Consider the following 288,358-nt stretch of genomic DNA (forward strand, 5'->3'; position numbering starts at 1 on the left):
AACCAGTCCTGCCCTCAATTCTGAATCAGACTGGACTGATTTGGTTCCCAGGAGACTTCCAAATTGTCCCAGCATTTTAGGAAGAGACAGAAAACATCAAAGTATCACAGTGAAGACAAGGCAGTTGCCTGCTGCAAGCTCTGGGACTACCCTCAAAAGAAGACAGGTCTTGCCCACACCAACCCCCTCAATACTCCAGTCAGATGTGAGCCAGACACAGACAAGCCTCTGGAACTTGGAGAAAACCAAGACCCACACATCTGTCAAGCTTGGCTGCAGCCATCAGAAATGGGTGTGTACTTTGCAGTGAGAGAAACTACAATAACACATCAGGAAATATGTTATATTGTCATCACTGTGATATCACAAGAATTTCAGCCATGGCTTACCTCTTTATAAAGGTGAATGGGCACACCCTTCAGTCCAGTCTTAGCTGCTTGCAGAGCCGTGAGCTATGAGGATCCATTATCTGCTAATTGCATTGCTCCTCTTGTTCTTGATGCCTATTTCAGGTAAGGTGGGTTGGGAAATATGGGGTTGAGTTAGGAATATGCAACTCAGCCAGTCCTTTTCCATTCCTCTGGAAGCTTTAGACCAAGTAGATTTGTCAAATGAGAACTAAACAATACCATTTTTTTTCTGACGATAACAATCAAGAACCTTAAGACAGGCTTCTGAGTCTTTCCTGTTCCACTCTTAAAAGAAAATAGCATCACTAAAGATATCTCCTTACCCACTTCTTCATGGGAAGACTATTAATGAGACATGAAAATAAGTGACATAAATTTTTAATTCTAATAGGAAAGATTGATTTGGTCTGAGAGCAGAAGCACAGTCTTCCATTTTATGAAGTTCAGTGGTTAGAAGTCTAGCCAGGAACTTGTTGGATACTCTTTGGGACCACAGTGTGTTCGGTCCCCATGTGTTCCTATAGCAAGACTCAGAGGTCAGGCAACTTCCACAAGACAGTTTCCCCAATGTCTCTGTGGGCTGTTAGCCATGAGCCTGCTGGCTCATTGTTGGTTGCTTAACCCGTCTTACCTATATTCTTGATTTTATAGAAAAGGAGAAAAAAATTTAAAAACTAAAATAAATGTAAACAGATGAATTATTTGAGGGATTCTAAGTTTTATACTTGTACCAAAGCCTTTCTAAAACCTTCCTATATATTCTCTTCTATCCATATAGGTCATGGAGGGTTCATAAGTGCTTTACAAAAAGTACATTGCAAGATAAGGAAAGGCCGGTGTGCTTTGAGAAGCTGCCTTGCAAAGGAGGAACAGATAGGCAACTGTTCAAGGAATCGAAAATGCTGTAGGAAAAAATAAAAGAACCAGAAACATTGTGAATATGTTGTAAAGTGGGGAGAGTCCCCCTGATGTTTGTAAAGTAAAATCAAATTAAATATTTTTTAAAAATTTAGAAACTTAATCTTTTTGAACATTCTACTTATTGTGGTACTTACTACCAAACAGACAACTAAGAAATTCTGAGGACTCACCTTTACTAAAATAAAGCAGAATCTCTCCAGGAGTCTTCAAGGTACCTGAACTCATTTTCCAAGGGTTCGTAGATCTATGAAACATTTTTTATTTTGTATATTTTTTACCCCTGTGAAGTTGAAGTCCTTTCTCTGGAAATATGCTTCCTTTGTTTTCTTGTTACCTGGGTCTTTGAGGTTTCCAGTCTTTCTATCCAGAGCTGTATCTCTCCAAAATCTTAAAGCATCCCAAATCTTTCTGTAAACTTTATTGCTAAGAGAAATGGGAAGCTTGCTCCTCCTTCAGTATTTCCTTTGCTTTCCTAATGCTCTGTTGACCTCATACTTGGCATATATTCACTCTTTCCCTTTCATCTCCCAATTTTAATTTGATCCCCAGGGCAGTCTCAAAGTCCACCTCCTTCTCAAAAACACAGCTGGTTTCCCAAGTAGAACAGTCTTTTCTCTGACATGCCATAGGGTTCTGACTTAAGACCCCACCTCCATATCTTGCTTGCTTTTTGGATTGTGTATATTTGCATACTGCTATTCTTCACATTTGGCTGCAGGATGCTTATGAGGAAGGACTTTGTCTTTGTCTTTTCTGTTTAACAAGCACTTGCTGAATTGAAGGGCTTGTGAGTGATTTGGATGCTCTTCAGTTTTATTTGGTGTTCTCTCAATGTTGATAGGGAATGAGTCTTGAAAGTGGAATGGGTGGTCTCTCCTCCCTGGCACAAAGCCCCAATGAAAGAGCAATAGAGGAAAGACAACCAGGTTGTCAGGAAGACCAGAGGACCTGAAATAGTGCATGCAGCTCACTTTCTATCAAAACAGGGTTCACTGAATTGTCCTCAGTGTACACAATAGAGAACCAGACAAAAGATATAAAATGGCTGATTTTCAGACACTGGACAACAAACAGTACAGTACAAGACTATGATTATAGAGAGAAAGGAAAAAGATGTAAAATGGCTGATTTTCAGACACTGGAGAACAAACAGTATAGTACAGAACTATGATTATAAAGAGAAAGGAAACAAGTGCAGAAATCTCACTAGATCCACAGCCCAGAGGGTTAGGTTCCAGGCCAAGACACAGGGAGGAGAACTCAACCCAGACTAACCATGATGAAGCCTAGAAGAAATTGAGATCAAACTTTAAGCAGGGCAGAATTCCCCAGGGGAAACAGAGCTGCAGGGGTGAGGTGACTTCATCCCTGGACTGAACACGGACTCATGTACACTGAGGGTAAAACTTCCCAGGCCGGAGGAAAACAAAAACACCAAAAAGACAATGGATGAATATTCCAGGAGCACACACAGGACTGAAAAAATATACATTCCCACCAGCAAAGAGGAGTGACCTCAGAGTCTTCATATAAAAATGATATTAGCAGTGGTGCTATTTAACTCTAGCCAAAACTGTCTGCAGCTGTCAGGACTCAAGTGGTAGAGTGCCTGCCTAGCAAGCATGACTCTCTGAGTTCAAACCCCAGTACTGCCAAAACAAAGGGGGGAGGAGGCAAATGGCCAAATCTATCACTTGACAATGTACTGGATCCTGTCGACACTTATCAGATATTTAAAGAAACAGGAAAATATGGCCCACAACCAGGAGAAAAGTCACTTAGTCAAACAGGCCCCGTGATGACAATGATGATAGAATTAACAAAAAAGGGCATAAATATTATAAATATGTTAAAGGCTAAAAAGAAAAACTGTTCATGATGAGGTATTAAATGCTTTTGTAAAAGAAAGGAGAAAAACTCAAAGATGACACTTATAAGAAAGTGGGGGAAGAAATTAAACTTGAAGTAAATAGAAGTGAAGAAAAAATTTATTAAAAATAGAGAAATTTCTTTAAAATAAAAAAAGCTGGCTCTTTGAGGGGATTAATAAAACATTTGAAATCTCACTGGGTTGTTAAGAGGAAAAAACAATTAAGACACCTCACATATGCACATGCTTCATGCAAGCAGGAAAAAGAAAACAGCTCTGCATCTCCTGGTGAGGAGGACAAGGAATGGTCACCAGGTGGTGCCTAATTCCCTGCCTCCCGCAAGATCAGGCATGGTTTCCCTCTGTCTCAGAACATCGAAGAGGACATGGCAGTAGAAGCAGAGGAGGCTGGCCTTTGACACAGCGTTCTTCTAGCTTTGACTTCTTCCTTTGTAGGAGGAAAAGAGGTGACGTTATGAGAACAGCACGGGGATAGTATGGGGGAGGTTTCTGTAATACTGAGTCATACCTACCTGGCAGATTTGTGAATGAGAATCAAATGACACAATGTATCCACAAACTGGCCATACAAAGCCCAGCTCAATGCAAAATGAAAACAGGGAGACCACTGCAAACAGCAGGAAATAAAAGTGATGTTGAAGGCAATAGGATATAAAGCTTTCTTCTCAAAAATAGTTTATAAAATGTAATAATATTGTATATAATCAGAACTTATTAATGAGATAACTTGATAAAACAATTTTTTAGTCACCTTTTTTTCATTTATTTGGCCATCAAAATTTACACTTTGAGTGACAACCATTTTTTTATTTTGAGAAGAATCAGCTGGTGCAACTGTGCAAACAGAGCAGACTGTTTTACAAACTGTCTTTACAATCTTGAAACATAAAATGTTCACATGTCTAGAGATGGTGACTTTCATGAAAAACTATAAAAAGATTGAATTCTTCAATAATTTTAAGTATATGTTTATACACTGAGATTTTGATGTTACTGCTGATCTGTCCTGGAAGTTGTGGAAGCCAACAAGACAGCAAAAGTGACTTCATGATTTGTGGTTAGCTTGTAACTCCTGTTGGTGCATTCAACTACTGTTTTCAACAATAAGGAAAAATTAATTTTCAAATTCTTTCTTATTACTAATTGACTTATCAGAAATTTCATATGAAAATAACACCTTCTATTGAATGTAAATCTTTTTATAAGTTTAATAAATCTATAAATTCTGAAGCAGTGATAACTCCTTGAACTTTTAACTCTCTGAAAATTTCTAGTAACTTTCTGGGGTGCTTTGTTGCCACCCATGTGGGAATGTCTGTTTTGCAATCATCTCCTGACCTTTGGTGCCTGAACACCTGGGATTTTGGTCCTGTGGCTAAGGCCAGAGTTAATATTTACGTACATATTCAGGGGAGCTGGGGGGATGGACAAATGCAGAGGTTCTGGGGCTGGTCTCTGTGGACACCCTCCCTCCTTCCAGGGATTGAGGCCACTGCTGCTGTGGTGGCTTCTGCTGTCACCACAACAAAGCCAGCCCTGAGGTACCCCGGGTGCTCTGGGGATGCTCTGGGCAGCCAGGCCAACCTTGGCCCTGTGTCCTTCGGCTTGAGTCTGTCTCCCCACATGTCCACTTTCTCTACATGTGTGTTCCATTGTCCCATTGTACTTCCCATACAAAATACCAGCAATGAGAAAATACTACTAAGATGGTCAAAATAGTGACATCAGAGCATGACATCCAGCATTACTCCCTCCTGAGAAAGAGTCCATGTGTGACTGTGTGACTCCACTGTTCTCCACCCCTAACGCTGGCCTTGGCCAGAAGAAATGAAAACCTCTAAAGACTACCTTTTCAAATTAACACTGAGGACGCCATGCTGAGAAACCTCAATGACTTCCCCCATCATAGATAGGAAAGACTTTACTCTTTGAAAGTCTGTCAATAGGAAAAGGATGTCTCACACTCTTGCCTGGGACACTAAACCACTCTACCATAGACACCTGGCCTCCACTCCCTCCAGGATCCAGGGAGAGGTTTGGGGATGCAGCTTCCATGTTTCCTATAAAGAGCAGTATCTGAGTCTCCCTCCCCAGGCTTGATGGTTGCCACTTGACACACAGCCTTGCTCTGTTTAGAGATTATGAAAACCAGTTTTTTTGGGAATTCACCTCAACGCTTCTCCAAATCCTACAATGACCCCATCTCTGAATGTTAGTGGGATGGTCTATAGGTGCTTGTGTGTGGTCTTCCAGGTCAAAGCAATATAGTAACCCTGCTTTGAGGGACAACATTGTTCTGTGGGAGGAGGGGGTCTCAATCAAATGAGCTTTGTCACCAGGATGACCACAGCTACAAAGGAGTCACCTTAGATGAGACCAAGACAGAAGCCGCAGCTTCAGTCACAGGAGTTCCTTATAGGAACACGTGGTCACAGTCCATAACAATTGTGGGGTCACCAAATCTTTTGGGTATTCTTCTCCAAGTACACAGGATAAACACTTTACAGTGTTTTTCCATGTTTCAGATCAACCTTGCCTCCTTTTCTGGCAAGGCCTCCACCAATGCATTGAGACTTAAGCAAGACAGAAAGTACATGACAAAAGTGCTGTATGTAGTTCTCTGGGTTTGAAACAGGAGCAGAAAGGAAGTTAACACTCTTGTGCATGTAAATTTTTAAATAACAGTGTATTACTCTGATAATAACTAGAAACATATGGAAGGCCCTAAAACAATGGAGCCAACAGACCAAAGACTAAGGCCTCTAAAACTGTGATAAAAATAATCTTTTCCTCCTTCTAAGTTAATTCTCTCAGGTATTTCATCACAGTGACAGAAAGCTGTCTAATACATGCTTACCTCTTACTGTTCAAACTGAGATATACATAGCAAATATTAAAGAAAAATAAATATTACTTTAGACTGTGTGTACATAAGGTTTTTTTCTCATTCAGTTATTCCATATGCTTCCTTGGCCTGGTGTTATGGGATGCTGCTAGCTGAGATATGGGACATTGAAGCAGATTAGCAGGAAGCAATGCTTTATTGCCAGCACAGACTCAGCAGACTCCTGTCCAAGTCCTTATTGGAGGCAGGAATAAATAAGGGCAAGAAAGCATGTAATGCATGAAAATGGGGCCGGGATCACAAACAAGGAGACCATAGATAGTAAGGGGAAGAAGCCAGATATTGCTCTAGACATGACCTTCTTTTGGAGGGGTTTCATAATTAAATCATGAACTCTTTTTTTTTTGTATCCTGTATGCACAAATCTCCCTGTTTCTTTATGTCACCTCTTCACTCACTGGGTAAAGGCAGTTCTGTTCCAAAATGGCACTTGGATTTCCTAAAGTCTCAAAATTGAAAAAAACAAATTGAGATGACCTTATTAGAATAAAAATATTTATCTATATATATCCAGACTGAGGCATGATAAATTTCTGTGGTTTTAAACAAATTTTTAAAAAAATTTAAACAAAGTTAAATTTTTGACAACTAGTTATTTCAGCAACAATAAACTATTTTTTGTATACTGGAGTTTGAACTTCGGGCTTCATGCTTGCTATGTAGGCACTCTATCACTTGAGCCACTCTGCTGCCCATACACTATTTTCAAATCATGATCTGAACATAAAATTAGGAGCACAAAAGATATAAACCCACATTTGCTTAATGCAGACAAAATAAGAAAGAAAATCAACTTTTTAATTAACTTTGTTTTTCATACTAATGTCCATGGTTCATACACCAACTTTTCCTCCTTTAAGGGGTACCCTGAACTCAGTATTAAATAAAGGACCTCTTTATTTTATTTGTAGTTTAGAATATATTATGACCAAGTCTGGAGTTGTGTAGCAAGAAGGGCATGCTATGTTGATTCTGACACTTCACATCTCCTGAAGAACTCTACCAGAAAGCATTTCCTCCATAAGCTTGGCAAGGAATAAATCATACTATTGATCAGATACTTGTGGATCAATGCCTAATTCTTTATTAATCCATCACATATCTCCAAAGGCCTAACCTAAGAATCACAGCAAATTGCAGTTCAGAACATTGAGCTGTCTTCAGTGCCTTTAACACTATGACACCTAGGTTCTAGACATGACTGGTCATAGCCCATGAAGAATCTGTGGTCATTATTTACATTCTTAGAACTCTTATTTGCATAGGAAATATCAGAGACTCTAAAAAGTTGTCAATCCATTCGGTTAGTTTTTCTCAAACTTCTTTCTCTGAAGATAAGTGAGATACCAACCTAATTTCTAATCTATTTCATGAATTTATATTTATGATAGCATGTAATTAATGTGAATTTAACAAGCCTCTCACATGAATCTTAATATTACATGAAAGTCCAAGTGCATGGGGTCATTTACCTATTGAAGGTAACCTATATTTCTTTCCTTCTCTCAACACCAAAACTTAGCCTATTTCCTACAATCCCAATCTTAAGTATATTTATGTAAATTCTTGGTCTGATCAGTCAGAGTCATGCCCATGTTATACTGAACTGAATAACATTTTGGCCTCATTCTATTTCCTATCTCTTGGAAGCACAAGAGGAAATCAGAAGTATAAGAGTGTCATGATTAACAGAAATAAGCAAAAAAAAAAACAACACCTAGGCTAAGTGCCTCCTCAAATGGAGGAACAATTGATTTTATTTCAAGGATAGAAATTTAGGCTCTCCTTTTATAATTAAGCAGTGGAGTTTTGGAGCACCTGGAGAGACTCTTAATATAACTAGTATACTTCATACTCAATTTTATAACCTTCACCTTAAGTGCCCCATTTGGTCTCTTCATACTGGAAATCAACCAGCACACCGGTTAGCACCAAACCCTTCAGCTTGCAGATGACTTTATTGTCATTTGCTTGGTTGCTATCTAGCCCTTCCTTTTTCGTAACTTGGCATTCATTGTAATCTATTGTAATCTTAATAGATTAAGAAAAAGAATAAAGAGGAAGGAAGGAAGGAAGGAAGGAAAGGGATGAGAAGGGAAGAAGGAAGGGCAGAAATAAGAATTATTGTGAAATTTGTTTTATAACTTTTTGTGTTTACTTGATAGCACCTGAATTATTAAATGTTTATAAAGCAATTGCTACATTTTGAGACATTTCTTCACCCCACCTAAGTCAAATACTCAATTTCCTAGATTTTGGAAGCAACACATATAAGTAAACCCCTGTGTTTCCTTTCTTTTTCTTTTCTTTTTTTTTTTTTTTTTGGCAGTACTAGGGATTGAACTCCAGATCTAGTACTCCACCACTACAGCCACTTTGCCAGCCTTCTTTTGTGTTGGGTATTTTCAAGATAGGGTCTCATTAACTGTTTGCCTGGGCTGGCTTCAAACCTTGATTCTCCTGATCTCTTCCTCCTGAGCATCTAAGATTATAAGCATGAACTACAGCACCTGGCTACAACTAGACCCTTTTTGTTGTGTTTTTGTTTTCATTTTTCAGAATCAGTACTTACTAACTGTATTTGTCAACTACTGACTCTGGAGACTCTAGCTTCTTTTCTTGTCCTGAACCCATCTAGTAGCACATATCACTGCCACTAGTCAGAATATTTAGCAATGCTTTTTTCTTCAAGAACAAGTATCACTAGAAACCCAACAATGCTAGTCCCTTTGTCGGAAAATTAATTACATTTTCTTGTCAAATCATCATGATCATATGCCCTATCCTTGAAAAGAAGTATTTCTCCCAGGACTTACAAGGTGGGATAAATACCCATGTTACACTCATGTTTGAATCTTCCTAGAATGGTTCGCTCTCTGAAGTTTTAGGCATTCTGAAAGGCCTTCATTCTAAGCAGCTTTATAGTGAGGCATTTCACTTAAGAAGTCTTGGCCTTCTTTCTTCAGTTTACTGTAATCCACATTCACTGAGTAGACCTTGTATTGATCTTTGGGACACAGTTTGTGCCAGAGTTCTGGATTATTCTTCCTGTACTAACTGACATCCTGACTGAATAATGCCAGGTACATTGTAGTGCTACCCCAGTACCTCTGGCTCCAGTACATACAAAGAGGAAAATAAAACTTGGATGTTTTTAGGCCCAGCAAGTATTCAGCAAGCATGTCTGCAGCAGAGTCTACCATCCAAAAACAGAAAAAACTGTCAGATTAAGCAGACTTTGCTTAATCTGTCTAAAGTCACAGACTGAGGCTTTGAACTCAGGGTTTCACACTTGCAAAACAGGCACTGTGCAACTAGAGCCACACCTCCAGCCCATTTGGCTCCGGTTATTTTGGAGTTGGGGGTCTTGTGAGTTATTTGCCCAGGCTGGCTATGACCACAGTCTCAGCCTCCCAAGTATCAGGGACTAAAGGTGTAAGACACTGGTTCTCTCTCTTTTTTATTAGCATGCTAATTGTACAAAATAGTGGATTTCTTGAGTTTCTTTCTACACAGTTCTTTGTTCAGGTTTCTCCATGGGACCATTGTTCCCTTTGTCCTGCCTTGATAACAAAGGACTTTGTTTCCAATCAGAAGACATGCTAGCTGGGAAGAGATGGGCAGGTTTCTCCTACCCATATGAAAATGTTGCAGAGAGGATCCAAGATGGAGAGAAGAAGCAGACAGCATGAGCTCCATAAATCAAAAATCTTGCTGAGACACTGGAGCCACACTTGGCAGAAATAAAAACACCAAGAATAAGCAAAACTCCAACACCCTGAACCCTCAGCCTGCACAAAGATTCTCCACACCATGTTACACTGAGAAACCAGGAGGACTTCTGTGCCACCAGAGGCCAGCTCCAAACCTGCTCTGGAGACACAGACCACAGGTAAGTACATAAATGGCATGCAGTACTCCCACAGTCACCTCTGGGATAAACCAGAAAAGCCTCCTGGACAGACATATGTACAGGAAAGCAATGTGACTAAACTCCCCGTATAACTATCCTTATCTCAAGTAGCAAAAACTACTAAGACTGAAACTTCATTGTTCCTTAACCTGAATTTTTTTTTTCTTTTTTTTCTTTCTCTCTAAGTGCTTGACTTGTTCACTATTGGTTAGTACACCATCTCTCCCTGTTGATTTCTTTGGTTCTCTATTTTTTTCTTTCTTTTCTTTCTTTCTTGGTTTCATTACTTTTACTATTGTAAGTTAGCTAATACTAAATTACACACACAATACAGAGGCAGAAACAGTACCAAGTGGAATTACAGGAAAAAGAAAACGGGGTGGAAACCATTCTGCCACCAAAAATAAGTTAGTACAGCATTCAGAAGGAAATGAAGAAAATGGATACCCAGTTCTAGATCCCCAACAAAACAAAGATAGACTATCCCAAGAAAACCAAGGAAGCCCACAAGAACATCCTGAAGGAAGAAATCCTGCAAGAAATCACTGAGAGTTTCATGGAGATGTTACTAGACAAGGTCAATCAAAATGTACAGGAGGTACTCAAGAAATTCCAAGGCAATAAAAATAAAGAATATGAGAAGACACAAAAACAAATAAGTGAATTCATAGGAGTCCTTACCAAAGTGAAACAGAGAACACCACAAATAGAGAGATAAATGAATTAAGGAGAAAAATTGACAATATCAAACAGGAAGTGACCCATGATATGGAAAACCTCAAGAAAAAATGAAATAGAAATACAAAAAACAATGGAAGTTCACTCCATCAGAATACAACAAGCAGAAGACAGAATCTCAGAACTTGAAGATGAAATTGTAATTAAAGGAAAAACTGAAGACCTATTACTCAAACAACTCAAAACCTGTGAAAGGAATATGCAAGGATTCACTGATTCCATCAAAAGACCAAACCTGATAATCATGGGTATTGAAGAAGGAGAAGAGGTGCAAGCAAAAGGAATTCACAATATATTCAACAAAATATTAATAGAAAAGTTCCCAAATCTAGAGAAAACTATGCCCATTCAGGTACAGGAAGCCTCCAGGAAACCAAACAGACTTGACCAAAATAGAACTACCCCACAACATATCATTAAAACAACAAGCAGAGAGAATAGAGAAAGAATATTGAAGGCTGTAAGAGAGAATAAACAAATAACGTACAAAGGTAAACCCACCAAAATCACAGCAGACTTCTCAACGGAAACCTTAAAAGCAAGAAGAGCATGGAGTGAGATCTTCTGGGCACTGAATGAAAATAACTTCAACCCTAGCATACTCTACCCAGCAAAACTATCATTCAAAATAGATGGATCAATAAAATCTTCCATGATAAGCAGACACTAAAACAATATATGACGACCAAACCACCACTACAAAAGATTCTTCAAAGACTCCTGCACACAGAAAGTGAAAACCAACAAAACCATGAAAGGACAGGCAGTACCAAATCAAAGGAGAAGAAAAAACAAGAAGTAGAGAGTAACATTGATTTAGCTGCTGCACACAATCAAACCCTTAAACAATAAAAACAACTAAATGACAGGAATCACTACATACCTATCAATACTAACATTGAATGTTAACAGACTTAATTCACCCATCAAAAGACATTGTTTGGCTAACTGGATTTAAAAGGAAGATCCAACAATCTGTTGCTTACAGGAGACCCATCTCATCGACAGAAACAAGAACTGGCTTAGGGTGAAAGGCTGGAAAAAGACTGACCAAGCCAATGGCCCCCCAAAACAGGCAGGGATAGCAATACTTATCTCTTCAAACCTACATTGATCAAATGAGATAAAGAAGGGTATTCCATACTAATAAAAGGGGAAATGCACCAAAAAGAAATAACGATTATCAAACTATATGCACCCAACATTAATGTACCCAATTTCATCAAACATACTCTGAAGGACCTAAAAACATACATAAATTCCAACACATTGGTAGTGGGAGACTTTAATACCCCCCTATCACCAGTAGATAGGTCATCCAAACAAGAAATCAATAAAGAAATCATAGATCTAAATAACACCACAGATCAAATTGACCTAGCTGATGTCTACAGAATATTTCATCCAACTTCTGCACTGCTTACCTGCAGTGCAGAAGTGTGCACACTAATGGAGAGCTTTCTTAGGGAAAAGGTAGCAATACATCCTACGCTGCCTAGAATAGTCTGTCTCTTGCACCATTGTAGCTATCAAGACTATACCTTTGCATTCTAGAATATGTTCTCATTGGATGCTACATCATTTCGTGACTTTGCTTAGTGAGTAACAGCATTTAGCCCATTGGGTCCACTATGATGCAACCTACCACATCCTGTCCCTCTTCATTAGGAAAGGGTAACTTAGACAATCTTTAATACACGATCCCTACTCATTCTGTAAATCTCATACTCTGTAGTCCTCAGACATATGAGACCATGTACACACATTCATGCATGCACACCTTATAGTTTATTTTACTGTAGTTGCATTCTTTAATTCTGCAAATATGATTCTTTTTCCAGTAAGAAAATTTTTCTTGTGAATAGACAACATTCAAACTTATAAACGATCACTGGATGTGTTGCCTACTTTGCCTTGCTTAAAGAAAGTACCTATTTCACATGAAAGTTGTGTGAACTAAAATAATTCCTTTAAGACTACAGTATGTAATAGTGTTTAAGAAAATTCTCTCTACTGAAGTGATAGGGGAGATTCAATACTGTTTTATTAAATTGTGCAAACCTATTAAGTTATAGTAATATTTAATAAGAGAACTTCAATGGTGGATTGTGCATGTCTACAGTTCTATTTCTTTCTAAGACTGTTTATCTGAAACCAAAAAATTTCAAAGTCTCTACTAGCCCTTAAATCCATGAGTTTAAAAAGGCACAATCTGTCTTCAGTTAGCAATAAATTTCAGCATTTTCCTGAGACATTCCAGACTTTGACAAAAGAAACTACCATCTTATGTGATTTCAGGAACCAAGAACTTGCCTAAAAAACTCTTCTCTCAGTTTTGAATGATCCTTGACAAAGCAAGACGTTCTTCACAAAGAGGTACTGGGCAGATATTAATGCCCTTTAAGTCCCTTTTCCTGAGATGTAGCGTAGGAAGTTGGCAATATAATCATCACCAATGAACAAAGAAGGAACAGTTTTCAGCTTATTGCATAAAATCACTCAAGCAGTAAGTGGCAATCAACAGAGGAAGAACTGAGACTTTAAAAGGTCAAGTTATTTGCACAAGGTCAGTCAACTAATGAGTGGCAAAGCAATTATTTAAATCCAGGTTTATCTGATTCCATAGCTTTTTAAACTATTAGATAAAATTCCTTTTGTCTCTATTCTCCTAAAGACCACATCCTATTTCAGAGTTTGGATGGTTCCTTTGATGTCTACATCCCAAGCATAAGCTACTTTTAACTCCTCAACAGCAGTATAGATTATTAAAGTAAGGTGCCCATTGGTAGTTAAATAGGGAGGTCCAAGTTCCTGAGGCTCCTTTCCTCCCTCCCTCCAAGTCCTTCCCTCATGTCTTAGTCCCTTTGACTTCCTATAACAAACTGAACATATCATAAGATATGTTCCTATAAGAAATTTATTTCTTATAGTCCTGGAGATTGATACATCCAAGATCAAGGAATGGGCATATATGACTAGAAAGTCAACTTTCTAGTTTATAGATGTTCATAGATATTGCCTTCTCACTGTACCTTTTAGAGGCAGAAGGAACAAATGAACACCTTTGGCCTCTTTCACAGGAGGGACCCGACTGCATTACCTAATCACTTTTCATTGAGCCCACTTTAATGTCATCGCCTTGGTATTAGCATTTCAGCATAGGAATTTTGAGAGGACACAAACTTTCAGACTACAAAACTCCCTTAACTCCTTTCATGCTTCCTCCATTGACCCATGCACTTATTCACCTATGTATCGATTCCTTCATAGAAGTAACTTATTTTTTAGAACAAAGATTTTAGTACCTTCTTTACCTTGGGTACTAGTGTGAGACAGAAAAACAGTACTCATTAATTTAGAAACCCAGGATACTGAAGGAGAGAGACTTAATTCAAAAGAAAAAAGCAAAATGGAAGACAGGAGGAGAAGAGATAAAGAGGAATGTCAATATTTTACTTGTATGCCTTCTGTTACTTAACTCTTTTGCCCAAAGAATGTATTGATACACTTGCACTAGGAAATTCTGTCTCCTTCTCTCACCTGTTGTGGTATATGCAAGACATAGTAAGAGCTTGCCTAAGGGGATTGGACTATGAGCACATGATAAAAGCAAGAGCACACAAGGGAGGGGTGAGGATAGGTAAGATAACTAAAAAACTAGCTAGCATTAGTTGTCCTTAACGCAGAGAAACTAAAGCAGATACCTTAAAAGCAACTGAGGCCAACAGGAAAAGGGGAACAGGAACTAGAGAAAAGGTTAGATCAAAAAGAATTAACCTAGAAGGTAACACCCATGCACAGGAAATCAATGTGAGTTAATGCCCTGTATAGCTATCCTTATCTCAACCAGCAAAAATCCTTGTTCCTTCCTATTATTGCTTATACTGTCTCTACAACAAAATTAGAAATAAGGGCAAAATAGTTTCTTCTGGGTACTGAGAGGGGGTGAGAGGGAGGGGGCAGAGTGGGTGGTAAGGGAGGGGGTGGGGGCAGGGGGGAGAAATGAACCAAGCCTTGTATGCACATATGAATAATAAAAGAAAAATGAAAAAAAAAAGAGCTTGCCTAGCAACAGTGAAACAAAAGCAGTATTGAAATTGAATAAGGAGAGGAGGTAGTAGTCATTTTTTAAAATTCCACCTTCTTTTTAGTTTCTTAAAAGGAGGACTTTTTTCTTGTATTACTAAAGAAAAGATGATGCAAGAAGGGTGAATGACCAAGTGGGAGATTCCCCAAATCATTGTTTTGTTAGGATTTCTTCAAAAACAAAAACCCATTAGAAAATACTGACTTTCTATAAAGCTGTTCTTGTTTTGACAGGAGGAAAGTTGAATCTGTAATCCTGTGACTATAGATAATCATTCTCAAAGTATACCCAGACCCTTATTTGAATGTCTGTGTTAGGACTAGCTTTTCCTCTCTAGCTGAAATGTGTACATTGTCCCAGATTATCTGCTATGCACTGAAGAAGGAGCCACCCACAGACACTACCAGCCCCTCCCACAACCCAAAGAACTCCTTTCCCATCCTGAAACTGCTGTTCAATCTCCTTCTCCTTGTACATCTTAGCCAGACTGCACCAGGTAAGCTGAAAATCCACCTGGTAGGATGGATGGTGAATTACATTGAAGCCTAGAGTAGGTTAAACTGGTTCAGAATCCAGTCGTGCACTGAACTATGTAACCTCAGAACAATGCCATGGCTGAAAAAGCACAGAATGTAAAACATGCTCCATTTCACAAATAAGGAAAGAGAAGCTTGGAGATATTTTATATTTTAAAGGCTTCTCCAAGGTTATCTTCAGCTAGTTGTTGTGATTGATAACACACATAATTAATAATTGTGATACATTACATATACAGAGTTTGCATCTTATAAACTATTTGCCTGTGAATAAAAACATTCACAATACTAGAAATAATGCCAAATGATATGGACCACTTTCATATCACCAAATATCACCACACAGACTTCACACATACTATCCGAGATATATCTCTACAGCAACAGTTATAGGGTAGGTAGTTTTGCACCGCCTTAAGGATGAGACTTAGAAGTCACATAAAAATGTGTTCTAAGCCAGAAGATTTCATAGAGTGAAGCCCAGACTTAAGCATCATTTGAGTTAGTTCCAAATGTAATGCTTTTTATTAAATACCCAACAATCTCTGAAAATAAATGTACTTATTATGTTACATATAAACAATGAACAGTGTGACAATGACCCATGCAATATTTTGGTCATGTTTATTTGTTTATTTATTTATTTATTGTTTAACTGAAATTCAGTTTTACCTAGTAATATTGTGTTATAATGAAAATACCATCCAAATCTTGACATCTTAAAAGAGCAAATTGCATAAAAGAGCAAATTCATGGTATAGCACCACCAAGACCACAGACGTGCTCTGCTCACTGTAGTTGAACAGACCCAGCTGATGGAGCAGTCATTAACATGGGTGTTGATGGTCACTGCCAAAAAAGAGCCCCAAGGAGACTCATATTGGCAATTGTGGCCTCCGGAACTGAGATGATATATCAATACTGCTAAAAATTCATTAGCCAAGAAAGTCTCACAGCAATACCTAACTAAACAGAATGTGAGGAAACAATCCTACTCTGTCTCAGGAAAACAGAGCCAGAGCTATTTTTTCAACAGTCAGGAGGTGACAGAGAGGTAGGTAGGTAGATAGATGGATGGACAGACAGATGATAGCTAGAAAGATATACATAGGCAGATATCTACAGATATGAATATGCATATAAATATACATATGACCTTATACCTACATCTGTATATTTATCCTTGCCTTTCTTTGTTAAAACCTGCTTCCCCATAACTACAGTTGTGGTAGGACAGGTATTAGAAGCCAAGTTCCCTAATTCCTAGTTGTTTATGTTTTCTACCACAATGCAGTACCTTTTAAAGCCAGAGGCTCTAATGGAATCCCTTCTTATTCAGCATCTCCAGGTGTGGTCTGACATTTTCTCCCAGGCTCTTTGGACTTTCATCATTATTCTAGCTCTCTTCACTCCCATGCTGATCTCTGAGCTGCTATTGTCATGTATCACCTCTTGATCACATATAATTTTCTTCCCAATCTTCACTCCCATGCTGATCTCTGAGCTGCTATGGTCATGTATCACCTCTTGATCACATATAATTTTCTTCCCAATCGAATTCACTACAGCATAGGAAGTGTGGAGCTTATTCTGTGCCATGGCTTTGACATTTACAGTACCACAGTTTATGAAATGATGCACAGTTCACAGAGCACAGAAGACACAGTATTCCAGTCAGTACATTATTCATTCCATCAATGCTTATTGCTTAACATTTGCTGCACACTTATAAAGTTTTGCTCTGTGAAGAAGGAAGCTTTAACAAATAGCACGTGAAGGGAAGCAAAACTCAGTCACATCTTGTATCATAGTTAACTTAGTTGCTTTCACTCACCCAAAGTTTTTTCATCTGATAAAAGGAGATTAAGTTACAGCCACCTACAAGGTTTCTTTATAAAGGACCAGGTAATAGAAATTTAAGGCTCTGATATTCATGTAGTTTTTGTCATCATAGTTCATCTCTGCCTTTACATGAAAGCAGACACAGACATTATACGAGTGAGCATGGCTGTCTTCCTGTGGAACTTTACTTAAGGACACTGAAATTTGAATTTTTTCTAATATTAAATACTTTTTTCTGAAAAGTTTCAACAATTTACCATTGTAAAAACTGTACTAAGCTTCCAGGTCATATCCAAACTTGCAGAGTCAGCTTTGGATCTATGGACTATTATTCCCACCGCTATGAAATACAACAAATTCTAGTACCTATGGTTAATTGAGATTTTCCTTCTTTGTTTCTTCACACACACAACCTTTCCTTACAGGGCATAAAGAAAAGGAGGAAATTCCTTAAGTGTGCAGAAATGGGCTGTTCCCTTAATGACGAGGGTATGAACCAATGGCCCTAGCTATAAAGCTACAGAAGCAGAACTCAAAGATTACCAAAACCAACCCATTGATTTTTACACAGTCAAGGCTAAGAGATCAATTTTCACCACTCCAAAGATGCCTTTCTAGCTGGGTATTGTAACACATGCTTATACTTCTCAGCTATTCTTTAGGAGGAGGCATAAGAATCACAAGATTGAGGCCAGCCTAAGCACAGTTAGTGAGACCCTAACTCATAACAAAATACAAAAAATGACTCTGAAGGAGAGGTAATGGCACAAATGTTAGGGCTTGACTAGTGGCTCAAGGCTCTGGTCTCAATCCCTAGTACCAAAAAATAAATAAATGAATAAATAAGCTAAAAGTGATATTTCTTATTTTCTTAGAACCCAAGGAATCCTTTTCAGCCTAGCTAAGCTTTAAAATAATTATGTTTTTTTTCTGGTAATATTGAGGCTTGAACTCAGGGTTTCATGCTTGCTAGGCAGGCACTCTACCACTTGAGCCATTCCACCTGTCCCAACAGTTAAGCAATAAATTGTTATGAAAAATAGAGCAAGTAGAAGACAACTTTTCAGAGATAATGCTACCTTAACTAGAGGATCAATGGTTCCAATTACAATATTGATGTTCCAACATTTACTCTTGATTTGATGTCTTGAGAATGTCTCTTCATCACTGTGGTTTTCCTACCCAAACACAACAACCTCAGTCTAATCATGAGAAAAGAAACAGAAAGATGCAAACTGAGGGATATTCTACAAAGTACTTCAACAATACTACTTGAAACTCTCAAGTAATCAAATCAAAGAAAGTCTGAGGAATGTCTTTATTCTTTTTTTGTCAGTACTGGGGTTTGAACTCAGTGCCTCATGCTGGTTAGGCAGGCACCCTACCATTTGAGCCACTCCTCCAGCCCCTGAAAAATTTCTTACAGTTTGGAGCCTGAGAAAACATGATGACTAAATGTAGTATTGTATCTTGGATGTCATCTTTTATGGGAAAAGCACCCTAGAGATAAAAAAAAACTAATGAAATCCAAATAAAAATAAAGTCTGTATTATATAATAATATTATTAATAATAATAATGTATAATTATAATGCAAGATTTTTATAATAAGGTGCAAAACATATGGGAACTTTGTACTATATAACTTTTCTGTAAATAAAAAACTGTTTAAACTAAATTTTAATTTTATTTAAATATTGCAAAAAGTAGATGTTTAGTGGATCTGACCAGGAACAAGAAAGAAAACCAACACTAGTGTCTACAAAAATGAAAGCAGATCTAATGAAGCCAGCTCTGCGTATGTGCAGAGCCTCAGGAAGATTGGGGAATTTAAGCACTGTGTACCTACAAGCGTGGAGGCAGGTGGGGCTGAAGACAGGAAGAAGATACTGGCACAAATAAGCAGTTTGATTCTGAAATTCCCTTGTGCTGCTGCGTGGCCCTTCTCCCATCTCAGGGAAGGTGGACAGTTGGTTTACTTTTAGGAAAGGTTAAGCCAGAAAGACTGTGGATTTGTAACACTGGGCAGAGCAAACATGTCAATGAGGTTCTGAGAAGAAAACAGGTGAAATCACCATTGTCCCCCCTAACCTCAACCATCGGGAAACTGGTGTGTGGTCCTTTACTCCCTAGCAGAAATGAGTGTGAGAAACTTGAAGCTTCTGCAACTTTCCTCACACAATCCTATTAAGTCTTATAGCTGCGGCATTTTGTCCTGGAAAACAGATCCACAATAATATGGGAGATTGGTTATTATAACTAGACATCACCAGTTCTTATGTTACCAATATGGAACTTACAAAGAAAGAGCAGGACCTGGAATTGGGATGGGGTCATTTGTGTAAGTTTTTATTATTATAAATGAATGGAACTCCCAAATGTTAGCATGCCTTGCTAGTGGAAGCATGCCCCACTGTTGTCTATGTTAGCTTTCCCTTGTGTGTGCATCAAGAAGTACATTAGCAAGAGGATCAACTGTGTGAACACTTCTACACTGCCTATTCCTCATAATCTGGGAACCACATGGAAGCAACTCATCACTGGAAATCATCACTGTCGCAGTGATTATGGACCATCAGATGCCAAATGTAATCCTTGAGAATCTAGACTCAAGTTGAACATTGTTACTGGAGTACACATCAGGGTTGGAGTTCTTTTAGAATGGAAAAACCTCATAGACCTATAGCAATTCTGAATTACTTTTGGTGTTGCTATAATGGAAATAGAAGGGCCATTTACCAGAATGTCTGCACATAAGCCACACCAGGCCACATCTCAACCTGCTGGCTGATTTTCAGCTCCCTCCTCACTTGGCGTCTCTCGCTTCTTGTGCTCTCCCCATCTCCAGCTATGGCTCTGCAGTGTCTTTTCTATGCCTGGCCTATTCCCATCTTTGCATGTGGTGCTCCAGAGGGCTTTGTTCCCACCTAATGCTCCCCAACACTGCTCCAGTGTCCCTGTGTAACTCTCAAGTGAGGTTTGATCTGCCAGTAGGAAGAGTCCCACAAATCACTGTCTCCAGCCTAGAACTCCCTTTAAAATGCTGGACTATAGCCTAAATTTCCTGGAACAGTCTATCATCCCCCATGTCAAAACTGGAAATCTGCCTCCTAATTCCTCACTTCCTATGACCAAACCCTCATGCTTCATCTTACGAGTATCTTTCAAATAGCCATGACTATATGCCGTGGTGCTGTCTTAGTTCACACCCTGGAACCCCAAACACTTGCATCTCAGTTGTTACATGTTGTGTTAACTTGTCTCTCCACCTTACAATCCTCCTTCACACATCCACTAAAACTCTCAATAGTTTACAGAATGAAATAAACCTTATTTAGTTTATAGTCTAACTTCCCCAAAATGTTGGCCATTCTTTCTGGAGTTTCATCTCTTATCACGTTCTGGCTTCATGGTCACCCCAACATGACGGTAAGGTTATTCCGAACATGGTACTCTGGCATATTTTCACCTTACATTAGCACATTTTACACCATTTCCTGGATAATTCTTACACATTTTTAAGACTGTTTGGGTAGGGCCTTCTTGGGAAAATATCTTTGATCTACCCAGCTTGGATAAAATTTCAGTGTGTGTATTTTCCCAGCAAAGTCACCTTGAGTCATGTCCCAGATACCTGCACAGTTCCTGATATACAATAACAGCTCAAAGGACACTAAAAAAAGAATAAATCAACAAATGAAGGAAAACGACAGAATGAGGGCTTAGCTCTCCAGTATAATTCATAACACAAATGGGAAATTCCTCAGGTTACAGGGATCTCACACAGCAGAAGCTCCTGTCAGGGCATAGCCCTGGCTTGCAAATAATACAATTTTTTTTCCTCTTCAGACACACGCTCGTATATGAGTCACAGTAGTGGTGCATTTTGTAATGTCCACAACCTGTAGAAAGAATAAAAACTATTTGTTTTAGAAAGAAATGCTCAAACTCCCTATGCAGGGAAACACTTGTCCAGAAATCCCACAGAATTTTTGCTTGTGATCATGCCCTGCTTTCACACCACCTCCTCTACCTTTTCCCTCCTTTCTGTTATAGGAGAATAACAGTCTTTAAGAACTTGCTATGGAGGGAAGTTTTGGTGCTGTACTTTTAAGGATGGGATAAGGATCCTCCAGTGTTCTTCCAGGGACAACATATCAGGGGGCCTGTACATGTACCTTCAGAGCCCTGCTAACATGGAATAGCCAGTGATGTTTGAATGAAATACACTAAGGCTTTGTGTTTTTTCCCTCTCTCAAACAGTTTCCCACTGGTAATAAGATGATGATGTAGCCCTTTGTCTAAGAGGAGGATCCAGATGCACTTAATCAAACACAAACATACTCCCTTGATATGCCCCTAGCCAGGTGAGGTGTCAACAACCCTCCAAAATCACACAAAATTCCCAAGTTTACAATCCTCTGCCTTTGGGATCTGTTAGATGCATTTAAAAATGATATTATGGGTCTAAATTTGTACTCTCAAGTAAAGGACCCAGGGTAATGAGAGGCACCAGATGTGGTAAGAAGTTTCTAAAGCATGAAAAAGCAAGCCCCACCTTACACAGCCCTTTTCCTTCCTTGTATTAGGTGGAGAGGGAAAGCCCAAGTTCGCCATGAGCTGGAAGAGCAGCTCCAGCCTGTCCACTATGGATCATCAGGAGAGCTTACCAACCTCAGAGCTCAGGCTGCAGAAGTCACCAGAGCCTGGATCTATCTGCCTCAGAGTGCCTATCAGATCCATGCCCACTATGTGTGGAAATCAAGATCTCACCCAGCTTACTTCATTCCACCCATGGACCTCAGCCCTGTTTCTACTTATTCATCCTGCCCCATTTTACCCTCATGCTGCAGGGGCAATGCTTTGGTGGTGCTCTTAGTAGAGGCATTTCACAAACTTTCCTGTCATGGGATCTTGTATCTTCATCTTTACTCCAGTGTTTCGTTATAAAGACTCCTGGAAGCTTTCGTCCTATCAATTCCCAAGAAGTCTACCAAAATGGACTTGTATACTTGATTGAAATGTAGCTCCCTGAAGAAAATAATTTGGGGCCACTCTTTGGAAAGATGCAGCAAAGTCATTCCTTATGCCCAGTGGATCACTGCAATGGGTTCATGTTAACCAACAGAGGGCAGAGGAACTGTGGCTAGGGGAACAGACTGTTCTACCCAGCACTGAGTTCCTGATCTCATTATCCATCAGCCTTATGAGCTGGCACCCTGAAAGAACAAGGAACCCTAAGCAGTGAGACATATAAAGAAAATGTTTGACTCTATGAGTTTACATAATGATACAATATTGGTGGAAAAGAACAGAGGAGGGAGCAGAAGGACCAAGGTAGGTGAAAGATCCCTTACTTTCTGCAGCATGGCAAGGTTCACCTCTCAGCCACCTACCCAACAATGTAGTCAGAGCTCTGTGGAGACCTGCAGGCCAGCTCCAGGATGCAAGGGATGCATACCATGGAGAGGTCAAGCATTAAGTCTTGCTCCCTCATGCCGTCCCTGGTACCTTTTGCCCATGATATGATTCCATGTTTCCTCAGGAATGCCATGGCTGTGGGTATGAATGATTCCTTCTAAAAAGCCTAGGCTTCCTCTTTCCCTGTTTTTGGAGTCAGTCATCAGAATATTTCTAGGACAAGGTACACCAGTCAACTTTAGAGACTGCTGATAGCTCAAGCACTCATCAGTAGGTGGAAACTTTAGGCACAGAGAGAGGGTTTGTAAGGGAGTCAGAAGATTGATTTTAAAAGGTCTGTTTCCTCCCCACTCTTCCTCATGGGATTCAGAGTTGCTTCACACTTCCTCCAGTAGAGAGAGCTGGAAGATGCAAATAGCCTTTATGGAACTCTCCATTAGTATCTTTCCATCCTTTGCTGGGTTTTTTGGCGGACCGGAGCTAATTTGTGAGAGAGGAACAGGTTAGAGAAAGGAACAAGATGCAGATTTGAAAGGAAGATGATGAAAAGGGCTTACCTGGCTTGACTTGAGAAATGATGATGACAAGTAAAATGAAAAGGTAAAATAATCTCATGGTGCCAATTCAGTAGAAGCTCCTTCTAGTTCCTGGAAAAGAGAAAACAAATGGCACAATAATGTTGAATAGAATATAGCTTCTTGTTTTATAGGTGACTAAAGGTGGAAGAGAATTCCTGATTTTGCTCAGAGTATTAATTAAAATATAAAATGAACAATGGATACCTGTGAAATAAATAATGTCAATGCATGATTATGTTCCGTGCACAGCTTGAAGGATTTCTTTTGTTAGAACCTGATGGATCAAGGCACTGGGAAAAGCAGTAATGATGCTAGTAAAAATAAAATGACTAAGGTTTCAGAGTATTTGTTCTATGAAAAATCAGTTCATATTACTCTTTTGGTTTATTTACTCTTGTATGAGAAGTATAATTTGCTACTTTAAAGCAAAAATCTTTTATTTTTCCAGGTATCACACTAGCATCCACACCCCTTAGTAGAAGGAAAACCGTTGCTTACCTTTTCTGACCCTCCTTACAGGATCTCTTCTCCTTAAGGCTGCAGTTGTTCAAGTCTCCAGAAATACCTGAAATTAACTCCACACTCAGCGTGTGTTGGTTCTCCTTTCTTTTCTACTTGATAAGGACTGGTCTTGCCCACACCAGCCAATGAAAGTTGTGAAGTGTTGCTGGGATGACCTTGCTGATTCAGGGGACTGTCCAGACAACCATAGAGTCCCATGACTGACACACCTCATGTTTTTTACTCTTGTATCAATAACCATAGCACAGTCCTGGGTTAGGTGAAAGCTGGGGGCTTTCCTCAATGAGTAGTTGTCAGTAAAAAATGTCTTGGGAACTGGCTGACTCAAAGACTTTTGTGTCTTTCCCTCAAGATAATGATAAATTACTCATCATCTTTCATTTACATAATGTGACTCTCTTACAGCAAGAAGTACATTAATATTCTCCCTAATGAATTTAGAGGAAAATGAGTGTAGAGCTACGAAATATGTGGTAAAGTTCATTATACATGCTGGAGTCAAAACTACAAATAGAAATCTGAACTTGGACCCTAGGTTCTTTACTACTAGAAATTTTACTAGCTTTTTTACAGAAAGAAAAACAAGTAAAAATTACTATCTTAGAATCAAGTGAAAATTATTATACAACTAAAAACAGTGATAAGTTGGCTAATATAACTTTCCATAATCTAGTGATAGCTTAGAAATTTAGGTTTAAAAAGGGAGATTTTTATGATGTTAATAAACTGATTTTTAAAACCACAGTGTAAGAACAATGTGTAAAAACAAACAAGAATAGTTGTATAAAGAGAAATAATACAACTACCTCTATGTGTAATAAAAATTTACCATGATTTTAGAGACTCAAAATATGAACATAGATGCAGGAAAAGGGGGGAAATCCTTGAATATGGAAAGAGAAACCAAGAACAGGCTCATGTACACATTGACATTTAGTTGATGTTGAAGATACGCTTTGCATTATTGGGGAAGGAGGACATGGACTGTTTCTCCAAAAAATCAGGTAGGGCTTATTGGAGAAAATATGATCTTATACTCTAAGTGGGACATGGAAAAGGATTATGACTTTTCATTCTGTGTAAGTTTTGCTCATGTGTTCAGCTGTTTATTCATGAATGAACATATTCAGTACACAGGACGTGTCAATGACACTGTTGGTTCAACAGTAATAACCTTTGCTCATTTGTCAATACTCTGCACAGAAAGAAACTTCATCCTCTCTGTGTTCCCAGTATGTAAATATGTATTAAATTGACATATCTGCTGTATCAGAGCAACAAGCAAAATCACAGGTACTCATTATGATTCTGTCAAAGTCACTGCTTAAGCCACACAGCTGCCCTGAGTCCACTCAGCCCATTTACCTTAGTTTTTTTCTGCAAGATCTCTTTGTGCCCCTCTCCCACTTCTTCCACTGGGAAAACTGCTGTTCATTGTGTGCATGCAGTAAACTCAAGCATCCATTTGGAGATTTCGGTGATTTCAGGGTCTGCAGTGTGGATGTAGCTGACCCTTGCCTCAAGGATCCCACTGTGTGGCCTGTGGTGGTTTCTCCTCAGGTCTCGCATATAAGTGCATCAGGGATGGGACAGTCCCCCCAAGCTCTTTGTAATTTTTAGTTTTCGAGTATTTATAAAGGGTAATTTTATATTACTTATTTAACTGAAAAATTGAAACATCTGACAGTTATTACTGAAATTAATGTCAGAAGGGTTAAATATAAGTTTTTAATGTAATGTGTGATATACACCAAAACACAAAATATGTAATATATATATAATTAATGGAGATGTTTGAAATCCTCCCTGGGATGATGAATTTGTAACACTGTTTCTGTTGCTTATATTAATATTTGATTAAATACGTTGAAAGCACTTTGTTAAGTGCTCATAAATTTAAACTTGTTATATCTTTCTGGTTAACTGAAATGCTTTTCATAATGTACAAACCCTCTTTTTTACAGAAAATTTTTAACTTTTAACTTTACTACCTGGTAAAAACTAAAACTGTACTAACTTTCTCCTGGCTATGGTGCCCCTAAAATCTAAATCTAATCCTTTACTTTTAACTTTTCCAAATTCTTATACTTTGTTTCTCTTTTAAACAGTACAAAATGGGAGTGGGTTCTTTTTCTCCCATATTTTAAATTTTACTTTTTAATTAACGTACATTGATAGTATGAGGGGTTTCAGTGTGGTAATTCCATAGATGTGCACAGTGCTTATTGAACAAGTTCACCCTTTCCTTTATACGGAGTGAGTTCTTTTACGCAATCTGACAATTGCTATCTTGTTATTGCTAAGTTTTGTCCATTTTGAATTGTTTTATATAGAGACATGTTTCCAATATGTTATGTCTTTCTATTTGTCCTCCTTATTTCTATGCTTTTTTAAGAAATACCTTTTGTCCTCTGTAAATTGAGATCTTATTTTTCTCTTTGTTTCCTTATCCTATGCTTCCCCTCTGCTGATTTGAAAGTTGCATTGTTTCATGGGTTATGATCGAATTTCTCTCATGAAAACCTAGCAAGTTAATGTAAACAGTTAACACATTAGTCTCTAGAGTAAACAACAGGTATCTTAAAACACTAACTTAAAAACACTAGTTCTCAACCAAAATATTACTACTGCTTAATATTTTTGCATTCTTTTTAAGCATCAGAAACTAAATATCATCATCATAATATGAATAATATTAATACAGTTTTACACAAATACAGTTTATCTAGACTTATCTATGGGTTTGCTCTGCCTTGTTCTTAGTTTGTTTTTACCATTTTCTTTGTTCAGTAAAATGTTTACATCTTATTCTGGGAAAATCTTCTTTTATCCAAAGCAATGATTCACAAATCTGGTCTGAGGCTCATGGAGAATCCTCAGTATCTTTTGAATGGGTTGATAAAGTCAAAATTACTTTAATAATAGCACTAAAATGTAACTTTTATGCTTTCATTATCTCATAAATGTATATTTGAGTCTTCCAGAGGGAAGAGACTTTATGGTGTTGTATCAGGTTGAATGTAAAACCAGATATAAGAATCCAGCTGTCTATAAATAATCTAGAAAAATGAAGGGGCTTACAAAAATGAAAAATAGATCTTTTTTCTCAAAAATTATTACTCTTTTGAAAATATAATTACTTTTCCTAAAAATATTTAAATAAAACTGTAAAACATTTTATTATTTTAAAAAAGAACATAAGTAAATATTTGAAACATTTTTGTTTTAATTTCAATTGTGAAAAGTGTCAATAGAAACTACCCTCATAAATTAAAACTATCTAGGGTCCTCAATAGTTTTTAAAGGAATTAATTCCCTGAGACTAAAAAGTTGAAGAACCACAATTTCAACGCATATACTTAAATATTTAGTTTCATGTTCTGCTTGAGGTAAAGACTCAGTTGTTAAGGGCAAAATAGTTTCTGCTGGGTATCGAGGGGGTGGGGGGGAGAGGGAGGGGGCGGAGTGGGTGGTAAGGGAGGGGGTGGGGGCAGGGGGGAGAAATGACCCAAGCCTTGTATGCACATATGAATAATAAAAGAAAAAAAAAGTCTCAGTTGTTCACTGCCAACCAAGAATACTGTGCCTGAAGAAATTGCGCTTCAACGATGAAGAAAAGGTTTAGTTGGTAGAGTGCCTGCCTAGCAAGCCTGATGCCCTGAGTTCAACCCCAGTACCGCCCCCCCAAAAAAAGAAAAAGAACCAAAAGAAGAAGAAATATTTTCCCAACAAAAATTGAGAGGATTTATCACCACCAGACCTCCCTTACAAGAGCTGCTAAAAAGATTTTTCAAGTTAAAATAAAAACGATCACCTAAAGGCCCATGGGAGACAAACTCAGTGGAAAAAGTGAACATAGAGAGAAATACACAGCACTGCAATACTGAAATAGTAGTGAGCACATCAGTTTTCATTCCAATGTAAAAGTTAAAAGGCAAAAATTTTAAAGATAACTATAACTACTAAAATTTGATATATAGACAAAAATATATAAATTGTGATGTTGAAACATCAGGTGTCATATGATAGATGAAGTACACATTTTAAGTTAAATAGTCATCAGCTTAGAAGACAGTATAAGTTTTGTGTCATTCTCATAATGAGCAGAAAATACACAAAAGAAAAAGAAAAATTCCATCAAAGTACCTGCACTGAAACAATGAACTGCAAAGGTGAGCTGGGAAAATACCGACAAAAGAAGTCCAAGTCAGAAAACAATGAACTAAATGGCAATTGTAAGTGCTTCCCCCTCGCCAATCACTGTACAAGAAAGGGGTGAAGTTCTCAATGAAAGCTCAGAGAAGCTGAATAGCTAAAAACACAGCATTCAACTACCTGATGTCTACAAGAGCCTCAATTTAGATGTAGAACACACGTTGGCTAAAAGCGAAGGGTTGGGAAAGGCATTCCATGCCAATGGTAGCAAAATAGCTATCCTCATATCAGACAAAGTATACTTTCAGTCAAAATTGGTCAGAAGCAAAGAAGGTCATTATAATGTAATAAAAAGAAAGTTAATTCATCAAGAAGATATCATTATAAACATTTGCATATCTAACATCTCAGTACAGAAGCAAACACTGACAACTGAAAGGAGAAATACGTGGCCATAGGGTAATAGGAGAGTCCAGTGCCCCACTTCCAACAGATTAGACAAAATAAGAAACATTGGACTTAGAAAACACAGGATTCAACTGGATCTAACAGACATATCCAGAACATTCTGGAAATGGTGACATAGTACACATTCTTTTGAACATACATAGGACCTTTTATGGGACAGGTGATATTTGGGGGCACAAAACAAGTCTTAAAAGGTTAAGAAGACTGAAATCACAGCCAGTGTCACTGAAGTAGAGATCAATAACAGAAGGAAAAATGAAATAAAGAGAAACTAGACAACATCTTTGAGACAAACAAACATGAACATAAAATATATGCAGTTATGGGATACAGCAAAATCAACTCAGGATTTTATAGCAATCAATGCCTGCATTATCCATGAGGATTATTATTAATTATAACAGCTACAATGTCTTTTTGACTATTTTATTCTTTTCTGAGGTTTTTCTATTTTTCATTTGTTCCTGTTTGTTCATAATATCTCACTAAAGCATTTTTATGATAATTGCTTTAACATTCATATCAATAATTTCAACATCTGAGACCTCTCAGAGCTGACATCTGTTTGACTTTTCCTTTGCACACCACATTGAAGTGAGGTATTGGTTCAAAGTATCATTTTCATGGTACAAACCTGAAAACTGCAATGTGCAAACTGACCATCAAGGCAGCTGTATCAGTGGTCTTTGGGAAACATGAAGGTCTATGCCACTATACTTTCTAGTGGTTGTTCATACTTTGCTCCTGTAACCATGGTCTGTACCATCTGCTAGATGGATCAGAGTTTATCACAAAAGGTGTGAGAGTGTCTTAGATATGGGTTTCTCTGGAGCAGAAATTCTCTGGAGTCAAATTTAACCAAGTAAATGAATAATGGAGGCGGTAGCACATATCTGATGAAAGACTATTCCTTTCTTAAGATCTCTTAAACTTGGAGCAATAATTCCCAATTCACTAACCAAGAAATTTCTTTAATCAAAGGAAGGAGTACAAGTTCCTCCTTGTTAGGCACTTAAGAACTCTTGCATTTTGGAATACTAATCGAAGCCAGCTGTTCACTTCAGAGCGTGTATCTTAAAGAGAATTCAAGGTCGCGTTCTATAGAAACAAAAGAAAAATAAAGGTTAAACCTGGTCAAAGATTGTGATTCTAGTATTGATAGTGCAGGGCAGCTGCTTGAGGTTTCTAGATTTGAATTTGAAGCTTCTTTAGATGCTGGGATGAGAATGGCAGGTGTAATCTAATAGATTCTCCTGGTTTGCAGTTGACTGTCTCCTATTCTGTCACTGGGGCTCTGATAAACTCTGAGTGAGTCACACAGCATCAGGATGAAGGTTGTGCACACATGATCTGTTGTGATTTATCTGAAGCCTTTGTCAGATTGCTCAATTCAAGTTTGCAGGGCTTGAAGGTTTATGTTTTTAGTGAAACTAGAAGATTTGAGGGTTCAATCCAGTTTACAGTTAGATAATGAAACCGCAAAAAACATGAACAATAGAATTTAAAAATGGATACACTCTAATTTTCTATAGAAAATCACTCTTTAATAATAAGCCCCAGTTTTATGAAAAATAATCCCAGTAAGACATTTTTTTGTAAAAATAAAGCTTGTGTCACTAAATGTGAGCAGATTACTCCCATAATGTAACAAGAATAGTGTCTGTGCTTAGTTTAAAATGCCACATTTTTGTCAAAACTTTGGCAATACCCAAGAGTTTTGGGTAAGTTAATCTTATTTAAAAATCAACATTGTTTTAAAAAACTATATGATATTATAAATATCATATTAGACATTTAACAAGATTTCAAGACTAAGAAACCAAGCCTAGGAATTTCCCAATTCTGTCCTGTTATCTGGAGAATAGATTCTTACTGAACTTACACAAACATCCACATTGCCATGACAATAAGAATATTCAATAAGAGTTTCCAAATTCTGGAACAGTTAGGAAGTGATAAAAAGAAAAATGCTTTATTTTTACTTGTAAAGCATATTTTATAAATTGCTGTAAGTGGTATAGAGTTTCAAGTAAAGAAAAATAAGATTCCTTAAATCTGAAAACAAGACTTAAAGAATGACCAGTTTTTCAAATGAAAAGTTGTAAAAATAATAGTTCCTATCAGTTCATTCCCATGTAATTAAGTTTTCTTGATACTGGGTTAACAGCTTTAAGAATCTATCAGGTTTCCATTAGAGTTCTGAAAATTCTTACCAGTCTCATAGATGGTCTTAAAATCATCAGAAATGTGTATTTGTCAGACTTTTTCATGAGTCTATGGTCTTTTTGTATCACAGCTGGTTGCAAAACTTTACCCTGATGCTTATCAGGGTAAAAAGATGTCTGTGAGGACAGAAGACTTCCCCCAGTTATGGTAAAGGATCTGATGAGTACACCTGCGTGATTTAAAATTTCAAATAAGCCTAATTAGTTTAATATTTTTCTTTTTATACGGAGACAAATCTTTTGATATACTCCAGGCAGATTGTTTAATAGATAAGTAAAATATTTTAAAAAATAATTTCTTAGACCTACCTGAAAATCCAAGAAAACTTTGAACATTTAAAAATTGTAGTTTTGTATCAGCTTATTATTGAGGTCACTTTTTAAGGCCTCATAGATGAATCCATGCAATTTTAGTAGTTGATCCATGCATAAAGTTTCTTTTCACAGACGTTCTACAACTTCTATTTCCATTTGGCTTTTGTCCTACACTTTTTTAAAATTCTGGAATAATCATCTGATTTTAAGACAAAGTCACTTATTAAACTTTTTCCCCTTAATCTAAATATATGCCTATGTACTTTTCCTTTTAAAAAATATGTAAAACTTTTTATACAATTTCCTTTTATCTTCTCATTTCTAGGGATTTGCATCATATTAGCTAATTAGAATTTTAACTTTCAGTAACCCTAATTTCTAGTAAAACTAGGAATTACCTGATTTCATAATCCTTAAATAGCACATGTTTTCTCATAGCACTTTTTAGTATAGCATAACACACGGTCACCAGCACACCCAAATATCTTCAGTTCCTATTTAATATGCTAAAAAATAGATGTTTAACTTATACTTAGCAATTACAGTTTTGGTAGTTTAGCTTATTGAGAAATGAGCAATCATTTAATTTACTTTACTAGAATTCCAAGGTTTCAAATTATCCAAAGAATTTTGGAAACTGCTTTCAACCAAGCATATTAAAAAAATTGAGTGTCTACATTGCATTTAATGCTGACATCTCTGATGGTATATCCACTTTTTGCTAATCAACTGTAGTTTCATTTATGAAATATTACTAAAGTCATATGAATTTGAAAACATTTGCCTAAATTTCTACTTTTTTTCTGAGAGAATATTTAATTTAAATAAGTGCTTTTTTTTCAGTACTGGCTATTGAACACAAACAGTAGGCAAGCTCTCTGCCACAGAGCTACACCCCAAGGGCTTTGTTTACTGTATTTTCGAGACAGGTCTCACTATGTAGACCAGGCTAACCTTGAACTTCTGATCTTCCTATCTTAGCTTTGCAAGTTTCTGGGATTACTGATGTGTACCACTATGATGTGTACCACTATGACTGGCCTATTAGTAATTATTTTTACAATAATTAAATACAGCTCTTTAATAAATTAATAATATCCTGCACAGGTATAGTAATTACATATACATAAAGTGCCTAAATAAACATACATAACCACAATACAGATACAAGCAAAAATATATAGCTTTTGTTCTAAAATTTTAGCCATGTGCATCTTGTCAGAAGCATGCATCCATCATAGTCCTTTCTCCTTCCTGTGCTGAAATTTTGGCATCATGGATGGAGCTTGAAGGTCACCTTGGTCCAGTGCTGAAGACACTGGAGCAACATGGTGGATCAGCTTCACCCTTACCTTTCTGTGGGTAGTCCAAGCCCAAAAATTGGCGTATAGATTTAATTTACTGAAGGGATACATAAGCTTTTACCTTTTCAAGCCACTGCTGTTTTGTGCATTCTTTTGTCACTCAGCTTAGTGTAACATTAACTAATTCAGGGTTTTGTGCCTGAAAGTGGAAGGTTGCATGCCACAGAACATAAGCATACAGAGTGACCTTACTGGAAATAGTGAGTCAGATATCAAAGTCTGGCAGCTGCTGAAGCATGGTAAGTCATAACAAAAGATTAGTCAGCTTCTCAACTATTGTGACTGCTTTTAGATCAAATGGTGAGAAAATTTCAGAATGCTGGTTGGTATTTTCTAGCTCCTTCTTGCTAAATTCACTAGGCCTTTTTGAGCTATGCCAACTGACTTTATTACTTTCTGATTATTACTGTGTTTCTTTTTGCATAACTGAGCATGTGCACTTAATACACACATGTGAGTGTGTTTCTAATATGCATTTACACTTTGATGTTCATGGTAGATTGAGTTCTAGAAGTACCAATAGGTACTAAAATCCTAGTACACCCAAGTTCCTCCTATAAAATGTCATAATATTTGCATACAATCTTTCACCACCTTCCTGGATACTTTAAATCAACTCTAGATTATTTTTAATACCTAATGCGATGTAAATCTATGTAAATAGTTATTATCCTGTATTGTCTAGGGATAAAATTGTGCTTGGTACAGATGTACAACTTTTCCTGAATAGTTCTGATTTATGATTGGTAAAATCTGTGAATGTAGTAGATATCAGTAGCTTAGGCAATTCAGCTCCAGTCTTCCTGGGCTCATTTCAGTTCAACTGATCTGGAATCCATATGTCTTCTTATTCTAGAGGACAGGTTGGAGTAGTCACGACCTGGACATGAACTTTTCATGGTGGTTGCTGGAGCCAGAAGACAGGGATGATTAGAGATCAATTTGAGCTTCTGTTCAGATGTCTTATGCATCACATCAAGTCAGAAACCACTGGCCCAAGCTGGTCACAGGTCATGTGTCAAGTCAACGGAGCCTGAAAGCTTACTCCATGTACAGGGGTACCTAAGAGGGCCAGAGGGGGAGAAATAAACCTACCACACTTTAAATAGTCTTGTGTGTTTTTACTATTCATTTGTTTCACTTTTGCTTATTTTTTTCATTTCATTTTTGTTTATTTTTCTAATTTGTCAGTCTAACCTGAAAAATCAGTCCTTATAAGTTCATAGATAGATAGAATAGAGAGAGTCAAGGAGGAGAGAGGGTAGGGGTGAGCTAACCAATGTAAAATATAAGCCTACTTGGAATTGTCACCATGAGTCCCCCAAGTACAATGATTCATCATCCATTTTTTACATTTGTACATTTACATCAACTGTATAACAAATTTATTCAGCCATCCTCCCATGAATGAGAAAGGTGTTTCCAGTATTTTCTACAATATATAATGCCACAATTAACAATTGCATATATACTTTTTTATAAGTATGTTTTTCATAGTATTTCATAGTAAGCTTCCTGGGATGGGATGACTGAGCCAAAGGCTAAGTGTGTCTGTACTTTCACCAGTATTGCTGACTTCCCCTCCACACAGCTCATGGTAGTTTGGGCTTCCACAGCAATGAGTAATAGTGGCTTTTCCCCCTTGACTCACTAACTTATTACCTATTAATTACATAGAGGAAAATTTTCCTTTAGACATAACCAGCATTCTAACTTAGCCTCTTAACAATGTGCCAAGCTGCCATCTTATGTCCCTCAGTGTGCTATGAGTGGGAAAGACATGCATTGTTATGTCGTATTCTTTTTTATATTTTTATAGGTTTGTGTTAATTGTACATAGTACAATTCCATATATGCATGCAATGTTCTCTGACCATATTTACCCCTGTATGTATTCTTGTCAAAAATGTTTAACTTGAGCTCCATTATGATGAAATATCCAGAAAAATTCTGAGTGTCAGATATTCTATAAGAAAGCAGGCCTGAATCTTTTAAAATATAAGTGGAAGAACGGCTGTAGGATAAATCAAACAGACATTAGCAAAAAGGGAAGTTTGGGGCTCTGAATGGCTCTTAAAAGGCTACAAAAGATATATTGGAACAATTGGTGAAATTTGGTATTGTGGTTATGTAGAGGATGTGCCAGTTCTTAAGAGACACATGTGTTGGGGAGAAGTGTTATCGTGACAATGTGTATTATCATTATGCAAAATTTGCAAAATTCTATGTTGCATCTGGGTAAAAACATATGAGTGTTCATTGTACTATTTATTCAAATATTTTGTTAGCTTAAAATTTTTCGAATACAAAAATTTGAGGAAATAAAAACAATGAAATTTTTCTTAACTTGTCTTGAGACATTAAAACACATTTAAAGGCTACGATTATTCAGTTATGGAACTTGCCAAAAACGACACAATTAAATAGAAAACAGAGCAATGTACGTTTATATTAGAATTGCAAATGACCTATGAAGCACTTTCTGTTCTCTTTCTTCTCAACACACACTGGCAGAAATGCTAGAAGAGATATTTCTAGTGAATGAAGTGGAACCAAACTCAAATCATTTCAGAAAAGCAGACATGGACAAGTCCTGACACAGAAGCCGAGATTAGGAAGAAAACCTAGACTCCTGTAGGATTCTTGTGAAGAAGGCTACAAATAAGTGGGGATCAATGTTATGAGAGACCCATGCCTGAACACTGAGGAAGTCAGAGTGAAAGGAGAGAATCCTCAGGTGACTGTGTCCTACCCTCCAGATCCAACCGATGCCGCCATACTGCTGTCTGTGGCCCAAAGCAGCAGAAGGACTCAGAGAAGTCAAATTGGGGAAGTAAGAAGAGAGCAGTTCTTGACAAAGCAGCATCCCAGGAGACTGGCAATAGCAAGAGGAAGGAGCCCCTGGTAAGTCTGAGTTGCAGACTGCTGACTGCCTGCAGGACAGCACATCTCACCCACTCCAGTCCCATTGTAACCACGAGCACCAGGAGCTAACCACTGAATTAGTTCTTGTCCTTTTCCAGGGAGGCATTTTGCACAAATTTTTCCATGAGATGTGCATAAGTTTTGGCTTTCAAAAGATCCTGGGTTCCATCATTAAATACTCCTTCCTACAGGGTCCCTGACAGCTTAACTATTTCTTCTATTAACTTAGTTGTCTCTAATACTCCTAATGAAATGATCTCACTAAGATATGTTCTGTTCCAAAAATATTCGCTGTGTACTCTGGCATAGTTGGTTTGACCTGAAGTTCTGTGACTTGGGTAGGTCTGTTGTGTAGTACTTGGTATCTCCATCTGCCTCCTTATCGCCTCTAAATCCCAGGCAGCAACAGTATCTTACCTGCATTTGTATTCTGCCACACTGTGCTCAGTTCATGAGACAAAGATCAGTGTGTATTTTGCCTGCATTGTATGAAAAGACAATGGATGGCGTTTCTTCAGAGTATTGAAGAAAGCTCAATCAGACCAGGCTTGTTGGTTTCAGCAGAGAGCATGGCTTGCAGAGGTATTAATGCAGGGTTACAACTCTTAAGACAGAGGTGTTAGTGCTGGATTATAACTCCTAGAAATTCAGAGATCACACCATGGTTCATGTCTTCACAAGAATATGCTTTGGTTGGTTGATAGGAAACTTCAGAATTTTAAAGCTTTGGCCATTTCATAGTTGAGCAAACTCAAGTTCCCAGATAAGGAGAAACTTCTAAACCCACACTGAGAGGCAGCACCACAAGTAGAAATTCATACCTTGTTGGCTATGGCTAAAATTGAAACAAAATTGGTCTCAGATATTTCCCATAGAGAACCATCTCTCATTTTCAAGGTTGTTAGAATAACATGGGAACAGAACCATAGAATCTGATATTCAGAAAAAGACTTCACTCAAAAGAGATATGCCAAGATGCCCTTACTACACAGTGTGTGTGTGTCTGAGATTCCAAGTTTCGGCACCTAGATTTGCCTCCTAACACTAAATTCTAGCCTTGTGTTTCAGGATAGATCCTTTCAACATCTTTCCATTTCACTTTCCTGTCAGGAAATGGGAGATTAAGAATAGGAAGAACCCCATCTGAGGCCATAAAAGCACTAAGGAACATTATTCAAGTGTTATGCAAATGTTTTAGAATATTCTTGACTACAGCAGACTGTAGAGCTTAAAGATGTAGGCTCAAAAAAACCAACTCTGAGTTTACCATACAGTTCAGAACAGGCGGAATTAATCTGTAGTTACAGAGATCAGAACAGTGGTTACATTTCAGGGGAGAGGTTGACTGAGAAGGGGAAAAGGGGATTTTTGTTATTTGTGTGGTGTTGAGGGTTGAACTTCAGGCCTCACATGCTAAGCACATGCTCTGCCACTAAGCTGTACTCCCACCCAAAGATAAGAGAAGCCTTTGAAAATACTAAAACTCTATTTCTTAAGGTTTTTTTGCTTCCATGAATATGCATCTTTAAGAAGCTCTTCAGCTGTGCAGTTAAGATTTATGCACTTCACAGTCTGTTTCTCAGTAAAAAAGAATATTTTTGTTTGCAAAAAAAAAAAAAATACCTGCTCTGTAGTTCTGCCTAGAGTCAAATTCCAGGTAAAACAGTACTACCTGTTTGACCTTGGATCATTTAGTTCACTCTCTATGCATGGTTTTTTCCTAGATGTAAGGTGGAAAAAGCAACACTTACTGCATTAGACTGCCTTAAGGACTTTTGACCTATGAAAGACCTGGCAGAGGATCTTTCCTCTAGCAAGCAACTGACAAATTTCAGGAATTTTTAAATGATGATTATAATTTTTGTTGTCTTTAGACAACCCCAGTGAGGCTTATATCCCTCAAAAACAACCAATCTCATGGCTGGCTGTGACTAATCTTTTAGGAAATACTGCTTGTAAATTGTGACTGCTTAATGAAGTCACTCTCACTCAGAATCACCTGCTTGTTACCCACCTCAATATTTCCTTTGTGTATTTTAGTAAGGTCAAACTGAGAAAGTTTTATTTTTTACTTAGAATAAAAATGTATACTTTAAAGAAAATTTAAAGTGTATATTAAAGAAACTTCACAATCGAGAGCAGAAAGCTGAGCATGGTGGCATACATTTGTAATCCTAGCACTGGGGAGCTTGAGGCAGAAGGATCAGGAGTTCAAGGTAAGTCTGTCTCGCAAAAGAAAAGAAAAGAAATAACAGCAGAAGATCTACATGAACTTTTGGATTTGCCAAACTCTGTCTGACAACTTTATGACACTTTATCAAGCTCTATCAGAATTAGTGTAAATGGTTATTCTACCTCAGTTTACACAAGCAGCTGCCGGAGCTGAGAGAGAGGAAGTTTATCCACAGATACAAGACCATAAGGCAGCTCCGCAAAGACAGGTGGCCTCATGCCTTAGTCATCTCCACAATCTGACAGCACCACTTTATCAGAACTTGGAAATGTACATGTTTGTTTGTTTACTTAAAATGCATCACGCAATACATTGATATGAATCTATTAGAAAATATAGATATTTAAAAATAATTAGATATTCCAATGAGATAGCCTCAGATAGTTATCACTTTTCATAAAAAGAAAATGACAAGGTTGGTGAAGATGTGGAGAAATTAAGACCCTTGTTTGTGCATTGCTGGGGGGAATATGGTATGAAAAACAGCATAAGGATTCTTCGGGAAAGCTAGATGTAACACTACCATATGATCCAATAATTCCACTTTCTAGGTATCTACTTACAATGAGTGAACAAAAAGACTGGAGGGGTATTCATTTGTACATTCGTATTCATAGCAACTTGTTTACCACAGCAATTGACCTGTGATTTGTGAGAACATGTATGAAATGTGAGGACGCTATGCTAAGTAAACCACCTCAGACACAAAAGCATAAATGTTATATGATGCATTTATAGGAAGTACATAAAACAGACAGGCTTATAGAGGCTGGGGAGAGTGGTAAATGGGAGGTGATTTAATGACATTTTCAGTTTTATAAGAAGAAAGCTGCTGGAGATGGATATTGGTGATGATTGCCCAACAAGGTAAATAACTTGTTGCCGTTGAAGTGTACACTTAAGTCAGGTATTGTGAACGAAATGTTATCATTAGCTGGTAAATGGATGGAATTGGAGAACATCATTCTGAGTGAGGTTAGTCTGGCCCAAAAGACCAAAAATCGTACGTTCTCCCTCATATGCGGACATTAGATCAAGGGCAAACACAACAATGGGATTGGACTTTGAGCACATGATAAAAGCGAGAGCACACAAGGGAGGGGTGAGGATAGGTAAGACACCTAAAAAACTAGCTAGCATTTGTTGCCCTCAATGCAGAGAAACTAAAGCAGATACCTTAAAGCAACTGAGGCCAATAGGAAAAGGGGACCAGGAACTAGAGAAAAAGGTGAGATCAAAAAGAATTAACCTAGAAGGTAACACACACACACAGGAAATCAATGTGAGTCAATGCCCTGTATAGCTATCCTTATCTCAACCAGCAAAACCCCTTGTTCCTTCCTATTATTGCTTATACTCTCTCTACAACAAAATTAGAAATAAGGGCAAAATAGTTTCTGCTGGGTATTGAGGGGGGAGAGGGAGGGGGCGGAGTGGGTGGTAAGGGAGGGGGTGGGGGCAGGGGGGAGAAATGACCCAAGCCTTGTATGCACATATGAATAATAAAAGAAAAATAAAGTGTACACTTAAAATGGTTGAAACTGTAACTTAATGTTAACTGTATTTTACAAGAACAACAGAACGTACTCTTGTCCTGCTTTAAAAACACACCTATTTAGGAGGCCACTTCCCTGAATAAACAAGATCTTTGGTTTCTGCTCTTTGCATGCCTTTGTAGATATCAAGTAGGTAGCAAATGCATCTTTTTCTCAGATTGGCACCCTGAAATATAATGAGAAGAGTAGAGTTGCACCATGCAGTTGGAATTTGAGGAGCTGGATCATGACTTGTTTTGCTCAAGGAAAGCACCGTGGTCACACTCCCATCCTCCATCCTGCCAGCAATGGCTCGTAACTTCCTGGAAATCCAGGACCCTGATGCCTGCACAAAAGCAGATAATCCACTTGCCCGCAGTTCTGAGGCTTCCAGTGTCTCATTCTCTCAGTGCTGCTCATTTATTCATCAACACAATATTTACACTATGTCCTTAAGAACAGTTGTGAACTTTTGGAAGTAGTTTATTCCTTTTCATTGCAATTTTTTAATAGAAGATGTTACCTCTATTTTGCCTTTTCCCTCAATATTTTCCCACTCTTTGCAATTACTTTCTCTTTGGATTTCATCTTCTTCTACAAAGGTAGGGTTGTCAGATAAAATGCAAAATGCTCAGTTAAATTTGCTTTTCAGATAAGCAATGAATCTTTATTATCATGAGTATATGCCAAGTGTTATAAACATGGACCTAGCGTATATGATCTGCAGGATTTCCTTTTTCTCTAGCAATTTAGGATCACATAAACCTGAGTCCTGATTAAATCACCAAAAAGCCCAGGAGGTGGCGACATTGTGCTCTGTCTGCCTCTTAGAGCTGCATCCTCTTTCCTGTGCTGCTTGGACTGGAAAACAGGGAATGGAGGAGACAGAAAACTCTCTGCACCTCCTAAGCAGATTTAACTAGAAAAAAAAATGCTTATGAAAACACCTGAATTCTTCGATTTTATGGTAACCTAATCAGTATTTTCTCTCTGTTTGGAAAGGCAGAGTTTATACTGAAGCTATAACAATGAGCTGCCAGCCTTCCTTGACAATTTGGGAGTATTGGATCCTTGTACCTCTCACTTCTGAGGACCATCTTGATACTCTCTTTTATCCCCATCCCCTTAACTCCTCCCAGCTGGGGAAGGGGAACTAAGTTGCATTTGAAAATTTACTAGTAGACCTAATTTAAGTGTTTTTCTTTGGTACTAAGTGACTCTAAGTCCAATAGAAGAATTCTTTTTCCTTTCTTCTCCATGCCTCGTACAGGGTGGCTCTAATGCACCCTTCTGCCCAGAATAGAGAGGACAACCTGAGCCAGAAGCAGCTAACTCCTCCATGAACTCTTCATAAAGCAAGGAGATCCAGAGCCTCAGACAATTTCCACTCCTGGTCCTGTTTCTCACGGAAGGTGGTTCCTGAGATGGGTTGACTATTCTATTTAGAGAACAAGTATCAAGGTGCCAAGTAATTGTAGAGAAAATAGAAAACAGACAAGAGCAAAGGTGGTGGGATCTCTGAGGCTAAATGTGCACTGGGTATGGGCTTCTTCATTCCTAGTTTCTGGTGTGGTCAGGGAAGTTGCTAAAAATGTTGGCTTGGTCTAGTGCCACTACTTACATCCCTGCTGACTACTCCATGATACACAGGGATACTTGTTTCCTGGGACAGAACTGGAACAGTCCTGTCCAGGTCCCCATACTACACCAGATCCGACCTTTGCTCTTCCCTCCTCCAGGGCAATTGACTGATGCTCATGTAGACTCATTCTTTGCCTTACACTTTAGTCTATTAAATATTCAGGTGGGCTTAGCATAGCTAAAGGTGATGCTCAACCATAAACTAGAGAGCAGATCTTCTGCCGTCTGTCTTCTTGAAGACTTCCTTACCATTACCCTGGAGCTCACAGCAAGAGCTGTTGGGCCTCTGTCCCAGTGAAACAATAAGCTGGGATTTCTAAATAGATATCTGCCTCCAGTGGCTTGATGCTGTGAAGGGAGCCCCTGTGTCATCTTTGATGTGTGGAATGATTTCTCATAAAGCTTCCTGCATAGCTTTAGCAAGTCAAAGTGAACCAAGATGTTCCAGGATCTAGAGAAAATAGCAATAGGGCTTTTATGAAACTGGCAGCCTGGAGGTAGGACTACAGTAAATAATTTTAAGCAACTGGTTCCAAGGCTAAAAATGCAGACCAGTACTACAGGAGGAAATTAATTGTGCAACAAACATAATTCATAGCTTCTAGTTAATAAATGAGTATATTTTAAGATGAGGACCAAAACTAAGTGTGTAAGAAAGAGCACATGGTAAGTAGGCTGATTTAGACATTCCACAATGTGTACATATGTAAAAATGTCATGTTGTATGTCATAAATATATATACAATTCTATTTACCAATTACAATAAATAAGCTGAAATAAATAATAAATAAAAGTAGGAATAACGGGGCTATCAAATGAAGACCAAATGGAATTGAGCAGTATCTCAGATCACAAAAAACCAAAAATGTGGATCTTTATTTCAGGAGATTTAATAATTCCCAGGGATGCCCTAAATTGAACACAGCTTCAGTTTCAGAATAACCCAATAGTTAAACTCCACACAAGACAGAGCTGGCTACTGAAAGCGATTTTGTTACTTAATGTCTTATTCCTCTCACAAACCACCCCCAATACTTCATGCCCCTTTCCCCTGATATTTTTTCCAAATTTTGCACTATGTACTAAATGTTATTTGTTTCTATTGTTTATTGACTATCTTCCAACAGAATACAAGCTTCATGAAGATAGAAATTTTTGTAATTGTTTTGTTCACTGCACAGTAAATGTTTTTTGAACAAGATGAATGAGTAGAAGCTGACATAATTATTAAATTTTTCTCTGGATGGTGAAGCAATGTGCAGAGCCCAATCAGAACCACAGGTTACTGTGCTGATTTGCTATGAAAACGATTGTCACAGATGTGACAACAGACCTATACAAAATTTACATTTGGTTTCCCAGTTTCTACTCTTTCTGTACCCACCACAAAGAGTTCCAGGTTTTACACTAGTGTTATTTCCTTCCCTTCCTTACCTCCCTGAAGTTAGTTCTATAATTACCAGACCAATTCTCTGTGCTTGAATCAAGAAAGGAAAAAAAATAGAAGCATAAAGCAGGGCTGGAAATTTTCCAAAGAATTTGGAGAGATGAGAGTGAACTAGTGAGGAAAGGTTTTAACTTCATGGTGAGGAAAGGTTTTAACTTCCTGGTGAAGAAATCCAAATAAAAGTCCAATTTATTTTTAAATCACTAACAGTTTCCTAAACTCTTATGGCGATAGCAAACCCTTTTCTTAATGGACATATATCCCATTCTGAGAGGATATGATGTGAACCAACATCACAGGTAACAAAAAACTCTCAAAACCCTGTTATCGTCCCTATAGGCAGACTATAGGAGTCAGTGCCAATGAAATACAACTGGAGAAGCTAATATTTGCATCTTTCTTCAGGTGTCTTTACAAATATTGACTTGCAAGTGATAATAACTCATGTTTATCTGAAAACCTGCTCTGAATTTTCTTTATTCATTAACTGGGGCTCAATGACCAATTCATTGATTAGTCATGTTCCTTAGGCATTACAATACCTGCCAAGGTCTTGTCTTTTCCACGTGATTCAACTTTGACAAAATGTTGGTTTATCTTATTTTTCCTCCTTGTCCCCCAACTTCCTGAGAACCTTGCAGTATTTCTTGTTTCCATCATCTCCCCACCCTAACCACGCATTATAAATCACAGTAAGCAACAGGCACATCTAGGCTCCCTCTCTCACCAGAAGCAGAACACTAATGCTCATAATGGTGAGATGATTTACTCAGAATATCCCAGCTAATGTCAAGATCTGGACAAGAAGAGTCAACATGGCAAAGATAAAATAATTACAACTGCCTCAGAATTCTGGTTATGCAGGATAAGCCTTCTGATTTGCAGTTTCAAATTTTGCATTTCTACAAGCTTTTGCCCATGTCTCCATGTGAGCAGATTTGTATGAGTAGTCTTTGTACACTGGAGCCTTCCACCAGCACTGTGCTGTTCCTTAGCCCTGAGACCCTCCTTAGGTTGCTTTACCCACTGCAGTGGCTTGTCCCAAGCCTACCCCTCTTCCCTGCTCTCTGCACCTCACACTAGTAAACTCTTTTATATCCAACTCCTTCCATAGAGGTAGAATATCTTCAAACAACTGAAAGAAGAGTCTTAGGCTTAGCACTTCCATTTATTGACTGTGTGATCTTTAGTAAGTTATTTAACCCAGCTGAGTTTTAGTTTCAACATCTGTGAAATGGGACTACTGATCCAAATTGGAGTCACGGTTTAAATGTTAGGTGAATGAAAATGCTTTGTAAATGTTAAAACATAATATGAATTGATTCTTACAGTTTTCTTCCTCCAAGCACCTACCGCATCACCGGAAACAAACCCTGTTAGTAATACAACAATCTATTATCCAGACTCGAATATTTTGCTTCCTCTCAGACTAGAGGAGTCACACTTCAGATCCCTTGTCAAGGTTCCCTGTGTTAACTTCTTCTTATTTTGCAGCAAACAGTGAAAGCTCGGCAGGGTCCTCTGAAGGGCTCACAGTTGGGTGATCCTCGCTTCAAGCAGATTCCACCTCGAAGGTAGCAAGGTCTTTCAAAATTGAGTGCCCTGGTGATGCCTGAATAATGAAAAGATATTTGTATGAAGGTTTTATAGACTCAAGATCACTGCTGTGGTAACAGTTCTCTGGTCAGGGCCTAGAATCTTAGTCTCTATACCAGTTTATACTGACCAAGTGGTCTAATAAATTTGGTCCCCAAATCATCCAGTCCATTTGGAGGAGAGGGGAGGGAGTTAAAGGTAACTTCCTAACAAAACTTGGAATGTCATGAAGACACACAAGCCAGTTGTTTGTTTGTTTGTTTTGTAATCCAGGGCCCCTCACTAAACTTTTCAATAGTTTATTGATTATTGACTATTATTCAATAGTTTAGTTGATTCGGGGGGGTTGTAGTGTTGACCTCTGATCTCTAAGTAATCTTCTCATGTTTTGCATTCCAGTAATTGTTAACTTTGGGAAAGAAAAGAGCAAAATAATAAGACAGGTCATGATGGTAGGTATTTACCAGGAAGTCCCTGGAAGATGGCAAAGAGAGCAGTGAGGACAATGTGGAGTCTCATTGTTACAGAGTTGGAATCTTGAGACCTGAGGATGAGAACCAAGGGGACAAAATTAGAGGCTGGTTCTCTACCAGAGGAGCTCACTGTGGTCCAAGGACTGGTGTAGAGGTCAGCTTCAGCTGCCGGAGGCTCCACTTTTCCCTTAGCAGCACTTGCCCACGGTGGCCCGCGGTGGCACAGTTCGCTCCTGCCATCCTGATCCCTGGTCCAGTCGCTGCTGCAAGTCCTTCTCTCCACACCTAGGTGGGAGACACTCTTCTCACCACATTATCTGAAGAGGACAATGAGATGGGGCAGAGGTCTGAGCATCTAAAGGCCCAGAGTCTAGCTGTCACCCAAGGAAACCAAGGATGGTCCCTCGCAGGTGAGGGAACCAGTTGAAAAAGATTTCAAGGCAAATAGATTGGATGTTTCGGGTCTCCTTAAAAGGAAGATCCAAAATCATTTGGATTTAGATCCAAATGAAGTTAGATATAACCTTTCTAGATAACCTATGGTAAAGGAAAAGGGGTTCATGTTGGTTGAGAAACAGTGAAAGAACACATCCAGTTATTTCTAGAATATAAATTTTATCATTTGCTTGCACTTAAATATATTGTGTTTCTGACTTAAAAATGCATATTACATATGTCCAAGAAATAGAAAAATATTAAAAGATGAAAGTTAAAAACCCTCATAGCTTTTCTCTTCAATCATAACCACTATTTACAGTGCAGAGTATTTCAGTTATTTTCTTTTGCTAATTAAATCATGTAAAGCAAACACTTGTTTTAAATTTAAAATACAAAATCATACTTCATAACCTGCTCCATTGTATAAATGTTATTTTGGAAATTCTTTAATATTTGTTCAAACATATTTGCCTCATATATGTGTGTGTGAGACTATACATATGCCTTCAGAAATTTATGAGACTGTTGCTTTGTATATATTCCTGAAAATGGAATGTCAATAAACATATTTTGACTTTTAATACATATTGCAAACTGTCCATTTTAGAAACGGTCATACCATATCCTCTTCTCAATATATATGAAAGTATATTTTGCCTTACAAAATTCTCATGAATACTGATTATCAATCATACAAGTGAATAATAATATTCTTACTTATCTTAACATGACTTTTAAAAATTATTTCTGAGGTTAAGCATTTTTAATGTTCATTGGCTATTTTTGTCTCTTGTAACTCATTTTTCTCTTGGTTTACTTGGTAGCTGAGATTCATGGTTGTTCACAGTGCTTGCGTTTGACATTTTTCTGTTTGATTTCCCTTAAAGATGCTTGCTTTGTGTGTCTATGTAGATACATTTGCATTCCTGGTCAGTTTGTCCTTAGTTCTTTCAGCCTTGTGATGGAGGCAGTTCTGAAAGGCCATGACACACTTGACAGACTTGACTACCCTGCAACGACATGAACGGTGCTCTTGCCCCATCCAGAGACAGGAACTTCCTGAGCCCACAGAGCTGTCAGCACTCCGCATATGGCATGTCAGGTAAAAGGCACACATATGGGCTCCTGGCACTGTTCTCTTAGAAAATCAAGTTGGTGTACTTTGAAAAACAGAGCAATACAGGATTTTGGAGGGGCCCTAACGTGTGGGGTACGGCATGAAATTCAGGAGAGAAGCGACGGGACAGTTCACATACTCATTGCCAAACCTTTCAGGTATCAAGTGCTGCGGTGTTCCTGTGTTAGAATAGATCCCATTATCCTGTACTCAGGCATATCTCTTCCTGTGCCAGTAACATTTAATTTTAACTCAAGTAGTGTCTAGCAGGCTTGCTTAGAATTCAGGGTCACACTCCATGATTCACTGTTAAAAAAATAGCTTCTAAATTACTTTAACAAGTTGAAAGCAATGCTGTTGTTTTGTTAACTGACAATAAATTGAAATCACAAGTGTCATTTAATAAAAAGGCAACACTTGAACAATTGGGCCCTCTTAAGAACAAGATTTTATATACATCTATGAAAATGTCACAATGAAACAACTATTACATATTAATAAAATGTTAAAAAAAAAAGAACAAGATTTTACCTTAAATGTGCTTGTTTTAATATGTTTTTTGAGTAGGCTTCAATAAATTACTTCATATAGACCCAGGACTTTTTCATACCGTTGTTGCTAGTTATTTCTAGCTATTGTAGTTTATGGTTTCTCTTTTTATTTGAGTTGCATTCTTTCATTATATTACATAGTTGGTCATTTTTGCCTAGAGAAAGCTATTAATTTTTGTAATAATTTTCTCACTATCCCACTGTTGGAACTCTTGCTGGTTTTTTTGGTGGTTACTTCTTAACAGTTCTCATTCAAAAATCATAAATCTTTAAAAAATTGTCACTTTTGCCTGTTCACCTAATATCAATGAGTAACAATCACTAGAATCTTCAGAGATCGCTAAGCCCAACCTACTCAATAACAGATGAAGAAACAACGGCCCAATGAGAAAAGTCAAAGTAACATACCAAGTGAGCCTGTGGTAGATGTCTCTTAATTTTGCAGGAATCTGTCCAGTGACCACAATGTAAAAATGGCTTTACTTCTCCTGTATCTTCTTCTTTCTTGTTTTGCCTATTCTTCTCATGCCAAGTATCAACTTCTTTGGTATCCAAAAGTAGAACAAGATAATTAGTTTTTTAAAAATAGATGTTTCAGTAGGTTTTCGATAATGTGTTATCTTCCGTAAAAGCCTTTGATTTCTCTTCCAGTACTTGATTAAGAATTTCAACTCATGCATTAAGCACAGGCTGTAGTTTCAGAAAAGTTGTTCTCAGAAATCTGAAAAGAGTCTGGGTTTGGTGAAGAAATTGAAGGAATTTTCATGTCAGCACAAAACCTCAGTGCCTCTGTGACCTTTTGCCCTAAGCACACATCCCTTTTGGGATCCAAAATCTGGGTGATTCTGTTCAGGTCAAGATTTTCATTTAGTAAGCCAGGGAAAAATCCACTTTTAATCTAGGAATCTTGAGGCCGACTGCCATTTGTAAACTCTGAGAGAAGGCCCTGCATGTTGTAGGGAACATAAGAAAAATTAAGTTAAACATAATTATGTTTGACACTTTAAGGAAAGAAAAATAGAAGAAAGAGGGGGAAAAGGAGAAGAGAGCCCTCATGGGAGTCTACTACAGAATTCTTTAGGATCCTCTGGCAGGTGTTGTCTGGATGGCAGGCTCTTTCTGCACAGACAACCTTGCAGTTCTACCACTGCTGTTCTCAGCTCTCCAATAAGAAAATGAAATGCTGTTGTCTCTCTTTCCATCCCAATTCACCAGCCTACAGAAGTCTGACCTATCAGCACTAGCCCTGGCAAGGTGAGTCCTACTGAATCAACCTTCTCCCAAGAAAAATATAATTACTTCGATCACCATCATGAACCAGCTGGAATCTATTATGTGTTGACCCTATTTTCCCATAAGACTCTGAGTTTTTGAAAATAAGAGATTGACTTTGTTTACTCTTCCTCTGCTCAGCACTGAGCTTCTCAGTACGAACCAGACACAAAGTACTATCCACCTAAAAGTTTGAAACACCTTTCACAAAGCCTTGAAGCCTGGAGTTCATCCCCTTCTCTGTACTGAGTTCATAGATCTGGACATCAGTTACACTCTCCTGAACCCTCCCTGCTCTGCTCTGAAGGGCCTCAGCACTTTCAGTGGCACCTCAGACCAAGGAGGACGCTAATTGTTCACCAGCTTCTTCCTCTACTGCAGGAAGGTGTACTTAACTTAAAGTCACTGAAAATGAAATATAACATGGTGGGTAGAGATAGGGTTCCCAGTCTTCTGAAACACACCTGTGAATACAGAAATGAGCAGCCATGTGCCTGGTAGTAAGGAGCCAGCATAGAGTCCTTACAGCGAGCATAGAGTTTTGCTAAGTGATACACTTTAACGTTTCATCTGATCCTCAAAACCACTTTCAGAGGCAGATTTTAAGAATGACTGTTCTGGAAACGGAGCAGCAGGGTCTCACGGTGCTCAAGTGGAATGCAACTCAAGTTCAAATTAAATCTATGCTCTCAACTCCCCCAGAGCAGCACTTCCTGAGGCTTAGACTCTTTCCTAGAAATGTACCCAGGCACCTTGGGAACATTTTGTAGGAACAATAAGCATAAATGCACTAAGAGTTGGGGTCCCAGTGCTGACTCTGCCTATGGCTGAGCTGTGGGAAAAAGGAGCGAAATATGAGTGAGAAAGAAATGCCTTCCTGAGTTCAATTGGAGCTTCTGCCGAAGGTTGTAATAACTAAAATTAGCTGATCAGGAGCATAAAGCCCAGTCCCAAATCTTCCCCATTCTACAAACTCCCAAGCATTCACATCCCTCTCCTTCTCCAGTGGGCTAAGCTGCAGAGTGACTTGCTCAGCCTCTTCTTCATCTTGAGTGGTTGTTGCTGGAGGTGCCAATGACCCAGAGAACAATTAAGTGAGACATTTCCAGATCAGTAGCATTTGAAGGTGCTCTCTCATGAAGCAGGGTTGGCTAACAAGCAGAAGTTTTGGTGAGAAGAACCTACTAAAGTTCTGAAATTCTTAGTGCAGTCAGGTTCCTCAGATCATGAGGAAACTTCTTTTCTCCCCGAAGAGCTAAACAGGCACACGGGGCACCAGAGATGCAGAGTGTCAACAAGCAAAGTGCTTCCTCAGGGTAAGACCTTAGAGAATACCCAGGCCAGCTCTTTGTGTTACAGTGGAAATACACTAACCATGACAGCTAGATGACATGGAGAACATGAGAGGAATGGGGAAAGAAACTCCTTTGAAATCATGGAACTTCATTAGGGATAAGATTGTAAACAAATGGAAAATGTATAGTACTTGCTATACAAACCACAAAATAAGGAACAGTTCATTCTTAAAATGTGTCTGGAGGAATAGACACTGAAACAAGGTGTTAAAATATAAGGGTAAGTACTGTGGTTGTAATGAGCTGTGAAGTAGGAGGCCAGTGTAGAGGGAAGTGATTAGAGAAGATCCGAAGTATGCGTTGGCACCTTTAGTGCCTAGGAGGGTATGTACATACAGGGTCTTCATAAAAATGCATCTGGAATAAAAGGATAAAAATTATTTAGATTAGAGGCCTCAAAAGTCATTTAAGATATTATTTTAAAATGCTGCACTCCCATGTTTATAGCAACACTATTCACAATTGCCAAAATATGGGCTCAGAAAAAGGGATAAAGAAAATGTGGTATATATACACAATAAAAATAAGCAGACAATAAAAAGAATGAAATCATGTCTTTGCAGCAAAATGGATGAAACAAGGGGACATTTTGTTAAGTGAGTGAACCAATACAGAAAGTCAAATAGCACATGTTCTTTCTCATATATGAAAGTCAGAAAAAGTTGATCTGAATGTGGAATAGTGATTACTAGAGGTTGGGAAGGGTCAGAGAGTGGAGCCATAGAGAAAGGGCCCATAATGGATGCCAAAACATAGAGAGCAGAAGTAAGTTCTTATGTTCTACTGCACATGGGATCATTTTAGTTCACAATAACCTGTTTCATATTTTATGATCAACTAGAAAAAAAGAGCTCAAAGTTTGAAATATAAAGAAATGATAAGGGGAAGGAAGTGCTTATTACTCTGATTTTGCAATACACACAGTACATGTGTGTTAAACTTTTACATTATACTCCATAAACATGTGCAATTACTATTACATTAACCAAAAATGAGAATAAAATATAGAAAAGTGTTCATAAAAGGAAATATTTCTTAATTTCACAGTAATCTTTTATTTTCTAATTTTTGATTCTTAATCAGAAATCTAAGTCCTTACTCAAAGAAAGAGCATCATTATCAAATCAAGAATTTGGATTAATGAAATGAACACTAGTCTCAGAGTCTGAAAATGGGTTGTGGCTCCAGCGACAGTGTATGTCTGTGGACCCTTGGGCAAGCTATTTATGGTTCCTGCACCTTAATTTCCTCATCTGTAGCATAACATGGCTGATAAATGACCTCTAAAATCTCTTCAACTCTGAGATTTTATTATGTTTGATCCTAGCCCTTTCTCCTGGTGACAGAACCCATAGAGGAATGAATTCTTGGCAGAAAGATGTCTCAGATAATAATTGAAAGCCAACTACATATTCCCCAAGGCAATTTTCTCCTTTGTTCCTCCTGTTTAATAAAAGATGTGAATTAATCTAGATGTAGAAACATCTGCTTTACCTTAAGGGTAGAGACTAACATCCTTCAGACTTATTAATATTAGCTCATATATTTAAGTGTTACAGTGTTATCTGTATATTGAATTGTTGTGTCTTCTTGATGAGTTGATTCCTTTATCATTATGTCCTGAAGCCTTTGTCTTCCTTTACAGTGTTTGGCTTAAAGTTTATTGTGTCCTATATAAGCACAGCTAACCCTGCTTGCTTTTGGTGTCCATTTGTGTGCAACATCTTTTTCCATACCTTCCTTCCACACTTCTGTGTGTTCTGAATCTGAAATGAGTCTCTTGTGGGCAGCTTTGAGTTTGGGCTTTTGATTTTCATTAATGCACTGAGCCACCCAATGTATTTTCATGGAAGAATTTAGTCCATTTGCATGTAAGGCATATCAATGGTAATATGATAAAAGTGTAAGTAGGAAATGTTGAGCTGACTTAATTGTAGAAATAAAGTGAAAAAAACATGGAATGATGACAGATCCGATACCCAATGTAAATATTAGCAACTATAATACCCAAAGAAGCACAGCTAACAGATGGGATGAATGGGAGAAAGAGGTAAGAGATGTCATTGATGCTTTTCCCTTGGCTTTTATGTTTAGAACTCAAAGGAAATCATGCAAGCATGAAAAATTCATTAACACGTTCTTAAGTATAAAAACAAAAACTGAGTGTTACAGGAGAGAAGTAGAGAAGTGAAAATCACTAATTTTCATCATTGTTCACTACAGGAAGTCAATAAAGAAAAAGAGAGTTAAATTACTTTCTTAAAATTATAAAGGCAATTTTCAATATCAACAATTTTAAAATATTTTATGCATACTTAGTAACAGTATATAAGAGTCAAATAAATCTTTCAAGTTTGGAGGAGCATATAAAATAAGATTTTAATAAATATAGAGGAATATCACATTCATAGAGAAACTCATTACCATTTTAAGTCAAATTTCACCAAATTAATTATTTGAATATCTGTTTTCTATCTGGTACAAACTCTATAAAGAAGACCAATGGGGGCTGGCAGAGTGACCACAAAAAAAAAAAAAGATCAATGGGATTGTTATTCATTTCTACAATAAAGTAGAAAAATGGATGCTCAGGGTAAATCCAAAATTTTTACATGTCCATCTCTGACATTGGGTACATTATTCCTAGTCTCACTATATGCTTCCTCTCTGACTTCCACACTGGCATCTGGACTTCTTATCTGGAAGACTCTTCCTCAGTGATCCTCATGGCCTGCTTCTTCCCCAGCATGAAGAATATCTTTATAATCTTGACACAGAGAATATTGTTCTGAGAATGTCAAAATTATTCATAGGCAAAGAGTGACAACTTGGATAACATAAAACTTGGAAAACTTCATAAAGTACACACATACAAATTAAGATGAAAAATGAAACCAAGGAAAGGAAATTTGCCATTCGTATGTCAGAAGGAACTCAATATCATCATTTTTCTTATCAGAAGAAAATTACATATCCATAGGAGAAAGAGGCAGATAACAAAAGACAGAAACGGCACAGACGATGTGTATCAGGCTCTTGTGCAAATTGCAAGACTGCCTGTTTCCCTCTTCTCCCTAACTTGCCTATGAAGACAAGAAAACTACTCAGTGTGGAAGAGCCAAATTATTGTTACGCTTTTTGGAAACAAATAAATATATGAATGAATAAAAAAATCATCTCAACAATTTTTCACAGTTGACATTCAGGAAATAAAAAATACCCCACACAGCCTTTCTCTGAAAGTCTTCTGGCCATAAATCTTAGGCTTCTGCTACCCAGCAGGTCATCTCAGTTCTCTGACCTTGCTTCCTTATCTGTGTGACAAGGGCACTTCTCTTACTAGTGATTTTTCATTATTAAGAAAAATAAAGACCATGTCTTTTAATATCCCAGAATGTTTCACATGTAATTTGGTGTAGATACCTGGAAGGAATGCAGAAGTTCAAGCTGAGAAATTCCTTGCCAGGTTGGTCTTCAGAGGAATATAAATGGCCTTTATAATTATTTTCAGAAGTTTATCTTCTCAAATCATATTTTTATTAACAGACTTAAGCAAATTTTCAACTGCTCTGTCTGAGACAAGAGGAGTCTTGAGGTTGGTTATGAAGAAAGAAGTAGGAAAACACACAAAACCAACGTAAGACCCCAAGAAGATAAAGATTGTGAAACTGTTTATGGTTGCCCCTATGCAACCATGGGGCAATGATAATCAGTCACAATGAATTATTTAATTGTGTAAGAAAAAGTTTAGTTAATATACAATGGTATCTATTTAAAAAGAAACTGAAATTTGTAAACCATCTAGGAAATCTTTCTAACCAAACATGTGTCAATAAATTTTTGAAATTTAATTCTTAGAAATAAACCTTCATCTATTCAAAAAGGTTTGACATCTTTTCTTTATTTTTTCCTTTTTGGCAGTATTAGGGTTTGAACTCAGGCCTTCTGATTGCTAGGCAGACACTCTACCACTTGAGCCACCCAAGTAGCCCCCAAGCTTTGACATCTTAAAAGATTTATTTCTTAAAGTTTTTGGAGAGTCAGGATACTAACACAGCAAGTAAATCAAGAACAGAGACAGTACAGTACATCTCTCAGGGGTCTCACCAGCTAACAAAGTCTAGCCAGTTGTCCCACCCAAATTCAGAGTAAGGGCAGAAACTTAGCCATCTAGAGTGCCTGAAATAGAAGCAAATTTTAGTTCCCCAAGATATTACCATCTATGATGGTTAGTCCACCATCATAGAGTAGACTGGACATGCCAAAGAGTACTGGTAAAGCCAAAAAAAAGATGGCTATCTTCACAAATGAGGGAACCTAACAAAAGAACAATCAAGATAACTCAGGAGGCTCAGGAAATCATGCTAACTCCGAAAGCAGCTAACGAATCTCCAGCAATGAACACTGGCGAAAGATCTAGGAGACAACAGAAAAGGAATTCAAAATTCAGTTAAACTGAGGTTATATTTGTGAAAATCTAGAAGTTTGAGAATAATGATAAAAATAGATATCTCAGGAGTGAAGAATATAATGACTGAACTGAAAAATGCAATAAAAACTAATAGCTAACTTTATCAAGTTGGCTGAAGTAAGAATGACTCAACTCAAATACAAAACAGTTGAAATTTCTAGCCAGAGAATAAAAAAGAAAAAGAAAGCATGTAAAAGCAATGAAGAAAGCCTATAAGTATTATGAAATACCACCAAGTCTCTTAACCCATGTATAGCAGAAATTCAAAAGAAGAGAAAGAGAAGAAGAGCCAGAAAGTAGAAACAATGGGTGAAACCCTCCCTAACCTGAGGAAAGGAGCCATCACTTAAGTATAGAAATTACTGAGGTCTGCAGTCAGATTTAACTCAAAGAGGATTTCCCCAAAAGACAAGAAAATATTTATGGAAATGAAACATAAAAGTTGACAAGTATATCACATCAAAGAGAGTCCCAGACAGACTTACATCCTATTAGGGTAAGATAGCTAAATAGAAGTGCCTGACAAGATCCTCTCCCATAATACAGAACTAAATAAAATGTACTTTTGCTGGATGCCTCTGCAAAACTTTATTTTATAGGTAACATTGGGCTCTCAGAAGTTTTAAGGAAATCCAAGAGAGTGCATGTTTGAGAGTGCAGTTGAGAAGTTGAGAAACCACAAGTGTGCATTACATGTATGTGAAGACCAATCGTGTGTGAATATATATTTATATAAGTGATCTACCTTTTATGAGGTAGATTAAAACACTTGTTACTTTATTCAAATACTGATCATTCCTGTAACATACCATAGCACTATTTTTAAAAGATTTTTCTCATTGTGTTGTTTGCTAATAACCCATTCCAATCTGAATTAAAGATATATCAATAAAGCTGATAAAACCATACATCTTAAAAGGTAGATGTATGATCCAATTCTGGTCAACTCAAACATTCTGGGAAAGAAGATGATAACTTTCCTGACAAATAAAGATGTTATGACTACATAAACATAAACCTGACAACCTCTCTCAATATGATCTTTCTTTTTAAAAAAAGTCTGATAATCATTGATATGGGAAATATTTTTGATGGCAGAGTTAAGAGTCAAGTGGTAAGTAGGCTCATAATAGTATATGAGCTTTTAAGAAATTTGTGTCTGAAGCCAGTTCATCCCTGAGACTTACGAAATGTGGAGCCAAGATTTTTGTTTTATTTTGTTTTTTTTTTGTTGGTTTTGAAAAGAGATTTTAGTATTGAATCCAAGAGTACTCAAGGAGGTACATACAAAAAACATCAGTGATGGGGGCTGGGGGGAGAAATGACCCAAGCCTTGTATGCATATATGAATAATAATAAAAAAATTAGTGAAGTGCAAACACAGAGAATTTGCTATAAGGATTTGATTTGAAATGGAGAAAGAAAATTGAAGACAATATACAGAAATAATAGCAATTCCCATCTAGGTCATTAAGGAAATTAGGAACTTCCTCTTATCTGTTGTCCAAACTCAAGGCAGCAACATACGGGATTCATATTATTAGCATGAAAGAGATCTGTGAGGTTGTCTTCTGATAAATCACAACGTCCTATTTTGACACAGCCCGTCAAATCCCATGGTGGACCCAGGGACACAGAGACCATCAGGCACTTAGTTTGTCAGATATGATTGTAAAGAGCATACTGAAAAGTTCCTGGCTGGGTTAAGTGAGTTTGTCATACTAGCTACCTTACAACTGACAGCATAAACAACCTCTGTCAACAGGAATCCATATACACAGTAAGGGTTGATCACTCACAGGATTTATGCCATATTCTCACCTTCCTTCACTTCTCTGTGCTCCTTGTATGGTATGACCCTCCATACATATGTTTGAGCACACTCTTATATATCCAACCCTAGTTACTAAAACCACCTTTAATAGAAAATAATGTATACTCTCCCAAACTAAGTTTACCCATTTACATCTAGAATGAATTGGTCAGTGTGTTTTCTCATATCTCATATTTAGACATACTTTAGTATCAAAAGTCTGTGGAGGACAAAATTACCTAAGTTTACTTGACTCTCATATTTCCATATTTAAATGAGAAAAACAAAGGCCAGAGAGGTTAAATATAGTGATTTAAGTGATAGAGAGCTATCCAGAACCCATGTCCAGTATTTGTAATGAATTTAGCGGTTTTTTTACCCAATATGAGGTGGCCTTTCGTTTCATTCTAGGTATAAAGTAAACATTTCCCTTCCATCGCAAATCTCCCTTGTTTCTTTTTGAGTAATAGCGTTCATGCCACTGTGCCACTTATTCATGGGATAATTACACTATCACTTGGCCATCCTACCATAGAGCTGTTACTCACAAACCCTAATCTATCCCAGGAGCTAATATACTGCAGTGAGTTTACTAGTCTTGACCTAAAGGAAAGTTGTGTAATTATATGGTCTATCTTAGAAACTAGGAAGGATCATGTTTTGAGGCTAGCCAGGGCATAGTTCACAAGACCCAGCTCCAAAATAACAGGAGTAAAATGTACTAGAGATGTGGCTTAAGCGGTAGAGCACCTGCTTTGCAAGTGCCAAGCCTGAGTTCAAACGCCAGTCCCACCAAAACAAACAAGCAAACAAAAAACCAAGAGATACTGAGACATAGCTTAAAGTTAAAAATCTTCAGAAGAATAAAATCCCTTAGTTTTATTTTGCTGTTTCTCTTCAGTTTGTAGGTGAGAAAGTTGAGGACCAGAAAGACTAAATACAGTCTTGTTATTGATTTATACTTGTCCTAACCATTTTTCCAGTCCTTCCTCTCTAGATCCCATACCTCTATCAAGTAGGCCAGCATCTGTCACCTGCATCATGGAGAGAAGAACTTTCAGCCCCTGCAAAGGAGATGGTCACATCCTGGTCCTCTTCTACTGGCTGCTCCTGGTCTGGAGCCTCCTTAACTTTTCCTAGCTGGCTTAGGATGGCCAGCAGGAAAAGGGCAGCAAGAAGGGTATGTGTCTTCATGACTGGGAGTCAACTGAAAAATGGGAGAACAGAAGATGTGTGTATGGAAAAAGAGGAAATAGTTGCACTTATAGGTCAGTGAGGACCCTATGGAGAAGCTATTTTCTTTAACAAATTTTATATTAGTTTCAATAGGAACTTCAGAGAGTAGTTGTTTTACTCAAAGTCAATAAAGGTTCAGCAACAGAGCTGTTGTGTCATTTCATGTATGTAACCATTTCCATGTATTGTCTCTTAGTTGTTTGGAATTCTAGAGTGGTAGCTATTCTCAGTTGTTGGGAATATTTGTGTTCTGAGTCCAGAACCTAAAACCACTGATGGTGAACAGACACTTGTGGCCTGATGATCTCATGAAGATTTCATGACATCTCCTTGGTGTGTTCCTTTGCAAATTCCCACTGTTGGGAGTTCATGTGAGGTCACTGGGACCTGACTATTTACATACTCTAGACGTAGTTGAAATAGAGCTTGTTACCAGATATCATAAGTCATACTTCAGATCATTGCAATCATTATTGAGGAAACAGACTTCATTGTTCCTAGGAAATCTAACTGCTCACAGACTGGTCTATAGCATAGTACAACACGAGCTAAAGCTCCAGGGTACAGAAGATTGTAAGAAGAAACAAGTCTTCAAGGTGGAGACCCTGTGGGCTTCAGCACCCTTGTCTGTGAGGAAGGAGGAGAAACAGACCTCATCTATACTGAAGTCAGTGAGATGCAAGATCAGAGGTGATGGGCAACTGGGGATAGACCTCTACTTCCACTGCAATGTCAGCATGTTTGCTTTTGCTTTAAGGAAGATTATATGACACGTATGGACAGAAGAAGAGCAAGAAGAAATCACAGAGCGCTACTTCATCACCCCAAAGTCACATTGATGTCTCACTGACCCAGCATTTCCATCCATAGCCCTGTTTCCTATCTGCTTGCTGGGAATCTGTTTATACCTTTGCATGCCAAAGGATAAGGATCAAGAGAACCCTTCCTGGGACCTTCCTCAGAGGGAGTGTAGTTGATAAAAAAGACAATCCTGATTCAAACACAGGATATGGTAGGAGTCATATTCATGCTGGGAAATCACTAACAAGAACTTTACAGAACTGTGTAAGTGTGAAAAACAGAGAACTCAGGAATCATGAAAGCAATGTTAAAACATAAATATTTGTGCATTATAAAAAGTAAAGCCAAAGAAAAATGATAAGCTTTAAAAATATTTCTAATACATGTGAGAAAGAACTGATTTCCTGAACTTGCAATGAGTTCCTAAAACCAATAAAAATAAATGAACCATGAATGAATACAGCAAAAGAGCATTCAGAAAAACAAAGGAAAATAGTGGCCTGCCATTGCAAAAGAAGATTCTATACTTTTCAAGAACTCATCTCTGGGATTTACACACAGGGTAACAAACACTGTATACTCTGCTGCCGCTGAGCATCAACAGGGAAAAATCAAGATCACCATTGTCTTTGAGACCTACAAGGGAGCTATCGTCACTCCCACACTTGTCCTCAATTTTCTTTCTGTATCTCAAATAAATTCCTTGAAGCACATTTTCCATGTTTGTGCGTCTTTGATGTTTGCTATGTGGCTCGGTCGGGACTCTTTAGAATGTAAGTACCAGAATTTTAAGTGAAACCCTTGTAAACATGGCTGTAAATGCTAGAAATTTCAAAGATGAACACAAAGGAATAAAAAGGCTCAAATGATGGTGCTTATCTTTCCACCTATCTCTCTTGTCTCTTATATATATTATATGCCTTAATTTAGATTCAACTCACTCTCGAAGACATTGCCGGTGTTGATTATGCCACAAGGTTATGCTACATCACAAAAGTGTGCGCGATCAAAGTACATTATATACATGTACGCAAATACCACAGTGTAGCCCATTATTCTGTGCCATTAATATATGCTAACTTTTAAAGTATATGTGCTCAAATGATCCCAAGCCCCGTGGAATGTGTTTCAGAAGGTTCTGGTGTAATCCTTCTCACTTGTGATCAGGGCAGCACTTTGGTCACTCAGATCCCATAGGATCTTGCAACTCAGCAGGAAGCTCTGTTTATTATAGTCATAAACAGAATCCTGACCAAGATAGCATAACCCTAAGATGGATGTTCTTTTGAAATACTGAAATACATTTTTGACTTTCCGTCATATTTTTCATTTTATTGTTTTATATTTTCTCCTTATCTCCTCCAGGATCATGGAAGCAGTTGAACTTGAAGCCCCTGTCTTCACCATGGAAGAGACAATTGCTTGATGCCAAGGATGGAGCAGGTAAGATGCAAGATTACTTGGTTCACCCACTTCACCCACACTGTACATCTAGGTTGTTGGAACTTGGTGGAAATTCAGTCTTTGCTTTGTGAAATCTCTGCGTTGCTCTTTATGGTTGAAAAAAGGATGATGCATGAAGCTTTTCTCTTCTTTCCAATCTGATAGTAAAAATTTGGCACCCTAGAGCACTACTGTTGTGCATTTTCTTTGCTTCCCGTTTCTCCTTTACCACTCCTCCTCATTCTTCCTTCTCCTCCTTTCCCTTCTTTTTTCCTTTTTTCCTTCTCCTTCTTCTTCATTTTCTTTTCTTTTCAGTGCTTGGAATAGCCTTGTACTTACTATACAAGCTCTCTACCACTGAACCCACATTACTAATATAGTTAAAGATTTTCTTAAAACTAGGGGCAAAATTTCATATTTCTAAAGAATTACACTTAGATTTACTAAAATGACTCTTTTTTCTTTTTCTATCTCTTGGGAATATTTATTTTTATAAATTTTGAGGAGCTGTTTAAAAATTCAGGAAATTATATCTTTCTTATATGTATTATAGTCTCTGCCATTTTTTGCTGTGCAAAGCTATTCATGTAGTTTTTTAAAGTTCTTCATGATTTCTGAGTTCACTTTCTTTCCCACTTAAATACGTGAATCTTGGTCGTTTATGTGTTAGTGATATTCTTATAAGAACATGCTCCTACCACGCCCTGCGCTTGAGTCAGTGCTGTCTGTCTGTCTTCCCACTACTCACTCAGAGAGGAGACTCCCCTTTCCTAAGGATGCTTACCATTCTGACAAAAGACTGGTGCATGCAGGTGCCCAGCAAGTAGATTGGAAACAGGACTTTGGATGGAACTGCTAGGTAGGAGAGTCATCAGTATAGCTTTGGAAACAAAGAAGCTCTTTGTGGTTTATGTTTGCTTGTCCCCTGTCCATCTGTGACAGAATCTTCGTTAAGTCATCAGCAAATTCTTGAACATTACAATGGAAGCACAGAAGTTCACCTCCAATGGCTATCACCTCTTGTACATGACTGACTGAATTATACATGAGGACTAAATATGTCTCTTCCCTCCCACAGACATCAGATCCTCTGCCCCATAAGAGGTACAAAGCCCAAAATGGGTCACAGCCTTGATGATATGTTTCTTTTGATGGGCCAGTCATTCTCACCAGTGTATTTTTTTTTTTGAGTACCTTCCTGGGTAAACTTTATTTTTAAATTTATTTTTTCCTTTTATTTATATGTGCATACAATGTTTGGGTCATTTCTCCCCCCTTCCCCCACCCCCACCCTAACCCCCCCACCCCCTCCCTCTCTCCCCCATCCCCTTGCTACCCAGCAGAAACTATTTTGCCCTTATCTCTAATTTTGTTGAAGAGAGAGTATAGGCAATAATAGGAAGGACCAAGGGTTTTTGCTAGTTGAGATGAGGATAGCTATACAGGGAGTTGACTCGCATTGCTTTGCTGTGCTCACCAGTGTATTGATATTTAAGGCAGTGGATGGGCAAGTCAGCAGTACTCCTAGCCAGGATTTCTTGGAACAATAAAGTCTATTTATACTCAAAAGTACTGTGCATGTGAATTACGTCTGCTGATGTCTGGTAAAAGCTTTATTTGAATGATTTCTAGAGCAGGTAAAACAGTCATAGCCCAGTGTCCAGACATTGAATCTCAAAGAATAGAGTCTGCAAATGCATATACTAAGGAAATGTCATAAAACCCATGTGAGGTCGTTGATCATCAAATGTCTGTTCACCAAACAAAACATTTTGGGGCCCAAAACAAAACTACTCCTAACTACTCCTAGAGTGGTTAGCACTCTAGAATGCAGAACAATTGAGAGTGAATATAGAATAGTGGTTAAATATATGGGGATTTGGCAACAGCCCTGTTGCTTAATCTGTAGTGACTTTGAGTAAAACAATTAACCTCTCTAAGGTTCTCTTATGAGAGCAGCTATGGTGCAGATGTCTTGAGGTGGACGTAGGGGTAGTCCTACCTCCAACTTAAGATCTCTATATAGAAAAACATCAATGACTATAAAACAAAAAAGTCAGTGGCAGTTATATGAACCCAAAGAAGGCTGCCTGGCCTTCCCAGTTTCGGTTCCAAATCAGGCCTCCACTGTCTTCATGATGTGGAAAAGCTAGTCCTTTTCTGTGTCCGACCCCAATTCATTCTCTTGTCCTTGGGACTTGTGTTGTGGTCCCCAGCCCTACGGGTTCAAACCGGAGGGCCTGGACTCATTCTTTAGACACTTTTGCCATCAGTTTGAGTCTCCACCTGAACTCAGAGTTAAAATGAAGTGGAAATGGAGACAGAAGATTTATCCCCTTCTGGGGGTCTTGGCATTGTGGTGGGTGTGAAACCAGATGGTTGATCCTGAGTTCATGCCCTGGTGAAGTTGGTGATTGCAGACACTGGGCCAGGAGCTAAGAGTAGAGCAAGCACAAAGATTATTGAAAGGATAGCAAAGCACTCTGATAGGTGGGACTTAGAGAAAGAGCTAAACCATAGAATAGCTGAAGTCTACAAGATAATATGGGGCTCTGCATGACTTAGGCTCCCCTATTCTACTTGAAACTACATTTATAATTGGATGTCATCTAATTAACTTTTCACTGAATCTGACCATTGGGCTGACCCCCCCCCATTCTTATCAAACTGGACATTTTAGAGGGTCTTCTTAGTTCATCCTGTCCTTGAGACTTGCCACTTACATTTTATGACTAACTTTTGCCATTTTGGTGGGAGTTTGCTATGTTACTTTCCTTGATGAGCTTGTTTCTCATCTCTTTGGATGTTTGTTTTCAAAGACGCTTTTCTGTCTCCCTTATCTAGGAGAAAGACCTCTATATTTTATTATTTTGGTGAGAGGCCTGCTCCTAAACCTCCTTAGATGTTTACTTTGAAGGATGCCTTCTGTTTCTCTTACCTAAGACAAAGTCACTTCTGCCATTTGCTCACCTCATAGGTGTGGCAGTCACAGTGTCTGAGCCCATCACTTTCCTTTATTAAAAATGGTAAATAATCCCACTTGAAACACTGTCCTTCTCTCTAAAAATTATACATATAATCCTGTCCTTGGTTTTCCTTACTCCCATAGACATAGTTATGATTAACTGTATGCTTGATGTTTTTTCACAATTGCCCACAGACTCTGCTTATTTCTTTTTGTTCCTCCTCATCTCTTAAAACTTCCAGTTGGGATCATTGGCCTTCAATACAACTACAGGATTTAGTATTCCCTTTGGTGAGTATTTTATCATGACAATTTTTTAATTAAACTTAAATATTTAGGTCTTATCTAAGAAGGTCACTTCATACGATATATGTTTTTAGATGTCTTTTCATTCATTTACAACACAAAGGATGTATTTTTGTGATGCAGGAATTGAACACAGGACATGCTAGGCAAGTGTGCCACCACTGAGCTATGCACTTGGCCTCTCATGTAGCATGCTGTTACATTGTATTCCAGCTTCTATTATTGCAATTGGAAAGTTAACTGCTTCTTTAGGGCAAATTCTTGAATATTCTGGACATTTCTAAAATTTTCTTTAACTTTACTGCAATGAAATTGTAGCCATTGGAGTATTTGGTATTATTTTCTCCAATGCTTCATAAAAAATCAAAATGTATCTTTTGTTTGGAAGAGAAAGAAAAAGCCTGAAAAGTCAAAGTTTTTTCTTTAAAAACTATAAACTATCCTATTAGATCTTGGGGAAGGAAGAGGCTCAGTTTATAAAACTTGTAATTCAAAAACTAACTCTTGCATGTATCTATTTGCTTCCTCTGTGACAATCTTAATCTCAGGGAATGAGTAGAAAGTAGCTTTAGTGACAGCAGAAATGAATGCATGCTCATGTACTGAGTGAGAAGTGGAGTGACAGAGGAGGGAAAGGGCAATTTGGAAGACATAATATCAAGAAAAGAAAATCAGTTAATCATTTAAATAATCACTCCCACCTTTTAAAAAATTTTTGATGTCCTAAGCCAGGCATACTGGCGCACGCATGTAATCACAGCACTCAGGATGATGAGGCAGGAGGACCGTGAGCTGCAGATAAGCCCAGGCTTCATAGGAAGTTCCAGGAGAGCTTGAGCTGAATAGTGAGACCCTGTCTCAAAGACAAAACAAAAAACAATTGGATGGCTTGTATTAGAGGTAGACTCCCCAGATTTGAAGAAAAATTCTATGCTTTTACCCTATGAAAATCCTTAGTTTGGCTTAATCTAAAATAAACTCAAGTTGTTTTCTTCATTTCACATTGGGAAAACATCACAGAACTGACACTTGACATGAAAGCTGAGAATTATTATAGCTTGAGGTAGCCAGAGGGCATGATTCTTTTGAAATCACATCTTCTACATCAACATGGCCTTGGTGTCCATTACCCGAGCCAGGTGCCATCACTCATTGTCTTTGAGACTTATGAACAATATTCAGTGAGTACCCTGTAGTATCATGGAAACCCACACTATGGGTGCCCAGGAAAAATCTTCCCAAAACATTCCACTGATCACAGAAATATCACATGGAAAGAAAATGCTTACTGGCTCCTACGATCCAATTCTGTGTCAGTCCCATTTAAGGCATCCATAGTGTGCTTGAATTCCTTATAGAGCATGAGAGTACAGAGGACAGAGGAGTAATTCTGGACTTGAGCTCAGAAGTCCTGACACACACTTAGCAATTCAGTTTCCATTGATGAACCTCAACCCCCAAGTGCTCATCTTCAAAATAAGGTTGTTTGTCTGTAAGGTATATAAGAAGCCCCCCAGCCAAATATGCAGTCCAACTCATTCACCATTCTCTGTCCTAATAACCATCTCTTACAGTGAGCAATATTCAAACATGATGCCACTGTATGATTTTTTCATACTTTTCTTCCTTTCACTATAGTTAATATTTGGAATGTGCTTACCCATTTCTCAGCTAGTCCATACTCTATTCATTCTTCAAGGAGGACTTGACCCTGACCCTTCTGTGCTGTCATTTGACTTAGGCTGTGCACTAAATTGGAGAAGTGATTATACTGCATTCTTTCCTTAACCCTGACTTATCAATGCCATAAACTACCTGAGGTGCTTGAAAATAGATGATCTGAGATTCCAATATAGTTAACAAAGTGAGCCAATAACTATGGAAACAGCATTCAAATCTTACTGACTTCAACAACTTTATATAAAGTGAGACTACACTAAAACTTAAATAGGAAATTTGTTGTGGGATGAAGACACACTTGTGTGATTTTGCAGGTCATATTAATTGGAAAACTACCATAAACCAGGCTATAGTCTCAGGATATATAAAAACATCCATTGTACACAAAATATCTTACATTTATTGATTAATAACATCTTTCCATTCATTATGACAATAAATTTCACAAAAACCCCATGAACAAATTACTGTCATTAACCAATTGTTGTGGGTTGAAAAGGAAGTTTAGAGAGGTTAATTATCTTACTCAAAGTCTTTAAAAATGATGTAACAGGGCCGTGTCCAAATCCCATATACTTAGCCACTATTCTATGTTCTTTCTTACTTGCTCTGCAATTTAGAGCACTAGCTACTGTGCCTCATTGGGATTACTGTGTCCTGACAGCTGATAATGATCTCAATGGATTTTATGACCTCTTCTTAGTGTATGCCTTTGCAAATTTCCTCCTTTGGAATTTTTTGCAAAGCCACCATGATCTGACTGTTTTAAACACTCTCAAAATAGTTAAACTAAAGCTTTTTATCACACATAATTGCTTATAACTCAAATGTCCTACAAAAACTAAGTAAAGAGATTTCATTGTTCCTAAGAAGCATTGATCATCCACAGACTGGCTAATGGCAAAATACAATGGCAATACTATCAGTCCATCAAAAGGTCCAGGTACAGAAAATTCTGAGAAGAAACAAGTCTTCAAGTCTGTGATCCATCTCAGGGTTCAGCACCACTGTGGGGCAGCAGGGTCTGAATAACTGTGACGACAGAAGAGACATTACCTATTTATACAAATGAGTCGGGTGTAACACCAGTGGTAGTGGAAGATTGCAGATGATTGGCCTGTGCTTCCATTGCAATGTAGTGTACTTGCTTGTGCTTTAAGTATGATTGCAGGATAGACAGGAGAAGCAGAAATAAACAAAGAGATCCTTTGGTTCCCCAGTGTCAAGTTAATAACTCTCTGACTCAGTAGCTCTATCCACACCCTTGTTTTCTATACACTCCATGGCATCTGACATTCCAATGTCAGATGAAGATCCTGAGGATTCTTCCTAGGAAAGTGGAGTCTACTCTGAGGGGTGGCAGTGGGTAAGAAAGACAGCTATGACTCAAGTACAGGACATAGCAGGAGTAATGTCCATGCCAGTTATTTAACTGGAAAAGACAGAGGACTCAGGAATCATGAACAAAATTTTTAAATCCATATATATTTCTGTATAGCAAACATAAACAAAAAACAAAATGACAAAGAAAATGACAAACTTTTAAGACTTATAAAGTACAGGAAAAAAATACGGACTTCTTAAATTTTAGAGAGATCCCACCTATGAATAAGCTAAATGGGACAAAAACCAACAAACAAAAGGTACATTTTTTAGAAAACTACAAGTTCTTATTTGTGTAAATGTATTCCTAATATATAAGAAAAGCATAAACCAGCATTACACTGGGATATCATTTTTACTATAGATTAGAAAAGATGAAAAACACATTTTAGGGCTAGTGCATGGCTCAAGACAAAGGCACCTGTCTAGCAACTGTCAATCTCCTGTAAAACCAATTTAAAAAACCTTTTAAACAAATATATAAAACTTTCCATATCCAAGAAAACACAGGAAACCAGCAGACAGTGAACTCACAAAGTAAAGTTATGTTTTTTGAAGTTAGAAAAAAAGTAGAGGTAAGCAAGTCAACCTGTGTGAATGTCTGAGCTATGGCCTCAAGGACCAAGGAATCTTGAATGTACCCACCCCTTCATCCATGGTGAAGAGAGCTGCAGGAAATCCAAATGCTTCCATGACTAAAGAATAATAAAGGAAGAAAACACAAAAAATAAGAAAATGAAAAATGTAATGGGAAGGTAAAACTTAATTTCTTTGTTAGAAAATGGGTACCCTTTGTAGTTTATGTTTTACTTGTAAGAACGCTGTATACTGTACGCTCTTAGCTGCAAGGTCCTTGCAGATATGGGGCACTTTGAATAACCACAGTAGTTCCCTGAACATAGGCAGGAAGACAAGACATTGGGAGTTGGGTAATACCAGGGCTTTCAGTGACACAGTCCATCGGACATGCAATCACCTGGCATGTATGCATTACTGAGTGCCCTATAACATAATGACATGGGCAGTGTCTCTGGGAGTGAGCCCAGTCTAAATGAAGACCCAGATGACACATGAGGGAGGGAGGTAGAGGGAGCACCAGAACATCACTTGAGCTTTCTTACCAATTTACATCTGAAGCCTATGTACATCACGATATTCCTATTATCTGTAATCAGGAATTTGATTACAAGGGTTTCACTGAAGACTCTAGTACTTGGATCCAAAAGAAGCCTAAATGAGTCACATAGCAAACATGAAGAAGTTTGAGGCCAGAGAAGTTAGTGCAAGTACTTTATTTGAGATAGAGAAAGAAAATTGAGGACAAGTACAGATGTAATGACAGACATCTTCCAAGATTCAAGGGAGTGGGAATCATTTTTTTCTACTCTGAATGCTCAGCGGCAGCAGAATACATAGTTTTTGGTTCTCCCGGTGCAGGTCCCAGAGACACTTTCTGTACTATAACAGGCTCGTACTCTGCAATGGCAGATGTAGGTCTTCCTTGCACCTAGGGACACAGACAGAACTTCAGGCATTGAGAAATGGAGTCAATGGTTCATAGCAAAATAGAATCCCAGGAAATACAGGAAGAACCGAGTGGGTTTGTTGCATTGGCTACATCACAGCCAGCAGATTGCCAACTAAGACAGCAAGTGTTGGGTCCATGCAGATTTGAGTCCCAAGGTCAAGTTCCTTCACCTGTTTTCCCCCTTGCCCCCCTCTCACCTACATTTGAGCACTATCTTACACTGGTCTGAGGTTTCTAAAAGCTCTTCTGTTAGACAAAGTCGAATTGTCTCCCAATAAATAAGTGGACCATTTTGATTTAGAAAGAACTGCTCAGTATTTTGCTATATATTTTATAATGTGTAAAGTTCACACAAATGTTTTAGAATTAAGACTTTAGAAAAAGAAAATCACTTAGGTATGTGACTTTCATTGCTATTTTTACAAATATGACTAGCAAGGCCCAGTGAGGACAAATGGAGTCACCTCCGTGAGCCAGACTGGTCTGCACATGGATCCAAAGCCTGTCTCTAGTTCTTCCTCTTTACACTCCATGCCTCTATCATACTGGCTGTCATCTCTCACCTAGATTTTCAAGTGCAGGACTTTCAGCCCCTGTAAAGGAGACGGCCATATCCTGGTTTTCTTCCCCTGGCTGCTCCTGGTCCGAAGCCTCCTCAGCTCTTTCTGGGAGAGTCTCAGCCTTGGCCTGGAAGGCCAGCAGGAAAAGGGCGGTGAGGAGGGCGAGTGTCCTCATGGCTGGATGTCACCTGGTGATGGGAGAACAGGAGCTGAGTGTGTGGGGAGTGAGGAGTCAGCTACATTTATAGGTCTGTGAGGAAAAGGCTCAGGGAGTCTCTGCAGCCAGAGAAGAGTGCACTTGATGGACATTGTCCTCAAGGTCCCCTTGATGTTCCTTTGTTCTCCCAGCTGTCATGATGACATTGGTGTTATATCCATTGGTTGTCCTCTGTTCAAACTGATAATGATGATGATAAGGATACTGCTATCTTTTCCTATTTCCCATCTGCCAGAGAGTATTTACTTTTTAGTAGTCAAGAAGGAAAGGAAACAGTGCTTTGTTCAATCAGCTCATGGAACAAAGGCCTTTTTAAAGATGGAGCTTGCTGGGAGGGGGTGGGGGAAGGAGAGAGAAATGACAGAAACATTGTATGCACATATGAATAAAAGAAAAAAAATAAAGATGAAGCCTGCTGCCCTCTGAGAGTCTGGGTCCTGGGCTAGACCTGGATCTCAGTGGTGCAGAGACTCAACCCTTCACACAACTTACAAGGGGCATTGGCACCCTTGAAAGGGGAATTTGTGAGCTTCTCCTTTCAGCACATTGTGGAGAGAGCACATGATATTGTCATGCTTGAGGTGACCTGAGCTCAGTAGGACACTAGGCACGGAGCTAGTCAGACTGAAGCCACAGCACATTGCCTGAGGATGCCAGCTTGATCTGAAAACATCCTAGGAAGTATGGTCTAGTTCCTTCTTTTCAGTTTGAGACATGTCAAAACAATTGAAGTGCCACAGCACCTTTCTGACTATTTAACATATTTTAAGTTTTATCAAAATTTAATTCATGCACATAGAACAAAATTCAAAAGAAGAAATGGTGATGACTTCCTGCCCTAGGCCCAGCCCTCCCAGGAAATGTTTCTGCTGCAGGAAACTACCACTGTTCACAAATGCACATTATTCTGCACTGTTTTTTCTTTTTTAAAAACTGATGCTTATCCATTTAAACATTTTTATAGGAGAACATTTGCAACTATATTATTTTAATAAGTTTATACTATTCCAGTGTTTGCATATGTTATCACCTACTTAATATTGACAAAATATTGCTCAATTCTTACAATTTGGTTAGTCTTGACCTTTTCCAGTAAGTAGAAAAATGGCAATGAATATGTATGCGTCTATATATCATACTGCCCACAAATAAAAATCGATTTGAGTGCACTTCTAGAAGTTAAAGAACAAGTTCTATTTTTAGTGATCGTACAACGTTGTTCTTTATAGAGTTAACCCAGTAGCACATACACTATATATCTCTACTACTGTCATGCACCTGATCCTGCTGCAGTTATAATGCACCCACCTTACAAACCTACTCAATGAATCATTATCTCCCCATGACTCTGTTTGACAATTCATCACTGACTCCCATACTCTATACCTCATGCTCTCTCTGTGTTGCCACACCTAAGGAAGACCTTGACCTGCCATTGCAGAAAACAGTCCTGTAATTTTCTGGAATGCAACTCTGAAATATGAACACAAGGTAGTAAATACTACATAATCCCCTCACATTGCACCTCAAGAAAAGAGAAAAATAATGTCACCACTTACTTTGAGACCTAAAATGACCCATCTTTACCCCTGCACTTGTACAGGATTTTCTTTTTTTCTTAAATAAATTTTTTGCAGCAAGTTCTCTGTGTTGGCACATCTTTGATATTTACTATGCCTCTTTAACTGGACTCTTTGGGATGCAAGTGCCAGAGTCTCAAATGAAATCCCTTTAGGCAGAATCCTGGCTCCAAGGGCTACGGATATAGTTCAGTAGTAATGCACTGCCTGGCATGGGTGAGGCCCTGGCTCCAGTTAGTAGGGATCTCAAGGATGAACATAGGCTCAGACACAAGAAAGCTGAGTGACGCTGTTGATCCCTCTAGACCTTTCTTGTCTTGTATCTTGGCCTTATTTTAGATTGAATTCACTCTCAAAGTCATTAACCGTGTTAATTCTATTATTGTGTACTTGCAAAAATTATGTGTCCTAACAATACCATGCCCTGTGGAGTGGATTACTGAAGGCACTGGTATTACCCAATTTCCACTGCCTTTTTTCCTGCCTACTTTCAGGGCAGACTGTGCTCCGCACAAAATGATTGATATCATTGATCTTAAAGCTCAGAGAGTGTAACAAACAGAGTTCTGACCAGTAAAACATAGCCTTAAGAATGGTATCCTTGTGGGATGTTCTGGTCAGACTGGGGTTTGAACTCAAGGCTTCACGTTTACAAAGCAGCTGCTTTACCCACACCTCCAGTACCTTTTAGTCATTTTGGAGGTGGGGTCTCACGAACTATTTGCTTGGGCCAGCCTTAAATTGTGAGCTTCCCAATCTCAACCGCCCTAGTAAGTAGAATTTCAGGTGTGAGCCACTGGCACCTGGCTGGAAAACCTTTTTAAATATTGAAAAATCTTTTCATTTGCATTATAATTTTCATTTTCTTACTGTTTTATATTTTCCTGCTTATTTCTTCTAGGATTATAGGTACAGTGGGACTTGCAGTAGCTGTCTCACCATGGAAGAGAGAGTTGCTTGATGTAGATGATGGAACAAGTAGACACAAAAATTCCTTGGTTGCCAAGGCCAGGGTTTGACCACCTTACCCACACCTTAGCCTGCACATATCTGGATTTGTTGTGACTTGGGGAAACCCCTTTTTTATTTTATGAAGCCAGTATTAGTGGGGTTCTCTTACTTTGTGGTTAAAGCAGGCTGATACATGTGTTATGAAGTATTCTTCTCTTTTCCATTCTGATAGGAAAATATTAATAACCCAGTACAGTTCAGGCTTGCATTTTTCTTATAAAAAGGGGCAAATGGGTCATGACTAGCTGGTATTTCTACTTATTTATTATGAATTGCTATTTTTCCCAATTCTTTTTGGCCTATTTTTATTGATTTGTAAGAGTCCTTTATAAGTTCAGAAAATTATTACTTTCTCATAGGGAAAGGTTTGTCATTTCTCTTTGGCTTTTTATGTGCATAACATTTTATCTTATTTCAGAATTTCTTCTGTGATTTCAGAGTTCTCTATCTTTCCTACTTAAATTTGTAACTTTCAGTCTTGTATGTTAATAGTTCCTGGCATCAGTAATTCCTGCCATATTTTGTGCTCAAGTCTAGGTGGAATTTTTTACCCACTACCACCCTCTCAGAAAAGGCTCCAGTTTCCCAGGGAGAGTCTCAGGGTCCTTACCATTCTGACATAAGAATGGTACATACAGATGCTCAGCAAGTAGAGAGGAAACAGAGCTGTGGATGGAGCTCATTGTGACTTTGGAGACATGATGGAGCTCTTTGTGTTCATTTCTGCTTCTGTTCTCTTTGAGCCTCAATCTTTTTTAACACAACCATTTTAATAATAGAATCTGAATAGAAGTCCATCTCCAATTACTTTGACCTTGCACCTGACTTACTTGAGCACACATTATGTCATTTTCCTTTTCCTCCTCACAGACATTAAGACCTTGCCATTTCCCAGCTCAGCTGAACCCCAATATGGGTCATCGTCTTGAGGACTTGTTTCTTCTTACACCCCCTTGCATACAGGAACGTTTGAGGGGATTGATCTTTCCTGCCAGTGTGTTGTGCCCTAGGTCATTATGTGTTCCCAGACTGATTCCTAGGAACAAAGAAATTTCTTTATTTGGTGTTTATAGGACATGTGAATTATGGGCAGGTTTCTAACTAGTTCTAGAGTATGGAAAGCAATCAGGTAAAAGTTGCTTCACATCAGATACCAAATGAGGAAATTTGCAAAGGCACGTATTAAGAAGAGGTCATGAAATTAATTTGAGATCATTAGTTGCTGTCAGGTTTAATGCTCAGACGCAAATGATCCCAACAAGTGATAGTAACTAGCACTCTCAAGTGCAGAACAAATGAGAGAATGTAGGGTAGTGGCAAAATATATGGGGTTTGCAAACAGTCCTGTTACTTAAAATTTAGTGACTTTTAGTAAGACAAACTCTTTAGTTTCTGCTTTCCCGCTACAAAAAGAAAGAAAGAAAAAACTTGTTGAACACTGTATCTGTGCCAATGTCATGATATGGAAGTGGTGATGGTGTTATGCCCAGTTTAATGTCAATATAGAGAATTACATCAATGACCATAAAACATAAAGTCACTGGCAGTTACGGGAACCCAAAGAAAGATGCCACACATTCTAGGCCCCAGTCCTAAATCAGATCGTCACTGTCTTCATATCATGGAAGTGCTGGACTTTTTCTGAGTCATGCCCAACAGACTCATTCTGTTATTACTGGGATCTGTGGTTCCCAACCTTCCATGGTTCTCGACTATGAAAGGCCACAGTGGGATCCTATGTCCCTGGATTCATCTGCCCATTTTGATCGTCAATATGAGGCATAGGTCCACCTCAGAGTCAGAACACAGTTGTCTTGGAGATCCAAGACATGGGATCTTGGCATTGCAGTTGGTGTTGGTGGTCATACAAGTGTCTGGGCTCATGACTGCTTTCATAAAGATCCCACTTGGAACAGTAACCTTTTCTCTCCAAATTACAGGTATTACTCTGCCTTTGGTTTTACTTACTCCAGAAGACAGTTATTATTTATGGTTTGTCCAATGTTTGTTCACGATTACCCTTGGGCTCTGCTCCTACCTTTCCTTCCACCGTTGCTTCTTAAAGCTTCCATTCAGGATCATTGACTCTCATTCTAAGTGTATGCTTTAGTATTCCCTTTGGTGAGTATCTGCTGGTGAGAAAATATCTAATTAAAGCTAAATATTTAAACCTTACCTTGGAAGATAATTTCATTGGTCATGAAAATTTTAGAAGGCTGGTATTTTCTTCCAGTACATATATGTAGGACATCTTTCCTTTCATCCCCCTACCCCAAGAGGCTGGAAATAGAACTCAGAGTCTTACACATGTTAGGCAAGGAGCTAAAACCCAGCCCCTCATGTAGCATAACTTAAATTATATTCTAGGTTCTATTATTGCAGTTGAAAAGTCAACTGATCCTTTGAAAGCAAAATCTTTACTTTCCTCATTGAATATTTCTGAAATTATCATTGTCTTTCGATTAATGCAATTACTAACTATTGGAGTATTTGATATTCTTTTCTCCAATGCTTAAAAATGAAAAATCAAAAGATTTCATTAATTTAAGTGAGACAGAAAGGACCTGACAAAACAAGGTGGTTGTGCCTTAAAAACTATAAAATATCTCATTTATACAGCAGAAATAATAGAGACTCAGTTTGTAAAAATTGCAATCCAAAACATAACTCCTGCATATAAACTTTTGCATATATGTAATACATGTATTATTTTACATACACATGTATACATATGTAAGAATATATGTATACTATTATGTGCATATAATATATACTATATGTAATATATACACATATAATTATATATACACACACACACACACACACACATATATATATATATAGTTTATTCTGTGGCAGTCATTCTGGGGGAATGAGTAGGAAATATCTCATGAATGTGTTCCTGTGTATTAAATGAGGACTGGAGTGAGAAACAAGGGGAAAGGCAATTTAGAAGAAATACCACCAAGAGAAGAAGTTGTAAAGTATGAAAACCAGTTCATAACTGAATTTATCACTTAGCACATGTGTTTCAAAATTGATGCCAGTGACTCACACCTATAATTCTGACTACTCAGGAGGTAGAGGTCAGGATAATCATGGTTAGAAGCCAACCTTGGACAAATAGTTCAAGAAACCCTATGTTGAAAAAACTCATCACAAAAAAAATAGCTGGCAGAGTGGCTCAAGCAGAAAGGAGATCTGCCTAACAAACATGAGGCCTTCAGTTCAAACCCCAGTGCTACCAAAAAAAATTAGATAACCTTTATGAGACATGGACTCCCCCAGATTCTATGGAACAGTATTTTATTTCATCTCAATCCAAAACATACTACAATGATTTTCTTCATTTCACATTGGACAAACATCACAGAACTGCCAGTTGACATAAAAATTGAGAATTATTGTAGCTTGAGGTAGGCAAAGGAAATGACCCTATTAAAATCACATCTTCTATACCAACATGACCTTGGTGTTCATCACCTGAGCCATGTGTCATCACTCATTATCACTGTGACCTATAAACAATGTCCAATGAGCACCCTGTAGTATCATGGAAACCCACATTATGGATACCCAAGAAAAATCTTCGCAAAACTTTCCACAGATCACAGAAATGCCACCTAGGAAGGACATGCTTACTGGCTCCCATGACTCAATTCTCTATTAGGCCCATTTTAAGCCATCTGTAGTGTGGTTTGAATTGGCTTCATAGCAGTAGAGTATGGGGGAAAGAATATAAGCTCAAAGCTTAGGTTCAGAAGTTATGGGTTCCCTTTCCAATTCAATTTTCACTAACCCTCTCTGTTTCCTAAGATGAGCAACATTTAAAATGAGGAGGCTTTTCTGAAAAGTGTCCAGAACCACCCAAGCCTAATATGCAGCCCCACTCCTTTGCCATTCTCCTTCCTAACAACTTTCAGTTCCAGAAGCACAATCCACACATTGCCCTATTAAATTTTTTCCACTTTCCATATTTCAGTCTTATTTCAATGGTTGGAGTTTGTTTTCTTACTTCTCAGTTTATCCAAATACTGCTTATCCTTCAAGGACTTGACCCTTACTATTCTGTATTGTTATTTGACTTCTAGTGTGCACTGAATTGGAAAGCTGCCTATACTGTGATTTTTCTTTAATGCTAAACAATACCATAAATTGCTTGTGGTAGTGAAAATAGAAAATCTGGATTACCAGTATGTTTAACAAATGTGAGCTATTAGCTTTTGGATACAACATTTAAATCTTATTGACCTCAAAATCTTCTCATGTAAAATGAGACAACCAATGTGTCTTGTCCTTTTATTATGGAATGAAGATATCCTTATAGGACTTCATAGAAATCTTGTTAATTGGGAAGCTACCATCCAGGTAGTATTTCTCAAGATAATTAAAAACATTCAGTGTACTCTTATTAGCTTATATTTATTTATTACTAAAACCTTTTCATAAATTGTAATTATAAATTTCACAATAACTCTATGAAGAAGCTGTTTCCAAGAAACAGTTTTGTGGGTTTGAAAAGGAACTTTAGAGAGGTTAATTGTCTTACTCAAAGTCTCTAAAGATTAAGCAACAGAGGTATGTACAAATCTCATAGACTTAACCATGACCTTACATTCTCTCTTATTTGTTCTTAATTTTATAGTACTAACTATTGTTCCTTTTTGGGATTATTTGTGTTCTAAGCCAAGAACCTGACAGCCACTAATGGTGAACAGATATGCTCTGACTGATAATCTTACATGAGTTTAGTGTATGCTTCCCCTTAGTGTATGCCTTCACAAATCCCCACCTTTGGTAATTTATGTGAAGCCACTGGGATATGCCTAATTTTCACACTCTAGAAATGGTTGAATTAAAGCTTTTGACAGACATCACAAGTCATGATTCACATGTGCAATCACTGATGAGTAAAGAGACTTGATTGTTTCTAGGAAATGGTAGATGAGTTCTTTTGACTTGTCCACACACTAGCTCATGTGCAAAAGAAGTGTAGGAATGATTGTCACCATCCAAGGCTGCAGGTTGGAGGAGGTTAAAAAAGAAAGAAATCCTTCTGGATGTGACCCATCTTGGGATTCAACTGGGTCTGAATGTCTGTGAGGAAGGAAGAGAAACTGGCCTCCTGTGTGCACAAGTGTGTCAGGTGCATGATTACAGCTAATGGAGGATTAGTGATAGATTTCTGTGCTTCCAATAAAATGATTGTACATTTGATTATGTTTTAAGGAAGACTGAAGCACAGAGGTACAAAAGTAAACTAGAAATACACCAGAAAGGGCTCATCATTTCTCCAAATTCACAGTGACATCTCTGACCCAACAGCTCAATCTACAGTCCTTTTCCCAACTACTTTCTTTGTATCTGTAGGTATTCTTCCTATGTCAGAATGATAAGGATCCTGAGGACCCTCCACAGGCAAGTGGAGCCTCCTCTGTGATGAGGTAGTAGCAGTGGGTAATAAAGTCAACCCTGACACAGTACAGGACTGGGTAGAGTTTATAGTCATACAGGAAAGCACTAATAGACACCAGGCAAAGTTTTAAAAATTTAAGTGGGAAAGCCAGAGGACTCCGAAATCATGAGAGAAATTTAAAAATTAGCTAAATTGTTTTGTACAACAACAAAAACTGGCAAAGGGGAACTTTACTGAAACCAATAATACAAATTACAAAGAGATAATTTCCTGAATTTTTAGCAGCTGTTGATTATATTTTTAAAAAGTAAATGGACCCAAAATACCACAAAAAAAGAAGAAAAGAATTTCAGAAAATCCAAGTATAAATACTAGTTAAGCACGTGAATGTTTGCCTTTAATTCATGAGGAAAATGGAAACCAGCACTTCACCCAGATATCAAATTTTTCCTATCATATTGGGGTTGGGAAAAGTGATAAGAATTTCACATATATCAGCCTGTTCTCAGCCACAAAACCAGTAGTGGTTTTGCAATGTAATGGTCTAGTTTTTTCCAAGTCACAATGAGTCCAGTTATGGGCAAGCTGGAATGTGGTAAAGTGGCCAAACTCTGGCCTCGAGGATTTTGTGTCTACTTACTCCTTCATCCACATCAAATGATTGTCTCCCCATGGTGAAGACGACTGCTACAAGTACAGCTGCGTCCATGATCCTGGAAGAAATAAGAAAGAAAATATAAAACAATAAGAAAATGAAAATATAATGCACATGAAACTTTTATCATTATTAGAAAAGGGTACCCTTCTTAGAGTCAGAATTTTCTTGATTGCACCCTCTGAGCTGCAAGACACTCAGACTCCAATCATGTTGAATGGCTGTAGTGATGCTCTGAACAAAGGTGGAAGAAAGCACAGTGGGAATTGGGTAACACTGAGCCTTCTGAAACACATTGTTTCTGTGTTTCAGAAAAATATATATATATTTTTGCAAGTACTACTGAGATCAACTCTATTAAGAGCAGGAAGGTGGTAATACCTCTGAAACAGTCATGTTCATTGACTCAGTAATTAACTTCTAGAACAGTACTGAAGTGGCATTGTCAGTTATTGGCCATGTGATATTTATGTATATATGAATATACATTTATTTATATATTTTTAAAAAGATATTCATTGCTCTTTTATTGGTTATTGCATATGTTTGGGAATAAATAAATTTTAACAATTAAATACTGAGAATAAAGAACTTTTAACAATTGAATAGTATTTATCAATATGTAAATAGTTATGGGGTAAAATGAAAACTTGTGGACTATCAAAAGTTGATTGAAAACATTATAGTGCTCTATACATTTTGATACCCAACGTGTTCAAAATATAACATTTATTGAAAAGAAGATAAGAAACAAATGTGCATTTGTGAACAGTGGTGGTTTCCTGAAGCAGAAACATTTCCTGGAAGGGTTCATCACCCTCATCACGTTCTGTACCTTTTGAATTTTGTTCCTTGTGCATGAGTTAAATTTTGCTAAAATTAAAAATATTTAAATCTCAGAAATGTGCTGTGGCATGTGGCACTTCAGTTGTTTTGTCATTTCTCAAAGTGAAAAGAGGGAACTGGAACATACTTCCTAGGATGTTTTCAGATCAAGTTGGCTTCTTCAGGTAATGTGCTGTGGCTTTGGCCTGGTCAGCTCTGTGCCTAGTGTCCTACCAAGCTCAGGTCACCTGAAGCATGACAATATCATCTGCTCTCTCCACAATGTGCCCAAAGCAGAGACTCACAAATTCCCCTTCCTGGGTGAATTCAACTATGATAGAGTTGATACATTGTAAGAAACTTTGTAATGCCACAATGTACCTCCTTGCAGTAGTGTTGTACTGCAAGAAAAAAACCAAAACAAAAACATTACCACCCAAGGATGGTAATGCCCCTGAGTCCTGTGAAAAGTTGAGTATCTACACCACTGGGGTCCAGCACTGGCCCAGAGTCAGACTCTCAGAGAGCAGCAAGCTTCATCTTAAAAAAACAAAAACAAAACAAACAAAAAAAGCGCAGAAGCCTTTGTTCCATGAGCTGATTGAACAAAGCACTGTTTCCTTTCCTTCTTGACTACTAAAAAGTAAATACTCTCTGGCAGATGGGAAATAGGAAAAGATAGCAGTATCCTTATCATCATCATTATCAGTTTGAACAGAGGACAACCAATGGATATAACACCAATGTCATCATGACAGCTGGGAGAACAAAGGAACATCAAGGGGACCTTAAGGACAATGTCCATCAAGTGCACTCTTCTCTGGCTGCAGAGACTCCCTGAGCCTTTTCCTCACAGACCTATAAATGTAGCTGACTCCTCACTCCCCACACACTCAGCTCCTGTTCTCCCATCACCAGGTGACATCCAGCCATGAGGACACTCGCCCTCCTCACCGCCCTTTTCCTGCTGGCCTTCCAGGCCAAGGCTGAGACTCTCCCAGAAAGAGCTGAGGAGGCTTCGGACCAGGAGCAGCCAGGGGAAGAAAACCAGGATATGACTATCTCTTTTGCAGGGGATGAAAGTCTTGCACTTCAAAATCTAAGTAAGAGATGACAGCCAGTATGATAGAGGCATGGAGTGTAAAGAGGAAGAACTAGAGACAGGCTTTGGATCCATGTGCAGACCAGTCTGGCTCACGGAGGTGACTCCATTTGTCCTCACTGGGCCTTGCTAGTCATATTTGTAAAAATAGCAATGAAAGTCACATACCTAAGTGATTTTCTTTCTCTAAAGTCTTTTGATTCTAAAACATTTGTGTGAACTTTACACATTATAAAATATATAGCAAAATACTGAGCAGTTCTTTCTAAATCAAAATGGTCCACTTATTTATTGGGAGACAATTCGACTTTGTCTAACAGAAGAGCTTTTAGAAACCTCAGACCAGTGTAAGATAGTGCTCAAATGTAGGTGAGAGGGGGGCAAGGGGGAAAACAGGTGAAGGAACTTGACCTTGGGACTCAAATCTGCATGGACCCAACACTTGCTGTCTTAGTTGGCAATCTGCTGGCTGTGATGTAGCCAATGCAACAAACCCACTCGGTTCTTCCTGTATTTCCTGGGATTCTATTTTGCTATGAACCATTGACTCCATTTCTCAATGCCTGACATTCTGTGTGTTTCCCTAGGTGCAAGGAAGCCCTGCAAATGCCGTTGCAGCTGTAGCTGAGTATCCAGAACAAAGAAAACTGAGATCACCACTTTCTTTGCCACCTAGAAGCACCTGTCTCTATCACTGTATTTTTCCTTAATTTTCTTACTCACATCAAATAAATTCCTTGCAGCAAGTTCTCCACAATTGTGACTTTTTGAGGTTTTCTATATCTCTTGGTCAGGGCTCTTTTGATCCAAGTACCAGAATTTTCAATTAAATCTTTTAAAACATATAACAGGAAATTCAAGGATGAACACAGGCTTTAGACATAAAGTGTAAAGAAAACTGAAAGCTATTGCAATTGCCCCTACATACTTCTCTTGTCTATTATCTCTGCCTTTTTTGAGATTAGCCCCACATGTGAAGCAAATTAATCATTGTCAACTTCCAGTTGATGTAATCATAACGCATCTACAACTCAGGGAGATCATTGTCCTCTTCCCAAATGATAATGCTTTACTGTACAGCCCTAAACCATACATCTGCCTGTTAAGCTCTGAATTTTATCAGCTCCAGGGAGACACATTTCACCAATGCTAATAGGAAACAACTAATTTAGAAAAAGTTGTTCCCAAGAACTGAAAGAGTAGAAAGAAAAGAAAGGACCCCATACTGTGATACACTTATTTTTTGTACTGTCTTTCCATGTATACAACCAACTGCACATAAAATTCTTCTTCGCACAGGCAAAATAACATGCACAATTACTCAGGTTACAATGTGTGTACTCTCCATTGAGTTGCTCTACGGGTGTGTGGACCTGATACAGCTAGTAAAATACAGCTTAGGAGGGGAATCCAAGATAAATGAGCAGAGTTCTCCACATAGCCTGAAGTCTCCAGTGGTGGAGCAGGGCTGAGGCTCAGACACCAAAACATCGTGCTCATCAGTGAGTGAAAGCAGGAAAACTGGGTTTGAGGAGAGGACAGCAGTAGTAATGTCCTCTTAGAGCTACAAAGTCTGCCCTGGGTGGGCCACACATTCCCCTGCTGCTCTGTGTCTAATGCAGCACACTCCAGTACACATACCATCTGGGATTTGCCTCATTCCTGAGCTTGTCTTCTTTCCTTCCAAGAGGTAGCAGAATGCCTCAGCTATGTCTCTGATATCTTGGCAAAGTGGAATGTGACTCTCCTCAGCTCTCCCTTTTCCTCTTGTAGATACCCAAAGTTCACTGGATACTCAACTTTCATGCTCTCCTAATGGCAGCAAGTAAATACAAAGCCCTGATGACAAGGAGCCTAGACTCCTTATATTTACACCAGTACTTTCCACATGTGATTCCACAGCACAACTTGAAAATAGAATACATCAGATGAATCCATGGCTGCTTGTAGTTCTCTGGTCAACAATAGAAGAATGCCCTAAGAACTCAGAGTGAAAGAAAAACCACCATCTACAGACAATGGACAGCATGTCAAGTAGAATGATTCACCATCTTGACTCAAACAGTGTAATAGATCCAGACAGAGGTGCCCACCAACACCAACAACAATACAAAGACCCCCAGAGAGGAACAGGGTTCTTCTCCCTTCAACTATCCCACTCTATCTCTGAGGGGGAACTCAAACCCAAACTAAGGGACTGGCTGTCTGTGGAAGCCAGTATGGGGTCAATAACCCTCTGTGCCACCCTCCACAACTGGAGATACACCATAGGGATCCTGGGGAAGAAATATTGAGTCTGTGGCTCTGACCCATAGATGGACCAGTATTACTCCCTGGTGTAGGCTGTGAAGGTCTAATATTGGGATTTGAGGCTGGGAAAGTCAGGCAGCCTTTTTCTAAGTTCCTGTAATTGCTATTGGTTAATGTTTCATGGTTCTTGATGTAACTCTCTACATTTCTAAACACTGTGGATGGATTTATCCCAACCTCTATCTCAGGGCATCTGCCCTTAAGACAGAATCCAGCTGGCTCCCTCTCCCAGCTCTAGGGTCTCTATCAAAATTTCACTTTGTCACTGAACTCTTCCCTGATTCAAATATTTTAAACTGTACTGTCTTGCCCCTGCTATTCTTTATCCAACTTTATTTTTCACTACAGAAACGCTTTGTCTTTCTTATTATTGCTCACATCTACTCTTCAACAAAATTGGAGAAGAGGGCAAAACAGGTTTTGCCTGCAAGCAAGGGGGGGTTGGAGGGAGAGGGAGGGAGCAGGGGACAGGAGGGAGAAATGGCCCCAACAATGTATGCATATATGAATAAATGAATAAAGAAAAAAATAATATCCAGAAAAAAAAAGAATTCAATATACCTCACACAACACACTTTAATTATTCACTTTCTGTAACATTTGTCTCCCTAAACTAGAATATAAGATCCATGCTTTATTCACTTTTTTACTCAGTTCTTAGGCAAATGCCATATAATTAGTAGGTCTTAATGAAACTAGTTTTGAGCAGAGCATGGTGGCTCAAGTCTGTAATCCTAGCTATATGGGAGGCCAAGATCAGGAAGACTGCAGTTGGAGGCCAGCCTAAGTAAAAAGTTCAAGAGACCTGTCTAAACCAATGGTTCGGGATATTGGTGCATGCCTGTCCTCTCATCCCACAGGGAAGCATAAATAGGAGGAGCAAGGTCCACACTGGCCTGGGATAAAATGATACTCTGTCTCAAAAATAACCAACACAGGGCTGGCAGAGTGGCTCAAGTTGTAGAGCACCTCCCTAGCAAGCATGAGGCCCTGACTTCAAGCCCTGGTACTGCCATAAATAAATAAACAAACAAATAAATAGCACATAAAGGGCTGGCAGAGTCATTCAAGTGGTAGAGTACCTGCATAGCAAGCACAAAAAGCCCTGAGTTCAATTCCCAGTACCAGAGAGAGAGACAGATTAATTTCAATTAAACTAATTGTTGTGTGCAACTTGACATACCTACATAAAATTACAATGTTACTGCTAAACTGCATTACTGCATTGAAGAAAACTCAAACCTACAGAGCTATATGAGCCCCTGTATACAACTGGTATGACAGTATACCCATGAAAAACTAATTTAAGTTATTTTAGACTAGAACATAGGGAAGTGTAGGAGGTAAATTGTGATTGCAAGAAGCCTTAGAATTTTAGAGAGAAGATGGAGAAAATTATGACTTGGAGCATTGTGGAAGTATTTCATGGTGAATCTTAACCTGAAACACAGTAGATGTTTACAACTTTGATAGATTTGAAGGGGTAAAGCAGAATTTTAGGCAGACAGTAAAGGAAATGAATATGAAAGGCCAGAGACTGATTCTATTGGCTGTTGAAGAACTGATGCTAACAGATAAAAGAATGAAATGGAGTCCACATCAGACATGTTCAGAAACATCTATCCCTTAAGGGCAAAGGACATGGAAGAATGGAACTCTGCCATCTACTCTGCATGGATGAAAGGACACTAAGGTCTTCACATTTGGTGACTGCTATGACAATCAAGATGGCCCATGACAGATGCCAACCCCAGGGACAGGGATGGTACAGAAGGGGGTGTCTTCAAACAACCAGTGCCCTGCTTATCCTCAGACATAGTGCAAATGTGATCAGTGATTTCATATGTACTGCACCTGTACTGAAGCCCCACAACACATTCTCATCTTAAATAAGTCACTCATATGCTAGGAAAGAGAAATAATGACTAAGTCAGGTGTGGAGTAATCTGTTTGAAATCTAAGAAGATAGCGCCTGTCTCTGCGCAACAGTTAGTAGCCTAACTTTGACAAAAGCCAATTCGCAAACTCATGTGGCACAATCACATTGAGCAACCTTCCCTCTAACGTCCTCCAGTGCCTTTCCACCATCTCACCCCTGTGCTTTACACATCTCCTGCCTTAGTTTCCAGAGAATTTATCCCAACCTCTCTCCCTATCTCAAGTCTTGACTCCTTTTGCAATAGTCTCATAAATTCTTACTTCCCATTTTGAAGATTTTTGTGCATTTTTCTCATAAAATGCAAGACTGTATTTACTTATTTTCAAATTAACCTATAGTGTAAAATTATACTGTACAATGTGAAGTTTGGATACATGTACACATTATGCAATAATTAAATCAGGGTAATTAGTATACCCATCCACCTCAAATATTATCTTTGTGGTGAAACTTTCAAAATCTTCTCTTCTAGCTATTTTGAAATAAACGTTTTTATTGACTACACATGTCATTGTGTAATAGAACACCAGAACTCATTCCTCCTATCTAAATGTAACTTTGTACCCATTGTCCAATCTCTCCTCATCATTCCCCAGACCCTGTCCAATTTCTAGTAACAATTACTCCATTTTCAACTTCTATGAGATTGATTTTTTTGTTAATTCCAAACAGGAGTGAGAATGTTTTGTACTTGTCTCTCCACATCTGGCTGTTTCAATTGACATAATGCCTCCTTGGTTAATCTAAGTTATTTACAAAGGTGGAACTTCATGTTTTTATGGGTGAAGAGTATTCTATTTAACTAATAAATTCTATGTGTGCATTTTTGATTATACACCACAATCTTTTTTTCCCCATTAGTCCACTAATGGACACTTATGTTGATACTGTATCTTGGCTACCATGAATATGGCTACAATTTACTGGGATTACAGGTATCCAACATGCAGATTCATTTCTATTCTCATTTCTCTTTGTGTGTTTGATTTTCTGAACTCAGTTTATAACTAGGCTTCTGGACGAATCCCCATGGTCACACCTTCACTCTTGCCATCACCTGTGTTACTCCCTCTTTGCACTTCAGCCACTGCACTTTGATCTCACTCAGTTGTCCCTACTTCTCTAATAATGAGCATCACTGGGTTTTTCTCACACTTGGTCGTACATTAAAGTCACCCAGGAAGCCCAATACCAAGGCTACATCCAGAACAACTATAATCTGCTCTGAATGTCCTTCCTGAAGAATGCAATATCTTTGCATCATGGTCTCTGTTTTTCTATTAGTCATTTTTGCCATGTGTATAAGTTGAAATTTGGATTCAAACTTCAGAAACCACCTGAAGTGAGTTAGAAATTTTACTCCCATGCCTTGTAATTCTTACAAGGAATCCTGGCGCAGAAACAAATGGGTCTAAAGACTAAAAGTTGAATGAAATTGTTACCCTGACTACTCCTCCTCTATCCTTTCTCTTGAATTTAAATTTTACACAACTCTCATGTGATTGCAAAGTGAGTTAAGGACAGCTATCCATAGTCTTAGCACCTTAGTATCCTGGGCAAATTATCTACTTATTCTCCATTGACCCAGAAACCTCACAGGCCACAGGACAACCACTGACTCTGCCCTTGAGGGCAGAAACCCTGACCACACCTGTGTCCCCTATTGCCTCTGCATCTCTACTGCAGGAATTTAAAGCAAGACTGGGTGAGAAGTTGTTCATCAAAAGACTCCAAAGAGTCCAGAATCTTTTATCCACTAATCATATTGCTGTGTTTAGTATTATTTTTAAGAAATAGGGAGAGAAGATTCAGTCTTACTACATAAATATCTTGGGGAGGCAAACATTGACATACAAAATATATGCAAGTCCAAATTCTCTCCAGGACTGTGAACATGCCTTGTTCACCTACTACTGTGTGAGAAAGATTCTGTGGCTAAAGCAGCAAGCACATGAACTCACACATTTGCCATTTGGTCATTGGTCAACTTCATGAGCAGAGGAAGGAATGCTTCTTCCAGGATCCAGAGACATAATTTCAAGACCACCCACTCAAATGGGTGGCAAGTTGCTGCTGGTGTCAGCAAGGAGATCAGCAAGGCTTGGGCTGGGACCAAGTGGATGTGCTGCAGTTAATTCATCCTGGTTCAGGAGGAAAGAATTTTTGTCATACAAATTTCACTGTCTATAGCTGGGAGGATCTTAACCATGGAAATTCGCAAACACTAAAATTCAACACAATTTTTTCAGGGAGCTTTTGGTAAATATTTCTGATCCACCTCTGCAAGGAGCCTCAAGGTCTAAACCTGAAATTGCTCTATGAGACACTAGTCTTTCTTAAAGCATAGTAGATGAGCTCCAATGTGACTATCTATCTTTGTCTATTTTGGTTGGTATAACAAATACAATACACTAGAGCTTTAAATCAACAGATCTGATCTCTCACAGTTCTGAAGTCTCTGAATTCTAAGATGAAGAGGATAACTGATTAGATGTCTGGTGGGGGCCTGTTTTCTTATTCTAGAAAAGGTGCTTTGGGGATGTGTCTACACACTGTGGAGTGAAGCAGGAATCCAATCTCTTTTAAACAAACCCATTCATGAAGACTATTCTCTCTTAATCACCTACGAAAAGGACTGCAGTTCTTAATGTTAGATTTTTGGGTAGAAATTTTGCACATATGAATTTTAGCAGGACACAAATGTTCAGACCACATAATTATCTAGTTAGGAGAAAGCAAAAAACTATGAGTATCTCAGGTTCTGGGCCCAGAAAACAACATGGCAACCTGTAGGATGTTTCCATTGGTAAAGAATTCACCAGGCCTAGACTTAAGTAGAGTTTGTATATAACCTTCATTTCTTTGGAGATGAGTCAAAGTACTTGGTGCCACATTAAATAAATACCTGGTGTAGTTGTTCCCTTCTAGGTTACTGGAAAATTGCTGTTGACTACAAATACAGAAAATATAAACAGCTTCTGAAGGGTTAATGGAAAAATTGAAGAAAAGGGGAAGAGCCTGGAAACACTGCAGGTGCTATACATTGGTTCTTCAGGGCCAGGGACACTTATAAGAAAGTTCCAAGAAGCTTCATCCTTATGTAAGTTAGAGGACAGAACAGTGGCAGTGCATTCTGAGGACAGTGTAATGAAACTGTTAATATCTTAGCTTTCCCATGCAGCTACCAATCCCATGCAACAGGCATATGCATTCTATGACTGAACACCCTTTACCATTTCATACTGAGAACTGCTCCATGCCTAACCACCAGACACTGTGCGCTTGGGTCACTGGACAGCATAAACCTGGGCCCAGTGTTCTAATTTTTTCTAGAATCGAGGCTCCTTCCTCACCTCATACATGCACACTCATATACAGCTTCCCCAGAGTGTTGGCCCCATGATGATCCATTACAGATTTTTCTAGCTTAGCCAGATTCACTTCAAATGTCACTTCACACCTAAAAAACTAGCTAGCATTTGTTGCCCTTAACGCAGAGAAGCTAAAGCAGATACCTTAAAGCAACTGAGGCCAATAGGAAAAGGGGAACAAGTACTAGAGAAAAGGTTAGATCAAAAAGAATTAACCTAGAAGGTAACACCCACACACAGGAAATCAATGTGAGTCAATGCCCTGTATGGCTATCCTTATCTCAACCAGCAAAAACCCTGTTCCTTCCTATTATTGCTTATACTCTCTCTACAACAAAATTAGAAATAAGGGCAAAATAGTTTCTGCTGGGTATTGAGGGGGGAGAGGGAAGGGGCGGAGTGGGTGGTAAGGGAGGGGGTGGGGGCAGGAGGGAGAAATGAACCAAGCCTTGTATGCACATATGAATAATAAAAGAAAAATGAAAAAAAAAATGTATGAAACAGCACCTTAAGATGAATGGGCTGTCACTAGGTGTGGATCCTGGTGGCATCTTTCAGACATAGTTCCTTGTCTTGATTCAGCCCCTGTGTTTAAAAAGGGTTCTATGGCGGCCAAGAAAGAAAGGGATACAGTGAAAGGGACACTGAAGAGAAGAGGAGGCACAGCTGAGGCCTCAGCACAGATTGAGAACCTGACAGTAGACCCCATACTCCTCATCCCCAGAACACACTCCAGAGGAGGCAGTGATGGGTTATCACCCTCAGGGAGATAGAAAACCATACCTTGCACTTGAGGTTCCCAATCCTCCAGCTATCTGAAGGAAGGAGTGAAAAATCACCTCACAGAAATGGACTAGGGAAGCAGCAATCTTACTAACTTGGGGGCTGCCACAGAACAATATATGCCCTCCAAATGCCTAGATCACTCTGTTCACTGCGGTGGAGTCATGCCTGTGCTCAGTACAGCTCTGATGAGGGACTTCTGGACCCACTTTCTTATTACAACACTGCATGACTTCCTCCTGATGCTCTTTGCTTCTGCTCGGAGGCCTCGTCCTAATGAGGCCACAATGAAGAGCCTCTAGGGTCATAGGTAGCCATATACCATCTCCACTGTACCTGGTGGTCCTCTTAGTATTTTTAGTTTGCAAAGTGGTCAGTAGCACCATAGCGTCCCATGCTCCTATCATCTTTGTCTACCCTTTGTCTCCTCCACTAAAACATCACCTGAAACACAGGGTTCTGGCCACTGTATATCATTTAGTAAGCACTCTGGCTGGCATTCTAGTCAGAAGGAAGTGATAGCTGGACAAGCTGACATGGCTGGATACTCAGAGGAGGACCATCTTTCTGGCATCTATATCAGAAAAAAACACTCTGGACCTAAGTAAGATGGCAGAGTAGAGACACCCAGAACTTTCTCAAATCTCTATGAATTTGAAACATAATCTAGGTATGTGGCTGGAGGAAGATAAGGGTGGCATGGAAGGGCAAGGGTAATAGTAAACAGCACACAGAGAATGGGATAAATAATAAGTATTGAACTTTAAATTTACAAAAGAAACAATAGACCCTAACATACAATACTTAGCAAAATGGAAGGCAATGGTGAATGTCCACCCAACAGGGATGAAGACAAAAAGAAAAGTCCTTCTTGGAAGACCCTGTAGATACACAATAAGAATACAAACAGCTAGCATTCTGTAAAAAATTAAAATTTAAGAAGGTAGATCTGCATCCTACACAGCAAGTAGACACTGCAGAAGAGGCCCTGGGTACTTTCAAACTCTCTCTCTAAGAGTCATTTTGGGGGTCAGGAGGGTTCAAAGATAAACATCTCAACCGGGGAGACCAAAAGACCCTGCAGTTTTATAATCCAAACACCAAAAGCCCCATTCATTGGCTAAGCAAACAGCCATCCAAAGAACTCACTATGAAGCAAGGAAACTAGCTGGAACTCTGGGTCAATTTCCCAAAAACATAACTATTCATTGGAGAGTGCAAATTGCAAACCAGGCACAGGGAGTGATTGCCAACTGTGCTGTCACAACATGAGCCATCTAGGGTGCCACCTTGTATGAGTCAAGTGGGAAATGAGTTAGGAGTTAATGTGAGTCTGAACAATGTGTGACCAGCTCAAGTCAAATGGAGAATGACCCAAAGCAACATGGAAATGTCCTCAGGTTAAGTGGAGAGCCAGCCCAGAGTAGACACAAGTGAGAAATGCCTGGTCAAACTGGGAAGTTAGGGTGTTAGCATCCAGAGAGCAGGAGGGTAACCAAGTCCAAATTGCAAAAAGCATTTTCTGTCTTCTTGGGCTCAGGCTCTTGCAAAGGTTGAGTGGGTGTTCTGTTAGTGAGCTAACTCACCAAGTCAGACAACTCACTCTAGTCTAAACTGTTAAGACTTCAGAAAAAAAGAACAAAACTTCTTTAGGGGCACAGAAGAATCAATGTCAACAAGGAATAAATATAAACTGTTTTGTTATTGTTGCTTTTCTATCTTGCACTTGCAATCATAGTTGTGTTTTTATATTTTTCTGGATTGTTTTGTTTTTCTCTTTACATATTTTTGTGTGTTACTTCTAATACCTTCAAACCATATACTTTTCCCTTCCTTGCTATCTTACTTCTTCTCTTTCCTTTTCCCCATTCCCACTTCTTTTTATTACTTAAATATTAATGTCGAGGCCTTTAATTTTTTTAAACTCATAGCATATCATATAATGTACTAATTATTTTCCTTTATAATCTTTTTGTGAGATTAGTTGAGGTTTGTAATTTTTTTGCTACTCTTAGTGCAAGGTATTTTTTTGAATTGTCATTTTCATTTTTGCTGTTTTCTCTCCTCTGAGTGGTAGTATAAGAGATATCCAACCTAACACTTACACAATTAAAACATAGAAACACAAGTAATATGCAAGAACAGGTCAACATGACTCATAACTCATGAACTGTGGTATCCAAAAACACTAAAATCCCAGACATAAAATTTTAAAAGTTTACTGTTTTAAAATGATCAATGACCTCAAAGAAAATTCAGACAAACAGATGAATGGAGTAAGGAAGTCAATTCAAGACATGGTCAAGAAAGTCAGCAACATGACAAGTTCAGCAAGAAAGTTGAGATACAGAAAAAAAAACAGAAAGGTAGTCACACACAGGTTACTCCAGAGGCACCTGCACACCCATGTTTATTGCAACACTGTTCACAATAGCCAAGTTATGGAAACAGCCAAGATGCCCCACCACTGATGAATGGATTAAGAAAATATGGTATTTATACACAATGGAATTTTATGCAGCCATGAAGAAAAATGAAATGTTATCATTCGCAGGTAAATAGATGGAACTGGAGAACATCATTCTGAGTGAAGTTAGCCTGGCCCAAAAGGCCAAAAATCGTATGTTCTCCCTCATATGCGGACATTAGATCAAGGGCAAACACAACAAGGGGATTGGACTTTGATCACATGATAAAGCGAGAGCACACAAGGAAGGTATGAGGATAAGTAAAACACCCAAAAAACTAGATAGCTTCTGTTGCCCTCAACACAGAGAAACTAAAGCAGATACTTTAAAGCAACTGAGGCCAATAGGAGAAGGGGATCAGGAACTAGAGAAAAGTTTAGTTCAAGAAGAATTAACCTAGAAGGTAACACACATGTACAGGAAAGCAATGCAAGTCAACTCCCTGTATAGCTATCCTTATCTTAACTAGCAAAAACCCTTGGTCCTTCCTATTATTGCTTATACTCTCTTTTTAACAAAACTAGAGATAAGGGCAAAAGAGTTTCTGCCTGGTAGCAAGGGGTTAGGGGGGGTAAGGGAGGGAGCGGGGGGAAGGGGGGAGAAATGACTGAAACATTGTATGCACATATGAATATAAGAAAAAAAGAAAAAAAAAGTAGTCACAAACATGAAAGCTCAGGAAAGAGTAAATTTCATGAGAGGAATAGATTAACATATGAGAAGTAGGAAAGAATCAAATAGGCTCAACTCAGAAAACTAGCAAAAAAATCCTAAAATAAATAATAACAAAAGAAAACAATGAACACTATCTGAATCAGTCTGCAAAATAAACAACAAAATCACAAGAAGCAGCAAATACCTGTCAATAATTACACTAAATTAAAATGATCTTAATTCTCCAATCAAAAGGCATAGACTGGCTTATTGGATTAGAAAAACAATATGCAACTGTTTACTGTCTACAAGAAACACACCTCACAGGCAAGGACATACACAGATTGAAAGTGAAAGGATGGAAAATTATATCTAAGCAATTGGAAGTTGAAGGCAAGCAGGAGTATCTTAATTATACTTACATCTGACAAAGTAGATGTCAAGCCAAAATTAGTTAGAAGAGATAAGGAATGGTACTTCAGTTCTTCCTAGCAGCAGGGGTGGGGGGGAGAGGGAAGGTGGCCCAAACAATGTATACACATGTGAGCAAATGTAAAAATGATAAAATTTTTTTTAAAAACCCTCATGGTATGATGGAGGGTTAAATCTAATCAAGGTACATTGTAAGCACATATGTAAAAGTCACATTGAACATCCCCTGTACAACTAATGTATACTAATTAGTATATAATTAGTATACAACTAATGTATACTAATTAAAATGAAAAAAAAGAATGGTACTTCATATTAACAAAGAGAGTAATCTATAAAGAAGGTATAATGATTGTACAAACATATAAACTAAGCAGCTGTGCACCTAATTTCATAAAACAAACACTATTGAATATACAGAGACAGGCAGGTTCTGATACAACAATGTTACGTGATTTTGACACTGCACTATGACTAGATAGATAATTCCAACAAAAAAATCAACAAAGATAAGATACCAGAGTTAAACTGCACCATAGATCAAATGGACTAAGCAGACCTCTACAGAGTGTTTCATCCAGATTCTTCTCAGAAGTCCACAGAACTTTCTCCAAAATAGATCACATTTTTGGCCATAAATCAAGTCTTAAAAGAATTCAAAAATATTAAAATAATTTCCTGTATCTTAACAAATCATAATGGAATAAACTTAGAAATTAGTAGCAAGAAACACTATAGAAATTAGACAAATACATGGAGACTGGCACACTTTTGAATGATCCATTGGGTCACAGAAGAATTAAGGAAGCAAATTAAAAAATTTCTAGAATAAAATGAAAATGAGAACAAAACTTATAAGAACCTTTGAGACACAGAAAAGGCAGTGCTAAGGGTAAAACTTATGGATATGTGTACTTAAAAATAAGAAAGATCTTGAGTTGAAGATACAGTTTAGTGGTAGAGCACTTGCCTAGCATGCACCAGGCCATGGGTTCAATCCTGAGTACTGGGGGGAAAAAAGATCTCAAATAAATAACCTAATTATATTAATTATGTACCTAGTGGTTTTAGGAAGAAATTAATGAAATGGAGGCAAAAAGAACAATTCAAATAATCAATCCAAAACAAAAGAGTTGGTTCTTTGAAAAGTTAAATAAGATTTACAAACCCTTAGCCAAACTAAACAACAACAACAAAAAAGAGGTAGAAGACATAAATCAATAAAGTCAGAGATGAAGAAGAGGAATTACAACAAATACAAGTGAAATTCAAAAGATCATTAAGGAATATTTTGAAAACTTACATTGTAGTAAACTAGAAAATCTAGAATAAATGGGTAAATTTCTAGACACATAAAACCTGCAAAAATTGATCCAAGAAGATATAAACAATCCAAGCAAGCAATAAGATCGTAGCAGTAGTAGTCTCACAATGAAAGCAAACTCAGGACCAGCTGGATTCACTGCTGAATTCTACGACATCTTTAAACAAGAGTTAACTTCAATGTTTCTCAAATACTGCATAAAACAGAAAGGGAAGGAATATTATCACGTTCATTCTACATATCCGGTATTACACTGATACCAAAACTGGAAAGGATGAAAAAAATATACATCAATTTCCTTGGTAAATATAGATCAAAACTTCTCAATAAAATGTTTACAAAACAAATTCAATAACACATTAAAAAGATTATACACCATGATCAAGCTGGTTTAATTTCAGGGATGGAAGAATGGTTTCAATATACACAAATCAATAAATATCATATATCGCATAAATAGAATCAAGGACAAAAATCATATTATCATCTCAATAAATGCAGATAAAGTCTTTGACAAAATTCAACATCCTTTCCTGATAAAAACCGTGAAGAAACTAGGAATACAAGAGATATATACCTCAACATAATAAAGGCTATATATGACAAACATGTAGCCAACATCATACTAAATGGAGAAAACTAAAAGCATCTCCTCTAAAATCAAGAATGCAAGTATCTGCTTTCTCTACTCTTATTCAAGATGCTTGAATTCTAGCTGGAGCAGTAAGGTAAGAAAAATAAATAAAAGGGATAAAAATAGGAAAAGAAGTCAAATTATCCCTATTTGCAGATCATATGATCCTATACTTAAAAGATCCTTCAGCCATCACAAAAAAGACCTCTTAAATTTGATAAACACTTTTTAGCAAAATTGCAGGATATAAAATCAGCATACTAAAAGCAGTAGCTTTTATATATACCAATAATGAACATACTGAGAAAGAAATCAGGAAAATAGGCCCATTTACAATAGCCTCAAAATATAGCAATGAATAAATTTATATATGTAGGTTAAATGCTTCTAAAAGAAAACCTATAAAACACTGAAGAAAGAAATTGAAAACACTAGAAAATGTACAGGCATCCCATATTCATGGATCAGCAAAACCAGTGTTATGAAAATGTCTATACTATTGAAAGAAATCTATAGATCCAATACAATCCCCATCAAAATTCCAATGACATTCTTTACAGAAATAGGAATGAATCCTACAATTCATATGGAAGCACAAAAGACTCCAGACTCCAAATAGCTAAAGAAACCCTGTGTAAAAGAGCAATGCTGGATATATCACAATACCTAACTTCAAATTATACTATAGACCCATAGTAGCAAAAACCAGCATGGTACTAGCACAGAAACAGATGCATAAACCAATGGAATAGATTTGAAGAACCATAAAGAAGCTGATAGATTATACTCACCTGATGTTCAACAAAGGTGCCAAAAACATAGTTTGAAAAATACAGTCTCTTCAGCAAACATTAGTGGGAAAAATGGGATATCTACATGAGGAAGAATGAAACTATATCCCTATCTCTAATCCTGAACAAAGTCATTTCAAAATGGATCGAAGACTTTATATTTTTCTCCTTTTATTTTTATCATTTTTACATTTACTTATTTGTGTATAAATTGTTTGTGCCACCTCCCCCTTTCTTGCCCCCCCCCTTTCCAGGCAGAACCTGTTCTGCCTTTTTGTTCTCCTGGATCAAAGGCTTTAAAGTAAGACATGAAGCTTTGATAGTACCATAGGAAAATACTTGAAGATCTAGGCATAGGCCGTAACTTTTTGAATAAGACTCCAAAAGCTCAGGAAATGAGAGCAAGACTGATAAAGAGGGTTGCATCAAATTGAAAGCTAATACACATCAAATGAAACAATTAGGGCTGGTGGCTTGGCTCAACTGGGAGAATGCCTGCCTAGCTGGCATGAGACCCTAGTTCAAACACTGGCACTTCAAAAATGAATGGATGAATGAATGAAATAAAGTAAAAAGAAAGAAAACAATTAGCAGTTGGAAGAAACAACATACAGAATGAGAGAAAATATTTGCCAGCTATTCATGAGACAATGGATTAATATCCAGAATATATTAAGGGCTCAAAAAACTAAACAACATAAGGATAATTCATTTAATAAGAGGATAAATTAATTCAACAGATAGTTCCTAAAGAAAGAACAAATGGGGAATAAACACATGAAGAAATATTCAACATCCTTAGTCATAAATTAAATGCAAATACAAAATTTTGAAATTCCATCTCTCTGTAGTCAGAATGGCTCTCATCAGGAAACAAACAATAGCTAATGCAGACAAAGATGTGTGAGGGAAAAAAATCAATGTAAACTAGTAAACTAGTCCAGCCAGGATAGAAGTCAGTGTAGCATTTACTCAAAAAACTAAAAATAGAATTACCATATGATCCTGCCATACCACTCTTAGACATATATTTGAAGGAAGTAAGTCTGGATACAATAGAGACACCTGCACATTCATGTTCGCTGCCCACTATTCACAACAGACAAATGGGTAAAGAAAATGTGGTATATATACATAATGGAGAATACACAGCCATAAAGAATGAAATTATGTTGTTTGCAGGAAAATGGATGGTAGTGGAGACCATCATGTTAAGCAAAATAAGACACAATGAAAAAGACAAATACCACATTTCTTTCATATATAGGGTTTAGACTGAAAAGAATTGTATGAATGCATAAGGGGGCACTGTTGGGGGAAAACAGCCAAAGGGGGAAGGGGAAAGCAGAGCACAATGGGGGTGGTGAATATGATGAAAGCACATGTACAAAAATAGCATGACTAAACCAACTAAAACTGTAAGAAATGGAAAGACAGAGAGAGAGAGAGCAAGAAAGAATAATAGAGGGAATGGATATGATCAAAGTACAACATTTATGCAGATATCAAAATGAAACCTTATTGTACAACAATAGACACTACTAAAATGAAAAAGAAAAAGAAATACTTTGTTCCAGGGCCTCAGGATAAACCAGGGTGCAATGGAGAGGTCAGAGCATTCCAGAGCTGCTCCCTATCCACCGCTGTGTACAGTGGGGTACAGACAAGGTCAGTGGCAGTAGCCTTTTGAGTCCCAGTCCACCTGCTCACACTGGAGAACCTGGCATCCTCCTCCACCAGCAGCTATGGCACAGCCTCATGAGCCATGGGACTGCACACTATCTACTGAAATGGGAGAAGGATGGCACTAGGAATACTGCTTGCACATCAAGAATTCCTATTAAGGCCAGAGCTCTCTACCCCAAGCCATGTTTTTGTGGTTCGGTGACTGCAAATCATTCCCTAGCCTGGCTCTCTCAAGGCCCTGTGTAGTCCAGAATATACCTAGACCCTCTACCTGACCTCTCTTCTCTGCTCACATGCTCTCCTTGTTGAGATCCCCAACACTTAGGACTGACTCCTTTTCTGCAACCCTTCCAGGCTCACAAGAACCATTTCATCAGCCCTGGAAGAGCAGTGCCACTCAGCTTCCACCATGGGAGTGCTATGGCCAAACACTGTTGCAAATTACCTCAAGGTGCTTTTACCTTAGCCCTAGTTGGTGAATGAAAGCCACTTACTGCAAATGCTGCAGCATCCCTAAGTACTGACCCTCATTTCTAAGGCAGAGCTCCTTACACAGATGGCAAATCCACTGCCCTGGGCTCTTCCCAACCAGGTAAATACCTTCCCTACACAATATCCAGTACTGAATACTGGCTTCTCCCATCCACAAAACTTCAGCAACTTTTCTCTAACATTCTCTTGTTTTCATCTATAGACCACGTCCTTGCATTGATTCAAATCAGCCACTTCATGACTGCAGTACACCAAGAATGAGCAATAAAGCTTTCAGGTATGCTCCCAGGCCACTGGCCTCCAGGATCAGCACATTAGCCTTCTAATGTCATAGTTACTAAAAATGCAGGGTGGGTCTTGGAATCCCAAGTTTACCAAGCTGCTTCCAAGAGACCTAATCCTAAATTTTTTTATATTTGATGGGTCTGGGGTTTGAACTCAATGATTTGTGCTTGGAAAAGAGGAACTCTACTGCTTCAGTCACACCTGCAATCCATTTTGTTCAGGTTAATTTGGAGATAGATTGTCATGAAATATTTGCCCAAGCTGACCCTGACACGCTATCCTCATAATATCAAGCTCCCAAACACCTAGGATTACAGGAATGAGCCACTGTACCCAGATACATCCTTGTATCTTTACAAGTTGTTGTCATCAAATATTTACTGTTGACCTGATCAGGGACAGAAAGTAAGCAATGATCCGTTGATGACTGACAGCCAGACCTGCTGACAAAGAGCAGGCCCTGGTGCTTTAGCCTAAACTGAATTAATCTCTTTACATGCAGCTTTCTCAGAAGCTCTAGTTTTACCACTTTCAAAGGTCAGATGGTATTGCCATGCATCTCTTTCACAAGAATAGAGTTTGAGTCTCACAGACATTACAGTCTGGGTCACTAAACAAGAAGCAACTTTCAAACTGTAGACATGCACAGTAGCTAACACTGAGCATGTGGAAGCATAATTACCATGTACAGCTGATACAAATGATAGAGGAAGTCAATAACAAAATGTTGGCCAGAGCTGGCCCCATAATTGATGTCAATATAGGAGCACCGGTCACATGGTACTCTCTATGGTGGGAATTGGTTGATATCTTATGTGCATTGTGAGTTAGGAAGATGGTATTTGATGCCACTCTGGGAGACTAGAAAGCTCTCTGAAAAACCTTGCCAAGGTTATAAATTGTACCAAAGAGAAAAATCAGAGACATGCACAGGAGCTGTGTAAAAAAGATGTCTTAAACAACACAGAATAGGGTCCATGCCTAGCAATCCAAACCTTGCATATTAAATGAGTCCAGTGGCACCAATTAGTAAACACAACCAGGGCTCAACAATGCCAAATCAAGTTTAGAGTTGGGCAGATGGCCCACCAATACGTCAGCACTGGTGAATGAATCTATGCAGCACAAACCCAGAGGTACCCTGTGGGTAGGGGCAAAGCTTCACGTGCCAAAAAGGCATTCAAAGTTATTCCTGGCTTAAGATGTACATGTGCCTCCAACTGGCTTTTTGTGAGTATGGAAAAAAACCCATAGCACTCAGGAAAGTTCCATTAAAGCGTCCATGATATTCTGGCCAGAAATTTACAGGGGTTAATGTGTTTGTGCAATGGTGCAGTACAGGGAGGCAGGGATCTGAAAGTCCACAAAGGGCCTCACAAGATTACAATAGCCATTAGACTACACATAGCTCCACTTCTAATATTGGATGTCACCCGGGTAGATGATCCCCCAACACAGATGGCCAAATTTTAGACACCACCACCTAATCCCTGAGGTTGTTGTTGGAAGTGATGCGGCTTCAGCCCATAGCTCCGCAATCCAAGCGATGTTGAAGGAAAGAGTGGCACCAACAAATGTCACTGGTATCACAAAGTCCCCAGCAAACCAACCTCTCTTATGCTACAGACAACATGGACCCCGAGGTACAATGATGGCTGCATCCACTGCCCCTACACTTGTCTTGCTGCTTCCCTCAGCTCATGCTTGCTAAGTAGCCTAGAAATGAGCCATACAACGGCATTTGCTGTGGGCACACTTTGCATTGCATTAAGTGAAGTCCTAGTAGTCATGCATCTTACTGTAAGGAAACCACAGAGCCTAGGTCAGGTTGTGTAGCTTCCCTACAAGTTATGTAAAAAAAGGGGACTTGGGAGACTTGTATGTTACAGCACCCAAATGAAACCACATTTCCCACCACAGCCACTGTCCCTGCCTCCATGGAGAAATGCCTAAGGACTGGAGAAAGCTCTGTGTCAATGAGACTGTGCACTTCTAACTTCTGCTGACCACCAGAAGGTGTCACAACCGTGAAGCTTTCCCAACTGCACATACAAACTTTCCTCTTTCTTCCCAAATGCACTAGGCCCCTACAGGCAAAGACCTAAGCCCTTGAACCTAAAACTGTCATCTGAGGCCCAGTTCCCCAAAGGGCCCTCATTTGTCCATATGCTCTGCTAACATCTTTGCCCAATTCCCACATTTAAACTGTTAGTGCTGCCATATGACTAAGACTTATTATTCTTTGACGTGCCAGCAGCCTGCTCATGTGGCATTGTTACCACCTGACACAAGCCTTGAGGCCCCACATCCCCCTAAAGGCTGAGGAGAATGCTGCAGCTCTCCTTGGTTTCTGTCACTTTTCACAATTTGATAACACCCTATCGAAACTGTGATCCAGATATTATTGGAACCAGTGAGGCTGCAGAGAGGTCTCCAATAAAGGAGGAGGGATCTACCTGGCCTTTGGACACCAGGTTCCTGACATGGGTTGTAATAAAATTTTTAGGATATATCTAGGAGTGACTAAGAAAGTTTCTTGGTAAAACAAAGTAAAGAATGAATACTCCAAAACCAGACATGACTGTGAACATATCTGAAAAGTGACAGATTGAGCACTCAAATTTCAGGAGGGTTTATGGTGAAAAGTGGGTTGGGGGTTTAGGATGAGTGCTCCCTTTTCTTCTGACACCTGGTACATTTAATCATTCTTTCTATTACACTGTCTTGACTTCATCAGTTTTGCCCAAGTTTTCAAGTCTAGCTGGTTCACAAAATTTAGCTTGCTGCAACATAGAAGTTTGTTTTCCTTGAGCATCCCTTTAATAAAGTATGGGTTCCATCACATGCTCATTGTAAGACAATCGTCCTTTTTTAATGTATTTTTTCCTTTATTGCAAGCATTTCTATACTCAAAGAAGTCATTTTAGCCAATGCCCACCACCCCACCAGATTAAGCATCTTTTTTTAAGATGTTCTTGCTCAGTTACAAGAGAGTGGTGATCACTTGGGGTAGCAGCCAGGGTCAGAAGGAGAGAACTACTTTTATACTGCATGTTGCAGTTTAATGAGGAAGTGTGAAGTGTAAACTAAAGAAAGTAGTTCCTCTTTGTTACTCATTCATTCATTTTTATTATTATCATACTGAAGTCACCTTGTGACATTTACAAAACTTCTTATAATATGTCATCATCAAATTCACCCTTTCCATCATTCTCCATGGCCATCCAGTCTCAGTGAGAATGCGCAGGAGTGATTGTACATGCATGACCATCCTCATGGCCATATTGACCAATCAGTTACATAATGGTTAAGTAGCCTCACTAAAGTTTTATTGCCTTGGGAGTCACTATACTCATTGCTTTTTTCCCCCAAATGTGGTCCCATTAACATCACTATGAGCAAAAGAAAGATGGTAGAAGGTCATACATTTTTAATGTACAGTTGTCTCTCTAATTCTTTCCCTCAAAATAACTCAAGGGGGAACCATCTGACATAAAGTCTGTTCATACTGAGAATGCAGTTTTCATCCTGGTCATTCTGGATCTACAGTGACCATACAGACTGTCCACTAATGGTTTGGGTATGGTACCTTTGAGCACACACCACCAGGTGAGACAGGCTAATGCTCATCTCTCTGTAACCTGGGCAGCTTCCCTAAAAGACATCCAATAGACATTGAGTTTCATATGGCAATCTCCTATGTGAGTGACCCAAAATGTCCTAGAAAATTGACTAGGCCTAGCAGTCCACTGGCCAAGCTAGGCCGCCTATATCCACTCCAGAGAACAAAGCACTCACATTGATTCCTGAGGAAGACTCCAGCAAAACTTGCTCTGCTCAGCATCACAAGCAGAGGTGTCCATGAGTTCAATATCTAGGCTCTGCAGAAATGGTATTAATTGTCCTCATGATTGGAAACTAGCCTTGAAAGGCTAACTGAGAACTGGACTTCCAATCCTCCTCTACATATTCATTGTTCTCTGTACTGCAATAGCCTTAACCAGGTGTAATTGTGTTCCAGGTGATTCAGTTTTAGCAAACGGCCTCAGAATCACAAGGTCCACTGTGTGAAGACTGATGAAGAAACAATAATTGGGTGCTACACTTGACAAAGACTGACTGAGACAAAGAAGTCCTTAGGGAGCCCTGCTTGACCCAGCTCCACACCAAATTGCTCAACTGCTCTTGCGACAGAGTTGTTTGAAATTAGACATGGCTTGCAAGTGACCATGATATAAGGGAGGTCTCTGTCCTGGGAGTGAGCAGCTGGCTTTCATCCTGAGTCCAGGAAGAAGGACTGCTATCTGCTGACCTCTGCTCAACCTGTATAGCTCCACCATCTGTGAGTAATGGAAACTCTGAAAGTTCATTCTATGGTTGTGTCATTGATGCCAGGCTGCAACTGAACCCTAAAGGCAAGGGTGCTCTGAAAAAGTGGAAACTTGGGAATCCCCATCAGGAGTTCTTCTATGTGGACCTCTAGTGTCTTCTAGGACAGTAGCTATGGGCTTAGGGAATGAGAAGGTCAAAAGGTTTGCTTCAAAACACAGGGATGCTACTTTTCATTTCCAATAGAGACAGAAATAGATTCTTGAAACATCTATTTTGAAAAAGTGATCATTTGAGCCTCCTGCCCATATTTTAAATCTACATATTTGTTTTTTGATGTTGAATTGTGTGAGTTGCTTATACATTTTGATAATTTCTTATCAGATGTTGTTTTGTAAATATTTTCTGCCTTATTTTTGTTTGCCTTTCATTCAAATGTTTGTTTCCTCTGTTGTGCACAAGTTTTGTAGTCTGATGAAATCATACATGACTACTCTTCCTTTTTGCCTATACCTCAGTTGTCATGTCAATAAATCACTTCCTAGGTCACATGTTAAGAACTTAATCTCTAAGTTTTCTTGTAGTAGTTTCTGGTCTTGTGTTTAGGTCTTGAATGCATTTAATTTAAGATAAAGGCCCAATTGCATAATTACATCAAATAATCCAGTTGTCCGATTTAGATATATTCAGTTTTAAATTGTCATTCATAATAAAGTTGGAAAAATAAACATTCTTTGTCCTTACTCCAACTCTTCAGCAGGCATCCAACGAAGTTCATGCTTATCTATATACTTTTAAAGTTGTTGTGAACTACACACTTCCTCCAGCAGGAACCTGATCACCCCAGGACCTCGAGACCTTCTTCACGAGGGTAGCAATGTCCCAAAACCCACCAGGGTCAACCGTCTACTCTACTGGAGTCCAGGTCTCATCTCAGAATACAAACCTCCAGACAGTGGAGGGACCCAATCTCAAAATTTAGAAATATTTGATCTCAGAACTTAGAAAATGAAAGCATTGCTTTCTTCTTTGAATATTAAAAAAGTAAATGTTAATCAAGTAGCAAATTGGAAACTCATGTGAGAAATAGGAAGAGACAACAGATGATTTAACATGATTATCAACTTGAGCTGAGGACAGTCACTGAACATACACACCAGTGTCATGATGGGAGCTGTCAGCACAGAGGGACATAGGAGACCTTAAGGGAATGCCTCCTCCCTTCCCCATGACTGCACAATTTATCTGGCTGCAGGGATTGTCTCCAAGCCTTGTCCTAGTCAACTCACAAATACAGCTGACTCCTCACTCCACACACACTTGGCTCCTGCTTTCCCTTCCCCAGGTGACACAAGCCATGAAGACACTTGCTCTCCTTGCTGCCATTCTCCTGCTGGCCCTCCAGGCCCAGAGTGATCCTCTCCCAGCAAGAGTTGAGGAGGCTTCAGCCCAGGAACAGATGGAGGAAGAGGACCCAGTCACAACCATCTCCATTACCGGGGTGGAAAGCTCTGATTTCCGAGATGCAGGTAAGATCCAACAGGATAGTGAAGCAGAATTGAGAGGGATGGCTGGAGACCAGCTCTGGAATCTGGTCTAGAGCAGTCACTGAGGAGACTGTATGTCACCTCAATGACTCTTCATTTTCTCACTGAGCAAAGACAAATAAATGCTAGAAATTTTCTTTCTACAATGAGTTGATGCCAAGATATATTTGTGAACATTACTAGGTTTTACAATCTGAAGAATCTCCCTTGTTTTCTCTGAGTGTAGATGGGTAGAATTATTCATGAGGAGACATTTTATCCCATCTATTTGGGGGATCTGTTTGAAGTTTTTGGCTTTTTGATTTGGGAAGGATTGGTAGTACTGGGGTTTGAACTCAAGGTCTCATACTGGTTAGGTAGGATTTCTTCCACTTGAGCATATCCCCAGAACATTTTGCTTTAGTTATCTTAAGGTAGGGTCTCACATTTTTGTTCCCTGGCTGTACCCAGACCACACACCTCCTGCCTGCATCTACCTGCAGAGTTGAAATTACTCATTGTCCAGCTTCTTTGTTGAGATGGGTCTCACTCAGTTTTTACCCTGACTCATCTTTTTTTATTTTTGGTGGCATGGGCTTAAACACAGGGCCTCCCATTTGCTAGGTAGGCACTCTTACAGGTTGAGCCACTCAGCCATCCATGTCTTGGTTGGTCTTAAACCACAATTCTTCTGATATCTGCCTCCCAAATAGCTAAGATTGCAGGTAGTAGACACCATACCAGACCTTATCAGGAGGATCTCATAGAAACAGTGGACAAGAGTGTGGGTGTGTTCACATATTTGTGTGATGGAGCAAGAGTTTTGAGTCTTGTCTGTAACCCACACTCACCATGCGTATTTATTTCTTGATTGTGGTTTTTCATACTACTATGGACAGAAGGAGCCTACTCCACACAGAAAGCACCTTCCCCAGGACTCCTACTACCTACTACCTACTGCTGCCCTGAGGTACTAGATGCTAAACGCTTCCTCTGTGTCCCCAGGTTTAAGAGCAGGAGTAGACTGCTACTGCAGAAGGGGAGGATGTAATTTTCCAGAACGCAGAATTGGAATGTGCATACAAAACGGTATCTACTACAACCTCTGCTGCCGTTAATCATCAAGAAAGTAAAAATGCGTGTACCATTTGCCTGGAGATGCAGAAGGCCACTGCTAAGTCTCCTGGGCCAGGTGCCTGAGTTCGTTTCCCAAGTCCAAATAAAGTCATTGCTGCAAATTCTCTGTTCTGCTCTTTACTGTGTGCAATTTCATTCTGTAGGAACTCTTTGTGAACAAAGTACCAGACTCTTCTATGAAGCCCTTGTAAACAAAATCAATTCCAGAATTGACCTGAGGATACACAGTGAATGGAAAGCAGGATGATGTTTCTGATCCTTCTACCTACCTCTTTCCACTTAAATCTGCCTTCTTTTAGATCAGGCTCACTTTCACTTATGCCTTCAAGGAGGCAAATTAATAATCTTTACTTTCAAGTTAACCCAGTCACAGAGTTATAACTACCCTAAGAAACTATCAATCTCACCAGGCACTGGTGGCTCATGCCTCTAATCATAGCCACCCGGGAAGCTGAGATCAGGAAGATCATGGCTCAAAGCCTGCCCAGGAAGTAGTTCTAGAGATCCCATTTCCAAACAATCAGCAAAAATGTATTCACACTGTAAAGTGCCTGATTTGCAAGAAAAAGTCTGAGTATGGACACCAATTCCATTGAGAGAGAGAGAGAGACAGAGAGAGAGAGAGGGAGAGAGAGAGGGAGGGAAGGAGGAAGGAAAATAAAAGTGAGAACCTACCTCAAAGGTACTCAGCACTAAAGTGTTAGAAATGAAAGAAAGCACAGGATGGACAGGTGGGGACAAAGCTCAATTGCCAGTACAGGGTTTATTGTGGAGACATGGTCCTGTGTAAGTCATCACCAGAAAGACAGCTGGAGAACCCACAGCCACTTACAGACTGGGGTATTTATGAAGGAGGGTGGCAAAGCCCCAGGAAGATCACTGGGCCAGATAATCCTTAATGGCCCTCTGACCCTCTGGAGATCATGGCTTAAGGGCAGGTCATTCCTTCTAAGCCAGAAGTGGAGTGTCTAGTAAATGGTTAAAGGTGAATGCCTGTTTTTCTTTAGGGTTGGGTGGAAGGTTTTCAATAAGTCACCTACAAGTGGGTGGGTTCCAGTTCTAACATGGCTTCCTTTTGTTCACCCTCACAAAAAGAAAGCTGGCAAAGAAGCTCAAGTAGAACACCTGCCTACCAAGTGTGAGGCCCTGAGTTCAAACTCCAGTACTGCAAAAAGAGAAAGAGAAAAGACTGAGAGAGAGAGTCTATCCACCTCTTCCCAAAGTGCTAGTTTTATTCAAAGACCCAGATCATACATCTGTCTTTTAAGCCCTGACATTCTGTCAGCTCTATAGAGATAACACTAAGTCCCTTCCTAACATTAGGAAGGAGTGTTAGCAAAGATATAATGAGCAGGAGAATAGCAAGGAGTCCCACTAATTAGTCTCACTGTCAGGTGTCTAGACTGAAGCTGCTATAAACAATTCCTTAACTACATCTGTGACATGAACCTTGTGCAGTTTCCTTAAGCTGGTGAGAACCTGATACTGCCTCAAAAAATACAGCCTCAAATGAACACCTGGTATAAATGAAGACAGTGATGGCAGTGTTCCAAGTAACCTGGAGTCCCATTGGTTCTGCAGTGTGCTGAAGTTCTAACATATAAACCAACAGGCATGTCAGTGAGTAAGGCAGGATAATCCAGTCTGATAAAGTACAGCAACAGCAGTGCAATTTGAGATCCTCAGAACCTGGGCTGAGATGGCCATAGCTCTCCCTGCTACTCTGTGTCCAGTGCTATTGACACACATGGTCTTGGGAGTGTGACTCTGGAGCTTGTCTTTCTCTTCTCTTCTAGCAGGGCATCACATGGCTACACCGTGTCTCCAAAAGACCAGTCTTGCATCTTTGTGTTGTGGAATGTGACCTCTTATCTTCTCTAACTTCTTTTTCCCTCAACTAAATAGCTACTGATGATTTGACAGCTTGCAACCACGTCCCTCAAAAAACTGTCAATGTGTAAGCAAAAATCCCTATAAAGTATCCAGGTGAGTGAGTCCTAAAATCCTCATGTTTACTCTGGAATCAACTATTCTCCTGTGTGAGTCCAGAGTACCCATTGGAAATAGAGTATTTCTGATCAGTACATGGATACTCTTACTGGGGTGATCAATGATAGACTGTCCCAAGAAGTCCTACTGAGGCAGAAAGACTATAGTTTGATAGACAATGGGGCTCTGTTTCAAGTGATATTATTCACCATTCTTCACTAAAAAAAACTGAAGGCTACAAAATTAAAAAGCTTCTATGTTCAGCTGTAAGAACAGGTTACACTTTAAACACTAACTAAAATTGTTTACACTTAAATATAAGAGAATATACCAATAAAAATGTCGTAATAATAGATGGTTAATGGAACTTGGGAAGCATTAGGACTTTAGAATTAAAGAAGAGTATGTTAAAAATGATTTAACAGTGAATCTTTTCCTTTTGTGGGAAAGGAGTTATTGTAAATTGAACCCAGAGCTTGTTGCATGCTAGGCTTGGGCTTCAGCCCTGAGCTGTATTTTAGGTCCTCATGGTGAATATTAATCTGAAAATAGATGTGGTATCTTCGACAGATAAAAAGAAGAGGTAGAGAAGAATTTTCGACAGACACAGTGGCATAAGAGATAAGAACTTACAAGGTCAGTGACTTCATGGGATTTGAGGAAGTGATGATGCGAGGTACAAGTATAAAATTGAGTTCACAGCAGACAGCCTCAAAAGCATCTATCAATTAAGAAGAAGAGCATATTGGCTGAATGAAATATTCCCATCCACATTTAATAAATGAAGGTACAGTGGGAGCATCACACTTGCTGGTTACTATGACAGTCTCTGATGGACTATGACAGATGCCAACTCCAGGGACAGAGATCAAGATGAGATATTAAAAAATATCCAAAGAGCTCAAGCAATTTTCACAGCCTTTAAGATAATGCAAAGTTCATGGGTGAAATCCACTGGATATTTACTGAACACCCAAACAACATTTGACACACACATGGGGTAGGATAAGGAAATAAAGATTAAGTCAAATGTTGAGACAACTGTTTAAGATGTCTTTGAAAGAGATAGTCCCTCAGTCTCTGAGAAGGGATAGATGCCTAAATTCAACAAATGATAATGAGCAAAGATGGCTCAATGACATTAACTAACCTCCCTTGTGACATGCTCCAGTGTTTGTTCACTGCCTTATCTCAGTGCTGAGAAATTCTTTTGCCTTTCACTTCAAAACCATTGAGTTCAACCTCTCTCCTTAGTGCAAAATCTTCACCTCATGGCAATAGTCTGAAAATATTTTTCCTACTCATTTTTTAAAAGTGCCTGGTGCAGTATTCCTTTTAAAATAGAAGACATTGGTTTATTTACTTATTTTTTTACTGGCACATACTAATTATACTAATCTATGGTATACATGAGGAACTTTGACACATGCAAACATTATATTATGATCAAATCGGGGTCATTAGCATATCTATTACCTCAAACAATTTTCTTTATTTGTGGTGAAACATCAAATTCCTCTCTTATAGTTATTATGAAATATTCCTTCTGCTATTTTGACTGTAGTAGGATAAATTGTGTGCCAAAATGCTTTCCTCCTATCTAAATGTCACATCATACTCATTGGACAACCTTACAAAATACCATTTACTCTGCAGCTTATAAGCAGCGGAAACTAATTTATCAAAATTATGGAGGATGTGAACTTCAAGTTGCAGATGTCAAGAAAGATTGATTGTCTCATGCTGGTCCATTTTCTGGTTTATAAGTGGGAATTTCTGATATGTCTCTACAATGTAGATGGGACTAGGTAACTCTGGTCAATTTTCAGAGACCTATCCATAAGGAACGAACCAGGCCTGACCAATGACACACCATTGTGTTCAAATGTAAGAATGGGACCATCAAAGGAGCTTATTCATGCTAACTGTGACCCAGGGTTTTGTGAACTATCAGGGTGGACAAACAAGTGCAAAGGATCAATGACAAACACTGGTACTGGGAAGCTGCTCATACATGAGCCACTCCACTCAGAAGAATTTGGCTTTATCGTTATATGGAGATTTCTTCTTTTGGTGAATCGGAAAATATCTCTGTATGTTGACCAAGAACATCTAAAAAGTGTTATTCAGCCAGTAGCTGAATTTCCCAATATATAAAATCTTTGGGAGCATTGAGAATCAGATGATACAAACTCCAGTCCTATTTCCAGCACACAATAGCCATAAACACTCAGGTAAACACGCTTCATCACTGTAAAATGAGAGCAGACAGGGGCTGCTGCTGTGATTTGGGCTGTAAGCACCACATACTAACCTTGGCTTAGATAAAAAGCAATTATAATTTCTATAGTGAGCTAAGAACAGTGTGAAGCTCTCTGTGGATTATGCTATACATATTATAGGGATAAGGAGACTGAATTGTAAGGAGATGTACACTTACACGAAACTCCACAATTGATTTTAGCACTGTCCCCAACCTGTCAAATTTCTAAAGTGATTTCCAAGGGCTGTGCTTGGTTTTTGAACTCAGAGCCTCGCTGGTGCTCAGTACTTCCCTATTAACTCATGAATCCCAGCCTCTTTCATCAAATCTCCTGTGTTTTATTTGACTCACCCGCTTCAGGACTGACATAACGTTGAAGGTTCAGAATTCCAGCACTTGATCCTCAACCCCACTGTACAGTGCACCGTCCCCTTTTCAGACCCTCTGAGAGACAAAGGTGATTCGTCAGGACCACAGTGCCATCTGCTGGCCAGGAGGAACTGCTGTGGTGCGCTCTGCTCAGGTCTCTGTAGGAGCAGTTCCCACTTCACTGGGAACAGAGGGTGGGCATTAGCTCATTATTTGTGACTTAGGACATTTCAAGGTGGAAACCCACTGAGAGGAACAGAGACACAGCCGTTGACCTCAATAAACTGCATTTCAATGGAATCTCCTAGATGCTTGGCTATTGATGAGGCTTAGACATGAGAGTGGAGGACGATATGAACAGAAACAGGGCTCAGTGATGATGATCATGATGGGGCCTTATCTTTTGGTTGCAGGATATTGATAGCTTGTGAAGGGGGAAATAAGCTTGACCCCAGATAAAGAGTTCTTTCAAAAAGGCATTTAGACTTTAATTTTTGCATCTATGTGAATGTGGGGAAGGGAGAGGAGTGGAGATGTGGACGGAAACCTCGTGACCTTCCTTTACTACTCTAAACACTTTGATAATCCACTGATCTATACTTTTCAATAATGCCACATGTTCTATCTATCTGATTACGGACTATGACTACTTCATAAGTAAAGTAGTAAATTAAAATGGTCTTAATTCTCTAATCAAAAGGCATAGACTGGCTGATTAGATTAGAAAACCAAAATGCAACTGTTTGTTGTTGACAAGAAACACAGGCAAAGACATGCACAGAATAAAAGTGAAAAGATGCAAAATGATATGTAAGCAAGTGGAAGTTGAAGGCAAGCAGGAGTAACTTAATTGTACTCTGACAAAGTAGATGTCAAGCCAACATCAGTTAGAAGAGATAAAGAATGCCACTGCATATTAACAAACCGATTAATCTATTAACAAGTGATAATGATGATACAAATATATGAACTAAGTAGCTGTGCACCTAATTTTATAAAGCAAACACTACTGAATACACAGAGACAGGTAGTTTCTGAAATAATAATATTGGGTAATTTCAACACCCTACTGACATGACTTCATAAATCATTTTGAGAAAAAAATCAACAAAGGTAAGATCCAAAGAGTTAAACTGCACCACAGATCAAATGGACATAACAGACATCTGAAGAGTATTTCATCCAGATTCTTCTCAGAAGCCCACAGAACTTCCTCCAAAATAGATCACACTTTTGACCAAAAAGCAAGTCTTAACAAATTCACAAGTACTGAAATAATTTCCTGTATATTAACATATCATCATGGAATAAGATTAGAAATTAATAGCAAGAGACTATGGAAATTAGTCAAACACATGGAAACCAAAAACACACTTTTTGACACAGAAGAATTCAACAAGCAAATCTAAAAACTTATAGAATCAAATGAAACTGACACAATCTACCAGAACCTTGGGGACAAAGGTTGTGAGGCAGTGCTAAGGAAAGAAAAATTATGGCTATATGTGTCTACATTAAAAATCAGAAAGCTCTTGGGCTGGAGGTATCGTTTAGTGGTAGAGCACCTACCTACTACACACAAGGCTATGGTTCAATCCTCAGTACTGAAAAAGAAAAAGATCTCAAAATAACCTAATTATATGATTAAAAGTTTTAAGAAGAAATTAATAAAGTGGAGACTAAAAGAACAATGCAAAGAACCAATGCAAAAATGAGTTGGTTCTTTGAAAAGAGAAGCAACATGTTCTATTGGTTACCCAAACTAACCTAAAGGAAAGGTACCAATGGCTCACACCTGCAATCCTAGTTACTCAGGTGGCAGAGATCAGGAGTATCACAGTTTACAAACAGCCTCGGGCAAACAGTTTCAAGACTCTATTTCAAAAAAAAAAAAATTCTCAGGAAAAAAAGGTTTGTACAGTGGCTCAAGTGGAAGGAGTTCATGCCTAGCAAGTGTGAGGCCCTAGTTCAACAAAAGAAAAAAAAAACAGAAAAAAGGAGAAGACTCAAATTAATAAAATCATTGATGTAAATGGGGAATTATGACAAATACCAGTGAAGTTCAGAGGATCATTAGGGAATATTTGAAACCTCATATTCTGGTAAGATAGAAAATATTGAAGAAATGTATAAATGTCTAGACATAACACTTGCCAAAATTGAGCTACCAGCTATTAACAAGTTGAACAGACTTATAGTGACCAATAAGATCGACCGCTAGTATAGTATCACAATGGAAAAAAAAAACCAGGACCAGAAGAATTCACAGCAGAATTCTGTGGCCTTTTAAGAAGAAGTAACATCAATACCCCTCAAATGTTACATAAAATAGAAAGGGTGCTGCCACGCTCAGTTTACATAGCAAGGATTACACTGATACTAAAACTAGAAAAGGACACAACAAAGAAAAAATTATGCTTTAATTTCCATGATAAATACAGATGTAAAACTTCTCAATAAATTGATTTCAAACCAAATTCAACAACACATGAAAAAGATCATACACTATGATGAAGTTGGGTTAATTCTAGAAATAATAGGATGATTCAATATACACAAATCAATAAATATCATACAACACAGAAATAGAATGCAGGACAAAAATCACATGATCATATCAATAGATGAAGATAAAGCCGATGACAAAGTACAACATCCTTCCTGATAAAAGTCATGAAGAAACTAGGAACAGCGAAACATATCTCAACAGAAAAAAAGGTTACATATGACAAACAAATATCAATATAATAAATGGGGAAAAACTGAAAGCATTCCCTCTAAAATCACAAACAGGACAAGAGTGTCCACTTTTTCCACTCTTAGTTAAGACAGTGATTGAATTCTTATGAAAATCAGCAAGGTAAGAGAAAGGTAAGGGAAAAAAATGGAAGAGAAGAAGTCAAATTATCCCTATTTGCAGACTATATGACCTAAACTTAAAAGAACCTAGGGCCTCAACCAAGAACTCTTACATCTGACAAACACTTTTAGCAGAATAGAAGGATAAAAAAAAACATACAAAAAACAGTAAATTTTCTATATACATATAATGAACACTCTGAGAAAGAAATCAAAACAAGAAACCACTCATAATAGCCTCAAAATAACTATGAATAAACATATATTAGAAGATTAAATTCCTCTCAAGTGAAAACTATAAAACACTGAAGAAAGTTATTGAAGAAGACACTAGAAGATGAATAGACTTCCTTATTCATGAATTGGCAAAAACAACATTGTCAAAATGGTTATACAACTAAAAGAGATCTACAGATCCAACACAATTCTCATCAAGTTCCAATGACATTCTTTACAGAAATAGGAAAATGAAGCCTAAAATTCATATGGAAGCACAAATCACCCCACGTAGCCCAAGCAACCCTGAACAAAAGAGCAATGCAGGAGGTATCATAACACCTGACTTCAAATTATACTACAGTAGCAAAAACAGTATGGTACTAGCACAAAACAGATGCATAAATCAGTGGACCATAACTAAAGATCAGAAACAAACCCATAAGTTACATCCATCTGATGGTTGACAAAGGTGGCAAAAACACTCATCTGAAAGAAAAAAAAAAACAGCCTCTTGAGCAAATGTTGGGGAAACTGAATATCCCCATGTACAAGACTAAAACCACATCCTTATCTCTCATCTCATGTAACTTTGATGGCACTACAGGAAAACACAAGGGAAATACTTGGAGATAGAGGCAGATACCACGACTTTCTGATTAAGACTCAAATAGTTCAGGAAAAGACAGCAAGAATGACAAAGGAATTGCACTAATGCCCATCAAATGAAAAAATTGCCAGAATGAGAGAAAATACTTGCCGGCTATTCATCAGACAAGGCATTAATATCCAGTATATATAAAGAACTAAAAAAACTAAACACAAAAAGAACGATTCAATCGATAAAGGGACAAATGAAATGAACAGATAATTCCCAAAGGAAGAAAAAATGACCAAAAAAATGCATGAAGAAACGTTCAACATTCTTAGCCATAAAGTAAATGCACATAAAATAATTTTGTACTTCTGTCTCACCATAGTCAGAATGGCTATCATCAAGGAAACGACAACAAAGCTGACAAGGGGCATGGAAGAAAAACCCTCCTACAATGTTGCTGGGAATGTAAACTGCTCTGGCTGGATGAGTCAGGATGGAGGTTACTCAAAAAACTAAAAATAGAACTCCCATATGCTCTTGCTATAGCACTCCAAGACATTTGAAGGAAATTAAGTCAGCACAAAACAGATACCTGCATACCCATGTTTATTACAGCACCGTTCCATTAGAAAAGGTATGGAATTAGTCAAGACCCCCATCAACCAAAAACTAGACAAAGAAAATGGGAATACACACAGTACAGAGTATATACAGCCATAAACAGTGAAATGATGTTGCTTTTAGGAAAATGGATGGAAGTGGAGATCATCAAGCTGAAAAAATAAGACAGAATAGCAAAGAAAATACCACGTGTCTCTGTACACAGAATCCAGACCTTAAAAATGATATGGATGCAAAAGGGGACATTTGGAGTGAATCAGTGGAGAAGGGATAGAGAAGAAGAACAAATGGGGGTGGTGAGTATGAGTATATACAGTATAAACATGTATGAAAACAACATACTACACCCTCTAAAATTGTAAGAAATGTGGGGAAGGAGAGCTAGGACAAGAAAGAGTAATAGAGGAGATGGATATGACCAAAGTACAACATATGCATTTATGGAGATATCAAAATGAAATGTCATCATACAACAATAGACACTTCTAGAAAAAAAAAGGAATAAACACTCTGTCCCAGGAACTTGGGGTGAAGAACCAGGGTGCATGAAGAGGTCACTTCTGGAGGTGCTCTGTACTTACTTCTGAGTACACAAAGTTTATTGGGAAAGGAATCCAGACAAAGTCAGTTGCAGTAGCCTTTCAACCCAGTCCACCTGCTCACACTGAAGAACTTGGCCTCTTCCTCCACAAGCCTCTATGGCACAGCCATGAGACTGTATATTGTCTGCTGTCTTTGAGAGCAAGGGTGGTACTAAGAATGCTATTTGCACATCCAGAATTCCTGTTTGGACCAGAGCTCTCAACCTCAAGCCCCATCGGTGGTTTCAGTGGTTATAGAAAATGCACTAACTGGCTCTGTCTGGGTACTGTGCAGTTCAGAAAATATATGAGGACAACTAGACTCTCTGACTGGCCTCTATTCTCTACCCACACATTATCCTGGATAAGACCCCTGAATCTTGTTGCTGTCTCATGTTCAGCTACCTTCTTCAGCCCAGGAAGAGCTGAGTGCAACATGCTTCAAAGGCTGCAGCATCCCTAAGCACTGGCCCTCATTTCTAGGAAAATATCACTTATGCAGGTGGCAAATCGACTTCCTTGGGCCCCTCCCACCCAGGCAAGTACTCTCCCTATGCAGCATCCAGCAGATACCTTCACCTGCCTCCCACTGCCTTTTCCCATCCACAACACTTCAGTAACTTCTTCCACACTCTCTTGCTTTCTCCTTTGGACTACCTGCTAGCATTGATTCAAATCAGATTCCCTCCTCAGTGCTACAGTGCACCAGAGGTGAGAACTGTAGCTTTTAGGTAGCATAATGCTTCCAGGCCACGAGCCTCAGAAATCAACACACTGGCCTCCCAGTGTCATTGGTACCAAGCTTCAGGGTGGGTCAATGACCCCCAATTTTACCATGCTCATTCCAAGAGCCCTAACCTTCTTCATTCCTGTTCCTGTGGCCATCGTTTTCCTCCTACAAATGGGCCCAAAACCGCAAGGGTTATCATGGGAGCCTCAGGTTCCATTTCTCATAGGTATATATTTTCTCTACTAATGGTGCATCCCTGTATCTTTACATGCTGTTATTATAAATAGTTACTAGTGACTTCATCAGGCACCAGCAACAAGCAATGATCCATTAGTGTCTGACAGACAGGCCTCCTGGCAAAGAGCAGACCCTGGTACTTTACTCCATTGCTTGAGTCACACCTCCAATCCATTTTCCTCTGGTTAATTTGGAGATGGATTGTCATGAAATATTTACATAGGCTGACCTTGACACACTATCCTCATAATCTCAAGCTCCCAACCACCTAGGATTACAGGAATGAGCCACTGTACCCAGCTATATCCTTCTGTCTTTACAAGTTGTTGTCATCAAATATTTATTGTTGACCTGATCAGGGACAAGAAATAACCAATGATTCACACCTGCTGACAAAGAGTAGGCCCTGTGCTTTAGCCTAACCTGGTTAATTTCTTTACATGCAGCTTTCTCAGAAGCTCTAGTTTTACCACTTTCAAAGGTCAGATGGTATCTTCCATGCATCCCTCTCACAAGCAATAGAGTTTGAGTCTCACAGACATTACAGTCTGGGTCACTAAACAAGAAGCAACTTTCAAACTGTAGACATGGACAGTAGCAAACACTAAGCATGTACAAGCATAATACCAACTATGGCTGAAATAAACGATAGAGGGAGTCAATAACAAAATGTTGGCCAGAGATGGCCCCATAATTGATGTCAATATAGAGCACCGGTCACATGGTACTCTCTATGGTGGGGATTGGTTGGTTTCTTATGTGCATTGTGAGTTAGGAAGATGGTATTTGATGCCACTCTAGCAGACTAGAAAGCTCTCTGAAAAAGCTTGCCAAGGTAATAAATTGTACCACAAGAGAAAAATCTGAGGCATGCACAAGACCTGTGTTAAAAAGATGTCTTAAAAAACACAGAATGGTGTCCATGCCTATCAATCCAAACCTTGCTTATTAAATGTGTCCAGTGGCACCAATTAGTAAACACAACCAGGGCTCGAAAATGCCAAATCAAGTTTAGAGTTAGGCAGATGGCCCACCAATACTTCAGCACTGGTGAATGATTCTGTACAGCAAAAACCCAGATGTGCCCTGTGGGTAGGGGCAAAGCTTCACGTGCAGAAAAGCATTCAAAGTTATTCCTGGCTTAAGATGTACATGTGCCTCCAACTGGTATTTTGTGAGTATGGAAAAAAAACCCATAGCACTCAGGAAATTTCCATTCAAGCTTCCATGAAATTCTGGCCTGAAATTTACAGGGGCTAATGTGTTTGTGCAATGGTGCAGTACAGGAAGGCAGGGATCTGAAAGTCCGCAAAGGGCCTCACAAGATTACAAAAACCATTAGACTACACATAGCTCCACTTCTAATATTGGATGTCACCCGGGTAGATGATCCCCCAACACAGATGGCCAAATTTTAGACACCACCACCTAATCCCTGAGGTTGTTGTTGGAAGTGATGTGGCTTCAGCCCATAGCTCCGCAATCCAAGCGATGTTGAAGGAAAGAGTGGCACCAACAAATGTCACTGGTATCACAAAGTCCCCAGCAAACCAACCTCTCTTATGCTACAGACAACATGGACCCCGAGGTACAATGATGGCTGCATCCACTGCCCCTACACTTGTCTTGCTGCTTCCCTCAGCTCATGCTTGCTAAGTAGCCTAGAAATGAACCATACAACGGCATTTGCTGTGGGCACACTTTGCATTGCATTAAGTGAAGTCCTAGTAGTCATGCATCTTACTGTAAGGAAACCACAGAGCCTAGGTCAGGTTGTGTAGCTTCCCTACAAGTTATGTAAAAAAAGGGGACTTGGGAGACTTGTGTGTTACAGCACCCAAATGAAACCACATTTCCCACCACTGCCACTGTCTCCTGCCTCCATGGAGAAATGCCTAAGGACTGGAGAAAGCTCTGTGTCAATGAGACTGTGCACTTCTAACTTCTGCTGACCACCAGAAGGTGTCACAACCGTGAAGCTTTCCCAACTGCACATACAAACTTTCCTCTTTCTTCCCAAATCCGCTGGGCCCCTACAGGCAAAGACCTAAGCCCTTGAACCTAAAACTGTCATCTGAGGCCCAGTTCCCCAAAGGGCCCTCATTTGTCCATATGCTCTGCTAACATCTTTGCCCAATTCCCACATTTAAACTGTTAGTGCTGCCATATGACTAGGACTCATTATTCTTTGAAGTGCCAGCAGCCTGCTCATGTGGCATTGTTACCACCTGACACAAGCCTTGAGGCTCCACATCCCCCTAAAGGCTGAGGAGAATGCTGCAGCTCTCCTTGGTTTCTGTCACTTATTCAAAATTTGATAACACCCATCGAAACTGGTGCTCCAGATGTTATTAGAACCAGTGAGGCTGCAGAGAGGTCTTCAATAAAGGAGGAGGCGTCTACTGGCCTTTGGACACCAGGTTCCTGACATGAGTTGCAAACAAAATTTTAGGACATATCTAGGAGTGACTAAGAAAGTTTCTTTGTAAAATAAAGCAAAGAATGAATACTACAAAGCCAGACATGACTGTAAAAATATCTGAAAAGTAACAGATTGAGCACTCAAATTTCAGGAGGATTTATGGTGAAAAAGTGGGTTGGGAGTTTAGGATGAGTGTTCCCTTTTCTTCTGTCACCTGGTTTATTTAATCATTCTTTCTATTACACTGTCTTGACTTCATCTGTTTTGCCCATAGTTTTCAAGTCTAGGTGGTTTACAAAATTCAGGTCGCTGCAACATAGAGGTCTGTTTTCCTTGAGCATCCCTTTAATAAAGGATGGGTTCCATCACATGCTCATTCTAAGACAATTGTCCTTTTTAAATGTATTTTTTCCTTTATTGCAAGCATTTCTATGCTCAAAGGAGACATTTTAGCAAATGCCCACCTCTCCCGCCAGATTAGCATCTTTTTTTAAGATGTTCTTGCTCAGTTACAAGAGAGTGGTGATCACTTGGGGTAGCAGCCAAGGTCAGAAGGAGAGAACTACTTTTATACTGCATGTTGCAGTTTAATGAGGAAGTGTGAAGTGTAAACTAAAGAAAGTAGTTCCTCTTTTTTTCTCATTCATTCAGTCTTTTATTATTATCATACTGAAGTCACATTGTGACATTTACAAAAGTTCTTATAATATGTCATCATCAAGTTCACCCTTTCCATCATTCTCTATGATCCATCCAGTCTCACTGAGAATGCCCAGGAGTGACTGTACATGCATGACCATCCTTATGGTCATATTGACCAATCAGTTACATAATGGTTAAGTAGCCTCACTAAAGTTTTATTGCCTTGGGAGTCACTATACTCATTGCTTTTTTTCCCCAAATGTGGTCCCATTAACATCACTATGAGTAAAAGGAAGATGGTAGAAGGTCATACATTTTTAATGTACAGTTGTCTCTCTAATTCTTTCCCTCAAATAACTCAAGGGGGAACCATCTGACATAAAGTCTGTTCATACTGAGAATGCAGTTTTCGTCCTGGTCATTCTGGATCTACATTGACCATTCAGCCTGTCCACTAATGGTTTGGGTATGGTACCTTTGAGCACACACCACCAGGTGAGACAGGCTAATGCCCATCTCTCTGTCACCTGGGCAGCTTCAATAAAAGACATCCAAGACACATTGAGTTTCATGCAGCAATCTCATAAGTGCCTAGCCCAGATGGTCCTAGAAAACCGACTAGGCCTGGAAGTCCACTGGCCAAGCTAGGCTGCCTATATCCACTCCAGAGAACAAAGCACTCACATTGATTCTTGAGGAAGACTCCAGCAAAATTTGCTCTGCTCAGCTTCACTAGCAGAGGTGTCCATGAGTTCAATATCTAGGCTCTGCAGAATGGTATTAGTTATTCTCATGATTGGACCCTAGGTCTTGGGGAGGCTAACTGAGAACTGAACTTCCAATCCTCCTCTACATATTCATTGTCATCAGTATTGCGTTGTCTTAACCAAGTGCAATTGTGTTCCTGGTGATACACTTTCAGCAAACGGCCTCAGAATCACAAGGTCCACTGTGTGTAGACTGATGAAGAAACAATAATTGGGTGCTACACTTGACAAAGTCTGACTGAGACAACAAGAAGTCCTTAGGGAGCCCTGCTTGACCCAGCTCCACACCAAATTTCTCAACTGCTCTTGTGACAGAGTTGTTTGAAATTAGACACGGCTTGCAAGTGACCATGATATAAGGGAGGTCTCTGTCCTGGGAGTGAGCAGCTGGCTTTCATCCTGAGTCCTGGACGAAGAACTGCTATCTGCTGACCTCTGCTCAACCCATATAGCTCCACCATCTGTAAGTAATGGAAACTCTGAAAGTTCATTCTATGGTTGTGTCATTGATGCCAGGCTGCAACTGAACCCTAAAGGCAAGGGTGCTCTGAAGAAGTCGAAACTTGGGAATCCCCATCAGGAGTTCTTCTATGTGGACCTCTAGTGTCTTCTAGGACAGTAGCTATGGGCTTAGGGAATGAGAAGGTCAAAAGGTTTGCTTCAAAACACATGGATGCTACTTTTCATTTCCAATAGAGACAGAAAAGATTCTTAAAACATCTTTTTTGAGAAAGTGATCATTTGAGCTTCCTGCCCATTTTTTTAATCTACATACTGTTTTTTGATATTGAATTGTGTGAGTTGCTTATACATTTTGATAATTTCTTATCAGATGTATGTTTTGCAAATATTTTCTGCCTTATTTTAGCTTGCCTTTCATTCAAATATTTGTTTTTTCTGCTGTGCCCAGTTTTGTAGTCTGATGCAATCACACATGTCTACTCTTCCTTTGTTGCCTATACCTCAATTGTAATGTCAATAAATCACTTCCTAGGACACATGTCAAGAACTTAATCTCTAAGTTTTCTTGTAGTAGTTTCTGGTCTTGTGTTTAGGTCTTGAATGCATTTAATTTAGGATAAAGGCCCAATTGCATAATTATCAAATAATCCAGTTGTCCCATTTAGATATATTCAGTTTTAAATTGTCATTCATAACTCAATAAAGATGGAAAAATAAACATTCTTTGGCCTTACTCCAACTCTTCAGCTAGCATCCAACCAAGTTCATGCTTACTTATATACGTTTAAAGTCATTGTGACCTCCACACTTCCTCCAGCAGGAACCTGATCACCCCAAAGCCTCTAGACCTTCTTCACGAGGGTAGCAATGCCCTGAAACCCACCAGGGTCAACCGTCTACTCTACGGGAGTCCAGGTCTCATCTCAGAATACACACCTCCAGTCAGTAGAGGGATCCATTCTCAAAATTTAGAAATATTTGATCTCAGAACTTAGTAAATGAAAGCATTGCTTTCTTCTTTGAATATTAAAAAGTAAATGTTAATCAAATAGCAAGTAGGAAACTCATGTGAGAAACAGGAAGAGACAACAGATGATTTAACATGATTATCAACTTGAGCTGAGGACAGTCACTGAACATACACACCAGTGTCATGATGGGAGCTGTCAGGACAGTGGGACATAAGGAGACCTTAAGGGAATGCCTCCTCCCTTCCCCATGACTGCACACTTTATCTGGCTGCAGGGATTGTCTCCAAGCCTTCTCCTAGTCGACCTACAAATACATCTGACTCCTCACTCCCCACACACTTGGCTCCTGCTTTCCCTTTCCAGGTGACACCAGCCATGAAGACATTTGCTCTCCTTGCTGCCATTCTCCTGCTGGCCCTCCAGGCCCAGAGTGATCCTCTCCCAGCAACAGTTGAGGAGGCTTCAGCCCAGGAGCAGATGGAGGAAGTGGAACCAATAACAACCATCTCCATTACAGGGGAGGAAAGCTCTGATTTACGAGATGCAGGTAAGAAATCCAACAAGATAGAGATGCAGAATTGAGAGGTACTGCTGGAGACCAGCTCTGGAATCTGGTCTAGAGCAGTCACTTAGGACACTGTATGTCACCTCAATGACCCTTCATATTCTCACTGGACAAAGCCAATTAGATACAAGAAATACTTTTTCTACAATTACTTGATTCCAAGATATTTTTGTGAATATTACTAGGTTTTACAATTTGAAGAATCTCCCTTGTTTTCTCTGAGTCTAAATGAGTAGAAGTATTCATAAAGAGACATTTAATTCCATCTATTTGGGGATCTGTTTGAGGATTTTTGGCTATTTGATTTTGGGAGGATTGGTAGTACTGGGGTTTGAATTCAAGTTCTCATTCTTGTTAGGCAAGATTTCTACCACTTGAGCATACCCCAGACCATTTTGCTTTAGTTATCTTAAGGTAGGGTCTCACATTTTTGTTCCAGAGCTGACACAGACCACAAACCTCCTGCCTGCATCCTCCTGCAGAGTTGAAATTACTCATTGTCCAGCTTCTTTGTCAGGGCACTAAGTTTTTGCCCTGATTCATCTTTTTTTATTTTTGGTGGTATGGGCTTAAACTAAGGCCTCCCACTTGCTAGGTAGGTACACTTACAGCTTCAGCCACTCAGCCAGCCCTGTCCTGGCTGATCTTAAACCACAACCCTTCTGATATCTGCCTCCCAAATAGCTGAGATTACAGGTATGAGACACCGAATCAGACCTTATCAGGAGGATCTCATAGAAACAGTGGACAGGAGTGTGGGTGTGTTCACATATTTGTGTGATGGAGCAAGAGTTTTGAGTCTTGTCTGTAACCCACACTCACCATGTGTATTTATTTCTATTGATTGTGGTTTTTCATACTACTATGGTCAGAATGAGCTTACTCCACACAGAAAGCACCTTCCCCAGGACTCCTACTACCTACTACCTACTGCTGCCCTGGGGTACTAGATGCTAAATGCTTGCTCTGTGTCCCCAGGTTTAAGAGCAGGAGTAAACTGCTACTGTAGAAGGGGAGGATGTAATTTTCGAGAACGCAGAATTGGAACGTGCTTATACCGTGGTATCTACTACAACCTCTGCTGCCGTTAATCATCAAGAAAGTAAAAATGCGTGTACCATTTGCCTGGAGATGCAGAAGGCCACTGCTAAGTCTCCTGGGCCAGGTGCCTAAGTTCCTTTCCCAAGCCCAAATAAAGTCATTGCTGCAAATTCTCTGTTCTGCTCTTTACTGTGTGCAATTTCATTCAGTAGGAACTCTTTGTGAACAAAGTACCAGACTCTTCTACAAAACCCTTGTAAACAAAATCAATTCCAGAAGTGACCTGAGGATACACAGTGAATGGAAAGCAGGATGATGTTTCTGATCCTTCTACCTACCTCTTTCCTCTTAACTCTGCTCTCTTTTAGATCAGGCTCACCTTCACTTATGCCTTCAAGGAGGCAAATTAATAATCTTTGCTTTCAAGTTAACCCAGTCATAGAGTTATAACTTCCTTAAGAAACTATCAATCTCACCAGGCACTGGTGGCTCATGCCTCTAATCATAGCTACCTGGGAGGCTGAGATCAGGAGGGTCAAGGCTCAAACCCTGCCCAGGAAGTAGTTCTAGAGATCCCATTTCCAAATAATTTTGAAAAATGTACTCACAGTGTTAAGTGCCTGATTTGCAAGCACAAAGTCTGAGTACAAACACCAACTATACTGAGAGAGAGAGAAGAAGGGAGCATGAGAGGGGGGAAAAAAGTGAGAACCTACCTCAAAAGTACTTAGCACTAAAATGTTAGAAGTGAAAGAAAGCATGGGATGGACAGATGGGGACACAGCTCAAATGCCAGTACAGGGTTTATAGTGGAGAAGTGGTCCTGCAGGGGGCATCCAAGCAAGAGACCCCACATCCCCTTACAGACTGGGGTATTTATGAAGGTGGGTGGCAAAGCCCCCGGAATGTTACTTGCCCGGATAATCCTTAATGGCTCTCTGACCCTTGGATATCATGACTTAAAGGCAGGTCATTCCTTCTAAGCCAGGGGCAGAGTTTCTACTAAATAGTTAAAGGTGAATGACTATTTTCTTTAGGGGTGGGTGGAAGTTTTTCAATGTCACCTTCAAGTGGAGGGTTCCAGTTCTAACATGGCTTCCTTTTGTTCACCTTAACAAAAGCAAAGCTGGCAAAGAAGCTCAAGTAGAACACCTGCCTACCAAGTATGAGGCCCTGAGTTCAAACTCCAGTACTGCAAAAACAGAAAGAGAAAAAGACTGAGAGAGAGTCTATCCATCTCTTCCCAAAGTGCTAGTTTTATTCAAAGGCCCAGATCATACTGTCTTTTAAGCCCTGACATTCTGTCAGCTCTATAGAGACAACTTTAAGTCCCATTAGGAAGGAGTGTTAGCAAAGATATAATGAGCAGGAAAATAGCAAGGAGCCCCACTATTTAGTCTCACTATCAGGTCTATCTAGACTGAAGCTGGTATAAACAATTTTTAACTACGCTCTCTGACATGAATGCTGTGCAGTTTCCTTAAGCTGGTGAGAACCTGATACTGCCTCGAAAATACAGCCTCAAATGAACACCTGGTATAAATGAAGACAAGGATGGCAGTGATCCAAGTAACCTGGAGTCCCCATTGGTGCTGCAGTGTGCTGAAGTTCTAACACATAAACCAGCAGGCATGTCGGTAAGTAAGTAAGTAAGGCAGGAAAATCCCGTATGATAAAGTATATCAACAGCAGTGCAACTTTAGATCCTCAGAACCTGGGCTGAGATGGCCATAGCTCTCCCTGCTACTCTATGTCCAGTGCTATTGACACACATGGTCTTGGGAGTGTGACTCTGGAGCTTGTCTTTCTCTTCTCTTCTAGCAGGGCATCACATGGCTACACCCTGTGTCTCCAAAAGACCAGTCTTGCATCTTTGTGTTGTGGAATGTGACCTCTTATCTTCTCTAACTTCTTTTTCCCTCAACTAAATAGCTACTGATGATTTGACAGCTTGCAACCATGTCCCTCAAAAAGCTGTCAAAGTGTAAGCAAAAATCCCTATAAAGTATCCAGAGTGAGTCCTAAAATCCTCATGTTTACTCTTGAATCAACTATTCTCCTGTGTGAGTCCAGAGTACCCATTGGAAATAGAGTATTTCTGATCAGTACATGGATACTGTTACTGGGGTGATCAATGATAGACTGTCCCAAGAAGTCCTACTGAGGCAGAAAGACTATAGTTTGATAGACAATGGGGCTCTGTTTCAAGTGATATTATTCACCATTCTTCACTAAAATAAGGAAATGAATACAGACACAGGAATCATCACAAGTACCAACAAAAATGCTAAGACTCAGCTGGGCACCGGTAGCTCACACTATAATCCCAGGTACTCAGGAGGCAGAGATCAGGAAGATCAGGGTTCAAAGCCTGTCCTGAGCAAAGAGTTCCTCAAACTGTCTCAAAAAAAATTCATCACTAAAATGGGTTGGTGCAGTCACTCAAGCAGGAAAAGTACTGCCCAGCAAGTGTGGTAACTTGAGTTCAAACCCCACTGCCACACAAAATAAGAATGATAATAATAATAATCATAATAATGCCAAGACCCAGCGAAGAAAAAGGCTTCTGCTCCATGTCTACTCCACTGTGATTACGAAGTGCTTCTCAGCCCTGGGCTAAGAGTCGGCATATCCAGAGAGTCAAGTACAGTGGTTCAGGACCCCACAGAAACCTTCCATGGCTGGGAAATCACTACACAGATTACACAGTGGACAGAGTAAGTCATGAGCCTTGAGTTAACAGTGAAAGCCTAAGCTAGGAATTGGGGTAGGAAGGTGAGGCATCCTTCTTCAGTTCCTCTAACTGCTATCAACTTCAAGTTCTGTGCTCCTTGTTGTAACTCCTTAAGTCCCAAAACTGTGGATGGGGCTATTCCAACCTTCATCTCAGGGACTCTGCCCTAAATCCACATTCACCCTGGCTCCCTCCCCCAGCTCCAGGGTCTCTGTCAAAATTTCACTTTGTCATTGAAATATGGAAAACTGATTTCAATATTATTAAGTTGCACCATAGTTCTCCACACTGGTTTCTGTCCATCTTCTTTCCTTCAGTTTTCATCCCACATTACAGATCCTACTTACTTACTTCCTATAACTACTTTTCTCTGAACTAAGCTTCATGTTTCACTCATCATTGCTCCTGATACCTAGTTAACTCCTTGACATATAATTGGTGATAGAGAAATTAATTTTGATTCTGTTGATTAATTTTATCCAACTTTATTTAGCAAGATGACAATACATTAAATGTGCCTAATTCCCTAAAAGAAAACTAAAAGCCACAAAATTAAAAAAGATTGTATGTTCAGCTGTAAGAACAGCTTACACTTTAAACACTAACTAAAATTGTTTACACTTAAATATAAGAGAATATACCAATAAAAATGTCACAATATTAGATGGTAAAAGGGACTTGGGAAGCATTAGGACTTTAGAATTAAAGAAGAGTATGTTAAAAATGATTTAACAGTGAATCCTTTCTTTTTGCGGGAAAGGAGTTACTGTAAATTGAACCCAGAGCTTGGTGCATGCTAGGCTTGGGCTTCACCCCTGAGCTGTATTCTAGGTCCTCATGGTGACTATTAATCTGAAACATAGATGGTTTATCTTGTACAGATAAAAAGAAGAGGTACAGAAGAATTTTCGACCGATACAGTGGCATAAGGGACAAGAACTTACAAGGTCAGGGACTTCATGGGATTTGAGGAAGTGATGATGCAAGGTACAAGTATAAAATTGAGTTCACAGGAGACAGCCTCAAAAGCATCTATCAATTAAAGAAGCACATATGGCTGAATGAAAATTCCCATCCACACTTAGTAGATGAAGGTACACTGGGAGCATCACACTTGCTGGTTACTATGACAGTCTCTGATGGACTATGACAAATGCCAACTCCAGGGACAGAGATGAAGATGAGGTATTAAAAAAAATCCAAATAGCTCAAGGAACTTGCACAGCCTTTAAGATGATGCAAAGTTCATGGGTGAAATCCACTGGATATTTACCTAACACCCACACAACATTTGGCATTTTCTACGCACACATGGGGTAGGATAAGGAAATAAAGATTAAGTCAAATGTGGAGACAACTGTTTAAGATGTCTTTGAAAGAGATAGTCCCTCAGTCTCTGAGAAGGGATAGATGCCTAAATTCAACAAATGATAATAAGCAAAGGTGGCTCAGTGACATTAAGTAACATCCGTTCTGACATGCTCCAGTATTTGTTCACTGCCTTACCTCAGTGTTGAAAAATTCTCTTGCCTTTCACTTCAAAACCATTGAGTTCAACCACTCTCCTTAGTGCAAAATCTTCACCTCACGGCAATAGTCTAAAAATATTTTTTCTAGTCATTTGTTAAAAGTGCCTGATACAGTATTCCTTTTAAAATAGAAGACATTGGTTTATTTACTTATTTTTTAATTGGCACATACTAATTATACTAATCTATGGTATACATGTGGAACTTTGACAATTACAAACATTATATTATGATCAAATCAGGGCCATTAGCATATCTATTAACACAAACAATTTTCTTTATTTGTGGTGAACATGAAATTCCTCTCTTCTAGTTAATATGAAATATACCTTCTGCTATTTTGACTGTAGTAGGATATATTGTGCAATTTTATGCCAAAACGCTTTCCTCCTATCTAACTGTCACATCATACTCATTGGACAACCTTACAAAATACCATTTACTCTGCAGCTTATAAGCAGCAGAAACTAATTTATCAAAATTATGGAGGATGTGAAGTTCAAGATGCACATGTCAAAAGATTCATTGTCTCATGCTGGTCCATTTTCTGGTTTATAAATGGGAATTTCTGATATGTCTCTACAATGTAGATGGGACTAGGTAACTCTCTGGTCACTCTTTCAGAGACCTTTCCATAAGGAATGAACCATGCCTGAACTATGACACACCATTGTGTTCAAATGTAAGAATGGGACCATCAAGGGACCCTATTCATGCTAACTGTGACCCATGGTTTTGTGAACTATCAGGGTGGACAAACAAGTGCAAAGGATCAATGACAAACACTGGTACTCAGATGCTGCTGACACATGGGCTGCTCCACCACTAGAATTTGGCTTTATTGTTATTTGGAGATTTCTTCTTTTGGTGTATCTGAAACTATCTCTCTATGTTGACCTAGAACATCAAAAATGTGTCAGTCAGCCAGTAGCTGAATTTCCCAATATATAAAATGTTTGGGAGCATTGAGAATCAGATGATACAAACTCCAGTCCTATTTCCAGCACACAATAGCCATATACACTCAGGTAAACACACTTGATCACTGTAAAATGAGAGGACACAGGGGCTGCTGCTGTGATTTGGCCTGTAAGCACCACATACTAACCTTGGCTTAGATAAAAAGCAATTATAATTTCTGTAGTGAGCTAAGAGCAGTGTGAAGCTCTCTGTGGATTATGCTATACATATTATAGGGATAAGGAGACAGAGCCATAAGGAGATGTACACTTACACGAAACTCCACAACTATTAATAGCACAGTTTCCCAAGCTGTCATAGTTCTAAAGTGATCTCCAAGGGCTATGCTTGGTTTGTGAACTCAGAGCCTCGCAGGTACTCAGTTCTTCCCTGTTAACTCATGAATCCCACCCTCTTTCATCAAATCTCCTGTGTTTTATTTGACTCACCTGCTTCAGGACTAACATAATGTTCAAGGTTCAAAATTCCAGCACTTGATCCTCAACCCCACTATACAGTGCAGCGTCCCCTCTTCAGACCCTCTGTGTGACAAGGTGACTCATCAGGACCACAATGCCATCTGCTGGCCAGGAGAAGAGCTGCTGTGGTGCCATCTCCTCAGTGCTCTGTCGGACAGTTCCCACTTCACTGGGAACAGAGTGAGGACATTAGCTCAGTATTTGTGACTTAGGACATTTCAATGTGGAAACCCACAGGAGCTACTAAGAGGAAAAGAGACACAGCCCTTGACCTCAACAACCGCATTTCAATGGAATCTCCTAGATGCTTGGCTATTGATGAGGCTTAGACATGGGAGTGGAGGGCAATGTGAACAGAAACAGGGCTCAGTGATGATGGTCATGATGGGGCCTTATCTTGGGGCTGCAGGATATTGATAGCTTGTGAAGGAGGAAATAAGTTTGATCCCAGATAAAGAGTTCTTTCAGAAAGGCATTTAGACTTCAATGTTTGCATCTATGTGAATGTGGGGAAGGGAGAGGAGTGGAGATGTGGACGGAAACCTCGTGACCTTCCTTTACTACTCTAAACACTTTGATAATCCACTGATCTATACTTTTCAATAATGCCACATGTTCTATCTATTTGATTACGGACTATGACTACTTCATAAGTAAAGTAGTAAATTAAAATGGTCTTAATTCTCTAATCAAAAGGCATAGACTGGCTGATTAGATTAGAAAACCAAAATGCAACTGTTTGTTGTTGACAAGAAACACAGGCAAAGACATGCACAGAATAAAAGTGAAAAGATGCAAAATGATATGTAAGCAAGTGGAAGTTGAAGGCAAGCAGGAGTAACTTAATTGTACTCTGACAAAGTAGATGTCAAGCCAACATCAGTTAGAAGAGATAAAGAATGCCACTGCATATTAACAAACCGATTAATCTATTAACAAGTGATAATGATGATACAAATATATGAACTAAGTAGCTGTGCACCTAATTTTATAAAGTAAACACTACTGAATACACAGAGACAGGTAGTTTCTGAAATAATAATATTGGGTAATTTCAACACCCTACTGACATGACTTCATAAATCATTTTGAGAAAAAAATCAACAAAGGTAAGATCCAAAGAGTTAAACTGCACCACAGATCAAATGGACATAACAGACATCTGAAGAGTATTTCATCCAGATTCTTCTCAGAAGCCCACAGAACTTCCTCCAAAATAGATCACACTTTTGACCAAAAAGCAAGTCTTAACAAATTCACAAGTACTGAAATAATTTCCTATATTAACATATCATCATGGAATAAGATTAGAAATTAATAGCAAGAGACTATGGAAATTAGTCAAACACATGGAAACCAAAAACACACTTTTTGACACAGAAGAATTCAACAAGCAAATCTAAAAACTTATAGAATCAAATGAAACTGACACAATCTACCAGAACCTTGGGGACAAAGGTTGTGAGGCAGTGCTAAGGAAAGAAAAATTATGGCTATGTGTGTCTACATTAAAAATCAGAAAGCTCTTGGGCTGGAGGTATCGTTTAGTGGTAGAGCACCTGCCTACTATACACAAGGCTATGGTTCAATCCTCAGTACTGAAAAAGAAAAAGATCTCAAAAATAACCTAATTATATGATTAAAAGTTTTAAGAAGAAATTAATAAAGTGGAGACTAAAAGAACAATGCAAAGAACCAATGCAAAAATGAGTTGGTTCTTTGAAAAGAGAAGCAACATGTTCTATTGGTTACCCAAACTAACCTAAAGGAAAGGTACCAATGGCTCACACCTGCAATCCTAGTTACTCAGGTGGCAGAGATCAGGAGTATCACAGTTTACAAACAGCCTCGGGCAAACAGTTTCAAGACTCTATTTCAAAAAAAAAAATTCTCAGGAAAAAAAGGTTTGTACAGTGGCTCAAGTGGAAGGAGTTCATGCCTAGCAAGTGTGAGGCCCTAGTTCAACAAAAGAAAAAAAAAACAGAAAAAAGGAGAAGACTCAAATTAATAAAATCAGTGATGTAAAAGGGGAATTATGACAAATACCAGTGAAATTCAGAGGATCATTAGGGAATATTTGAAACCTCATATTCTGGTAAGATAGAAAATATTGAAGAAATGTATAAATGTCTAGACATAACACTTGCCAAAATTGAGCTACCAGCTATTAACAAGTTGAACAGACTTATAGTGAGCAATAAGATCGACCGCTAGTATAGTATCACAATGGAAAAAAAAACCAGGACCAGAAGAATTCACAGCAGAATTCTGTGGCCTTTTAAGAAGAAGTAACATCAATACCCCTCAAATGTTACATAAAATAGAAAGGGTGCTGCCACACTCAGTTTACATAGCAAGGATTACACTGATACTAAAACTAGATAAGGACACAACAAAGAAAAAATTATGCTTTAATTTCCATGATAGATATAGATGTAAAACTTCTCAATAAATTGATTTCAAACCAAATTCAACAACACATGAAAAAGATCATACACTATGATGAAGTTGGGTTAATTCTAGAAATAATAGGATGATTCAATATACACAAATCAATAAATATCATACAACACAGAAATAGAATGCAGGACAAAAATCACATGATCATATCAATAGATGAAGATAAAGCCGATGACAAAGTACAACATCCTTCCTGATAAAAGTCATGAAGAAACTAGGAACAGCGAAACATATCTCAACAGAAAAAAAGGTTACATATGACAAACAAATATCAATATAATAAATGGGGAAAAACTGAAAGCATTCCCTCTAAAATCACAAACAGGACAAGAGTGTCCACTTTTTCCACTCTTAGTTAAGACAGTGATTGAATTCTTATGAAAATCAGCAAGGTAAGAGAAAGGTAAGGGAAAAAAATGGAAGAGAAGAAGTCAAATTATCCCTATTTGCAGACTATATGACCTAAACTTAAAAGAACCTAGGGCCTCAGCCAAGAACTCTTACATCTGACAAACACTTTTAGCAGAATAGAAGGATAAAAAAAAAACATACAAAAACCAGTAAATTTTCTATATACATATAATGAACACTCTGAGAAAGAAATCAAAACAAGAAACCACTCATAATAGCCTCAAAATAACTATGAATAAACATATATTAGAAGATTAAATTCCTCTCAAGTGAAAACTATAAAACACTGAAGAAAGTTATTGAAGAAGACACTAGAAGATGAATAGACTTCCTTATTCATGAATTGGCAAAAACAACATTGTCAAAATGGTTATACAACTAAAAGAGATCTACAGATCCAACACAATTCTCATCAAGTTCCAATAACATTCTTTACAGAAATAGGAAAATGAAGCCTAAAATTCATATGGAAGCACAAATCACCCCACGTAGCCCAAGCAACCCTGAACAAAAGAGCAATGCAGGAGGTATCATAACACCTGACTTCAAATTATACTACAGTAGCAAAAACAGTATGGTACTAGCACAAAACAGATGCATAAATCAGTGGACCATAACTAAAGATCAGAAACAAACCCATAAGTTACATCCATCTGATGGTTGACAAAGGTGGCAAAAACACTCATCTGAAAGAAAAAAAAAACAGCCTCTTGAGCAAATGTTGGGGAAACTGAATATCCCCATGTACAAGACTAAAACCACATCCTTATCTCTCATCTCATGTAACTTTGATGGCACTACAGGAAAACACAAGGGAAATACTTGGAGATAGAGGCAGATACCACGACTTTCTGATTAAGACTCAAATAGTTGAGGAAAAGACAGCAAGAATGACAAAGGAATTGCATCCAATTGGAAAAAGTTAATGCCCATCAAATGAAAAAATTGCCAGAATGAGAGAAAATACTTGCCGGCTATTCATCAGACAAGGCATTAATATCCAGTATATATAAAGAACTAAAAAAACTAAACACAAAAAGAACGATTCAATCGATAAAGGGACAAATGAAATGAACAGATAATTCCCAAAGGAAGAAAAAATGACCAAAAAAATGCATGAAGAAACGTTCAACATTCTTAGCCATTAAGTAAATGCACATAAAATAATTTTGTACTTCTGTCTCACCATAGTCAGAATGGCTATCATCAAGGAAACGACAACAAAGCTGACAAGGGGCATGGAAGAAAAACCCTCCTACAATGTTGCTGGGAATGTAAACTGCTCTGGCTGGATGAGTCAGGATGGAGGTTACTCAAAAAACTAAAAATAGAACTCCCATATGCTCTTGCTATAGCACTCCAAGACATTTGAAGGAAATTAAGTCAGCACACAACAGATACCTGCATACCCATGTTTATTACAGCACCGTTCCATTAGAAAAGGTATGGAATTAGTCAAGACCCCCATCAACCAAAAACTAGACAAAGAAAATGGGAATACACACAGTACAGAGTATATACAGCCATAAACAGTGAAATGATGTTGCTTTTAGGAAAATGGATGGAAGTGGAGATCATCAAGCTGAAAAAATAAGACAGAATAGCAAAGAAAATACCACGTGTCTCTGTACACAGAATCCAGACCTTAAAAATGATATGGATGCAAAAGGGGACATTTGGGGCTAATCAGTGCAGAAGGGATAGGGAAGAAGAACAAATGGGGGTGGAGAGTACGAGTATATACAGTATAAACATGTATGAAAACAACATACCACACCCTCTAAAATTGTAAGAAATGTGGGGAAGGAGAGCTAGGACAAGAAAGAGTAATAGAGGAGATGGATATGACCAAAGTACAACATATGCATTTATGGAGATATCAAAATGAAACGTCATCATACAGCAATAGACACTTCTAGAAAAAAAGGAATAAATACTCTGTCCCAGGGACTTGGGGTGAAGAACCAGGGTGCATGAAGAGGTCACTTCTGGAGGTGCTCTGTACCTACTTCTGAGTACACAAAGTTTATTGGGAAAGGAATCCAGACAAAGTCAGCGGCAGTAGCCTTTCAACCCAGTCCACCTGCTCACACTGAAGAACTTGGCCTCTTCCTCCACAAGCCTCTATGGCACAGCCATGAGACTGTATATTGTCTGCTGTCTTTGAGAGCAAGGGTGGTACTAAGAATGCTATTTGCACATCCAGAATTCCTGTTTGGACAGGAGCTCTCTACCTCAAGCCCCATCGGTGGTTTCAGTGGTTATAGAAAATGCACTAACTGGCTCTGTCTGGGTACTGTGCAGTTCAGAAAATATATGAGGACAACTAGACTCTCTGACTGGCCTCTATTCTCTACCCACACATTATCCTGGATAAGACCCCTGAGTCTTGTTGCTGTCTCATGTTCAGCTACCTTCTTCAGCCCAGGAAGAGCTGAGTGCCACATGCTTCAAAGGCTGCAGCATCCCTAAAACTGGCCCTCATTTCTAGGACAATAGCACTTATGCAGGTGGCAAATCGACTTCCTTGGGCCCCTCCCACCCAGGCAAGTACTCTCCCTATGCAGCATCCAGCAGACACTTTCACCTGCCTCCCACTGCCTTTTCCCATCCACAACACTTCAGTAACTTCCTCAACACTCTCTTGCTTTCTCCTTTGGACTACCTGCTAGCATTGATTCAAATCAGATTCCCTCCTCAGTGCTACAGTGCACCAGAGGTGAGAACTGTAGCTTTTAGGTAGCATAATGCTTCCAGGCCACGAGCCTCAGAAATCAACACACTGGCCTCCCAGTGTCATTGGTACCAAGCTTCAGGATGGGTCAATGACCCCCAATTTTACCATGCTCATTCCAAGAGCCCTAACCTTCTTCATTCCTGTTCCTGTGGCCATCGTTTTCCTCCTACAACTGGGCCAAAACCGCAAGGGTTATCATGGGAGCCTCAGGTTCCATTTCTCATAGGTATATATTTTCTCTACTAATGGTGCATCCCTGTATCTTTACATGCTGTTATTATAAATAGTTACTAGTGACTTCATCAGGCACCAGCAACAAGCAATGATCCATTAGTGTCTGACAGACAGGCCTCCTGGAAAAGAGCAGACCCTGGTACTTTACTCCATTGCTTGAGTCACACCTCCAATCCATTTTCCTCTGGTTAATTTGGAGATGGATTGTCATGAAATATTTGCCCAGGCTGACCCTGACACACTATCCTCATAATCTCAAGCTCCCAAACACCTAGGATTACAGGAATGAGCCACTGTACCCAGCTACATCCTTGTATCTTTACAAGTTGTTGTCATCAAATATTTACTGTTGACCTGATCAGAGACAAGAAATCAGCAATGATTCACACCTGCTGACAAAGAGCAGGCCCTGTGCTTTAGCCTAACCTTACTTAATCTCTGTATATGCAGCTTTCTCAGAAGCCTTGGTTTTACCACATTCAAAGGTCAGATGGTATCTTCCATGCATCCCTCCCACAAGCAATGGAGTTTGAGTCTCACAGACATTACAGTCTGGGTCACTAAACAAGAAGCAACGTTCAAACTGCAGACATGGACAGTAGCAAACACTGAGCATGTGGAAGCATAATTACCAAGTACAGCTGATACAAATGATAGAGGAAGTCAATAACAAAATGTTGGCCAGAGATGGCCCCATAATTGATGTCAATATAGAGCACCGGTCACATGGTACTCTCTATGGTGGGAATTGATTGGTATCTTATGTGCATTGTGAGTTAGGAAGATGGTATTTGATGCCACTAAAGCAGACTAGAAAGCTCTCTGAAAAAGCTTGCCAAGGTTATAAATTGTACCACAAGAGAAAAATCTGAGGCATGCACAAGGGCTGTGTTAAAAATATGTCTTAAAAAACACAGAATGGGGTCCATGCCTATCAATCCAAACCTTGCTTATTAAATGGGTCCTGTGGCACCTATTAGTAAACACAACCAGGGCTCAACAATGCCAAATCAAGTTTAGAGTTAGGCAGATGGCCCACCAATACTTCAGCACTAGTGAATGATTCTATGCAGCAAAAACCCAGATGTGCCCTGTGGGTAGGGGCAAAGCTTCACGTGCAGAAAAAGCATTCAAAGTTATTCCTGGCTTAAGTTGTATATGTGCCTCCAACTGGTATTTTGTGAGTATGGAAAAAAAAACCCATAGCACTCAGGAAATTTCCATTCAAGCTTCCATGAAATTCTGGCCTGAAATTTACAGGGGCTAATGTGTTTGTGCAATGGTGCAGTACAGGGAGGCAGGGATCTGAAAGTCCGCAAAGGGCCTCAAAAGATTACAATAGCCATTAGACTACACATAGCTCCACTTCTAATATTGGATGTCACCCAGGTAGATGATCCCCCAACACAGATGGCCAAATTTTAGACACCACCACCTAATCCCTGAGGTTGTTGTTGGAAGTGATGCGGCTTCAGCCCATAGCTCCGCAATCCAAGCGATGTTGAAGGAAAGAGTGGCACCAACAAATGTCACTGGTACCACAAAATCCCCAGCAAACCAACCTCTCTTATGCTACAGACAACATGGACCCCGAGGTACAATGATGGCTGCATCCACTGCCCCTACACTTGTCTTGCTGCTTCCCTCAGCTCATGCTTGCTAAGTAGCCTAGAAATGAACCATACAATGGCATTTGCTGTGGGCACAGTTTGCATTAAGTGAAGTCCTAGTAGTCATGCATCTTACTGTAAGGAAACCACAGAGCCTAAGTCAGGTTGTGAAGCTTCCCTACAAGTTATGTAAAAAAAGGGGACTTGGGAGACTTGTGTGTTACAGCACCCAAATGAAACCACATTTCCCACCACTGCCACTGTCTCCTGCCTCCATGGAGAAATGCCTAAGGACTGGAGAAAGCTCTGTGTCAATGAGACTGTGCATTTCTAACTTCTGCTGACCACCAGAAGGTGTCACAACCGTGAAGCTTTCCCAACTGCACATACAAACTTTCCTTTTCTTCCCAAAGATGCTGGATCCCTACAGGCAAAGACCTAAGCCCTTGAACCTAAAACTGTCACCTGAGGCTCAGTTCCCCAAAGCGCCCTCATTTGTCCATATGCTCTGCTGACACCTTTGCCCAATTCCCACATTTAAACTGTTAGTGCTGCCATATGACTAGGACTCATTGTTCTTGAAGTGCCAACAGCCTGCTCATGTGGCATTGTTACCACCTGACACAAGCCTTGAGGCTCCACATCCCCCTAAAGGCTGAGGAGAATGCTGCAGCTCTCCGTGGTTTCTGTCACTTATTCACAATTTGATAACACCCTATCGAAACTGTGATCCAGATATTATTGGAACCAGTGAGGCTACAGAGAGGTCTCCAAAAAATGAGGAAGTGTCTACCTGGTCTTGGACACCAGGTTCCTGACATGGGTTGCAAACAAAATTTCAGGACATATCTAGGAGTGACTAATAAAGTTTCTTAGTAAAATAAAGCAAACAATGAATACTACAAAGCCAGACATGACTGTGAACATATCTGAAAAGTGACAGGTTGAGGGCTCAAATTTCAGGAGGATTTATGGTGAAAAAGTGGGTTGGGGGTTTAGGATGAGTGTTCCCTTTTCTTCTGACACCTGGTACTTTTAATCATTCTTTCTATTACACTGTCTTGACTTCATCTGTTTTGCCCAGAGTTATCAAGTCTAGCTTGTTTAAAAAATTCAATTCGCTGCAACATAGTGTTTTGTTTTCCTTCAGCATCCATTTAATAAAGGATGGGTTCCATCACATGCTCATTCTAAGTCAATCGTCCTTTTTAAATGTATTTTTTCCTTTATTGCAAGCATTTCTATGCTCAAAGGAGACATTTTAGCAATGCCCACCTCTCCCACCAGATTAAGCATCTTTTAAAAGATGTTCTTGCTCAGTTACAAGAGAGTGGTGATCACTTAGGGTAACAGCCAAGGTCAGAAGGAGAGAACTACATTTATATTGCATTTGCAGTTTAATGAGGAAGTGTGCAGCGTAAACTAAAGAAAGTAGTTCCTCTTTTTTTCTCATTCATCCAGTTTTTTATTATTATCATATTGAAGTCACATTGTGACATTTACAAAAGTTCTTATAATATGTCATCATCAAATTCACCCTTTCCATCATTCTCTATGATCCATCCAGGCTCACTGAGAATGCCCAAGAGTGACTGTACATGCATGACCATCCTCATGGCCATATCAACCAATCAGTTACATAATGGTTAAGTAGCCTCACTAAAGTTTTATTCCTTGGGAGTCACTCTACTCATTGCTTTTTTTCCCCAAATGTGGTCCCATTAACATCACTAGGAGCAAAAGGAAGATGGTAGAAGGTCATATATTTTTAATGTACAGTTGTCTCTCTAATTCTTTCCCTCAAAATAACTCAAAGGGGAACCATCTGACATAAAGTCTGTTCATACTGAGAATGCAGTTTTCATCCTGGTCATTCTGGATCTACTGTGACCATACAGCCTGTCCACTAATGGTTTGGGTATGGTACCTTTGAGCACACACCACCAGGTGAGACAGGCTAATGCCCATCTCTCTGTTACCTGGGCAGCTTCCCTAAAAGACATCCAAGAAACATTGACTTTCATATGGCAATCTCCTAAGTTTGTGACCCAAACAGTCCTAGAAAATTGACTAGGCCTGGCAGTCCACTGGCCAAGCTAGGCTGCCTATATCCACTCCAGAGAACAAAGCACTCACATTGATTCCTGAGGAAGACTCCAGCAAAATTTGTTCTGCTCAGCATCACTAGCAGAGGTGTCCATGAGTTCAACACCAAGGCTCTGCAGAAATGTTATTAATTATTCTCATGATTGGACCCTAGGTATTGGGTAGGCTAACTGAGAACTGGACTTCCAATCCTCCTCTACATATTCATTGTCCTCTGTACTGCAGTAGCCTTAACCAAGTGTAATTGTGTTCCTGTTGATTCAGTTTTAGCAAACGGCCTCAGAATCACAAGGTCCACTGTGTGAAGACTGATGAAGAAACAATAATTGGGTGCTACACTTGACAAAGACTGACTGAGACAACAACAAGTCCTTAGGGAGCCCTGCTTGACAGAATTCCATATCAAATTGCTCAGCTGCTCTTGCAACAGAGTTGTTTGAAATTAGACACGGCTTGCAAGTGACCATGATATAAGGGAGGTCTCTGTCCTGGGAGTGAGCAGCTGGCTTTCATCCTGAGTCCTCGAAGAAGGATTGCTATCTGCTGACCTCTGCTCAACCCATATAGCTCCACCATCTGTAAGTAATGGAAACTCTGAAAGTTCATTCTATGGTTGTGTCATTGATGCCAGGCTGCAACTGAACCCTAAAGGCAAGGGTGCTCTGAAGAAGTCGAAACTTGGGAATCCCCATCAGGAGTTCTTCTATGTGGACCTCTAGTGTCTTCTAGGACAGTAGCTATGGGCTTAGGGAATGAGAAGGTCAAAAGGTTTGCTTCAAAACACATGGATGCTACTTTTCATTTCCAATAGAGACAGAAATAGATTCTTAAAACATCTATTTTAAGAAAGTGATCATTTGAGCTTCATGCCCATTTTTTTAATCTACATGTTTTTTTTGATGTTGAATTGTGTGAGTTGCTTATACATTTTGATAATTTCTTATCAGATATACATTTTGCAAATATTCTATACCTTATTTTAGTTTACATTTCATTCAAATGTTTGTTTTTTGTGCTGTGCACAAGTTTTGTAGTCTGATGCAACCACACATGTCTACTCTTGCTTTGTTGCCTATACCTTGGTTTTCATATCAAATAAATCACTTCCTAGGTCACATGTCAAGAACTTAATCTCTAAGTTTTCTTGTAGTAGTTTCTGGTCTTGTGTTTAGGTCTTGAATGCATTTAATTTAGGATAAAGGCCCAATTGCATAATTATCAAATAATCCAGTTGTCCCATTTAGATATATTCAGTTTTAAATTGTCATTCATAACTCAATAAAGATGGAAATATAAACATTCTTTGGCCTTACTCCAACTCTTCAGCTAGCATCCAACCAAGTTCATGCTTACCTATATACTTTTAAAGTCGTTGTGACCTCCACACTTCCTCCAGCAGGAACCTGATCACCCCAGGGCCTTGAGACCTTCTTCACGAGGGTAGCAATGCCCTGAAACCCACCAGGGTCAACCGTCTACTCTACGGGAGTCCAGGTCTCATCTCAGAATACACACCTCCAGACAGTAGAGGGATCCATTCTCAAAATTTAGAAATATTTGATCTCAGAACTTACTAAATGAAAGCATTACTTTCTTCTTTGAATATTAAAAATGTAAATGTTAATCAAGTAGCAAATGGGAAACTCATGTGAGAAATAGGAAGAGACAGCAGATGATTTAACATGATTATCAACTTGAGCTGAGGACAGTCACTGAACATACACACCAGTGTCATGATGGGAGCTGTCAGGACAGTGGGACATAAGGAGACCTTAAGGGAATGCCTCCTCCCTTCCCCATGACTGCACACTTTATCTGGTTGCAGGGATTGTCTCCAAGCCTTCTCCTAGTCGACCTAAAATACAGCTGACTCCTCACTCCACACACACTTGGCTCCTGCTTTCCCTTCCCCAGATGACACCAGCCATGAAGACATTTGCTCTCCTTGCTGCCATACTCCTGATGGCCCTCCAGGCCCAGAGTGACCCTCTCCCAGCAACAGTTGAGGAGGCTTCAGCCCAGGAGCAGATGGAGGAAGAGGACCCAGGGGTGGAAAGCTCTGATTTCCAAGATGCAGGTAAGGAATAAAACAGGATAGAGATGCAGACTTGAGAGGGAGGGCTGGAGACCAGCTCTGGAATCTGGTCTAGAGCAGTCGCTTAGGAGACTGTATATCACCTCAATGACCCTTCATATTCTCACTGGACAAAGCCAATTTGATACAAGAAATACTCTTTCTACAATTACTTGATTCCAAGATATATTTGTGAATATTACTAGGTTTTACAATTGAAGAATCTCCCTTGTTTTCTCTGAGACTAAATGAGTAGAAGTATTCATAAGGAGACATTTTATTCCATCTATTTGGGGGATCTGTTTGAGGATTTTTGGCTATTTGATTTTGGGAGGATTGGTAGTACTGGGGTTTGAATTCAAGTTCTCATTCTTGTTAGGCAAGATTTCTACCACTTGAGCATACCCAAGACCATTTTGCTTTAGTTATTTTAAGGTAGGACCTCACATTTTTGTTCCAGAGCTGACACAGACCACAAACCTCCTGCCTGCATCCTCCTGCAGAGTTGAAATTACTCATTGTTCAGCTTTGTTGTTGAGATGCGTTCTCACTAGTTTTTGCCCTGACTCATTTTTTTTTTATTTTTGGTGGTATGGGCTAAAACTCAGGTCTCCCACTTGCTAGGTAGGCACTCTTACAGCTTCAGCCACTCATCCAGCCCTGTCCTGGCTGGTCTTAAACCACAACCCTTATGATATTTGCCTCCCAAATAGCTGAGATTATAGGTATGAGACACCGAATCAGACCTTATCAGGAGGATCTCATAGAAACAGTGGACATGAGTGTGGGTGCGTTCACATGTTTGTGTAATGGAGCAAGAGTTTTGAGTCTTGTCTGTAACCCACACTCACCATGCATATTTATTTCTTGATTGTGGTTTTTCATACTACTATGGTCAGAATGAGCCTACTCCACAAAGAAAGCACCTTCTCCAGGACTCCTACTACCTACTACCTACTGCTGCCCTGAGGTACTAGATGCTAAACGCTTCCTCTGTGTCCCCAGGTTTAAGAGCAGGAGTAGACTGCTACTGCAGAAGGGGAGGATGTAATTTTCTAGAAAGCAGAATTGGAACGTGCTTATACCGTGGTATCTACTACAATCTCTGCTGCTGTTAATCATCAAGAAAGTAAAAAATGCATGTACCATTTGCCTGGAGATCCAGAAGGCCACTGCTAAGTCTCCTGGGCCAGGTGCCTGAGTTCCTTTCCCAAGTCCAAATAAAGTCATTGCTGCAAATTCTCTGTTCTGCTCTTTACTGTGTGCAATTTCATTCAGTAGGAACTCTTTGTGAACAAAGTACCAGACTCTTCTACGAAACCCTTGTAAACAAAATCAATTCCAGAAGTGACCTGAGGATATACAGTGAATAGAAAGCAGGATGATGTTTCTGATCCTTCTACCTACTTCATTCCACTAGAATTTGCCTTCTTTTAGATCAGGCTCACTTTCACTTATGCGTTCAAGGAGGCAAATTAATAATCTTTATTTTCAAGTTAACCCAGTTATAGAGTTATATCTTCCCTAAGAAACTATCAATCTCACCAGGCACTGGTGGCTCATGCCTCTAATCATAGCTACCTGGGAGGCTGAGATTAGGAGGATCAAGGCTCAAGGGCTGCCTAGGAAGTAGTTCCCATTTCCAAATAATCAGCAAAAATGTATTCACGGTGTAAAGTGCCTGATTTGCAAGCACAAAGTCTGGGTATGAACACCAATTCCACTGAGAGAGAGAGAGAGAGAGAGAGAGAAGGAGGGAGGGCAGGAGGAAGGGAAATAAAAGTGAGAACCTACCTCAAAGGTACTCAGCACTAAAATGTTAGAAATGAAAGAAAATACTGCATGAACAGGTGGGGACACAGCTCAAATGCCAGTACAGGGTTTATTGTGGTGAAGCGGTCCTGCAGAGGGCATCCCCAGCAAGACATCTGGAGAACCCACAGCCACTTACAGACTGGGGTATTTATGAAGGTGGGGGGCAAAGCCTCTGGAATGTCACTTGCCCAAATAATCCTTAATGGCCCTCTGACCCTGTAGAGATCATGGCTTAAGGGTAGGTCATTCCTTCTAAGCCAGGTGTGGAGTTTCTAGTAAATGATTAAAGGTGAATGCTTGTTTTTTGGGGGGGTTGGGTGGAGGTTTTTCAATAAGTCACCTTCAAAGGGGACTATCAATGTGATCCTCAGAACCTGGGCTGAGATGGCCATAGCTCTCCCTGCTACTCTATGTCCAGTGCTATTGACACACATGGTCTTGGGAGTGTGACTCTGGAGCTTGTCTTTCTCTTCTCTTCTAGCAGGGCATCACATGGCTACACCCTGTGTCTCCAAAAGACCAGTCTTGCATCTTTGTGTTGTGGAATGTGACCTCTTATCTTCTCTAACTTCTTTTTCCCTCAACTAAATAGCTACTGATGATTTGACAGCTTGCAACCATGTCCCTCAAAAAGCTGTCAAAGTGTAAGCAAAAATCCCTATAAAGTATCCAGAGTGAGTCCTAAAATCCTCATGTTTACTCTTGAATCAACTATTCTCCTGTGTGAGTCCAGAGTACCCATTGGAAATAGAGTATTTCTGATCAGTACATGGATACTGTTACTGGGGTGATCAATGATAGACTGTCCCAAGAAGTCCTACTGAGACAGAAAGACTATAGTTTGATAGACAATGGAGCTCTGTTTCAAGTGATATTATTCACCATTCTTCACTAAAATAAGGAAATGAATACAGACACAGGAATCATCACAAATACCAACAAAAATGCTAAGACTCAGCTGGGCACCGGTGGCTCACACTATAATCCCAGGTACTCAGGAGGCAGAGATCAGGAAGATCAGGGTTCAAAGCCTGTCCTGAGCAAAGAGTTCCTCAAACTGTCTCAAAAACAATTCATCACTAAAATGGGTTGGTGCAGTCACTCAAGCAGGAAAAGTACTGCCCAGCAAGTGTGGTAACTTGAGTTCAAACCCCACTGCCACACAAAATAAGAATGATAATAATAATAATCATAATAATGCCAAGACCCAGCGAAGAAAAAGGCTTCTGCTCCATGTCTACTCCACTGTGATTACGAAGTGCTTCTCAGCCCTGGGCTAAGAGTCGGCATATCCAGAGAGTCAAGTACAGTGGTTCAGGACCCCACAGAAACCTTCCATGGCTGGGAAATCACTACACAGATTACACAGTGGACAGAGTAAGTCATGAGCCTTGAGTTAACAGTGAAAGCCTAAGCTAGGAATTGGGGTAGGAAGGTGAGGCATCCTTCTTCAGTTCCTCTAACTGCTATCAACTTCAAGTTCTGTGCTCCTTGTTGTAACTCCTTAAGTCCCAAAACTGTGGATGGGGCTATTCCAACCTTCATCTCAGGGACTCTGCCCTAAATCCACATTCACCCTGGCTCCCTCCCCCAGCTCCTGGGTCTCTGTCAAAATTTCACTTTGTCTTTGAAATATGGAAACCCGATTTCCATATTACTAAATTGCACCATGTTCTCCAAACTGGTCTCTGTCTTTCCTTCAGTTTTCATCCCACATTACACATCCTACTTACTTACTTTCTGTAACTAGTTTTCTCTGAACAAATCTTCATGTTCATACATCATGGCTCCTGATACCTAGTTAATTCCATGACATATAATTGGTGATAGAGAAATTAATTTTGATTCAGTTGATTAATTTTATCCAACTTTATTTAGCAAGATGACAATACATTATTTGTGCTTAATTCCCTAAAAGAAAACTGAAAGCTACAAAATTAAAAAGCTTGTATGTTCATCTGTAAGAACAGTTTACACTTTAAACATTAACTAAAATTGTTTACATTTAAATATAAGAAAATATACTAATAAAAATGTTCTAATATTAGAGAGTAAATGGAACTTTGAGAAGCATCAGGACTTTAGAATTAAAGAAGAGTATGTTAAAAAATTATTTAACAGTGAATCTTTTCTTTTTGCTGGAAAGCAGTATTGTTAATTGACCCAGAGCTTGGTGCATGCTAGGCTTGGGCTTCACCCCTGAGCTGTACTCTAGGTCCTCGTGGTGAATATTAATCTGAAGCATAGACATGTTATCTTCCACAGATAAAAAGAAGAGGTAGAGAAGAATTTTCGATAGACACAGTGACATAAGAGACAAGAACTTACAAGGTCAGGGACTTCATGTGATTTGAGGAAGTGATGATGCGAGGTACAATTATAAAATTGAGTTCACAGTAGACAGACTCGAAAGCATCTATCAGTTAAGAAAAAGAGCATATTGGCTGAATGAAACATTCCCATCCACACTTAGTAGATGAAGGTACACTGGGAGCATCACACTTGCTGGTTACTATGACATTCTCTGATGGACTATGACAAATGCCAACTCCAGGGAAAGAGATCAAGATGAGATATTAAAAAATATCCAAAGAGCTCAAGCAACTTGCACACTCTTTAAATGATGCAAAGTTCATGGGTGAAATCCACTGGATATTCACTGAACACCCTCACAACATTTGACTTTTTCTACCCACACATGGTGTAGTATAAGAAAATAAAGATTAAGAAAATGTGGAGACAACTGTTTAAGATGTCTTTGAAAGAGAGAGTCCCTCAGTCTCTGAGAAGGGATAGGTGCCTACATGCAATGAATGCAAATCAGCAAAGATGGCTCAGTAACATTAGCTAACCTCCCCTCTGACATGCTCCAGTGTTTGTTCACTGCCTTATCTGGGGCTGAAAAATTCTCCTGCCTTTCACTTCAAAACCATTGAGTTCAACCTCTCTCCTTAGTGCAAAATTTTCACCTCATGGCAAAGTCTGAAAATATTTTTCCTACTCATTTTTTCAAAGTGCCTGGTGCAGTGTTCCTCTTAAAATAGAAGACATTGGTTTATTTACTTATTTTTTAATTGGCACATACTAATTATACTAATCTATGGCATACATGTGGAACTTTGACACATGCAAACATTATATTATGATCAAATCAGGGTCATTAGCATATCTATTACCTCAAACAATTTTCTTTATTTGTGGTGAAACATGAAATTCCTCTCTTCTAGTTATTATGAAATATACCTTCTGCTATTTTGACTGTAGTAGGATATATTGTGCAATTTTGTGCCAAAATGCTTTCCTCCCATCTAACTGTCACATCATACTCATTGGACAACCTTACAAAATACCATTTACTCTGCAGCTTATAAGCAGTGGAAACTAATTTATCAAAATTATGGAGGAAGTGAAGTTCAAGATGCAGATGTCAAAAGATTCATTGTCTCATGCAGGTCCATTTTCTGGTTTATAAATGGGAATTTCTGATATGTCTCTACAATGTAGATGGGACTAGGTAACTCTCTGGTCACTCTTTCAAAGCCCTATCCATAAGGAGGTCCCATGCCTGAGCAATGACACATCGTTGTGTTCAAATGTAAGAATGGGACCATCAAGGGACCCTATTCATGCCAACTGTGACCCATGGTTTTGTGAACTATCAGGGTAGACAAACAAGTGCAAAGGATCAATGACAAACACTGGTAGTGGGATGCTGCTGACACATGGGCTGCTCCACTCAATGGGCTGCATTTCAATGGAATCTCCTAGATGCTTGGCTATTGATGAGGCTTGCATGGGAGTGGAGGACGATATGAACAGAAACAGGGCTCAGTGATGATGCTCATGATGGGGGTTTATCTTGGGGCTGCAGGATATTGATAGCTTGTGAAGAGGGAAATAAGTTTGACCCCAGATAAAGAGTTCTTTCAAAAAGGCATTTAGACTTTAATGTTTGCATCTATGTGAGTGTGGGGAAGGGAGAAGAGTGGAGATGCGGACGGAAACCATGTGACTTTCCTTTACTACTCTAAACCCTTTGATAATCCACTGATCTATGCTTTTCACTTATGCCACATGTTCTATCTATTTGATTATGGACTATGACTACTTCATAAGTAAAGTAGTAAATTAAAATGGTCTTTATTCTCTACTCAAAAGGCATAGACTGGTTGATTACATTAGAAAAATAATATGCAACTGTTTGTTTTCGACAAGAAACACAGGCAAAGACATGCACAGAATAAAAGTGAAAAGATGCAAAATGATATGTAAGCAAGTGGAAGTTGAAGTTAAGAAGGAGTAACTTAACTGTACTCTGACAAAGTAGATGTCAAGCCAAAATCAGTTAGAAGGGATAAAGAATGCCACTACATATTAACAAATGGAGTAATCTATTAAAGAGAGATAATGATGATGCAAATATATGAACTAAGTAGCTGTGCACCTAATTTCATAAAGCAAACACTACTACTGAATACACAGAGACAGGTAGTTTCTGAAATAATAATATTGGGTAATTTCAACACCCTACTGACATGACTACATAGATCATTTTTGAAAAATATCAACAAAGGTAAGATCCAAAGAGTTAAACTGCACCACAGATCAAATGGACATAACAGACATCTGAAGAGTATTTCACCAAATTCTTCTCAGAAGCCCACAGAACTTCCTCCAAAATAGATCACACTTTTGACCAGTAAGCAAGTCTTAACAAATTCACAAGTACTGAAATAATTTCCTGTATATTAACATATCATCATGGAATAAGATTAGAAATTAATAGCAAGTGAAACTGTGGAAATTAGTCAAACACATGGAACCCAAAAGCACACTTTTTGACACAGAAGAATTCAACAAGCAAATCTAAAAACTTATAGAATCAAATGAAACTGACACAATCTACCAGAACCTTGGGGACAAAGGTTGTGAGGCAGTGCTAAGGAAAGAAAAATTATGGCTATATGTGTCTACATTAAAATTCAGAAAGCTCTTGAGCTGGAGGTATCGTTTAGTGGTAGAGCACCTGCCTACTACACACAAGGCTATGGTTCAATCCTCAGTACTGAAAAAGAAAAAGATATCAAAATAACCTAATTATATGATTAAAAGTTTTAAGAAGAAATTAATAAAGTGGAGACTAAAAGAACAATGCAAAGTACCAATGCAAAAATGAGTTGGTTCTTTGAAAAGAGAAACAACATGTTCTATTGGTTACCCAAACTAACCTAAAGGAAAGGTACCAATGGCTCACACCTGCAATCCAAGTTATTCAGGTGGCAGAGATCAGGACTATCACAGTTCAAAACCAGCCTCAGGCAAACAGTTTCAAGACTCTATTTCAAAAAAAAAATTCTCAGGAAAAAAAGGTTTGTACAGTGGCTCAAGTGGAAGAAGCTCCTGCCTAGCAAGTGTGAGGCCCTAGTTCAACAAAAGAAAAAAAAAAAACAGAAAGAGGGAGAAGACTCAAATTAATAAAATCAGTGATGTAAAAGGGGAATTATGACAAATACCCGTGAAATTCAGAGGATCATTAGGGAATATTTGAAAACTTATATTCCGGTAAGATAGAAAATATAGAAGAAATGTATAAATGTCTAGACATAACACTTGCCAAAATTGAGCTACCGGCTATTAACAAGTTGAACAGACTTATAGTGAGCAATAAGATCGACCGCTAGTATAGTATCACAATGGAAAAAAAAACCAGGACCAGAAGAATTCACAGCAGAATTCTGCGGCCTTTTAAGAAGTAACATCAATACCCCTCAAATGTTACATAAAATAGAAAGGGTGCTGCCACACTCAGTTTACATAGCAAGGATTACACTGATACTAAAACTAGATAAGGACACAACAAAGAAAAAATTATGCTTTAATTTCCATGATAGATATAGATGTAAAACTTCTCAATAAATTGATTTCAAGCCAAATTCAACAACACATGAAAAAGATCATACACTATGATGAAGTTGGGTTAATTCTAGAAATAATAGGAGGATTCAATATACACAAATCAATAAATATCATACAACACAGAAATAGAATGCAGGACAAAAATCACATGATCATATCAATAGATGAAGATAAAGCCAATGACAAAATACAACATCCTTCCTGATAAAAGTCATGAAGAAACTAGGAACAATGAAACGTATCTCAACAGAATAAAGGTTATATATGACAAACAAATAGTCAATATAATAAATGGGGAAAAACTGAAAGCATTTCCTCTAAAATCAAGAACAGGACAAGAGTGTCCACTTTTTCCACTCTTAGTTAAGACAATGATTGAATTCTTATGATGATCAGCAAGGTAAGAGAAAGAAATGAAAGGGATACAAATAGGAAGGGAAGAAGTCAAATAATCCCTATTTGTAGACTATATGACCTAAACTTAAAAGAACCTAGGGCCTCAACCAAAAACTCTTACATCTGACAAACACTTTTAGCAGAATAGAAGGATAAAAAAAAAACATACAAAAAACAGTAAATTTTCTATGTACATATAATGAACACTCTGAGAAAGAACTCAAACCAAGAATCCACTCATAATAGCCTCAAAATAACTATGAATAAACATATATTAGAAGATTAAATTCCTCTCCAGTGAAAACTATAAAACACTGAAGAAAGTTATTGAAGAAGACACTAGAAGATGAATAAACTTCCTTATTCATGAATTGGCAAAAACAACATTGTAAAATAGGTTATACAACTAGAAGAGATCTACAGATCCAACACAATTCTCATCAAGTTCCAATGACATTCTTTACAGAAATAGGAAAATGAAGCCTAAAATTCATATGGAAGCACAAATCACCCCAAGTAGCCATAGCAATCCTGAACAAAAGAGCAATTCTGGAGGTATCATAACACCTGACTTCAAATTATACTACAGTAGCAAAAACAGCATGGTACTAGCACAAAACAGATGCATAAATCAGTGGACCATAATTAAAGATCAGAAACAAGCCCATAAATTACATCCATCTGATGGTCGACGAAGGTGGCAAAAACACTCATCTGAAAGAAAAAAAAAACAGCCTCTTGAGCAAATGTTGGGGAAACTGAATATCCCCATGTACAAGACTAAAACCACATCCTTATCTCTCATCTCATGTAACTTTGATGGCACTACAGGAAAACACAAGGGAAATACTTGGAGATAGAGGCAGATACCATGACTTTCTGATTAAGACTCAAATAGTTCAGGAAAAGACAGCAAGAATGACAAAGGAATTGCATCCAATTGGAAAAAACTAATGCATATCAAATGAAAAAATTGCCAGAATGAGGGAAAATATTTGCCAGCTAATTCATCAGACAAAGCATTAATATCCAGTATATATAAAGAACTAAAAAAACTAAACACAAAAAAGAACGATTCAATCGATAAAGGGACAAATGAACAGATAATTCCCAAAGGAAGAAAAAATGACCAAAAAATGCATGTAGGTATGTTCAACATTCATAGCCATAAAGTAAATGCACATAAAATTATTTTGTACTTCTGTCTCACCATAGTCAGAATGGCTATCATCAAGGAAACATCAACAAATGCTGACAAGGGGCATGGAAGAAAAACCCTCCTACCATGTTGCTGGGAATGTAAACTGCTCTGGCTGGATGAGTCAGGATGGAGGTTACTCATAAAAACTAAAAATAGAACTCCCATATGCTCTTGCTATAGCACTCCAAGACATATATTTGAAGGAAATTAAGTCAGCACACAACAGATATGCCTGCATATCCATGTTTATTACAGCACTATTCCATTAGAAAAGGTATGGAATTAGTCAAGACCCCCATCAACCAAAAACTAGACAAAGAAAATGGTACTACACACAATGCAGAGTATATGCAGCCATAAACAGTGAAATGATGTTGCTTTTAGGAAAATGGATGGAAGTGGAGATCATCAAGCTGAAAAAATAAGACAGAATAGCAAAGACAAATACCACGTGTCTCTGTACACAGAATCCAGACCTTAAAAGTGATATGGATGCAAAAGGGGACATTTGGGGCGAATCAGTGGAGAAGGGATAGGGAAGAACAGCAAATGGGGGTGGTGAGTACGAGTATATACAGTATAAACATGTATGAAAACAACATACCACACCCTCTAAAATTGTAAGAAATGTGGGGAAGGAGAGCTAGGACAAGAAAGAGTAATAGAGGAGATGGATATGACCAAAGTACAACAAATGCAGTTATGGAGACATTAAAGTGAAATGTCATCATACAACAATAGACACTTCTAAAAAAAAAGGAATAAACACTCTGTCCCAGAGACTTGGGGTGAAGAACCAGGGTGCATGAAGAGGTCACTTCTGGAGGTGCTCCATACTTACTTCTGAGTACACAAAGTTTATTGGGAAAGGAATCCAGACAAAGTCAGTTGCAGTAGCCTTTCAACCCAGTCCACCTGCTCACACTGAAGAACTTGGCCTCTTCCTCCACAAGCCTCTATGGCACAGCCATGAGACTGTATATTGTCTGCTGTCTTCGAGAGCAAGGGTGGTACTAAGAATGCTATTTGCACATCCAGAATTCCTGTTTGGACAGGAGCTCTCTACCTCAAGCCCCATCGGTGGTTTCAGTGGTTATAGAAAATGCACTAACTGGCTCTGTCTGGGTACTGTGCAGTTCAGAAAATATATGAGGACAGCTAGACTCTCTGACTGGCCTCTATTCTCTACCCACACATTATCCTGGATAAGACCCCTGAGTCTTGTTGCTGTCTCATGTTCAGCTACCTTCTTCAGCCCAGGAAGAGCTGAGTGCCACATGCTTCAAAGGCTGCAGCATCCCTAAGCACTGGCCCTCATTTCTAGGACAATAGCACTTATGCAGGTGGCAAAACGACTTCCTTGGGCCCCTCAAACCCAGGCAAGTACTCTCCCTATGCAGCATCCAGCAGACACTTTCACCTGCCTCCCACTGCCTTTTCCCATCCACAACACTTCAGTAACTTCTTCCACACTCTCTTGCTTTCTCCTTTGGACTACCTGCTAGCATTGATTCAAATCAGATTCCCTCCTCAGTGCTACAGTGCACCAGAGGTGAGAACTGTAGCTTTTAGGTAGCATAATGCTTCCAGGCCACGAGCCTCAGAAATCAACACACTGGCCTCCCAGTGTCATTGGTACCAAGCTTCAGGATGGGTCAATGACCCCCAATTTTACCATGCTCATTCCAAGAGCCCTAGTCTTATTCATTCCTGTTCCTGTGGCCATCGTTTTCCTCCTACAACTGGGCCAAAACCGCAAGGGTTATGGGAGCCTCAGGTTCCATTTCTCATAGGTATATATTTTCTCTACTAGTGGTGCATCCCTGTATCTTTACATGCTGTTATTATAAATAGTTACTAGTGACTTCATCAGGCACCAGCAACAAGCAATGATCCATTAGTGTCTGACAGACAGGCCTCCTGGAAAAGAGCAGACCCTGGTACTTTACTCCATTGCTTGAGTCACACCTCCAATCCATTTTCCTCTGGTTAATTTGGAGATGGATTGTCATGAAATATTTGCCCAGGCTGACCCTGACACACTATCCTCATAATCTCAAGCTCCCAAACACCTAGGATTACAGGAATGAGCCACTGTACCCAGCTACATCCTTGTATCTTTACAAGTTGTTGTCATCAAATATTTACTGTTGACCTGATCAGAGACAAGAAATCAGCAATGATTCACACCTGCTGACAAAGAGCAGGCCCCGTGCTTTAGCCTAACCTTACTTAATCTCTGTATATGCAGCTTTCTCAGAAGCTCTAATTTTACCACATTTAAAGGTCAGATGGTATCTTCCATGCATCCCTCCCACAAGCAATAGAGTTTGAGTCTCACAGACATTACAGTCTGGGTCACTAAACAAGAAGCAACTTTCAAACTGTAGACATGGACAGTAGCAAACACTGAGCATGTGGATGCATAATTACCAGTATGGCTGATACAAATGATAGAGGGAGTCAATAACAAAATGTTGGCCAGAGATGGCCCCATAATTGATGTCAATATAGGAGCACTGGTCACATGGTACTCTCTATGATGGGAATTGGTTGTTATCTTATGTGCATTGTGAGTTAGGAAGATGGTATTTGACGCCACTCTAGCAGACTAGAAAGCTCTCTGAAAAAGCTTGCCAAGGTTATAAATTGTACCACAAGAGAAAAATCTGAGGCATGCACAAGGGCTGTGTTAAAAATATGTCTTAAAAAACACAGAATGGGGTCCATGCCTATCAATCCAAACCTTGCTTATTAAATGGGTCCTGTGGCACCAATTAGTAAACACAACCAGGGCTCAACAATGCCAAATCAAGTTTAGAGTTAGGCAGATGGCCCACCAATACTTCAGCACTGGTGAATGATTCTATGCAAAAAACCCAGATGTGCCCTGTGGGTAGGGGCAAAGCTTCACGTGCAGAAAAAGCATTCAAAGTTATTCCTGGCTTAAGATGTACATGTGCCTCCAACTGGCTTTTTGTGAGTATGGAAAAAAAACCCATAGCACTCAGGAAATTTCCATTCAAGCTTCCATGAAATCCTGGCTAGAAATTTACAGGGGCTAATGTGTTTGTGCAATGGTGCAGTACAGGGAGGCAGGGATCTGAAAGTCCACAAAGGGCCTCACAAGATTACAATAGCCATTAGACTACACATAGCTCCACTTCTAATATTGGATGTCACCCGGGTAGATGATCCCCCAACACAGATGGCCAAATTTTAGACACCACCACCTAATCCCTGAGGTTGTTGTTGGAAGTGATGCGGCTTCAGCCCATAGCTCCGCAATCCAAGCGATGTTGAAGGAAAGAGTGGCACCAACAAATGTCACTGGTATCACAAAGTCCCCAGCAAACCAACCTCTCTTATGCTACAGACAACATGGACCCCGAGGTACAATGATGGCTGCATCCACTGCCCCTACACTTGTCTTGCTGCTTCCCTCAGCTCATGCTTGCTAAGTAGCCTAGAAATGAACCATACAACGGCATTTGCTGTGGGCACACTTTGCATTGCATTAAGTGAAGTCCTAGTAGTCATGCATCTTACTGTAAGGAAACCACAGAGCCTAGGTCAGGTTGTGTAGCTTCCCTACAAGTTATGTAAAAAAAGGGGACTTGGGAGACTTGTGTGTTACAGCACCCAAATGAAACCACATTTCCCACCACTGCCACTGTCTCCTGCCTCCATGGAGAAATGCCTAAGGACTGGAGAAAGCTCTGTGTCAATGAGACTGTGCATTTCTAACTTCTGCTGACCACCAGAAGGTGTCACAACCGTGAAGCTTTCCCAACTGCACATACAAACTTTCCTCTTTCTTCCCAAATCCGCTGGGCCCCTACAGGGAAAGACCTAAGCCCTTGAACCTAAAACTGTCATCTGAGGCCCAGTTCCCCAAAGGGCCCTCATTTGTCCATATGCTCTGCTGACACCTTTGCCCAATTCCCCCATTTAAACTGTTAGTGCTGCCATATGACTAGGACTCATTGTTCTTTGAAGTGCCAGCAGCCTGCTCATGTGGCATTGTTACCACCTGACACAAGCCTTGAGGCTCCACATCCCCCTAAAGGCTGAGGAGAATGCTGCAGCTGTCACTTATTCACAATTTGATAACACCCTATCGAAACTGTGATCCAGATATTATTGGAACCAGTGAGGCTGCAGAGAGGTCTCCAATAAAGGAGGAGGCCTCTACCTGCCCTTTGGACACCAGGGTCCTGACATAGGTTGCAAAAAAATTTTTAGGACATATAGGACATATCTAGGAGTAACTAAAAAGTTTCTTAGTAAAATAAAGCAAAGAATGAATACTGCAAAACCAGACATGACTGTGAACATATCTGAAAAGTGACATATTGAGCACTCAAATTTCAGGAGGATTTATGGTGAAAAAGTGGATTGGGTGTTTAGCATGAGTGTTCCATTTTCTTCTGTCACCTGGTACATTTAATCATTCTTTCTATTACACTGTCTTGACTTCATCTGTTTTGCACAGAGTTATCACGTCTAGCTGGTTTACAAAATTCAGGTCACTGCAACATAGGGGTTTGTTTTCCTTGAGCATCTCTTTAATTAAATGATGGGTCCATCACATGCTCATTCTAAGGCAATTGTCCTTTTTTAATGTATTTTTTCCTTTATCGTAAGCATTTCTATACTCAAAGGAGACATTTTAGCAAATGCCCAACTCTCTCGCCAGATTATGCATCTTTTTTTAAGATGTTCTTGCTCAGTTACAAGAGAGTGGTGATCACTTGGGGTAGCAGCCAGGGTCAGAAGGAGAGAACTACTTTTATACTGCATTTGCAGTTTAATGAGGAAGTGTGAAGTGTAAACTAAAGAAAGTAGTTCCTCTTTGTTCCTCACTCATTCATTTTTATTATTATCATACTGAAGTCACCTTGTGACATTTATAAATGTTCTTACCATACATCATCATCAAATTCACCCTTTCCATCATTCTCCATGATCTATCTAGTCTCACTGAGAATGTGCAGGAGTGACTGTACATGCATGACCATCCTCATGGCCATATTGACCAATCAGTTACATAATGGTTAAGTAGCCTCACTAAAGTTTTATTGCCTTGGGAGTCACTATACTCATTGTTTTTTTTCCCCAAATGTGGTCACATAACATCACTAGGAGCAAAAGGAAGATGGTAGAAGGTCATATATTTTTAATGTACAGTTGTCTCTCTAATACTTTCTCTCAAAATAACTCAAGGGGGAACCATCTGACATAAAGTCTGTTCATAATAAGAATGCAGTTTTCATCCTGGTCATTCTGGATCTACAGTGACCATTCAGCCTGTCCACTAATGGTTTGGGTATGGTACCTTTGAGCATACACCACCAGCTGAGACAGGCTAATCCCCATCTCTCTGTCACCTGCGCAGCTTCCCTAAAAGACATCCAAGAGATATTGAGTTTCGTGCAGCAATCTCATAAGTGCCTGACCCAGTGGTCCTAGAAAATTGACTAGGCCTAGCAGTCCACTGGCCAAGCTAGGCTGCCTATGTCCACTCCCTTAAGGGAATGCCTCCTCCCTCCCCATGACTGCACACTTTATCTAGTTGCAGGGATTGTCTCCAAGCCTTCTCCTAGTCGACCTACAAATACAGCTGACTCCTCACTCCACACACACTTGGCTCCTGCTTTCCTTTCCCCAGGTGACACCAGCCATGAAGACACTTGCTCTCCTTGCTGCCATTCTCCTGCTGGCCCTCCAGGCCCAGAGTGACCCTCTCCCAGCAAGAGTTGAGAAAGCTTCAGCCCAGGAGCAGATGGAAGAAGAAGACCAAGTCACAACCATCTTCATTACAGGGGTGGAAAGCTCTGATTTCCAAGATGCAGGTAAGGAATAAAACAGGATAAAGATGCAGACTTGAGAGGGAGGGCTGGAGACCAGCTCTGGAATCTGGTCTAGAGCAGTCACTTAGGAGACTGTATGTCACCTCAATGACTCTTCATTTTCTCACTGAGCAAAGACAAATAAATGCTAGAAATTTTCTTTCTACAATGAGTTGATGCCAGGATATATTTGTGAATATTATTAGGTTTTACAATCTGAAGAATCTCCCTTGTTTTCTCTGAGTGTAGATGGGTAGAATTATTCATGAGGAGACATTTTATCCCATCTATTTGGGGGATCTGTTTGAAGTTTTTGGCTTTTTGATTTGGGAAGGATTGGTAGTACTAGGGTTTGAACTCAAGGTCTCATACTGGTTAGGTAGGATTTCTTCCACTTGAGCATATCCCCAGACCATTTTGCTTTAGTTATCTTAAGGTAGGGTCTCACATTTTTGTTCCAGGGCTGATCCCAGACCACAAACCTCCTGCCTGCATCCTCCTGCAGAGTTGAAATTACTCATTGTCCAGCTTCTTTGTTGAGATTGGTTCTCACTAAGTTTTTGCCCTGATTCATCTTTTTTTATTTTTGGTGGTATGGGCTTAAACTCAGGCCTCCCACTTGCTAGGTAGGTACTCTTACAGTTCTAGCCACTCATCCAGCCCTGTCCTGGCTGGTCTTAAACCACAACACTTCTGATATCTCCCTCCCAATAGCTGAGATTACAGGTATGAGACACCATACCAGTCCTTATCAGGATGATCTCATAGAAATAGTGGACAGGAGTGTGGGTGTGTTCACATATTTGTGTAATGGAGAAAGAGTTTTGAGTCTTGTCTGTAACCCACACTCACCATGCATATTTATTTCTTGATTGTGGTTTTTCATACTACTATGGACAGAAGGAGCCTACTCCACACAGAAAGCACCTTCCCCAGGACTCCTACTACCTACTACCTACTGCTGCCCTGAGGTACTAGATGCTAAACGCTTCCTCTGTGTCCCCAGGTTTAAGAGCAGGAGTAGACTGCTACTGCAGAAGGGGAGGATGTAATTTTCCAGAACGCAGAATTGGAATGTGCATATACAACGGTATCTACTACAATCTCTGCTGCCGTTAATCATCAAGAAAGTAAAAAATGCGTGTACCATTTGCCTGGAGATGCAGAAGGCCACTGCTAAGTCTCCTGGGCCAGGTGCCTGAGTTCCTTTCCCAAGCCCAAATAAAGTCATTGCTGCAAATTCTCTGTTCTGCTCTTTACTGTGTGCAATTTTATTCAGTAGGAACTCTTTGTGAACAAAGTACCAGACTCTTCTACAAAACCCTCGTAAAGAAAATCAATTCCAGAATTGACCTGAGGATACACAGTGAATAGAAAGCAGGATGATGTTTCTGATCCTTCTACCTACCTCTTTCCACTTAAATCTGCCTTCTTTTAGATCAGGCTCACTTTCACTTATGCCTTCAAGGAGGCAAATTAATAATCTTTACTTTCAAGTTAACCCAGTCATAGAGTTATAACTTCCCTAAGAAACTATCAATCTCACCAGGCACCGGTGGCTCATGCCTCTAATCATAGCTGCCTGGGAGGCTGAGATTAGGAGGATCAAGGCTCAAGGCCTGCCCAGGAAGTAGTTCTCATTTCCAAATAATCAGCAAAAATTTATTCATGGTGTAAAGTGCCTGATTTGCAAGCACAAAGTCTGAGTACAAACACCAATTCCACTGAGAGAGAGAGAGAGAGAGAGAGAGAGAGAGAGAGAGAGAGAGAAGGAGGGGGGTCGGGAGAAAGGGAAGTAAGAGTGAGAACCTACCTCAAAGGTACTCAGCACTAAAATGTTAGAAATGAAAGAAAGCACTGCATGAACAGGTGGGGACACAGCTCAAATGCCAGTACAGGGTTTATTGTGGTGAAGCGGTCCTGCAGAGGACATCCCCAGCAAGACATCTGGAGCCCTGAGCCACTTACAGACTGGGGTATTTATGAAGGTGGGTGGCATAGCCCAAGGAAGGACACTGAGCTGGATAATGCTTAATGGCCCTCTGACCCTGTAGAGATCATGGCTTAAGAGTAGGTCATTCCTTCTAAATCAGGTGTGGAGTTTCTAGTAAATGGTTAAAGATGAATGCCTGTTTTTCTTTAGGGTTGGCTGGAGGTTTTTCAATAAGTCATCTTCAAGGGGGACTATCATTGCGTAAGAAAAAAATCCCTATAAGGTATCCAGAGTGAGCCCTAAAATCCTCATGTTTACTCTGGAATCAACTATTCTCCTGTGTGAGTCCAGAGTACCCATTGGAAATAGAGTATTTCTGATCAGTACATGGATACTGTTACTGGGGTGATCAATGATAGACTGTCCCAAAAAGTCCTACTGAGGCAGAAAGACTATAGTTTGATAGACAATGGGGCTCTGTTTCAAGTGATATTATTCACCATTCTTCACTAAAATAAGGAAATGAATACAGACACAGGAATCATCACAAATACCAACAAAAATGCTAAGACTCAGCTGGGCACCGGTAGCTCACACTATAATCCCAGGTACTCAGGAGGCAGAGATCAGGAAGATCAGGGTTCAAAGCCTGTCCTGAGCAAAGAGTTCCTCAAACTGTCTCAAAAAAAATTCATCACTAAAATGGGTTGGTGCAGTCACTCAAGCAGGAAAAGTACTGCCCAGCAAGTGTGGTAACTTGAGTTCAAACCCCACTGCCACACAAAATAAGAATGATAATAATAATAATCATAATAATGCCAAGACCCAGCGAAGAAAAAGGCTTCTGCTCCATGTCTACTCCACTGTGATTACGAAGTGCTTCTCAGCCCTGGGCTAAGAGTCGGCATATCCAGAGAGTCAAGTACAGTGGTTCAGGACCCCACAGAAACCTTCCATGGCTGGGAAATCACTACACAGATTACACAGTGGACAGAGTAAGTCATGAGCCTTGAGTTAACAGTGAAAGCCTAAGCTAGGAATTGGGGTAGGAAGGTGAGGCATCCTTCTTCAGTTCCTCTAACTGCTATCAACTTCAAGTTCTGTGCTCCTTGTTGTAACTCCTTAAGTCCCAAAACTGTGGATGGGGCTATTCCAACCTTCATCTCAGGGACTCTGCCCTAAATCCACATTCACCCTGGCTCCCTCCCCCAGCTCCAGGGTCTCTGTCAAAATTCCACTTGTCATTGAAATATGGAAACCTGATTTCCATATTACTAAATTGCACCATGTTCTCCAAACTGGTCTCTGTCTTTCCTTCAGTTTTCATCCCACATTACACATCCTACTTACTTACTTTTTATAACTACTTTTCTCTGAACTAAACTTCATGTTCACACATCATGGCTCCTGATACCTAGTTAATTCCATGACATATAATTGGTGATAGAGAAATTAATTTTGATTCAGTTGATTAATTTTATCCAACTTTATTTAACAAGATGACAATACAATATTTGTGCTTAATTCCCTAAAAGAAAACTGAAAGCTACAAAATTCAAAAGCTTGTATGTTCAGCTGTAAGAACAGTGTACAGTTTAAACACTAACTGAAATTGTTTAGACTTAAATATAAGAGAATATACCAATAAAAATGTTCTAATATTAGATGGTAAATAGGACTTTGGGAAGCATCAGGATTTCAGAATTAAGAAGAGTATGTTAAAAAATGATATAACAGTGAATCTTTTCTTTTTGAGAGAAAGGATTGTTGTATATTGACCCAGAGCTTGTTGCATGCTAGGCTTGGGCTTCACCCCTGAGCTGTAGTCTAGGTCCTCATGGTGAATATTAATCTGAAGCATAGATGTATTATCTTCCACAGATGAAAAGAAGAGGTAGAGAAGAATTTTCGACAGACAAAGTGGCATAAGAGACAAAAACTTACAAGGTCAGGGACTTCATGGGATTTGAGGAAGTGATGGTGCAAGATACAAGTATAAAATTGAGTTCACAGTAGACAGCCTTGAAAGCATCTATCAGTTAAGAAAAAGAGCGTATTGGCTGAGTGAAACATTCCCATCCACACTTAGTAGATGAAGGTACACTGGGAGCATCACACTTGCTGGTTACTATGACAGTCTCTGATGGACTATGACAAATGCCAACTCCAGGGAAAGAGATCAAGATGAGATATTAAAAAATATCCAAAGAGCTCAAGCAACTTGCACACTCTTTAAATGATGCAAAGTTCGTGGGTGATATCCACTGAATATTTACTGAACACCCACACATTTGACTTTTTCTACCCACACATGGTGTAGTATAAGAAAATAAAGATTAAGAAAATGTGGAGACAACTGTTTAAGATGTCTTTGAAAGAGAGAGTCCCTCAGTCTCTGAGAAGGGATAGGTGCCTACATGCAATGAATGCAAATCAGCAAAGATGGCTCAGTAACATTAGCTAACCTCCCCTCTGACATGCTCCAGTGTTTGTTCACTGCCTTATCTAGGGCTGAAAAATTCTCCTGCCTTTCACTTCAAAACCATTGAGTTCAACCTCTCTCATTAGTGCAAAATTTTCACCTCATGGCAAACTCTGAAAATATTTTTCCTACTCATTTGTTCAAAGTGCCTGGTGCAGTGTTCCTTTTAAAATAGAAGACATTGGTTTATTTACTTATTTTTTAATTGGCACATACTAATTATACTAATCTATGGCATATATGTGGAACTTTGACACATGCAAACATTATATTATGATCAAATCAGGGTCATTAGCATATCTATTACCTCAAACAATTTTCCTTATTTGTGGTGAAACGTCAAATTCCTCTCTTCTAGTTATTATGAAATATACCGTCTGCTATATTGACTGTAGTAGGATATATTGTGCAATTTTATGCCAAAACACTTTCCTCCTATCTAAATGTAATATCATACTCATTGGACAACCTTACAAAATACCATTTACTCTGCAGCTTATAAGCACTGGAAACTAATTTATCAAAATTGTGGAGGAAGTGAAGTTCAAGTTGCAGGTGTCAAAAGATTCATTGTCTTATGCTGGTCCATTTTCTGCTTTATAAATGGGAATTTCTGGTATGTCTCTACAATGTAGATGGGACTAGGTAACTCACTGGTCACTCTTTCAGAGACCTAATCCATAAGGATGGAACCATGCCTGAACAATGACACACCGTTGTGCTCAAATCTAAGAATGGAACAATCAAAGGGAGCTTATTCATGCTAAATGTGACCCATGGTTTTGTGAACTATCAGGGTGGACAAACAAGTGCAAAGGATCAATGACAAACACTGGTACTGGGATGCTGCTGACACATGGGCCGCTCCACTCACAAGAATTTGGCTTTATCGTTATTTGGAGATTTCTTCTTTTGGTGTATCTGAAAATATCTCTGTATGTTGACCTAGAACATCAAAAATGTGTCAGTCAGCCAGTAGCTGAATTTCCCAATATATAAAATTTTTCGGAACATTGAGAATCAGATGATACAAACTCCAGTCCTATTTCCAGCACACAATAGCCATATACACTCAGGTAAACACTCTTGATTACTATAAAATGAGGGCAGACAGGGGCTGCTGTTGTGTTTTGGGCTGTAAGCACCACATATTAACCTTGGCTTGGATAAAAAGCAATTATAATTTCTATAGTGAACTAAGAACAGTGTGAAGATCTCTGTGGAATATGCTATACATACTATAGGGATAAGGAGACAGAGCCATAAGGAGATGTACACTTACACGAAACTCCACAGCAGATTAATAGCACAGTCTCCCAAGCTGTCATAGTTCTAAAGTGATCTCCAAGGGCTGTGCTTGGTTTGTGAACTCAGAGACTCGCAGGTGCTCAGTTCTTCCCTGTTAACTCATGAATCCCAGCCTCTTTCATCAAATCTCCTGTGTTTTATTTGACTCACCCGCTTCAGGACTAACATAATGTTCAAGGTTCAGAATTCCAGCACTTGATCCTCAACCCCACTCTACAGTGCACCGTCCCCTCAGGCCCTCTGAGAAACAAAGGGGACAAGTCAGGACCACAGTGCCATCTGCTGGCCAGGAGGAGCTGCTGTGGTGCCATGTGCCCACTTCACTGTAGGAGCAGGTCTCACTTCACTGGGAACAGTGTGGGCATTAGCTCATTATTCGTGACTTAGGACATTTCAATGTGGAAACCCACTGGAGCTACTGAGAGGAACAGAGACACAGCCTTTGACTTCCACAGACTACATTTCTTTTTTTTTTTTTTTGCATTTCATTTTTTTTAAATTTTTTTTATTCATACGCGCATACATTGTTTGGGTCATTTCTCCCCCATCCCCCTGTCCCCACCCTCTCCCCCCCAACCCCTTGATACCTGACAGAAACTATTTTCCCTTTATCTCTCATTTTGTTGAAGAGAGAGTATAAGCAAAAATAGGAAGGAACAAGGGCTTTTGCTAGTTAAGATAATGATAGCTATATAGGAATTGACTCACATTAATTTCCTGTGCATGTGTGTTACCTTCTAGGTTAATTCTTCTTGATCTAACCTTTTCTCTAGTTCCTGGTCCCCTTCTCCTAGTGGCCTCAGTTGCTTTAAAGTATATGCTTTAGTATCTCTGTGTTGAGGACTACAAATGCTATCTAGTTTTTTGGGTGTCTTACCTATCCTCATACCACCCTTGTGTGCACTCACTTTTATCATATGATCAAAGTCCAATCCCATTGTTGTGTTTGTCGTTGATCTAGTGTCCGCATATGAGGGAGAACATACGATTTTTGGTCTTTTGGGCCAGGCTAACGCACTCAGAATGATGTTCTGCAAGTCCATCCATTTACCAGTGAATGATAACATTTCGTTCTTCTTCATGGCTGCATAAAATTCCATTGTGTATAGATACCACATTTTCTTAATCCATTCGTCAGTGCTGGAGCATCTTGGCTGTTTCCATAACTTGGCTATTGTGAATAGTGCCGCAATAAACATGGGTGTGCAGGTGCCTCTGGAGTAACCTGTGTCACAGTCTTTTGGGTATATCCCCAAGAGTGGTATTGCTGGATCAAATGGTAGATCAATGTTTAGCTTTTTAAGTAGCCTCCAAATTTTTTTCCAGAGTGGCTGTACTAGTTTACATTCCCACCAGTAGTGTAAGAGAGATCATTTTCCCCCCATCCTCGCCAACAACTGTTGTTAGTGGTGCTGCTAATGATGGCTATTTTAACAGAGGTGAGGTAGAATCTTAGTGTGGTTTTAATTGCATTTCCTTTATGGCTAGAGATGGTGAGCATTTTTTCGTCTATTTTTTGGCCATTTGAATTTCTTCTTTTGAGAAAGTTCTGTTTAGTTCACTTGCCCATTTCCTCATTGGTTCATTAATTTTTGGAGAATTTACTTTTTAAGTTCCCTATATATTCTGGTTATCAGTCCTTTGATGTGTAGCTGGCAAATATTTTCTCCCACTCTGTGGGTGTTCTCTTCAGTTTAGAGACCATTTCTTTTGTTGAGCAGAAGCGTTTTAGTTTTATGAAGTCCCATTTATTTATGCTATCTCTTAGTTGCTGTGCTGCTGGGCTTCCATTGAGAAAGTTCTTGCCTATACCTATTAATTCCAGAGTATTTCCTACTCTTTCCTGTACCAACTTTAGAGTTTGGGGTCTGATATTAAGATCCTTGATCCATTTTGAATTAATATTGGTATAGGGTGATATACATGAATCTAGTTTCAGTTATTTGCAGACTGCTAACTAGTTTTTTTGTTGAAGAGGCTGCTATTTCTCCATCGTATATTTTTAGTGACTTTATCAAAGACAACTTGGTTATAGTTGTGTGGCTTGGTATCTGGGTCCTCTATTCTGTTGCACTGGTCTTCATGTCTGTTTTTGTGCCAGTACCATGCTGTTTTTATTGTTCTTGCTTTGTAATAAGTTTGAAGTCAGGTATTGTGATAAATCCAGCATTGTTCTTTTGATTGAGTATTGCCTTGGCTATTCGTGGCCTCTTATGTTTCCATATAAATTTCATGGTAGATTTTTCGATCTCTTTAATGAATGCCATTGGAATTTTGATGGGAATTGCATTAAACATGTAGATTACTTTTGGGAGTATCGACATTTTTACTATGTTGATTCTACCAATCCATGAGCATGGGAGATCTCCCCACTTTCTATAGTCTTCCTCAATCTCTTTCTTCAGAAGTTTATAGTTTTCCTTGTAGAGGTCATTCACATCCTTTGTTAGGTTTACACCTAGGTATTTGATTTTTTTGAGACTATTGTAAATGGAATTGTTTTCATATATACTTTCTCAATTTGTTCATTATTAGTGTATAGAAATGCTAATGATTTTTCTGTGTTGATTTTATATCCTGCTAACTTGCTGTAGCTATTGATGGTGTCTAGGAGCTTTTGAGTAGAATTTTTTGGGTCTTTAAGGTAAAAGATCATATCATCTGCAAATAGGGATATTTTGACAGCTTCTTTACCTATTTGTATTCCTTTTATTCCTTCTTCTTGCCTAATTGCTCTGGCTAGGAATTCCAGTACTATGTTGAACAGGAGTGGAGATAGTGGGCATCCTTGTCTAATTCCTGATTTTAGAGGGAATGGTTTCAGTTTTTCTCCATTAAGTATAATGCTGGCTGTAGGTTTGTCATATACAGCTTTTATAATGTTGAGCTACTTTCCTTCTATTCCTAGTTTTCTGAGATGTTTTATCATGAAATGGTGTTGGATCTTATCAAAGGCTTTTTCTGCATCTATTGAGATGATCAAGTGGATTTTGTCTTTGCTTCTGTTAATGTGGTTTATTACATTTATTGATTTTCATATGTTGAACCACTCCTTTATTCCTTGGATGAAGCCTACTTGGTCGTGAGTATGATCTTTTTGATGTGTTGTTGAATTTGGTTTGCCATTATTTTATTGAGGTTTTTTGTATCAATATTCCTAAAGAGATTGGCCTATAGTTCTTCTTTTTGCAGGTGTCTTGACTGGTTTTGGATAAGTGTAATACTGGCTTCATAAAATGTGTTAGGCAGTTTTCCTTCCCTTCCTATTTAGTGGAACAATTTAAGGAGGGTTGGTATCAGTTCTTCATTAAAGGTCTGACAGAATTTAGCAGACAATCCATCAGGTCCATGAGAGACTCTTTTTGGGGAGGCTCTTGATTGCTGCTTTAATTTCATTTTGTGTTATAGATCTATTCAGGTGATTATTTTCCTCTTCGTTCAGTTTTGGATGATCATGTGTATCTAGAAATCTGTCCATTTTTTAAGATTTTGAAACTTATTTGAATATAGGTTCTCGAAATAGTCTCTTATGATTTCCTGGACTTCCATGGTGTTTGTTCTTATCTCCCCTTTTGCTTTCCTGATTCTACTAATTTGGGTTTCTTCTCTCTTCATTTTAGTCAGATATGCCAGGGATCTCTCACTCTTATTTATTTTTTCAAAGAACCAACTTTTTTTTCATTAATTCTTTGTATTGTTTTTTTTGGTTTCTATTTAATTGATTTCAGCTCTTTTTTTTTATTTCTCCCCTATTTGTTTTGGGATTTGCTTATTCTTGTTTTTCTAGGAGTTTGAGATACATCATTAGGTCATTGATTTGAGATCTTTCAGTCTTTTTAATATATGCACTCATGCCTATAAACTTTCCTCTCAGAACTGCCTTTACTGTGCCCCATAAGTTCCGGTAGGTTGTGTTTTCATTTTCATTGACTTCCAGGAACTTTTTAATTTCCTCTTTTATTTCATCAATGACCCAGTGTTCATTAAGGAATGAGTTATTCAGTTTCCAGCTGTTTGCATGTTTTTGTCTTTATTTTTGTTGTTGAGTTCTAGTTTTATTGCATTGTGATCAGATAGAATGCATAGTATAATTTCTGTTTTCTTGTATTTGCTGAGGCTTGCTTTGTGCCCTTGGATATGATCTATTTTGGAGAAGGTTCCATGGGTTGCTGAGAAGAATGTATATTGTATAGAATTGGATGAAATATTCTGTAGACATCAAGTAGGTCCATTTGACCTATTGTGTATTTTAGATGTAGGATTTCTTTATCAATTTTTTTGTTTGAATGACCTATGTATTGATGATAATTGGGTATTAAAGTCTCCCACAACCACTGTGTTGGAGTTAATAAATGCTTTTAGGTCCTTCAAGGTATGTTTGATGAAATTGGGTGCGTTGACATTGGGTGCATATAGGTTGATATTAGCTATTTCCTTTTGGTCTATTCCCCCTTTATTAGTATGGAATGTCCTTCTTTATCTCACTTGATCAATGTAGGTTTGAAGTCTTCTTTGTCAGAGATAAGTATTGCTACTCCTGCCTGTTTTCAGGGGCCATTGGCTTGGTAAATCTTCTTCAAGCCTTTCATCCTAAGCCTATGCTTATTTCTGTCAGTGAGATGGGTCTCCTGTAAGCAACAAATTGTTGGATCTTCCTTTTTAATCCATTTCATCAAGTGGTGCCTTTTGATGGGTGAATTAAGTCCATTAACATTAAGTGTTAGTACTGATAGGTGTGTGGTGATTACTGTCATTTAGTTGTCTTAGTTGTTTGAAGGTTTGATTGTGTGTACCTAAGTTGAATTACTCTCTACTGTCTTGCTTTTTCTTTTCCTATGGTTTGGTGCTGCCTGTCTTTTCATGGTTAAGTTGGGTTTCACTTTCTGTGTGCAGAATCCCTTGCAGAATCTTTTGTAGTGGTGGCTTTGTGGTCACATATTGTTTTCGTTTCTGCTTATCGTGGAAGACTTTTATTGTTCCATCTATTTTGAATGACAGTTTTGCTGGGTAGAGTATCCTAGGGTTGAAGTTATTTTCATTCAGAGTCAGAAGATCTCACCCAATGCTTTTCTTGCTTTTAATGTTTCTGTTGAGAAGTGTGCTGTGATTTTGATGGGTTTACCTTTGTTTGTTACTTGTTTTTTCTCTCTTACAGCCTGCAATATTCTTTCCCTAGTTTCTGAACTTATTGTTTTAGTGATGATATGTTGTGGGATAGTTCTATTTTGATCTGGTCTGTTTGGTGTTCTGGAGTCCTCTTGCATCTGTATGGGAATAGAATTCTCTAGATTTGGGGAATTTTCTGTTATTATTTTGTCGAATAGATTATGCATTCCCTTTCTTTGCACCTCTTCTCCTTCTTCAATGCCCATGAGTCTCAAGTTTGGTCTTTTGATGAAGTTGGTGAGTTCTTGCATTTTCTTTTCACAGGTCTTGAGGTGTTTAATTAATAGTTCTTCAGTTTTTCCTTTAATTACCATTTCATCTTTGAGTTCTGAGATTCTGTCTTCTGTTTGTTCTATTCTGCTGGATTGACCTTCGATTTTGTTTTGCAATTCTGTTTCATTCTTTTTTCTGAGGTTTTCCATATCATGGATGGTTTCCTCTTTAATGTTGTCTATTTTTGTCCTGAGTTCATTTATCTCTTTATTAATTCTGCTCTTTGTTTCACTTTGGTGTTTATACAGTGCTTCTATGGTTTCCTTTATTTCTTCTTTTGCTTTTTCAAATTCTCTGTTTTTGTTGTCTTGGAATTTCTTGAGTGTCTCCTGTACATTTTGGGAGACCATATCCAGTAGCATCTCTATAAAATTCTCATTGATTACCTGTAGTATTTCTTCTTTTAGATTATTCTTGTGGGCTTCATTGGGTTCTTTGGCATAGTTTTTCTTCATTTGTTGGAGTCTTGATCTGAGTATCTGTTTTCTTCATTTCTCTCCGGTTCCTGTACTAATTTTTTGCTGTGGGGAAACTGGTTTCCCTGTTTTTCTGTCTTCCTGTCATTGACCTTTGTGTTGTTATTGTCCCTGCACTGTGTGCAATTAACTACTTTTTAGCTTGTAATAATAACAATGGTGATATTTAGAATGGAAGGGTGAGAGGAGAGGGAAACCAAAGAAGTTAAAGAAAGAGGAAAAAACACATAAACAAACAAGTAAAACAAACAAACAAACAAACAAGTTTCAAAGATATAAATAGGGAGAGATAGTGTACTGTTCAACAGTAAGCTGAAACAGGCATTAGAGAGAAAAAATAAAAATAAAAATAATTTAAAAATCTCCAAGTTCAAATGCAATAAAGTTTCAGTCTTAATAATTTTGTTGTTAGTCCCTCAGCCTCCAATCCTGGAGATGATGTCTCATCAAAGGGGAAAAAAACCCAAACCAAACCAAAACAAAACAATAAACACCACAAAGTGTCCCAAGTTCAAATGCAATACAGTTTCAGTAAGTTTTTCATCATGCAGTTTGCAGTTGTAGTTCAGTTGTTGTCTCATCAAAGGAAGGGAGACACAAAAAGTCTGGAGACAGTTCTGTGAATGACTATCTGAGGCTGTGGCTCACCTGCCCGCTGCTGTCAGCCTGCGGTTGCTGGAGGCATTATTTATGCAGATCTCAGCTGTGAGCGTAGCACTCACCTGGCTCTGAAGGCTTTGTTTACTCAGAGTTCTCCTGTGTGTGAGCCGCACACTGGCGGAGGTGACACTGCACCTGCTTTCTCAGGCAAGCATGTTTATTCACACTTCACGTGGGAAGTGGTCTTCCCCCTCTCCTGTGGAGGTTTCCTCCTGCTGCCACTTTTACAAACTCTCCTGCTCCTGGTTGCTGGGCATGTGCCACTGCTCCTGCCTTTTCCGGCCGCTTGTTGCGAGGTATTCCCCTGTCCCCCCTTTGGCATTCAGGGTGCCTCACCCTCTTTGCTACATGTCTTTTTGTTGTTGTTGTTATTGCTTATTATTCACTTTTTTTTCTTTCCTCCCTGGGAGGGGTCGGTCTGCTAGGGGGCTATACTGATCTGTCCCATGGTTGTCTGTAGCAGAACCACGCATTGTTTAGCTCACCTTGTGGTCTGCATCTTCCCAACCTATCTGGGCTCTGGAATCTGGCAGCAATGCAGGAGCCCTCCTGGTTTCTCAAGATTACATTAGCCATTAGACTACACATAGCTCCACTTCTAATATTGGGTGTCACCTGGGTAGATGATCCCCCAACACAGATGGCCAAATTTTAGACACTACCACCTAATCCTTGAGGTTGTTGTTGGAAGTGATGCGGCTTCAGCCCATAGCTCCGCAATCCAAGCGATGTTGAAGGAAAGAGTGGCACCAACAAATGTCACTGGTACCACAAAATCCCCAGCAAACCAGCCTCTCTTATGCTACAGACAACATGGACTCCGAGGTATAATGATGGCTGCATCCGGTGCCCCTACTCTTGTCTTGCTGCTTCCCTCAGCTCATGCTTGCTAAGTAGCCTAGAAATGAACCATACAATGGCATTTGCTGTGGGCACAGTTTGCATTAAGTGAAGTCCTAGTAGTCATGCATCTTACTGTAAGGAAACCACAGAGCCTAGGTCAAGTTGTGAAGCTTCCCTACAAGTTATGTAAAAAAAGGGGACTTGGGAGACTTGTGTGTTACAGCACCCAAATGAAACCACATTTCCCACCACTGCCACTGTCTCCTGCCTCCATGGAGAAATGCCTAAGGACTGGAGAAAGCTCTGTGTCAATGAGACTGTGCACTTCTAACTTCTGCTGACCACCAGAAGGTGTCACAACTGTGAAGCTTTCCCAACTGCACATACAAACTTTCCTCTTTCTTCCCAAATTCGCTGGGTCCCTACAAGAAATGACCTAAGCCTTAGAACCTAAAACTGTCACCTGAGGCCCAGTTCCCCAAAGGGCACTCATTTGTCCATACGCTCTGCTGACACCTTTGCCCAATTCCCCCATTTAAACTGTTAGTGCTGCCATATGACTAGGACTCATTGTTCTTTGAAGTGCCAGCAGCCTGCTCATGTGGCATTGTTACCACCTGACACAAGCGTTGAGGCCCCACATCCCCCTAAAGGCTGAGGAGAATGCTGCAGCTCTCCTTGGTTTCTGTCACTTATTCACAGTTTGATACCACCCTATTGAAACTGTGATCTAGATCTTATAGGAACCAGTGAGGCTGCAGAGAGGTCTCCAATAAAGGAGGAGGCATCTACCTGGCCTTTGGACACGAGGTTCCTGACATGGGTTGCAATCACACAGGTATATTCTTGCTTTGTTGCCTATACCTCAGCTGTCATGTCAATAAATCACTTCCTAGGTCACATGTCAAGAACTTAGTCTCTCAGTTTTCTTGTAGTAGTTTCTTGTCTTGTGTTTAGGTTTTCAATGCACTTAATTTAAGATAAAGGCCCAATTGCATAATTACATCAAATAATCCAGTTGTCCGATTTAGATATATTCAATTTTAAATTGTCATTCATAACTTAATAAAGTTGGAAATATAAACATTCTTTGGCCTTACTCCAACTCTTCAGCTAGCATCCAACCAAGTTCATGCTTATCTATATACTTTTAAAGTCATTGTGACCTCCACACTTCCTCCAGCAGGAGCCTGATCACCCCAGGGCCTCGAGACCTTCTTCATGAGGGTAGCAATGCCCTGAAACCCACCAGGGTCAACAGTCTCCTCTACTGGAGTCCAGGTCTCATCATACAATACAAACCTCCAGATAGTGGAGGAACCCATTCTCAAAACTTAGAAATATTTGATCTCAGAACTTAGTAAATGAAAGCATTACTTTCTTCTTTGAATATTAAAAAAGTAAATGTTAATCAAGTAGCGAATAGGAAACTCACGTGAGAAATAAGAACAGACAACAGATGATTTAACATGATTATCAACTTGAGACGAGGACAGTCACTGAACATACACACCTGTGTCATGATGGGAGCTGTCAGGACAGAGGGACATAAGGAGACCTTAAGGGAATGCCTCCTCCCTCCCCCATGACTTCACACTTTATCTGGCTGCAGGGATTGTCTCCAAGTCTTCTCCTAGTCGACCTACAAATACAGCTGACTCCTCACTCCCCACACACTTGGCTCCTGCTTTCCCTTCCCCGGGTGACACCAGCCTGAAGACACTTGCTCTCCTTGCTGCCATTCTCCTGCTGGCCCTCCAGGCCCAGAGTGACCCTCTCCCAGCAAGAGTTGAGGAGGCTTCAGCCCAGGAGCAGATGGAGGAAGAAGACCCAGTCACAATCATCTTCATTACAGGGGTGGAAAGCTCTGGTTTCTGAGATGCAGGTAAGGAATAAAACAGGATAGAGATGCAGACTTGAGAGGGAGGGCTGGAGACTGTATGTTACCTCAATGACCCTTCATTTTCTCACTGAACAAAGACAAATAAATGCTAGAAATTTTCTTTCTACAATGAGTTGATTCCAAGATATATTTGTGAATATTACTAGGTTTCACAATCTGAAGAATCTCCCTTGTTTCCTCTGAGTGTAGATGGGTAGAATTATTCATAAGGAGACATTTTATTCCATCTATTTGGGGGGTCTGTTTGAAGTTCTTGGCTTTTTAATTTGGGGAGGATTGGTAGTACTGTGCATGGACTGGGGGTGTGGAGGAGTCAAGTTTTGCCTCTTCTCAGTGGTTTTTCCTGTAATGTGTATCTCCAACGTCTCTCCAAGATTTTACTTTAGGAAGCACGCTTTCTGCTTCCTCCCTCTAGCCGCCATCTTGGAATCCCCTAATGCAACAGACTACATTTCAATGGAATCTCCTAGATCCTTGGCTATTGATGATGCTTAGAAATGGGAGTGGAGGGTGAGGTGAACAGAAACAGGGCTCAGTGATGATGGTCATGATGGCGGGGTCCTTATCTGTGGGGCTGCAGGATCTTGATAGCTTGTGAAGGGGGAAATAGATAAACATTTCTTTCAAAAAGGGATTTAGACTTTAATGTTTGCATCTATGTGAGTGTGGGGAAGGGAGAGGAATGGAGATGTGGACGGAAACCTTGTGACCTTCCTTTACTAATCCAAACCCTTTGATAATCCATTGATGTATGCTTTTCACTTATGCCACATATTCTATCTATTTGATTATGGACTATGACTACTTCATAAGTAAAGTAGTAAATTAAAATGGTCTTAATTCTCTAATCAAAAGGTATAGACTGGCTGATTAGATTAGAAAAACAATATGCAACTGTTTGTTGTCAGTAAGAAACACAGGCAAAGACATGAACAGAATAAAAGTGAAAAGATGCAAAATGATATGTAAGCAAGTGGAAGCTGAAGGTAAGCAGGAGTAACTTAACTGTACTCTAACAAAGTAGATGTCAAGCCAAAATCAGTTAGAAGAGATAAAGAATGCCACTACATATTAACAATCAGAGTAATCTATTAACAAGAGATAATGATGATACAAATATATGAACTAAGTAGCTGTGCACCTAATTTCATAAAGCAAACACTACTACTGAATACACAGAGACAGGTAGTTTCTGAAATAATAATATTGGGTAATTTCAACACCCTACTGACATGACTTCATAGATCATTTTGAGAAAAAAATCAACAAAGGTAAGATCCAAAGAGTTAAACTGCACCACAGATCAAATGGACATAATAGACATCTGAAGAGTATTTCATCCATACTTTTCTCAGAAGCCCACAGAACTTCCTCCAAAATAGATCACACTTTAAATAAATAAGCAAGTCTTCACATACTCAGCAGTATTGAAAGAATTTCCTATATATTAACATATCATTGTGGAATAAGATTAGAAGTTAATAGCAAGAGAAACTATGGAAATTAGTCAAACACATGGAAACCAAAAAACACTTTTGGAAAAAGAAGAATTCAGCAAGCAAATTTAAGAACTTATAGAATCAAATGAAACTGGCACAGTCTACGAAAACCTTGGGGACAAAGGTTTCACCATTGTGAGGCAGTGCTAAGGAGAGAAAATTTATGGCTATATGTGTCTACATTAAAAATCAGAAAGCTTTGGGCTGGAGGTATCGTTTAGTGGTAGAGCACCTTCCTACCATACACAAGGTTACAGTTCAATGCTCAGTACTGAAAAAGAAAAAGATGTCAAAAATAACCTAATTATGTGATTAAAAGTATTAAGAAGAAATTAATGAAATGGACAGTAAAAGAACAATGCAAAGAGCCAATGCAAAAATGAGTTGGTTCTTTGAAAAGAGAAACAAGATATTCTTCTGGTTACCCAAACTAACCAAAAGAAAAGGTACCAATGGCTCATACCTGCAATCCTAGTTACTCAGGTGGCAGAGATCAGGAGTATCACAGTTCAAAACCAGCCTCAGGCAAACAGTTTCAACACACTATTTTTTTTTTAATTCTAAGGACAAAAAGGTTTGTACAGTGGCTCAAGTGAAAAGAGCTCCTGCCTAGCGAGTGTGAGGCCCTGAGTTCAACAAAAGAAAAAAAAAGAAAAAAGGAGAAGACTCAAATTAATAAAATCAGTGATGAAAAGGGGGAATTATGACAAATACCAGTGAAATTCAGAAGATCATTAGGGAATATTTGAAACCTTATATTCCAGTAAGATAGAAAATATTGAAGAAATGTATAAATTTCTAGACATATAACACTTACCAAAACTGAGCTACAGGCTATTAATAAGTTGAACAGACTTATAGTGAGCAATGAGATTGATCGCTAGTATAGTATCACAATGAAAAATAAAAACCAGGCCCAGAAGTATTCACAGCAGAATTCTGTGGCCTTTGAAGAAGTAATACCAATACTCAAATATTACATAAAATAGAAAAGGAAGGAATGCTGTCATACTCATTCTACATAGCCAAGATTACACTGATACTAAAACTAGATAAGAACACAACAAAGAAAAAAATTATGCTTTAATTTCCTTGATAAATATAGATGCAAAACTTCTCAACAAATTGCTTTCAAACCAACTTCAACCACACATGAAAAAGATCATACATTATTACAAAGTTGGGTTGATTCTAGAAATAATAGGATGATTCAAATGCAGGACAAAAATCACATGATCATATCAACACATGCAGATAAAGACGATGACAAAATTCAACATCCTTTCCTGATAAAAGTCATGAAGAAACTAGGAACAATGAAACATATCTCAACAGAAAAAAGGCTATATATGACAGACAAATAGTCAATACAATAAATGGGGAAAAACTGAAAGCATTTCCTCTAAAATCAAGAACAGGACAAGAGTGTCCACTTTTTCCACTCTTAGTCAAGACAGTGATTGAATTCTTATGATGACCAGCAAGGTAAGAGAAAGAAATAAAAGGGATAAAAAAAGAAAAAGAAGAAGTCAAATTATCCCTATTTGCAGACTATATGATCCTAAACTTAAAAGAACCTAGGGCCTCAACCAAAAACTCTTACATCTGACAAACACTATTAGCAGAATAGAAGGAAACAAAACAACATACAAAAAACAGTACATTTTCTATACACCTATAATGAACACTCTGAGAAAGAATTCAAAACAAGAATCCACTCATAATAGCCTCAAAATAACTATAAATAAACATATATTAGAAGATTAAATTCCTCTACAGTGAAAACTATAAAACACTGAAGAAAGAAATTGAAGAAGACACTAGAAGATGAATAGACTTCCTTATTCATGAATTGGCAAAAACAACATTGTCAAAATGGTTATACAACCAAAAGAGATCTACAGATCCAACATAATTCTCATCAAGTTCCAATGACATTCTTTACAAAAATAGGAAAATGAAGCCTAAAATTCATATGGAAGCACAAAACACCCCACGTAGCCCAAGCAACCCTGAACAAAAGAGCAATGCTGGAGGTATCATAACACCTGACTTCAAATATAGTACAGTAGAAAAACAGCATGGTACTAGCACAAAACAGATGCATAAATCAGTGGACCATAATTAAAGATCAGAAACAAGCCCCTAAATTAAATCCATCTGATGGTCAACAAAGGTGGCAAAAACACTTATCTGAAAGAAAAAAAAAAAACAGCCTCTTCAACAAATGTTGGGAAAACTGAATATCCCCATGTAGAAGACTAAAACCACATCCTTACCTCTCATCTCATGTAACTTTGATGGCACTACAGGAAAACACAAGGGAAATACTTGAGATAGGAGCAGATACCACGACTTTCTAATTAAGACTCAAATAGTTCAGGAAAAGACAGCAAGAATGACAAGGGAATTGCATCCAATTGGAAAAAACTAATGCACATCAAATGAAAAAATTGCCAGAATGAGAGAAAATATTTGTCAATATTCATCAGACAAGGGATTAATGTCCAGTATATATAAAGAACTCAAAAACCTAAACACAAAAAGAAAAACTCAATCGATAAAGGGACAAATGAACAGAAAATTCCCAAAGGAAGAAAAAATGACCAAAAAATTCATGAAGAAATGTTCAACATTCTTTGCCATAAAGTAAATGCACATAAAATAATTTCGTAGTTTTTCTCACCATAGTCAGAATGCTATCATCAAGGAAACAACAACAAATGCTGACAAGGGGCATAGAAGAAAAACCCTCCTACAATGTTGGAAATGTAAACTACTCTGGCTGGATGAGTCAGGATGGAGGTTACTCAAAAAATTAAAAATAGAGCTCACAGATGTTCTTACTATACCACTCCAAGACATATATTTGAAGGAAATTAAGTCAGCATACAACAGACACCTGCATACCCATGTTTCTTACAGCACTATTCCATTAAAAAGGTATGGAATTAGTCAAGACCACCATCAACCAAAAATTACACAAAGAAAATGGGAATACACACAATGCAGAGTATATACAGCCATAAACAGTGAAATGATGTTGCTTTTAGGAAAATGGATGGAAGTAGAGACCATCAAGCTGAAAAAATGAGACAGAATAGCAAAGACGAATAGCACGTGTCTCTGTACACAGAATCCAGACCTTAAAAATGATATGAATGCAAAAGGGGTCTTTTGGGGCGAATCAGTGGAGAAGGGATAGGGAAGAAGAGCAAATGGGGGTGGTGAGTACGAGTATATACAGTATAAACATGTATGAAAACAACATACTACACCCTCTAAAATTGTAAGAAATGTGGGGAAGGAGAGCAAGGACAAGAAAGAGTAATAGAGGAGATGGATATGACCAAAGTACAACATATGCATTTATGGAGACATCAAAATGAAATGTCATCATACAGCAATAGACACTTCTAGAAAAAAAGGAATAAACACTCTGTCCCAGGAACTTGGGGTGAAGAACCAGGGTGCATGAAGAGGTCACTTCTGGAGGTGCTCAGTACCTACTTCTGAGTACACAAAGTTTATTGGGAAAGGAATCCAGACAAAGTCGGTGGCAGTAGCCTTTCGAGACCCAGTCTACATGTTCACACTGAAAAATTGGCCTCTTCCTCCACAAGCCTCTATGGCACAGCCATGAGACTGTATATTGTCTGCTGTCTTTGAAAGAATGGGTGGCACTAAGAATGCTATTTGCACATCTAGAATTCCTTTTTGGGCCAGAGCTCTCAACCTCAAGCCCCATCGGTGGTTTCAGTGGTTATAAAACATGCACTAACTGGCTCTGTCTGGGTACTGTGCAGTTCAGAGAATATATGAGGACAGCTAGACTCTCTTACTGGCCTCTATTCTCTACCCACACATTATCCTGGATAAGACCCCTGAGTCTTGTTGCTGTCTCATGTTCAGCTACCTTCTTCAGCCCTGGAAGAGCTGAGTGCCACATGCTTCAAAGGCTGCAGCATCCCTAAGCACTGGCCCTCATTTCTAGGAAAATATCCCTTGTGCAGGTGGCAAATTGACTTCCTTGGGCCCCTCCCACCCAGGCAAGTACTCTCCCTATGCAGCATCCAGCAGACACTTTCACCTGCCTCCCACTGCCTTTTCCCATCCACAACACTTCAGTAACTTCCTCAACACTCTCTTGCTTTCTCCTTTGGACTACCTGCTAGCATTGATTCAAATCAGATTCCCTCCTCAGTGCTACAGTGCACCAGAGGTGAGAACTGTAGCTTTTAGGTAGCATAATGCTTCCAGGCCACGAGCCTCAGAAATCAACACACTGCCTCCCAGTGTCATTGGTACCAAGCTTCAGGATGGGTCAATGACCCCCAATATTACCATGCTCATTCCAAGAGCCCTAACCTTCTTCATTCCTTTTCCTGTGGCCATCATTTTCCTCCTACAACTGGGCCAAAACCGCAAGGGTTATGGGAGCCTCAGGTTCCATTTCTCATAGGTATATATTTTCTCTACTAATGGTGCATCCCTGCATCTTTACATGCTGTTATTATAAATAGTTACTAGTGACTTCATCAGGCACCAGCAACAAGCAATGATCCATTAGTGTCTGACAGACAGGCCTCCTGGAAAAGAGCAGACCCTGGTACTTTACTCCATTGCTTGAGTCACACCTCCAATCCATTTTCCTCTGGTTAATTTGGAGATGGATTGTCATGAAATATTTGCCCAGGCTGACCCTGACACACTATCCTCATAATCTCAAGCTCCCAAACACCTAGGATTACAGGAATGAGCCACTGTACCCAGCTACATCCTTGTATCTTTACAAGTTGCTGTCATCAAATATTTACTGTTGACCTGATCAGAGACAAGAAATCAGCAATGATTCACACCTGCTGACAAAGAGCAGGCCCTGTGCTTTAGCCTAACCTTACTTAATCTCTGTATATGCAGCTTTCTCAGAAGCCTTGGTTTTACCACATTCAAAGGTCAGATGGTATCTTCCATGCATCCCTCCCACAAGCAATGGAGTTTGAGTCTCACAGACATTACAGTCTGGGTCACTAAACAAGAAGCAACGTTCAAACTGCAGACATGGACAGTAGCAAACACTGAGGATGTAGAAGCATGATTACCAAGTACAGCTGACACAAACGATAGAGGGAGTCAATAACAAAATGTTGGCCAGAGATGGCCCCATAATTGATGTCAACATAGGAGCACCAGTAAGATGGTACTCTCTATGGTGGGAATTGGTCGGTATCTTATGTGCATTGTGAGTTAGGAAGATGGCATTTCATGCCACTCAATCAGACTAGAAAGCTCTCTGACAAAGCTTGCCAAGGTTATAAATTGTACCACAAGAGAAAAATCTGAGGCATGCACAAGAGCTGTGTTAAACTTTCTCAACGAAACCCCAGTAGCACAGCAACTAAGAGATAGTATAGATGAATGGGAGCCCATAAAACTAAAAAGCTTCTGCTCATCAAAAGAAGTGGTCTCTAAACTAAAGAGAACACCCAGAGAGTGGGAGAAAATATTTGTCAGCTACACATCAAACAAAGGACTGATAACCAGAATATATAGGGAACTTAAAAAACTAAATTCTCCCAAAACTAATGAACCAATAAAGAAATGGACAAGTGAACCAAACAGAACATTTTCAAAAGAAGAAATTCAAATGGCCAAAAAACACATGAAAAAATGCTCACCATCTCTAGCAATAAAGAAAATGCAAATTAAAACCACACTAATTCACTGATGAGTAGCTTCTGGTTTTCGTTCTTCTGAGTTTGCTGAAGCCAGATGCCATTCCTGAAAAGGGAAAAGATGGAAAGAAGCTATAAAAAGAATATTTTTGAATTTTGCTTAATTAGGGGATGCAGAGCTCTTAAATAATATTTCTTCTTAAAAAATAAATAAATAAATAAATAAATGAAACCACACTAAGATTCCACCTCACCCCTGTTAGAATAGCCATCATTAGCAACACCACCAGCAACAGGTGTTGGCGAGGATGCGGGGATAAAGGAACCCTCTTACACTGCTGGTGGGAATGTAAACTAGTACAACCACTCTGGAAAAAAATTTGGAGGCTACTTAAAAAGCTAAACATTGATCTACCATTTGATCCAGCAATAGCACTCTTGGGGATATACCCAAAAGACTGAGACACAGGTTACTCCAGAGGCACCTGCACACCCATGTTTATTGCAGCACTATTCACAATAGCCAAGTTATGGAAACAGCCAAGATGCCCCACCACTAACGAATGGATTAAGAAAATGTGGTATCTATACACAATGGAATTTTATGCAGCCATGAAGAAGAACGAAATGTTATCATTCGCTGGTAAATGTATGGAATTGGAGAACATCATTCTGAGTGAGGTTAGCCTGCCCAAAAGACCAAAAATCGTATGTTCTCCCTCATATGTGGACATTAGATCAAGGGCAAACACAAGGATATTGGACTTTGAGCACATGACAAAAGCGAGAGCACACAAGGGAGGGGTGAGGATAGGTAAGACACCTAAAAAATTAGCTAGCATTTGTTGCCCTTAATGCAGAGAAACTAAAGCAGATACCTTAAAAGCAACTGAGGCCAATAGGAAAAGGCGACCAGGAACTAGACAAAAGGTTAGATCAAAAAGAATTAACCTAGAAGGTAACACACACGCACAGGAAATTAATGTGAGTCAACTCCCTGTATAGCTATCCTTATCTCAACCAGCAAAAACCCTTGATCCTTTCTATTATTGCTTATACTCTCTCTACAACAAAATTAGAGATAAGGGGAAAATAGTTTCTGCCGGGTATTGAGGAGGTTGGGGGGAGAGGGAGGGTCAGAGTGGGTGGTAAGGGAGGAGTTGGGGGCAGGGGAGAGAAATGACCCAAGCCTTGTACTGTATGCACATATGAATAATAAAACAATAAAAAAAGGAGATGAATCAACTTGGGTTTAACACACTTGTGCATGGAAGCAATGCTAGGAATCTCTCTACACAGCTATCCTTAACTCAACTAGCAAAAACGCTTTTTCTTCCTATTTATGCTTATGTCTTTTCTTCAGCAAAATTACAGCTAAGGGCAGAACGGGTTCTGCCTGGAAGTGAGGGGGGAGGTGGGATGAGGAGAGGACAGAAGAGGAGGGCAGGAGGAAGAAATGACCCAAACAATTTACACACATGAAAATAAATGAATAATTAAAAATAAGAAATTTTAAAAAAGAAAAAAAAGAGCTGTGTTAAAAAGATGTCTTAGAAAACACAGAATGGGGTCCATGCCTAGCAATCCAAACCTTGCTTATTAAATAGGTCCTGTGGCACTAATAGTAAGTACAACCAGGGCTCGACAATGCCAAATCAAGTTTAGAGTTGGGCAGATGGCCCACCAATAAATACATCGGCACTGGTGAATGATTCTATGCAGCACAAACCCAGATGTACCCTGTGGGTAGGGGCAAAGCTTCACGTGCCAAAAAGGCATTCAAAGTTATTCCTGGCTTGAGATGTACATGTGCCTCCAACTGGCATTTTGTGAGTATGGAAAAAACCCATAGCACTCAGGAAATTTCCATCAAGCTTCTTCCATGAAATCCTGTTTGTGCAATGGTAGCAGTACAGGGAGGCAGGGATCTGAAAGTCCACAAAGAGCCTCACAAGATTACAAAAACCATTAGACTACACATAGCTCCACTTCTAATATTGGGTGTCACCTGGGTAGATGATCCCCCAACACAGATGGCCAAATTTTAGACACTACCACCTAATCCCTGAGGTTGTTGTTGGAAGTGATGCGGCTTCAGCCCATAGCTCCGCAATCCAAGCGATGTTGAAGGAAAGAGTGGCACCAACAAATGTCACTGGTATCACAAAATCCCCAGCAAACCAGCCTCTCTTATGCTACAGACAACATGGACCCCGAGGTACAATGATGGCTGCATCCACTGCCCCTACACTTGTCTTGCTGCTTCCCTCAGCTCATGCTTGCTAAGTAGCCTAGAAATGAACCATACAATGGCATTTGCTGTGGGCACAGTTTGCATTAAGTGAAGTCCTAGTAGTCATGCATCTTACTGTAAGGAAACCACAGAGCCTAGGTCAAGTTGTGAAGCTTCCCTACAAGTTATGTAAAAAAAGGGGACTTGGGAGACTTGTGTGTTACAGCACCCAAATGAAACCACATTTCCCACCACAGCCACTGTCCCTGCCTCCATGGAGAAATGCCTAAGGACTGGAGAGTGCTCTGTGTCAATGAGACTGTGCACTTCTAACTTCTGCTGACCACCAGAAGGTGTCACAACCGTGAAGCTTTCCCAACTGCACATACAAACTTTCCTCTTTCTTCCCAAATCCACTGGGCCCCTACAGGCAAAGACCTAAGCCCTTGAACCTAAAACTGTCATCTGAGGCCCAGTTCCCCAAAGGGCCCTCATTTGTCCATATGCTCTGCTAACATCTTTGCCCAATTCCCACATTTAAACTGTTAGTGCTGCCATATGACTAAGACTTATTATTCTTTGACGTGCCAGCAGCCTGCTCATGCGGCATTGTTACCACCTGACACAAGCCTTGAGGCCCCACATCCCCCTAAAGGCTGAGGAGAATGCTGCAGCTCTCCTTGGTTTCTGTCACTTATTCACAATTTGATAACACCCTATCGAAACTGTGATCCAGATATTATTGGAACCAGTGAGGCTGCAGAGAAGTCTCCAATAAAGGAGGAGGGGTCTACCTGGCCTTTGGACACCAGGTTCCTGACATGGGTTGCAATAAAATTTTTAGGATATATCTAGGAGTGACTAAGAAAGTTTCTTGGTAAAACAAAGTAAAGAATGAATACTCCAAAACCAGACATGACTGTGAACATATCTGAAAAGTGACAGATTGAGCACTCAAATTTCAGGAGGGTTTATGGTGAAAAGTGGGTTGGGGGTTTAGGATGAGTGCTCCCTTTTCTTCTGACACCTGGTACATTTAATCATTCTTTCTATTACACTGTCTTGACTTCATCAGTTTTGCCCAAGTTTTCAAGTCTAGCTGGTTCACAAAATTTAGCTTGCTGCAACATAGAAGTTTGTTTTCCTTGAGCATCCCTTTAATAAAGTATGGGTTCCATCACATGCTCATTGTAAGACAATCGTCCTTTTTTAATGTATTTTTTCCTTTATTGCAAGCATTTCTATACTCAAAGAAGTCATTTTAGCCAATGCCCACCACCCCACCAGATTAAGCATCTTTTTTTAAGATGTTCTTGCTCAGTTACAAGAGAGTGGTGATCACTTGGGGTAGCAGCCAGGGTCAGAAGGAGAGAACTACTTTTATACTGCATGTTGCAGTTTAATGAGGAAGTGTGAAGTGTAAACTAAAGAAAGTAGCTCCTCTTTGTTCCTCACTCATTCATTTTTATTATTATCATACTGAAGTCACCTTGTGACATTTACAAAACTTCTTATAATATGTCATCATCAAATTCACCCTTTCCATCATTCTCCATGGCCATCCAGTCTCAGTGAGAATGCGCAGGAGTGATTGTACATGCATGACCATCCTCATGGCCATATTGACCAATCAGTTACATAATGGTTAAGTAGCCTCACTAAAGTTGTATTGCCTTGGGAGTCACTATACTCATTGCTTTTTTTCCCCAAATGTGGTCCCATTAACATCACTATGAGCAAAAGAAAGATGGTAGAAGGTCATACATTTTTAATGTACAGTTGTCTCTCTAATTCTTTCCCTCAAAATAACTCAAGGGGGAACCATCTGACATAAAGTCTGTTCATACTGAGAATGCAGTTTTCATCCTGGTCATTCTGGATCTACAGTGACCATACAGACTGTCCACTAATGGTTTTGGTATGGTACCTTTGAGCACACATCACCAGGTGAGACAGGCTAATGCCCATCTCTCTGTCACCTGGGCAGCTTCCCTAAAAGACATCCAATAGACATTGAGTTTCATATGGCAATCTCCTATGTGAGTGACCCAAATGGTCCTAGAAAATTGACTAGGCCTAGCAGTCCACTGGCCAAGCTAGGCCGCCTATATCCACTCCAGAGAACAAAGCACTCACATTGATTCCTGAGGAAGACTCCAGCAAAACTTGCTCTGCTCAGCATCACAAGCAGAGGTGTCCATGAGTTCAATATCTAGGCTCTGCAGAAATGGTATTAATTGTCCTCATGATTGGAAACTAGCCTTGAAAGGCTAACTGAGAACTGGACTTCCAATCCTCCTCTACATATTCATTGTTCTCTGTACTGCAATAGCCTTAACCAAGTGTAATTGTGTTCCAGGTGATTCAGTTTTAGCAAACGGCCTCAGAATCACAAGGTCCACTGTGTGAAGACTGATGAAGAAACAATAATTGGGTGCTACACTTGACAAAGACTGACTGAGACAAAGAGGTCCTTAGGGAGCCCTGCTTGACCCAGCTCCACACCAAATTGCTCAACTGCTCTTGCGACAGAGTTGTTTGAAATTAGACATGGCTTGCAAGTGACCATGATATAAGGGAGGTCTCCATCCTGGGAGTGAGCAGCTGGCTTTCATCCTGAGTCCAGGAAGAAGGACTGCTATCTGCTGACCTCTGCTCAACCTGTATAGCTCCACCATCTGTGAGTAATGGAAACTCTGAAAGTTCATTCTATGGTTGTGTCATTGATGCCAGGCTGCAACTGAACCCTAAAGGCAAGGGTGCTCTGAAAAAGTGGAAACTTGGGAATCCCCATCAGGAGTTCTTCTATGTGGACCTCTAGTGTCTTCTAGGACAGTAGCTATGGGCTTAGGGAATGAGAAGGTCAAAAGGTTTGCTTCAAAACACAGGGATGCTACTTTTCATTTCCAATAGAGACAGAAATAGATTCTTGAAACATCTATTTTGAAAAAGTGATCATTTGAGCCTCCTGCCCATATTTTAAATCTACATATTTGTTTTTTGATGTTGAATTGTGTGAGTTGCTTATACATTTTGATAATTTCTTATCAGATGTTGTTTTGTAAATATTTTCTGCCTTATTTTTGTTTGCCTTTCATTCAAATGTTTGTTTCCTCTGTTGTGCACAAGTTTTGTAGTCTGATGAAATCATACATGACTACTCTTCCTTTTTGCCTATACCTCAGTTGTCATGTCAATAAATCACTTCCTAGGTCACATGTTAAGAACTTAATCTCTAAGTTTTCTTGTAGTAGTTTCTGGTCTTGTGTTTAGGTCTTGAATGCATTTAATTTAAGATAAAGGCCCAATTGCATAATTACATCAAATAATCCAGTTGTCCGATTTAGATATATTCAGTTTTAAATTGTCATTCATAATAAAGTTGGAAAAATAAACATTCTTTGTCCTTACTCCAACTCTTCAGCAGGCATCCAACGAAGTTCATGCTTATCTATATACTTTTAAAGTTGTTGTGAACTACACACTTCCTCCAGCAGGAACCTGATCACCCCAGGACCTCGAGACCTTCTTCACGAGGGTAGCAATGTCCCAAAACCCACCAGGGTCAACCGTCTACTCTACTGGAGTCCAGGTCTCATCTCAGAATACAAACCTCCAGACAGTGGAGGGACCCAATCTCAAAATTTAGAAATATTTGATCTCAGAACTTAGAAAATGAAAGCATTGCTTTCTTCTTTGAATATTAAAAAAGTAAATGTTAATCAAGTAGCAAATTGGAAACTCATGTGAGAAATAGGAAGAGACAACAGATGATTTAACATGATTATCAACTTGAGCTGAGGACAGTCACTGAACATACACACCAGTGTCATGATGGGAGCTGTCAGCACAGAGGGACATAGGAGACCTTAAGGGAATGCCTCCTCCCTTCCCCATGACTGCACAATTTTTCTGGCTGCAGGGATTGTCTCCAAGCCTTGTCCTAGTCAACTCACAAATACAGCTGACTCCTCACTCCACACACACTTGGCTCCTGCTTTCCCTTCCCCAGTTGACACAAGCCATGAAGACACTTGCTCTCCTTGCTGCCATTCTCCTGCTGGCCCTCCAGGCCCAGAGTGATCCTCTCCCAGCAAGAGTTGAGGAGGCTTCAGCCCAGGAACAGATGGAGGAAGAGGACCCAGTCACAACCATCTCCATTACCGGGGTGGAAAGCTCTGATTTCCGAGATGCAGGTAAGATCCAACAGGATAGTGAAGCAGAATTGAGAGGGATGGCTGGAGACCAGCTCTGGAATCTGGTCTAGAGCAGTCACTTAGGAGACTGTATGTCACCTCAATGACTCTTCATTTTCTCACTGAGCAAAGACAAATAAATGCTAGAAATTTTCTTTCTACAATGAGTTGATGCCAAGATATATTTGTGAATATTACTAGGTTTTACAATCTGAAGAATCTCCCTTGTTTTCTCTGAGTGTAGATGGGTAGAATTATTCATGAGGAGACATTTTATCCCATCTATTTGGGGGATCTGTTTGAAGTTTTTGGCTTTTTGATTTGGGAAGGATTGGTAGTACTGGGGTTTGAACTCAAGGTCTCATACTGGTTAGGTAGGATTTCTTCCACTTGAGCATATCCCCAGAACATTTTGCTTTAGTTATCTTAAGGTAGGGTCTCACATTTTTGTTCCCTGGCTGTACCCAGACCACACACCTCCTGCCTGCATCTACCTGCAGAGTTGAAATTACTCATTGTCCAGCTTCTTTGTTGAGATGGGTCTCACTCAGTTTTTGCCCTGACTCATCTTTTTTTATTTTTGGTGGCATGGGCTTAAACACAGGGCCTCCCACTTGCTAGGTAGGCACTCTTACAGGTTGAGCCACTCAGCCATCCATGTCTTGGTTGGTCTTAAACCACAATTCTTCTGATATCTGCCTCCCAAATAGCTAAGATTGCAGGTAGTAGACACCATACCAGACCTTATCAGGAGGATCTCATAGAAACAGTGGACAAGAGTGTGGGTGTGTTCACATATTTGTGTGATGGAGCAAGAGTTTTGAGTCTTGTCTGTAACCCACACTCACCATGTATATTTATTTCTACTGATTGTGGTTTTTATACTTCTATGGTCAGAATGAGCCTACTCCACACAGAAAGCACCTTCCCCAGGACTCCTACTACCTACTACCTACTGCTGCCCTGAGGTACTAGATGCTAAATGCTTCCTCTGTGTCACCAGGTTTAAGAGCAGGAGTAGACTGCTACTGCAGAAGGGGAGGATGTAACTTTCCAGAACGCAGAATTGGAATGTGCATATACAACGGTATCTACTACAACCTCTGCTGCCGTTAATCATCAAGAAAGTAAAAATGCGTGTACCATTTACCTGGAGATGCAGAAGGCCACTGCTAAGTCTCCTGGGCCAGGTGCCTGAGTTCCTTTCCCAAGTCCAAATAAAGTCATTGCTGCAAATTCTCTGTTCTGCTCTTTACTGTGTACAATTTCATTCTGTAGGAACTCTTTGTGAACAAAGTACCAGACTCTTCTATGAAGCCCTTGTAAACAAAATCAATTCCAGAATTGACCTGAGGATACACAGTGAATGGAAAGCAGGATGATGTTTCTGATCCTTCTACCTACCTCTTTCCACTTAAATCTGCCTTCTTTTAGATCAGGCTCACTTTCACTTATGCCTTCAAGGAGGCAAATTAATAATCTTTACTTTCAAGTTAACCCAGTCACAGAGTTATAACTTCCCTAAGAAACTATCAATCTCACCAGGCACTGGTGGCTCATGCCTCTAATCATAGCCACCCGGGAAGCTGAGATCAGGAAGATCATGGCTCAAAACCTGCCCAGGAAGTAGTTCTAGAGATCCCATTTCCAAACAATCAGCAAAAATGTATTCACACTGTAAAGTGCCTGATTTGCAAGCAAAAAGTCTGAGTATGAACACCAATTCCACTGAGAGAGAGAGAGAGAGAGAGGGAGAGAGAGAGGGAGGGAAGGAGGAAGGAAAATAAAAGTGAGAACCTACTTCAAAGGTACTCAGCACTAAAGTGTTAGAAATGAAACAAAGCACGGGATGGACAGGTGGGGACACAGCTCAATTGCCAGTACAGGGTTTATTGTGGAGACGTGGTCCTGTGTAAGTCATCACCAGAAAGACAGCTGGAGAACCCACAGCCACTTACAGACTGGGGTATTTATGAAGGAGGGTGGCAAAGCCCCAGGAAGATCACTGGGCCAGATAATCCTTAATGGCCCTCTGACCCTCTGGAGATCATGGCTTAAGGGCAGGTCATTCCTTCTAAGCCAGAAGTGGAGTGTCTAGTAAATGGTTAAAGGTGAATGCCTGTTTTTCTTTAGGGTTGGGTGGAAGGTTTTCAATAAGTCACCTACAAGTGGGTGGGTTCCAGTTCTAACATGGCTTCCTTTTGTTCACCCTCACAAAAAGAAAGCTGGCAAAGAAGCTCAAGTAGAACACCTGCCTACCAAGTGTGAGGCCCTGAGTTCAAACTCCAGTACTGCAAAAAGAGAAAGAGAAAAGACTGAGAGAGAGAGTCTATCCACCTCTTCCCAAAGTGCTAGTTTTATTCAAAGACCCAGATCATACATCTGTCTTTTAAGCCCTGACATTCTGTCAGCTCTATAGAGATAACACTAAGTCCCTTCCTAACATTAGGAAGGAGTGTTAGCAAAGATATAATGAGCAGGAGAATAGCAAGGAGTCCCACTAATTAGTCTCACTGTCAGGTGTCTAGACTGAAGCTGCTATAAACAATTCCTTAACTACATCTGTGACATGAACCTTGTGCAGTTTCCTTAAGCTGGTGAGAACCTGATACTGCCTCGAAAAATACAGCCTCAAATGAACACCTGGTATAAATGAAGACAGGGATGGCAGTGTTCCAAGTAACCTGGAGTCCCATTGGTTCTGCAGTGTGCTGAAGTTCTAACATATAAACCAGCAGGCATGTCAGTGAGTAAGGCAGGATAATCCAGTCTGATAAAGTACAGCAACAGCAGTGCAATTTGAGATCCTCAGAACCTGGGCTGAGATGGCCATAGCTCTCCCTGCTACTCTGTGTCCAGTGCTATTGACACACATGGTCTTGGGAGTGTGACTCTGGAGCTTGTCTTTCTCTTCTCTTCTAGCAGGGCATCACATGGCTACACCCTGTGTCTCCAAAAGACCAGTCTTGCATCTTTGTGTTGTGGAATGTGACCTCTTATCTTCTCTAACTTCTTTTTCCCTCAACTAAATAGCTACTGATGATTTGACAGCTTGCAACCACGTCCCTCAAAAAACTGTCAATGTGTAAGCAAAAATCCCTATAAAGTATCCAGAGTGAGTCCTAAAATCCTCATGTTTACTCTTGAATCAACTATTCTCCTGTGTGAGTCCAGAGTACCCATTGGAAATAGAGTATTTCTGATCAGTACATGGATACTGTTGTTGGGATAATCAATGATAGACTGTCCCAAGAAGTCCTACTGAGGCAGAAAGACTATAGTTTGATAGACAATGGGGCTCTGTTTCAAGTGATATTATTCACCATTCTTCACTAAAAAAAACTGAAGGCTACAAAATTAAAAAGCTTGTATGTTCAGCTGTAAGAACAGGTTACACTTTAAACACTAACTAAAATTGTTTACACTTAAATATAAGAGAATATACCAATAAAAATGTCATAATAATAGATGGTTAATGGGACTTGGGAAGCATTAGGACTTTAGAATTAAAGAAGAGTATGTTAAAAATGATTTAACAGTGAATCTTTTCCTTTTGCGGGAAAGGAGTTATTGTAAATTGAACCCAGAGCTTGTTGCATGCTAGGCTTGGGCTTCAGCCCTGAGCTGTATTTTAGGTCCTCATGGTGAATATTAATCTGAAAATAGATGTGGTATCTTCGACAGATAAAAAGAAGAGGTAGAGAAGAATTTTCGACAGACACAGTGGCATAAGAGACAAGAACTTACAAGGTCAGGGACTTCATGGGATTTGAGGAAGTGATGATGCGAGGTACAAGTATAAAATTGAGTTCACAGCAGACAGCCTCAAAAGCATCTATCAATTAAGAAGAAGAGCATATTGGCTGAATGAAACATTCCCATCCACATTTAATAGATGAAGGTACAGTGGGAGCATCACACTTGCTGGTTACTATGACAGTCTCTGATGGACTATGACAGATGCCAACTCCAGGGACAGAGATGAAGATGAGATATTAAAAAATATCCAAAGAGCTCAAGCAATTTTCACAGCCTTTAAGATAATGCAAAGTTCATGGGTGAAATCCACTGGATATTTACTGAACACCCAAACAACATTTGACACACACATGGGATAGGATAAGGAAATAAAGATTAAGTCAAATGTGGAGACAACTGTTTAAGATGTCTTTGAAAGAGATAGTCCCTCAGTCTCTGAGAAGGGATAGATGCCTAAATTCAACAAATGATAATGAGCAAAGATGGCTCAATGACATTAACTAACCTCCCTTGTGACATGCTCCAGTGTTTGTTCACTGCCTTATCTCAGTGCTGAGAAATTCTTTTGCTTTTCACTTCAAAACCATTGAGTTCAACCTCTCTCCTTAGTGCAAAATCTTCACCTCATGGCAATAGTCTGAAAATATTTTTCCTACTCATTTTTTAAAAGTGCCTGGTGCAGTATTCCTTTTAAAATAGAAGACATTGGTTTATTTACTTATTTTTTTACTGGCACATACTAATTATACTAATCTATGGTATACATGTGGAACTTTGACACATGCAAACATTATATTTGATCAAATCAGGGTCATTAGCATATCTATTACCTCAAACAATTTTCTTTATTTGTGGTGAAACATCAAATTCCTCTCTTATAGTTATTATGAAATATACCTTCTGCTATTTTGACTGTAGTAGAATAAATTGTGTGCCAAAATGCTTTCCTCCTATCTAAAGTTCACATCATACTCATTGGACAACCTTACAAAATACCATTTACTCTGCAGCTTATAAGCAGCGGAAACTAATTTATCAAAATTATGGAGGATGTGAAGTTCAAGTTGCAGATGTCAAGAAAGATTGATTGTCTCATGCTGGTCCATTTTCTGGTTTATAAGTGGGAATTCCTGATATGTCTCTACAATGTAGATGGGACTAGGTAACTCTGGTCAATTTTCAGAGACCTATCCATAAGGAACGAACCAGGCCTGACCAATGACACACCGTTGTGTTCAAATGTAAGAATGGGACCATCAAAGGAGCTTATTCATGCTAACTGTGACCCAGGGTTTTGTGAACTATCAGGGTGGACAAACAAGTGCAAAGGATCAATGACAAACACTGGTACTGGGAAGCTGCTTATACATGAGCCACTCCACTCAGAAGAATTTGGCTTTATCGTTATATGGAGATTTCTTCTTTTGGTGAATCTGAAAATATCTCTGTATGTTGACCAAGAACATCTAAAAAGTGTTATTCAGCCAGTAGCTGAATTTCCCAATATATAAAATCTTTGGGAGCATTGAGAATCAGATGATACAAACTCCAGTCCTATTTCCAGCACACAATAGCCATATACACTCAGGTAAACACACTTGATCACTGTAAAATGAGAGCAGACAGGGGCTGCTGCTGTGATTTGGGCTGTAAGCACCACATACTAACCTTGGCTTAGGTAAAAAGCAATTATAATTTCTATAGTGAGCTAAGAACAGTGTGAAGCTCTCTGTGGATTATGCTATACATATTATAGGGCTAAGGAGACTGAATTGTAAGGAGATGTACACTTACACGAAACTCCACAATTGATTTTAGCACTGTCCCCAACCTGTCAAATTTCTAAAGTGATTTCCAAGGGCTGTGCTTGGTTTGTGAACTCAGAGCCTCGCTGGTGCTCAGTACTTCCCTATTAACTCATGAATCCCAGCCTCTTTCATCAAATCTCCTGTGTTTTATTTGACTCACCCGCTTCAGGACTGACATAAGGTTGAAGGTTCAGAATTCCAGCACTTGATCCTCAACCCCACTATACAGTGCTCCATCCCCTTTTCAGACCCTCTGAGAGACAAAGGTGATTCGTCAGGACCACAGTGCCATCTGCTGGCCAGGAGGAACTGCTGTGGTGCGCTCTGCTCAGGTCTCTGTAGGAGCAGTTCCCACTTCACTGGGAACAGAGGGTGGGCATTAGCTCATTATTTGTGACTTAGGACATTTCAAGGTGGAAACCCACTGAGAGGAACAGAGACACAGCCATTGACCTCAATAAACTGCATTTCAATGGAATCTCCTAGATGCTTGGCTATTGATGAGGCTTAGACATGAGAGTGGAGGACTATATGAACAGGAACAGGGCTCAGTGATGATGATCATGATGGGGCCTTATCTTTTGGTTGCAGGATATTGATAGCTTGTGAAGGGGGAAATAAGCTTGACCCCAGATAAAGAGTTCTTTCAAAAAGGCATTTAGACTTTAATTTTTGCATCTATGTGAATGTGGGGAAGGGAGAGGAGTGGAGATATGGACGGAAACCTCGTGACCTTCCTTTACTACTCTAAACACTTTGATAATCCACTGATCTATACTTTTCAATAATGCCACATGTTCTATCTATTTGATTACAGACTATGACTACTTCATAAGTAAAGTAGTAAATTAAAATGGTCTTAATTCTCTAATCAAAAGGCATAGACTGGCTGATTAGATTAGAAAACCAAAATGCAACTGTTTGTTGTTGACAAGAAACACAGGCAAAGACATGCACAGAATAAAAGTGAAAAGATGCAAAATGATATGTAAGCAAGTGGAAGTTGAAGGCAAGCAGGAGTAACTTAATTGTACTCTGACAAAGTAGATGTCAATCCAAAATCAGTTAGAAGAGATAAAGAATGCCACTGCATATTAACAAACAGAGTAATCTATTAACAAGAGATAATGATGATACAAATATATGAACTAAGTAGCTGTGCACCTAATTTTATAAAGTAAACACTACTGAATACACAGAGACAGATAGTTTCTGAAATAATAATATTGGGTAATTTCAACACCCTACTGACATGACTTCATAAATCATTTTGAGAAAAAAATCAACAAAGGTAAGATCCAAAGAGTTAAACTGCACCACAGATCAAATGGACATAACAGACATCTGAAGAGTATTTCATCCAGATTCTTCTCAGAAGCCCACAGAACTTCTTCCAAAATAGATCACACTTTTGACCAGTAAGCAAGTCTTAACAAATTCACAAGTACTGAAATAATTTCCTGTATATTAACATATCATCATGGAATAAGATTAGAAATTAATAGCAAGAGACTATGGAAATTAGTCAAACACATGGAAACCAAAAACACACTTTTTGACACAGAAGAATTCAACAAGCAAATCTAAAAACTTATAGAATCAAATGAAACTGACACAATCTACCAGAACCTTGGGGACAAAGGTTGTGAGGCAGTGCTAAGGAAAGAAAAATTATGGCTATGTGTGTCTACATTAAAAATCAGAAAGCTCTTGGGCTGGAGGTATCGTTTAGTGGTAGAGCACCTGCCTACTATACACAAGGCTATGGTTCAATCCTCAGTACTGAAAAAGAAAAAGATCTCAAAAATAACCTAATTATATGATTAAAAGTTTTAAGAAGAAATTAATAAAGTGGAGACTAAAAGAACAATGCAAAGAACCAATGCAAAAATGAGTTGGTTCTTTGAAAAGAGAAGCAACATGTTCTATTGGTTACCCAAACTAACCTAAAGGAAAGGTACCAATGGCTCACACCTGCAATCCTAGTTACTCAGGTGGCAGAGATCAGGAGTATCACAGTTTACAAACAGCCTCGGGCAAACAGTTTCAAGACTCTATTTCAAAAAAAAAAATTCTCAGGAAAAAAAGGTTTGTACAGTGGCTCAAGTGGAAGGAGTTCATGCCTAGCAAGTGTGAGGCCCTAGTTCAACAAAAGAAAAAAAAAACAGAAAAAAGGAGAAGACTCAAATTAATAAAATCAGTGATGTAAAAGGGGAATTATGACAAATACCAGTGAAATTCAGAGGATCATTAGGGAATATTTGAAACCTCATATTCTGGTAAGATAGAAAATATTGAAGAAATGTATAAATGTCTAGACATAACACTTGCCAAAATTGAGCTACCAGCTATTAACAAGTTGAACAGACTTATAGTGACCAATGAGATCGACCGCTAGTATAGTATCACAATGGAAAAAAAAAACAGGACCAGAATTCACAGCAGAATTCTGTGGCCTTTTAAGAAGAAGTAACATCAATACCCCTCAAATGTTACATAAAATAGAAAGGGTGCTGCCACACTCAGTTTACATAGCAAGGATTACACTGATACTAAAACTAGAAAAGGACACAACAAAGAAAAAATTATGCTTTAATTTCCATGATAAATACAGATGTAAAACTTCTCAATAAATTGATTTCAAACCAAATTCAACAACACATGAAAAAGATCATACACTATGATGAAGTTGGGTTAATTCTAGAAATAATAGGATGATTCAATATACACAAATCAATAAATATCATACAACACAGAAATAGAATGCAGGACAAAAATCACATGATCATATCAATAGATGAAGATAAAGCCGATGACAAAGTACAACATCCTTCCTGATAAAAGTCATGAAGAAACTAGGAACAGCGAAACATATCTCAACAGAAAAAAAGGTTACATATGACAAACAAATATCAATATAATAAATGGGGAAAAACTGAAAGCATTCCCTCTAAAATCACAAACAGGACAAGAGTGTCCACTTTTTCCACTCTTAGTTAAGACAGTGATTGAATTCTTATGAAAATCAGAAAGGTAAGAGAAAGGTAAGGGAAAAAAATAGGAAGAGAAGAAGTCAAATTATCCCTATTTGCAGACTATATGACCTAAACTTAAAAGAACCTAGGGCCTCAACCAAGAACTCTTACATCTGACAAACACTTTTAGCAGAATAGAAGGATAAAAAAAAACATACAAAAAACAGTAAATTTTCTTTATACATATAATGAACACGCTGAGAAAGAAATCAAAACAAGAAACCACTCATAATAGCCTCAAAATAACTATGAATAAACATATATTAGAAGATTAAATTCCTCTCCAGTGAAAACTATAAAACACTGAAGAAAGTTATTGAAGAAGACACTAGAAGATGAATAGACTTCCTTATTCATGAATTGGCAAAAACAACATTGTCAAAATGGTTATACAACTAAAAGAGATCTACAGATCCAACACAATTCTCATCAAGTTCCAATGACATTCTTTACAGAAATAGGAAAATGAAGCCTAAAATTCATATGGAAGCACAAATCACCCCACGTAGCCCAAGCAACCCTGAACAAAAGAGCAATGCAGGAGGTATCATAACACCTGACTTCAAATTATACTACAGTAGCAAAAACAGTATGGTACTAGCACAAAACAGATGCATAAATCAGTGGACCATAACTAAAGATCAGAAACAAACCCATAAATTACATCCATCTGATGGTTGACAAAGGTGGCAAAAACACTCATCTGAAAGAAAAAAAAAACGGCCTCTTGAGCAAATGTTGGGGAAACTGAATATCCCCATGTACAAGACTAAAACCACATCCTTATCTCTCATCTCATGTAACTTTGATGGCACTACAGGAAAACACAAGGGAAATACTTGGAGATAGAGGCAGATACCACGACTTTCTGATTAAGACTCAAATAGTTGAGGAAAAGACAGCAAGAATGACAAAGGAATTGCATCCAATTGGAAAAAGCTAATGCCCATCAAATGAAAAAATTGCCAGAATGAGAGAAAATACTTGCCGGCTATTCATCAGACAAGGCATTAATATCCAGTATATATAAAGAACTAAAAAAACTAAACACAAAAAGAACGATTCAATCGATAAAGGGACAAATGAAATGAACAGATAATTCCCAAAGGAAGAAAAAATGACCAAAAAAATGCATGAAGAAACGTTCAACATTCTTAGCCATAAAGTAAATGCACATAAAATAATTTTGTACTTCTGTCTCACCATAGTCAGAATGGCTATCATCAAGGAAACGACAACAAAGCTGACAAGGGGCATGGAAGAAAAACCCTCCTACAATGTTGCTGGGAATGTAAACTGCTCTGGCTGGATGAGTCAGGATGGAGGTTACTCAAAAAACTAAAAATAGAACTCCCATATGCTCTTGCTATAGCACTCCAAGACATATATTTGAAGGAAATTAAGTCAGCACACAACAGATACCTGCATACCCATGTTTATTACAGCACCGTTCCATTAGAAAATGTATGGAATTAGTCAAGACCCCCATCAACCAAAAACTAGACAAAGAAAATGGGAATACACACAGTACAGAGTATATACAGCCATAAACAGTGAAATGATGTTGCTTTTAGGAAAATGGATGGAAGTGGAGATCATCAAGCTGAAAAAATAAGACAGAATAGCAAAGAAAATACCACGTGTCTCTGTACACAGAATCCAGACTTTAAAAATGATATGGATGCAAAAGGGGACATTTGGAGCGAATCAGTGGAGAAGGGATAGGGAAGAAGAGCAAATGGGGGTGGTGAGTACGAGTATATACAGTATAAACATGTATGAAAACAACATACCACACCCTCTAAAATTGTAAGAAATGTGGGGAAGGAGAGCTAGGACAAGAAAGAGTAATAGAGGAGATGGATATGACCAAAGTACAACATATGCATTTATGGAGATATCAAAATGAAATGTCATCATACAACAATAGACACTTCTAGAAAAAAAAAGGAATAAACACTCTGTCCCAGGGACTTGGGGTGAAGAACCAGGGTGCATGAAGAGGTCACTTCTGGAGGTGCTCTGTACCTACTTCTGAGTACACAAAGTTTATTGGGAAAGGAATCCAGACAAAGTCAGTTGCAGTAGCCTTTCAACCCAGTCCACCTGCTCACACTGAAGAACTTGGCCTCTTCCTCCACAAGCCTCTATGGCACAGCCATGAGACTGTATATTTTCTGCTGTCTTTGAGAGCAAGGGTGGTACTAAGAATGCTATTTGCACATCCAGAATTCCTGTTTGGACCAGAGCTCTCAACCTCAAGCCCCATCGGTGGTTTCAGTGGTTATAGAAAATGCACTAACTGGCTCTGTCTGGGTACTGTGCAGTTCAGAAAATATATGAGGACAACTAGACTCTCTGACTGGCCTCTATTCTCTACCCACACATTATCCTGGATAAGACCCCTGAATCTTGTTGCTGTCTCATGTTCAGCTACCTTCTTCAGCCCAGGAAGAGCTGAGTGCCACATGCTTCAAAGGCTGCAGCATCCCTAAGCACTGGCCCTCATTTCTAGGAAAATATCACTTATGCAGGTGGCAAATCGACTTCCTTGGGCCCCTCCCACCCAGGCAAGTACTCTCCCTATGCAGCATCCAGCAGACACTTTCACCTGCCTCCCACTGCCTTTTCCCATCCACAACACTTCAGTAACTTCTTCCACACTCTCTTGCTTTCTCCTTTGGACTACCTGCTAGCATTGATTCAAATCAGATTCCCTCCTCAGTGCTACAGTGCACCAGAGGTGAGAACTGTAGCTTTTAGGTAGCATAATGCTTCCAGGCCACGAGCCTCAGAAGTCAACACACTGGCCTCCCAGTGTCATTGGTACCAAGCTTCAGGATGGGTCAATGACCCCCAATATTACCATGCTCATTCCAAGAGCCCTAACCTTCTTCATTCCTGTTCCTGTGGCCATCGTTTTCCTCCTACAACTGGGCCAAAACTGCAAGGGTTATCATGGGAGCCTCAGGTTCCATTTCTCATAGGTATATATTTTCTCTACTAATGGTGCATCCCTGTATCTTTACATGCTGTTATTATAAATAGTTACTAGTGACTTCATCAGGCACCAGCAACAAGCAATGATCCATTAGTGTCTGACAGACAGGCCTCCTGGAAAAGAGCAGACCCTGGTACTTTACTCCATTGCTTGAGTCACACCTCCAATCCATTTTCCTCTGGTTAATTTGGAGATGGATTGTCATGAAATATTTGCATAGGCTGACCTTGACACACTATCCTCATAATCTCAAGCTCCCAAACACCTAGGATTACAGGAATGAGCCACTGTACCCAGCTATATCCTTCTGTCTTTACAAGTTGTTGTCATCAAATATTTATTGTTGACCTGATCAGGGACAAGAAATAACCAATGATCCATTGATGACTGACAGCCAGACCTGCTGACAAAGAGCAGGCCCTGTGCTTTAGCCTAACCTGGTTAATTTCTTTACTTGCAGCTTTCTCAGAAGCTCTAGTTTTACCACTTTCAAAGGTCAGATGGTATCTTCCATGCATCCCTCTCACAAGCAATAGAGTTTGAGTCTCACAGACATTACAGTCTGGGTCACTAAACAAGAAGCAACTTTCAAACTGTAGACATGGACAGTAGCAAACACTAAGCATGTACAAGCATAATACCAACTATGGCTGAAATAAACGATAGAGGGAGTCAATAACAAAATGTTGGCCAGAGATGGCCCCATAATTGATGTCAATATAGAGCACCGGTCACATGGTACTCTCTATGGTGGGAATTGGTTGGTTTCTTATGTGCATTGTGTTTTAGGAAGATGGTATTTGATGCCACTCTAGCAGACTAGAAAGCTCTCTGAAAAAGCTTGCCAAGGTTATAAATTGTACCACAAGAGAAAAATCTGAGGCATGCACAAGACCTGTATTAAAAAGATGTCTTAAAAAACACAGAATGGGGTCCATGCCTATCAATCCAAACCTTGCTTATTAAATGTGTTCAGTGGCACCAATTAGTAAACACAACCAGGGCTCGAAAATGCCAAATCAAGTTTAGAGTTGGGCAGATGGCCCACCAATACGTCAGCACTGGTGAATGATTCTATGCAAAAAACCCAGATGTGCCCTGTGGGTAGGGGCAAAGCTTCATGTGCAGAAAAGCATTCAAAGTTATTCCTGGCTTAAGATGTACATGTGCCTCCAACTGGTATTTTGTGAGTATGGAAAAAAAACCCATAGCACTCAGGAAATTTCCATTCAAGCTTCCATGAAATTCTGGCCTGAAATTTACAGGGGCTAATGTGTTTGTGCAATGGTGCAGTACAGGGAGGCAGGGACCTGAAAGTCCACAAAGAGCCTCACAAGATTACAAAAACCATTAGACTACACATAGCTCCACTTCTAATATTGGATGTCACCCGGGTAGATGATCCCCAACACAGATGGCCAAAATTTAGACACCGCCACCTAATCCCTGAGGTTGTTGTTGGAAGTGATGCGGCTTCAGCCCATAGCTCCACAATCCAAGCGATGTTGAAGGAAAGAGTGGCACCAACAAATGTCACTGGTACCACAAAATCCCCAGCAAACCACCCCCTCTTATGCTACAGACAACCTGGACCCTGAGGTATAATGATGACTGCATCCGGTGCCCCTACTCTTGTCTTGCTGCTTCCCTCAGCTCATGCTTGCTAAGTAGCCTAGAAATGAACCATACAATGGCATTTGCTGTGGGCACACTTTGCATTGCATTAAGTGAAGTCCTAGTAGTCATGCATCTTACTGTAAGGAAACCACAGAGCCTAGGTCAGGTTGTGTAGCTTCCCTACAAGTTATGTAAAAAAAAGGGACTTGGGAGACTTGTGTGTTACAGCACCCAAATGAAACCACATTTCCCACCACTGCCACTGTCTCCTGCCTCCATGGAGAAATGCCTAAGGACTGGAGAGTGCTCTGTGTCAATGAGACTGTGCACTTCTAACTTCTGCTGACCACCAGAAGGTGTCACAACCGTGAAGCTTTCCCAACTGCACATACAAACTTTCCTCTTTCTTCCCAAATCCGCTGGGCCCCTACAGGCAAAGACCTAAGCCCTTGAACCTAAAACTGTCATCTGAGGCCCAGTTCCCCAAAGGGCCCTCATTTGTCCATATGCTCTGCTGACACCTTTGCCCAATTCCCACATTTAAACTGTTAGTGCTGCCATATGACTAGGACTCATTATTCTTTGAAGTGCCAGCAGCCTTCTCATGTGGCATTGTTACCACCTGACACAAGCCTTGAGACTCCACATCCCCCTAAAGGCTGAGGAGAATGCTGCAGCTCTCCTTGGTTTCTGTCACTTATTCAAAATTTGATAACACCCATCGAAACTGGTGCTCCAGATGTTATTAGAACCAGTGAGGCTGCAGAGAGGTCTTCAATAAAGGAGGAGGCGTCTACTGGCCTTTGGACACCAGGTTCCTGACATGAGTTGCAAACAAAATTTTAGGACATATCTAGGAGTGACTAAGAAAGTTTCTTTGTAAAATAAAGCAAAGAATGAATACTACAAAGCCAGACATGACTGTAAAAATATCTGAAAAGTGACAGATTGAGCGTTCAAATTTCAGGAGGATTTATGGTGAAAAAGTGGGTTGGGAGTTTAGGATGAGTGTTCCCTTTTCTTCTGTCACCTGGTTTATTTAATCATTCTTTCTATTACTCTGTCTTGACTTCATCTGTTTTGCCCATAGTTTTCAAGTCTAGGTGGTTTACAAAATTCAGGTCGCTGCAACATAGAGGTCTGTTTTCCTTGAGCATCCCTTTAATGAAGGATGGGTTCCATCACATGCTCATTCTAAGACAATTGTCCTTTTTAAATGTATTTTTTCCTTTATTGCAAGCATTTCTATGCTCAAAGGAGACATTTTAGCAAATGCCCACCTCTCCCGCCAGATTAGCATCTTTTTTTAAGATGTTCTTGCTCAGTTACAAGAGAGTGGTGATCACTTGGGGTAGCAGCCAAGGTCAGAAGGAGAGAACTACTTTTATACTGCATGTTGCAGTTTAATGAGGAAGTGTGAAGTGTAAACTAAAGAAAGTAGTTCCTCTTTTTTTCTCATTCATTCAGTCTTTTATTATTATCATACTGAAGTCACATTGTGACATTTACAAAAGTTCTTATAATATGTCATCATCAAGTTCACCCTTTCCATCATTCTCTATGATCCATCCAGTCTCACTGAGAATGCCCAGGAGTGACTGTACATGCATGACCATCCTTATGGTCATATTGACCAATCAGTTACATAATGGTTAAGTAGCCTCACTAAAGTTTTATTGCCTTGGGAGTCACTATACTCATTGCTTTTTTTCCCCAAATGTGGTCCCATTAACATCATTATGAGTAAAAGGAAGATGGTAGAAGGTCATACATTTTTAATGTACAGTTGTCTCTCTAATTCTTTCCCTCAAATAACTCAAGGGGGAACCATCTGACATAAAGTCTGTTCATACTGAGAATGCAATTTTCATCCTGGTCATTCTGGATCTACATTGACCATTCAGCCTGTCCACTAATGGATTGGGTATGGTACCTTTGAGCACATACCACCAGGTGAGACAGGCTAATGCCCATCTCTCTGTCACCTGGGCAGCTTCTATAAAAGACATCCAAGACACATTGAGTTTCATGCAGCAATCTCATAAGTGCCTAGCCCAGGTGGTCCTAGAAAACCGACTAGGCCTGGAAGTCCACTGGCCAAGCTAGGCTGCCTATATCCACTCCAGAGAACAAAGCACTCACATTGATTCTTGAGGAAGACTCCAGCAAAATTTGCTCTGCTCAGCTTCACTAGCAGAGGTGTCCATGAGTTCAATATCTAGGCTCTGCAGAATGGTATTAGTTATTCTCATGATTGGACCCTAGGTCTTGGGGAGGCTAACTGAGAACTGAACTTCCAATCCTCCTCTACATATTCATTGTCATCAGTATTGCGTTGTCTTAACCAAGTGCAATTGTGTTCCTGGTGATACACTTTCAGCAAACGGCCTCAGAATCACAAGGTCCACTGTGTGTAGACTGATGAAGAAACAATAATTGGGTGCTACACTTGACAAAGTCTGACTGAGACAACAAGAAGTCCTTAGGGAGCCCTGCTTGACCCAGCTCCACACCAAATTTCTCAACTGCTCTTGTGACAGAGTTGTTTGAAATTAGACACGGCTTGCAAGTGACCATGATATAAGGGAGGTCTCTGTCCTGGGAGTGAGCAGCTGGCTTTCATCCTGAGTCCTGGACGAAGAACTGCTATCTGCTGACCTCTGCTCAACCCATATAGCTCCACCATCTGTAAGTAATGGAAACTCTGAAAGTTCATTCTATGGTTGTGTCATTGATGCCAGGCTGCAACTGAACCCTAAAGGCAAGGGTGCTCTGAAGAAGTTGAAACTTGGGAATCCCCATCAGGAGTTCTTCTATGTGGACCTCTAGTGTCTTCTAGGACAGTAGCTATGGGCTTAGGGAATGAGAAGGTCAAAAGGTTTGCTTCAAAACACATGGATGCTACTTTTCATTTCCAATAGAGACAGAAAAGATTCTTAAAACATCTTTTTTGAGAAAGTGATCATTTGAGCTTCCTTCTCATTTTTTTAATCTACATACTGTTTTTTGATGTTGAATTGTGTGAGTTGCTTATACATTTTGATAATTTCTTATCAGATGTATGTTTTGCAAATATTTTCTGCCTTATTTTAGCTTGCCTTTCATTCAAATATTTGTTTTTTCTGCTGTGCCCAGTTTTGTAGTCTGATGCAATCACACATGTCTACTCTTGCTTTGTTGCCTATACCTCAATTGTAATGTCAATAAATCACTTCCTAGGACACATGTCAAGAACTTAATCTCTAAGTTTTCTTGTAGTAGTTTCTGGTCTTGTGTTTAGGTCTTGAATGCATTTAATTTAGGATAAAGGCCCAATTGCATAATTATCAAATAATCCAGTTGTCCCATTTAGATATATTCAGTTTTAAATTGTCATTCATAACTCAATAAAGATGGAAAAATAAACATTCTTTGGTCTTATCCAACTCTTCAGCTAGCATCCAACCAAGTTCATGCTTACCTATATACTTTTAAAGTCGTTGTGACCTCCACACTTCCTCCAGCAGGAACCTGATCACCCCAAAGCCTCTAGACCTTCTTCACGAGGGTAGCAATGCCCTGAAACCCACCAGGGTCAACCGTCTACTCTACTGGAGTCCAGGTCTCATCTCAGAATACACACCTCCAGACAGTAGAGGGATCCATTCTCAAAATTTAGAAATATTTGATCTCAGAACTTAGTAAATGAAAGCATTGCTTTCTTCTTTGAATATTAAAAAGTAAATGTTAATCAAATAGCAAGTAGGAAACTCATGTGAGAAACAGGAAGAGACAACAGATGATTTAACATGATTATCAACTTGAGCTGAGGACAGTCACTGAACATACACACCAGTGTCATGATGGGAGCTGTCAGGACAGTGGGACATAAGGAGACCTTAAGGGAATGCCTCCTCCCTTCCCCATGACTGCACACTTTATCTGGCTGCAGGGATTGTCTCCAAGCCTTCTCCTAGTCGACCTACAAATACAGCTGACTCCTCACTCCCCACACAATTGGCTCCTGCTTTCCCTTTCCAGGTGACACCAGCCATGAAGACATTTGCTCTCCTTGCTGCCATTCTCCTGCTGGCCCTCCAGGCCCAGAGTGATCCTCTCCCAGCAACAGTTGAGGAGGCTTCAGCCCAGGAGCAGATGGAGGAAGTGGACCCAATAACAACCATCTCCATTACAGGGGAGGAAAGCTCTGATTTACGAGATGCAGGTAAGAAATCCAACAGGATAGAGATGCAGAATTGAGAGGTACGGCTGGAGACCAGCTCTGGAATCTGGTCTAGAGCAGTCACTTAGGACACTGTATGTCACCACAATGACCCTTCATATTCTCACTGGACAAAGCCAATTAGATACAAGAAATACTTTTTCTACAATTACTTGATTCCAAGATATTTTTGTGAATATTACTAGGTTTTACAATTTGAAGAATCTCCCTTGTTTTCTCTGAGTCTAAATGAGTAGAAGTATTCATAAAGAGACATTTAATTCCATCTATTTGGGGATCTGTTTGAGGATTTTTGGCTATTTGATTTTGGGAGGATTGGTAGTACTGGGGTTTGAATTCAAGTTCTCATTCTTGTTAGGCAAGATTTCTACCACTTGAGCATACCCCAGACCATTTTGCTTTAGTTATCTTAAGGTAGGGTCTCACATTTTTGTTCCAGAGCTGACACAGACCACAAACCTCCTGCCTGCATCCTCCTGCAGAGTTGAAATTACTCATTGTCCAGCTTCTTTGTCAGGGTACTAAGTTTTTGCCCTGATTCATCTTTTTTTATTTTTGGTGGTATGGGCTTAAACTAAGGCCTCCCACTTGCTAGGTAGGTACACTTACAGCTTCAGCCACTCAGCCAGCCCTGTCCTGGCTGATCTTAAACCACAACCCTTCTGATATCTGCCTCCCAAATAGCTGAGATTACAGGTATGAGACACCGAATCAGACCTTATCAGGAGGATCTCATAGAAACAGTGGACAGGAGTGTGGGTGTGTTCACATATTTGTGTGATGGAGCAAGAGTTTTGAGTCTTGTCTGTAACCCACACTCACCATGTGTATTTATTTCTATTGATTGTGGTTTTTCATACTACTATGGTCAGAATGAGCTTACTCCACACAGAAAGCACCTTCCCCAGGACTCCTACTACCTACTACCTACTGCTGCCCTGGGGTACTAGATGCTAAATGCTTGCTCTGTGTCCCCAGGTTTAAGAGCAGGAGTAAACTGCTACTGTAGAAGGGGAGGATGTAATTTTCGAGAACGCAGAATTGGAACGTGCTTATACCGTGGTATCTACTACAACCTCTGCTGCCGTTAATCATCAAGAAAGTAAAAATGCGTGTACCATTTGCCTGGAGATGCAGAAGGCCACTGCTAAGTCTCCTGGGCCAGGTGCCTAAGTTCCTTTCCCAAGCCCAAATAAAGTCATTGCTGCAAATTCTCTGTTCTGCTCTTTACTGTGTGCAATTTCATTCAGTAGGAACTCTTTGTGAACAAAGTACCAGACTCTTCTACAAAACCCTTGTAAACAAAATCAATTCCAGAAGTGACCTGAGGATACACAGTGAATGGAAAGCAGGATGATGTTTCTGATCCTTCTACCTACCTCTTTCCTCTTAACTCTGCTCTCTTTTAGATCAGGCTCACTTTCACTTATGCCTTCAAGGAGGCAAATTAATAATCTTTGCTTTCAAGTTAACCCAGTCATAGAGTTATAACTTCCTTAAGAAACTATCAATCTCACCAGGCACTGGTGGCTCATGCCTCTAATCATAGCTACCTGGGAGGCTGAGATCAGGAGGGTCAAGGCTCAAACCCTGCCCAGGAAGTAGTTCTAGAGATCCCATTTCCAAATAATTTTGAAAAATGTACTCACAGTGTTAAGTGCCTGATTTGCAAGCACAAAGTCTGAGTACAAACACCAACTATACTGAGAGAGAGAGAAGAAGGGAGCATGAGAGGAGGGAAAAAAAGTGAGAACCTACCTCAAAAGTACTTAGCACTAAAATGTTAGAAGTGAAAGAAAGCATGGGATGGACAGATGGGGACACAGCTCAATTGCCAGTACAGGGTTTATAGTGGAGAAGTGGTCCTGCAGGGGGCATCCAAGCAAGAGACCCCACATCCCCTTACAGACTGGGGTATTTATGAAGGTGGGTGGCAAAGCCCCCGGAATGTTACTTGCCCGGATAATCCTTAATGGCTCTCTGACCCTTGGATATCATGACTTAAAGGCAGGTCATTCCTTCTAAGCCAGGGGCAGAGTTTCTACTAAATAGTTAAAGGTGAATGACTATTTTCTTTAGGGGTGGGTGGAAGTTTTTCAATGTCACCTTCAAGTGGAGGGTTCCAGTTCTAACATGGCTTCCTTTTGTTCACCTTAACAAAAGCAAAGCTGGCAAAGAAGCTCAAGTAGAACACCTGCCTACCAAGTATGAGGCCCTGAGTTCAAACTCCAGTACTGCAAAAACAGAAAGAGAAAAAGACTGAGAGAGAGTCTATCCATCTCTTCCCAAAGTGCTAGTTTTATTCAAAGGCCCAGATCATACTGTCTTTTAAGCCCTGACATTCTGTCAGCTCTATAGAGACAACTTTAAGTCCCATTAGGAAGGAGTGTTAGCAAAGATATAATGAGCAGGAAAATAGCAAGGAGCCCCACTATTTAGTCTCACTATCAGGTCTATCTAGACTGAAGCTGATATAAACAATTTTTAACTACGCTCTCTGACATGAATGCTGTGCAGTTTCCTTAAGCTGATGAGAACCTGATACTGCCTCGAAAATACAGCCTCAAATGAACACCTGGTATAAATGAAGACAAGGATGGCAGTGATCCAAGTAACCTGGAGTCCCCATTGGTGCTGCAGTGTGCTGAAGTTCTAACACATAAACCAGCAGGCATGTCGGTAAGTAAGTAAGTAAGGCAGGAAAATCCCGTATGATAAAGTATATCAACAGCAGTGCAACTTTAGATCCTCAGAACCTGGGCTGAGATGGCCATAGCTCTCCCTGCTACTCTATGTCCAGTGCTATTGACACACATGGTCTTGGGAGTGTGACTCTGGAGCTTGTCTTTCTCTTCTCTTCTAGCAGGGCATCACATGGCTACACCGTGTCTCCAAAAGACCAGTCTTGCATCTTTGTGTTGTGGAATGTGACCTCTTATCTTCTCTAACTTCTTTTTCCCTCAACTAAATAGCTACTGATGATTTGACAGCTTGCAACCATGTCCCTCAAAAAGCTGTCAAAGTGTAAGCAAAAATCCCTATAAAGTATCCAGAGTGAGTCCTAAATCCTCATGTTTACTCTGGAATCAACTATTCTCCTGTGTGAGTCCAGAGTACCCATTGGAAATAGAGTATTTCTGATCAGTACATGGATACTGTTACTGGGGTGATCAATGATAGACTGTCCCAAGAAGTCCTACTGAGGCAGAAAGACTATAGTTTGATAGACAATGGGGCTCTGTTTCAAGTGATATTATTCACCATTCTTCACTAAAATAAGGAAATGAATACAGACACAGGAATCATCACAAATACCAACAAAAATGCTAAGACTCAGCTGGGCACCGGTAGCTCACACTATAATCCTAGGTACTTAGGAGGCAGAGATCAGGAAGATCAGGGTTCAAAGCCTGTCCTGAGCAAAGAGTTCCTCAAACTGTCTCAAAAAAAATTCATCACTAAAATGGGTTGGTGCAGTCACTCAAGCAGGAAAAGTACTGCCCAGCAAGTGTGGTAACTTGAGTTCAAACCCCACTGCCACACAAAATAAGAATGATAATAATAATAATCATAATAATGCCAAGACCCAGCGAAGAAAAAGGCTTCTGCTCCATGTCTACTCCACTGTGATTACGAAGTGCTTCTCAGCCCTGGGCTAAGAGTCGGCATATCCAGAGAGTCAAGTACAGTGGTTCAGGACCCCACAGAAACCTTCCATGGCTGGGAAATCACTACACAGATTACACAGTGGACAGAGTAAGTCAAGAGCCTTGAGTTAACAGTGAAAGCCTAAGCTAGGAATTGGGGTAGGAAGGTGAGGCATCCTTCTTCAGTTCCTCTAACTGCTATCAACTTCAAGTTCTGTGCTCCTTGTTGTAACTCCCTAAGTTCCAAAACTGTGGATGGGTCTATTCCAACCTTCATCTCAGGGACTCTGCCCTAAATCCACATTCACCCTGGCTCCCTCCCCCAGCTCCAGGGTCTCTGTCAAAATTTCACTTTGTCTTTGAAATATGGAAACCCGATTTCCATATTACTAAATTGCACCATGTTCTCCAAACTGGTCTCTGTCTTTCCTTCAGTTTTCATCCCACATTACACATCCTACTTACTTACTTTCTGTAACTAGTTTTCTCTGAACTAAGCTTCATGTTCATACGTCATGGCTCCTGATACCTAGTTAATTCCATGACATATAATTGGTGATAGAGAAATTAATTTTGATTCAGTTGATTAATTTTATCCAACTTTATTTAGCAAGATGTCAATACATTATTTGTGCTTAATTCCCTAAAAGAAAACTGAAAGCTACAAAATTAAAAAGCTTGTATGTTCATCTGTAAGAACAGTTTACACTTTAAACATTAACTAAAATTGTTTACACTTAAATATAAGAAAATATACTAATAAAAATGTTCTAATATTAGAGAGTAAATGGAACTTTGAGAAGCATCAGGACTTTAGAATTAAAGAAGAGTATGTTAAAAAATTATTTAACAGTGAATCTTTTCTTTTTGCTGGAAAGCAGTATTGTTAATTGACCCAGAGCTTGGTGCATGCTAGGCTTGGGCTTCACCCCTGAGCTGTATTCTAGGTCCTCGTGGTGAATATTAATCTGAAGCATAGACATGTTATCTTCCACAGATAAAAAGAAGAGGTAGAGAAGAATTTTCGACAGACACAGTGACATAAGAGACAAGAACTTACAAGGTCAGGGACTTCATGGGATTTGAGGAAGTGATGATGCGAGGTACAATTATAAAATTGAGTTCACAGTAGACAGACTCGAAAGTATCTATCAGTTAAGAAAAAGAGCATATTGGCTGAATGAAACATTCCCATCCACACTTAGTAGATGAAGGTACACTGGGAGCATCACACTTGCTGGTTACTATGACAGTCTCTGATGGACTATGACAAATGCCAACTCCAGGGAAAGAGATCAAGATGAGATATTAAAAAATATCCAAAGAGCTCAAGCAACTTGCACACTCTTTAAATGATGCAAAGTTCATGGGTGAAATCCACTGGATATTTACTGAACACCCACACAACATTTGACTTTTTCTACCCACACATGGTGTAGTATAAGAAAATAAAGATTAAGAAAATGTGGAGACAACTGTTTAAGATGTCTTTGAAAGAGAGAGTCCCTCAGTCTCTGAGAAGGGATAGGTGCCTACATGCAATGAATGCAAATCAGCAAAGATGGCTCAGTAACATTAGCTAACCTCCCCTCTGACATGCTCCAGTGTTTGTTCACTGCCTTATCTGGGGCTGAAAAATTCTCCTACCTTTCATTTCAAAACCATTGAGTTCAACCTCTCTCCTTAGTACAAAATTTTCACCTCATGGCAAAGTCTGAAAATATTTTTCCTACTCATTTTTTCAAAGTGCCTGGTGCAGTGTTCTTCTTAAAATAGAAGACATTGGTTTATTTACTTATTTTTTAATTGGCACATACTAATTATACTAATCTATGGTATACATGTGGAACTTTGACACATGCAAACATTATATTATGATCAAATCAGGGTCATTAGCATATCTATTACCTCAAACAATTTTCTTTATTTGTGGTGAAACATGAAATTCCTCTCTTCTAGTTATTATGAAATATACCTTCTGCTATTTTGACTGTAGTAGGATATATTGTGCAATTTTGTGCCAAAATGCTTTCCTCCCATCTAACTGTCACATCATACTCATTGGACAACCTTACAAAATACCATTTACTCTGCAGCTTATAAGCAGTGGAAACTAATTTATCAAAATTATGGAGGAAGTGAAGTTCAAGATGCAGATGTCAAAAGATTCATTGTCTCATGCAGGTCCATTTTCTGGTTTATAAATGGGAATTTCTGATATGTCTCTACAATGTAGATGGGACTAGGTAACTCTCTGGTCACTCTTTCAAAGCCCTATCCGTAAGGAGGTCCCATGCCTGAGCAATGACACATCGTTGTGTTCAAATGTAAGAATGGGACCATCAAGGGACCCTATTCATGCCAACTGTGACCCATGGTTTTGTGAACTATCAGGGTAGACAAACAAGTGCAAAGGATAAATGACAAACACTGGTAGTGGGATGCTGCTGACACATGGGCTGCTCCACTCAAAGAATTTGGCTTTATCATTATTTGGAGATTTCTTCTTTTGGTGTATCTGAAATATCTCTGTATGTTGACCTAGAACATCAAAAATGTGTCAGTCAGCCAGTAGCTGAATTTCCCAATATATAAAATGTTTGGGAGCATTAAGAATCAGATGATACAAATTCCAGTCCTATTTCCAGCACACATTAGCCATATACACTCAGGTAAACACGCTTGATCACTGTAAAATGAGAGCAGACAGGGGCTGCTGCTGTGATTTGGGCTGTAAGCACTACATACTAACCTTGGCTTAGATAAAAAGCAATTATAATTTCTATAGTGAGCTAAGAACAGTGTGAAGCTCTCTGTGGATTATGCTATACATATTATAGGGATAAGGAGACTGAATTGTAAGGAGATGTACACTTACACGAAACTCCACAATTGATTTTAGCACTGTCCCCAACCTGTCAAATTTCTAAAGTGATTTCCAAGGGCTGTGCTTGGTTTGTGAACTCAGAGCCTCGCTGGTGCTCAGTACTTCCCTATTAACTCATGAATCACAGCCTCTTTCATCAAATCTCCTGTGTTTTATTTGACTCACCCGCTTCAGGACTGACATAATGTTGAAGGTTCAGAATTCCAGCACTTGATCCTCAACCCCACTATACAGTGCACCATCCCCTCTTCAGACCCTCTGAGAGACAAAGGTGACTCGTCAGGACCACAGTGCCATCTGCTGGCCAGGAGGAGCTGCTGTGGTGCGCTCTGCTCAGTTCTCTGTAGGAGCAGTTCCCACTTCACTGGGAACAGAGTGTGGGCATTAGCTCATTATTTGTGACTTAGGACATTTCAAGGTGGAAACCCACTGAGAGGAACAGAGACACAGCCCTTGACCTCAACAACTGCATTTCAATGGAATCTCCTAGATGCTTGGCTATTGATGAGGCTTGCATGGGAGTGGAGGACGATATGAACAGAAACAGGGCTCAGTGATGATGCTCATGATGGGGGTTTATCTTGGGGCTGCAGGATATTGATAGCTTGTGAAGAGGGAAATAAGTTTGACCCCAGATAAAGAGTTCTTTCAAAAAGGCATTTAGACTTTAATGTTTGCATCTATGTGAGTGTGGGGAAGGGAGAAGAGTGGAGATGCGGACGGAAACCATGTGACTTTCCTTTACTACTCTAAACCCTTTGATAATCCACTGATCTATGCTTTTCACTTATGCCACATGTTCTATCTATTTGATTATGGACTATGACTACTTCATAAGTAAAGTAGTAAATTAAAATGGTCTTTATTCTCTACTCAAAAGGCATAGACTGGTTGATTACATTAGAAAAATAATATGCAACTGTTTGTTTTCGACAAGAAACACAGGCAAAGACATGCACAGAATAAAAGTGAAAAGATGCAAAATGATATGTAAGCAAGTGGAAGTTGAAGGCAAGCAGGAGTAACTTAATTGTACTCTGACAAAGTAGATGTCAAGCCAAAATCAGTTAGAAGGGATAAAGAATGCCACTACATATTAACAAATGGAGTAATCTATTAAAGAGAGATAATGATGATGCAAATATATGAACTAAGTAGCTGTGCACCTAATTTCATAAAGCAAACACTACTACTGAATACACAGAGACAGGTAGTTTCTGAAATAATAATATTGGGTAATTTCAACACCCTACTGACATGACTACATAGATCATTTTTGAAAAATATCAACAAAGGTAAGATCCAAAGAGTTAAACTGCACCACAGATCAAATGGACATAACAGACATCTGAAGAGTATTTCACCAGATTCTTCTCAGAAGCCCACAGAACTTCCTCCAAAATAGATCACACTTTTGACCAGTAAGCAAGTCTTAACAAATTCACAAGTACTGAAATAATTTCCTGTATATTAACATATCATCATGGAATAAGATTAGAAATTAATAGCAAGTGAAACTGTGGAAATTAGTCAAACACATGGAAACCAAAAGCACACTTTTTGACACAGAAGAATTCAACAAGCAAATCTAAAAACTTATAGAATCAAATGAAACTGACACAATCTACCAGAACCTTGGGGACAAAGGTTGTGAGGCAGGGCTAAGGAAAGAAAAATTATGGCTATATGTGTCTACATTAAAAATCAGAAAGCTCTTGAGCTGGAGGTATCGTTTAGTGGTAGAGCACCTGCCTACTACACACAAGGCTATGGTTCAATCCTCAGTACTGAAAAAGAAAAAGATATCAAAATAACCTAATTATATGATTAAAAGTTTTAAGAAGAAATTAATAAAGTGGAGACTAAAAGAACAATGCAAAGAACCAATGCAAAAATGAGTTGGTTCTTTGAAAAGAGAAACAACATGTTCTATTGGTTACCCAAACTAACCTAAAGGAAAGGTACCAATGGCTCACACCTGCAATCCAAGTTATTCAGGTGGCAGAGATCAGGACTATCACAGTTCAAAACCAGCCTCAGGCAAACAGTTTCAAGACTCTATTTCAAAAAAAAAATTCTCAGGAAAAAAAGGTTTGTACAGTGGCTCAAGTGGAAGAAGCTCCTGCCTAGCAAGTGTGAGGCCGTAGTTCAACAAAAGAAAAAAAAAAACAGAAAGAGGGAGAAGACTCAAATTAATAAAATCAGTGATGTAAAAGGGGAATTATGACAAATACCCGTGAAATTCAGAGGATCATTAGGGAATATTTGAAAACTTATATTCCGGTAAGATAGAAAATATAGAAGAAATGTATAAATGTCTAGACATAACACTTGCCAAAATTGAGCTACCGGCTATTAACAAGTTGAACAGACTTATAGTGAGCAATAAGATCGACCGCTAGTATAGTATCACAATGGAAAAAAAAACCAGGACCAGAAAAATTCACAGCAGAATTCTGCGGCCTTTTAAGAAGTAACATCAATACCCCTCAAATGTTACATAAAATAGAAAGGGTGCTGCCACACTCAGTTTACATAGCAAGGATTACACTGATACTAAAACTAGATAAGGACACAACAAAGAAAAAATTATGCTTTAATTTCCATGATAGATATAGATGTAAAACTTCTCAATAAATTGATTTCAAGCCAAATTCAACAACACATGAAAAAGATCATACACTATGATGAAGTTGGGTTAATTCTAGAAATAATAGGATGATTCAATATACACAAATCAATAAATATCATACAACACAGAAATAGAATGCAGGACAAAAATCACATGATCATATCAATAGATGAAGATAAAGCCAATGACAAAATACAACATCCTTCCTGATAAAAGTCATGAAGAAACTAGGAACAATGAAACATATCTCAACAGAATAAAGGTTATATATGACAAACAAATAGTCAATATAATAAATGGGGAAAAACTGAAAGCATTTCCTCTAAAATCAAGAACAGGACAAGAGTGTCCACTTTTTCCACTCTTAGTTAAGACAATGATTGAATTCTTATGATGATCAGCAAGGTAAGAGAAAGAAATGAAAGGGATACAAATAGGAAGAGAAGAAGTCAAATTATCCCTATTTGCAGACTATATGACCTAAACTTAAAAGAACCTAGGGCCTCAACCAAGAACTCTTACATCTGACAAACACTTTTAGCAGAATAGAAGGATAAAAAAACAACATACAAAAAACAGTAAATTTTCTATATACATATAATGAACACTCTGAGAAAGAACTCAAACCAAGAATCCACTCATAATAGCCTCAAAATAACTATGAATAAACATATATTAGAAGATTAAATTCCTCTCCAGTGAAAACTATAAAACACTGAAGAAAGTTATTGAAGAAGACACTAGAAGATGAATAAACTTCCTTATTCATGAATTGGCAAAAACAACATTGTAAAATAGGTTATACAACTAGAAGAGATCTACAGATCCAACACAATTCTCATCAAGTTCCAATGACATTCTTTACAGAAATAGGAAAATGAAGCCTAAAATTCATATGGAAGCACAAATCACCCCAAGTAGCCATAGCAATCCTGAACAAAAGAGCAATTCTGGAGGTATCATAACACCTGACTTCAAATTATACTACAGTAGCAAAAACAGCATGGTACTAGCACAAAACAGATGCATAAATCAGTGGACCATAATTAAAGATCAGAAACAAGCCCATAAATTACATCCATCTGATGGTCGACGAAGGTGGCAAAAACACTCATCTGAAAGAAAAAAAAAACAGCCTCTTGAGCAAATGTTGGGGAAACTGAATATCCCCATGTACAAGACGAAAACCACATCCTTATCTCTCATCTCATGTAACTTTGATGGCACTACAGGAAAACACAAGGGAAATACTTGGAGATAGAGGCAGATACCATGACTTTCTGATTAAGACTCAAATAGTTGAGGAAAAGACAGCAAGAATGACAAAGGAATTGCATCCAATTGGAAAAAACTAATGCACATCAAATGAAAAAATTGACAGAATGAGGGAAAATATTTGCCAGCTAATTCATCAGACAAAGCATTAATATCCAGTATATATAAAGAACTAAAAAAACTAAACACAAAAAAGAACGATTCAATCGATAAAGGGACAAATGAACAGATAATTCCCAAAGGAAGAAAAAATGACCAAAAAATGCATGTAGGTATGTTCAACATTCATAGCCATAAAGTAAATGCACATAAAATTATTTTGTACTTCTGTCTCACCATAGTCAGAATGGCTATCATCAAGGAAACATCAACAAATGCTGACAAGGGGCATGGAAGAAAAACCCTCCTACCATGTTGCTGGGAATGTAAACTGCTCTGGCTGGATGAGTCAGGATGGAGGTTACTCAAAAAACTAAAAATAGAACTCCCATATGCTCTTGCTATAGCACTCCAAGACATATATTTGAAGGAAATTAAGTCAGCACACAACAGATATGCCTGCATATCCATGTTTATTACAGCACCGTTCCATTAGAAAATGTATGGAATTAGTCAAGACCCCCATCAACCAAAAACTAGACAAAGAAAATGGTATTACACACAATGCAGAGTATATGCAGCCATAAACAGTGAAATGATGTTGCTTTTAGGAAAATGGATGGAAGTGGAGATCATCAAGCTGAAAAAATAAGACAGAATAGCAAAGACAAATACCACGTGTCTCTGTACACAGAATCCAGACCTTAAAAATGATATGGATGCAAAAGGGGACATTTGGGGCGAATCAGTGGAGAAGGGATAGGGAAGAAGAGCAAATGGGGGTGGTGAGTACGAGTATATACAGTATAAACATGTATGAAAACAACATACTACACCCTCTAAAATTGTAAGAAATGTGGGGAAGGAGAGCTAGGACAAGAAAGAGTAATAGAGGAGATGGATATGACCAAAGTACAACAAATGCAGTTATGGAGACATTAAAGTGAAATGTCATCATACAACAATAGACACTTCTAAAAAAAAAGGAATAAACACTCTGTCCCAGGGACTTGGGGTGAAGAACCAGGGTGCATGAAGAGGTCACTTCTGGAGGTGCTCCATACTTACTTCTGAGTACACAAAGTTTATTGGGAAAGGAATCCAGACAAAGTCAGCGGCAGTAGCCTTTCAACCCAGTCCACCTGCTCACACTGAAGAACTTGGCCTCTTCCTCCACAAGCCTCTATGGCACAGCCATGAGACTGTATATTTTCTGCTGTCTTTGAGAGCAAGGGTGGTACTAATAATGCTATTTGCACATCCAGAATTCCTGTTTGGACCAGAGCTCTCAACCTCAAGCCCCATCGGTGGTTTCAGTGGTTATAGAAAATGCACTAACTGGCTCTGTCTGGGTACTGTGCAGTTCAGAAAATATATGAGGACAACTAGACTCTCTGACTGGCCTCTATTCTCTACCCACACATTATCCTGTATAAGATCCCTGAATCTTGTTGCTGTCTCATGTTCAGCTACCTTCTTCAGCCCAGGAAGAGCTGAGTGCCACATGCTTCAAAGGCTGCAGCATCCCTAAGCACTGGCCCTCATTTCTAGGAAAATATCCCTTGTGCAGGTGGCAAATCGACTTCCTTGGGCCCCTCAAACCCAGGCAAGTACTCTCCCTATGCAGCATCCAGCAGACACTTTCACCTGCCTCCCACTGCCTTTTCCCATCCACAACACTTCAGTAACTTCCTCAACACTCTCTTGCTTTCTCCTTTGGACTACCTGCTAGCATTGATTCAAATCAGATTCCCTCCTCAGTGCTACAGTGCACCAGAGGTGAGAACTGTAGCTTTTAGGTAGCATAATGCTTCCAGGCCACGAGCCTCAGAAGTCAACACACTGGCCTCCCAGTGTCATTGGTACCAAGCTTCAGGATGGGTCAATGACCCCCAATATTACCATGCTCATTCCAAGAGCCCTAACCTTCTTCATTCCTGTTCCTGTGGCCATCGTTTTCCTCTTACAACTGGGCCAAAACCGCAAGGGTTATCGGAGCCTCAGGTTCCATTTCTCATAGGTATATATTTTCTCTACTAATGGTGCATCCCTGTATCTTTACATGCTGTTATTATAAATAGTTACTAGTGACTTCATCAGGCACCAGCAACAAGCAATGATCCATTAGTGTCTGACAGACAGGCCTCCTGGAAAAGAGCAGACCCTGGTACTTTACTCCATTGCTTGAGTCACACCTCCAATCCATTTTCCTCTGGTTAATTTGGAGATGGATTGTCATGAAATATTTGCCCAGGCTGACCCTGACACACTATCCTCATAATCTCAAGCTCCCAAACACCTAGGATTACAGGAATGAGTCACTGTACCCAGCTACACCCTTGTATCTTTACAAGTTGCTGTCATCAAATATTTACTGTTGACCTGATCAGAGACAAGAAATCAGCAATGATTCACACCTGCTGACAAAGAGCAGGCCATGTGCTTTAGCCTAACCTTACTTAATCTCTGTATATGCAGCTTTCTCAGAAGCCTTGGTTTTACCACATTCAAAGGTCAGATGGTATCTTCCATGCATCCCTCCCACAAGCAATGGAGTTTGAGTCTCACAGACATTACAGTCTGGGTCACTAAACAAGAAGCAACGTTCAAACTGCAGACATGGACAGTAGCAAACACTGAGGATGTAGAAGCATGATTACCAAGTACAGCTGACACAAACGATAGAGGGAGTCAATAACAAAATGTTGGCCAGAGATGGCCCCATAATTGATGTCAACATAGGAGCACCAGTAAGATGGTACTCTCTATGGTGGGAATTGGTCGGTATCTTATGTGCATTGTGAGTTAGGAAGATGGCATTTCATGCCACTCAATCAGACTAGAAAGCTCTCTGACAAAGCTTGCCAAGGTTATAAATTGTACCACAAGAGAAAAATCTGAGGCATGCACAAGAGCTGTGTTAAACTTTCTCAATGAAACCCCAGTAGCACAGCAACTAAGAGATAGTATAGATGAATGGGAGCCCATAAAACTAAAAAGCTTCTGCTCATCAAAAGAAGTGGTCTCTAAACTAAAGAGAACACCCAGAGAGTGGGAGAAAATATTTGTCAGCTACACATCAAACAAAGGACTGATAACCAGAATATATAGGGAACTTAAAAAACTAAATTCTCCCAAAACTAATGAACCAATAAAGAAATGGACAAGTGAACCAAACAGAACATTTTCAAAAGAAGAAATTCAAATGGCCAAAAAACACATGAAAAAATGCTCACCATCTCTAGCAATAAAGAAAATGCAAATTAAAACCACACTAATTCACTGATGAGTAGCTTCTGGTTTTCGTTCTTCTGAGTGTGCTGAAGCCAGATGCCATTCCTGAAAAGGGAAAAGATGGAAAGAAGCTATAAAAAGAATATTTTTGACGTTTGCTTAATTAGGGGATGCAGAGCTCTTAAATAATATTTCTTCTTAAAAAATAAAATAAATAAATAAATAAATGAAACCACACTAAGATTCCACCTCACCCCTGTTAGAATAGCCATCATTAGCAACACCACCAACAACAGGTGTTGGCGAGGATGCGGGGATAAAGGAACCCTCTTACACTGCTGGTGGGAATGTAAACTAGTACAACCACTCTGGAAAAAAATTTGGAGGCTACTTAAAAAGCTAAACATTGATCTACCATTTGATCCAGCAATACCACTCTTGGGGATATACCCAAAAGACTGAGACACAGGTTACTCCAGAGGCACCTGCACACCCATGTTTATTGCAGCACTATTCACAATAGCCAAGTTATGGAAACAGCCAAGATGCCCCACCACTAACGAATGGATTAAGAAAATGTGGTATCTATACACAATGGAATTTTATGCAGCCATGAAGAAGAACGAAATGTTATCATTCGCTGGTAAATGTATGGAATTGGAGAACATCATTCTGAGTGAGGTTAGCCTGCCCAAAAGACCAAAAATCGTATGTTCTCCCTCATATGTGGACATTAGATCAAGGGCAAACACAAGGATATTGGACTTTGAGCACATGACAAAAGCGAGAGCACACAAGGGAGGGGTGAGGATAGGTAAGACACCTAAAAAATTAGCTAGCATTTGTTGCCCTTAATGCAGAGAAACTAAAGCAGATACCTTAAAAGCAACTGAGGCCAATAGGAAAAGGCGACCAGGAACTAGACAAAAGGTTAGATCAAAAAGAATTAACCTAGAAGGTAACACACACGCACAGGAAATTAATGTGAGTCAACTCCCTGTATAGCTATCCTTATCTCAACCAGCAAAAACCCTTGATCCTTTCTATTATTGCTTATACTCTCTCTACAACAAAATTAGAGATAAGGGGAAAATAGTTTCTGCCGGGTATTGAGGAGGTTGGGGGGAGAGGGAGGGTCAGAGTGGGTGGTAAGGGAGGAGTTGGGGGCAGGGGAGAGAAATGACCCAAGCCTTGTACTGTATGCACATATGAATAATAAAACAATAAAAAAAGGAGATGAATCAACTTGGGTTTAACACACTTGTGCATGGAAGCAATGCTAGGAATCTCTCTACACAGCTATCCTTAACTCAACTAGCAAAAACGCTTTTTGTTCCTATTTATGCTTATGTCTTTTCTTCAGCAAAATTACAGCTAAGGGCAGAACGGGTTCTGCCTGGAAGTGAGGGGGGAGGTGGGATGAGGAGAGGACAGAAGAGGAGGGCAGGAGGAAGAAATGACCCAAACAATTTACACACATGAAAATAAATGAATAATTAAAAAAATAAGAAATTTTAAAAAAGAAAAAAAAGAGCTGTGTTAAAAAGATGTCTTAGAAAACACAGAATGGGGTCCATGCCTAGCAATCCAAACCTTGCTTATTAAATAGGTCCTGTGGCACTAATAGTAAGTACAACCAGGGCTCGACAATGCCAAATCAAGTTTAGAGTTGGGCAGATGGCCCACCAATAAATACATCGGCACTGGTGAATGATTCTATGCAGCAAAAACCCAGATGTACCCTGTGGGTAGGGGCAAAGCTTCACGTGCCAAAAAGGCATTCAAAGTTATTCCTGGCTTGAGATGTACATGTGCCTCCAACTGGCATTTTGTGAGTATGGAAAAAAACCCATAGCACTCAGGAAATTTCCATCAAGCTTCTTCCATGAAATCCTGTTTGTGCAATGGTAGCAGTACAGGGAGGCAGGGATCTGAAAGTCCGCAAAGGGCCTCACAAGATTACAATAGCCATTAGACTACACATAGCTCCACTTCTAATATTGGGTGTCACCTGGGTAGATGATCCCCAACACAGATGGCCAAATTTTAGACACCACCACCTAATCCCTGAGGTTGTTGTTGGAAGTGATGCGGCTTCAGCCCATAGCTCCGCAATCCAAGCGATGTTGAAGGAAAGAGTGGCACCAACAAATGTCACTGGTACCACAAAATCCCCAGCAAACTAGCCTCTCTTATGCTACAGACAACATGGACCCCGAGGTATAATGATGGCTGCATCCAGTGCCCCTACTCTTGTCTTGCTGCTTCCCTCAGCTCATGCTTGCTAAGTAGCCTAGAAATGAACCATACAGTGGCATTTGCTGTGGGCACACTTTGCATTGCATTAAGTGAAGTCCTAGTAGTCATGCATCTTACTGTAAGGAAACCACAGAGCCTAGGTCAGGTTGTGTAGCTTCCCTACAAGTTATGTAAAAAAAGGGGACTTGGGAGACTTGTGTGTTACAGCACCCAAATGAAACCACATTTCCCACCACCGCCACTGTCCCTGCCTCCATGGAGAAATGCCTAAGGACTGGAGAGTGCTCTGTGTCAATGAGACTGTGCATTTCTAACTTCTGCTGACCACCAGAAGGTGTCACAACCGTGAAGCTTTCCCAACTGCACATACAAACTTTCCTCTTTCTTCCCAAATGCGCTAGGCCCCTACAGGCAAAGACCTAAGCCCTTGAACCTAAAACTGTCACCTGAGGCCCAGTTCCCCAAAGCGCCCTCATTTGTCCATACGCTCTGCTAACACTTTTGCCCAATAACCCCATTTAAACTGTTAGTGCTGCCATATGACTAGGACTCATTGTTCTTTGAAGTGCCAGCAGCCTTCTCATGTGGCATTGTTACCACCTGACACAAGCCTTGAGGCCCCACATCCCCCTAAAGGCTGAGGAGAATGCTGCAGCTCTCCTTGGTTTCTGTCACTTATTCACAATTTGATAACACCCTATCGAAACTTTGATCCAGATATTATTGGAACCAGTGAGGCTACAGAGAGGTCTCCAATAAAGAAGGAGGCCTCTACCTGGCCTTAGGTTCCTGACATGGGTTGCAATAAAAATTTTAGGATATATCTAGGAGTGACTAAGAAAGTTTCTTAGTAAAATAAAGTAAAGAATGAATACTGCAAAACCAGACATGACTGTGGACATATCTGAAAAGTGACATATTGAGCGCTCAAATTTCAGGAGGGTTTATGGTGAAAAAGTGAGTTGGGGGTTTAGGATGAGTGCTCCCTTTTCTTCTGACACCTGGCACATTTCATCATTCTTTCTATTACACTGTCTTGACTTCATCTGTTTTGCACAGAGTTTTCAAATCTAGTTGGTTCACAAATTAGGTTGCTGCAACATAGAATTTGTTTTCCTTGAGCATCCCTTTAATAAAGAATGGGTTCCATCCCATGCTCATTCTAAGGCAATCGTCCTTTCTTAGTGTATTTTTTCCTTTATCGTAAGCATTTCTATACTCAAAGGAGACATTTTAGCAAATGCCCACCTCTCCCGCCAGATTATGCATCTTTTTTTAAGATGTTCTTGCTCAGTTACAAGAGAGTGGTGATCACTTGGGGTAGCAGCCAGGGTCAGAAGGAGAGAACTACTTTTATACTGCATTTGCAGTTTAATGAGGAAGTGTGAAGTGTAAACTAAAGAAAGTAGTTCCTCTTTGTTCCTCACTCATTCATTTTTATTATTATCATACTGAAGTCACCTTGTGACATTTACAAATGTTCTTACCATACGTCATCATCAAATTCACCCTTTCCATCATTCTCCATGATCTATCCAGTCTCACTGAGAATGCGCAGGTGTGACTGTACATGCATGACCATCCTCATGGCCATATTGACCAATCAGTTACATAATGGTTAAGTAGCCTCACTAAAGTTTTATTGCCTTGGGAGTCACTATACTCATTGCTTTTTTCCCCAAATTGTGGTCCCAATAACATCACTATGAGCAAAAGGAAGATGGTAGAAGGTCATACATTTTTAATGTACAGTTGTCTCTCTAATACTTTCTCTCAAAATAACTCAAGGGGGAACCATCTGGCATAAAGTCTGTTCATACTGGGAATGCAGTATTCGTCCTGGTCATTCTGGATCTACATTGACCTTACAGCCTGTCCACTAATGGTTTGGGTATGGTACCTTTGAGCACACACCACCAGGTGAGACAGGCTAATGCCCATCTCTCTGTCACCTGGGCAGCTTCCCTAAAAGACATCCAAGAGATATTGAGTTTCATACAGCAATCTCCTAAGTGAGTGACCCAAATGCTCCTAGAAAATTGACTAGGCCTGGCAGTCCAGAGGCCAAGCTAGGATGCCTATGTCCACTCCAGAGAACAAAGCACTCACATTGATTCCTGAGGAAGACTCCAGCAAAACTTGCTCGGCTCAGCATCACTAGCAGAGGTGTCAAAGAGTTCAATATCTAGGCCCTGCAGAATGGTATTAATTGTTCTCATGATTGGACCCTAGGTCTTGGGGAGGCTAACTGAGAACTGGACTTCCAATCCTCCTCTACATATTCATTGTCATCTCTATTGCGTAGCCTTAACCAAGTGTAATTGTGTTCCAGGAGATTCAGTTTTAGCAAACAGCCTCAGAATCACAGGGTCCACTGTGTGAAGACTAATGAAGAAACAATATAATTGAGTGCTACACTTGACAAAGACAGACTGAGACAAAGAAGTCCTTAGGGAGCCCTGCTCGACCCAGCTCCACACCAAATTGCTCAACTGCTCTTGCGACAGAGTTGTTTGAAATTAGACACGGCTTGCAGGCGACCCTGATATAAGGGACATCTCCATCTTGGAAGTGAGCAGCTGGCTTTCATCCTGAGTCCAGAAGGACTGCTATCTGCTGACCTCTGCTCAACCCGTATAGCTCCACCATCTGTAAGTAATGGAAACTCTGAAAGTTCATTCTATGGTTGTGTCATTGATGCCAGTCTGCAAATGAACGCTAAAGGCAAGGGTGCTCTGAAGAAGTCGAAACTTGGGAATCCCCATCAGGAGTTCTTCTATGTGGAACTCTAGTGTCTTCTAGGACAGTAGCTATTGGCTTAGGGAATGAGAAGGTCAAAAGGTTTGATTCAAAACACAGGGATGCTACTTTTCATTTCCAATAGAGACAGAAATAGATTCTTAAGACATCTATTTTGAAAAAGTGATCATTTGAGCCTCCTGCCCATATTTTAAATCTACATATTTGTTTTTTGATGTTGAATTGTGTGAGTTGCTTATACATTTTGATAATTTCTTATCAGATGTATGTTTTGCAAATATTTTCTGCCTTATTTTAGTTTGCCTTTTCATTCAAATGTTTGTTTCCTCTGCTGTGCACAAGTTTTGTAGTCTGATGCAATCACACATGTCTACTCTTGCTTTGTTGCCTATACCTTGGTTTTCATATCAATAAATCACTTCCTAGGTCACATGTTAAGAACTTAATCTCTAAGTTTTCTTGTAGTAGTTTCAGGTCATGTGTTTAGGTCTTGAATGCATTTAATTTAAGATAAATGCCCAATTGCATCAAATAATCCAGTTGTCCGATTTAGATACATTCAGTTTTAAATTGTCATTCATAACTCAATAAAGTTGGAAAAATAAACATTCTTTGGCCTTACTCCAACTCTTCAGCTAGCATCCAACCAATTTCATGCTTACCTATATACTTTTAAAGTCGTTATGAGTTCCACACTCCTCCAGCAGGAACCTGATCACCCCAGGATCTCGAGACCTTCTTCACGAGGGTAGCAATGCCCTGAAACCCACCAGGGTCAACCGTCTACTCTACTGGAATCCAGGTCTCATCTCAGAATACACACCTCCAGACAGTAGAGGGATCCATCTTAAAATTTAGAAATATTTGGTCTCAGAACTTAGTAAATGAAAACATTACTTTCTTCTTTGAATATTAAAGAGTAAATGTTAATCAAGTAGCAAATAGGAAACTCATGTGAGAAATAAGAACAGACAACAGATGATTTAACATGATTATCAACTTGAGACGAGGACAGTCACTGAACATACACACCTGTGTCATGATGGGAGCTGCCAGGACAGAGGGACATAAGGAGACCTTAAGGGAATGCCTCCTCCCTCCCCCATGACTTCACACTTTATCTGGCTGCAGGGATTGTCTCCAAGTCTTCTCCTAGTCGACCTACAAATACAGCTGACTCCTCACTCCCCACACACTTGGCTCCTGCTTTCCTTTCCCCAGGTGACACCAGCCATGAAGACACTTGCTCTCCTTGCTGCCATTCTCCTGCTGGCCCTCCAGGCCCAGAGTGACCCTCTCCCAGCAAGAGTTGAGAAAGCTTCAGCCCAGGAGCAGATGGAGGAAGAGGACCCAGTCACAACCATCTTCATTACAGGGGTGGAAAGCTCTGGTTTCCGAGATGCAGGTAAGGAATAAAACAGGATAGAGATGCAGACTTGAGAGGGAGGGCTGGAGACTGTATGTTACCTCAATGACCCTTCATTTTCTCACTGAACAAAGACAAATAAATGCTAGAAATTTTCTTTCTACAATGAGTTGATTCCAAGATATATTTGTGATTATTACTAGGTTTTACAATCTGAAGAATCTCCCTTGTTTTCTCTGAGTCTAAATGAGTAGAAGTATTCATAAGGAGACATTTTATCCCATCTATTTGGGTATCTGTTTGAAGGTTTGGGCTTTTTGATTTGGGGAGGATTGGTAGTACTGGGGTTTGAACTCAAGGTCTCATACTGGTTAGGTAGGATTTCTTCCACTTGAGCATACCCCAGACCATTTTGCTTTAGTTATCTTAAGGTAGGGTCTCACATTTTTGTTCCAGGGCTGATCTCAGACCACAAACCTCCTGCCTGCATCCTCCTGCAGAGTTGAAATTACTCATTGTCCCCGCTTCTTTGTTGAGATGGGTTCTCACTAAGTTTTTGCCCTGACTCATCTTTTTCTATTTTTGGTGGTATGGGCTTAAACTCAGGCCTCCCACTTGCTAGGTAGGCACTCTTACAGCTTGAGCCACTCAGCCAGCCCTGTCCTGGCTGGTCTTAAACCACAACCCTTCTGATATCTCCCTCCCAAATAGCTGAGATTACAGGTATGAGACACCATACCAGTCCTTATCAGGATGATCTCATAGAAATAGTGGACAGGAGTGTGGGTGTGTTCACATATTTGTGTGATGGAGAAAGAGTTTTGAGTCTTGTCTGTAACCCACACTCACCATGCGTATTTATTTCTTGATTGTGGTTTTTCATACTACTATGGACAGAAGGAGCCTACTCCACACAGAAAGCACCTTCCCCAGGACTCCTACTACCTACTACCTACAGCTGCCCTGAGGTACTAGATGCTAAATGCTTCCTCTGTGTCTCCAGGTTTAAGAGCAGGAGTAGACTGCTACTGCAGAAGGGGAGGATGTAATTTTCCAGAACGCAGAATTGGAATGTGCATACAAAACGGTATCTACTACAATCTCTGCTGCCGTTAATCATCAAGAAAGTAGAAATGCATGTACCATTTGCCTGGAGATGCAGAAGGCCACTGCTAAGTCTCCTGGGCCAGGTGCCTAAGTTCCTTTCCCAAGCCCAAATAAAGTTATTGCTGCAAATTCTCTGTTCTGCTCTTTACTGTGTGCAATTTCATTCAGTAGGAACTCTTTGTGAACAAAGTACCAGACTCTTCTACAAAACCCTTGTAAACAAAATCAATTCCAGAAGTGACCTGAGGATACACAGTGAATGGAAAGCAGGATGATGTTTCTGATCCTTCTACCTACCTCTTTCCACTTAAATCTGCCTTCTTTTAGATCAGGCTCACTTTCACTTATGCCTTCAAGGAGGCAAATTAATAATCTTTACTTTCAAGTTAACCCAGTCATAGAGTTATAACTTCCCTAAGAAACTAGCAATCTCTCCAGGCACTGGTGGCTCATGCCTCTAATCATAGCTGCCTGGGAGGCTGAGATCAGGAGGGTCAAGGCTCAAAGCCTGCCTAGGAAGTAGTTCTAGAGATCCCATTTCCAAATAATCAGCAAAATGTATTCACAGTGTAAAGTGCCTGATTTGCAAGCACAAAGTCTGAGTATGAACACCAATTCCAGAGAGAGAGAGAGAGAGACAGAGAGAGAGAGGGAGGAAGGAAAATAAAAGTGAGAACCTACTTCAAAGGTACTCAGCACTAAAGTGTTAGAAATGAAAGAAAGCACAGGATGGACAGGTGGAGACACAGCTCAATTGCCAGTACAGGGTTTATTGTGGAGAAGTGGTCCTGCGGAAGTCATCACCAGAAAGACATCTGGAGAACCCACAGCCACTTACAGACTGGGGTATTTATGAAGGTAGGTGGCAAAGCCCCAGGAAGATCACTGGGCCAGATAATCCTTAATGGCCCTCTGACCCTCTGGAGATCATGGCTTAAGGGCAGGTCATTCCTTCTAAGCCAGAAGTGGAGTGTCTAGTAAATGGTTAAAGGTGAATGCCTGTTTTTCTTTAGGGTTGGGTGGAAGGTTTTCAATAAGTCACCTACAAGTGGGTGGGTTCCAGTTCTAACATGGCTTCCTTTTGTTCACCCTCACAAAAAGAAAGCTGGCAAAGAAGCTCAAGTAGAACACCTGCCTACCAAGTGTGAGGCCCTGAGTTCAAACTCCAGTACTGCAAAAAGAGAAAGAGAAAAAGACTGAGAGAGAGAGTCTATCCACCTCTTCCCAAAGTGCTAGTTTTATTCAAAGACCCAGATCATACATCTGTCTTTTAAGCCCTGACATTCTGTCAGCTCTATAGAGATAACACTAAGTCCCTTCCTAACATTAGGAAGGAGTGTTAGCAAAGATATAATGAGCAGGAGAATAGCAAGGAGTCCCACTAATTAGTCTCACTGTCAGGTGTCTAGACTGAAGCTGCTATAAACAATTCCTTAACTACATCTGTGACGTGAACCTTGTGCAGTTTCCTTAAGCTGGTGAGAAGCTGATACTGCCTCGAAAATACAGCCTCAAATGAACACCTGGTATAAATGAAGACAGGGATGGCAGTAATCCAAGTAACCTGGAGTCCCCATCAGTACTGATGTGTGCTGAAGTTCTAACATTTAAAACCAGCAGGCATGTCAGTCCGTAAGGCAGGAAACCACAGTCTGATAAAGTATAGCAACAGCAGTGCAATGTTAGATCCTTAGAACCTAGGCTGAGATGGCCATAGCTCTCCCTGCTACTCTATGTCCAGTGCTATTGACACACATTGTCTTGGAAGTGTGACTCTGGAGCTCATTTTTCTCTTCTCTTCTAGCAGGGCATCTCATGGCTACACCCTGTGTCTCCAAAAGACCAGTCTTGCATCTTTGTGTTGTGGAATGTGACCTCTTATCTTCTCTAACTTCTTTTTCCCTCAACTAAATAGCTACTGATGATTTGACTGCTTGCAACCACGTCCCTCAAAAAACTGTCAATGTGTAAGCAAAAATCCCTATAAAGTATCCAGAGTGAGTCCTAAAATCCTCATGTTTACTCTGGAATCAACTATTCTCCTGTGTGAGTCCAGAGTACCCATTGGAAATAGAGTATTTCTGATCAGTACATGGATACTGTTGTTGGGATAATCAATGATAGACTGTCCCAAGAAGTCCTACTGAGGCAGAAGGATTATAGTTTGATAGACAATGGGGCTCTGTTTCAAGTGATATTATTCACCATTCTTCACTAAAAAAAACTGAAGGCTACAAAATTAAAAAGCTTGTATGTTCAGCTGTAAGAACAGGTTACACTTTAAACACTAACTAAAATTGTTTACACTTAAATATAAGAGAATATACCAATAAAAATGTCGTAATAATAGATGGTTAATGGGACTTGGGAAGCATTAGGACTTTAGAATTAAAGAAGAATATGTTAAAAATGATTTAACAGTGAATCTTTTCCTTTTGCGGGAAAGGAGTTATTGTAAATTGAACCCAGAGCTTGTTGCATGCTAGGCTTGGGCTTCAGCCCAGAGCTGTACTTTAGGTCCTCATGGTGAATATTAATCTGAAAATAGATGTGGTATCTTCGACAGATAAAAAGAAGAGGTAGAGAAGAATTTTCGACAGACACAGTGGCATAAGAGACAAGAACTTACAAGGTCAGGGACTTCATGGGATTTGAGGAAGTGATGATGCGAGGTACAAGTATAAAATTGAGTTCACAGCAGACAGCCTCAAAAGCATCTATCAATTAAGAAGAAGAGCATATTGGCTGAATGAAACATTCCCATCCACATTTAATAGATGAAGGTACAGTGGGAGCATCACACTTGCTGGTTACTATGACAGTCTCTGATGTACTATGACAGATGCCAACTCCAGGGACAGAGATCAAGATGAGATATTAAAAAATATCCAAAGAGCTCAAGCAACTTTCACAGCCTTTAAGATGATGCAAAGTTCATGGGTGAAATCCACTGAATATTTACTGAACACCCAAACAACATTTGACATTTTCTACATACACATGGGGTAGGATAAGGAAATAAAGATTAAGTCAAATGTGGAGACAACCATTTAAGATGTCTTTGAAAGACATAGTCCCTCAGTCTCTGAGAAGGGATAGATGCCTAAATTCAACAAATGATAATGAGCAAAGATGGCTCAGTGACATTAAGTAACATCCGTTCTGACATGCTCCAGTGTTTGTTCACTGCCTTATCTCAGTGCTGAAAAATTCTCTTGCCTTTCACTTCAAAACCATTGAGTTCAACCTCTCTCCTTAGTGCAAAATGTTCACCTCATGACAATAGTCTGAAAATATTTTTCCTACTCATTTTTTAAAAGTGCCTGGTGCTGTATTCCTTTTAAAATAGAAGACATTGGTTTATTTACTTATTTTTTAATTGGCACATACTAATTATACTAATCTATGGTATACATGTGGAACTTTGACACATGCAAACATTATATTATGATCAAATCAGGGTCATTAGCATATCTATTACCTCAAACAATTTTCTTTATTTGTGGTGAAACATCAAATTCCTCTCTTATAGTTATTATGAAATATTCCTTCTGCTATTTTGACTGTAGTAGGATATATTGTGCGCCAAAACGCTTTCCTCCTATCTAACTGTAACATCATACTCATTGGACAACCTTACAAAATACCATTTACTCTGCAGCTTATAAGCAGCGGAAACTAACTTATCAAAATTATGGAGGATGCGAAGTTCAAGATGCAGATGTCAAAAGATTCATTGTCTCATGCTGGTCCGTTTTCCGGTTTATAAATGGGAATTTCTGATATGTCTCTACAATGTAGATGGCACTAGGTAACTCTCTGGTCAATTTTCAGAGACCTAATCCATAAGGATGGAACCATGCCTGAACTATGACACATCGTTGTGTTCAAATGTAAGAACGGAACAATCAAAGGGAGCTTATTCATGCTAACTGTGACTCATGGTTTTGTGAACTATCAGGGTGGACAAACAAGTACAAAGGATAAATGACAAACACTGGTACTGGGAAGCTGCTCAAACATGGGCCACAACACTCACAAGAATTTGGCTTTATCGTTATTTGGAGATTTCTTCTTTTGGTGTATCTGAAAATATCTCTGTATGTTGACCAAGAACATCTAAAATGTGTTATTCAGCAGTAGCTGAATTTCCCAATATATAAAATCTTCGGGAGCATTCAGAATCAGATGATACAAACTCCAGTCCTATTTCCAGCACACAATAGCCATATACACTCAGGTAAACACTCTTGATCACTGTAAAATGAGAGCAGACAGGGGCTGCTGCTGTGATTTGGGCAGTAAGCACCACATATTAACCTTGGCTTAGATGAAAAGCAATTATAATTTCTATAGTGAGCTAAGAACAGTGTGAAGCTCTCTGTGGATTATGCTATCCATATTATAGGGATAAGGAGACTGAGCAGTAAGGAGATGTACACTTACACGAAACTCCACAACTATTAATAGCACAGTCTCCCAAGCTGTCATAGTTCTAAGTGATCTCCAAGGGCTGTGCTTGGTTTGTGAACTCAGAGACTCGCAGGTGCTCAGTACTTCCCTGTTAACTCATGAAACCCAGCCTCTTTCATCAAATCTCCTGTGTTTTTTTGACTCACCCGCTTCAGGACTAACATAATGTTCAAGGTTCAGAATTCCAGCACTTGATCCTCAACCCCACTCTACAGAGCACCGTCCCCTCTTCAGAACCTCTGAGAGACAAAGGTGATTCGTCAGGGCCACAGTGCCATCTGCTGGCCAGGAGGAGCTGCTGTGGTGCCATGTGCACACTTCTCTGTAGGAGCAGTTCCCACTTCACTGGGAACAGAGGGTGGGCATTAGCTCATTATTCGTGACTTAGGACATTTCAAGCTGGAAACCCACTGGAGCTACTGAGAGGAACAGAGACACAGCCTTTGACTTCAACAGACTACATTTCTTTTTTTTTTGCATTTCATTTTTTTAAATTTTTTTATTCATATGCACATACATGGTTTGGGTCATTTCTCCCCCATCCCCCTTTACCCACCCTCTCCCCCCCACCCCCTCAATACCTCACAGAAACTATTTTGCCCTTATCTCTAATTTTCTTGAAGAGAGAGTATAAGCAATAATAGGAAGGAACAAGGGTTTTTGCTAGTTAAGAGAAGGATAGTTATACATTAATTGACTCATATTAATTTCCTGTGCATGTGTGCTACCTTCTAGGTTAATTCTTCTTGATCTAGCCTTTTCTCTAGTTCCTGGTCCCCTTCTCCTAGTGGCCTCAGTTGCTTTAAAGTATCTGCTTTAGTTTCTCTGTGTTGAGGACTACAAATGCTATCTAGTTTTTTGGATGTCTTACCTATCCTCATACCACCCTTGTGTGCTCTCACTTTTATCTTGTGATCAAAGTCCAATCCCATTGTTGTGTTTGCCCTTTATCTAATGTCTGCATATGAGGGAGAACACAGGATTTTTGGTCTTTTGGGCCAGGCTAACCTCACTCAGAATAATGTTCTCCAATTCCATCCATTTACCAGCAAATGATAACATTTCGTTCTTCTTCATGGCTGCATAAAATTCCATTGTGTATAGATACCACAGTTTCTTGATCCATTCTTCAGTGGTGGGGCATCTTGGCTGTTTCCATAACTTGGCTATTGTGAATAGTGCCGCAATAAACATGGGTGTGCAGGTGCCTCTGGAGTAACCTGATTTACAGTCTTTGGGTATATCCCCAAGAGTGGTATTGCCAGAACAAATGGTAGATCAATGTTTAGCTTTTTAAGTAGCCTCCAAATTTTTTTCCAGAATGGTTGTACTAGTTTACATTCCCACCAGCAGTGTAAGAGGGTTCCTTTTTCCCCGCATCCTCACCAACACCTGTTGTTCGTGGTGTTGCTAATGATGGCTATTTAACAAGGATGAGATGGAATCTTAGTGTGGTTTTAATTTGCATTTCCTTTATTGCTAGAGATGGTGAGCATTTTTTCATGTGTTTTTTGGCCATTTGAATTTCTTCTTTTGAGAAAGTTCTGTTTAGTTCACTTGCCCATTTCCTCATTGGTTCATTAATTTTTGGAGAATTTACTTTTTAAGTTCCCTATATATTCTGGTTATCAGTCCTTTGATGTGTAGCTGGCAAATATTTTCTCCCACTCTGTGGGTGTTCTCTTCAGTTTAGAGACCATTTCTTTTGTTGAGCAGAAGCGTTTTAGTTTTATGAGGTCCCATTTATCTATGCTATCTCTTAGTTGCTGTGCTGCTGAGCTTCCATTGAGAAAGTTCTTGCCTATACCTATTAATTCCAGAGTATTTCCTACTCTTTCCTGTATCAACTTTAGAGTTTGGGGTCTGATATTAAGATCCTTGATCCATTTTGAGTTAATATTGGTATAGGGTGATATACATGGATCCAGTTTCAGTTTTTTGCAGACTGCTAACCAGTTTTCCCAGCAGTTTTTGTTGAAGAGGCTGCTATTTTCTCCATCGTATATTTTTAGCTCCTTTGTCAAAGACAAGTTGGTTACAGTTGTGTGGCTTATATCTGGGTCCTCTATTCTGTTCCACTGGTCTTCATGTCTGTTTTTGTGCCAGTACCATGTTGTTTTTATCATTATTACTTTGTAATATAGTTTGAAGTCAGGTATCGTGATACCTCCAGCATTGTTTTTTTGACTGAGTATTGCCTTGGCTATTTGTAGCCTCATATATTTCCATATAAATTTCACGGTAGATTTTTTGACCTATTTAATGAATGCCATTGGAATTTTGATGGAAATTGCATTAAACATGTAGATTACTTTTGGGAGTATCGACATTTTTACTATGTTGATTCTACCAATCCATGAGCATGGGAGATCTCTCCACTTTCTATAGTCTTCCTCAATCTCTTTCTTCAGAAGTTTATAGTTTTCCTTGTAGAGGCCTTTCACATCCTTTGTTAGGTTTACACCTAGGTATTCGATTTTTTTGAGACTATTGTAAATGGAATTGTTTTCATATATACTTTCTCAATTTGTTCATTATTAGTGTACAGAAATGCTAATGATTTTTCTATGTTGATTTTATATCCTGCTACCATGCTGTAGCTATTGATGTTGTGTAGGAGATTTTGAGTAGAATTCTTTGGGTCTTTAAGGTAAAAGATCATATCATCTGCAAATAGGGATATTTTGACAGCTTCTTTACCTATTTGTATTCCTTTTATTCCTTCTTCTTGCCTAATTGCTCTGGCTAGGAATTCCAGTACTATGCTGAATAGGAGTGGAGATAGTGGGCATCCTTGTCTAATTCCTGATTTTAGAGGGAATGGTTTCAGTTTTTCTCCATTAAGTATAATGCTGGCTGTAGGTTTGTCATACATAGCTTTTATAATATTGAGGTACTTTCCTTCTATTCCTAGTTTTCTTAAAGCTTTTATCATGAAATGATGTTGGATCATATTAAAGGCTTTTTCTGCATCTATTGAGATGATCAAGTGGTTTTTGTCTTTGCTTCTGTTAATGTGGTTTATTACATTCTTGATTTTCTTATGTTGAACCACTCCTTTATTCCTGGGATGAAGCCTACTTGGTCGTGGTGTATGATCTTTTTGATGTGTTGTTGAATTCAGTTTGCCATTATTTTGTTGAGGTTTTTTGCATCATTATTCATTAAAGAGATTGGCCTATAGTTCTTTTTGCAGGTGTCTTTGACTGGTTTTGGATAAGTGTAATACTGGCTTCATAAAATGTGTTAGGCAATTTTCCTTCCCTTCCTATTTAGTGGAACAATTTAAGGAGGGTTGGTATCAGTTCTTCTTTAAAGGTCTGACAGAATTTAGCAGAGAATCCATCAGGTCCATGAGAGACTCTTTTTGGGGAGACACTTGATTGCTGCTTCAATTTCATTTTGTGTTATAGATCTATTCAGATGATTAATTTCCTCTTGGTTCAGTTTTTGGATGATCATGTGTATCTGGAAATCTGTCCATTTCTTTAAGATTTTCACATTTATTTGAATATAGGTTCTCGAAGTAGTCTCTTATGATTTCCTGGACTTCCATGTTGTTTGTTCTTATCTCCCCTTTTGCATTCCTGATTCTACTAATTTGGGTTTCTTCTCTCTTCATTTTAGTCAGGTTTGCCAGGGGTCTGTCAATCTTATTTATTTTTTCAAAGAATCAACTTTTTGTTTCATTAATTCTTTGTATTGTTTTTTTGGTTTCTATTTAGTTCATTTCAGCTCTTATTTTTTTTATTTCTCCCCTATTTGTTTTGGGATTTGCTTGTTCTTGTTTTTCTAAGAGTTTGAGATGTATCATTAGGTCATTGATTTGGGATCTTTTTGTCTTTTTAATATATGCACTCATGGCTATAAACTTTCCTCTCAGAACTGCCTTTACTGTGACCCATAGGTTCCGGTAGGTTGTGTTTTCATTTTCATTGACTTCCAGGAACTTTTTAATTGCCTCTTTTATTTCATCAATGACTCAGTGTTCATTAAGCAATGAGTTATTCAGTTTCCAGCTGTTTGCATGTTTTTGTCTTTATTTTTGTTGTTGAGTTCTAGTTTATTGCATTGTGGTCAGATAGAATGCATAGTGTAATTTCTGTTTTCTTGTATTTGATGAGGCTTGCTTTGTGCCCTAACATATGATCTATTTTGGAGAAGGTTCCATGGGTTGCTGAGAAGACTGTATATTGTATAGAATTGGATGAAATATTCTGTAGACATCAAGTAGGTCCATTTGACCTATTGTATATTTTAGATGTAGGATTTCTTTATCAATTTTTTTGTTTGAATGACCTATGTATTGATGATAATTGGGTATTAAAGTCTCCCACAACCACTGTGTTGGAGTTAATATATGCTTTTAGGTCCTTCAAGGTATGTTTGATGAAATTGGGTGCATTGACATTGGGTGCATATAGGTTGATATACGCTATTTCCTTTTGGTCTATTTCCCCTTTTATTGGTATGGAATGTCCTTCTTTATCTCACTCGATCAATGTAGGTTTGAAGTCTTCTTTGTCAGAGATAAGTATTGCTACTCCTGCCTGTTTTCAGGGGCCATTGGCTTGGTAAATCTTCCTGCATTTCATCCTAAGCCTATGCTTATTTCTGTCAGTGAGATGGGTCTCCTGTAAGCAACAAATTGTTGGATCTTCCTTTTTAATCCATTTCATCAAGTGGTGCCTTTTGATGGGTGAATTAAGTCCATTAACATTAAGTGTTTACTGATAGGTGTGTGGTGATTCCTGTCATTTGGTTGTCTTAGTTGTTTGAAGGTTTGATTGTGTGTACCTAAGTTGAGTTACTCTCTACTGTCTTGCTTTTTCTTTTCCTGTGGTTTGGTGCTGCCTGTCTTTTCATGGTTAAGTTGGGTTTCACTTTCTGTGTGCAAAATCCCTTGCAGAATCTTTTGTAGTGGTGGCTTTGTGGTCACATATTGTTTTCGTTTCTGCTTATCGTGGAAGAGTTTTATTGTTCCATCTATTTTGAATGATAGTTTTGCTGGGTAGAGTATACTAGGGTTGAAGTTATTTTCATTCAGAGTCAGAAGATCTCACCCAGTGCTTTTCTTGATTTTAACGTTTCTGTTGAGAAATGTGCTGTGATTTTGATGGGTTTACCTTTGTTTGTTACTTGTTTTTTCTCTCTTACAGCCTGCAATATTCTTTCCCTAGTTTCTGAACTTGTTGTTTTAACAATGATATATCATGGGGTAGTTCTATTTTGATCTGGTCTGTTTGGTGTTCTGGAGGCCTCTTACATCTGTATGGGAATAGATTTCTCTAGATTTGGGAAATTTTCTGTTCTTAATTTGTTGAATATATTATGCATTCCCTTTCTTTGCACCTCTTCTCCTTCTTCAATGCCCATGAATCTCAAGTTTGGTCTTTGGATGGAGTCGGTGAGTTCTTGCATTTTCTTTTCACAGGTCTTGAGTTGTTTAACTAATAGTTCTTCAGTTTTTCCTTTAATTACCATTTCATCTTCAAGTTCTGAGATTCTGTCTTCTGTTTGTTCTGTTCTACTGGATTGGCCTTCCGTTTTGTTTTGTAATTCTGTTTCATTCTTTTTTCTGAGGTTTTCCATATCGTGAGTCTCTTACTTTTTAATGTTGTCTATTTTTGTCCTGAGTTCATTTAACTCTTTATTAATAATGTTCTTTGTTTCACTTTGGTGTTTATACAGTGCTTCTATGGTTTCTTTTATTTCTTCTTGTGCTTTTTTCAAATTCTCTATTTTTGTTGTGTTGGAATTTCTTGATTGTCTCCTGTACATTTTGGTTGACCATATCCAGTATCACCTCAATAAAATTCTCATTGATTACCTGTAGTATTTCTTCTTTTAGATTATTCTTGTGGGCTTCATTGGGTTCTTTGGCATAGTTTTTCTTCATTTGTTGGAGTCTTGATCTGAGTATCTGTTTTCTTCATTTCTCTCCGGTTCCTGTCCTAATTTTTTGCTGTGGGGAAACTGGTTTCCCTGTTTCTCTGTCTTCCTGTCATTGACCTTTGTGTTGTTATTGTCCCTGCACTGTGTGCAATTAACTACTTTTTAGCTTGTAATAATAACAATGGTGATATTTAGAATGGAAGGGTGAGAGGAGAGGGAAACCAAAGAAGTTAAAGAAAGAGGGAAAAACAAATAAACAAGTAAAAAAAAATGAACAAACAAACAAAAAAGTTTCAAAGATATAAACAGGGTGAGATAGTGTACTAATCAACAGTAAGCTGAAACGGGCATTGGAGAGACAGAGAGGATAGAGAATAAATAAATAAATAAAATTTTAAAAATAACAATAAAAATAATTTTAAAATCTCCAAGTTCAAATGCAATAAAGTTTCAGTCTTAATAATTTTGTTATTAGTCCCTCAGCCTCCAATCCTGGAGATTATGTCTCATCAAAGGGGAATAAAAAACCAAAACAAAACAAAACAAAAAACACCACAAAGTGTCCCAAGTTCAAATGCAATACAGTCTCAGTAAGTTTTTCATCATGCAGTTGTAGTTCAGTTGTCTCATCAAGGGTCTGGAGACAGTTCTGTGAATGACTATCTGAGGCTGTGGCTCACCTGCCCGTTGCTGTCAGCCTGCTATTGCTGGAGGCTTTATTTATGCAGATCTCAGGAGTGAGCTTAACACTCACCTAGCCCCGCAGGCTTTGTTTACTCAGAGTTCTCCTGTGTGTGATCCTCGGCTACAAGCTTTCCCCTTTCCCAGCACACTACACCTCCTTTCTCAGGCAAGCGTGTTTATTCACACTTCACATGGGAAGTGGTCTTCCCCCCTCTCCTGTGGAGTTTTCCTCCCACTGCCACCTTTACAAGCTCTCCTGGTCCTGGTTGCTGGGAGTGTGCCACTGCTCCTGCCTTCTCTGGCTGCTTGTTGTGAGGGATTCCCCTGCCCCCCCTTTGGCATTCAGGGTGCCTCACCCTCTTTGCTACATGTCTTTTTGTTGTTGTTGTTATTGCTTATTATTCAGTTTTTTTTCTTTTCTCCCTGGGAGGGGTCGGTCTGTCTAGGGGGCTATGCTGATCTGTCCCAGGGTTGTCAGTGGCAGAACCATGGGTTGCTTAGCTCACCTTGTGGTCTGCATCTTCCCAAGCTATCTGGGCACTGGCATCTGGCAGCAGTGCAGGAGCCCTCCTGGTTTCTCCATTTAACGTGAAGTGGGGATGCTGTGCATGGACTGGAGGTGTGGAGGAGTCAAAGTTTTGCCTCTTCTCAGTGGTTTTTCCTATAATGTGTATCTCCAACGTCTCTCCAAGATTTTACTTTAGGAAGCATGCTTTCTGCTTCCTCCCCTCTAGCCACCATCTTGGAATCCCCTAATGCAACAGACTACATTTTAATGGAATCTCCTAGATCCTTGGCTATTGATGAGGCTTAGAAATGGGAGTGGAGGGTGAGGTGAACAGAAACAGGGCTCAGTGATTATGGTCATGATGGGGGGGTCCATATCTGTGGGGCTGCAGGATCTTGATAGCTTGTGAAGGGGGAAATAGATAAACATTTCTTTCAAAAAGGGATTTAGACTTTAATGTTTGTATCCATGTGAGTGTGGGGAAGGGAGAGGAGTGGAGATGTGGACGGAAACCTCATGACCTTCCTTTACTAATCCAAACCCTTTGATAATCCATTGATGTATGCTTTTCACTTATGCCACATATTCTATCTATTTGATTATGGACTATGACTACTTCATAAGTAAAGTAGTAAATTAAAATGGTCTTAATTCTCTAATCAAAAGGTATAGACTGGCTGATTAGATTAGAAAAACAATATGCAACTGTTTGTTGTCAGTAAGAAACACAGGCAAAGACATGAACAGAATAAAAGTGAAAAGATGCAAAATGATATGTAAGCAAGTGGAAGCTGAAGGTAAGCAGGAGTAACTTAACTGTACTCTAACAAAGTAGATGTCAAGCCAAAATCAGTTAGAAGAGATAAAGAATGCCACTACATATTAACAATCAGAGTAATCTATTAACAAGAGATAATGATGATACAAATATATGAACTAAGTAGCTGTGCACCTAATTTCATAAAGCAAACACTACTACTGAATACACAGAGACAGGTAGTTTCTGAAATAATAATATTGGGTAATTTCAACACCCTACTGACATGACTTCATAGATCATTTTGAGAAAAAAAATCAACAAAGGTAAGATCCAAAGAGTTAAACTGCACCACAGATCAAATGGACATAACAGACATCTGAAGAGTATTTCATCCATACTTTTCTCAGAAGCCCACAGAACTTCCTCCAAAATAGATCACACTTTAAATAAATAAGCAAGTCTTCACATACTCAGCGGTATTGAAAGAATTTCCTATATATTAACATATCATTGTGGAATAAGGTTAGAAGTTAATAGCAAGAGAAACTATGGAAATTAGTCAAACACATGGAAACCAAAAAACACTTTTGGAAAAAGAAGAATTCAGCAAGCAAATTTAAGAACTTATAGAATCAAATGAAACTGGCACAGTCTACAAAAACCTTGGGGACAAAGGTTTCACCATTGTGAGGCAGTGCTAAGGAGAGAAAATTTATGGCTATATGTGTCTACATTAAAAATCAGAAAGCTTTGGGCTGGAGGTATCATCTAGTGGTAGAGCACCTGACTACCATACACAACGTTATGGTTCCATGCTCAGTACTGAAAAAGAAAAAGATGTCAAAAATAACCTAATTATGTGACAAAAAGTTTTAAGAAGAAATTAATGAAATGGACACTAAAAGAACAATGCAAAGAACCAATGCAAAAATGAGTTGGTTCTTTGAAAAGAGAAACAAGATATTCTTCTGGTTACCCAAACTAACCAAAAGAAAAGGTACCAATGGCTCACACCTGCAATCCTAGTAACTCAGGAGGCAGAGATCAGGAGTATCACAGTTCAAAACCAGCCTCAGGCAAACAGTTTCAAGACACTGTTTTTTTTTTAAATTCTAAGGACAAAAAGGTTTGTACAGTGGCTCAAGTGGAAAGAGCTCCTGCCTAGCAAGTGTGAGGCCCTGAGTTCAACAAAAGTTAAAAAAAAGAAAAAGGGAGAAGACTCAAATTAATAAAATCATTGATGAAAAGGGGGAATTATGACAAACACCAGTGAAATTCAGAGGATTATTGGGGAATATTTGAAACCTTATATTCCAGTAAGACAAAAAATATAGAAGAAATGTATATATTTCTAGACATATAACACTTACCAAAATTGAGCTACAGGCTATTAATAAGTTGAACAGACTTATAATAAGCAATGAGATCTAATACTAGTATAGTATCTCAATGAAGAAAAAATCCAGGCCCAGAAGTATTCACAGCAGAATTCTGTGGCTTTTGAAGAAGTAATATCAATACTCAAATATTACATAAAATAGAAAAGGACGGAATGCTGTCATACTCATTCTACATAGCCAAGATTACACTGATACTAAAACTAGATAAGAACACAACAAAGAAAAAAATTGTGCTTGATAAATATAGATGCAAAACTTCTCAATAAATTGCTTTCAAATCAAATTCAACCACACATGAAAAAGACCATACACTATTATAAAGTTGGGTTGATTCTAGGAATAGCAGCATGATTCAATATACACAGATCAATAAATATCAAACAACACAGAAATAGAATGCAGGACAAAAATCACATGATCACATCAACAGATGCAGATAAAGCCGATGACAAAAATTCAACATCCTTTCCTCATAAAAGTCATGAAGAAACTAGGAACAGTGAAACATATCTCAATAGAAAAAAGGCTATATATGACAAACAAATAGTCAATATAATAAATGGAAAACTGAAAGCACTTCCTCTAAAATCAAGAACAGGACAAGAGTGTCCACTTTTTCCACTCTTAGTCAAGAAAGTGCTTGAATTCTTATGATGACCAGCAAAGTAAGAGAAAGAAACAAAAGGGATAAAAATAGGAAAAGAAGAAGTCAAATTATCCTGATTTGCAGACTATATGATCCTAAACTTAACCTAGGACCTCAACCAAAAACTCTTACATCTGACAAACACTATTAGCAGAATAGAAGGAAACAAAACAACATACAAAAAACAGTAGATTTTCTTTATACCAATAATGAACACTCTGAGAAAGAAATCAAAACAAGAACCCACTCATAATAGTCTCAAAATAACTATGAATAAACATATATTAGCAGATGAAATTCCTCTATAGTCAAAACTATAAAACACTGAAGAAAGAAATTGAAGAAGACACTAGAAGATGAATAAACTTCCTTATTCATGAATTGGCAAAAACATTGTTAAAATGGTTATACTACCAAAAGACATCTACAGATCCCACACAATTCTAATCAAGTACCAATGACATTCTTTACAGAAATAGGAAAATAAAACCTAAAATTCACATGGAAGAACAAAACACCCCAAGTAGCCAAAGCAACCCTGAACAAAAGAGCAATGCTGGAGGTATCATAACACCTGACTTCAAATTATACTACAGTAGCAAAAACAGCATGGCACTAGCACAAAACAGATGCATAAATCAGTGGACCATAATTAAAGATCAGAAACAAGCCCATAAATTACATCCATCTGATTGTCAACAAAGGTGGCAAAAACACTCATCTGAAAGAAAAAAAAAACAAACAGCCTCTTGAGCAAATGTTGGGAAAATTGAATATCCCCATGTAGAAGATAAAACCACATCCTTATCTCTCATCTCATGTAACTTTGATGGCACTACAGGAAAACACAAGGGAAATACTTGAGATAGAGGCGGATACCACAACTTTCTGAATAAGACTCAAATTGCTCAGGAAAAGACAGCAAGATTGGCAAAGCAATTGCATCCAATTAGAAAAAACTAATGCACATCAAATGAAAAAATTGCCAGAATGAGAGAAAATATTTGTCAATACTCACCAGACAAGGGATTAATATCCAGTATATATAAAGAACTCAAAAAACTACCCACAAAAAGAACAATTCAATCGATAAAGGGACAAATGAAATGAACAGATAATTCCCAAAGAAGAACAAATGCAAAAAAATTCATGAAAAATGTTCAACATTCTTAGCCATAAAGTAAATGCACATAAAATTATTTTGTACTTCTGTCTCACCATAGTCAGAATGGCTATCATCAAGGAAACAACAACAAAGGCTGACAAGGGGCATGGAAGAAAAACCCTCCTACAATGTTGGAAATGTAAACTACTCTGGCCGGATGAGTCAGGATGGAGGTTACTCAAAAAAACTAAAAATAGAACTCCTATATGTTCTTGCTATACCACTCCAAAACATATATTTGAAGGAAATTAAGTCAGCACACAACAGATATGCCTGCACACCCATGTTTATTACAGCACTATTCCATTAGAAAAGGTATGGAATTAGTCAAGACCCCCATCAACCAAAAACTAGGCAAAGAAAATGGGAACACACACAATGCAGAGTATATACAGCCATAAACAGTGAAATAATGTTGCTTTTAGGAAAATGGATGGAAGTAGAGATCATCATGCTGAAAAAATAAGACAGAATAGCAAAGACAAATACCACGTGTCTCTGTACACAGAATCCAGACCTTAAAAATGATATGGATGCAAAAGGGGACATTTGGGGGAAATCAGTGGAGAATCAGGGAAGAAGAGCAAATGGGGGTGGTGAGTACGAGTATATACAGTATAAACATGTATGAAAACAACAAACTACACCCTCTAAAATTGTAAGAAATATGGGGAAGGAGAGCTAGGACAAGAAAGAGTAATAGAGGAGATGGATATGACCAAAGTACAATGTGTGCATTTATGGAGACATCAAAATGAAACATCATCATACAACAATAGACACTTCTATTTTTTTCCTTTTTTATTGTTTTATTATTCATATGTGCATACAAGGTTTGGTCATTTCTCCCCCCTGCCCCCACCCACTCCCTTACCACCCACTCCACCCCCTCCCTCTCTCCCCCACCCCCTCAATACCCAGCAGAAACTATTTTGCCCTTATCTCTAATTTTGTTGAAGAGAGAGTATAAGCAGTAATAGGAAGGAACAAGGGTTTTTGCTGTAGCGATAAGGATAGCTATACAGGGAGTTGACTCACATTAATTTCCTGTGCCTGTGTGTTACCTTCTAGGTTAATTCTTTTTGATCTAACCTTTTCTCTAGTTCCTGGTCGCCTTTTCCTATTGGCCTCAGTTGCTTTTAAGGTATTTGCTTTAGTTTCTCTGCGTTAACGGCAACAAATGCTAGCTAATTTTTTAGGTATCTTACCTATCCTCACTCCTCCCTTGTGTGCTCTCGCTTTTATTATGTGCTCAAAGTCCAATCCCCTTCTTGTGTTTGCCGTTGATCTAGTGTCCGCATATGAGGGAGAACATATGATTTTTGGCCTTTGGGCCAGGCTATCCTCACTCAGAATGATGTTCTCCAATTCCATCCATTTACCAGTGAATGATAACATTTCATTGTTCTTCATGGCTGCATAAAATTCCATTGTGTATAAATACCACATTTTCTTAATCCATTCATAAATTTTGGGGTATCTTGGCTGTTTCCATAACTTGGCTATTGTGAATAGTGCCACAATAAACATGGGTGTGCAGGTGCCTCTGGAGTAACCTGTGTCACAGTCTTTTGGGTATATCCCCAAGAGTGCTATTGCTGGATCAAATGGTAGATCAATGTTTAGCTTTTTAAGTAGCCTCCAAATTTTTTTCCAGAGTGGTTGTACTAGTTTACATTCCCACCAGCAGTGTAAGAGGGTTCCTTTTTCCCGCATCCTCACCAACACCTGTTGTTCGTGGTGTTGCTAATGATGGCTGTTCTAACAGGGGTGAGGGGGAATCTTAGTGTGGTTTTAATTTGCATTTCCTTTAGTGCTAGAGATGGTGAGCATTTTTTCATGTGTTTTTTTTGGCCATTTGAATTTCTTCTTTTGAGAATGTTCTATTTAGTTCACTTGCCCATTTCTTTATTGGTTCAGTAATTTTGGGAGAATTTAGTCTTTTAAGTTCCCTATATATTCTGGTTATCATTTCTTTGTCTGATGTATAGTTGGCAAATATTTTTTCCCACTGTGGGTGTTCTCTTCAGTTTAGAGACCATTTATTTGATGAACAGAAGCTTTTTAGTTTTATGAGGTCCCATTTATCTATGCTCTCTCTTAGTTGCTCTGGTGCTGGGGATTTGTTGAGAAATTTCTTACCTATACCTACTAACTCCAGAGTATTTCCTACTCTTTCCTGTATCAACATTAGAGTTTGGGGTCTGATATTAAGATCTTTGATCCATTTTGAGTTAATATTGGCATAGCGTGATATACATGGATCTAGTTTCAGTTTTTTGCAGACCGCTAACCAGTTTTCCCGGCAGTTTTTGTTGAAGAGGCTGCTATTTCTCCATCGTATATTGTTAGTTCCTTTGTCAAAGACTAGTTGGCTATAGTTATGTGGCTTCATATCTGGGTCCTCTATTCTGTTCCACTGGTTTTCATGTCTATTTTTGTGCCAGTACCATGCTGTTTTTATTGTTATTGCTTTGTAATATAGTTTGAAGTCAGGTATCGTGATACCCCCAGCATTGTTCTTTTGACTGACTATTGCCTTGGCTATTCGTGGCCTCTTTTGTTTCCATATCAATTTCACGGTAGATTTTTTTATCTCTTTAATGAATGTCATTGGAATTTTGATGGGAATTGCATTAAACATGTAGATTACTTTTGGGAGTATCAACATTTTACTATGTTGATTCTACCAATCCATGAGCATGGGAGATCTCTCCACTTTCTATAGTCTTCCTCAATCTGTTTCTTCAGAAGTGTATAATTTTCCTTGTAGAGGTCTTTCACATCTTTTGTTAGGTTTACACCTAGGTATTTGATTTTTTTTTTGAGGCTATTGTAAATGGGATTGTTTTCATACATTCTTTTTCAGTTTGCTCATTGTTAGTGTATAGAAATGCTAATGATGTTTTTATGTTGTTTTTATATCCTGCTACCTTGCTGTAGGTATTGATGATGTTTAGAAGCTTCTGAGTAGAGTTTTTTGGGTCTTTAAAGTATAGGATCATGTCATCTGCAAATAGGGATATTTTGACAGTTTCTTTACCTATTTGTATTCCTTTTATTCCTTCTTCTTGCCTAATTGCTCTGGCTAGGAATTCCAGTACTATGTTGAATAGGAGAGGAGATAGTGGGCATCCTTGTCTAGTTCCTGATTTTAGAGGGAATGGTTTCAGTTCTTTTCCATTAAGTATAATGCTGGCTGTAGGTTTGTCATATATAGCTTTTATAATGTTGAGGTACTTTCCTTCTACTCCTAGTTTTCTTAGAGCTTTTTATCATGAAATTGTGTTGGACCTTATCAAAGGCTTTTTCTGCATCTATTGAGATGATCAAGTGTTTTTTGTCTTTGCTTCTGTTAATGTGATTTATTACGTTTATTGATTTTCCTATGTTGAACCACCCCTGCATTCTTGGGATGAAGCCTACTTGGTCGTGGTGAATAATCTTTTTGATGTGTTGCTGAATTCGGTTTGCCATTATTTTTTTGATGAGTTTTGCGTCAATGTTCATTAAGGAGATTGGCCTATAGTTCTTCTTTTTGGAGGTGTCTTTGCCTGGTTTTGGGATAAGTGTAATAGTGGCTTCATAAAATGTGTTTGGCAGTTTTCCTTCCCTTTCTATTTCATGGAACAGTTTAAGGAGGGTTGGTATCAGTTCTTCTTTAAAGGTCTGATAGAATTCAGCAGAGAATCCATCAGGTCCTGGACTTTTCTTTTTGGGGAGACTCTTGATTGCTGCTTCAATTTCATTTTGTGTTATAAATCTATTCAGGTGATTAATTTCCTCTTGGTTAAGTTTTGAATGATCGTATGTATCTAGAAATCTGTCCATTTCTTTAAGATTTTCAAATTTATTTGAATATAGCCTCTTGAAGTAGTCTCTGATGATTTCGTGGACTGCCATGGTGTTTGTTGTTATCTCCCCTTTTGCATTCCTGATTCTACTAATTTGGGTTTTTTCTCTCCTCATTTTAGTCAGGTTTGCCAGGGGTCTATCAATCTTGTTTATTTTTTCAAAGAACCAACTTTTTGTTTCATTAATTCTTTGTATTGTTTTTTTTGGTTTCTATTTCATTGATTTCAGCTCTTATTTTTATTATTTCTCTCCTTCTCTTTGTTTTGGGATTTTCTTGTTCTTGTTTTTCTAGGAGTTTGAGATGTATCATTAGGTCATTGATTTGCAATCTTTCAGTCTTTTGAATATATGCACTCATGGCTATAAACTTTCCTCTCAGGACTGCCTTAGCTGTGTCCCATAGGTTCCGGTAGGTTGTGTTTTCATTTTCATTGACTTCCAGGAACTTTTTAATTGCCTCTTTTATTTCATCGATGATCCATTGTTCATTAAGTAGTGAGTTATTTAGTTTCCAGCTGTTTGCATGTTTTTTGTCTTTCCTTTTGTTGTTGAGTTCTACTTTTACTGCATTGTGATCAGATAGTATGCATGGTATAATTTCTATTTTCTTATATTTGCTGAGGCTTGCTGTGTACCCTAACATATGATCTATTTTGGAGAAGGTTCCATGGGCTGCTGAGAAGAATGTATATTGTGTTGAAATTGGATGAAAAGTTCTGTAAAGATCAAGTAGGTCCATTTGATCTATTGTATATTTTAGATCTTGGTTATCTTTATTGATTTTCTGTTTGGATGACCTATCTATTGATGATCATGGGGTGTTAAAGTATCCCACAACTACTGTGTTGGCATTAATATATGCTTTTAGGTCCTTCAGGGTATAACAATAGACACTTGTAGAAAAAAAAGGAATAAACACTCTGTCCCAGGGACTTGGGGTGAAGAATCAGGGTGCATGAAGAGGTCACTTCTGGAGGTGCTCCTTACCTACTTCTGTGTACAGAAAGTTCATTGGGAAAGGAATCCAGACAAAGTCAGTGGTAGTAGCCTTTTGAGACCCAGTCTACCTGCTCACACTGAAGAACTTGGCCTCTTCCTCCACAAACCTATATGGCACAGCCATGAGACTGTATATTGTCTGCTGTCTTTGAGAGCAAGGGTGTTTATTGTCTGCTGTCTTTGAAAGCAAGGGTGGCACTAAGAATGCTATTTGCACATCCAGAATTCCTGTTTGGGCCAGAGCTCTCTACCTCAAGCCCCATCGGTGGTTTCAGTGGTTATAAAACATGCACTAACTGCCTCTGTCTGGGTACCATATAGTTCAGAAAATATATGAGGACAACTAGACCCTCTGACTGGCCTCAATTCTCTACCCACACATTATCCTGGATAAGACCCCTGAGTCTTGTTGCTGTCTCATGTTCAGCTACCTTCTTCAGCCCTGGAAGACCTGAGTGCCACATTGCTTCAAATCTACAGCATCCCTAAGCACTGGCTCTCATTTCTAGGACAATATCACTTATGCAGGTGGCAAATCGACTTCCTTGGGCCCCTCCCACCCAGGCAAGTACTCTCCCTATGCAGCATCCAGCAGACACTTTCACCTGCCTCCCACTGCCTTTTCCCATCCACAACACTTCAGTAACTTCCTCAACACTCTCTTGCTTTCTCCTTTGGACTACCTGCTAGCATTGATTCAAATCAGATTCCCTCTTCAGTGCTACAGTGCACCAGAGGTGAGAACTGTAGCTTTTAGGTAGCATAATGCTTCCAGGCCACGAGCCTCAGAAGTCAACACACTGGCCTCCCAGTGTCATTGGTACCAAGCTTCAGGATGGGTCAATGACCCCCAATTTTACCATGCTCATTCCAAGAGCCCTAACCTTCTTCATTCCTGTTCCTGTGGCCATCGTTTTCCTCCTACAACTGGGCCAAAACCCCAAGGGTTATCATGGGAGACTCAAGTTCCGTTTCTCGTAGGTATATATTTTCTCTACTAATGGTGCATCCCTATATCTTTACATGCTGTTATTATAAATATTTACTAGTGATTTCATCAGGCACCAGCAACAAGCAATGATCCTTTGGTGTCTGACAGACAGGCCTCCTGGCAAAGAGCAGACCCTGGTACTTTATCCAAACCTACTTATTCTCTTGACCTGCAGCTTTCTCAGAAGCTCAAGTTTTACCACTTTTACAGATCAGATGGTATTGCCATGCTCTCCTCCCACAAGTAATGGAGTCTGAGTCTCACAAAGAGCATAGTCTGGGTCACTCAACAAGAAGCAGTTTTCAACAATAGACATGGAGTATAGCAAATGATGATCACATAGAATCATAATTTATGAGTATGACTGAAGAAAATGACAGAGGAAGTCACTAACACAATATTGGCCAGTGGTGATCCCAAAATAGGAGCACTGGCAAAGTGGTAGTGTTTTCTAAGATGGACCTTGCTTGGTATCTTATGTGCATTATGAATTAGGAAGCTGGTATTCAATGCCAGTCTGGCACACTAGAAAGCTCCAGAACAAGCTAGCTCTGGTTTTAAATTGTACCCCAAAGTAAAAACCTTAGATATACACAAAAGCTTTGTTACAAGTGATGTCTTAAACACCACAGAATGAGGTTCATACCTCACAATTCATTCCTTGTATACTAAATGGATCCACTGGCACCAGTTCTTAAACAACACCAGGATCCCACAATCACAAATCAGATTTAGAGATGGGCACATGGCCCTCCAGTACATTTGTACTGGTGAATGATGCTATGAAGCAGAAACCCAGGTTGTGCCCTGAGTGAATGGGCAAGCTTCACCTGCAGAAAAGGCATTAAGGTTACCCCTGGCTAAGGATTTACATGTGCCTTCAACTGGAATTTCCTGTGGATTGAAACATCGCACACAATTCAAGAGAGCACCAGTCAAGTTTCCATAAAATGCTGTTTGTGCAACAGTACCAGTACAGGGAGGCATTGCACATAAAATCTATAAAAAGCCTCCCAAGATTATAATAGCCATCAGACTACACATCTCCCCACTGCTCTTCTTGGGTGTTACCAGAGTAGATGACCCCTCAACACATACGGCCAAAACTCAGACACCAACACCTCAATTTATGAGGTCGTTGGGAGAAGTGCTATTGCTTCAGACTAGAACCCAAATCCAAGAGGCTGTTGAAGGAAACCATGACACCAACAAATGTCATTTGTACCACAAATGCTGCAGAGGACATGGACCCCATGGTACGATACTTGCCTCATCCAGTGCCCTTACTCTTGTCTAGCTGCTTCCCTCAGCTCATGCTTTGCTAAATGGCCTGCAGATGACCCCATAGAATGGCATTTGCTGTGGGCGCAGTTTGCATTAAGTGAAGTCCTGTTAGAGATGTATCCTACTGCAAGGAAACCACAGAGCCTAGGTCAGGTTGTGAAGCTTCCCTACAAATTATGTGAAAAATGGGGACTTGGGAGACCTGGGTATTACAGCACTCAAATGTAACCACATTTCCCAACACCAAAACTGTCTCTTGCTTCCATGTGGAAATGCCTAAATATTGGAGTGTGCTCTGTGTGCAGTGAGACTGTCCTGTTCTAACTTCTGCTGACCACCAGAGGTTGTCACAACCATGGGGCCTACCCAACTGCATGTACTAACTTTCCTTTTACTTCCCATAATCACTGGGCCTCCACAGGCAATGACCTAAAGCCTACAACCTAAAACTATCACCTAAGGCCCAGTTCCCCAGAAGGGTCTTCATTTGTCAATATGCTGTGCTGAGCCCTATCCTCTATTTCCCACTTAAACTGCTGAACTTGCCATAGGATGAGGACTGACTGTTTCCTGAAATGCCAGCCAATCTGGGGATGTGGCATTGATACCACCTGAAGCCTGTATCCTCCTTAAGGCTGAGGAGGAAGCTACAGCTCTCTTTCATTGCTATGAATTATTCACAATTTGATCCCACTCTGTTAAAACGGTGGTGATCTTGATGTTACTGGAACCCCTGAGGCTGCAGAGAGGCATCAAAAAAAGGAGGCCTTTAGACCTAGCACTAAGCACGAGGTTCCTACATTTGTGCAAAAAAATTTTAGCATGCTTCCATATAGTGACCCACATTTTTTCTTAGTAAAACAAAGCAAAGGAGTGAATAATGCACAAGCCAGACATGGGTGCAAACATATCTGAAAAGTAACACATTGAGTGCTCAAATATCAAGAGAGTTTAAGGTAAAAAAGTGGTTGGGGGTTTAGGATGAGTGTTCCCTTTGTTGCAACACCTGGAACACTCAATCCTTCTTTCTGTTACACTATGTTGATATTTTAAGTGGCTCCCGTAGAAATTAAGTGTGGTTAGTTTACAAAATTCAGGTGGCTGTGGCATTGAGGTCTGTTTTCATTGAACACCCTTTAAATAAAGTATGGGTTTATCTGGAGCTCTTTGTCAGACAGTTGTCCTTCTGTAACATGATTTTTTCCTTCTTTGCAAGACTCGTAATCTCAAAGGAGTCATTTTACCAAATGCCCCCTCCCCCACCAGAATAAGCATCTTTTTAAAGATGTTTTTGCTCAGTTCCTTGGGCAAGCAGGCAAGATCAGAAGGAGAGAGCTAAGTGTATACTGTGTCACATTTTTATGAGGGAGTATGAATCTTAAAGTAAACCACATAATACTGTGTGATTTTAATCACACTATTCATTAGTATAACATTTTTTCATGAATTCCTGGCTCCTCTTTCCAATGCCTCATTTTCCATGGTCTGACTAGCCTCACTGAGACTGCCCAGCAGTGACTGTAGATGCATGACAATCCTTATGGCCATATTGACCAATCAGTTACATAAACGAGTTGAAAAGTCTCACTGAAAATTTTCATTGCCTTGAGAGTCGCTGTATTCATATCTCTTTTCCACAGACTTGATCTGATTAACATCACTATTAGCAGGAAGAAGATGGGAGATGGTCACACATTTTTAAAGTACACCGTTCTCCCTAATTCTTCCCCAAACAATAACTCGGGGTGGGGGGGCACATGACATGAAGCCTGCTCACCCTGAGAATGCAGCTTTCCTCCTAGTCATCCTGGGCTAGGATGACCACTCAGCCTGACCAATAGTGGATTGGGTGTGGTGTCTTTGAGTATACATCATCAGATGAGATGAGCTAATGCCCATCTCTCTGTCACCTGGCAGTCTCCCTATAAAAAGACATCCAAGAGACATTGAGTCACATGGAACAATATCATGAGTGTTTGGTCCAGATGGTTCTACAAAACTGATTGGACGTGGAAATCCGCTGTCCAAGCTTAGGAAACCTGAGTCCGCTCCAGAAAACAAAGCACTCACATTGATTACCCAGGAAGACTTCAGCAAAAACGGTCCTGACCAACGTCACAATCAGAGGTGTCCTACAGTCTTCCACAGGAGTTCAACATCCCGGCTCTGCAGCACTGCTCAATTTGTTCACAAGATTAGACTCTAGGCCCTGGGGAGGCTAACTGAGAACTTGACATCCAATTCTCCTCTATGTGTTCATTTGCATCTTTATCTTAGCGCCCTTAGCAAAGTGTAAACTGTGCTCCAGATGATCCAACCTCAACAAAAGGCCTATGTACCAACCACAAGGTCTACTGTATGAGGAGTGATGAAGAAATGGTAATTGGGTACAACCTAAGCATGGCAAAGGTTGACTGTGGCAACAATAATTCCTTAGGGGAGCCCTCCTTGACCCAGCTCCACACAAAAGTGCTCAACTGCTCCTGCACCAGAGTTGATTGAAATTAAGACACTGTGTGTGAGTGTCCCTTACATAAGGGAAGTCTCTGTCCTGGGAGTATGCAGTTGGCATTGCATCCTGAGTCCTGAACAAAGGATTGCTCTCTGTTGACCTCTGTTCACCCTATGTAGCTCCAGTATCTGTAAGTAATGGAAATTCTTGAACTTTCATACTGGGGTTGTGTCATCTAAGGCAAGCTGCAACTAATCTCTAAAGGCAAGGCTGCTGTGAAGGAGTCAATATTTGGGAATCCCCTTCCATAGGTCTTCTGTTTGGGCCTCTAGTGTCATCTGAGGAGAGTAGCTATGGGCTAAGGGAAGGAGAAGTTCAAAAACTTTGGTTCAAAACACATGGATGCTACTTGTCATGTCCAACAGAGTCAGAAATAGATTCTTAAAGCAGCTATTTTGAGAAAATGATCATTCTTGCCCTTGCCATTTTTTATCTAGATATTTGGCTTTTGATGTTGAATTATGTGAATTGCTTATATATTTTGGATAATAATCTCTTATCAGATGTACATTTTGCAAATACATTCTGCTTTTTTTAATTTGTCTTTTCATTGAAATTCTAGTTTCTTCTGCTGTGCAGAAGTTTCATGTGTGTGCTCAAATTGTCATGTCCATAAATCACTTCTCAGTTCCCATGTTAAGAACTTAATCTCTAAGTTTTCTTGTAGTGGTTTCATGGTTTCAGATCTTTTCTAGGTCTTTAATGCATTTGGTTGGAGATGAAGGTGCAATAGTAAATTATACCAAATGATATGGCTATCCAAATTAGATACATTAAGTTTCAAATTGTCACTCATTCCTCAATAAAAGTGGAAAAATCAACATTGTTTGGCCTTAGCTCAATTCTTTACCTAGCATTCAACTGAGCTCACATTCTTATATACCATGAAGGTTGTGGTGACCACAAAATTCCTCCAACAGGAACCAGATCAACACACAACCTGGCTCCCTTCTTCACCAGGGTGACAATGCCCTTAAACCTGCCAGCATTCAGTGTCTACTCTATTGGAGCCCCAGAGTCTACACCTTCAAACAATATAGAGATCTAACTTGATAAATTTAGTAATATTTGGTCCCAGAACATACTAAACGATAGCACTACATATTTTTGAATATTAATAAAGTAAATGTTTAATCAAGTAGCAAATAAGAAACTCAAAAAAGAGAATTGAAACGATAACAGATGACTTACCATGGTCACGAACTTGAGTCAAGGACATTCACTGAACACCCACACCATTGTCATGATGGGAGCTGTCAGAACAGCAGGACACCAAGGAGACCTTGAGGGATTGCCTCCTTCCTTTCCCATGAGGGCACCCCTTATTTGGCTGCAGGGACTCTATACCAGCTGTGTCCAAACAGACCTAATAATACAGCTGACTCCTCACTCCTCAAACACTCAGCTCCTGCTCTACCATTCCCAGGTGATGCCCAACCATGAGGACACTTGCCCTCCTTGCTGCCATTCTCCTGCTGGCCCTCCAATCCCAGAGTGATCTTCTCCCACCAAGAGTTGAGGAGGCTTCAGTCTAGGAGCAGATGGAGAAAGAAAACCCAGTCATGACCATCTTCTTTACAGGGGTAGAAACCTCTCATTTTCAAAGTGGAAGTAAGAAATCCAATATGATGGAGAGACAGAGTTGAGATGGAGGACTGGAGATCGGCTCTAGAATCTAGTCTAGTGCAGTCATTTAACCTCAGTGGCCCTTCATTTTCTCACTGAACAGTCAAAGCCAAATAAATGCAAGAAATTTTCCTTCTGCAATGACTTCATTCCAAGATCATTAGGTTTAAAATATGAAAAAAGCCTTGCTTTCTCTGTGTTTAAATGGTAGAATGAGTCATAAGGAGACAATTATATGCATTTAGAGGACTTGGAGGATATGTTTCTTAGTTTTTTTTATTTTTAGGAGACTAGTCAATAATGGAGTGTGAACTCAAGACCTCACACGTGTTAGGCAGGTATAATACTACTTAAGCCATGCAACCACAATCTTTTGCTTTAGTTATTTTTCAGATAAGGTCTCACATTTTTGTGACAAGCCTGCCCTCAGATCACAATCCTCCTACCTAAAACCTCCTCCATAACTGGGATTGTGCATGCATACCACCATGCCTGACTTATTTGTTGAAATGGGTTCTCACTAATTTTTTTCCCTGGCTGGGCTTAAACCACAAAACTTCAATATCTGCATCCCAAGTAGCTGGGATTCCAGGTGTGAACCACCACACCTGGCCATATCAGGAGGATCAGGTAGAAACCTGAAACAGGAGAATGTGTGGATTCAGATATTTCTGTGATAGAGTAGGAGCACATTAAAATAAAAACAGCCAGCAGCATATGGCTCACTCCTATAATCCTAGCTATTTTGGAATGAGACTGCGAGATAACATTTCAAAGCCAGATCAGGAAAATAGTTCCTGAGACCTGATCGCCAAATAACCAGAGCAAAATGGGCTGAAGGTGTGGCTCAAGTGGTAGAGTGCCTGCTTTACAAACATGAGCCATGAGTTCATTTACCAGTCCCACCAAAACTAAAGTGAAAACAATGAGAAAGTGTTTTGAATCTTCTGTGTATCCCACTTTTTTGATGCATAGTTATTCTAACTGATTTTGGTTGTTCATGTGCTGTGTGTAATGGATGGAAACAAGGAACCCCCTCCACACAGCAAGCACCTTCTACAGCACTCCTAACATTCACTGAATGCCAAATGCTTCTTCTGTGTCTGCAAGGGTAAGAAGAAGCCTGGGCTGCTACTGCAGAGCATCGTGCAGTTTTCTAGAACAGGATGCTGGAAGATGCAGATTGAGCAACATCAGGCTATGTTGCAAGTTCTAGAAATCATCATGAAAGCCAAGAATCCTTGTGCCATTTGCTTGGACATGTGGATGGTAGCTGCTATGTCTCCTGGGCCAAGTGCCCAATTTCCTCCCCCAATCCAAATAAAGCCATTGCAGCAAATGCTTTGTTGTGCATTTTACTGTATGGGATTTCAGTCAGTTTGAAGTCATTGGGAATAAAGCTACAGACTCTTCTATGAAACCCTTATAAAAAAATTCCAGATTCACACAAAGTGACAAGAAAACAGATGACTTTTTTGATTCTACCTACCTCTTCCCTCTGAAATGTGCCCTCTTTTAAATCATACTCATTCTCTCTTTTGCCCTCAAGGAGGCAAATTAATAATTGTCAGATTCAAGTTTACCCAGTCAAAAAGTTATACTTTCCCTAAGAAACAATTGACCTCTCTGGGCTCCAGTGGATCACACTGTTTTCCTAGCTACTTGAGAGACTAAGACTAGGAGGATTGCAGTTTGAGGTCATGAGGCAAACCCTTCACAAAACTCCATCTAAAAAACTTGAACAAAATGGACCACAGGTATGGCTCAAGATGTTGGGTAAAGCCCTGAGTTCAAATTCCAGTCTCACTAAAAAACAAATTATCAACCTCTTCTCTAAGAGTAGGAGTTTTATTCAAAGGCCCAGATCATTCCTCAGTCTTTTAAGCCCTGGGATTGTATCAGCTCCATGTAAATAACTTTAAGTCACATTAGGAAGGAGTGTTAGCAAAGACATAAAGAGTAGGAGAATAACAAGGATGCCCACTAGTTAGACTCATTATCAGGTCTGTCTACACTGAAGCTGGTATATACAATTCCTCAACTACACTGTGTCACATAAACTCTGTGGGGCTTCCTTAAGCTGTTGAGAACCTGATTCTGCATGAAAAATAAAGCTTCAAACGAGCACCTTGGATAAATGAAGATAGGGAAGGCAGTGATCCAAGTAGCCTGGAGTCCCCATCAGTGCTGCAGGGTGCTGAGTTCTAACACATAAACCATCAGTCACTAAGGGAGCAAAACAAAGTCTGATAAATGACAAAACCAGCAGCACAATTCTAGGTCAGACTCACCCCTGTCCCTCAAAAAATAATAATAATAATAATAAACAAGATACTGAAAAGGACAGGTAGGGGAGGGGATGGGGTGCTCTGAGTGCACCAGAGAAGGGAGGAGAGCAAGGAGCTGATCTCCAGAGGAACTTTCATTAAACAAAGGCTGGAAAGGCAGGAAGGCCAACAGCAGGTGGGTGATAAGCTACCGCCTGAAATAGGACAGATAGCAGTCCACAAAGCTCATCTCCTGAGCCAGTGAGCAACATCCAAAGTCAAATGGCTCTGCAAAACTGAAAAATAATCAGCAAACCATCACAATATGCTGACATCAGGGGACCAGCTGATGGATCACTGACATTGCCTCAGAAAAAGGGGGTGAGGCAAAGAAACAAGCCCCCAGTAATCAAGCACAGTGAAAACCCAACTCCAAAACAGGACAGTTGGTGGGCTACGGAGCTGATTCTGGTACCTGAGGACAACATACAAACTTAAACCACCACACCCCACTGAGAGAGGAGCTGACCAAGTAGCTGCCTCTGAAAGACAGAAGGAAAAAAACAAACACTACCCAACTACCTGCTGAGACTACAACAGAGCTTCTGCTTAAATACCAATCCCTGGATTGGATGCTTGAAGAGTAACACCAGAGCTCAAACTAAGACTAAAATTCTATTGTTTCTGAATCTGGAATTTTTTGTTTGCTTGTTTTCTCTGTTTCTTGTTTGTTTGTGTTTGTTCATCTCACCACATTGAGTTCTTTTTTGTTGGTATTGTTACTTTTACTATTGTGAATTAACAAATACTAAATTACACCCAGATCAGGGACAGAAATAACACACATAGACTTAGCTACAAATCCAAAACAGCCACAAAACAAAATTAAACCAAGGGAAAGAAAACAGGTGACTGAAACCACCAGCTAGCCTATCAAGAACATATTTGTACAGTACCAAGTGGAGTGATGGGAAGATGAAAAAGGGATGGAAATGTTTTTGTCCAAAAAAATAATTTAATACAGGATTCAGAGGGAAATGAAGAAAACAGATACCCAGTTCCAGATTCCTAGAAAACAAAGATAAATGACACCAAGGAACCCAACAATGTCCACAAGAACAACCTCAAAGAAGAAATCTTGCAAGTAAGCACTGAGAGTTTCATGGAGATGATAACTAGACATGGTTAACCTAAATGTACCAAAGGCACTTAAGAAACTCCAAGACACCAAAAATAAAGAATATGAGAAGACACAGAAACAAATAAATGAAATCATAGGAGCCCTAAATAAACACCAAAGTGAAACAAAGAACACTATAAGTAGATAAATGAATTAAAGTTGAAAAATAGACAATATTAAAGAGAAAATGACCCATTATATGGAAAAACTCAAAAAAAGAATAAAATAGAAACACAAAACCCAATAGAAGGCCACTCCAGCAGACTCTCAGAACTTGAAGATAAAATGGAAATTATGAGAAACACTGAAGAACTATTAGTCAAACAAGTCCTGCGAAAGGAATATGTCAGAACTCACCAATTCAATCAAAGACCAAACCTGAGAATCATTGGCATTGAAGAAGGAGAATAGGTGCAACCAAAAGGGATTCATAATATATTCAATAAAATAATAACAGAAAACATCCCAAATCTAGAGAAAGTTATACCCATTCAGGTACAGGAAGCCTCCAGGACATGAAACATGCTTGACAAAAATAGAACTTCCCCATGATATATTATCATTAAAACAACAAGCACAGAGAATAGAGAAAGAATAGTGAAAGCTGTAAGAGAGAAAAAGCAAATAATGTACAAAGGTAAACCCATCAAAATCACAGCAGATTTTTCAACAGAAACCTTAAAAGCAAGAAGAGCTTGGGGTGAGGTATTCTGGGTACTAAATGAACATAACTTCAACCCTAGGATACCCTACACCCAGGAAAACTATCATTCAAAATACATGGAGCAATAAAAGTTTTCACGATGAGCAGAACCTAAAACAATATATGAGGACCAAACCACCACTACAAAAGATTCTTCAAAGAATCCTGCACACAGAAAGTGGAAGCAAACAAAATCATGGGAGGACAGGCAGAACAAAACCACAGGAAAAGAAAAAACAAGAAAGTAGAGAGTAACATTGATTCAGCTGTACACAATCAAACCCTTAAACAATAAAAACAACTAAATGACTGGAATCACCACTTACCTATCAATATTAACACTGAATGTTAATGGATATAATTCTCCCATCAAAAGACACCATTTGGCAAACTGAATTAAAAAGGAAGATCCAACAATCTGTTGTTTACAGGAGAACCATCTCATTGACAGAAACAAGCACTGGCTTAGGGTGAAAGGCTGGAAGAAGATTTACCAAGCCAATGGCCCCCAAAAACAGGCAGGAGTAGCAATACCTACCTTGGACAAAGTAGATTTCAAACCTACATCAATCAAACGAGATAAAGAAGGACACTCCATATGAATAAAAGGAGAAATACATGAAAAGGAAATAACAGTTATCAACCTATATGCACCCAACATCAGTGTACCCAATTTCATTAAACATAGTCTAAAGGACCTAAAAACATATATAGACTCCAACACAGTGGTAGTGGGAGACCATAATACCCCCCATCACCAATAGATAGGTCATCCAAACAAAAAATCAATAAAGAAATCATAGATCTAAATCACACCATAGATTAAATGGACCTAGCTCATGTCTACAGAACATTTCATCCAACTTCTACACAATATACATTCTTCTCAGGAGCCCACAGAACCTTCTCTAAAATTAATCATATCTTAGGGCACAAAGCAAGCCTCAGCAAATATACGAAAAAAGAAATAATACCATGCATTCTATCTGATCACAATGCAATTAAACTAGAACTCAACAACAAAAACAACAGTACAAAACATGCAAATAATTGGAAGCTGAAAAACACATGGCTCAATGATCAGTGGGTCATTGATGAAATAAAAGAAGAAATTAAAAAGTTCCTGGAAGTCAATGAAAATGAAAACACAACCTACTGGAACCTATGGGACACAGCAAAGGCAATCCTAAGAGGAAAGTTTATAGCCACGAGTGCTTATATGGAAAGGACAAAAAGATCTCAAATCAATGACCTAATGCTACATCTAAAACTCCTAGAAAAACAAGAACAAGCAAATCCCAAAACAAGCAGAAGAAAAGAAATAATAAAAATAAGGGCCGAAATTAATGAAATAGAAACAAAAAAAAGACATACAAAGAATCAATGAAACAAAAAACTAGTTCTTGAAAAAATAAAAAGATTAACAAACCCCTGGCAAATTTAACTAAAATGAGGAGAGAAAAAACCCAAATCAGTAAAACCAAAAATGCAAAAGGGGAGACAAAACAAACACCATGAAATCCAGCAAATTATTACAGACTACTTTGAGAATCTATATTCCAATAAATTTGACAATCTTCAAGAAATGGACAAATTTCTAGATACTTATGATGATCCAAAATTGAAGAAAGAGGATATTAATCACCTGAATAGATCTATAACATAAAATGAAATTGAAGCAGCAATAAAGAGTCTCCCAAAAAAGAAAAGTCCAAGACCTGATGGGTTCTCTGTTGAATTCTATCAGACATTTAAAGAAGAACGAATACCAACCCTCTTTAAACTTTTCCATGGAATAGAAAAGGAAGGAACACTGCCTAACTCATTTTATGAAGCCAGTATTACATTCATCCCAAAATCAGACAAAGACACCTCCAAAAATGAGAACTATAGGCCAATCTACTTAATGAACATCGATGCAAAAATCCTCAATAAAATAATGGCAAACTGAATCTAACAGCACATCAGAAGTATCATTCACCATGACTAAGTTGGCTTCATCCCAGGGATGCAGGGGTGGTTCAACACATGCAAATCTATAAATGTAATACAGCACATTAATAGAAGCAAAGACAAAAACCACTTGATCATCTCAATAGATCAGAAAAGCCTTTGATAATATCCAATACCACTTCATGATAAAAGCTCTAAGAAAACTAGGAATAGAAGGAAAGTACCTCAACATTGTAAAGTCTATTTATGACAAACCTACAGTCAACATCATATGTAATGGAGAAAAACTGAAACCATTTCCCCTAAAATCAGGAAAGAGACAAGGGTGCCCACTCTCCCCACTCCTATTCAACATAGTCCTGGAATCCTAGCCAGAGTAATTAGGCAAGAAGAAGAAATAAAAGGAATACAAATAGGTAAAGAAACAGTCAAAATGTCTGTATTTGCAGATGACATGATCCTATATTTTAAAGATTCAAAACACTCCACCCAGAAACTCCTAGATACTATAAAGAGCTACAACAAGGTGGCAAGATACAAAAATCAACTTACAAAAATCATTAGTTTTCTATACACCAACAACAAACAAATGAGAAAGAATATATGGAAACTATTCTATTTAAAATAGTCTCAAAAAAAGAACAAATACCTAGGAGTAAACTTAACAAAGGATGTGAATGACCTCTACAAGGAGAACTACAAAGAGATTGAGGAAGACTACAGAAGGTGGAAAGATCTCCCACGCTCATGGATTGGTAGAATCAACAGAGTAAAAATGGCTATACTATCAAAAGCAATCTACATGTTCATTGCAATTCCCATCAAAATCCCAATGACATTCATCACAGAGACTGAAAAATCTACCCTAACATTCATTTGGAAATACAAGGGAGCACGAATAGCCAAGGCAATACTCAGCAAAAAGAGCAATGCTGGAGGTATCACAATACCTGACTTCAAAATATATTACAAAGCAATAACAATAAAAACAGCATGGTATTAGCACAAAAACAGACATGAAGACCAGTGAAATAGAATAGAGGTATGAATTCAGATATGAATCCACACACCTATGCCCACCTTATTTTTGACAAAGCTGCCAAAAACATATGATGGAGAAAAGACAGCCTCTTAAACAAATGTTTCTGGAAAAATGGTTATTTATCTGCAGAAAACAAACTAGATCCATGTTTATTACCCTGTACTAGTATCAACTCAAAATGGATCAAGGACCTAAATATCAGATCTGAAACTCTGAAGTTAGTACAGGAAGGAGCAGGGAATACTCTGGAAGTAATAGGTATCGGCAAAGACTTCCTCAATAGAACCCCAGTAGCTCAGCAACTAAGAGAAACAATGGACAAATGGGACTACATAAAATTAAAAATCTTCTGCACACAAAAGAAATGGTCTCTAAGCTGAAGAGACCACATTTGCTAGCTATACATCAGACAAAGGACTGTTAACCAGAATATACAGGGAGCTCAAAAAACTAAACTCGCCTAAAATCAATGAACCAATAAAGAAATGAGCAACTGAACTAAACACTACTCTCTCAAAAGAAGAAATTTAAATGGCCATAAAGGAAATGTAAATCAAAACCACACCAAAATTTCACCTCACCTGTTAGAATAGCTATCATCAAAAACACCACCACCAACAGGTGTTGTTGAGGACATGGGGAAAAGGAACCCTCATACACTGCTGGTGGGAATGCAAGCTGGTGCAACCACTCTGGAAAGCAATATGGAGGCTTCTTAAAAATCTAGACATAGATCTGCCATATGATCCAGCAATCCCATGTTTTTTGCAGCCCTATTCACAATAGCCAAGTTATGGAAACAGCCAAGATGCCCCACTACTGACGAATGGATTAAGAAAATGTGGTATCTATACACAATGGAATTTTACTCAGCCATAAAGAAGAATGAAATCCTATAATTCACAAGTAAATGGATGGAACTGGAGAACATCATCCTGAGCGAGGTTAGCCAGGCTCAGAAAACCCTCATATGTGGACATTAGATCAAGGGCAAACACAACAAGGGGATTGGACTATGAGCACATGATAAAAGTGAGAGCACACAAGGGAGGGGTGAGGATAGGTAAGACACCTAAAAAACTAGCTAGCATTTGTTGCCCTTAATGCAGAGAAACTAAAGCAGATACCATAAAGCAACTGAGGCCAATAGGAAAAGGGGACCAGGAACTAGAGAAAAGGTTAGATTAAAAAGAATTAACCTAGAAGGTAACACACACACACAGGAAATCAATGTGAGTCAATGCCCTGTATAGCTATCCTTATCTCAACCAGCAAAACCCCTTGTTCCTTCCTATTATTGCTTATACTCTCTCTACAACAAAATTAGAGATAAGGGCAAAATAGTTTCTGCTGGGTATTGAGGGGGGGAGAGGGAGGGGGTGGAGTGGGTGGTAAGGGAGGGGGTGGGGGCAGGGGGGAGAAATAAACCAAGCCTTGTATGCACATATGAATAATAAAAGAAAAATGAAAAAAAGAAAATATGGCATCTATAAAAGGTGGAGTACATGCCATTGAGAAGAATGAAATCGACAGGAATTCCAAGATGGCGGCTAGAGGTAGGAAGCAGAAAGCGAGCCTCCTATAGGGAAATCTTGGAGAGACGCTGGAGACACACTTTACAGGCATAATCACCGAGAAAAGGCATAACTTTGACTCCTCCACATCTCCAGCCGGCGCAGAGAATCTCCACTTCACGTTAAACGGAGAACCGAGGAGGCCCCCGGGCCGCCAGTGGCTGGCGCCCATACGGCTTGGGAAGACGCGGACCAGGTGAGCTTCGCGGTACCGCGGTTCCCCCACAGACAACCCTGGGCCAGAGCAGCATAGCCCCCTGGACAGACTGACCTCCACCCGGGAAAAAAAGAGAAACTGAGTACTAAGCAATAAGAACAGTTAAGACGCGCTGGAAAGAGGGTGGGGCGCCCTGAGCGCTGAAGATTGGGGGAAGGGAATCCTTCCCGGGACTGTAAATAAACGAGCCGGGCGGGCCGGAGAGGCTCTGGCGGGAGCGGGGCGCGCCAGCAACCAGGAGTGGGGATGCTTGTGAGAGGAGGGAAGACCCACTTCCCACGTGAACTGTAAATAAACACGCAGGCCTGACAACGCGGGGCAGTGTCGCCTTTCCCAGTGCTTGGAAAGGGAAAAGCCTGTAGCAGAGGCCCCCCTCCCCCGCACAGGAGAACTCTGAGCAAACAAAGCCTGTGGGACCAGGTGAGCGCTAGCTCACCCCAGAGATCTGCATAAATAACGCCTCCAGCTACAGGCTGAGAGCAGCAGGCAGGCGAGCCACAGTTGCAGATACCACTCTCAGAACTGCCTCCAGACGCTTTTTTTTCTTTTTCTCCCTACCTTTGATGAGAGAACAACCGAATTACACCTGCAAGCTGAAAAACTTACTGAAACTGTATTGCATTTGAACTGGGGACACTTGGTGGGGCTTTTTTTTTTTTTCTTCTGTGTGTGTGTGAGTGTAGTTTTGTTCTACTTTATGCATCCCCTTTGATGAGACAACTACAGAACAACATCTGAGGCACCAACTCCAGGACTGGAGATTGAGACAGACATCCAAATTATTAAGACTGAAATTGCATTGCATATAAACTTGGAAGTTTTTTGGTTTTTTGGGTTTTTTTTGTTTTTTTTAATTTTCTATTTTCCATTTTATTTTAATTCATTTTATAAATAGATATTACTTTCATATACTTATTTTTTATTTTTTTTATCTTTGATTTTCAATCCTCTCTCTGTCACTCTATTGTCTGTTCAGCTTACTGTTGATTAGTACACTAACACTCCCTGTTTATACCTTTGAAACTCTCTTGTCTGATACCTTGTTCTGCTTTCTCCCTCTTGTCTGTATATTTGTTCTCCCCTTTTCTTTAACTTCTTGCTTTCCATCTCAGCTCACTCTTCCATTCTCAATATTACCATTGTTATTATTACAAGCTAGAAAATACTTAATTACACACAGTACAGGGACAGTAACAACACCAAGGACAATGACAGGAAGACAGAAAAAACAAGGAAACCAGTTTCCCCACAGCAAAAAATTAGTACAGGAACCAGAGGGGAATGAAGAGAACAGAAACTCAGAGCCAGACTCCAACAAAATGAAGATAAACTATGCCAAAGGACCCAATGAAGCCTACAAGAATAATTTAAAAGAAGACATACTACAAGTACTCAATGAGAATTTTATAGAGATGATACTGGATAGGGTCAACCAAAATGTACAGGAGACACTCAAGAAATTCCAAGACAATAAAAATAGAGAATTTGAAAAAGCAAAAGAAGAAATAAAGGAAACCATAGAAGCACTGTATAAACACCAAAGTGAAAGAGAGAACACAATGAATAAATGGATAAATGAACTCAGGACAAAAATAGACAACAATAAAGAAGAAAACAGCCAGGATATGGAAAACCTCAGAAAAAAGAACGAAACAGAACTGCAAAACAAAACGGAAGGCCAATCCAGCAGAATAGAACAAACAGAAGACAGAATCTCAGAACTTGAAGATGAAATGGTAATTAAAGGAAAAACTGAAGAACTACTAATTAAACAACTCAAGACCTGTGAAAAGAAAATGCAAGAACTCACTGACTCCATCAAAAGACCAAACTTGAGAATCATGGGCATCGAAGAAGGAGAAGAGGTGCAAGCGAAGGGAATGCGTAATATATTCAACAAAATAATAACGGAAAATTTCCCAAATCTAGAGAAAGATATTCCCATACAAATGCAAGAGGCCTCCAGGACACCAAACAGACCAGATCAAAATAGAACTACTCCACGACATATCATCATTAAAACAACAAGTTCAGAAACTAAGGAAAGAATATTGAAGGCTGCAAGAGAGAAAAAACAAGTAACATACAAAGGTAAACCCATCAAAATCACAGCAGACTTCTCAACAGAAACATTAAAAGCAAGAAGAGCGTGGGGTGAGATCTTCCGGGCACTGAATGAAAATAACTTCAACCCCAGGATACTCTACCCAGCAAAGCTATCATTCAAAATAGATGGAGCAATAAAAGTCTTCCATGATAAGCAGAAACTAAAACAATATGTGACCACAAAGCCACCATTACAAAAGATTCTGCAAGGGATCCTGCACACAGAAAGTGACACCCAACTTAACCATGAAAAGGCAGGCAGCACCAAACCACAGGATAAGAAAAAGCAAGACAGTAGAGAGTAACATCAAGTTAGGTACACACAATCAAACCTTCAAACAACTAAGATAACTAAATGGCAGGAATCACCACATACCTATCAGTACTAACACTTAATGTTAATGGACTTAATTCACCCATCAAAAGACACCGTTTGACAAAATGGATTAAAAAAGAAGATCCAACAATTTGTTGCTTACAGGAGACTCATCTCACCGACAGAAATAAGCATATGCTTAGGATGAAAGGCTGGAAGAAGATTTACCAAGCCAATGGCCCCCGAAAACAAGCAGGAGTAGCAATACTTATCTCTGACAAAGTAGACTTCAAACCTACATTGATCAAACGAGATAAAGAAGGACATTCCATACTAATAAAAGGGGAAATAGACCAAAAGGAAATAATAATCATCAATCTGTACGCACCCAATGTCAACGCACCCAATTTCATCAAACATACCCTGAAAGACCTAAAAGCATATATAAACGCCAACACAGTGGTTGTGGGAGACTTTAACACTCCATTATCATCAATAGATAGGTCATCCAAACAAAAACTCAATAAAGAAATCCAAGATCTAAAATATGCAATAGATCAAGTGGACCTAGTAGATGTCTACAGAACATTTCATCCAACCTCTACACAATATACATTCTTCTCAGCAGCCCATGGAACCTTCTCCAAAATAGATCATATCCTAGGGCACAAAGCAAGCCTCAGCAAATATAAGAAAATAGAAATAATACCATGCATACTATCTGATCACAATGCAGTAAAAGTAGAACTCAACAACAAAAGTAAAGACAAAAAACATGCAAACAGCTGGAAACTAAATAACTCATTACTTAATGAAGAATGGATCATCGATGCAATAAAAGAGGAAATTAAAAAGTTCCTAGAAGTCAATGAAAATGAAAACACAACCTACCGGAACCTATGGGACACAGCTAAGGCAGTCTTGAGAGGAAAGTTTATAGCCATGAGTGCATATATTAAAAAGATTGAAAGATCCCAAATCAATGACCTAATGATACATCTCAAACTCCTAGAAAAACAAGAACAAGCAAATCCCAAAACAAATAGAAGGAGAGAAATAATAAAAATAAGAGCTGAAATCAACGAAATAGAAACCAAAAAAACCATACAAAGAATTAATGAAACAAAAAGTTGGTTCTTTGAAAAAATAAACAAGATTGATAGACCCCTGGCAAACCTGACTAAAATGAGGAGAGAAAAAACCCAAATTAGTAGAATCAGGAATGCAAAAGGGGAGATAACAACAAACACCATGGAAGTCCAGGAAATCATCAGAGACTACTTTGAGAACCTATATTCAAATAAATTTGAAAATCTCAAAGAAATGGACAGATTTCTAGATACATATGATCATCCAAAACTGAACCAAGAGGAAATTAATCACCTGAATAGACCTATAACACAAAATGAAATTGAAGCAGCAATCAAGAGTCTCCCCAAAAAGAAAAGTCCAGGACCTGATGGATTCTCTGCTGAATTCTATCAGACCTTTAAAGAAGAACTGATACCAACCCTCCTTAAACTGTTCCATGAAATAGAAAGGGAAGGAAAACTGCCAAACACATTTTATGAAGCCACTATTACACTTATCCCAAAACCAGGCAAAGACACCTCCAAAAAGGAGAACTATAGGCCAATCTCCTTAATGAACATTGATGCAAAAATCCTCAACAAAATAATGGCAAATCGAATTCAGCAACACATCAAAAAGATTATTCACCACGACCAGGTAGGCTTCATCCCAGGGATGCAGGGGTGGTTCAACATACGAAAATCAATAAATGTAATAAACCACATTAACAGAAGCAAAGACAAAAAACACTTGATCATCTCAATAGATGCAGAAAAAGCCTTTGATAAGATCCAACATCATTTCATGATAAAAGCTCTAAGAAAACTAGGAATAGAAGGAAAGTTCCTCAACATTATAAAAGCTATATATGACAAACCTACAGCCAGCATTATACTTAACGGAGAAAAATTAAAACCATTCCCTCTAAAATCAGGAACCAGACAAGGATGCCCACTATCTCCACTCCTATTCAACATAGTACTGGAATTCCTAGCCAGAGCAATTAGGCAAGAAGAAGGAATAAAAGGAATACAAATAGGTAAAGAAACTGTCAAAATATCCCTATTTGCAGACGACATGATCCTATACCTTAAAGACCCAAAAAACTCTACTCAGAAGCTTCTAGACATCATCAATAGCTATAGCAAGGTAGCAGGATATAAAATCAACATAGAAAAATCATTAGCATTTCTATACACTAACAATGAGCAAACGGAAAAAGAATGTATAAAAACAATTCCATTTACAATAGCCTCAAAAAAAATCAAATACCTAGGTGTAAACCTAACAAAAGATGTGAAAGACCTCTACAAGGAAAACTATACACTTCTGAAGAAAGAGATTGAGGAAGACTATAGAAAGTGGAGAGATCTCCCATGCTCATGGATTGGTAGAATCAACATAGTAAAAATGTCGATACTCCCAAAAGTAATCTACATGTTTAATGCAATTCCCATCAAAATTCCAATGACATTCATCAAAGAGATTGAAAAATCTACTGTTAAATTTATATGGAAACACAAGAGGCCACGAATAGCCAAGGCAATACTCAGTCAAAAGAACAATGCAGGAGGTATCACAATACCTGACTTCAAACTATATTACAAAGCAATAATAATAAAAACAGCATGGTACTGGCACAAAAACAGACATGAAGACCAGTGGAACAGAATAGAGGATCCAGATATGAAGCCACATAACTATAAGCAACTTATCTTTGACAAAGGAGCTAAAAATATACGATGGAGAAATAGCAGCCTGTTCAACAAAAACTGCTGGGAAAACTGGTTAGCAGTCTGCAAAAAACTGAAACTAGATCCATGCATATCACCCTATACCAAGATTAACTCAAAATGGATCAAGGATCTTAATATCAGACCCCAAACTCTTAAGTTGATACAAGAAAGAGTAGGAAATACTCTGGAGTTAGTAGGTATAGGTAAGAACTTTCTCAATGAAACCCCAGCAGCACAGCAACTAAGAGATAGCATAGATAAATGGGACCTCATAAAACTAAAAAGCTTCTGTTCATCAAAAGAAATGGTCTCTAAACTGAAGAGAACACCCACAGAGTGGGAGAAAATATTTGCCAATTATACATCAGACAAAGGACTGATAACCAGAATATACAGGGAACTTAAAAAACTAAATTCTCCCAAAACTAATGAACCAATAAAGAAATGGGCATGTGAACTAAACAGAACTTTCTCAAAAGAAGAAATTCAAATGGCCAGAAAACACATGAAAAAATGCTCACCATCTCTAGCAATAAAGGAAATGCAAATTAAAACCACACTAAGATTCCACCTCACCCCTGTTAGAATAGCCATAATCAGCAACACCACCAACAACAGGTGTTGGCGAGGATGCGGGGAAAAAGGAACCCTCTTACACTGTTGGTGGGAATGTAGACTAGTACAACCACTCTGGAAAAAAATTTGGAGGCTACTTAAAAAGCTGGACATCGATCTACCATTTGATCCAGCAATACCACTCTTGGGGATATACCCAAAAGACTGTTACTCCAGAGGCACCTGCACATCCATGTTTATTGCGGCACTATTCACAATAGCCAAGTTATGGAAACAGCCAAGATGCCCCAGCACTGACGAATGGATTAAGAAAATGTGGTATCTATACACAATGGAATTTTATGCAGCCATGAAGAAGAACGAAATGTTATCATTCGCTGGTAAATGGATGGAATTGGAGAACATCATTCTGAGTGAGGTTAGCCTGGCTCAAAAGACCAAAAATCGTATGTTCTCCCTCATATGTGGACATTAGATCAAGGGCAAACACAACAAGGGGATTGGACTATGAGCACATGATAAAAGCGAGAGCACACAAGGGAGGGGTGAGGATAGGTAAGACACCTAAAAAACTAGCTAGCATTTGTTGCCCTTAATGCAGAGAAACTAAAGCAGATACCTTAAAGCAACTGAGGCCAATAGGAAAAGGGGACCAGGAACTAGAGAAAAGGTTAGATTAAAAAGAATTAACCTAGAAGGTAACACCCACGCACAGGAAATCAATGTGAGTCAATGCCCTGTATAGCTATCCTTATCTCAACCAGCAAAACCCCTTGTTCCTTCCTATTATTGCTTATACTCTCTCTACAACAAAATTAGAGATAAGGGCAAAATAGTTTCTGCTGGGTATTGAGGGGGGGAGAGGGAGGGGGCGGAGTGGGTGGTAAGGGAGGGGGTGGGGGCAGGGGGGAGAAATAAACCAAGCCTTGTATGCACATATGAATAATAAAAGAAAAATGAAAAAAAATAAAATAAAATAAAATAAAATAAAAAAAAAGAGAAGAATGAAATCATGTGATTTGCAGGAAAATGGATGAAAGTGGAGATTATCATGTTAAGCAAAATAAGCCAAACTCAGAAAGTCAAGTATCACATGTTTTCTCTCACAAGTGGAATCTGGAAAAAGAAAAAAAAAAAGATATGAAAGTAGAGGGAGGACTATTAGCAAATAGGAAGGAGATGAGTGGAAGGGGGCAACGAGCTAAATTTGGGTAATGGAGGATAAATACTATGTACTTCATATATGTATATAAAAATATCATAATGAAGCCCACTATTTTGTATAATCAATATATACTAATAAAAAAGATTTGCATACCTTTAAAAAAAAAAAAAAGAAAAGAAAACCAAACATGGTATGTTATTCCTCATATGTGGATTTTAGATCTAGGGCAAATACAGCAATGTGGTTGGACTTGGATCACATGCTAAGGGGAGAGCACATACGGGAGGAATGGGGATAGGTAGGAAACCCAAAACTTGAAAGTGTTTGATGTCGTTACTGCAGAGGAACTAAAACAGTAACCTTAAAGTGACAGAGGTCAATAAGGGAAGGTGACCGGGAAATAGTGAAGAGGTCAGGCAGAGATGAATCAATTTGGGTTGCTATACACTTGTGCATGGAAGCAATGCTAGGAATCTCTCTGTATAGATGACCTTATCTCAACTAGCAAAATCGCTTTGTCTTTCTTATTATCACTTATGTCTTCTCTTCAACAAAATTAGAGAAAAGGACAGAACTGGTTCTGCCTGGAAGCAAGGAGGGTGGCGGAGGAGAGAGTGGGGGTGGGGGGGTAGGGCTGAGAAATGACCCAAGCAATGTATGTACATATGAATATATGAATAAAGAAAAAAATAACCTACACATGGGGTAGGATAAGGAAATAAAGAGTAATCCAGATGTGGAAACATCCCTTTAAAATGTCATTGAAAGAGACAGTCCCTCAGTCTGAGAGAGGATAGAAGCTTAAATTCAGTAAGTGCAAATCAGCAAACACAGACAGCCCAGTGGCACTGGCCACCCTCCCCACAAACATGTTCCAGTGTTTGTCCACTGCCTCATCTCAGTGCTGAAAATTCTGCTGCCTCTCACTTCAAAACCATCAAGTTCAACCTCTCTCCTAGTGCATAGTCTTCACCTCATTGCAATAGTCTGAAAATATTTTTCCTTCCCATTTTAAAAAAGTGCCTGGTGCAATATCTTTTAAATAGAAGACTTTTGTTTATTTACTTATTTTTAAATTGACATATACTAATTATGCAAATCTATGTTATCTGATGTGAAATTTTCATACAGGTGCACATTATATTATGATCAAATCAGAGTCGTTAGCATATTCATTACCTGGAACCTTTTTCATTTAGGTGTGGTGAAACATCAAATTCCTCTCTTCTAGTTATTAAGAAATATACCTTTTGTTATTTTGACTAGAGTAGGATATGTTGTGCAATCTTATGCCAGAACTCATTCCTTCTGTCTAACTGTGTATTTGTATTCATTGGGCAACACTGAAAATACCATTTACTCTATAGCATATAAACAGCAGAAACTAATTTCCAAAATTTCTGGAGGCTGTGAAGTACAAGATGAATGTCCCAAAAGACTCACTTTCTTATGTTGGTCCATTTCCTTGTTTATGAATGGCACGTTCATAACACATCTCCACAAGATAGACGGAACTAAGTGGCTCTCTGGCCATTCTTTTTTTTTTTTTTTTTGGCCACAAACAAATTCGTAATATCTATTTATTTCTTTGTATACACAATAAAATATTAATGAATAAATACATTCATGAGTAAATGATCCATTTACTGAAGACATACTTTGCCCTAGATATCACAATAGGTATATTATTCTGTAAGAGGCACTCAAATTGCTTTTGCTGAAAAGCACTGACTCCTTACTTGGGCACAGAAATTAACTCAAAATAGGAGAAGTTTGGCATCCTTACCTCCATTTTGTATCTGTCTTTGGGCTAAACCAGTCTCTTTGCAATCACCTTGGATTTCAGAAAGGACAGAACTGATAACATCTCTATGACAAGGGGCTGAAACCTCTCATATCTCTGGCCATTCTTATAAAGGACCTTAACCATGCAGGAGTGGAGCCATGCATGAACCATGACACACATCTGTGTTCCACTGTGCGTAATGGACCCATAGAAGGGAGATTCATCCATGCTAACAGTGAGCCATGGTTTTCTGAACAATCATAGTGGACAAGCAAGTGCAAAGGCTATATGACAAACAATGGTCAGTGTGAGCCACTGACACATGGGCAGCTCCACTCACAAAGGGTCTTGCTTATTATTCTATGGAGATTTCTTTCTTTTTCACTATTTGAAGATATCTCTGTATATTGCTCTAGACAATGTAAATTTCATTACTCAGCAAGGAGCTCAATTTCCCAAAATTACAAACTCTTTGGAGGGGGGATCAGAATCAGAATACCAATTTCATGACAATGTCCAGCACACACTAGACATATATCTTCAGGTAAGCACGCTTGATCACATGTAAACTGAGGGCAGGCATGTGCTGCTGCTGCTGCAGTTTGGACTTAAGCATCACATACAGGTCTTGGCTTGGATAGAAAGCAACTATAATTTCTATAGTATGATGAGAACAGTGTGAAGCTCTATGTATATTATTCTACCTGATCCATACAACATCTCTAAAATTGGATACATTATCCATATAAGATAAAAATATGGAGCCTTAAGGAGGATGTATACTTACTCAAAACCTGACATCTGATCAATACCACAGTCTTCCAAATTGTTTAAATTCTGAAGTGATAACAAGGGGCTTTGTTGCTTTTGTGAACTCAGAGACTCACTGGTCCTCAGTACACCCCTGTTAACTCATTATTCCCAGCCTCTTTCATGGAATCTCCTTTTTTTTTCCTTGAATCACCTGCTTCAGGACTAACATTTTAATATGCAAGGTTCAACATCAGAACTTGATACTTAACCCCACTGTACAGAGCCCAACCCCCACTTCAGATACTCTGCTAAAACAAATGTGATTCTTTAGGACAACATTGCCATCTGCTGTCTAGAGGCGCCACTGTACTGCCATCTGCCCACTTCTCTGTAGGAACAGGTTCCACTTTACTGAAAGCAGACTGTGGGCATTAGGTCAGTGTCCAGGACTTAGACATTTCAATGTGAAAACTCACTGGAGCTACTGAGAAGAATTCAGGCAAGGACTTGGACCCCAACAAACTGGATTTCAGTGGGCTCTCCAAGACTCTTGGCTATTGATCTGGTTAGACTTGAGAGTGGAGGGCAATGTGAACAGGAAACAACAGGAATCAGCTGTGAGGATCAAGCTGGTAGTCCTTACTGTCAGGGCTGTAGGAGCCTGATAGCTTGTGAAGGGGGAAATAGGTTAGCTATTAATAGCAGGATCCCAGAGAAATAGTAATTTCAAAAGGGGGTTTGGACTTCAGTGTTTGCCTCTATGTGAGTGTGGGTAAGCGAGAGGAGGGGAGATAGAGAAGGAACCCACGTGACCTTCCCTTTTTCTCCCAGGCCCTGTGATCTTCCATTGATCTATGCTTTTCATTTATGCCACATTTTCTATCCATTTGATTGTTGACTATGGCTACTTCATAAGTAATGACAAAATCCTGATAAGTTTCCTTATTTCCCTCCTATGTAAATGTTCATCAGTGGGAACAGGTCACCTGCCCACAAACATGAAGTCTTGATTTCAAACTTCATTACTGCCACAAATAAATAATAAATAAATAAATAAATGTTTATCGATGGCCATGTAGATTGCTTCATTTTACAATCATCACTTTTAAAGTAGACCAGGAATCTGTCTTAGATGACACATTCTGCTGTATAACTCCAGAAAATTCTTTTAGGCCAAGCGTATATTTATTAAGCCAAGCAATTCATGGACCACTATGCCAGTAATTCAGAAGACAATTAAAGGAATACTACATCTGGAAGAGGAAAAAAGATAGTCACAACCATGAGAGCACAGAATAAAATAAATTTCATGAAAGGAATAGATGAACACATGAGAATTAGGAAAGAATCAAACATGATCAACTCAGAAAATCCTAAGAATAATAATGGCAAAACAAAAGAATTTATAGTGTCTGAAACAATCTGGAAAATAACCAAGAAAATCACAAGAAGCAGCAAACACCTCTCAGTAAGTCTTAATTCTTCAGTCAAAAGGCATAGACTGGCTGATTGAATTAGAAAAACAATATACAACTGTTTGTTGTTCACAAGAAACACACCTTATGGGAAGACACACACAGACTGAAAGTGAAAGGAAGGAAAATGATATGTAAGCAGGTGGAAGTTGAAAGCAACCAGGAGTAACTTAACTGTAGTCTGACAAAGTTGATGTCAAATCCAAATAAGTTAGAAGAGTTAAAGAATGCCACTACATATTAAAAAGGTAGTAATGTGTTAATAAAGTATACTGATTGCACAAATGTATGAACTAAGCAGTTGTGCACCTAATTTCATAAAACACGCACAGACACATATAGGTTCTGATATAATAATGAAGTGTGATTTCAATACCCCACTGATTTGAGAAAAAAATCCACAAAAGTGAGATACAGGACAGTTAAAGTACACCATAGATAAAATGGACTTGAAAAATCTATAGATCCATATTTTTCTCAGAAGCCCATAGAACTTTCTTCAAAATAGATCACATTTTTGGTCATAAAGCAAGTCTTAAAAAATTCAAAAGTATTAAAATAATTTCCTCTACCTTAGCAGATCATGGTAGAATGAGATAAGAAAATAATAGCAAGAGAAACTTTAGAAATTATACAAACAGGTGGAAACTGAACAACACACTTTTGGGTCACAGAAGAATTCAGGAAGCAAATTTAACAATTTCTAGAATCAAATGATAATGAAAACACAACTTACCAGAAACGTTGGGACAAAGGTTCTCCCTAGCAAATGCCGTGCTAAGGGGAAAATTCATGGCTATATGTGCCTACATTAAAAATCAGAAAGGTCTTTGGTTGGAAGTATAGTTTAAGCACTTGCTTAAAATGTACAAGGCCATAGTTCAATCCCCAGGACTGAAAAAGAAAAAAGAAACCAAATAAATAACATAATTATGTACATGACAGTTTTAGGAAGATATTAATGAAATGGAGAACAAAAGAACCATGAAAAAAATGATGCAAAAAAAGAGATGGTTCTTTGAATATATAAAGATTATCTTTTGGTTAGCCAAACTGATCAAAAGAGAAAGGGAGCTGGGTGCTGGTGGCTCATGCCTAAAATCTTACCTACTTAGAAGACAGAGATCAGAAGGATTATGGTTCAAAGCCAGTTCTGGTAAATAGTTTGTGAGACGCAGTCTCCAAAACAAACAAACAAACAAACAAAACCCATCACAATAAAAGGGCTGGTGGAGTGACTCAAGTGATAAGAGCATCAGTCTAGCAAGTTTGAAGCTCTGAATTCAAACCCCAGTGCCACAAAAAAAGAAAGAAAGAAATGGAGATGACCCAAATTAATAAAAGCAGAGATGAAAAAGAGGAATCACAACAAAAATTCATGAAATATAGAGGATCATTAGGGAATATTTTGAAAACTTACATAACAACAAGATAGAAAATCTAGAAGAAATGTATAAATTTCTAGATACATAAGGCCTGCCAAAATTGAGCCAAAGAGGATATAAACAAGTTATCTTAAATCTGATAATCACTTTTAGCAAAATAGCAAGTTGCAAAATCAACATACTAAAACCAGTACCTTGTATATGTACCAATAATGAGCATGCTGAGAAAGAAATCTGGAAAATAAGCCCATTTACAATAGCCACAAAATAGAACTATTAATGCACTTCTATAAGTAGGTTAAATTCCTCTACAAGGAAAACCATAATGTACTGAAGAAAGAAATTGAAGAATACACTAGAAAATGAACAGAACTCCCATCTTCTTGGAGTAGCAAAACCAACGTTGTCAAAATGGCCATACTACAGAAAGAGATCTATAGATCAGACACAATCCCCATCAAATTCCAATGACAGTCTTTTCAGAAATAGGAATATGAATCTTAAAATTCATATGGAAGCACAAAACTTCCCAAGTAGTTAAAGCAACCCTGAGCAAAACATCAATTGTAGAGCTATCATAACACCTAACTTCAAATTTTACTACAGAGCCATAGTAACAAAAAAGAGCACAGTACTAGCACAAAAACAGATGCACAAACCAATGGACCAGAATTAAAGAACAGAAATAAGCACACAAATTATGTGCATCCAATGTTCAACAAAGGTGCCAAAAACATTCATTGGAAAAAGACAGCCTCTTCAACATGAGTATTTCATGAGCATTTTCTTTTTATTAGAAAAGCTGAATATCCACATGTAAAAGACTGAAATTGCACTCCTATCTCCCATCTTGTACAAAATCATTTCAAAATGGATCAAAAACCTTTACATAAGACATGAAATACTGTTAGCACTGTAGGAAAACATGGAAAATATTTGGAAATATACTCAAATGTCAAAACTTTTCTGAACAAGACTCCAATAGCTCAGAAAATGAGAAAAAGATTGACAAAAGGAATTGCATCCAATTGAAAAACTAATGTACATCAAAGGAAACAGTTACTAGAATGAAGAGACAGCTGACAGATGGAAGAAAATGCTTGCCAGCTATTCATCAGAAAAAGAATTAATATGCAAAGAGCTCAAAAAACTAAACACCAAAGGCAAAATCCAATTAATAAATGGACAAATTAATTGAACAGATAATTCCTAAAGGAAAAGGAACAAATGACCAATAAGTACATGCAGAAATGTTCAACATACTTAGTGATAAAGAAATGCAAATAAAAACAATTTTGAAAATCCATCTCACCCTCGTCAGAATAGCTCTCATCAAGGAAACAAATAACAACAAATGCTGACAAAGATGCTTGGAGCAAAAAATACCCTTATAAATTGTTGGTGGGAATGTAAACTAGTCTACCCACTATGAGTAAGTGTGGCGGTTACTCAAACAACTAAAAATAGAACTCCCACAAACTCTTGCTATTCCACTGTCACACATAAATTTGAAGGAAAGTAAGTCAGCATACAATAGGTTTAATACCCAAGTTTATTAAAGCACATTTCACATTAGGCAAGCTATAGAATCAGCCCAGTTCTCTGTCAACCAATAAATAGACAAAGAAAAGGTGGAATATGTACACAATTGAGAACATATACCACCATAAAGAATGAAATTATATAGTTTTCAGGAAAATGGATGAAATTGGAGATATCATGTTAAGCAAATAAGCCAAGATAAAAAAAGACAAATATCACTTTTCTCTATATGCAGAATCTAGACCTTTAAAATAATATCAGTGCACAAGGGGACTGTTGGGAAGAACCATATGGAGGAGGGGAATAGGGGTGGTGAATTTGATCAAAGTACAGTATACATATGTATGAAAATAGAAAAATGAAACACTAAAACTTTAAGAAAACATAGGGAGGGGAAGGGGACAAAAGAGAGTAATAGAGGGGAAGAACACAATCCAAGTACCATATATGCATTCATGGAGATATCAAAATGAAACCTCATCATACAACAATCGACACTACTAAAATAAAAGAAAAAGAAATAAATACTCCAATCCTGGGCCCAAGGGTAAAGAACTCAGGGTGCCATGGAGAGGTCAGAGAGTTCCAGAGGTGCACCTTACCTAGTGCTATGTACAGAAAGCTCATTGGGAAAGAAGTCCAGACAAAGTCAGTGGCCATAGAGTTTTCAGTCCCCATCCACCTGTTGACAGTGGAGAACTGTCATGATCATCCACCAGCCGCTATGGCACAGCCTGAGGAACCATGGAGATCTGTATTGTTTGCTGAAATGGGAGAAAGATGGCACTAGGAATGCTGTTTACACATCCAGAATTCCTGTTTAGGCCAGAGCTCTCTGCCCCAAGCCTTTTTTTTAGGTTCAGAAGGTATAGAACATACACTAGCCTGGCTCTCTCGGGGACCTATGCAGTCCAGAATATGTGTGTGGACACGTAAACTCCCTGACTGGCCTCTCTTCTCTGCTCAAATCTGACCTGGTTGAGGTCTCTGACCTTTTTGTCTGTTTCCTTTTCAGCTACCCTTCCAGGCTCACAAGGCCCTTTTCTTTAGCCCTAGAAGAGCAGTGCCACTCAGCCTCCACCATGGGAGCTCTATGACTAAGATAAAGTAGCAAAATGGCTCAGGGTTCCTCTTATCTTCCTCCTAGCTGGATGATGAGTGCCTCTTGACTTCAAATGCTATACCATCTGAAGCACTGACCTTCATTTCTAGGGTGGTAGCCCTTTATGCAGGTGTCAAATCAATTCTCTTGGCCCATTCCACAAAGGTCAGTAACTTCTCAATGCAGCATCTAGCAGACACTTTCACCTGCCTTCCATTGGCTTCCCCAATCCATGATACGTCAGCAATTTCTTCTTTAACACCCTCTTCCTTTCTCCATTGGACCACCTGGTACCATTAATTCAAATCAGAGCTCCCTAGTCATAGCCTCAGTGACCCAGGAGTGAGCAAGGTAGCTTTTATGTAGCATAATGCTCCCATGCAACCAGCCTCAAGGATCAGCACACCGTCCTCCTAGTGTCATTGTTACTGAAGCTACAGGATGGGTCATGGGCTGCAGAGCCCTAACTTTCTTAATTCCTGCTCCGGTTATCATGGGAAGTCAGGTTCTATTTCTCTTACAGGTATGTTTTCTTCAATAATGATGCATCCTGTATCTTTTATTGTTGTCTTCATCAAATATTTACTAGTGACTTCATCAGGGGCAAGCAATAAGCAATGATCCATGGGTAACTGACAGTCTGACCTGGTGGGAAAGATCAGGCCCTTGTACTTTGGCCAAACCTACTTAGCCTCTTGACATGCAGCTTGTTCAGAAGCTCATGTTTTACAACATTGAGTGTCTGATGGTATCTACCATGCACCCAACCCACAAACACTAGACACTTAGTCTCACAGACAACATAGTTTGGGTCAATAAACAAAGAGCATCTTTCAAACTGTAGACATGGACTACAGCAAATGCTCATCATATAGAAGCATAATTACCAAGTATGGCTAATGCAAATGATAGAGGAAGTCACTAACACAATGTTGGCCAGAGAAGGAATTGAAATAGGAACACTGGTAAGATGGTGGTACCCTCATACAGGGCATCACTTTGTATCTTATGTGCATTGTGAGTTAGGAAGCTGGTATTCAATGCCACTCTTCCAGACTAGAAAGTTCACAGAAAAATATATCCCTGGTTATTAATTTTAACCCATGATAAAAAACAAGGACATGCACAAAAGCAGGGTTACAAGTGATGTCTCAAACACCACAAAATGGGGTCCATGCCTGACAATTCAACCTTATATATTAGATGGGTCCACTGGCACCAATTCTTAAACACCACCAGGGCCCCACAATCCCAAATCAGGTTTAGTGCTAGTCAGATCAGATTGCCCTCCAGTACATCTGCATGGGTGAAGGATGCTGTGTAACACAAACCCAGGGTATGTCCCGAGTGAATGGGCAAGTTTCACATGCAGAAAAGGCGTTAAAACTTTCCCTGGTTCAGGATGTACATGTGCTTCCAACTGGCATTTCCTCTGGATGGAAAAAATCCCATACAACACAGGAAAGCGTTACTCAAGCTTCCACGAAATACTGTCCTGAAACTAATCGAAGCTAATAGGTTTGTACAACAGTACCAGTACAGGGAGGCATTGCACATAAAATCTATAAAAAGCCTCCCAAGATTATAATAGCCATCAGACTACACATCTCCCCACTTCTCTTCTTGGGTATTACCAGAGTAGATGACCCCTCAACACATATGGCCAAAACTCAGACACCAACACCTCAATCTATGAGGTCATTGGGAGAAGTGATGTTGCTTCAGACTAGAACCCCAATCCAAGAGGCTGTTGGGGGAAACCATGGCACCAACAAATGTCATTTGTACCACAAAGTTCCCAGCAAACCACCCTCTCCTATGCTGCGGAGGACATGGGCCCCATGGTGCGATGATGGGTGTATCCAGTGCCCTACTCTTGCCTAGCTTCCCTCAGCTCGTGCTTTGCTAAGTAGCCTGCAGAATGGCATTTGCTGTGGGCACAGATTGCATTAAGTGAAGTCCTGTTAGCAATGCATCCTACTGCAAGGAAACCACAGAGCCTAAGTCAGGCTGTGAAGCTTCCCTACAAGTTTTGTAAAAAATGTGGACTTGGGAGACCTGGGTATTACAGCACTCAAATGTAACCACATTTCCCAACACCAAAACTGTCTCTTGCTTCCGTGTGGAAATGCCTAAATATTGGAGTGTGCTTTATGTCCAATGAGACTGTCCTGTTCTAACTTCTGCAGGCCACCTGAGGTTGTCACAACCAGGGGCCTTCCCAACAGCACATACCAACTTTCCTTTTAATTTTCACATCCACTGGGCCCCAACAGTCAACAAGCTAAGCTCTAGAACCTTAAACTGTCACCTGAGTCTTAGTTCCCCCAAAGGGACCTAGTTTATCCATATGCTGTGCTAAGACCTTTGCTCAATACCCTCTTAAACTACTGGCACTGCCATAGTACGTTGATTCATTGTTTCCTGAAGTGCCAGTTAACCTGGTAATATGGCATTGTTACCACCTGATAAGACTTCAAGCCCCTCATTCTCCTTCAGACTGAGGTGAATTCTACAACTCTCCTTAGTTGCTGTCACCTGTTCACAATTTGATACCACCCTGTCAAAACAGTGGTGATCCTGATGTTATTGGAACCAATGAGGCTGCAGGGATATTGCTAAAAAAGAAGGAGGACTCCACCTGGCCCTTGGACGCCAAGTTCCTGATGTTGGTTGCAAAAAAGGATTCAGCATACATCCAGGTAGAGACAAACAAATTTCTTATTAAAAACAAAGCAAAGGTGTGAACAGTACCCTTCCAGACATGACTGTGAACATATCTGAAAAGTAGCACATTGAGGGCTCAAATATCAGGAGTATTTGTGGTGTAAAAGTGGTTGGGGGTTTTGGATTAATATTCTCCATTTTTTTGACACCTGGTATAGTCAGTCATTCTTTCTGTCACACTGTGTTGACATTTTTAGTGACTTCAAGAAATCAAGTCTGGCTAGTCAACAAAATTTGGTTAGCTGTGATATAGAGGTCTATTTTCCTTGAACATCCTTTTAAATAAAAGATGGTTTTCATCAGATACTCCTTTAAAAGTAGATGTCCTTTTGTATGAAATTTTTTCTTCTTTACAAGAATTTCCATGCTCAATGGAGTCCTTTTACCAAATGCCCACCTCCCCTACCAGAATAAGCATCTTCCTTTAAGATGTTCTTGCTTGGTTACCAGAGCGGTAACCACTTGGGAAAGCAGGCAAGGTCAGAGGGAGAGAACTACGTTTTATACTACATAGCACAATTTAAGGAGAACGTGAGGGCTGGAGGTGTGGTTCAAGCAGTAGAGCACCTGCTTTGTAAGTGCAAAGCCCTGAGTTCAAAACCCCAGTCGCACAAAAAGAAAAACTCATTAAGGAGGATGTGAACTCAAAGTAAACAAAGTAGTACCTGTGTGGTTTTAATCAAGATATTCATTAATGCAAATGTTTATCTCTGAATTTCTGGCTCCTGCTTCCCATGCCTCATTTTCCCTAATCCATCCTAAGTCTCTGACTGTCCTCCAGTTACTACCAATAGACAACCATCCTCATGGCTGTATTAATCAACCAACTAGCATAGCTGTTTTGAGCAGCCTCACTGTAAGTTTTAAGACTTTGAGGATAGCTATAAGCATTGCTTTTTTCCTCAAACATGGTCCCATTAACATTACTATGAGCAGGCTGAATATGGAAGAAAATAGTCCATTTTTAATGTACATGGTTATCCTTTTTTTTTCATTTTTCTTTTATTATTCATATGTGCATACAAGGCTTGGTTCATTTCTCCCCCCTGCCCCCACCCCCTCCCTTACCACCCACTCCACCCCCTCCCGCTCCCACCCCTCAATACCCTACATGGTTATCCTTAATTCTTCCCCTCAAAATAACTCAGGGGGACCACATAACATAAATCCTATTTGTGCTGAGAATACAGCTTTCATCCTGGTCTTGCTGGGACTAGGGTGAGTATGACCAGTAATGTTTTGAGTATGGTATCCTGGAGCACACACCACCAGGTGAGACAGGCTAATGCCAATCTCACTGCCACCTAGGTACCCTCCCTAAAAGATGTCCAAGGGACTGTGAATCTCATGCAAGAATTTCATGAGTTCTGGATCAGATGGTTCTAGAAAATTAACTGGGGCTGGCAATCCACTAGCCAACCTAGGTGGACTGTTTGCATTCCAGACAACAAAGCACTCACATTGATCCCTCAGGAAAATTCCAACGAAACCTGCCCTGCTTGGCATCACAAGCAGATGTGAGGTACAGTCTTGTCCAGGAGTTCAATATCCCAGCTTTGCAGAATGAACCAAATTGTTCTCATTTAGCACCATAGGCCATAGGGAAGCTAACTTAGAACTGGACTTCCAATCTTCCCCTATGTTTTCATTGGCATCTTTTTTCATAGTGGCCTTAACAAAATATAAACTATGCTCCAGGTGATTCAGCCTCAGCAGAAGGCCTAGGCACCACAGGGTCCACTGTGTGGGGAGTGATGAAGAAACAATAACTGGGTGCCACTGAGGCCTGGCAAAGACTGACTGAGACAACAAGGATTCCTTAGGGAATCCCTGCTTGACACAGTGCCACACAAAAATTTCTCAACTGCTCTTGTACCTTAGTTGCTTAAAACTGAGAAACTCCATGCAAGTAACCATTGTGTAAGGGACGTCTCTGTCCTGGGAGTGAGCAGCTGGCATTGCATCCTGAGTCCTGGACAAAGGACTGCTGTCTGCTGACCACTGCTCATCCTGTATAGCTCCAGAAGCTGTAAGTAATGGAAACTCTTAAACTTTCATACTAAGGTTGTTTCATTTAAGCCAGGCTGCAACTGACCCTAAAGGCAAGGGGGCTCTGAAGGAGTCCAAACTTGGGGATCCCCTTCCAGAGCTCTTCTGTGTGGGCCTCTAGTGTCTTCTGAGGCCAGCAGCTACAGCTAAGGGAATGAGAAGTTCAAAAGTTTGGTTCAAAACTCGTGGATGCTACTTGTCATATCCAATAGAAACATATCTCCTGCCCATTTTTTAAATCTAGATATTTGTTTTTTATGTTGAATTGTTTAAGTTGTTGAGTATATTTTATATATAGTTTAGATAAAAATCTAATACCAGATATTTGTTTTCCAAATATTTTCTGCTTTTTTTAGCTTGCCTTTTCATTGAAATTCTTGTTTTCTCTGCTGTGTACAAGTTTCATAGTCTGATACCATTACACGTGTCTAGTCTTGTTTGTTTCATGTGCCTTTGTTGTCATGTCCATAAATTACTTCCCAGATCCCATGTTAAGAAGTTCATATGTAAGTTTTTTTATAGTAGGTTTATAGTTTCAGGTCTTTATTTTAGGATTTTAATGCATTTGATTTGAGATGAAGGTCCAATAGTAAATTATATCAAATGATCCAGTTATTCAATTTAGATATGCTCAATTTGAAATTGTCACTCACTCCTCATAAAAGTGGAAAATAAACATTCTTTGGCCTTAGTCCAACACTTTACCTAGTATCCAACCAAGCTCACTTTCATCGACAGTCAGTTAAGGTCATGGTGACCTCCACACTTACAACAGGAACCTGCTCATGCCATGGCCTCAAGACCTTCTTCACCAGAATAGCAATGGCCCTGAACCCTGACAGGATAGCTGTCTACTCTATTGGAGTCCAGGTCTCATCCCAGAATCTATACCACCAGAAAGTAGAAGGATCCATCTTCAGAAATTTAGAAATATTTGGTCCCAGAACTTGGAAAATGAAAGCACTTCTTTTCATATTTGAATATTAAAAAAGTAAAGTTTATTCAAATAACAAATAAGAAACACAAGTGAGAAATAAAAAAATATAATAGATTATTTACCATGATTATCGACTTGAGCCAAGGACAGTCACTGAACATATACACCAATGTCATAACAGGAGCTCTAAGAACAGAGACACAACAAGGAGACCGTGAGGGCAATTCCTCCTCCCCCATGAGTGCACCCCTTATCTGACTTCAGGACTGTCTCCACGCCTTCTCTTAACAGCCGTACAAATACAGCTGACTCCTCACTCCCCACACACTCAGCTCTTGCTCTCCCATCCTCAGGTGACATCCAGCCATGAGGACGCTCTTCTTCCTCACTGCCATTCTCCTGCTGACCCTCCAGGCCCACAGTGATCCTCTCCCAGCACGAGTTGAGGAGCCTTCAGTCCAGGAGCAGATGGAAGAAGTGGACACAGTCATAACCATCTTCTTCACAGGGGTGGAAAGCTCTCATTTTCGAGATGCAAATAAGAGGGAAGGCTGGAGACTGGCTCTAGAATCTGATTTAGACCAGTCACTTAATATCAGTCCCTTCATTTTCTCACTGAATAGTCAAAACCAAATAAATACAAGAAATATTCTTTCTCTAATGCCTTGATTCCAAGATATATTTGTGAAGATGACTAGACTTAGAATATGAAGAAACTGCCTTGTTTTCTCTGAGATTAAATGGGTAAAATTAGTCATAAGGAGACAATTTTATTCCATTTATTTGGAGGATATGTTTGGAGTTTTGGGGGGGTTTTGATTTTAGGGTGCTTATCAGTAATGCAATTTGAACTCAAGCTCAAACTTGTAAAGCAGGTGTCTACCACTTAAGCCATGCTTCCAGATCTTTTTTGCTTTAATCATTTCTCCAGTAGGGTCTCACATTTTTGTGCCAGGGCTAACCTCAGATTACAATCCTTCTACCTACAATCTCCTCCATAGTTGTGATTATACATGCATCCCCACCACACCTGGCTATTTTACTGAGATGGGTTCTCACTAAGTTTTTGCCCTGCCTGGACTTAAACCTATGCCTTTCCATCTCCACTCCACCACACAGGACTCTATCATGAGGATCTTGTAGAAACTGGAAACAGGAGTATGGGTGTGTTCAGATATTTTTGTGATGGAGCAGGAGCACATGAAAATGAAAACAGCCAGGTGCCTGTGCTTCACACCTATAATCCTAGCTACTTGGGAGGCTGAGATTAGGAGATTATGGTTCAAAGCCAGCCCAGGGAAATAATTCCTGAGATTGATCTGCAAAATAACCAGAACAAAATGGACTGGATATGTGACTCAAGTGGTACCACATCTGCTTTGCAAACATGAAACCCTGAGTCCAAATACCCAGACCCACCAAATGTGAAAAAAATGAAAACAAGTAAGGAAGGGTTTTGAATCTTGTATGTAACCCATTCCTACAATGTATATTTATTCCAATTGCTTGTGTTTATTCATGTTGCTGTATGAATTGTATGCAAAAAAGGAACCCACTATACACAGCATGCACCCTCCCTAGACTCGTACTACCCACTACTCCCCCAGGGTACCAGATGCTGAAGACTTCCTCTGTGTCCCCAGGTGTAGAGGCAGGCCCTGCATGCCTCTGCAGAAGAGGAGGATGTCATCCTGGAGAACACAACATTGGAAGGTGCATAAGCCACCATGTTAGAATGTGCTGCCACTAATCATCAAGAAATCCAAAAATATGTGTACCATTTGCTTGGAGATGTGAAATGTCACTGCTGTGTCTCCCTGGGCCAGTTGCCCAATTTCCTTTCCCAGCCCAAATAAAGTCATTGCAGCAAATTCTCCATGTTGTGCTCTTCACTGCTTGATACTTCAGTCAGTCTGAAGTCTTTGGGAACAAAGTACCAGACTCTTCCATGAAACCTTTGCAAACAAAATGAATTCCAGCATTGAATACAGGCTTAGGACACAAAGAGATTACAAAGCTGATGTTGTTTCTGATCCCTCTCCCAACCTCTTTCCCCTTAACTCTGCCCCCACTTAGATCAGACTCACTCTCACTCTTGCCTTCAAGGAGGCAAATTAATCATCAATTTCAAGTTTACCCAATCATACAGTTATAACTTTCCTCAGAAACTACCAGCTCCAGTGGCTCACGCTCTTATCCTAGCTACTCGAGAGACTGAGAGCAGGAGGACCATAGTTCCAGGCCAGACCAGGCAAATCCTTCACGAAACTCCATCTCCAAAATCACCTGAGCAAAATGGCCTGAGGTATGGCTGAAGTGGTCAAGTGTCTGCTTTGCAAAGGTGAAGTCCTAAGTTTAAATTCCAGTTTCACCAAAAAAAGAAAAAGAAAAGAAACTATCATTCAAACTTGCACTCAAAGTATAGGAGTTTTATTCAAAGGACAAGATCACACATCTGTCTTTTAAGCCCTGAGATACTATCAGGGCTTAAAATAACTTTAAGTCATATTAGCAAGGAATGTTAGCAAAGATATAATGAGCAGAACAGCAAGGAGACCCACGAATTAGACTCATTATCAGTTCTGTCTACACTAAAACTGGTATGCACAATTCCTCAACTAGACTGTGTGACATGCACTCTGGGGTTTCCTTAAGCTGTTCAGAACTTAATATTGCCTGGAAAATATATCCTCAAAAGAGCATCTGGGATAAAGAGATGGAAGGCAGTGATCCAAGTAGCCTGGATCAGTGCTGCAGGGTGCTGAAGTTCTAATACTTAAAACAGCAGACACATCAGTGAATATAGGCTGGAAAACTCAGTCTGATAAAGGACAGAAACAGCAGCACATCCTTCGATCCTCAGAAGCTTAGTGATGGCCAAAGCCCTCCCTTCTGCTCTATGTCCATTGCTACCAACCTGACACACATGGTCTTGAGAATGTGACTCCTCAGTTTGTCTCATCTTCTCTTCCAATAGGACTTGTCATGGCTATACCCTGTGTCTCCAAAGGACCAGTCTCACATCTTTGTGTGGTGGGATGTGACTCCGCCTCTTCTCTGACTTCCTTTTCCCTCAACTAGATATCCACTAACCATTGGACAACTTGCCCACCATTATTCTCAAATAACTATCAGTAAGTAATTTAAAAATCCTATAAAGTATCCAGAGTAAGCCCCAGAATTCTCATATTTACTCTGTAACCACCTCTTCCCTGTGTGATTCCGAAACACATGTTTGGAAATTGAGTATTTCTTATCAATCTATGGATACTCTTACTGGGATGGCAATGGAAGACTGTCCCAAGAAGTAACAGTATGACAGGAATACTATAGTTTGATACACAATGCTCTGTGTTTCAAGTGGTATTATTCACCATTCCTGACTGAAATTATGTAACCGGCCCTGACACAGGAATGTCCTCCAACAACAATACTGCCAAGACTCCAGCGAAGGAAAAGGGCTTCTACTCAATGTCTGCTCCTTTCTGACTCCTTAACATATAATAGGTGATAAAGAAATTAATTTTGATTCACTTGGTTAAATAGATCCAACTTCATTTAGCCATATGGCAATACATTTTTGGGCTAAACTCCCTACAAGAAAACTGCAACCTACTGAAGTAAATCAGTTTGTGTGTTTAGCTCAAGTGATAGTTTATAGTTTAAACACTAATTAAAATTCTTTAGACTTAAATATAAGAGAACATACCAATATTAATGTTTTAATATTAGGAGATAAATGGGACTTCATGAAGAATCAGGACTTCAGAATCAAAGAGTGTGTCAAAAAATGATTTCTTATTTAATGTTTTGTGGGTTTTTTGCATAGGAGGCGATACTGGGGAAAGAAACCAGGGCTTAGTATATGCTAGACTTCCAACCCCCACCCTTAAGGTGTATTCCAGGTCCTTGTGATGAATCTTAACCTGAAGGACACAGATGTGCTACTGGGCCAGATAAAAAAAGAAGAGGTAGGAAAGAATTTTAGACATAGACAGTAGAAAAGGAGAAAGGAACATACAAGGTCAGGGTCTTATTTCATGGGATTTGAGGAAGTGATGATGCAGATACAAGTATAAAATTGAGTTCACAGCAGACAGCCTCAGAAGCATCTATCAATTAAGGAAAACAGCATGTTGGTTGAATGAAACATTCCCGTGCACACTTACTAGATGAAGGTACACTGGGAGCATCACACTTGGGAGTTATTAGGACAGTCTCTGTTGCCATGACAGATGCCAACTCCAGGGACAGAGATAAAGATGAGATATTTAACAATATCCAAATACCTCAAGCAGCCTGCACAGTCTCTACGATGATGCAAAATTTATGGGTGCGACACACTGGATATTTACTGAACACCCACACAACACTTGACATTTTCTATCTTAAGCAACCTACATACAAGCCAGATGTGGAGACATCCCTCTATAACGTCAATGAAAGAGGTAGTCACTCAGTCTTTGAGAGGGGATAGATGCCTAAATTCAGTAAGTGCAAATCAGCACACACAGACAACCCAGTGGCACTGGCCACCCTCCCCACAAACATACTCCAGTGTTGGTCCACTGCCTCATCTCAGTGCTGAAAATTCTGTTGCCTCTCACTTCAAAACCATCAAGTTCAACCTTTCTCCTTAGAGCATAGTCTTCACTTCATTTCAATAGTCTAAATATATTTTTCCTTCCTTTTTTTTAAAGGGCCTGGTGCAATATTCCTTTTAAAATAGAAGTCATTGGTTTATTTACTTAAATTTAATTGACATATACTAATTATACAAATCTGTGGTACATGATGTGAAATTTTCATACAGGTGCACATTATATTATCATCAAATCAAGGTCATTAGCATATCCATTGCCTCAAACACTTTTCATTTAGTTGTGGTGAAACATCAAATTCCTCTCTTCTAGTTATTATGAAATATACCTTATGTTATTTTGACTTCAGTAGGGTAAGTTGTGCAATCTTATGCCAGAACTCATTCCTCTAACTGTAACTTTTTACTCATTGGGCAACCTTCTAAAACACCATTTACTCTGAAGCTCATAACAGCAGAAACTAATTTCCTAAAATTCTGGAGACTGTAAAGTTCAAGATGAGGGTGCCAAAAAATTCACTGCTTGGTGATGCTTCCATTACTGTTTCAGAAACGGCACTTTCATGATACCTCCCCATGGTGCAGATAGGACTGGGTAGTTCTCTCATCACTCCTATAAGATACCAAATTCATGCATCAGTGGAAGCATGCATGAACCATGACATGTGTTCTGTTCAACCATGTTTAAGAAGGGACCACAGAAGGGAGCTTCATTCTTGCTAAGAGTAATAGTTTTCTGAGCAATTAGAGTAGACAAGCAAGTGAAAAGTTTATATGATGAATGCTGACATATGAGCAGCACTAGTCACAGGGGTCTGGCCTCATTGTTCTATACAGATTTCTCTCTTTTTAATTATCTGAAAATATCTCTGTATATTGATCTACAAGAGGTAATTTCATTACTCAGCATGAAGCTCAATTTCCCAATTGAGTGGTTAAGAATTAGAAGATACAAATTCCAGTCTTATTTCCAGCACACCATAGACATATACCATCAAGAAAACATATTTGATCACATGTGAAATGAGGGCAGGTGTGTGCTCCTGCTGCAATTTGGGCTATAAGGACTACATACTAGTCTTGGCTTGGATAAAAAGAATTACAATTTCTATAGTGTGACAAGAATCGTGTGAAGGTCTACGTAGATTATAATAACTCATCCATACCACATCTCTAAAATCGGGTGCATTATCCACATTATAAAGATGAGAGCAATGAGACTTGGGGAGGATGTATACTTACCCAAAACCCTACGTCAATAGCAATGTCTCCCAAATTGTCTACATTCTGAAGTGATAACATGGGGCTGTGCTCGTTTTGTGAAACTGCTTGTTTCAGTGCACCACTGTTAACTCATGAATCCCAGCCTCTTTCCTAGACTCTCATTCCTTCTCCATGAATAGCTGCTTCAGGACTAACATTGTAATATTCAAGATGAAGACAGCAAAACTTGATACTCAACCCCTCTTCAGACTCTCTGGAGAAACAAATGTGATTCTTCACGTCACAATGCCATCTGCTGACTATGAGGTGCCACTGTAGTGCCCTAAACCCACTTCTCTTTAGAAGCAGATTCCACTTTACTGAAAGCTGACTGGACTTTAGGTCAGTGTCCATGACTTAGGCATTTCAATGTTGAAACCCACTGGAAGTACTGAGAGGAACAGGTACACGGCCCTTGACCTCATCATCCTGCATTTCAGTAGAATCTCCAAGATGCTTCTCTACTGATCAGGCTAGACATGGGAGCGCAGGGCGATATGTACAAGATGCAGCAGGGGTCAGTGGCGAGGGTTTAGCTTAATTTTGGAGCCTCAGAAGTTTCATGGCTTGTGAAGGGGGAAATAGGTTTGTCTGATGTTTTTATTTAGTCATTAGAAACAGGTTTCCAGAGAAATGGTTCTTTTAAAAGGGGGTTTGACACAACAAGGGGATTGGACTATGAGCACATGATAAAAGCGAGAGCACACAAGGGAGGGGTGAGGATAGGTAAGACACGTAAAAAACTAGCTAGCATTTGTTGCCCTTAACGCAGAGAAACTAAAGCAGATACCTTAAAGCAACTGAGGCCAATAGGAAAAGGGGAACAGGTACTAGAGAAAAGGTTAGATCAAAAAGAATTAACCTAGAAGGTAACACCCACGCACAGGAAATCAATGTGAGTCAATGCCCTGTATAGCTATCCTTATCTCAACCAGCAAAAACCTTGTTCCTTCCTATTATTGCTTATACTCTCTCTACAACAAAATTAGAAATAAGGGCAAAATAGTTTCTGCTGGGTATTGGGGGGGGAGAGGGAGGGGGCGGAGTGGGTGGTAAGGGAGGGGGTGGGGGCAGGGGGAAGAAATGAACCAAGCCTTGTATGCACATATGAATAATAAAAGAAAAATGAAAAAAAAAAAGGGCAAAGAGTAATTTTTTGGAAAATGGAAAAAAAAAAGGGGGTTTGAACTTCAGTGTTTGCCTCTTTATGAGTTGGGGAGAGGAGTGGAGATATGGAAAGGAACCATGTGACCTTCCCTTATTCTACTAAAGCCTTTGATCTTCCATTGATCTATGCTTTTCACATGTACCACATGTGCTATTTGATTGTTGACTAGGACTACTTCATAAGTAATGATAAAATCCTGCTAAGCTTCCCTGTTCACCATCTTTATAAATGTTTATCAGGGGTGCCAGGGCCCCTGCCTACCAAGCATGAAGTCCTGAGTTCAAACTTCATTACTGCCAAAAATAAATAAATAAATGCTTATCAATGACCATGTGGCTTGTTCTATTTTATTACAACTTGTTTTTAAAGTAGATTAGGAACCCTTCTCAGATTTCAAGGTTGACCAAGACTTAAATTTACTAAGCAAAAATAATTCATGACCATGAACCAGTAATGCAAAAGATGAATGAATGCTACACACAGAGGAGATATAAAAGTACTCACAAACATGAGAGCTCAGAAAAGAGTAACTTCCATGAGAGGAAGAGATGAACCCATGAGAATTAGGAAAGAATCAAAGATGTTCAACCCTGAAAACTAGCAAAATCCAAAGATGAATAATAGCAAAAGAAAACAATGAACAGAATCTGAGTCAATCTGGAAAACAACCAACAAAATCACAAGAAGCAGCAAACACCTCTCAATAAAAACACTAAATGAAATAGTATTAATTCTCCAATCAAAAAGCATAGATTTGTTCATTGGATTAGAAAAATAATATGCAACACTTTGTAGTATACAAAAACAGGCGAAGACACACAGACTGAAAATGAAAGGATAGAAAAGGGTATGTAAGCAAGTAGAAGTTGAAAGCAAATGAGTAACTTAACTATACTAATATCTGACAAAGTAGACGTCAAGCTAAAATTAGAAGAGATAAAGAATGGCACTACATATTAACAGGATATAATGATTGCTAAAGTATATGAACTAAGAAGCTGTGAACCTAATTTCATAAAATAAACACTAGTGAGTATACAGACATGGGTAGGTTCTTAAACAATAATATTAGGTAAATTCGAATACCCCATTCTCATACCTTGACAGATCATTTTGATTAAAAAATCAGCAAGGACAAAATCCAATGAATTAAACTGCACCACAGATCAAATGGACCTAAGAGTCATCTGAAGAGTATTTCATACAGATTCTTCTCAGAAGCCCATAGAACTTCCTCCAAAATAGATCACACTTTTGATCATACAGCAAGTATTAACAAATTCAAATTATTAAAATAATTTCCTGTATATTAACAGATCATTGTGGAATAAGATTAGGAGTTAATACCAAGAGAAACTATGGAAGTTAAAAAACACATGGAGACCAAAAAACATACTTTGAATGACCAGTGGTCACAGAATAATTCAGGAAACAAATTTAAGAATTTCTAGAATGAAATGAAAATGAAAACAAAACTTACCAGAACATTTGGGACAATGAAGTAAAATTTATGGCTATATGTGCCTACATTAAAAACCAGGATCATCTTGGGTTGAAGGTACAGTTTAGTGGTAGAGCACCTGCCTGCCATACTCAAGGCCAAGGGTTAGATCTCCAGTATGGCAAAGAAAAAAGAACTCAAATAAATAATGTAATTATGTACCTGACAGTTTTAGGAAGGTATTAATGAAATGGAGACTAAAAGAAAAATGCACAAGAAAAATGATGGCTCTTTGAAAAGGTAAAGATTTTCTTTTGGTTAGCCAAACTGACCAAAAGAGAAAGGGAGGTAAGTGTTGGTGGCTCATGCCTAAAATCTTAGCTATTCAAGGAGGGAGAGATCAGAAGGATCATGGTTCAAAGCCAGCCCATGAAAATAGCCCATCACAATAAAAGGGTTGGTGAAGTGACTCAAATGATAAGAGCACCAGTCTAGCAAGTTTGAAACCCTATATTCAAACCAAAGTGCCACAAGAAAAAATATGAAGATGGCACAAATTACTAAAGGCACAGATAAAAAAGAAGAATTACAACAAATACCTGTGAAATATAGAGGATGGTTAAGGAATATCTTGAAAACTTATATACCAATAAATAGAAAATCTAGAAGAAATGTATAATCATCTAGACACATAAAACCTGCCAAAATTAAACCAAGAGGACATAAACGAGTTGAAAGGACACAGTGAGCAATGAAATTGAAGCAGTAGTAAAGTTTCCCTGTGAAAAACAACCCAGTCCCAGGATCATTCACTGGTGAATTCCATGAGACCTGTAAAGAAGAACTAATACCAATGCTTCTAAAATGCTACACAAAATAGAAAGGGAAGGAAATGCTGCCACACTCATCCTCCATCGCCAGTTTACACTGATACTAAAATGGAATAAGGAGGTAACAAAGAAAAAATTATGGACCAATTGCCTTGATAAATACAGATGCAAAACTTCTTAATAAAATACTTACAAACCAAATTCAACAACACATTAAAACATCATATACCATGATGAAGTTGCTTTAATTCTGAAGATAGCAGGACAGTTCGACACAAGAAAAACAATAAGTATCATAGAATTAAGTACAAAACTCACATGATCATGTCTATATGCAGATAAAGCCCTTGACAAAACTCAACGTACTTTTCTGATAAAAGCCATGAACAAACTAGGAATAAAAGACTATCTGTAAAAACCCAAATAGTCAACATGATACTAATTGGGGAAATCAAAGACATTTCCTCTAAAATAAAAACAAGACAAGGCTGTACACTTTTTCCACTCTTATTCAATACAGTGCTTTAATTCTTAGCCAGAGCAATATGGCAAGCAACAGAAATTAAAAGGATAGAAATAGGAAAATAAGTCAAATTACCCTATTTGTACATTATATGATCCTATACCTAAAGCTCCTACAACCTCCAACAAAAAACTTAAATCTGAAAAACAGTTTTAGCAAAATAGCAGGATATAAAATCAACATACAAAAAAAGTAGCTTTTTTTTAAATTTTTATTATTTTATTATTCATATGTGCATAAAATGCTTGCGTCATTTCTCCCCCCTGCCCCACCACCTTACCACCCACTCCACCCCCTCCCTCTTCCCCCCACCCCCTCAATACCCAGCAGAAACTATTTTGCCCTTATCTCTAATTTTGTTGAAGAGAGAGTATAAGCAATAATAGGAAGGAAAAAGGGTTTTTGCTGGTTGAGATAAGGATAGCTATACAGGGCATTGACTCACATTAATTTCCTGTGCGTGTGTGTTACCTTCTAGGTTAATTCTTTTTGATCTCACCTTTTCTCTAGTTCCTGGTCCCCTTTTCCTATTGGCCTCAGTTGCTTTTAAGGTATCTGCTTTAGTTTCTCTGCGTTAAGGGCAACAAATGCTAGCTAATTTTTTAGGTGTCTTACCTATCCTCACCCCTCCCTTGTGTGCTCTCGCTTTTATCTTGTGCTCAAAGTCCAATACCCTTGTGTTTGCCCTTGATCTAATGTCCACATATGAGGGAGAACATATGATTTTTGGTCTTTTGGGCCAGGCTAACCTCACTCAGAATGATGTTCTCCAATTCCATCCATTTACCAGCGAATGATAACATTTCGTTCTTCTTCATGGCTGCATAGAATTCCATTGTGTATAGATACCACATTTTCTTAATCCATTCGTCAGTGGTGGGACATCTTGACTGTTTCCATAACTTGGCTATTGTGAATAGTGCCGCAATAAACATGGGTGTGCAGGTGCCTCTGGAGTAACCTGTGTCACAGTCTTTTGGGTATATCCCCAAGAGTGGTATTGCTGGATCAAATGGTAGATCAATGTCCAGCTTTTTAAGTAGGCTTCAAATTTTTTTCCAGAGTGGTTGTACTAGTTTACATTCCCACCAGCAGTGTAGGAGGGTTCCTTTTTCCCGCATCCTCCCCAACACCTGTTGGTGGTGGTGTTGCTGATGATGGCTATTCTAACAGGGGTGAGGTGGAATCTTAGTGTGGTTTTAATTTGCATTTCCTTTATTGCTAGAGATGGTGAGCATTTTTTCATGTGTTTTCTGGCCATTTGAATTTCTTCTTTTAAGAAAGTTCTGTTTAGTTCACTTGCCCATTTCTTCATTGGTTCATTAGTTTTAGGAGAATTTAGTTTTTTAAGTTCCCTATATATTCTGGCTATCAGTCCTTTGTCTGATGTGTAGCTGGCAAATATTTTCTCCCAAACTGTGGGTGTTCTCTGCAGTTTAGAGACCATTTCTTTTGATGAACAGAAGCTTTTTAGCTTTATGAGGTCCCATTTATCTATGCTATCTCTTAGTTGCTGTGCTGCTGGGGTTCCGTTGAGAAAGTTCTTACCTATACCTACTAACTCCAGAGTATTTCCTACTCTTTCCTGTATCAACTTTAGAGTTTGTGGTCTGATATTAAGATCCTTGATCCATTTTGAGTTAATCTTGGTATAGGGTGATATACATGGATCTAGTTTCAGTTTTTTGCAGACTGCTAACCAGTTTTCCAGCAGTTTTTGTTGAAGAGGCTGCTTTTTTTCCATTGTAAATTTTTAGCGCCTTTGTCAAAGGCAAGTTAGTTATAGTTGTGTGGCTTCATATCTGGGTCCTCTATTCTGTTCCACTGGTCTTCATGTCTTTTTTTGTGCCAGTACCATGCTGTTTTTATCATTATTACTTTGTAATATAGTTTGAAGTCGGGTATCGTGATACCTCCAGCATTGTTCTTTTGACTGAGTATTACCTTGGCTATTCGTGGCCTCTTGTGTTTCCAAATAAATTTAACAGTTGATTTTTCAAACTCTTTAATGAATGTCATTGGAATTTTGATGGGAATTGCATTAAACAAGTAGATTACTTCTGGGAGTATAGACATTTTTACTATGTTGATTCTACCAATCCATGAGCATGGGAGATCTCTCCACTTTCTATAGTCTTCCTCAATCTCTTTCTTCAGAAGTGTATAGTTTTCCTTGTAGAGGTCTTTCACCTCTTTTGTTAGGTTTACACCTAGGTATTTGATTTTTTTTTTTTTGAGGCTATTGTAAATGGAATTGTTTTCATACATTCTTTTTCAGTTTGCTCATTGTTAGTGTATAGAAATGCTAATGATTTTTCTATGTTGATTTTATATCCTGCTACCTTGCTATAGCTATTGATGATGTCTAGAAGCTTCTGAGTAGAGTTTTTTGGGTCTTTAAGGTATAGGATCATGTCATCTGCAAATAGGGATATTTTGACAATTTCTTTACCTATTTGTAGTCCTTTTATTCCTTCTTCTTGCCTAATTGCTCTGGCTAGGAATTCCAGTACTATGTTGAATAGGAGAGGAGATAGTGGGCATCCTTGTCTGGTTCCTGATTTTAGAGGGAATGGTTTTAATTTTTCTCCATTAAGTATAATGCTGGCTGTAGGTTTGTCATATATAGCTTTTATAATGTTGAGGTACTTTCCTTCTATTCCTAGTTTTCTTAGAGCTTTTACCATGAAATGGTGTTGGATCTTATCAAAGGCTTTTTCTGCATCTATTGAGATGATCAAGTGGTTTTTGTCTTTGCTTCTGTTAATGTGGTTTATTATGTTTATTGATTTTCATATGTTGAACCACCCCTGCATTCCTGGGATGAAGCCTACTTGGTCATGG

General features: G+C 39.3%; 2 protein-coding genes, 6 long non-coding RNA genes and 2 other non-coding genes across 10 annotated transcripts; 8 read left to right on the plus strand and 2 right to left on the minus strand.

Annotated features, from left to right (window-relative positions):
• Positions 1 to 388: 388 nt before the first annotated feature.
• Positions 389 to 1,431, plus strand: LOC109674519 (beta-defensin 103A-like). Its single transcript, XM_020151467.2, has 2 exons — positions 389 to 512; positions 1,189 to 1,431. The coding sequence occupies exons 1-2, from the start codon at positions 455 to 457 to the stop codon at positions 1,326 to 1,328; spliced, it is 198 nt and encodes a 65-aa protein (XP_020007056.1). The 5' UTR covers positions 389 to 454; the 3' UTR covers positions 1,329 to 1,431.
• A 64,814-nt stretch (positions 1,432 to 66,245) lies between these two features.
• LOC109674521 (defensin alpha 5-like) lies at positions 66,246 to 67,263 on the minus strand. Its single transcript, XM_020151468.2, has 2 exons — positions 67,064 to 67,263; positions 66,246 to 66,479 (listed from the first exon to the last, which is right to left on the minus strand). The coding sequence occupies exons 1-2, from the start codon at positions 67,233 to 67,235 to the stop codon at positions 66,367 to 66,369; spliced, it is 285 nt and encodes a 94-aa protein (XP_020007057.1). The 5' UTR covers positions 67,236 to 67,263; the 3' UTR covers positions 66,246 to 66,366.
• An 8,660-nt stretch (positions 67,264 to 75,923) lies between these two features.
• On the minus strand, positions 75,924 to 211,977 carry LOC141416944 (uncharacterized). The gene is made up of 3 exons (XR_012441587.1): positions 211,740 to 211,977; positions 174,096 to 174,198; positions 75,924 to 75,997 (listed from the first exon to the last, which is right to left on the minus strand). It is a non-coding gene; the product is annotated as an uncharacterized lncRNA (long non-coding RNA).
• LOC141416942 (uncharacterized) lies at positions 116,627 to 119,530 on the plus strand. The gene is made up of 3 exons (XR_012441582.1): positions 116,627 to 116,784; positions 118,118 to 118,301; positions 119,298 to 119,530. It is a non-coding gene; the product is annotated as an uncharacterized lncRNA (long non-coding RNA).
• On the plus strand, positions 135,100 to 137,928 carry LOC141416943 (uncharacterized). Its single transcript, XR_012441583.1, has 3 exons — positions 135,100 to 135,198; positions 136,535 to 136,697; positions 137,700 to 137,928. It is a non-coding gene; the product is annotated as an uncharacterized lncRNA (long non-coding RNA).
• Positions 174,137 to 174,207, plus strand: LOC141417085 (small nucleolar RNA SNORD59). The gene has a single exon (XR_012441709.1). It is a non-coding gene; the product is annotated as a small nucleolar RNA SNORD59 (small nucleolar RNA).
• On the plus strand, positions 178,850 to 181,757 carry LOC109678544 (uncharacterized). Its single transcript, XR_012441585.1, has 3 exons — positions 178,850 to 179,005; positions 180,338 to 180,521; positions 181,525 to 181,757. It is a non-coding gene; the product is annotated as an uncharacterized lncRNA (long non-coding RNA).
• Positions 196,272 to 199,174, plus strand: LOC109678545 (uncharacterized). Its single transcript, XR_012441584.1, has 3 exons — positions 196,272 to 196,429; positions 197,762 to 197,945; positions 198,942 to 199,174. It is a non-coding gene; the product is annotated as an uncharacterized lncRNA (long non-coding RNA).
• LOC141417086 (small nucleolar RNA SNORD59) lies at positions 211,781 to 211,851 on the plus strand. The gene has a single exon (XR_012441710.1). It is a non-coding gene; the product is annotated as a small nucleolar RNA SNORD59 (small nucleolar RNA).
• Positions 211,978 to 216,531: 4,554 nt separating the features above from the next.
• Positions 216,532 to 219,358, plus strand: LOC109678543 (uncharacterized). The gene is made up of 3 exons (XR_012441586.1): positions 216,532 to 216,647; positions 217,978 to 218,161; positions 219,126 to 219,358. It is a non-coding gene; the product is annotated as an uncharacterized lncRNA (long non-coding RNA).
• Positions 219,359 to 288,358: the final 69,000 nt, after the last annotated feature.

Source organism: Castor canadensis, chromosome 14 (assembly GCF_047511655.1).
Source record: "Castor canadensis chromosome 14, mCasCan1.hap1v2, whole genome shotgun sequence".
Classification (NCBI taxonomy): domain Eukaryota; kingdom Metazoa; phylum Chordata; class Mammalia; order Rodentia; family Castoridae; genus Castor; species Castor canadensis.

Excerpts from the sequence above, each read along its gene's own strand:
- LOC109674519 (XM_020151467.2), top strand. The coding sequence starts at position 455 with ATGAGGATCCATTATCTGCTAATTGCATTGCTCCTCTTGTTCTTGATG. Across the intron at positions 513-1,188 it reads GTTCTTGATGCCTATTTCAG|GTCATGGAGGGTTCATAAGT; the intron begins GTAAGGTGGGTT and ends CTATCCATATAG.
- LOC109674521 (XM_020151468.2), bottom strand. The coding sequence starts at position 67,235 with ATGAGGACACTCGCCCTCCTCACCGCCCTTTTCCTGCTGGCCTTCCAG. Across the intron at positions 66,480-67,063 it reads TCCTGCACTTGAAAATCTAG|GTGCAAGGAAGACCTACATC; the intron begins GTGAGAGATGAC and ends CTGTGTCCCTAG.